General features: G+C 41.4%; 35 protein-coding genes across 50 annotated transcripts; 21 read left to right on the top strand and 14 right to left on the bottom strand.

Moving 5' to 3' along the window:
- Nucleotides 1-5,973: 5,973 nt before the first annotated feature.
- Nucleotides 5,974-10,228, bottom strand: LOC132797430 (N-alpha-acetyltransferase 16, NatA auxiliary subunit). The gene is made up of 6 exons (XM_060809205.1): nt 9,775-10,228; nt 8,743-9,231; nt 7,890-8,677; nt 7,392-7,819; nt 6,679-7,334; nt 5,974-6,609 (listed from the first exon to the last, which is right to left on the bottom strand). Exons 1-6 carry the CDS (start codon nt 9,829-9,831, stop codon nt 6,334-6,336), a joined length of 2,694 nt encoding a protein of 897 aa, XP_060665188.1. The 5' UTR covers nt 9,832-10,228; the 3' UTR covers nt 5,974-6,333.
- Nucleotides 10,229-10,770: 542 nt separating this feature from the next.
- LOC132797431 (small ribosomal subunit protein uS14m) lies at nt 10,771-11,364 on the top strand. The gene is made up of 2 exons (XM_060809206.1): nt 10,771-10,923; nt 10,978-11,364. Exons 1-2 carry the CDS (start codon nt 10,861-10,863, stop codon nt 11,299-11,301), a joined length of 387 nt encoding a protein of 128 aa, XP_060665189.1. The 5' UTR covers nt 10,771-10,860; the 3' UTR covers nt 11,302-11,364.
- A 38-nt stretch (nt 11,365-11,402) lies between these two features.
- LOC132797429 (probable ATP-dependent RNA helicase DHX34) lies at nt 11,403-15,351 on the top strand. Of its 2 annotated transcripts, none has more exons than XM_060809203.1 (6): nt 11,403-12,588; nt 12,656-13,026; nt 13,108-13,281; nt 13,341-14,260; nt 14,318-14,550; nt 14,617-15,351. In XM_060809203.1, the coding sequence occupies exons 1-6, from the start codon at nt 11,493-11,495 to the stop codon at nt 15,189-15,191; spliced, it is 3,369 nt and encodes a 1,122-aa protein (XP_060665186.1). In that variant the 5' UTR covers nt 11,403-11,492; the 3' UTR covers nt 15,192-15,351. The 2 variants fall into 2 exon arrangements, with proteins under 2 accessions (XP_060665186.1, XP_060665185.1); XM_060809202.1 differs by having other exon boundaries at nt 13,084-13,281; nt 14,617-15,350.
- A 1,047-nt stretch (nt 15,352-16,398) lies between these two features.
- On the bottom strand, nt 16,399-26,363 carry LOC132796420 (5'-3' exoribonuclease 1). Its single transcript, XM_060807585.1, has 12 exons — nt 26,103-26,363; nt 24,856-25,959; nt 24,358-24,678; nt 23,835-24,299; nt 23,228-23,496; nt 22,841-23,160; nt 20,789-21,685; nt 19,283-20,187; nt 18,414-19,223; nt 17,058-17,180; nt 16,901-16,981; nt 16,399-16,835 (listed from the first exon to the last, which is right to left on the bottom strand). Exons 1-12 carry the CDS (start codon nt 26,175-26,177, stop codon nt 16,767-16,769), a joined length of 5,439 nt encoding a protein of 1,812 aa, XP_060663568.1. The 5' UTR covers nt 26,178-26,363; the 3' UTR covers nt 16,399-16,766.
- Nucleotides 26,364-26,459: 96 nt separating this feature from the next.
- Nucleotides 26,460-27,341, top strand: LOC132796425 (NADH dehydrogenase [ubiquinone] iron-sulfur protein 4, mitochondrial). 2 transcript variants are annotated; one of them, XM_060807593.1, is made up of 4 exons: nt 26,460-26,538; nt 26,605-26,678; nt 26,748-27,044; nt 27,100-27,341. In XM_060807593.1, exons 2-4 carry the CDS (start codon nt 26,629-26,631, stop codon nt 27,278-27,280), a joined length of 528 nt encoding a protein of 175 aa, XP_060663576.1. In that variant the 5' UTR covers nt 26,460-26,538; nt 26,605-26,628; the 3' UTR covers nt 27,281-27,341. The 2 variants fall into 2 exon arrangements, with proteins under 2 accessions (XP_060663576.1, XP_060663577.1); XM_060807594.1 differs by having other exon boundaries at nt 26,536-26,678.
- Nucleotides 27,342-27,385: 44 nt separating this feature from the next.
- Nucleotides 27,386-28,541, bottom strand: LOC132796424 (arginine/serine-rich coiled-coil protein 2). 2 transcript variants are annotated; one of them, XM_060807592.1, is made up of 3 exons: nt 28,373-28,541; nt 28,111-28,305; nt 27,386-28,048 (listed from the first exon to the last, which is right to left on the bottom strand). In XM_060807592.1, exons 2-3 carry the CDS (start codon nt 28,213-28,215, stop codon nt 27,386-27,388), a joined length of 768 nt encoding a protein of 255 aa, XP_060663575.1. In that variant the 5' UTR covers nt 28,216-28,305; nt 28,373-28,541. The 2 variants fall into 2 exon arrangements, with proteins under 2 accessions (XP_060663575.1, XP_060663574.1); XM_060807591.1 differs by having other exon boundaries at nt 27,386-28,051; nt 28,373-28,526.
- A 57-nt stretch (nt 28,542-28,598) lies between these two features.
- LOC132796428 (protein kish) lies at nt 28,599-29,116 on the bottom strand. The gene is made up of 3 exons (XM_060807596.1): nt 29,010-29,116; nt 28,840-28,949; nt 28,599-28,772 (listed from the first exon to the last, which is right to left on the bottom strand). Exons 1-3 carry the CDS (start codon nt 29,010-29,012, stop codon nt 28,667-28,669), a joined length of 219 nt encoding a protein of 72 aa, XP_060663579.1. The 5' UTR covers nt 29,013-29,116; the 3' UTR covers nt 28,599-28,666.
- A 236-nt stretch (nt 29,117-29,352) lies between these two features.
- Nucleotides 29,353-53,520, top strand: LOC132796419 (plectin). 2 transcript variants are annotated; one of them, XM_060807583.1, is made up of 5 exons: nt 29,353-30,283; nt 43,727-44,093; nt 44,152-44,228; nt 46,028-46,482; nt 47,811-53,520. In XM_060807583.1, exons 2-5 carry the CDS (start codon nt 43,909-43,911, stop codon nt 53,439-53,441), a joined length of 6,348 nt encoding a protein of 2,115 aa, XP_060663566.1. In that variant the 5' UTR covers nt 29,353-30,283; nt 43,727-43,908; the 3' UTR covers nt 53,442-53,520. The 2 variants fall into 2 exon arrangements, with proteins under 2 accessions (XP_060663566.1, XP_060663567.1); XM_060807584.1 differs by lacking the exon at nt 29,353-30,283 and adding an exon at nt 30,903-31,316.
- On the top strand, nt 33,872-43,375 carry LOC132796423 (6-phosphofructo-2-kinase/fructose-2,6-bisphosphatase 1). 2 transcript variants are annotated; one of them, XM_060807590.1, is made up of 2 exons: nt 33,872-34,235; nt 40,212-43,375. In XM_060807590.1, exons 1-2 carry the CDS (start codon nt 34,091-34,093, stop codon nt 42,254-42,256), a joined length of 2,190 nt encoding a protein of 729 aa, XP_060663573.1. In that variant the 5' UTR covers nt 33,872-34,090; the 3' UTR covers nt 42,257-43,375. The 2 variants fall into 2 exon arrangements, with proteins under 2 accessions (XP_060663573.1, XP_060663572.1); XM_060807589.1 differs by having other exon boundaries at nt 40,104-43,375.
- A 4,520-nt stretch (nt 53,521-58,040) lies between the features above and the next one.
- Nucleotides 58,041-61,401, bottom strand: LOC132797342 (probable isocitrate dehydrogenase [NAD] subunit alpha, mitochondrial). 2 transcript variants are annotated; one of them, XM_060809057.1, is made up of 6 exons: nt 61,246-61,392; nt 60,804-60,890; nt 59,968-60,135; nt 59,358-59,752; nt 59,139-59,274; nt 58,041-59,072 (listed from the first exon to the last, which is right to left on the bottom strand). In XM_060809057.1, the coding sequence occupies exons 1-6, from the start codon at nt 61,270-61,272 to the stop codon at nt 58,734-58,736; spliced, it is 1,152 nt and encodes a 383-aa protein (XP_060665040.1). In that variant the 5' UTR covers nt 61,273-61,392; the 3' UTR covers nt 58,041-58,733. The 2 variants fall into 2 exon arrangements, with proteins under 2 accessions (XP_060665040.1, XP_060665041.1); XM_060809058.1 differs by lacking the exon at nt 60,804-60,890 and having other exon boundaries at nt 61,246-61,401.
- Nucleotides 61,402-61,873: 472 nt separating this feature from the next.
- Nucleotides 61,874-72,521, top strand: LOC132797341 (REST corepressor). 5 transcript variants are annotated; one of them, XM_060809053.1, is made up of 11 exons: nt 61,874-62,019; nt 63,052-63,441; nt 63,509-63,556; nt 63,619-63,753; nt 63,820-64,034; nt 64,105-64,278; nt 68,533-69,023; nt 69,358-69,589; nt 70,112-70,402; nt 70,472-71,206; nt 71,269-72,521. In XM_060809053.1, exons 2-11 carry the CDS (start codon nt 63,159-63,161, stop codon nt 71,335-71,337), a joined length of 2,673 nt encoding a protein of 890 aa, XP_060665036.1. In that variant the 5' UTR covers nt 61,874-62,019; nt 63,052-63,158; the 3' UTR covers nt 71,338-72,521. The 5 variants fall into 5 exon arrangements, with proteins under 5 accessions (XP_060665036.1, XP_060665035.1, XP_060665037.1 ...); XM_060809052.1 differs by lacking the exon at nt 61,874-62,019 and adding an exon at nt 62,181-62,505; XM_060809054.1 differs by lacking the exon at nt 61,874-62,019 and adding an exon at nt 62,183-62,505 and having other exon boundaries at nt 69,358-69,580.
- A 746-nt stretch (nt 72,522-73,267) lies between these two features.
- On the top strand, nt 73,268-74,125 carry LOC132796025 (deubiquitinase DESI2). Its single transcript, XM_060807036.1, has one exon. It carries the CDS (start codon nt 73,436-73,438, stop codon nt 73,985-73,987), a length of 552 nt encoding a protein of 183 aa, XP_060663019.1. The 5' UTR covers nt 73,268-73,435; the 3' UTR covers nt 73,988-74,125.
- Nucleotides 74,126-77,915: 3,790 nt separating this feature from the next.
- Nucleotides 77,916-99,798, bottom strand: LOC132796752 (AF4/FMR2 family member lilli). Its single transcript, XM_060808015.1, has 7 exons — nt 99,346-99,798; nt 95,600-97,007; nt 92,279-92,457; nt 90,164-90,271; nt 82,492-82,668; nt 82,329-82,434; nt 77,916-78,474 (listed from the first exon to the last, which is right to left on the bottom strand). The coding sequence occupies exons 1-7, from the start codon at nt 99,796-99,798 to the stop codon at nt 78,368-78,370; spliced, it is 2,538 nt and encodes an 845-aa protein (XP_060663998.1). The 3' UTR covers nt 77,916-78,367.
- Nucleotides 99,799-116,701: 16,903 nt separating this feature from the next.
- On the bottom strand, nt 116,702-121,103 carry LOC132796422 (gamma-tubulin complex component 2 homolog). Its single transcript, XM_060807588.1, is given in 11 exon segments — nt 116,702-116,981; nt 117,619-117,729; nt 117,975-118,271; nt 118,273-118,297; nt 118,356-118,527; nt 118,594-119,341; nt 119,403-119,531; nt 119,597-120,193; nt 120,266-120,608; nt 120,666-120,821; nt 120,919-121,103. Coding segments are annotated over 11 exon segments (2,868 nt in total). The 5' UTR covers nt 120,990-121,103; the 3' UTR covers nt 116,702-116,762.
- Nucleotides 121,104-121,618: 515 nt separating this feature from the next.
- Nucleotides 121,619-125,689, top strand: LOC132796421 (probable ATP-dependent RNA helicase kurz). The gene is made up of 5 exons (XM_060807587.1): nt 121,619-121,795; nt 121,864-122,079; nt 122,139-125,149; nt 125,213-125,415; nt 125,480-125,689. Exons 1-5 carry the CDS (start codon nt 121,721-121,723, stop codon nt 125,566-125,568), a joined length of 3,594 nt encoding a protein of 1,197 aa, XP_060663570.1. The 5' UTR covers nt 121,619-121,720; the 3' UTR covers nt 125,569-125,689.
- Nucleotides 125,690-127,341: 1,652 nt separating this feature from the next.
- On the bottom strand, nt 127,342-144,338 carry LOC132796418 (protein pecanex). The gene is made up of 9 exons (XM_060807582.1): nt 143,130-144,338; nt 142,661-143,042; nt 138,592-142,593; nt 135,964-137,394; nt 135,628-135,788; nt 135,155-135,554; nt 134,116-134,462; nt 131,333-134,056; nt 127,342-130,623 (listed from the first exon to the last, which is right to left on the bottom strand). Exons 1-9 carry the CDS (start codon nt 143,280-143,282, stop codon nt 129,367-129,369), a joined length of 10,857 nt encoding a protein of 3,618 aa, XP_060663565.1. The 5' UTR covers nt 143,283-144,338; the 3' UTR covers nt 127,342-129,366.
- Nucleotides 144,339-144,705: 367 nt separating this feature from the next.
- Nucleotides 144,706-145,703, bottom strand: LOC132796427 (histidine-rich glycoprotein). The gene is given in 4 exon segments (XM_060807595.1): nt 144,706-145,282; nt 145,284-145,404; nt 145,472-145,539; nt 145,600-145,703. Coding segments are annotated over 4 exon segments (477 nt in total). The 5' UTR covers nt 145,618-145,703; the 3' UTR covers nt 144,706-145,012.
- Nucleotides 145,704-146,840: 1,137 nt separating this feature from the next.
- On the top strand, nt 146,841-150,690 carry LOC132795669 (AP-1 complex subunit beta-1). Its single transcript, XM_060806526.1, has 2 exons — nt 146,841-146,950; nt 147,365-150,690. The coding sequence occupies exon 2, from the start codon at nt 147,399-147,401 to the stop codon at nt 150,192-150,194; it is 2,796 nt and encodes a 931-aa protein (XP_060662509.1). The 5' UTR covers nt 146,841-146,950; nt 147,365-147,398; the 3' UTR covers nt 150,195-150,690.
- An 83-nt stretch (nt 150,691-150,773) lies between these two features.
- Nucleotides 150,774-158,192, top strand: LOC132795068 (transmembrane protein 198). Its single transcript, XM_060805497.1, has 5 exons — nt 150,774-151,699; nt 153,892-154,260; nt 154,327-154,491; nt 155,826-156,170; nt 156,232-158,192. Exons 1-5 carry the CDS (start codon nt 151,517-151,519, stop codon nt 156,409-156,411), a joined length of 1,242 nt encoding a protein of 413 aa, XP_060661480.1. The 5' UTR covers nt 150,774-151,516; the 3' UTR covers nt 156,412-158,192.
- A 1,525-nt stretch (nt 158,193-159,717) lies between these two features.
- On the bottom strand, nt 159,718-160,398 carry LOC132795073 (uncharacterized). The gene is given in 2 exon segments (XM_060805506.1): nt 159,718-160,307; nt 160,309-160,398. Coding segments are annotated over 2 exon segments (288 nt in total). The 5' UTR covers nt 160,390-160,398; the 3' UTR covers nt 159,718-160,100.
- A 524-nt stretch (nt 160,399-160,922) lies between these two features.
- Nucleotides 160,923-164,585, bottom strand: LOC132795069 (pre-mRNA-splicing factor 38B). Of its 6 annotated transcripts, none has more exons than XM_060805500.1 (4): nt 164,420-164,585; nt 163,401-163,788; nt 162,636-163,239; nt 160,923-162,576 (listed from the first exon to the last, which is right to left on the bottom strand). In XM_060805500.1, the coding sequence occupies exon 4, from the start codon at nt 162,496-162,498 to the stop codon at nt 161,293-161,295; it is 1,206 nt and encodes a 401-aa protein (XP_060661483.1). In that variant the 5' UTR covers nt 162,499-162,576; nt 162,636-163,239; nt 163,401-163,788; nt 164,420-164,585; the 3' UTR covers nt 160,923-161,292. The 6 variants fall into 6 exon arrangements, with proteins under 6 accessions (XP_060661483.1, XP_060661485.1, XP_060661484.1 ...); XM_060805502.1 differs by having other exon boundaries at nt 160,923-162,563; XM_060805501.1 differs by lacking the exon at nt 162,636-163,239 and having other exon boundaries at nt 160,923-162,563.
- Nucleotides 164,586-164,841: 256 nt separating this feature from the next.
- On the top strand, nt 164,842-165,569 carry LOC132795070 (ribonuclease P protein subunit p20). Its single transcript, XM_060805504.1, has 2 exons — nt 164,842-165,113; nt 165,177-165,569. The coding sequence occupies exons 1-2, from the start codon at nt 164,934-164,936 to the stop codon at nt 165,567-165,569; spliced, it is 573 nt and encodes a 190-aa protein (XP_060661487.1). The 5' UTR covers nt 164,842-164,933.
- A 4-nt stretch (nt 165,570-165,573) lies between these two features.
- LOC132795071 (transmembrane protein 203) lies at nt 165,574-166,169 on the top strand. Its single transcript, XM_060805505.1, has one exon. It carries the CDS (start codon nt 165,574-165,576, stop codon nt 166,006-166,008), a length of 435 nt encoding a protein of 144 aa, XP_060661488.1. The 3' UTR covers nt 166,009-166,169.
- Nucleotides 166,170-166,473: 304 nt separating this feature from the next.
- Nucleotides 166,474-168,617, top strand: LOC132795423 (beta-parvin). Its single transcript, XM_060806123.1, has 5 exons — nt 166,474-166,680; nt 167,105-167,194; nt 167,255-167,526; nt 167,649-167,833; nt 167,894-168,617. Exons 1-5 carry the CDS (start codon nt 166,560-166,562, stop codon nt 168,327-168,329), a joined length of 1,104 nt encoding a protein of 367 aa, XP_060662106.1. The 5' UTR covers nt 166,474-166,559; the 3' UTR covers nt 168,330-168,617.
- A 73-nt stretch (nt 168,618-168,690) lies between these two features.
- LOC132795424 (FAD-linked sulfhydryl oxidase ALR) lies at nt 168,691-170,345 on the top strand. The gene is made up of 3 exons (XM_060806124.1): nt 168,691-169,391; nt 169,458-169,699; nt 169,764-170,345. The coding sequence occupies exons 1-3, from the start codon at nt 169,038-169,040 to the stop codon at nt 169,924-169,926; spliced, it is 759 nt and encodes a 252-aa protein (XP_060662107.1). The 5' UTR covers nt 168,691-169,037; the 3' UTR covers nt 169,927-170,345.
- Nucleotides 170,346-171,119: 774 nt separating this feature from the next.
- Nucleotides 171,120-172,819, top strand: LOC132795425 (peroxiredoxin 2). Its single transcript, XM_060806125.1, has 2 exons — nt 171,120-171,272; nt 171,939-172,819. The coding sequence occupies exon 2, from the start codon at nt 171,939-171,941 to the stop codon at nt 172,521-172,523; it is 585 nt and encodes a 194-aa protein (XP_060662108.1). The 5' UTR covers nt 171,120-171,272; the 3' UTR covers nt 172,524-172,819.
- Nucleotides 172,820-176,149: 3,330 nt separating this feature from the next.
- Nucleotides 176,150-177,596, bottom strand: LOC132795842 (small ribosomal subunit protein uS8A). The gene is made up of 2 exons (XM_060806750.1): nt 177,493-177,596; nt 176,150-176,810 (listed from the first exon to the last, which is right to left on the bottom strand). Exon 2 carries the CDS (start codon nt 176,806-176,808, stop codon nt 176,416-176,418), a length of 393 nt encoding a protein of 130 aa, XP_060662733.1. The 5' UTR covers nt 176,809-176,810; nt 177,493-177,596; the 3' UTR covers nt 176,150-176,415.
- A 7-nt stretch (nt 177,597-177,603) lies between these two features.
- On the top strand, nt 177,604-179,486 carry LOC132795841 (nuclear speckle splicing regulatory protein 1). Its single transcript, XM_060806749.1, has 2 exons — nt 177,604-177,742; nt 177,804-179,486. The coding sequence occupies exons 1-2, from the start codon at nt 177,732-177,734 to the stop codon at nt 178,969-178,971; spliced, it is 1,179 nt and encodes a 392-aa protein (XP_060662732.1). The 5' UTR covers nt 177,604-177,731; the 3' UTR covers nt 178,972-179,486.
- Nucleotides 179,487-184,144: 4,658 nt separating this feature from the next.
- Nucleotides 184,145-194,468, top strand: LOC132796832 (uncharacterized). The gene is made up of 6 exons (XM_060808149.1): nt 184,145-184,378; nt 186,832-187,108; nt 188,464-189,695; nt 189,970-190,123; nt 191,318-191,710; nt 192,684-194,468. The coding sequence occupies exons 2-6, from the start codon at nt 186,902-186,904 to the stop codon at nt 193,068-193,070; spliced, it is 2,373 nt and encodes a 790-aa protein (XP_060664132.1). The 5' UTR covers nt 184,145-184,378; nt 186,832-186,901; the 3' UTR covers nt 193,071-194,468.
- Nucleotides 194,469-196,579: 2,111 nt separating this feature from the next.
- Nucleotides 196,580-198,041, top strand: LOC132796751 (doublesex- and mab-3-related transcription factor 2). The gene is made up of 3 exons (XM_060808014.1): nt 196,580-196,991; nt 197,643-197,768; nt 197,842-198,041. The coding sequence occupies exons 1-3, from the start codon at nt 196,580-196,582 to the stop codon at nt 198,039-198,041; spliced, it is 738 nt and encodes a 245-aa protein (XP_060663997.1).
- Nucleotides 198,042-198,396: 355 nt separating this feature from the next.
- Nucleotides 198,397-199,426, top strand: LOC132795314 (thioredoxin-T). The gene is made up of 2 exons (XM_060805965.1): nt 198,397-198,528; nt 198,689-199,426. The coding sequence occupies exon 2, from the start codon at nt 198,730-198,732 to the stop codon at nt 199,234-199,236; it is 507 nt and encodes a 168-aa protein (XP_060661948.1). The 5' UTR covers nt 198,397-198,528; nt 198,689-198,729; the 3' UTR covers nt 199,237-199,426.
- Nucleotides 199,404-200,446, bottom strand: LOC132795312 (U1 small nuclear ribonucleoprotein A). The gene is made up of 2 exons (XM_060805963.1): nt 200,002-200,446; nt 199,404-199,941 (listed from the first exon to the last, which is right to left on the bottom strand). Exons 1-2 carry the CDS (start codon nt 200,352-200,354, stop codon nt 199,644-199,646), a joined length of 651 nt encoding a protein of 216 aa, XP_060661946.1. The 5' UTR covers nt 200,355-200,446; the 3' UTR covers nt 199,404-199,643.
- Nucleotides 200,447-200,552: 106 nt separating this feature from the next.
- Nucleotides 200,553-201,310, top strand: LOC132795313 (large ribosomal subunit protein mL49). The gene is made up of 2 exons (XM_060805964.1): nt 200,553-200,714; nt 200,773-201,310. Exons 1-2 carry the CDS (start codon nt 200,658-200,660, stop codon nt 201,256-201,258), a joined length of 543 nt encoding a protein of 180 aa, XP_060661947.1. The 5' UTR covers nt 200,553-200,657; the 3' UTR covers nt 201,259-201,310.
- Nucleotides 201,311-201,768: 458 nt separating this feature from the next.
- On the bottom strand, nt 201,769-203,416 carry LOC132795310 (breast cancer metastasis-suppressor 1-like protein). Its single transcript, XM_060805962.1, is given in 4 exon segments — nt 201,769-202,640; nt 202,714-202,836; nt 202,838-202,959; nt 203,078-203,416. Coding segments are annotated over 4 exon segments (852 nt in total). The 5' UTR covers nt 203,283-203,416; the 3' UTR covers nt 201,769-202,238.
- Nucleotides 203,417-203,519: 103 nt separating this feature from the next.
- Nucleotides 203,520-205,659, top strand: LOC132795309 (protein YIPF1). Its single transcript, XM_060805961.1, has 4 exons — nt 203,520-204,114; nt 204,174-204,380; nt 205,041-205,133; nt 205,199-205,659. The coding sequence occupies exons 1-4, from the start codon at nt 203,641-203,643 to the stop codon at nt 205,505-205,507; spliced, it is 1,083 nt and encodes a 360-aa protein (XP_060661944.1). The 5' UTR covers nt 203,520-203,640; the 3' UTR covers nt 205,508-205,659.
- Nucleotides 205,660-211,729: the final 6,070 nt, after the last annotated feature.

Raw genomic sequence — 211,729 nt, 5'->3', positions numbered from 1 at the left:
ACTTATTGAAAATGCTCGCAAACTTGTGCTAAATAACACTTACTATACATTTTTGTAAGTAAAATGAGCGCAGCTGGAAGCAAAGAAGCCGCACTGCATATACATACATACATATATGCACATACACATATTTATTAATTTGTGGAGCTTTGCAGGTAAGAGCGTGTGTGCGTGTGTGTAGCTAAAGCTGTTGTGTACTACTGAATAGGCAAGCTCAGCTTAGACGTGTGTTAGAGCGGGTCAGCAAGTGGTGATCACGCGAACAGGGAATGAAAGGATTATTGAAATTCGATAATGTAAACAAAAGTTATCGATTGCAAAACTCCAACTTCGATGAATATTATTTGCATTTTATCGTAGTGAATGGCAAGTTTATATTAACAAGTAAATGAGGCTTGTTTAATATTAATATGGAAAAACTATTTAATTGCACTAATCGACAGCTTGTTTGGCGGCAATTTTCAAGCTGTTGTTCGCTCCTCCCCCCCTCAGAAGTGATGGGAAAACTATTGAAATCAAGTGGAAAAAAAGTTTTAATAGCTGCCACGACAGCGTTTAATCAAGTTTGAGAGTTTAATGGCCGACAGCTATTAAGAGCATCATGTTGTGCTCCATCCACAATCTCAACTCCAATTTCAATCTCAACCCGCAACACAGCTCAGCTCAGCTCGGCTGCGGCTTATTACATGCAACTTAAAGGACAAAATGAGAAACTTATATTGAAATCAACTTTTCAACAAGCTTTTCCATAATGCTGCCAGTTCAGGCTTCACATCCGTGTGTGCGTGTGTGTGTGTGTGTGTGAGAGCATAGGTCGCCATTTTATGCGCACGCCTAAAAGCATGCTGCGTCGTTTTTTGACAACATGTTGCCCCAAAACTTTTTATTTGAGGCCTTAAAGAGATACACAAACTTTAAGCAGCAAACGAGAAACAACACAAAACGAGCGCGAGCCAAAAAAAAAATGAATAAAATAACAAGAACAAGTTGCAGGAAGCAGAAGAGCTGAAAGAGAGCTCAAACAGCAGAAGCATTGATGTTCTGTGGCGAAAAGGGGAATGAAGAAGTCGTAGTAGCAGAAGAACAACAAGAAGAAGAAAAAGAAGAAGAAGAAGCCTCGCTCTTGCAACTTTATCTACAAATTGGACAGTTTGACAGCTCAAAAGACTTTTTCATAAACTAGCGCAACTTTTGCGTGTTGCGCCCCAAAATGAAAACGAGCAACAACAACAACAGCAATAACAACCACGACACGAAAACTACAAGATGCAAGCGAAGTAGATGGTAGAAGTAACATAGAAGTGGAAGAATAGCAAACAGGAACAACAGGACAACAAGTTGCAACAGCGAGTTTTTATGGTGCACATTTCAAAGATTTACAACATGATTGCAACGCTAGCAGCAGCTGCAGCTGCAGCTGCAGCTCGAACTAATCTCAGATATCTCAATTTAAGATAGAGTATCTCATGTTCGACATTACCCAATTTCCAATTTAATATAGAGTATGGCATGCTTAACATTGATCAATTTTCATCTATCAATGCTCAAAAAGCAATAAAATACATTTTCTTTCTTTTTTCTTCAAAGATTTGTATATTTCTAATTAAAGTAATGAACAGGATATCAAATTATGATCGAATTTTTGCTACCTCTTAACTGTTTTATACTTCTTAATATCTTAACATTTGTTAATTTTCATCTATCAATGCTCAAAAAGCTATTTAAATATCAATATAATATATTTTCTTTGTTAATTCTTAAAAGATTTGCCAATTTCCATATCTCAAATGCTCAAAAAACTAGTTGAATATCAAAAAAATAAATTTTCTTTCTTATTTCTTCAAAGATTTGTATATTTCTAATAACAAACTAACGATAATGTAGTTAAGAATTAAAGTAATGAACAGGATATCAAATTATGATCGAATTTATGCCACCTCTTAACTGTTTTATACATCTTAATATCTTATTTCCTTCTCTATATTATGTTACTTTACAAATTTGAATGCCTAAAAAGCCAGCTAAATGTCAATTAATTATCAAGTTTGCCATTCTCACAAAATTTTATTCAAGAGCAGAGTTTTTTTTTTGGGGTGAGGGGAGCGAGGTGCTAAATTCAGTCAAACGCTAACGTCAATTAAAGAAAATTATGAAAATTGCCGAGCACGCAGACACGCAGATACTGGGCAAGAGGGAAGGAGAGAGAGAGAGAGAGAGAGGGGCGTTGAGGAAGCTGCAGCAGCTTTTGGTTGGTCGGTCAGACGGAGCCACTCATTGCACTTTATGCGTTAAAAATAAAATTTCTCGAGTGCTTTTGTGGCGGCGACGTTGCAACGTCAGCCCCCTTTTTGGTATGCAACAATTTTGTTGTTTTTGTATTTTTATTCGGCATGCAGCTGCAAAGTGTGCGCGTGTATGAGTGTGGATATGTTTTGTGTGTTGAGTGCCACTTGCATATGCAGCTCTTGGCTTTTGACACACACACACACACCAGGGTACACATTAACACTCGTGTGTGCAGACGCGCCACTTGAGTTGTTGTTTAAAAATGATTAAAAGCTCGAGAAAAAAAACCGCAAGCATTCAAAAAACAAGTGGCATTGCCTAGCTCACACACATATCCGACTAACACGTACCCTAACTTATAGATGACGTCAAAAGTGCAGCAACAATTTCGTAGAACTTTATTTTTAATTTGATTTAAGTAAGTATTTTAGATTCATTAAGTAATTGAACATGTCATAGGAATTTATAACCTTCATCGAGTCGAATTACAACAAAAGAGTCTCAATATGGATCCCAAAAAGTCCCACTTCAAGTCTAAAAGTGTCCAGCCAGCAGTTGAAATACCAGGCGAACATAAATCAGCAGTAAGCTAATGTGCAGAAAATCATTGCTTGCTCTAAAATTATGTGGCATACTTTTAGGATCAATGTTAATGTTAATGGCAATCAGAAATTTCTTGGGCCATCCTAAAAGTATGCAACACAAATTTGATCTTCCAAATGACTTTTTGCACATCTGCTTGCTGGTGATTTATGTTCGCCTGGTATTTCAACTGCTGACTGGGCACTTTTCAGCCACTGCTCGAGTGGGGAAAACTATAAGAATACTTACATTCAAAATTTCGAAATAAGCGCTAAAAATAATTTAATTTTTTGTAGCATACTTTGAGGATGTGACTAGGATACTTTTTCGATAATCAGCTATATCTCGGCCAAATCCTGTCGGATTTTCAAAGGACACATATTGCTAGAATCGTAAGGACCTCCTCCATCGATTGGCATCCAAAACTTGTAGTTTTTCTTTTCCGTTAGCCAAATGAAATATACGAAAATCATTCATTCCAGGATAACTCGAGAACCACAAGGACGATCGGCATGAATTTTGGCAGGATAATAGTCCTTACGAATACGCTTTAAGTGCCACAGGACTTGCAAGGATCAAAAAGGATATGACCGAGATATACGCTATTTTCAAAAAAACATGTTATTTCGGGTCCTGTAAGGACTTTCTTCCTCTTGAGTGCACCAATCGGTTCGTTTTAATAAGAATTATCCTTGCACAAAAGGACATCTCGATCGTCCTTCAAATTCTTAGCAATTTTTCTATACTTACCTTTTAAATTGTCAAATGTATTTTTGGCAACCTTTTCTATACTTACCTTTTAAAATATTTTCAAATTCATTATTGGCAAGGATAATAAAAATCCTTGAATGCAAATTGTTAGTACTACTCACCTTGCTTACAGAAATTTAGATCCTTACTAGACTCTTAAGGATTTGGTCAAGTTATGGCTAACAAACGAATGTTTTTTTTTTCGGCTATATCCTGTCACATTTTCAAGGGATAGGATCGCAAGGATATAAACTCTATCTATTGACTTAAAAATAGGGAATTTTCCTTAATAGTCCCGTGCAAATAGTAGACAAACGGTATTCCTGACTCAAGCGAGATCCTTGCAAGGATACGTGTCGCTTAGCATAGATAATCTGTGGTCGGAGTCAGCCTAATCCTCTCTCTGACTGTGACCCTTGCTTAATGCTTAAGCAGCGTGGCAAAAACGAGAGGTACTTACCGACAGACAGGACTTCATAATTTACAATCCAAGTGTGCACAGTGTCGCAAAGCGAGAAAGTAAGACAGATATATGTATCTATATTAACACTTCCATAAGCTTTGCACCACTGTGCATTAAAAAGCATACTTCTACGTGTTTGTTTGTGTTTTTCGGCACGTGCACAAATCATTTAGCGTTTTTATGCATTTTAAATGCTTGTATGCGCATGTTGCACCTGCCACATGCCACATGCCACATGTCGCATGCCACTTGACACACCCACACCGCTTGCTGCCACAAGTGCAACACACAAAGAGACCACAACATTCCATATTCAGTTGCTAAATTGTCAGCAATCTTCAAAAAAGAAGTAACTAACAAAGATAACATAATAGGAAATCATCTTAAATTTAAATTACAAATTATATATCAGACATTTAACAAGTATAAACCGCTTTTGATTCCGTTCTTTCCTTAATATTCCATAAAAATGTCAAGCAATTTTCGATAATCCAACTGAAAATATGAAATTATATTAACGAATGAAGAAAACAAGACAGAAAGCTATAGTCGAGTGTGCTCGACTGAGAGATACCCGCTACCAATTGTAAAAAAAGCAAAACAGTGCAGTATTCATTTTAAAATATACCGCAAAAGTATTAAAAATATACCAACAACTATATTTGGTATATTGAAAAAAAATTATAGCTCTATCTCTTATAGTCTCTGAGATCCAGCGTTTCTTTCATACTGACGGACAGACAGACAGAGATCAATAATGTTTATACTTAATGTGGTCGAAGATGACTTCTTCTGCCTGTTACAAAAAAGATTTAATGGGTAGCGGGTATACAAATGAAAACTAAAAGCAATATCTACATACCTCAAAACCATTTACAAGATTTCCCCTCTGGAAGCATTTTCAATAAAATGCAATTCCCTCAAGTGGCATTAATGCAAGCGGTGTGTTGGATGATGCAATGATGATTGGTTACACTCAATCAATACTCTCAAACGAGGAGTAAAACCCTATTTTAACTGCATTATACAATTTGTAGTTTTAAACTCCGAGTCAAGTCTATAAGTTAACGAGGTTTTTCATCAATAACTATAGGCACCTGTATTTTAGCTTTAACTTATCGGCTGAAGCCTCTTTCGTCATGATTTTTGTTTGCAATTTGTTGAACTACACAAAGTACAAAGTATTTAGAGTTATACGCTATAATAGTGCTTGGTAACAAGACAGTCGAGAATCGTAAGGTGCAGATTACATATTTAAAGATTTCGATTTGACATGAAATTGAAACTCACATTCGATCGTTACTGATGCATAGGAGAATCAGTCTTTTAAGTGGTTAGTTATCATATATACTATGTTATGTAGTTATTTTGTTTGATCTATCAAGAGGAATTGCATAGTTTATACTATTCTAGCATTGTTTTGCATACGTATGTATAATTAATATTGATATATCATTATTTTGTATATACAAATCGCACATTAATATATTTAATTAAAATTGTTTATGATCTTGTGTTCTTTGCTCTTTTTTGTTTTTGTTTTTGTTAAAAAGAAACAAAAACAAAAGGAAAGTTGTTATTAATAAAAAAAATGTAAAAAGTTCTATAACAGTTTTTTTTAGTTTTTGCTTTTCTTTGTAGTTTTTTTTTTTACTCTTTTTTTATTATTATTATTTAAGCTTTTGCGTTTTATGCCTTTCTGCTTTTCTTTGATTCTGCTTCAACTATACATAGTATGTATGTATGCGTGTGTCGATGTGTGTGTGTGTGTGAATGTGTGACGCTGTGTTGCTATCTCGCTCGCTAAAGCGCACGCTCACGCTGCATCTCGCTTGCTCGCACAGTGTCGCAAAGTGTGATGAAGTGTGATTTATGATGATTGGTGTTGATGCTGTTGTTGTTGTTGTTGTATTTGTTGTTTTACATAGATTAAAAAACGGAACTATCTTCGCTGCCAAAGACCCCCAAAGTGGCATCGAAAGCAATTCTTCCAGCACTCCTCTCTCTCTCTCACTTGTTATTAGATATTTGTTTTTGATTTTGTCTGTTTTGTTTGTTGTTTGTTAATAGTGTGTTTTTATTGTTGCTCATGCTGTTCTTCTTCTTCTTCTTGTTCTGCATAGACTTAGGCTTACTGATGATGTTCTTGCTGTCGTTTCTGTTGCTGTTGTTGTAGTTATAGTTATTGTTGTTGTTAGGTTGGTGTTGTTACAGTTACAGTTACAGTAGCAGTTAGGGCAGTCTCGTTGCTTCTAAGACGCTGCCGCAACAGATGCGGGCTCGCCACCACCGACCACTGACGCCGACGTCTCATTCGAATCAAGATGATTCAATTGCTGTTGCTCCTCCTCGGCACGCAGCTTGGCTGCCTCCTTCTCCTGCAGCTGAGCCTCTAGCTCCTCGATATTGCGAAAGATGCGTGCGTATTGGAAACGCTCCTGGCACTTGAGCTTATATTGTTCCGCCTCCTTCTCGCAATCGCCAAACACATCGCCGTCCCGCAACGCCGTGTAAATCTTGGTGGCCTCCTATAAAACAATATAATATACAATTGAATATCGATTCGAAATTTGATATACTTTAAATATCGAACGCACCTCAAGCCGCAGCTTGCTCAGATTGAAATCCGTGATGAGCTTAATGGCCGCTTGCTTTTTGCTGGCATCCAGCTCGTAGAGACCACGCGCCGCTTCGTATAAATGCAGTATGGAAGTTGTATGATACTTGGCAATGAACTCGTCGTTCAGCTGCTGTGGCGTCTTCTTGCCTATCAGTTCTTTGGTGGCCTTATCGAGCACCTGCTGCACATGTACATTGAACGGCTGCTCCTGCTTGGCGCTCTCCAGCGCCTTCATGAACCGTATGATGCAACTGTGCAACACCGGATGTGAGGCATCCAAGGCGCGTGCGCGTCGTATCGATTGCAGCATTAGCAGCAACTTATTCTTGCGATAGTACACTTCAAAGGCCAGTAAATGCGTCTCGATGCGCTCTTTGGCTAATTCCTGCAGCGGTTTCAAGAAATCAATTGCCTTCTCCAGCGGCTCATCGGTGCGCTCCAATTTCTCCGGTATTAGCTCATCCAATTGTGGGGCATCGGGATCGGTTTCCTGATTTGCCTGCTGCTTCGATTTCTGATGCTGTTCCCGCTTCACTTGCGCCTGCGCCGCCTGTGCACTCTCCAATTCGGCTTTCTTCTTCGCCTTGCGCTGTTTACTGCGCAGCTTCTTCAGCTCCGATGGCGGCAGGTTCTCTGTGAATACGCATGGCATTAAATAACTTTGTTTTCAATATTAAACGTCTGTCTTACCAATGTCAATCTCTTCAATGGTTGTCTCCGAGGCGAGCGGCTTGTCATACAGCCGTATGTAGACCTCGATGGCGCACTTGGCTGCCTTAAAGTAAAACGGATGACGACGCAACACATCCTCGAGCCGCAGCAGACCGACATACGCACGCAGCGTCATCTTGCGCATGCAATACGTGTGGAAATCAAATTGATCCTCAATGATTTCGGCAAAATGGCGATCCACCTCGTGGCATTTCTTTAACGCCTCGCCCCAGCGTCCCATGCGCTCGTAGGCCAGCGCGCATTCCGTCTGGAACCACATGCACTGCATCTCATTCAGATTGTCCATGGCCGAGACGCCTTCGCGCGTGAATTTGGCGCAAATCTCCTCCGCCTCCAGCACCATATTGGCGCGCAGCATATACTTGGCGCACTTCGAATTGATGTAGCTGTAAAAAGCACACAAAGAATATTAATAACAAAAATGTATGGAAGAAATCTACAATATTTTTTGCCTACCGATCAGCCGTGTCCATGCTCTGTGCCTCCTCGAGCCACACATACGCCTCGACAGGATCGCCGGCATGCTTAAAGATCCGTCCCTTTGTGATCAAGAGCTCAATGAGCGTGGGCGTATGATCAATGGCCGCATTGATGTACTCTAGGGCACGATCCGTATCACGCATATAATCATAGTGCTGGGCGAGAAACAGCGCTGTCCACACCAGGGCCGAGGCCGGTTCCAGGGGCACTTCTGCATCGGCATCCTCGCGTGAAAAGTGGCCCGATCGCGTCAGATTCTCAAAGTATTGGAGCGTGAGTGCCTCAATGATCGCCGTCTTTTCGGGCACCTGATGCAGCGTACGCACATTGACAAACAATGGCGGAATGCCTTTGCGTAGACCACGACGCAGATACTCATCGGCCACCTCACGGAACTCGTCGCCAACGGCAATGTCGAGGGGCAAGCGACGTGGGCAAAGGGCACGCGGATATTGCTCCTGGAATTCACGATAAACGGAGACAATGGCGCCCGATGTGGTTACCCGACGTGCGGCCATATATTGCTGATAGTAAAGCACATTCTCGGGATTGCGACGAATGAGCGACTCAAAGATGGGCACCGCCTTCTCCTGCTGGCCCAGCTTGATGTACAGATCACCCATGGTTTCGCGCACCGCCAGTTTATCGACAATTTGCGCCTCGTACTTGAGCAGATGATCGAGTGCCTGTTGCAGATGCGACGATTCGATGAGTATCTGATTCTGATAAAGCAGCAGCTCCGAGTGCCGATAATCGTGGGCCTCCTAAGCGAACGTATAAAGAGTAAATAATGAGTTCTATAAGCTACTAAGTGGTTAGTTTTACTTACAATCGTAGTCTGCGACTGACTGAACGTCTCCAGAATGTTGTTGGCCATCTCGTAGTCACCCAGCAGATGATAGCTCATTGCGAATCCAATCCACGAGGCATGTTGCGATGGACGCAACGTGAACAGATGATGACGCGTCTCCTTGTAGCCTTCGCGATCACGCATCTGTATTTGCAGCAGCGACAGATCCTTCAATATCTGCAAATTGTCCTTCTCCCATTTGAGAGCATTGCGATAACACTTGATCGCCTCATCGTACTTTTTATCGCTGCGCTGCAGCAGACCATAAACATGCCAGCACACATGCGAGCGCAAATCCCGACGCAATCCTAGGCGCACATACTTGTAGGCCTCCTCACGGCGGCCCAGGCCATTCAGCGTTAGACCCTTCATGGCCAGTGTTTCGCCATGTTCCGCGTACTTGGGATTTGAGAGTATCTGCTTGGCCAGCTTGAGGCCGTTTTTGTACTGCTTCATTTCGTAGCATTTCTGTTTTTGTGTGCGTTTTTGTAATTGCAATGGTAAAAACCAAAAACGATTAATTCCAGTTACAATTTTTGGTTAGATTGTAATCGACCAGCAAACACAACCTCCACCCTCGCTCGACCCCATCCACCACCCGCTGGCCATTGGACAAGTCAGGCAATTTTGCCATTTGCCGCTTGCCGCAGACACACACACACACACACACAAATGCAAAAGTTTGAGGTTATGCGACCACAATTCTCATTGTCGCAAGCCACAACAGACACACACACACAACTCAATCAATTGCATGCGCTACTCTGACTGTTGCTGCTGCAGTTGAGCACATGCTAACGCCATTTCAATTACAAATTGTCATCAAAATCCAAGTTATTTGTTGCTGCCAAAAATAGGCGCAACCCGAAAAAGCACATGATGGGCATGTGTATGTGTGTGCGTCGTTCGTCTGTGTGTGTGACAGCGGCAGCCATTTGACAATTTAGCCGGTGGATTTTGCTCGATTTATACAACACGCTGGCCATATGACTGATTAATTGTGTGACTTACCAATAATTTACGAAATAATGCACCCTCCTTGGGTGGCAGTGGATCGCTGGAAGGCATTTTCTACGTTTGCTGCTGCTGCTGCTGCTCTACTGCTGCTGTTGGTCGTGCTGCTTCTTCTGCTTCTGCTTCTGATTCCACTTCTTTTTCTTCTTCTTATAGTTCAGCTGCTGCGTTTTGCACCGGATTGAGAAAAATGCGTTGATTTCTCGCTATGACGGCGGGCAGAGGAGGTGCAGCACTTGTTATTATTATTATGTATTTCTTATAATGTACAATACAATCGCTACTACTCAGTGTGTGAATATCAAATTTTTTGCCCAGGCACACGCACAAAAAAAAAAAGACACACACACACCGCGTTACAAAATATATATGTAGTGTAGTATATTTTCTACTGTGAGTAAAATAATACCCCGCGAGCGAGCACACGAGCAAACTTTTGTCGTAGTCGACGGTGAGACAGCAACATTAGCGCAATATGCCCATGCAGAGCAGCATGTGCTAGCGTCTTGCTGTGAATGGCAAAACAGGCACAATTCGATTTATTCACATCGACTACCGCACAACGAACTTCGTTAAACGAATTGACTTTTTAATTTGTTACCGTCAAATACAACTATTTCGAATTCTCCAAAAAATTAAAAACATAAATAAACGTATAATTTTTTAACAAATTTGATTAGTTGTATGTTTTATTGCAATTTCGATTAAAGCACAAGTATCACACAGCTGTGCTACCGTCCGGGGGCCAGAAAAATAAGAAGATGCAAACAGTGGCCTCGCACTTTTGTTATATAAAACGTTTGAATTATTACTTAAAATGCTAGCAATTCATTTGAATTGTGCTTTTAATGTGCATATAAAATACATTTAAAGGTAAAACATGTGTTTTAACTACACAAATTACTGTCACTGCAGCACAATTCAAGTTATAATTGCTTACCCCGAAATTTGACATTCACACAATGCTCAAATCAGCTGTCCTACTACCGATTTAAACTATCGTAAAATCGATTACACGAAAATATATATCGAAGTTGAACGAACCCGAATCGGTTGTTGTTTTGGACAAACAGATCAAATAATATGAATTCCCTGGCCCGGCTTGGAAACTACGTTTGCCAAAGTGTGCAAATAGCTGGATGTGGCGTAAGTTAGGCGAAATTTTGCAAATACCAAAATTTACATATGTGCCTTTTACAGTTGCAGCAGGTGCGCACAAAATACGCCGATTGGCGTATGATACGTGATGTGAAACGTCGCAAATGTGTCAGTGAACATGCCAAGGATCGCTTGCGTGTGAATTCGTTGCGCAAAAATGATATTCTGCCCATCGAGCTGCGCGAGGTGGCCGATGCCGAGATTGCCGCATTTCCCAGAGATTCATCATTGGTCCGTGTGCGAGAACGTTGCGCACTTACGTCACGACCCCGCGGTGTTGTGCACAAATATCGACTGAGTCGCATCGTCTGGCGCCATTTGGCCGACTACAATAAGCTATCCGGTGTGCAGCGTGCAATGTGGTAGTTACTTAAGGCTCTGTTTCATTTAGCAATCGTTAAATAAATATATAATTTCCAAGTGTAATAATTATGGGCTCAGCTGTTTGCTTATCGCTTAAATGTGTCTATCGATAGCCGATAAGCGATAGACACTTTGTTTACCTTGCTGCTGCCGGCTGCAAAGTTGTTTACGTTTGTGTGTTCTTTTGCCATAAAATGAGCCACAAATCGAGTGGTAAAACACGGGATGCCGTTAATCTTGTGGACTGCAGCTTCCTCGATCACAAAGCCAAACTTAGCGTTCAGCTACAGCTGAAGAGTCGCCACCAGACAAGTCTAGTGGAGAATGTCAGCGACTTCTGGCAGTTTGTCAACAAATATGAGACGATGCTGCGCCAACTGGGGCAGCCGACGCTGCCCCCACTGCTAAGCGATGCGGAGCATTGCCAGGCACAGCCCTATCACAAGGCCAAGCACCTGGCGCTGCAGTTGAACGAGAAGCACCGGCATGACCACAACAACAACGATGAATTCCAGACGCAATTCGAGCAGTTGGTGCTCATCTATCTGGACTTTAAGCAAAAGGAGAAATTCGCACGCATCAAGAAGCTGAGACAGGCGCAACGCAATCTGCCCATAGCACGTTTCAAGCGCGATCTTCGCACATCCCTCGACGCCAGCCGAGTGCTCATCGTGGCCGGCGACACAGGCTGCGGCAAATCCACCCAGGTGCCACAGTATCTCTATGAGTTTGGCTATCGCAGCATTGCCTGCACGCAGCCACGTCGTCTGGCCTGCGTCTCGCTGTCGAAGCGCGTGGCGCACGAGCTGCTCGACGACTACGGCAGCAAAGTGGGCTTCCAGATACGCTTCGAACGGCAGCGGACACAACGCACTCACATCCTGTTCATCACCGAGGGACTGCTGTTGCGTCAGCTGGCAATGGCCAGCAATCTGGAGCAGTACGATGTGCTCATACTGGACGAGATACACGAACGCAATCTGTTCGGGGACTTTCTGCTGGGCGTCACCAAGTGTCTGCTGCGTGCCAAGCCGCAGCTGAAACTCATCCTCATGTCGGCCACCATCAATGTGCAGCTCTTTCACGACTACTTCAAGGAAGAGGGCGCCCGTCTGCTGCAAGTGCCCGGACGTCTGTTTCCCATCAAGCTGCGCTACATGCCCCCGCCGTCGCTCGAGCTAAAGGCGGGCCAAGCGAGCTCGGGCAGAACAAAGCGTGGCGGGCAGAGCGAGCGTCTGGATGCGGCGCCCTTTGTTCAGGTGCTCAGTCTCATCGATCAGCAATACCCTAGTGAGTAGTCAGCTCTTCAGTCCATCCACAGCTGCTCTAACTCAACACTTTCACTTTCTGCTTGCAGCCACGGAACGCGGCGATGTGCTGATCTTTGTGAGCGGCGTCAAGGAGATCGATGGCATCTGCGACGCTATACGGGAGTATGCCACCCAGCAGCCACAGTGGCTGGTGTTGCCGCTGCACAGCGGTCTGGCGCTGGCCGAGCAGGACAAGGTGTTTGACTATGCACCCGATGGCATGAGGAAGTGCATCGTGTCCACGAACATTGCGGAAACATCGCTGACCGTGGACGGTGTGCGTTTTGTCATCGATTCCGGCAAGGTGAAGGAGATGAGCTACGACAGCAGCTGCAAGGGGCAACGACTCAAGGAGTTCTGGGTGTCGCAGTCCTCGTCGGAGCAGCGCAAAGGTCGCGCCGGACGCACAGGACCAGGCGTAAGTTGCAGCCATAAATTTGCCATCATATTCAACTTTTTTTTTTACGTCTTCTAGGTCTGCTTTCGTCTTTATACGCAGAAGCAGTTTGACACCTTCGAGGCGTATCCCACGCCGGAGATTTATCGCGTACCGCTGGACACGATGCTGCTCCAAATGGTGGCCATGGGATTGCCCGATGTGCGTGCCTTTCCCTTCATCGAGCCACCCGAATCGGAGCGCATTGAGCAGACAATTCTGGCACTCAAACAGCACGTAAGTTGACACGTTGTTCATGCTACGGATTTCCTTTAATGTCCGTCTCCATTTTGTAGGGCGCTCTGACGGCGGATGAGAAGATCACACCGCTGGGCAGCTCGTTGGCCAATCTGCCCGTCGAGCTCTCCATTGGCAAGATGCTGCTGATGGGCTGCGTCTTCCCGGACGTCGAGCAGCTGCTCACGCTCGCCGCCATGCTGAGCGTCCAGAGTCCGCTAACGACGCGTGCCTTCAACGATCCGCGCTGTGATCGCGAGCGTCAACCCCTCGAATCGGATCAGGGTGATCTCTTTACGCTGCTGCGCGCCTTTTGCCACTGGCTGCAATTGAAGCGGGGTCGCGAGAATACGCGCAAATGGTGCCATCGCCTGGGCATTGAGGAGCAACGCTTCTACGAGGTTTGCAAGCTGCGCTCACAATTCCAACGCATCCTCGAAAGCTGCCGCATGGCGCCACCAAGTGCTGGTCAGGCGGCGCTAAGCAGCTCGGAGCGTGCGCGACGTCATGGCGAACTGCGTCAACTGAAGGCGCTGAAGCGACGTGAACGCTTCGAGCAGCCGCGTCAGCGTAAGCTGCTCAAGCAGCACGCGAATCTGGAGGCACAGCAGGAGGAGGATGAGGCTGGTGAGGATATGCGTGACGTGGACTTTCGGCTGCGTCACGATGCCAGACAATTGACGCTTCTCGAACGTTCGTCGCGCATCGAACGGCATCGCGATGTGATGCTGCTGAAGCTGCTCCTCGTCAGCGGTTTCTATCCACAGCTGGCGCTGGCCGATGAGTTCAACTATTGCAAGAGCGCGGGCCAGCAATTCTTTCACACACAACTCAAGCCGTTCATCTCGATGCATCCGAATGCCCATTTCGCCCAGCACTTTGAGCTCCTCAAGCTGGCCGAGAGCGATCTGCTGGACAAGCCGGCGTATTATACGCCCAAGCAGCCGCTCAGCGAGCGCCATCAGTTGCTCTGCTATCAGTGAGTAGTCTTTTGGCTTGCCTTCCGCCTCCTCCTTTATCAAGTACTTCCTTCTAGATCCCTGCTGGAGACTGCAAAGCCTTATCTGATGAACTGCATCCGTTTGCCGGCAGCACAAACTTTGCTGCTCTTCGGCTATGCCCTGGACACCGATCTGGGCATCACTCGCATCGTCTGCGATGGCTGGCTGGAGATGCACTTCCCCCACCCCGGCAGCGGGCTGCAGTTGCTCTCGCGTGCCATTGAGTTGCAGCGACGCTGGAGTCGACGTCTCCACGACAAGCTCAATGGTTTGTAGTCCTTCCCAACACTGTATCCAGCACACTTTCCTAATCAAACATTTCCCCGCTCCACAGAGCTTAACAATGAGGAGAAGTCTTCGTCATCGTCGGTTGTCCAGGATAAAAGCGACACGCTTTGGCATGATCTGCTCGACTTTATGAGCCTCGATGTGGCGTATACCATTAAGCGACTGCTGCCCGCCGATCTGAAGACGCTCTACACACATCGTCCACCGCCAGAGCAGCTGCTGTTGGCCCTCCAAACGAATCCCTTTGCCGCCGACTTTGCTCTGAGTGTCCATGGCGAGAAAGGTGGACTCAATGTGTCCGAGCATGTGGTCTATGGCTGTCTCACGGAGCAGCCCTGGACCCTGGCCATGGAGGCAGCGTTGCAACAGCAGCCGTGGCAATGTGCCCAGTGTGCTGACTTTGAGTTGGAGCATTTCTATGTGCCCGATCAGCTGCTGCATCGTCTGCAGTGTGCGGGACGCAAACGCAAGCGTCAACGCTCCGCGACTCCTCCAGCTGCAGCTGGCAGCAACAGCAGCGGATCACGCGACGCCAATTATCACTGCAATCAGTGTGGACGCTGGTTGAAACTGTCTCAAATCGAGATCTTGCGACATCGTCGACAATGCATCAAGAACTGAACCGAGCATGCCTAATATGCGAGACACTAGTGTCTGTCGCTAGACGTGCTTTAGAGCAGTGCAGCAGCAGAAATTGTGGCGGTCAAACGATAATTGAAAGTAGCGCCATCTGTTGCACAAAACGATGCAACTAATTTGAATGACAATTTTATTTGGTTGAAAAAGTCATGTAAGAAAATGTAGAAAATAAATCATTAAACGTAATTTAATGTATCAACAAAAAATGCAAGTAATTTTATTGAAATTATGGCTTATGAACCGAGCATGCCTAATATGCGAGACTGTCTGTCGCTAGTCGTGCTTTAGAGCAGTGCAGCAGCAGAAACGATTAAAATTGAAATTAGCGCCATCTGTTGCACAAAACGATGCAACTAATTTGAATGACAATTTTATTTGGTTGAAAAAGTCATGTAAGAAAATGTAGAAAATAAATCATTAAACATAATTTAATGTATCAACAAAAAATGCAAATAATTTTATTGAAATTATGGCTTATGAACCGAGCATGCCTAATATGCGAGACACTAGTGTCTGTCGCTAGACGTGCTTTAGAGCAGTGCAGCAGCAGAAATTGTGGCGGTTAAACGATTATAATTGAAATTAGCGCCATCTGTTGCACAAAACTATGCAACTAATTTGAATGACAATTTGTTTTGGTTGAAAAAGTCGTGTAAGAAAATTTAGAAAATAAATCATTAAACATAATTTAATGTAGCAACAAAAAATTAAAATAATTTTATTTAAATTATGACAGTTAACCCAAGCGAATTAAAGATCGTCTTGTTGCTTGCATATACATATAGAACTCACATTTATTGATTAAAATTCAGTTCAAATCAAACAATTTGGAAAGCTGAGATACTCGCTACCCACATCGCTGTGTTAAAATATACCAAATTATAAACCAGAGCAAGTGTTGGCAAAAAAAATAAAAATGTAGCTCAATCTCTTACAGTGTCTGAGATCCAGCTGTTCATACGGAAGTGGAAATAGCTATAATATTTATACTTTATGTGATGAAGGCTTCTTCTGCGTGTTACATACATTTATAATACCTTAGTAGGTAGCGAATATACAAAAAAAAAAGCTTCAAATTGTTGTACATCTATAAGTAGAGTCAGTTAGTTTTGAGGTTATGCTACAATATGGGAACCTCGCTTATTATCGATCTACGACTAAAAACAATGTTTTATCTTTTGTATGTTTGTTTTCTTAAAGAAAGATCACTTTCGGAAATTCTTTCTAATGCTTAAAGACGTCTTTTAGTTGCATATGTTTGTTAAAATTTCATCTTTCATTCATTGTATTGTATTAGGATTGTAATTTGTTATTCATATATATGTATTTGTTTTGAAAGCATATATACAGTTATGTATATACTACGTTATAGACAGTTAATTCTCTACATCATTTAATAGTTGATTCGAAAAAATGCATTTTCGAGAAGGAAAAAAAAAGAAAAAAAATTGTAGTGAACAATTCAGAAATAGTGATTAATTCAATTGAAGAGTTTTTAACTGCTTTGTTCCATCATGTCCTTAACTGTTACTGATTATTAGTCTTTTGCCAAAATGCTTACGGCATATACTCGCGATCAAACTTGGCTCGAATACGCGGCACACGCGCTTTCCTTACAACTTTGGGCTGCAACAACAAAAAGGACATCAATGAGAAAGGGAATTGCGATTTAAACAGAAAAATTCATTTACTTTGCTAGCAGCTGCTTCGTCGGCTTCATCTTTGACCGTAGCATTTGCAACTGGGACGGATTCGGTGGTCACCGCTGGTTGCTACATTAAAAAAAAGAAACAAAACTCGAATTACATTAAAATTCCAATAATTTACAATTGCAAAATTGATATTTACAGATATTTTCAATGTTTCGACTAGTTGATTTGTTGCCGCATCGCTTTGATCCGCTTGCGTTGTTGTTGGTGATGCGCTTCCCTTTTTAGTGCTTCTTGCTGTCTCAGTCGTGTCTGGTTTATCCTGAAATCGAAGAGAAGCATAGGGTATAAATAAGCAATTAAGACAGGTTAAAGCTAGAAGATTGCAGAGAGCCTTACGAGAAGCGAGCTACATTGCTGTGATTGCTTTGAGCGAGTTGAAGGAAGAAAGTTTACTCGCTTTGTAGTTGCTTTTTTGCTTCGCATCGCTTTTTCCTTCGCTCTCACTTTGACATCTTTCGAGCGATTGCATATGGAAAATTGTGCGTTCTCGCCCAATATCTTAAACTATCATCTTTTGCAACTAACAAATAAGAAAGCTACTTAGAGAGTTCTCGACTGTGAGATACTCCCAAAATATTAAAAAAAAAACAGTAAAACAGTGCGGTATTATTCTTAAAATATATCAAATCAATACCGCAAAAATACTAAAATATACCAATGGCTATTTTTTGGTATAGAAAGCTACTTCGAGTGTGCTCGACTGTGAGATACTCTCAAAATATTAAAAAAAAACAGTAAAACAGTGCGGTATTATTCTTAAAATATATCAAATCAATACCGCAAAAATACTAAAATATACCAATGGCTATTTTGTTGGTATAGAAAGCTACTTCGAGTGTGCTCGACTGTGAGATACTCTCAAAATATTTTAAATAATAGTAAACAGTGCGGTATTATTCTTAAAATATATTAAATCAATACCGCAAAAATACTAAAATATTCTAATGGCTATTTAGAAAGCTACTTCGAGTGTGCTCGACTGTGAGATACTCTCAAAATATTAAAAAAAAAAAAACAGTAAAACAGTGCGGTATTATTCTTAAAATATATCAAATCAATACCGCAAAAATACTAAAATATACCAATGGCTATTTTTTGGTATAGAAAGCTATAGTCGAGTGTGCTCGACTGTGAGATACCCGCTACCCATTTTGAATAATAGTAAATAAGTGTGGTATTCTCCTTAAAATAAACCACAAAAAAACTGAAATATACCAATGACTATAGTAAAGCGGTATTCATATTGAAATATACCGAATTGACACAGAAAAATATCGAAGAATATACCAAAAGCTATAATTGGTATATTGATATACTACTACATTTACAATATACCATTGAGTATAAAATAAACCGGATTATCATTCAAAACAAATAAGATCCGTCGTAAGTATAAGTTTTTCTTCCCAATACACAACTAAGTATTTCTACTTACCCTATGGATTAAAATATAGCGGATATAACAAGTTTATTCGGTTGGTTTATAGCTTACCGGCTGTTCGTCGCGTTGTACTTTCTTGGGACGATATGCCTGAATGGGCACAAAGTCCTGGATGGTTGTGACAGAGCGGCGATTGTTGTTGTTGTTGTTGCTGTTGTTGCCGCCGATGTTGCTGCTGTTGTAGGCGCTGTTGTTGCCGTTGTTGTTGGTGGGATAAAAGTTGTTGGCATTGTTGTTGTAACGTGGATAGAAATTGTTCGCAGCTTGTCGCATGAATTGCTGCTGTGTCAGCTGTTGCAATGGTTGTGGCAATTGCTGATGTTGTTGCTGCTGCTGTTGCAATGGTTGTGGCAATTGCTGATGTTGCTGCTGCTGCGCTTGTTTCTGCTGATGTTGTTGCAGCAATTGCTGCAGTTGCTGCGGCAGTTGTTGCAACTGTTGAGCTTGTTGTTGCTGCAATTGTTGTGCTTGCTGTTGCTGTTGATGTTGTTGCTCCCTCAGTTGTTGCAGTTGCTGCTGTTGCTGCAATTGTTGAGCTTGCTGTTGCTGTCGTTCCTTAAGTTGTTGAAGTTGCTGTTGCTGCACTTGTTTTGCCTGCTGCTCCTGTTGTTGTTGCTGCTGCTGCTCTTTCAATTGTTGCTGCTGCTGTTGTTCCTTCAACTGTTGTTGCTGCTGATCTTGCAGCTGTTGCATTGGCTTTCTCAGCAACGCTTCCATCAACTGTTGCTGCTGTTGATTCTGCGGCTGCTGTTGCTGTTGCCGTTGATCCCACTGCTGTGTCTTGATCAGATCCGATTGCTGACGTGCCTGTTGCTGCTCCTGCGCCTCACGCTGCCAGAACAACGGCGGCTGTGGCAATTTCTGCAAATTGTTTCGCATTAATTAATCGCATTTTTGAATAGGGAAACTCTTTAACTTACGGGCATTTGACTAGGCAGTGCTGGCGCCTGGGACGGAATCATTGTTGGAAACTGAAATTGTGGTTGCAGATGCAGAGGAGAAGCTGCTTGTGCCTGTGGCAAGGGAGATGCGGCTTCCGGCTGCTGTTGCTGCTTCGATTTGAGGCCCAACAACAACTTGAGCGCCTGCGTTTGCGCTTGTGGCGTAGCAATTGTTGCTGCTGCTGTTGCTCCTCCCCCTCCTCCGCCAGCTGTTGCTGCTGCTGCTGCTGCGGCGGCGGCAGCTCCAACAATTGCTGCCTCAACAGCTGCTGCTTGGGTCAACTCAACGCCGCCGGTGCTACGCTGATTCAATGGCGCCTGTTTCGACTGAGTGCGCCAATTTTGCGATGCTGCTTCAGTTTTGATAGCAACATCTTGATCGGCTGCTGGCGTTGCTGTCGGGTTCACAAATTCATCGGCGACGCGTGTCTTCATTGTGATGGGATTGTATTTGGAGCCAGCTGCTGTCAGATAGCGACCATCGGGCTGCTGCTTTTGCTGCAGTTGCTGTTCACGCCAATTGTCGCGCATCATTTCCGAATACGGTTTTTGCTGCTGCTGCTGTTGTTGTTGTTGGCGCTGATGACGGGATTGCTGTTGCTGTGGCTGCTGACGCGGCTGTTGTTGTGGTTGCTGTCGTGACTGTTGCTGCTGCTGCTGTTGTTGTTGTGGTTGCTGCGGCTGCTGCTGTTGTGATTGTTGCTGCTGTTGTTTTGGTTGCTGTCGTGACTGTTGCTGCGGCTGTTGTTGCGGCTGCTGTTGCTGTTGTTGTGGCTGCTGTCGCGATTGTCTCCAGTTGTTTTGCTGCCCTTGATCCGCCTGCTGTTGTTGCTGCTGCTGCTGTTGTTGTTGTTGCTGTTGTCTAGGCTGTTGTCGTTCGTTCTCTACCAAAAGAAAACAAGTAAGAAAGTTACAATCGAGTGTGCTGGGCTGTGAGATACCCGCTACACATTTTGAATAAAAGCAAAATATTGCGGTATTTTATCAAAATATACCAAAATACGAATATACTAAAAATATACCAAATTTTATATTGTTAAATATACCATAGACGGCACAATATACCAGATTGTCAGCCAAAAGTATTTCTTTAATTACTTCCACAATTTTTATCTGATCGCAGCCAAATTTTCAGGAATCACAACTACTTTAGCTATTATTGCATATACCAGCTCTAGCAGCTCAGCTCTAAAGTTACGCTTGTTATTCGATTTTTTTTGATTTGCGGGGGCGGAAGTAGGCGTGGCAAAAATTTGAAACAAACTTGATCTGCGTGCAAACATAACAAATGCTGTCGAAAAAAAATTATAGCTCTATCTCTTATAGTCTCTGAGATCCAGTGTTTCATACGGACAGACGGACAGACGGACATGGCTAGATCGTCTCGGCTGTTGATGCTAATCAAGAATGGGTAGCGGGTATAAACACTCCACATAAGTCAAAGCAAGCAGTAAAAGCAACTCTAAACTTCTCTTCTCTACTCACCCATTGACCCGCTGGTCACGAGCAGCGATCCCTCGGGCACCTTGCAGACGCGCTCCTCGGCAATGCCGTAGATGCTGCCGCAGTTGGGAATCGGTTTGTCGAAGAGCACCTCGCACATCGCCTCGGTGACATTGACGCACTCGAGACGCACGGGATTCGGATCGGTGACCAAATGCACGGCAATCACAGTGCCCGTGGAGCCCATGGGCACCGAGTAGACGGACTGGACGACGACAACGCGATCGAATAACTTGATCGCTTTGCCCGTCTTGTAGGCCTCGGGCAGCGAGACGTTCGGTTTGATTAGCAGATGAGGTTTCACCTGCAATTTGACATTATGCGCCGGCTGCGATCGCACTTCGTCGATGGATGTGAGCAACAATTCGACAGTCTCCTTGCAAATGGTGCGCGTACCGCACGCGACACGATCGGACTTCATGTGCGCCTGTTGACGCACCCAATTGGCCAGATCCTCGATGTGATGTTGGCCCACATCGTTGGGATAAATATCCTCCTCGAACACAAACTCGCTGCGATCGTTGCTCGTGCTAAAGTAGTTGATCACCTCGGGATATTTATCGCAATACTCGGCTATCAGATCCATGGCCAGTTCAGAGAAGTACCATTGATTGTTCACGCGACGACAGTAATCGGCGCGTTCCTCGTTCAAACGTGGAAATTTCAGCTGCAGTCCAATGTTGTGCTTCGACACGTTCTCCATTTTCTGTCGTCGCGGTCCCAGCACCACCCAAACAGTTCCAGTCATGCGTCCGAGGCAGCGGCTGCTCATGTTCAGCTCACGGCACACTCTGTACGCGTTGATAAACTCGCGATCCTTTTGATCCTGCAGCTGCTGTGCGGCAAACAAGTTGGGCGCAGGACTAACGAGCATGCTGACTGTGGAATGTGGAATGAATGAGAAGCTTTTAATATTATGCTTGCTTTCAATGGATAAAATGGTTCAAAGTATGCTACAGTTTTAGTTTGAACTGTGAGAATCCCGCTACCCATTTCTTATTTTTAAAATATACCGAAAAAATACTAAAATATATAGTGAAGGCTAAACTGTGTGGTATTATTTTTGAATTGTATTGCAAAAATACTGAAATATATGCTGAGGGCTGAACTGTGCGGTATTCTTTAAATATACTAATTAATATACCAAAAAAATAATATATTGAATGCTTCTTAAATAAATGTACTAAATAATATACCGAAAAAACTACTAAAACTTTCTGGATGCTAAACAGTACCGCATTATTCTTAAAAATACCCAAAAAATACTAAAATATATACTGAAGGCTAAACTGTGTGGTATTTTTTAAAATATTCTGCAAAATGCTGAAATATATACTGAGGGCTGAACTGTGCGGTATTCTTTAAATATACTAATTAATATACTGCAAAAAATACTAAGTATTCAGTATTTTTCTTAAATAAATTTACTAAATAATATACCGAAAAAACTACTAAAATATTATATGGATGCTAAACAGTACAGCATTATTCTTAAAATATACCCAATAATATACCGAAAATTACTAAAAATATACTAAAGACTGTATTTGGTATATTGATATATATATACTTTCCAAATATACAAAATATAGCAGACTGTCAGCCAACAAAGCTGAGACCCGATTTCATTGGGCGTAAATGATTTCTTAAATAACTTCATAATTTTTATTCGACCGCTATCAAATACTCAGGAATCATTAACACCTTAGTTATTGGTGACTGGTGACATTCAAAATACTAGCTTCAAAGTTACGCTTGCTATTATTATTTTTGCAGATTTTCGGGAGCATAGAAAAAACATTTGAAACTGTCGAAAAAATTATATGTCTATCTCTTAAAGTCTCCGAGATCTAGGTATTTAGACGGACGGACGGACGGACGGACGGACGGACAGACGGACATGCCTCCTTCTGCCTGTTATCAACACCCTTCTACCTTATGGGTAGCGGGTATTGATGCTACATCTTTAGTTAGAACTAAATAATACAGATGCTGCTTTGTTTGACTCTAACAACTTGCATAAATTATATTTACCCTGTAAGCGACCGCAGGAGTAGACTAGCATCGGATCGAGGACGGTGACCTCGTTGCCGTAGTTGGGAGAACCGATGAAGAAGGCCGTGCTGCCGGCGGGAAACAGTTGCTCGATCTTGTTAAACTGCTTGCGCATGTTGTTCTGCACTTTGATGTCGGCCACAACGCCCTGGGCGGGATACGGCGTCAGCTTTGTGCTCCAGGTGTCACGCATAAAGACATTCCCACGCGGTCCGAAGTCAACGTTGCTGCCGGTGTAAGTGCGCACATAGAGGATCACATCGTAATTGGGAAACTTGATGCCCATGCGCGACGAGAAACTGCAGAATAGAAACGAACACGTTAACAACTTTTAAAACAAGAACAAGAAGAATAATGTGACTCAACTGATCCTCCAGCGTAGTGCGATCCGTTTCAAAGCGTCGCGCCTCATTGGCCTTAATGCCCTGCTGATCAATGGACTGATCCTCTGTGCAAATGCGTTCCACCTTCGCTTTGATCAGATGCGGCCAGCCGATGTGCACGATCTGCTCCAGAAACATGCTCGCCACATTGAAGATGCTGTTCTCAAAGTTGCGCAACTTCGGCAGCAGCACAACGCTTTGATTGCGCGAAGGCTGATCAAAGATGCGAACGCGATCCGCACGAATCTCAAACTACAAGTAAAAAGAAGAACAACTTAGATATTTTACGACTACAAAAAGAATTCGCAAGTATTTGTAATTCAATAATAATCCAAGCGTCCACAAAATTCGATTCCTTAGAATTGAAAATATGGATCCAACTTTTACAGTCGCTAAGTTCTATCCGTTTAAAGTGGCGGACAGACAGACAGACGGACGGACAAAAGTTTACAAATTCGATTCTCTAGAATTTAAATTATGCTACCAACTCGTTAATTTAAATCACACTTTTACAGTCACTAAGTTCTATCCGTTTAAAGTGGCGGACAGACTGACGGACGGACAAAAGTTTACAAATTTCTGTCACTTACATCGAACTCGAGATGCTTCATGGTGGGAAAACCCGGAAAGAAGACATGACGCGCCGCATTGGGCAGCTCAATGCACACCGTTTGCTCCAGATTGAGTTCTACTTCTTTGGACCAACGTGCCAACTCGGTGGCATGGACATGCTGCAACGCCTTCAGCGGCTCCAGAGCTGGCAACGAACCCAACGATTTCTCACTGTAATCGTATTGATACATCGGTCCATGACGATTTCGTTGGCGTTCCGCTGCCGTCAATTGGGATTCGCACTGTTGCATGGCATGCAAAAGGCGCCGCTCATCGATGAAGGGTATGAGGACAACGGCCTCCCATTCGTTCTTCTTGCCATTGAGATCGCTCTCAAACTCCTTGGGATAGAATTCGGCCAGTGGACTGTTCTCATTGAGCATCAGATGATGATAGGCTGGCGGCAAGAGAGCGCTGCTAGCGGCTGGCATCACAGCCAGTAGCTAGAAACAAGTGGCAACAATTGAGTTGAGCTGATAGTGGAGTGTTGGGAGTGTTCACCTGCTGGAACGGCAAAAACGGTTCGCCCAAATCGAATGTGACCTTCAAATTGCGTATGTTGGTCAGGTCACCGATGAAGGGCGCATAATGATACGGATAGAACCAATTCCATGACTGTACGCCTCGATAATAATAGTCAAGGATCCACTGCAATGCCGTCACATACTGCAGACTCAGTTCGTCAATCAGCGAGCTGTGCAGCTCCGTCTTGAACTTGTTGCGATAATAGTTGCGTTTGTAGTTCTGAAACTCGTTCTTCATAGCCGTCTCTTCATCACTCAAGTCCACGTCGTCGCCATCCTCGTCGTCGTCCTCATAGAGCTGGAAGTTTAAGGTCAATTTAGTATCGCATCAAATGATGTTCTCATCAATTTAGCATGAATCAAGCAGCTGCATATATCAGCAGCTGTCTCTTTTGCACACTCACACACAGCAACAAAGAAACCAACTAACTTAAAGTAAGGGGAATCCCCTTCATATTCATGCAGTAGAGCTCACCTTCATGCTGTTGTCTATGAGCGCGGAGAGATCATCGTTGAAGCTATTGGAGGCGCCTCCATTCTTGATCTCCTCCACATCGACATCGAATGCCTCGGTCTTGGCGTGCATATACTTGAGATCATCGTAGTGCTCCTCGAACAGCTCCAGCTCGATCTTGCTCAACGAATGCATAAACATCTCCAGGCGCGCCATATTCAGTTTGCCCTGCTCATTGATATTCCCGCCCAGCTTCGGATGCAATTCGATGTAGGCTTTGTAGAGCAGCGGCAGCGCATTCGACGAGATGTGCAGACACGGCAGATGCGGTATGAAATCGTTGCCCACCATAAAGCCCATCAGCACCCAATCGTCAATCAACTGGGCCACATCCAATGGCTTCTCCGGCGTCGAGAGCTGGGCAAACTCCAGCTCCAAATATTCACGCAACAGTCCCAGGTGGAGCAGAAAGAATCGTGTCTCGTCAAAGGTGCCACGCTTCACATTCTTGCCAAACTTCACCTCCTCGCGCAGCACCACAAAATGCAGCTCATGCGTGCATAAGCCCAAAATGATGAGATCCGCATCCAGACCGTAGAGACAGTGACGTGTGTTGGGATCAAAATTCGGCTGCGCCTTCATGTAGCGTATGTAGTCCATGATCTTGTGCTCGCCCTCGCCGGGCACTTCTTGACCACTGAGAATCACCTGGCACTTTTTCCACAACGGATCTGTCGACACTTTGATGCGAAGAAAGTTGCGCAAACCCTTCTGCAGTTCGTCCATGAACTCGGTGCCCGGCGTAATGCAATTGCTGTCAAAGCGATCGTGTTTTCGCTGTTCGCCTCGTTTCAGTGCCTTGGCCTCCAGTTGTTCGGCTTCGCGGGCGGTGCGAAAACGCCGACTACGTTGTTGATTCATTTTGGCACGCGGTGCAACGCCATCTATGGCAAGGAAGAATAACTTTTGTGGCTTGATCAAATAGAACAGCTTGTCCATGTAGTTGAAAATGTCTTGAAAGATTTGTGCCTGATCCAAATGGAAGTGTATGTTCCCATCATCGGGATGCGAGCAATTGTGCACAATGCCATTCACATCCAAATACAGATTATCAAATTCAGGCATCTGCAAGGAAATACAAATAAGAAAAAAGGAGAAATTTCATTGCGTGCACACAGCGCCATCCAGCGGTCAATGAGAGCACTGCAATGCACAGTTGCCTGCCGAGTGCAGCTTGCTTTTCTGCCAATCTCTCGCTTCACACTTACACTATGCTCACGCGCCAATTCACTGAGACACGGATAGCGTTCGCTAATATAACGAAAAAACTTTGGAACACCCATGATGATGATGTGCAAATATCGCTGTTTTCCTTGTAAACTGCTGCTGCTCTTTTGCGCGTGTCCTTGCCACGTATATTTCGCAACAAGCAACGAAACCCAACTTGTTCGCCTCTCTTTTGTTTGCGAACAGAAAAATTTGGACTTGTTGTTTTTGTATGCAGTACAAAATGTGCAGTGTGACCGGGATTTTGATTTGCCCAAAAATTCACTTTGCGCAGCGTGGCTGCAACATTCCGCGTATATTGTAATTTGTAGAAAAATACTAAAACCCAAAAAAAAAACACCAGCAGCACAGCTGTTTTTCGCAGCAGCTAGCTTATTGTCAACCAGATCAAACAGCTGTCAACACAACAACTTCTGCGTACGCTGCTCTCTTCCGAAATTTTACGTAATTTTGATTATAATAATTTATTATTATTCTACGCAGCGCACAGGTAAATAGCAAAAAACAATGTCGCTAATACGTCAAGTGCTATGCCGCGCTACACCCACCATGCAGTTGTAAGTGTAATTGCAAATTTGGCATCCAATTGCAAAAATTCCAATTCGTATTTTTTTTTTGCTATGCAGCACTGCACGCTGGGCGTCTTCGCAGGACATCGCACCCATTGATCTGGATAAGGCGCTAGCCCGTCCCGAGGATGTGGAGCAACGCAACAAGTTGAGCGGCAAGATTACCGTGCCTGTGGCCGTCAATCTCAGTCCAATTTCGGGAGTGCCCGAAGAACATGTGAAGGAGCGTCGCGTTCGCATTCATATTCCTCCAAAGAATGCGATGCAAAGCGGCACCGATAACATCAACACATGGCAAATCGATTTCGATAACCGTGAGCGCTGGGAGAATCCCCTCATGGGCTGGGCATCCACGTGAGTACAACATCGCTAACGACATCCAAAATGTGATATCGTTTTCTTTATACAGCGGTGATCCATTGTCCAACATGAATGTGCAATTTGGCTCCAAGGAGGAGGCCATCACATATTGCGAACGCAATGGCTGGCGTTATTATGTCGACGGCGAGCTGAAGGAGAAGAAGGAACGCGTCAAGAACTATGGCGTCAACTTTGCCTGGAACAAACGCACTCGTGTCTCCACCAAGTAAAATTTTGGATATTGATGCGATGGAGTAGCAAAAACCAATTACACGTTATAAAATACTTTAATGCTATATCTTTTTTTTTGTCGCTAACTATTAAAGCCACTCAAGTCAATTATGATGTGATCTGTGATGACGGCGGTGAGAACGAGATCGGGAGCGAGAACGAGCTCGGGAGTGACAGGGAGATCGGGAACGTTTCCTGTGGTGTTTCTGCTGCTTGTGCCGCTCTCGACTGCGGCTGCGACTGCGTTGCCTACGCTGTTGTGGCTTGTGATGCTCACGGAAGCGGGAACGATCGCGGGATCGGGATCTGGAGCGTTGTCTGCGATTGTTATGTGTTGCGTGTAGCTGCCTCTGCTGCTCTTGGTCTAGCAATTGCCGTTGCTGCTTGATCATTGCCTGCATTTGCAACTCGACCAGCTGATGAAGCTGCTCGTGCAGCGTTGGTTTCGTCTTTCGATGACGCCGCTGCTTTTGATGTGCTCTTTTCGTCTCCGCGACTAGCTGCGCAAAGCTGGTGTTCTCCTCGAAGCTCTCACGTTGTCGTGGCGTTCGCTCCAACACATGCTCGTAGAGCAGTAGCTTTTCTTCTGTGCTATGATTGATCTGCAAATCATCAACGCTTTTTATAGTCGTTGTCTCTGTGTGTTGCTTGCCCAGCAATTGCTGCAGTTGGTCTTGACTCAGTTGCACGCTCCGCTGTGGTGTTGTCATGCAACTGGGCGGTAGCTGCTGCTCGCTAGTTTCCTTGGATTTGGCTGTCACTCGATGCTGCTGCATTTAGAAAGATAGCTGTGGCTTAATATGTTAGTCAATTTAGTTATGCAAATTACCTTTAGTACGCCTTCTTCTGTCCATTGTAGGCGATTGAGCAGCTGCTGCAATCGCTCTTTGCTTTGGGTGATGAACAGACGCAGTGCGTCCTGCTCAGCAGACATTTCAATTGGAGAACAACAACAATTAGTTGCGCGAACCAGTGTGACCGCAACTTGAGTGCTAAACTATACCAGCCGGCTCAAAATAAAATACTAAAAGAAACAATTTAAATTTCGTAAATAAGTAAAGTAAAATATTCGCACAATAAAATTTGTTTACCGCAAGCTATACATTTCAATTAAATTCAATTTCATAATTTCTTTCTTGTAAATAGGCTCCAATTCACGAAAGCCGGCAAATTGTAATTTGGTATTTTACCAGTCGCAGAAGTTCACACTACAAAATACTAAAGCTGCAAGTTGTAAAAAGAGGACACGACAGGCATTAAATAAATTAGTAAACAAAGAAGAAATGTTTATTTCCAAATAAACTAGCTGAATATTTCCAAATAAACTAGCTGAACTTAATGCTACTTTATGCGATGCCCAATTTCCAGTTCCGGATTCATTATGTTCAACTTAGAAACAAGACGGTAAATGCCATTATCAAGCAAGCGGCGCCAACCCAAGGAGATTTGCGTTCACCAATGCGCGCCAGCTTATAAAATGTACCGAGGAAACTGCAAACAATAAAATGCGAGCAATTAAATTTGTTATTACGGTCATTCATCAAGTGGTTTTGCATACCCTTTCTTGTTGCGATCAATGATACTGGGGAACAAAGACCGCAAATACGCACAGGTGCAAATCATCAGCAGAATAACCGACAATAAGCTTTGGAAGTTGAACAGCGCACTCTAAAAAATACATAATTATTGCAAGTTAAATAGGCAAAAAGTTGCAATTTGCGATCGTACCATTGTGATGTCTTTTGCTTACAAGTAACACAATAACAAGTTAAACTAATGACGTGCCGTCTTTGGTGTGACCAAATGTACAAAAAACAGCAGCGTGACCGTAAGCTTAAATTTCCAATAAGCTAAAAATTCCCAATTGCTAAATTTTACAATTTGCATCTTTATTTTTAAATAGTTTGTACTACACTGTTACAATGGATTTATTTGCCACCGCAATACTTCAAACGCCATTGTAAACTAATTTAAGGAAATTAAATCGAATCATCTCTTCCCGTTTCGGTATTTCGTTACACCACCAAAAAGTTTGCTACAGCAAAATAGTATATTTTGTAATTAAACTTGCGGTCACGCTGTCCCTATTTCGACTTGTCTAATACGCTGCGGGATTTTTTTTTGCTCCTATTACTACGTTTTTTTTTGTTGTCGTAATTGTAATTTGATCGTCGTATTGCAAAATCCTTGCACATTAACGAAAGACGAAATCATCAACAAGAACCTAACAAACGGGCAACGTGCAAACTCTGTATTCAAGTTGGAAAGTGTGTCTTCCAATTGCTCCCAAATAATATGAAAAACTTTTTGCTTTCCTCTATGTGTGCGTGTGTGTCGGTGTATGTGAGTGAGGTGTCGGTGTGCGTGTGTTTGTGTGCGCTGCACATAGAGCGCAGCGTTCGTTTTTCGTTTGAACTTTAAAATACAAAAAAACGCAAGCAGCAAGTACAGTTATAGCTTCAATATAACAAAACCACTAAGAAGAATAAATTAAACAAATTTCGAAAAAAAGCATGCATACGCTGCGAGCAATTTGGAGCTCGATTCGCGCTTTTTAAAATCAACCAAAAAAATATTTTTTTAAAAAACTACTCTCAAAGTGTGAATTTTGTGTTCAGTGCAATCAAAAAAGCCAAAAGAGCAGCGCAAGTTGCGCGAAATACTTGCTACACATTTTCCCATCCATTATATACAACGAAAATCGGTAAAAATCACACACACGCATAATACATATGTACACATTGTTTGTTGTATATGTGCGTGCGTGTGTGTGTGAGCTCCGCGTTGCGTTTTTTGCGTTGAGAATTCTAGCCGCCGAAGACGTGTGTGTGCGAGGCGAAAACAACAACAACAGCAAGAGAGGAGGTACAACAAAAACAGTTTCAACTAACACAAACAACAACAACCCACACACAGTCACAATCGTCATGTTGACACTCTTACGAGCTCGGGTTGCACTTGCATAGAGAGAGAGAGAGAGAGTGACAGTGGGTGAGAGAGAGGTAAGTGGCTACTAAAAAATGTACAAACAAATATGAAATAATACAAGTAAAACTCTCATTAGTGCAAGGGAACAGAGCAGAACAAATGTAACTTTTAAATGTAATTTAAGTTAGGTCACACTTTCGCAATTTTTACAAAGGAATCAAAACTTATGTACATATCGTACACACACATACGCATACGCTGTGTGTACGTGTGTGTGTATGTGTGTATCGTCATCGCCTGTAGCTGTGCCTATGTATATATAAGTGACAGCGGCGCGCACTGTTAAGTGTCGACTTTACAGCACAGTAACAGTCATATGTTTAGATGCATTTGAATTCATTCAAAAGCTGGTGTCACATTTAAGCGTGTACAAATAAATAAATATATATCAACACACAAGTGTGGCTGGTATTCTAACCAAATAGGTATAATCCACGTTTACTTGCAGAATTTATGTATGTTACAAAAAAAAGCTGATCGGTGTTCACTTTGTTTGGTATTTTTTTTTTTTAACGAAATATACATACATTTACATATGTATATATATTTATAAACTGTTGGCGGCATTTCTTACTGCTGCTTCTTCCCCGTCTTCGTTGTCGTTGTCATCGAGCTGTGTTAAGTCGATATCGATATCTTCTCATCGCAGACATTCACCAAAAAAGTGTTGGCCGAAGCAGCAGCAACCGCAGCAACAGCGTGTTATAATAAAAAATTCATTTAACAAAAAGAGGAAAACACCCAAAAAAATTTTGGATATATATTAGTTAACGAAACCTACTACTCAATTGAATTGATTGCTTCGATTTTTCGTGTGTGTTTAAAGTACTTAAAAAACAACATAAAAAGTGTGTGCATAAAAAAAGTTAAAATAAAAAATACGACGAGAAGAGAGAATTCTCTCGCTGCGTGGCGCTGCGCCTCCTGTGTATGTGTGAGAGTGAGAGCGAGCGAGAGCGCGCCATACATTAAAAGTTTGACAGCAGCAGCAGCAACAGCTTTTTGTCGTCGTTGGTGAACGCTGAACGAAGGAAAGAAAAGGAAAAGGTAAGACTTGCATCCAAATTTCGTTTATTTTGATACACTCAAACAAAAACACACACATACAAAAAAACAAATGCAATGCACGTATTTTTTTTTTGCCAGACACATTTAAATAGAAACACATACATTAAGTGCAAAAAATGCATTGCAGAAACTGCCTCGTGCCGCTCTTTATTTTTGTTTTTACTTGTGCTTCTGCGTTCATCATTGCTTTGTTTTGTGCTTGCGCTTCGTTCTTTCGCTCTTGTACATTTTAAGTTAGTTTTTTATCGTTACTTTATTTATGTATGTCTTAATTTGCAACATTTAACGGTTTTTACAATTTCATGAAAACTTTGTAGCTACTAAATTTATTATGTATTTTTACGCAATTTTTTTATTGGCATTTCTCATTTTGGGACGTGGTTATTTTTTTCTTCTGGCGCTCCCTCCCATTATTCTGCTCATCAACACGACGCAACACACACACATGCACATAACATGTGAACTTGGAGAGAGCGAGAGAGCTTTGACAGTGTTGCATTTTAGGCGCGCACTGTAAACGCGATTCTTGCGTTTCAAAAGTGCCGCTGTTAACAGTGGCCCACCACTGTTAAGTGTCGCCTCTCTTTGATGTTTCAGCAAGACTTGAACCAGTTTTGTTTATCATTTTTGTAAGCGCAGCAACAACAACTATAAACCAAATATAGTTGAAATTAGTAAACCGGTGCCAGGGGGAAATAGCCGGTTTCGGTTTCTAGTTGCGTTTTGCGTTGAAACACGTCGAACACAAATTCAAATGTCGTCGTCAGGATGCACTTGATGTCTAGGCTAAAATGGCATTAATTTTACTTGCTTTGTAATAAATATCTCAGTAAACAAGCAATTTCGTATAATAGTAGTTGTTGTACACATACATACACACATTGTATAAACATGGATTTACGTATATATGTATATGTGAGTGCTTGAGGAGCGTATGGAAAATTTTTCAATAATTTCGCCATAATTAACATTTGTGCATTGCACAATTTATAATTTATACATTCCACACCTCCATTCTGAACAACTATTAAGCACAAAAAAAAGTTATCAATTCGCAATATGCATTCTTATCGATTCCGAATACTCGATTGTTGCTGCATTAGCTGCGTGACGTCAAGAAGCTATAATCTGTATCAGATGACGAATTGAACGAGAAAAGTGCTGCCCATCGGATTGAGAGATTAACATTCTCTCATTTTTCACACACACACACACGTACATCCAATAGAGCTTAACATCGTGCGTGGTCTGAAGCGAGAGGCAAATATAGTGTTAGGTCTCTGCAAGTCGTCAAGGCCAACATTGTTGTTGTAAGTTGATGTTGTGTTGAGTGAGAAAGAAGTGTGGGGAGTGAAAATGAAGAGAACTACAATTTTCGCGCTTATTCTTTGCATTTCTTATTAGAATGCTGTGCACATATTTGTTTCGTTTTCCGCTTTTTAATAACGTTCCATGTACTATTTCATTATCGATTTGCGTAATTTGGCAAACAAATAAAAATGCCAGAAAATTAACGTTTCGTGCACAGTGGTCTGAAAATGATGATGTTCAAATTTTTTTTATTGTTACTCTGTTTTTGTTCGTCGATCACGATGAAAACAAATGCAAAATCCGTTTAATAAGTCACAATACATTGTTCTAATTATATTAGAAAATACATAATTTCGATTGTGTGGTGAGCAAAAGCGAAAAGAAAAAACAAAAAATAGCACACACAAATCGTATATGCAAATGCAATTGGAATTTGAATTGGAATTGTCTTTGTCATGGGACGGAGACACGAGTTGCGCCAATTCTTATCGGTTCTCATAACGCTGCCTCGCTGCGCTGCGCTGCTCTTGCTTTACTTTGTGCTTTGCTGTTGCTGTTGCTATCGTTCATAATCCACGCATTAAAAGTGCCGTTTAGCCATCGACTGCGCAGTCTACGGGTATAGCGCTGGCGTAAATGCTAAAAGTCAAGCCAAATATAGCATTTATGCGGCTGGCGCTTTTGCAATGTTCGTTGTTTGTGTTCGTCACATGTGCTTTTTCCAGTGCTGCCAATTGCGTCGTCTTATGGGTGTTTAATTTGACTTTTGTTTTCGTAATTTAATAACTGCGGTAAGCTGTGAATATAAGCATATAGAATATAGTGGCATATTCATTAGAATTATATATTTTTGCTTTTATTAATTTCTATTGCCACTTTCAATTTTTTTTGTGGCAAAAGTTGGCAACGCTGGTCGTGTTTATAACATGTGCTGCTTACCTGTTTAGCTATTTGCGGCTAGTCGTCTGTTATTGCAAAGCCCAAGGGGCAGCACTGTGTTGTGACGCTGCTGCTAACGTCGACGGTCGACGTCGACAGCGATCGGCTCGCGTGCCGTTTGTTGCTGCTGCTTTTGCTGTTGCTTTTTGCTCATTCTTATTTTGACAAGCGACGTGTGCGGAACGCATTGCGCGGCGTCGTCGGCGCTCTGATCAGATTTCTTTCGTTACTTTCGCTTACCTTTTTTTTTGTGTGCGTACCGCGATCCAAACATACACACACTAACAGACCCAAATATATGTGTTTTATTTGCGTGGCTTGGTGAGCGTGTATTGTACTCTGCAGTAGTGCATGTGTGTGTAGATTATTTTGAACGGAAGCCGATCAAGATTCTGCAGCAGCATCAAACAAACAAAAAAAAAATAAAAGAAAATCAAAGACAAAAGAAAAAGAGTTGCGCAGCGCGCGCTCTCTGCTCGTCTCGGCAGCAGTAGATAAATAAAATGGCACAATGCTGTGAGACAACAACAGCGGCGACAATGTCCTCACGCTTTGGCAGCGTCGCCGTCGCCGCTGTCAGCTCCAGTTCCAGACAGACGACGCCGCTCCCCGCAGTTGCTGCCGCCGCCGCCTCAACAACGTTGCTATGTATGTATTGGAACACTAAGGCAAACACACACGCACACGCACACACACACACACACACACACACACACACACACACACACATAAATTCACCCACATGAACTTGCACTTGCACTTGAGCTTTTGCTGTCGCTGTCGTTGTTGTTGTAGGCAGTGGTCAAAAATTGGCTGACACAGCCAAGCTCTCTCTCTCTCTCTCTTTTCGGCTCTCTTTTTGTCTACCTGTGTCTGCTGTCTGACACACATTTTAGCTTAAATCGCGTGTTCATACAAAGTTTAATGACATTATTCCCTTTTTGTTTTTAATTTTTTTTTGGTAATTACTCTTTCTTTCAATTACTTTTGATGCTTGCTTATTGATTTACACGCAAGTATATGTGAGTGAGTGTGTGTGTGTTTGCTTTAATTTGTATTGGTCAATTGACTATTTTTCTGCTGCGCTCTTCATACTGTATTTTTTTTTTTGTTTTATGGGCAGAGACCACATTCTAATGCACTGACTAATGTTATTGTTGGTGTTGTTGTTGTTGCTGTTTCTGTCGGCGTCGCTGCCCGCGTTTGTTTACGCGTCGTTGTCGTCATCATCAGCAGCAAAGCGTAATAATCATCATCTAAATGGCAGACGGGAGAACATTTGTTGTTTTGTTTTGTTTTTGTTTGCATTTTGTCGAATATATTAGAATATTTGTTTTTTTTTTCTATTTTTGTGAATTTCCGCCTTCCGAACTTGTTTTGTTGTTGTTGTGTTATCATAAGATTTAACAGCTTGAGAAATGAAGGTGAGACTTTCTTTAAATTTGTTGTACGCGAAATTGTTGCTCTTTCTTCTTCTTCACACCACTCTTCCGGAAAATGAAAACTTACGAAATGTGTTTCGACAACACAAAAATAAAATTCAAATAATAATTATCTTGACCTTGGCGTCTAGTTTTCATTTCATTCCTTTCTTCCACTAATACCTACGTTTTATATTTATGCATTTGTGCAAAAACATCTCAATATTTCTTTTCTAACGAAATTCTTTGATTCCGTTTTTTTTTTTGCCAGCTCAACCATCGTATATTTGCTGTTTTTTCTACTTCTTCAGATTCGTCAAGTATTGTTTTTTTTTTTTGGGTGAAAGTTTGCACAGATCAAGCAACAGCTGTTCTACTCTGTTTCTCTCTCTCTCTCTCTCTCTCTCGCTCTTCTTGCGCTTTTACAGTTAAATTGATGAGACATTGCGGCTCACAAACTTCGAGGAACTTGAATGTGTCATTCACATTTACACACAACTCATATATACACTTACAGCTGAGGAAGAGAGATAGACAGATGATAAAGTGGCCAACGCATTGTTACAAAACAGCACTTTAATTGACTTAAGTCATAAAGCCCTTTATGATCAGACTATCTATATAATTATAACAGCAAGTGAAAGCGCAAATGAATTCTGATTACAGCACTAAACTTGATTTCATCTGTAATTTTGTAAGATATTGAAAATTGCCAGTGTCAAGGTGCTTATTATTGCGAATGGCAAAATACTAGATTTGGTATTCTTTGCCTATTGATTTCGATGCCGCGTAATGCGATATTTCTTTTATTATTTATCTGAGGCTAGGGTGTGATTTGTTGTTGTTGTTGTGTTGTTGTTGGTACTCTTGTCATGTGTGTATATTTCGTATCAATGCGAAATTGATTAAAATATTGCCATAATTAAGCCATAGTTTATATGTGTGTTCAATGCTGTGTTAGGGCGCATGTTATTTGAATGTTTGTTGGCGATAACAGAGCGATTAAAAGAGAGCTACTAAATTGCCTAATACACTACGTAGGTAGGAACTGTTTTTTTGGGGCTAATCAGGAAGTTTTATTCTATATACTTGGCTGGATTTTAATTTCATTGTTTTCTTTTATTTGTTTTTGGTTTTGTTGCTCTTTTTTTTATTTTGCGCCTTCTTATCAGGCATTTGGGTGTTTTTTTTCGGGTCTATTGCTGTCTCTTTCGGCGTCAGTTTGGGGCCATTCATGTGAACGATAATTAACGCTGTTGTACATAAATAAATATAAATATAAATTTTGTTTTTTTTTTGTTGGTTTTGTTGCTGTTTGATAAGTGAGAATAATGTGATTATCACTGGGAATAGCGACAGATTGTTGCCGCGTGCAATTTGTGACTGATGGGGGGAATTCTTAATAGATATTAAAATTAGGGGGCCATCAAAGGGTTAAGCGCGAGCAAACAAGCGAAATTACGTTTTTTATCAGTGGCGAAATAATCGCATTCAAATACTTTGTAATTAACGAGTCGATAAATTTTGGAGCGACAACACTGATTATATAGGTGTGTGTGTGTGTGAAAGGTGGGGTGTGGTCACACTGGCCACGCGCTTAACGTGTGATGCAAAAAACGCCCCAGATCAACTGATAAGACGACAGAAAGAAAGAGCGATAATAAAAGGCGAGACAGCTGTTGCAGGTCATGTAAACAAAAGTAAAGCTCAAAAGGATTTCAGGTTTGCAACAACCTCAATCCAAACACACACACAGCCAGAGAATACAATTGATCGATAGGCGGCAGGAAGCTTGTGGACTTTGATGTTTAACAGCTGCTATTGCTGATAGCATCCACCTTTCCTCTATCGCTCTCCTACTCTCTTTTTGTGCCTATCACAGCCACAGGTCAAGTTCGTTTCTATGACGCATTTCGCTCGTCGTCGTCGTCGTCGTAATCTTAATGTATTTTAAACAAAAATATACCAAGTGTCTTCCATGCTGTTTCAATTGCACTTGGAATCAGTTAAGCGAACGTGTCTCCATTCGTCTCTTTCTAACCTTCCTCCCCCGTTCCTTACACAGCCACAGAGTGATACCGCGCACTCCTTCTAACTATTTTGCATATTGCGCAAAACAGCCAATTGTGAACTAGTCCACACACACACACACATACACACATACATTCAGAGATGCATTAAGTGGTGCAGCTGCAAAAGCTCTGACAGACATTTGTGTTGTATAGTTGTTGTTGCTGTCGCTCAGCTGCCGTTGCCAATCGAAATTGAAACGAAGAAAGCTGCAATCGATTGGGCTCGACTATGAGATACTCGATAGCAACACACAGTGGGAAAACATATATCACTATAAAACAGTTGCTTGAGTCATTTTCAATGGTTTTATGCAATCGGACTTTATGATACTGTAAATATTAGGAGTACTTTTTTGCCTGTGGCCAAGATTATATGCAGACAATTTATAGTTGGCACTACATTGGAATACCTTTCCTTTCCAAACGAGTACCGGGTAATAAAATCGCGCCACTCAATATTTGCGTAGTTTTGAAAAATGTTTTTTCCTTTTTTTTTTTTTTTTTTTTTTTTTTTTTTTTTTTTTTTTGTTTTGTTTGCCTTCTCGTTTGTTTTTTGACCTCTGGCTGTGCTGCTGCTGCTGCGACGGCTGCGTCGCTGCTCTGCCGCCGGTGTGGTTACAGTTACAACTGCGCTGCCCGGGAATATTAAAGCGTCGCCGCGACAATTTGCCTCGCTTGTCTTTTTGCTGTTTAGTGCAAAATTGTTAGTATTGGCGCATTGAGCGTAGTGACTGCTTCGCATAGTTTGTTTTTTGCTTTGTTTCTTTTGCTTGTTTTTTTGGTTTTTGCCTTACAAAATTAAACTTGGCTCAGGTAATTGCATCCCTAACACTCACTACGCACACATACACCCAAGTTCACACTTTGATTGACACCATTGTAAACACACACACACACACACATGAATAAACTTACCACAGTCCAGACTTGAGCAACTGATTGGCCGACAGTCCGTCTGATAAGTAGTTATCTTCAATTGTTATTTTTATTGTTATTAATGCGCACTTGTTATTGCCGTTGTTCTTATTGTTGGTGCCCGTTTTACTTGTTGTTATTGGGATGCATAATTAAATGTCAATTTCCAATTGGATTAATTATCAATAACAATTACAGTGTGCATTTAAATGATATGCAAGCATTTACTCCCTTGAGTATTATTAACAAGAAATTGAATTACAATCACATGACGATTGAGTGTGAATTCAATTTAATGCGAATCAATTTTAAAATGAATAAATAATGCAAATGTTTATACATTACTTGAGCAAATCGATTTTCTTTTTGGATTTTTCCATTCATTAGAAATCAGTGTACGCTGACTGAAAAGACGCACTGTTTTCAGCGACTGCATCTGCTTAACAGCTGATCGATAAGCATGTGCAAGTGTGTGTGTGCACTGTCTGCTGCTGCACATAATGTTTGGCATGTCTGGCAGCACTGACCTTGACCGAGCCAGCGTGGCCACTCTGCTGGTTTTTTGTTGTTATTGCAGAGACAGGCACAGACGGCATGCACAAATATGCCATTGGCCTTTACTTATCGCTCTCACTCTCTCTCCCACACACACACATACATGCTGCCGGCAGCACAGACACGTTGGCGATTTCTTAAGCTGCGATAGCGATAACTGATAATGCGATAAATATTTACAACTCGACTAATCCATGTGCATGTGCATGCGGTGCATTGGCAAAATGATTTATTGTTGTCAATTGTTGTCATATTACTTTATTATAAACAATGACATGCGAGCCCTTTGTGTTATTTTTATTACAGTTGTTGCATAAGTTCAGGCAGTAAAGGCAAATAAAACAAGTATATGTGCATATATTGTTTTTATTTGTTTCGCATGCGTCGCAATTGTCTTCTATTATTTCCAATACGTATTTATTTTGTATTTTCAATGCTTCTCTTTTTATCCCTTCTTATTTTAGTATTTTTTTTTCTTCATATCGTTTTGCAATTGCAATTGCAAATCTGCAGTTAAACATAAACGTGCAAAAGAGATGCCAATATAGTGTGGTTAGCAGTGTCGTTAACAGCAGTCTGGCAATAACAGCAAAGACAACAGCGGCGACATCAACAAGACAACAACAGCAGCAGCAGCCATTTTGACTCTGCAAATATTTGCGTTAATCGATCGTTAATTACAACCAGGGCTGAACTATCGATAACACAAACAGGCAGACACACACACACACTCGCAGCCAAACGCAAACGTTCGTCTCATATTCATACACGCACAGAGCACATGCGCATCCCTCGCATCAGCTGTTTTGTTTTTCGTGTGCTCGCTCTTCTGTGTTGTGTTCTTAACGCCCACGCACAGCGCACGTTTTGTGGTTGTGCTTCTGCTATAACTTCTCTCCTCCTCATTACGTGTCTTGCGTTAGTTTAGCTCGTGCGTGTTTGTTTCTTCGGCTGGTTTAATTTCTTTCTTAGTTTTTATCTCGCTCTCTCACACTCGCTCGCTTCGTTTCTCATTAACGTTTGCGTTCTCGCTCTTCCGTTCAAGTGCAAAGAAGTCAAACATTTGGCATTCACAAACGCACACACACACAGACGCATAGAAGTACATATTCACATATCTATACATGTAGATAAATATTATTGCGGTTTTAGCGAACTAAGTTCGTGGTTAATTTGTGGCGGCTTCTTTATTGCTTCTTGTATTCTACACTTGTGTATTTCATATTATTTCGGGTATTGTTGTTAACACACGTCTTGATTTGCAATCATCATTCTAACGCTTTTGCATACAATACACATACATAACTCATACTCACACTCACACATACACATACTCACGCACATATTTATGAATAATATTGTTGAGTTGCTTCATGTGGAACAAACAAAAACAACATCATCTTCAACAACAACAAGCACATCATCAACATCAAGAACATGTTCATTATCAGCAAGCACAAGAACAACAACAACAAATACAACAACACATACAACTAAAGCAAATACTCGCCTAATTTCATGTCACACGCAACAACAACGACAACAATCTGCAGCGCCTACAGCAGCAACAACAACAACAACAACAGCAACAGCAGCAGCAGCTATCGAGCAACAACAGTTGTCCAACACTGGCAATTCAAAGCAAATACTTTACTTTACAGCAAGCCAAAACAACAGCAGCTACAACAACAACAACAACGACGGCGAGGACAGCGACAAGGACTTTGATGAGGACACTGTAGGCACTTTACCAACAACAACAACAGGAACAGGAGCCAAGAAGTCATCAAACCCCAAACAGTCTCTTCAATCTGTCCGCAACTTGAGAACTCCGCTCCCCCGCTCGACCACATTCACCACCAACTCCTCCACCTCGTCCTCGTCCTCATCCACGTCCTCTTCCCCGTCCTCATCCAATTCGAGGGAGCTACTTTGCAGCTGCTGCAGCAGCGATCCAACAACAGCGACAAGCGAGTCGCTGCTGCAAGAACAACTGCAGCAAAAGCAACAGCACGCCGCAGTTGCCGCCGCCTCAGCGGTGCTAGCCAAGCATCTGGTACGCTCCGTGACCGCCACCAGCATCATGGACATGCCCTATAACACCTCGCCATCGCTACGCGTGCGCACCACCTCATTGAATCAGCTGAAGAAGACCGCCGATCTGGCGATCGAGAATGAGCTGCATGTCTGTCCCTCGGTCATGTCCGATGAGTTGCGTAAACTCCTGCCACCCACCTCGGAAACGGTGATGACGAAACCCTTTCCCATTCGGGGTGAACGCACCATCGCGGACTGTACGACACCGCATGTGATCGCGATGGTTGGACTGCCGGCGAGGGGCAAGACATTCATATCGAAGAAGTTGGCGCGTTACCTCAACTGGATTGGGATTGCGACACGTGTGTTCAATTTGGGCGAGTATCGGCGGCATGCAACCACCGCGTACAAGTCGCACGAATTCTTTCGCGCCGACAACGAGGAAGCGATGGCCATCCGGAATCGTTGCGCCAATCAGGCGCTCCACGATTCCTGTGAATGGCTGTTGAGTGGTCTCGGTAGCATTGCGGTATTCGATGCCACCAACTCGACGCATGATCGTCGTCAGCTCATCTATGACATTGTGGTTAAACAGCACGGCTTTCGTTTGTTCTTTGTCGAATCGATTTGCGATGATCCCCAGATCATTGAACAGAATATCCTCGAGGTTAAGGTCAGCTCACCCGATTACATCAACATGAACACCGAACTGGTTGTACGCGATTTCCTCCAGCGCATCGAACACTACGAGGAACGCTATCAACCCATCGACGAGGTGGCCGAATCCCATCTCAGCTTCATGAAGGTCTACAACGCGGGCAAAAAGGTCGTTGTCTACAACAACGAGGGTCACGTCGAATCACGCATCGTCTACTATCTGATGAACATTCACATTACGCCGCGCACCATCTATTTGACCCGACACGGCGAGAGTGAGCACAATTTGAGCGGTCTGATCGGTGGCGACTCGAATCTCAGCTCTCGGGGACATCAGTATGCTCGGGCCCTGTCCTCGTTCATATCGCAGCAACAGATCGACGGGCTGCGTGTGTGGACGTCGTGGATGAAGCGGGCCATACAAACGGTGGCGGATGTCAAGGCGCCCCAGGAACGCTGGAAGGCATTGAACGAGATCGATGCGGGACACTGCGAGGAGATGACCTATGAGCAGATTAAGGAGAAATTCCCCGAGGAATTCAAGGCGCGCGATGTGAACAAGTTTGCCTATCGCTATCCCCGTGGCGAGAGCTACGAGGATCTTGTGGCTCGCCTCGAGCCGGTTATCATGGAACTGGAGCGTCAGGGCAATGTCTTGGTCGTCTCGCATCAGGCGGTCTTGCGATGCCTCTTTGCCTATTTCCTGGACAAATCGGCCGATGAGCTGCCCTATTTGTATGTGCCGCTGCACACGGTCATCAAACTGACACCGGTTGCCTACGGTTGCAAGGTGGAGCACATTAAGTTGCCCATCGATGCGGTGGATACGCATCGTCCCAAGCCCAAAATACCCGGTGATGTTAGTGAGCCGGGACTCGATGGACTCAGCGGTGAGCTGGTGGCGCCCGATGGCGTCGGCAAGGTGCTCATTGTGGGCGATGATGTGGCAACGGCAACGGCAGCGGCAACCAACGGTAACAGCGGCGGTGGACGCGGGGAGGCGGCTCAATGACGTTGCCTTCCTGCCGCCAAAGCAGCCAAATCCAAGACCCTCTAAACAAAAATCAAAAAAAAAAGAGAAGACCGAAAAAAAATTCCCCTCGCAGCAGCGCTGGACTGTTGCTGTGTTAACCCCACGTGTGTCCTCCACTTAACCCCCGTGTGCCTCTTGCCCCACATCTCCCACATCAACAACAACAACAAGAAAAATCTGCGTCCTAGTTTTTAACAAGTTTTTACTTAATTTTGATTATTCGATTGCATTGTTTTATGTATTTTTTGTTTCGTTCTCGTTTTGTCTCTTAAATCATACTAAATTGTGATCAATTTACTATGCATATGTATACTATATATATATATATATACGTATATGATGTGTGTATGCAATGTGTAACTTAAATGGAATGACTTTGACTCTGTTTTATATATTATATATCGATGTACTTTATACGAAACGAACTTAAGATTGAAGATGCAAGTGTGTGAGAAAGTAAAAATATATTACACTAGCTTTATACGCAACAAATGGAAATTAATGAAATTAACATTTATACAAATACAACAACAATTTTCGATTAAAAATCTTTATGTACACACAGCACACACACACACACGCACCATTTTTATTATTTGGAATTTTATATACATATATATGTGTGTGTGTGTGTGTGTGTTATATTTTTTCTAAACATAATCGCAATTTTCAATATATACATTGTAATATTTAAGAAACAATTATATGCAAACTATATATTATATATTATTAACACGAGAACGAAAAAATAATGATTTCGATGGAAAGATATATCTTTAAAAAGCGTTCCTCGTCTATATTGCGTTCCCTCTTCTATTACTTTTTACTTTCTTCTTTTTGAATATTGTATATTCTATTTAGTGTTTAGCTTGGGCTGTAATCGTTGTCTCTGTGTGCGTCTTATTTTCAACTAATCGGAATTTGATGCGTTTACAAAACGAAGACATTATTCTTATAATTATTAAATATAGACATATATATCTAGATACTTATACAAAAAGAAACATACATAAATATAAATTTAACCCCCCAATATTGTCATGACAATTATCAATAAATGTGTTATCAATCAAGCAGAAAAATAAAAAAAAAACGAACAAAAAAATTACAACAAAACTACAAAAATACCGCAATTTTTATTCAGATTTAAGATATATGTACATAAGTCCAGTATGCGAATGGTAAACTTGGAATCAAAGTTTAGATAACAAGAAGTATAGGAGAAAACAACAGAATATAAACAGCACAATGTTAACATTATGTTAAAAGCTGCTTAACAGCAATGTTAGCGTTTTGCAGAGTTTTACTGTTGGCTGTTAGCCTTATGTTAACAGCAATGTTAGAGTTTTACTGTTATTCGCTTATGTTAACAGCAATGTTAGAGTTTTACTGTTACTCGCCCTGCTGTTGATGCAGTTTTAACTGAAATTCTCCGTTATGCTTTTACAGCTACCAACTCCACATTGATATGGTGTAATCACGCATGTAACCGCACGACTAGCACAAGGACTAGGCACAGGACTCGGACTCGAACCCGGACCCGCATCAGGACTACGAACAGTAGTGTAACTTCAGACCCTTCCCCCTCCCAAGTACCCCCTTTGTCGGGGTAAACGAAACCCAGGAAGAAGATGCCGCGCTTTCGCAACGAGGATTCGATGGAATCGCCGTATCGCGATGGCGACATCGTTTGGGTCAAGATACACAACTCGGAGATTTGGTGGCCCGGCGAGGTGACTTCAGCGCAGGACTTTCGCTTCGCCAATTCGGCTCGCCGTCCCTTTGCCGTCGTTGAGTTTTTCAATGAGAAGACTTAGTAAGTATTTTGCAGACTTAGTAAGAAAGCAAATCGTATTAATTCCTTTTTTCAACAGCGAGCAGGTGAGCTCGTCAAAGCTGATTTATCCCTTTCACTGCGCCCACAAGCGAGAGTTCATCAAATTAGGCACAAGTAAGTTTTTTTTTTACCATTTCGATATGCACACACATTTATTGTATTTGCTGATTTCGTGTGGATACCGAACACCGAATGTCACCAATGAATTTAAATTGAACGCAACACACAACACTTGATCCTCCCGCTAAGTGGACTGCAACTCATCAGCTCCCGACTGGGAATCTTCTGTCTGAGGCAATCCGATTCCCGTGCTTATCTTGTCCAAGTCGAAGTCCTTCTTCTTCATCTTCAACTTGTCCTCGGCAGCTGAAGAAGTCTTCGAGGTCGAGAGCCAACGATGGCCGCAATAGATCAAAACACCCATCGATAGTCCGCCGATAATTATCGATGCTCCACGGCGATTAGCCAACACTGCTTGCTGCAGCGGCTTTAGATTATCGATCACCATTTGCAATTGATGCTGCGACATCACGCCCAGATCAGATCCTTGCAATAACGTCTTTGATTTGAACTTTTATTATTCGCGTGGAATACGAAGAGAACAGAAATTTCCAAAAGCGCAACAGCTTAAACACAAATATAAACGTAAAATATACAAAAATTGCCTTAAAAATTTCTTTTAGCTTTGGCAATGAACACGACGAGTTCTAAAAATGAAGTGAAACGAATAAACAGCTCAATGCCCAGAGCTCAATATCTGAATTCGCCTCAGCCTGCTATGTTTCGATTTACCATGCTAAATCGAAATTGGAAACATATTTCTAATCATTCTGGCTATGCTTTAGCTATCGCCAAATTTCATATTTCAAATGTACCATTCAAAATATTAGTGTGCAATCATTTAAAGACATGAACCAATTGTACCAACCCTCAATATGCAAAGTGTTCAATACTTCAAATGGTAACATCCAAAAGCTAAAGTGTACAAAAAGGCTAAACTGTACCGTTTAAAATGTACCGTTCAAATATACAAAATTTGTACTATTCCTCAATATGCAAAGTGTACAACACTTCGAATTCAAAATGTAAAGTGTGCAATGCCTCAAATTGTACCATTCGTTAATATGCAAAGTACCATTCGAAATTCAAAGTGTACATCAAATTGTGCCATTCTTAAATATGCAAAGAGTACAATGTTTGCATTTGTTGCAACCAATATGTAGCGTGTACAAAATTGCTAAAATTGTACCATTCCAAATACTATATAAAGTACAATAATTTAAACTACGTCATTTCTTCATATTCAAAACGTACAACGCTTCACATTGTACCATTCAAAATGTAAAGTGTAGAATGCTTCAAATTGTACCATTCCCTAATATGCAAAGAGTACAAAATTGCTGAAATTGTACCATTCCAAAGATAAAGTACAATAATTTAAACTACGTCATTTCTTCATATTCAAAACGTACAACGCTTCACATTGTACCATTCAAAATGTAAAGTGTACAATGCCTCAAATTGTACCATTCCTTAATATGCAAAGTACCATTTAAAATTCAAAGTGTACTTCACAAAGTACAATAATTTAAACTATACCATTCCTCCATACACAAAATGTACAACGCTTCACATTGTACCATTCAATATGCAAAGTGTTCAATTATTAAAAATGTACCAATTTTAGTGAACATTTTACAAAACATTTCTGTGCTGTGTCCTCTCCAAGTGCCAAAATCCTGTCTGAATTGGCGATGGATTCAAAAAAGACTTTTCCTAGGATTTGTTATTTCAAAATGAAAATGAAGCGATGTCAAGAAATGAAATCAAAGCAGTTGCGTAATTGATTTAATTAAGCGACTGTTGTCAAGTGCAGCAATGTGATTAATAATGTGATTAATTTACATTAACAGGACGATCCGTTGCCCAGGACATGAAGGAGAAGTTCAACGAGGATGTGCGGCAAGCAGAAGGACGCTGTGCCGGAAAAAGTCCCGCAGCAGCAGCAGTGACAACAACAACAACAACAGCTGCAGCTGCAGCTGCAACCTTGACTGTGGCAGCAGCCTCCTTAGTGCATCCTCCCATTGCATCGATATCGACATCGACAGCAGCAGCAGCAGCTTCATCAATTGCCACAACTGAAGCTGTTGGCGTCGTCGGAGCATCGACATCGACATCAGCAGCAGGAACGGTGGCGACGGCAGCTTCGCGACCAGAGAGCTTAATCAAGGCGCTGTTGTCGAACAACAACAGCAACAACAACAACAACAATGCGAACGTCAACGTCAACAGGGTCAACGCCAGCAGCAGTCGCAACCGAGGCAGCCAGAGTCGCAGCAGCACCACGATGCCATCCACGATGAATGTAAGCTTAGCATAATCATTGTATTCATTTGTACCTGACAGTGAGAGGCAGCTTCTGAATATTTCTCTATCTTTAGACTTTACTTTAGAGTGAGCAAATGAATTGTAAAGTCACTTCAAACCAGAAGGAACTTACGCAATATAATTCGTACTTAATGTGTCATTGCTTTATAATAATTATATATTAGACGCACTGAATGAATAACGCATACTGCAAACAGTGAGAGCAACGAGGCTTCTACCACCTTTATTAAACCTGCTACCCATAGGGTATGTAACAGGTAGAACGAGGCATCTCCGACTCTATACAGTATATTCTTGATCAGCGTCAACAGCCGAGACGATCTAGACATGTCCGTCTGACTGTCTGTCCGTCCGTCCGTATGAACACCTAGATCTCAGAGACTATAAAAGATAGAGCTATAGTTTTTTTCGACAGCATTTGTTATGTTTGCACGCAGATCAAGATTGTTTCAAATTTTTGCCACGCCCACTTTCGCCGCCGCAAATAAAAAAAAATCGAATAACAAACGTAATTTTGATTTTGGTGTATGCAATAATTCCTATAGTAGTTATGCTTCCTGAAAATTTGGTTGCGATCAGATAAAAATTGTGGAAGTTATTAAAGAAATACTTTTGTATGGGCAAAAACGCCTACTTACTAGGGGTCTTAGTTGCTTTGGCTAACAATCTGGTATATTGCGCTGTCTATGGTATATTTTGAATACGTAGATGTTAAACATAGATGCGTTGTACAGAAACCGACAAGTTTACCTGATTACAAATTGACAAGTTGTGTAGGTAAATAGGCTTATTTAAAGGAAAGCGTTTGAATCATTTTACAATGTTTCATTTGAACCTGTTGAAATTGTCTATATTTTTACAATAAGTTGATATAGAAACCATGTAGCATGTATTTCAACTAGTGCGTAGCATAGACAAGAACCCAAGGCGGTAGAGAAGTTAAGTTTAGTTATAAAGGCGTAGATTTTAAACCTAGATCGGGTAGAGAAACTTTGTAGGTAAAGATACATATTTAAAGGAAAGTGTTTGAATAATTTTACAATGTTTCATTTTCGCCTGTCTATATTTTTTCATTAAGTTGATATAGAAACCATGTAGCATGTATTGCTTAGCATAGACAAGAATCCAAGGCGGTAGAGAATTTAAGTTATAAATCATAGATTGTATTTGAACTTGTGCTTAGCATAGACAGGATTTCAAACCTAAATGCGGTAGAGAAACTTTGATGTGTACTCGTAGTAAGACTTATTTAAGGGAAAGTATGTATCAATGATTTAATAATGTTTCATTCTAATCGTTTCACAGGACTCGTCGATAAGGATTATGGATATCGGAGCGAAGGCTGCCGCCTATGAGCGACCCGAGGGACGTCTGACGGAGCGTCACTACGAGTGCAACATGTGCGAGTTTCGCACGAGCAGCATGAACGTGCTGCTCATCCATCGGCGCACGCACCAGGAGCCCAACACCAACAGCAACAGCAGCGGCAGCAACCTCAATCGCCATCAACAGCAGCAGCAACAACAGCAACAGCAACATCATCCCCATCAGCAACAGTTGCTGCAGCAGCGGGCGACGCGACGGGCCAACACATCGTCGACGAGTCGCGAGGCGTGGTCATCGCTGTGGCGCTGTCAGTCGCGTCATGTGTCCATACTGGTCGATGCACCGCTCACCGATGCGGAGCAGCGTCAGGTGGCAAACATTGCCCAGCTGACGCTGGCGAGCATTGAGCGTGTGGTGAAACCGCTGCGCGAACGCAAACGTCACAAGGAACGGGATGGCGACGGGGCTGAGGCTGAAGCTGAGCCTGACCCTGAGGCTGACAATGGCAGCGAGAAGGATGGTGATGCAAAGGGAGACGAAGGCGAGGAGGAAGAAGAGGTCGAGAGGGAAGAAACGAGTGGTGCGGAGCGTGATCTGGAGTTTGTGGAGCAACAGCAGCAGCAAGAGAGCGAAGCAACCAACGACAGCAGCAACAACAGCAATGCAATGTTGCCACAGCAACAGCAGCAACAACAAGAACAAAGTGCACGCAATCCGCGACGCAAGCGGGGACATCAGCTGCGATCGACGATGCCAGCGCCGCCAATTCCAATGACGCCGCCAGCGAAACAGCGGCGTCTGACACGCGCCGCCAGCCGTCTGCTTGAGAGGAGCAACACGATGCTGAGTGTGAGCAACAACAACAGCTCGATGGACTTGTCCTCGCCTGTCGCTGTTTTGGCGCCGCCGCCAACGCCACAGCGACGTGGCGCCGGACGACGCTCGGCGGCTGCCAACAGACGCTGCACCATGTTTGCCAGCTCAACGCTCAGCAACAACAGCAGCAGCAACGGCAACAGCAATGGCATTGCTGGCAGAGGCGGCAAACGCAGTAGCGTCATGCGCAAAACCTTGACCATGACAACAACAACCAGCTCTACGTCATCTGCAATCCCTGCGTTGTCGCAACGTGGTCGCAAACGCGCCTACTCCCCAACAGCAGCCACAATAACCGCAGCAACTGCAGTCGAAGAGGCGACTGTCGAGGAGGAGAAGCAGCAGCTGACAGTTGCCGAGAAAGAGAAAGAGTCAAGAACAAAGTTGGAAGTGGAGTCGCAGTTACAGCCAGAAATAGAGAAGCAGAGAGAAGAACCGGAGACGGTGACAACAGCCAAGCTCTCGCTGGCGGATGCTTCGCGTGAACTGCAGCGGAGATTGCTCGCCGAATGGGGTGAAGATGAGCTGGAAGAGGAGGAAGAGGAGCAACAGCAGAAGCAACAGCAGCTGCAGTCTGTGCAGGCGCAGAGCAATGGACAACAGGAGACGACAAAGCCCGAGCAATCCACAAAAACAACAGCAACGACCGCTGCTGCTGCTGGCGATGATGATGTGGAGCAGATGGAAAAGAAGCAGCGACTGCAGGAACAGACTCCGAACAATATCACAGCTACTGCTGTCGCCTCCAACACAGCTGCGGCTTCGACTTCCACTTCCACTTCCACGTCGAAGAAGCGCATACGCAACATACCAAAGAAGGATCGACGCGACGTGGTGCGTCAGGAGTTTGATGTGGGCGCCATAAGTGAACACGATCGCGAACCCGAAGAACCCATTCTCATACAGGACAGCTCCAACGATGCCAGCTCCAACGAGAGCGTCGTCTTTGTCGACTCCGCCGAGGAGCCAGACTTGGTCAAGACTGGAAGTGCAGCCACAGCTGCAACTGTTGCAGCTCCAACTGCAGCTAGTGGCAAACACAACAATTCCTCGTCGTGCTTTGACTTTGCCGAGGAGGAGGACGAGGAGCCGCCTCTGCAGCCGGACGCTGCGCCAGCGGACGGACAGAACGGCGGCGGTTTGAGCTACAGGCGACGCACCAAACCGCAACCAACACATGTGCTGCTGGCGAATGGCGAGCGACAGCAACAGCAGCAGGAGGAAGAGGAGGAGATGACGACGACCGAGAATGATTCGTCGTTCAACAAGTCGACCGATGAGATTTTCAAGGGCTTCAACGAGGAGTCCGAGGCGGCCCCAGCTGCGCCAGCTGCCGAGGCGGAACTGGAGCAGCAGCAGGATGGATCCGTTGTGGACGCGTTGGCGGAAGTGCTGGAGACGGAGGTGGAGGCGGAGGATCAACTGAGTTTGCCCATCAAGGAGCGACAGAAACGCATCTTCAAGTCGCGCAACAAATCACAGCAAGCGGCAACAGCAGCGATGACGACGCCGCCGACGCCGACGCCCGACGATGAACCCGACGAAGACGATGATGAGGCGGAAGCGGAAGCCAATGGCAGTCAACCAATGCAGCCAACGATGGCAGCAGCCAATGGCGATGGCAACAGAAGCAGCACCACAAGCACAAGCAACAGCAGCAATCACAGTCAGCAGAACTTGAATCACAACAATGTAGCTCACACCAACAACAACAATACGAACAAGTTACTCTTGCAAACGGAGCAAACGGAACGTCGTCGTCGTCACAAGACCAAGTCGGGTGGCTCCACATCGAACTCATCGAAGTCGCGACGTGCCAAGTCCAAGTCGAAATCCAAATCAAAATCGAAATCATCTAAGTCATTAGTTGTTGACGAGGTCAACAACTCGAACTCCAACTCGAATTCACAGCTCAGCGGTCTCGCCTCGCCAGCACTGAGCAGCAGCGCCAGCAACAGCACCACGACCACGCAGAGCAGCAACAGCAGCAGTGGCAGTGGCAGTAGCAGCATCGCCAGCGGCACCAACAGCAGCTCCATAGTCTCCAACATGGCTGTCATCTCAGCGGAAGAAGCACGCGAACTTCAGCGTTCAGCGCCCGCCTTAACCGAAGATGGCGAAGGGGAAACGGAAGTGGAAGTAGAAGCGGACGTAGAAGTGGAAGGCGAAGGCGAATGTGTTCCTGATGTGGTGGCCACGCAGTCGAGTAAAATAATCATACTGGAGGACATAAGGTTGCCCAATCTGTACTCGTTGCCGGGCAGCAGCCTATCGACGGACAACAGCAGCAATCACAGTCAGCTGTTGAATAGTAGGGACAGCAACCCGTTGCCTGAGCTGATGCAGAAAGGGGAAGAGAAAGATGAACAAAAAGTGACGTACGCTGACGAAGAAGAACTTCCGGGAACGTCGACCAGCAGCAGCTGGAACCATCGTCGGGAGCTGAAGCTGAAGAAGCGCGAACAGGAACTGTTGCGTCAGTATGAGGAGGATTTGAAGAGCGGACGCAGTGCGGAAAAGTGCCGCAAGGCACGCGAACGCTGGACGCGACCGAATCGCAGCAGTCGCCACAATCATCTCGATGCGGAGGAGACGGCGCTGCTCGGACAAATCGCACAGCAGACGACAACAACATGCCGGGGCGGCGTCGGCGGTGGGAAGCGAGCAAACAGCTTACTACCCATAGAGAATGCCGCAAATCGACGCGCGCCACGACATCAGGCATCGAATAAATCGTGTGAAGCGTTTGTCACACTGCGGGACGAGGATGTGGCCAGAGCCAGGGAGCAGCTGGTCCAGTTGCAGCAGCTAAAGCAACGACGTAGTGAGGAGGCAGAGAAGTTGGAACGGGAAAGGGAAAGAGAGCGGGAGCTGCAGAGGGAAAGGGAGAGGGAACAAGAGCTGCAATTGGAAGCTGAGCTCGAGCAGGAGGTGGACGAAGCTCAGGCGAACATGGCGCTGGAGTTGGAGCAAGAATTGGTGCTCGATCGAATGCACGATCAAGTGGAGGATCACGAACCTGAAGAGGAAGAGCACGATGACGACGAGGAGGAGGAAGAGGAGCATCAGCTCGAGCAGCAACCTTTGCAGCCGGACAGTGGGGAGCTGCAGTTGCGAGAGCTGCAACTGGAACAGTTGACGCCAACAACACCGTCACCGCCATCGCAACAGCAAACCCCGACGCCCACGCTCTTGTCACCCGCCGGTGCAGTTCCCGCTTCGGTGGCTGAGGAACTGCAGCTCGATCAGCTGGCCGCGGCGGAAGAGGAAGAGGAGGAGGAGGATGAGCAGCAGCTTCAGCAACAGGAACAGGAACAGGAAGAAGCCATGGACGAGGCCATGTCCGAGCTGGAGCTGAAAGACTCGGGACAGGAATCGAATACGGATCCGCGCATTTGTGCCGTAATGACGCATCCGATACCCGGGTATAGCAACACCTTTATGCTCTGCTCCCTCACCAACAACAACAACTTTACGCCGCTGAACAACGAAGCGCTCTACCTGGACAGCGAGAATCATCTGGTCCCTGTGCCCCTAGAGGCATTGACCGAATCACCGCGTCTGCCAGATGCCCATCCCTTGTCCGCTGTCTTTATGATCGAGGGCGAGGCCGTAGCTCAGGTTGTGCAGCCGGAATCGGCGCACGGATCGCAGCAGCAAAGCGATGACGAAGAGGAGGAGGACGACGAAGAGGAGGAGGAGGAGGTAGAACAGATGGAACAACAACAGCAACAGGTGCTAGAAGTGCAGCATGCGGCAATTGTGTTGCCACCGGATCAAGTCGGTGATCAGGTGGAAATGCTGGGCACCATGACACCGCTCAGTCAGCCCGACTATGCCATCTCGATAGCACCACAAAGGCAGGAGAACACCGCAGATGATGACGATGGGAATGAGGATGGAGACGGTGATGAGGAGGAGATGACGCCACAGGAGGTGTATCAGCTGCAGTCGAATGTGCTGCAGCTGAGCGTGAACGGACACCACCTGGAGCTGACCACCGAGGTGCTGCTGAACATTGCCGAGCAACAGGACGACATCGTTATCGAGATCGATGGCGGCGGCCGGGCGATGCTCCATGCCAGCGACATACTGCAGGCGGCCAAGAACTATCTGCAGGAACGGGATCTACAGCTGGTCAACGTCGAGGATATGTCGCTCGACGATGACGATGTCGTCGATGCTGTCGGAGGTGTCGGAGGTGGTGCGCCAGCAACGGATCTGCTTGCCGAGGCCCTCGCTGGCAGCGATGTGGTCGATGTCGTTGATGTGGCCAACGCGGGCGTTGGACTGCTTCACATTGATACGCGACAACAGCAGCAACAGCAGCAGCTGGTCACTGGCGGAGGAGGAGGAGCAGGAATCGATGCTCCCCATCCACAGCCACCACCACCACCGAGCATGGACTTCATTCATCATCATCAGGCGGTGGTCAATGCCCATCTGACGCCACCGATCACCGCACGCACCAACGAAACGAATGCGCTGCTCGATCAGACACCGATCATGTCAACCCTGGAGAATCCCAGCGCTCCAGGCCTCCAATTGCGTCGCGTCTCGCCGCTGGCCGAGGGCAACAACCTCGACGACAGTTTGGCCGTCATCGGTGTGACCAACGGCGGCAATAGCGGTGTGCCCACCTCCCTCGAACTTCCCATCACGGTGACCAATCCGGCCATTGCTCCACGTCCGCCCGGGGTCAACGACCTGGTCAAGTTTGTGCCCTTCCAGTAGAGACGGGACGGGGAAACCAGAAACCAGAACCCTAGGAATAATACACCTTTAGCTATATTTGCAAGTTGTAATTGCTGCTTTTTTTAAGAAATTTGCGCCGCCTTTCTCACTCTCTCTCTCTCACTCTCTGTCGTACGTTTTTTTTTTTTTTTATTTTTTGTTTAACATTAATGACAGAAGTTTAAAGAGGGGGCGAACAAATGTAAAATAGTTTTAAGGATTCGACAAAACTTAAGAATTTGACAAGATTTAGGTTAAGAACTTACAAATATACATATATACATTGTATAATTAAAACAATACATATATGAATATAGCTCGTAAGAAAACCAATGGAGAACAACAGAGACGACAAGAGAGCAAGAGAAAGAGAAGGCGACAGCGATCCGAAGAATTACAAGTAATAATTATAATAAAATAATCATACGTGTCTAAGATATGAATGTTGTCAACTAAACAAACAAAAAAAACACAACTGAAAGAATTTTTTTTTTTGTTTTAAACTTAAAAAAAAGAATACCACAAAAAACTACAACAAATGCCTATATAATACAAATTGTAAGCAAATTCAACAACAACAAAAAAGAAAATAAAAAACAGAAAAACTAAAACTATAAATTTTAAAACTAAAGAAATGCAATGGAAATTGCATATAAAAAATAAACGATAAAGCAACTGAGAAAGACTCGTGTTTATTTCTTAAATTTTGGGGGATCATGAAATTAATCTTCTACACAACATTTATAACTTCCCTAATCTAATCTAATTTTAGTCTTTTTCTACACTTTTACGACAGTGTTTTTGGTTTTTATTGCTTTTAATTCCGCATTTCGAATCTTTTTCCATGAGCAACCAGTTCAGTTTATGGGGATTTTATACCCGCTGCCCATAGGGTAGAAGGGTATTATAACTGTGTGCCGACAGGAAATGTATGTAACAGGTAGAACGAGGCATCTCCGACCCTATGAAGTATATATATTCTTGATCAGCGTCAACAGCCGAGACGATCTAGCCATGTCCGTCTGTCTGTCTGTCCGTCCGTCCGTATGAACACCTAGATCTCAGAGACTATAAAAGATAGAGCTATAATTTTTTTTCGACAGCATTTGTTATGTTTGCACGCAGATCAAGATTGTTTCAAATTTTTGCAACGCCCACTTCCGCCTCCGCAAATCAACAAAAATCGAATAACAAACGTAATTTTGAAGCTAGATATATATATAATAATAACTATAGTAGTTATGATTCCTGAGAATTTGGTTGGATCAGATTAAAATTGTGGAAGTTATTAAAGAAATACTTTTGTATGGGCAAAAACGCCTAGTTACTAGGGGTCTTAGTTGCTTGGCTGACAATCTGGTATATTTTGCCGTCTATGGTATATTTTGAATGGTACACCATTACATATCGATATACCAAACATACCATTTGGTATATTTTCAGTATTTTTTTTTTTAGTATTTTCGGTATATTTTCAAAATAATGCCGCAATATTTTGCCTTTATTAAAAATGGGTAGCGGGTATCTCACAGTCGAGCACACTCGACTGTAGCTTTCCTACTTGTTTTTTTGTTAATTTTTATCTAATACACTTTTATTTAGATTTACTTCCATGACTCAAACGAAGAGCAATTCGTTAGGGTCGCGTTGTCAGTGCTAATTAGCTCGATCTTAACCGGTTTAGATTAACGTTATGCAAACTCAGCTCAGTTTACAAATCAAATTTGTAGCATTATATCATATAGTATAATAACTGGGTAAAATGGTAAAAACTTTGCATCATTCTTATGCGATTGAGGAAAAGGAAATATTAGTAAATATTCCTTTAAAACTCAAGGTTATTTCCAAATCTTTCAGATATCTACGCATTTTAAACGTAATATAATTATCACGTTTTTTTTTCATTGCGGTAAACAACTTGTAATTATTTGGTTGCTAATTTAAGATATGTAAATATTACTGCCAGTTGTCACAGCGCTATTTTTATACTAACAGGTGATTAATTCCTTTATCTAAAAGATTGCAATTACTGCTGAAAATAAAAATAAATATAGTAATGACCTAACCAGAAAAGAAATAAGAGAGAAGAGGACGTAGTCTAAATAATGATATCTTTGATAATAGTTTTCGAAATGCGGTATTTCAAAGTGTAATTTAAGCATTTATCTGCGGTATTTTAAGGTAATATTTTAGTATTTCTCTGTTGAAAAGCATACTTATAAAATTATTTCCTTTCACAAAAAGATATTCCCACAGTAACTTAAAATAAATATAGTTAATTTTAATGACCTACACAAATAAGAAAGAAAAGAGAGGAACTTTAATATATTGTCGGTATTTCAATGGAGAATTTTAGTAGCGTAATAAGCGACTAAATAAAATTCCTTTCTCAAAAAGATTGAAATTCTTTCTGTAACTCAAAATGAATAAAGAAAATTTGAATAAAAAAAGAAAAGGCAAGAGAGGAACTTCAACACATTTTCATATTAAAATGAAATGTAATTTTTGTATTTATCTGCGGTATTTCAAGGCATAATTTTGGTATTTTTTTGTCGAAAAGCATAATGAGCGATTAAATAAAATTGCTTTCTCAAAAAGATTGAAATTCTATCTAAAACATAAAAGGAAATAAATTTTAAAGAACTATATAAATAAGAAATAAAAGAGAGAGGGGAACTTTAATAAATTTTCGGTATTTCATTGGAGAATTTTAGTATTTCTATGTCGAAGAGCATAATGAGCGCTTAAATAAAATTCCTTTGCCAAAAAGATTGAAATTCTTTCTGTAACTTAAAAGGAATATAGCAAATTTTAATTAACTATATAAACAAGAAATAAAAGAGAGGAACTTTAATGTACTTTCGTTTCCATAATGAAAGCTTTGATAATAGTTTCGGTATTTCGAAATACCGAAAATGACTATTATGTAATTTAAGTATTTATCTGCGGAATATAAAAAGGATCAAATTATCCTTTCTCTTTGGATCAAATTATCCTTTCTCTTTCTCTATTGACAATCATAATGCTGGGGGAACTGTTAGAAATCGCCTTGAAACATTGTTTCAAATGCATACTTCGATCGAAATTTGTTAAACAACATTTGGATGAGAACACTCATCATGTCATCCTTGAGATTTATGTCAATGTTGTCAATGGCAGCAAATCAGTGAAAAGTGCATTCACAGTTTGACAGCCGTAGAAAAGTTGAGCTTAAGGAAAAGAATGACGCACATCGACAACGCACGTCCCGAATGCATTTGGGGCATCTGCTGGGATGCCAATGGGGACATTTGCCAGGTGCTCGACGATCAGGGACACGCTGTGCCTCTGCTGCTCGAGCAGCCCGAGCAGGAAGAGGAGGAGGCAGCAACCGAGGCTGATCCGCCTGCCGAAGAGGAGGAGGAAGAGGACTCTTCGATGGGTCTGCAGTCGAGGCTGTTGCACATGCTGCTGGAGGTGTTGGACGAGAATCCGTTGCAGCTCGATGCGCAGGAGCTGATGGAGCAGAAACTAATGCTAATTGCTGGTGGCATCAACGATCCGCTGCTGTCGTCATACGACTTGCCATCGACCACTCTCGATCACAACTGGAATGTGATGCGTCCGCTGTGCAACCGAAGTTCGATAATGGCCAAGCGTGTGTGCTTCGCCAACAATTTGCAAATGTTCGAGCCGTTGCCCAACCGGGGCAGCTATCGCCATGTGCAGCATACCATGGAATATGTGCCGCTCAAGTCGATGATCCTGCTGGAGTTTGGCCAGCAACAGTTGCCGCTGCTCTTTGGCGATGTGCTGTGCGTCGTTCGCCATGAGCTGATCGAGGTGGTTGTCCAGTCTCGCATTGTTGGCGACAAGGAGCCGCACAGTGGCCGCAACATCTTTGGCGAGGCGACACGCATCTCGTTGTCCATCCGGGACAAGGAGATCGGACTGTCCAACAGCATTCTTAAGCAGTTGACCTCTGCACCGGACACAGAGATCGTCTTCTTTGTCAATCCCAATTACATCTATGTCCTCGATGGTCGCACGCTGTTGGAATGCGCCGAATTGGGACGACATTTGGTGCCGATGAAGAACATTGATTACACACCGTCTTAGATTAGAACACTTAACTGGGAAGGAGGGGGGGAACAAGGGGGGATTACATACACATACAAGCTGTTATTGTTATTACACTTTCAGCACACACACACATAGAATAAAGCAATTGATAATTGCAATCCTGTTCGCTTACAACAATTACGTAAGTTTACAATGTTTGTTTGTTTGTTTTTTATTGAGTTTTCAACAATTGCATGACATTTTGTGTTTTGTTGCTTGCACTATTCTTTGTTGCAAATTATTACATTCGTTAATCGCTTAATTATCAATAACAATTGCATACAATTTAAATAGTTCAATTCACATCATCATCATCTCATCAGCATTATCATCGTTTAATAATTTGTTTGTTGTTTTTCTTTATTGTTATTTATTATTATTATTATTGTAACCATTTTCCTTTTTGCACTCAACATTATTGCGGCTTGACTTTGATTCTAACAATGGTTGTTGTTGTTTAATTAATTCAATTACTTTTGTGTTGGGCTTAATTTGACATTTTTGTTTTTGTTTTCTTGTTTTTTTTTTTGTTGTTTTGTTTGGTTTTTTTTTGTGAGGAGGGGTTTTAATGGGAGGGCATAATTTCTAAACAATTAATAAATAATTACAATTACTTTTGTTGGCATACTTTTGTTTTTTGTTTGTTTTGGTTTTGATATACATGCAAGCGTGTATTTTCAATAATAAACAATAATAATAATTAAGTAGTATTATTGGTTCATCAGGATGGCGACAAATAAATACTTTACTTTCTTTTCTTGTTAACAATATCAATTTTGGACCTCAGCAAATTGTTAACTGATTGCATAATTCTTTCATTCTTTTGTTTAATTTAAGTATTCGAACATAAAAATACTTTGGGTTCTCTTTTGCATAAATTTAAATTTAACTAAATAAAAAAACACACACATTAGAAACTGTCGGCTTAATTTGAGTGTTGTTGTTGTTGTGTTGGTTGCTAGTTGTTGTTGTTGTTGTTGTATTGGTTGCTAGTTGTTGTAGCTTTCTTGTTTTTTTTTTGTTGCTATTATCATATTTCTTCCTTTTTTTTTGGTTTGAGGCGCAAGAGTGTCCAATAATGTCGTTGTTGCTGTTGTTGCGGCTCCCATTGTGGAACACTCTGCAGTTGCGACATTTATTAGTTTTGCATGGTGTTCGTGCATATAAATTGAGCTTGGGTGCGCTTAGAGTTTAAAGCTTGGCGCAGATCTCGTTCGTGAACTCGGAGCACTTGGCACGACCGCCGAGATCACCGGTCAGATATTTGCCCTCCTTGATGGTCTCGAAGGCGGCACGCTCAATTTTATCGGCATGCGAATTGAGCTCCATGTGACGCAACATCATCACAGCGGAGAGCAGCAGCGCCGTGGGATTGGCCAGATCCTTGCCAGCAATATCGGGCGCAGTGCCGTGCACAGACTCGAACAGAGCACCGTTCAGTCCCATGTTGCCCGATGGCGTCAGGCCCAGACCGCCAACCAGACCGGCGCACATATCAGACAGAATATCACCATACAGATTGGGCATCACCTGTTGTAATACAGAAACATGTGTGAGGAATGGTTGCTTTTGTGACCACAAAACAGCTCAACTTACCAGCACATCGTATTTGCCTGGGTTCTGCACCATGTTGAGGCACACGGTATCCAAGTAACGCTCCTCAAACTGAATTTCCGGGTACTTTTGCGCCATGTCGCGCACACAACGCAGAAACAGGCCATCGGACATACGCCTAAACAAATGGAATGGAATAAGAAGAGTCATTGTTGGATAAGAGATTGCTACACCTGCTGCTCTGCTCAGCACTCTGCTTACATAATGTTGGCCTTGTGGACAACGGTGACCTTCTTGCGATTGTTGTTCTTGGCATATTGGAAGGCGTATTCGGCCACACGCTTGGAGGCCTCCTCGGTGATCAGCTTGATGCTCTGCACCACACCGTCAACAATCTCGTGCTCAATGCCCGAGTACTCGCCCTCGGTGTTCTCGCGAATGGTCACCACATCGACATCGTCGTAGAGGGTCTTGTAGCCCTCCAGGCTGCGGCAGGGACGCACATTGGCATACAGATTGAACTCCTTACGCAGGGCCAAGTTGAGCGAGCGATGTCCCTTGCCCACGGGTGTCATCAGTGGACCCTTGAGGCCAATCTTGTTCGTGTTCACCGAATCAATGGCAGCCTGGGGTATGCCAAATTTACCATCGGGACCCTACATAAAAAAAACAAACACACATACAAATTCAAACTCAATTTCAAAGCAAGTTTTAAATGCCGCGTGGCGTTGCCACCTAAGCATAATTAGTTGGCAAATCAATCACATGCTTTCTTCACAATATCGATTGCTATCAGCTGGTCACACTAAACTAGTTAGTGCCTAGTTAGTGCGCCAACTTTTGAAAAAAAGAAAAAACGATTTTAACTTACGCGAACAGGCGTCACATCGACAGCCTCCCACTCGATGGGCACATTGGCGGCAGTGAAAATCTTTTGCACGGCGGCAGAGATCTCGGGACCAATGCCATCGCCGGGTATGAGTGTCACCTTTTTGTTGCCGGATGAATAGGCACGGGCAGCCGCGGGCGTTGTGTTCACCTGCAAGACAACAACAACAAATGCAAAAGCTAAGAAAACAATACAATAAACGAACAAACAGTTAACAGTTGACACGCAACACCAATAACAACAGTAGCTACAAACTACAATTACAATTACAAGCACAAATACGCATTTATGTCGCCAGATGGCTGCCCGACAACTGGCTGATTAGTTACATAAGAGACAGAGACATCATCTGGCCTCACATGCAAAACAAACGCAACGCAGGAGGAGGAGGAGGCGACGGCGCTAGCAGAGCAACACACACAGCTGCATTGCGTTCGTCGTGTTCTCGTTCTCGTACTGGCTTATTGTTGAGGTTAGAGCGCGCGTCTGACAGGCAATAAAAGGGTTGCCAGTACTTTTTATGCAATCCGTGCAAAGTGGCGCAGTGATAACGCATAACGAAGTATAATTAATTTATTATATATGGCCCACTCGTCGCTTCCAAATCTGATTAAATGCGATCAAGAGATAGGGGGACGACGAACGGACGGACGATCGAAAACGAGAGGCCGATTCTTCTTCGTGTCGTGTGTGTGTTATGTAAAAGGAGCAGTTTGATTTTTTCAAATTGTTCTTGCGCTGTCTCCTTTTTTGTTTTTTTTTTTGTGGGTGTTGATGCTTAATATGCTGTTCTTGTTGATTTAGGCTGCTGCACGAACCTTGGCTTGAAGTGTCGCTCCGGCCAAGGCCGTTGACTCGGTCGCTGTCGCCGCATCACGCGCAGCATTTAAACCCAATTGTTTTAGCTGCAAATTTTTTGCGTAACGTGTTGTTGTTGGTGTGTTGGTTGTGTTTGATGTTTGCACGTTGATGGTTGGTTGGTTGGTTGTTGTTGTTATTTGGGGTTTTAAAAAGGGCAGTTGCGGAAAAACAAAATCATTGATGTTAGTGTTTGGAAATCAACATTATTCTTTTTCCCCCACAGCACGTAATCAATCGAGGAAACGCTGCTGGTCTGCGTTGGAAACAGCGGGTGACGGGGGGGCGAAGAAGTTAAGGTTTTTTTTCTTATTAAGTCATTCGCGGCACATTGTTTGCCTATGATTTATGCTGGAAAGCACTATAATATATAACTAGGCTAGTGTCCTTTGGGATTCTTACAATTTTCTGTATAAATCTAGCAGCCATTGCGTTGCGTTTGATATTTGCACTTGGTTATTTCACGTATAGAAAAAATTCGACCACTCGCACGTCTGAGACTTTACTTTGCGCCCGCCGTATCGCCACCTAGCGGAAAACTGAAGAACTGAAGAAGAGTCGACACCGATACACGCACGTTATGTCTATCGCGGCAGTTGTAGTCGTCGTCGGCGGCGGCCAGTGTTGCCCCACTAATCGATTTCCACATGTACAAAAATATATATCATTCGTTAATCTCCAACAATTATTTCAACAGTTGACTAGAAACGCGTTTTTTTTTTTGTTATATTTTTATCTGCAATTGTTGTTGCTAGTAATACATAAAATTTGTATTCAATTGCGAGTGCCCACACATTATTCAATTGGTCTGGCAACGATTACACTAAATTTTTGTGCAAAATGTGTGGTTTTTTCATTCTAAATAAAGCAAATCAACGAAAATTTTTCAAGTAATATTTTTCAAAAAGTGAAATACAAGCAATATTTGGTTTGACAATAAACACAATTAAATTTGTTTGAGTGAATATTGATATTGGTATCACCAAGCACCAAAACTTATCGTTATGGCACTCCACAGTATATCGATAATGTCTTTTACAACTCTGCGTGTTACAGCCACAGTTTAAATTAATTTCGGCTCTTGTGTGGATTTTAATGCGAATTATACAAAATATAAATTAATATTTGTTAACTGTGTATAATTGTGACGATCTAATTTCTGTAATTGCAAACAAGGTAATTAAGTGTGCAATTAAGCCATATAGTAAAAATATACGGACCCAACGACAGACAAAGCTACACAGCGGTTGTTATCGGCAAAAGTGTGCTGTGAACGGCCGATGTCGAATTGTCGTACGCGAGATTTTTTTTCGCGTTTCAGTTTAGGTTTTAGTTACCTGCGCGCAACAACCCCGTTGTCGCCTTGGCCGTTGTGCTTGCGTCCTCCGTTTCCAAAAAATAAAAAACCATAAACTCAACCAAGTTGCAAACGCGCTGCTGCCAAATGTCTAAATGTAACGTTGGCCGCTTCTGCTGCGTGTTGTAATTGGTTTTTTAAATTGTGTAAATACATAAGCGAAAGCAGCCGTCGCAGCAACAACAGCGCAGCTCATACCCGCGTATTTCTTTTGTGAGGCGCTGCTCTCGGGAACGCGCGTCTTTCCTTTTTCTTTCTTGCTTTATTCATTCGCCTCTTGGTTGCTGCTACGGACTGCATTTAAGGTAAGCGCTGGACGGGATTGCCATTTTTTTGGGTGGCGTTGGGAAAAATGTGCACTTTGCCTATGCATCTCTTCTCTCAGCTGCTTTGACCAACAGCAGCGGACACACATACATACGCACACAGGAACGAACACGCACACGCATGCACGCATACTCTCGCGTACGCATACAGCCGCAACAGCCATGCAAGCAGTACACACCAATACACACACATATAAAACGCTGTTTGACAGCACACTACGACGCTCGTTGTCGGCAAAAGTGCGACTCGTTTGCTGTTTGCCTACTACACTCGAATGCTGCGCTGCGAACGCTGCCGAGTTTCTATTTAATACAATTTTTCTTTTTCCTCTTCTTCTTTTCTCTCTCCTATTCTGTGCTGATTTGTAGTGTAGTGTAGTTTAGTGTTGTGTTGTGTGTAGTTATTGTGTGAGTTTGTATGTGTGGAGTTTCTAATGAACTAGCAGCATTTTGATTGCATTATGAGTGTGTGTGTGTGTGTATACATATGAATGTATGTTTCTTTTTTTTTTTGTTGCTTTGCAGTTTGCAGTTTTACTCGACGGCTTCTTTTTGACACGGTAGCAGGCGTGAAATAAAAAGGCATCACACTGGAGAAGCAAAATAAACGCGCTCAGCTCATACGCGACAAAATGGTGTTGTCCGAGCGCAACACCGGCGACATTGTGCGCAATGGCCGCCGCTCACGTGGACCCAGCCCCAATACGCACTCAAACGCTGGTGGCGGCGGCGCTGGCGGCGTCGGAGGCGCTGCCAATACTCATAACGCCTCGGGCGGCATCGGAGGCGGTGGCGGCGGCGGTGGTGGTGGCGGAGTTGGTGTAGGTGGCCATGTTGGTAACAATGCCACAGCTAATGACAAGGCAACAGCCGCACCGGGTGCGGGCACACCGGAAAGTTCAGACGATGACAATTGTGAGTGTGATGTGCGCATAAATAACTCGATCAAATATATATTTAACAAACTTATTCCCTGTTGCAGCAACAAAGCGAAATGGCAAATCCAAAGCCAAGCAGTCGGAATACGAGGGTAAGTTGCACACATTTCAATTAAAGATCCTCTTCATATTAATATCTCATTTGGCATTGCAGAGAAAATACGCGTGGGTCGCGATTATCAGGCGGTGTGTCCACAGCTGGTGGCTGAACCCGATCGTCGTCCCGAGCTGATGAATGAGCGCGCCTTGCTGGTGTGGTCGCCCACCAAAGAGATACCGGATATGAAACGTACGTTAGCTGTTTCCACATTGCTTTTAAACACGCTTAAGAACTCGCATTTATATTTGTAAATAGTTGAGGAATACATTTCGGTGGCCAAGGAAAAGTATGGTTACAATGGAGAGCAAGCGTTGGGCATGTTATTCTGGCATAAGCATGATCTGGAGCGTGCCGTCATGGATTTGGCCAATTTTACGCCGTTCCCCGACGAATGGACCACCGAGGACAAAGTGCTCTTCGAGCAGGCATTTCAGTTTCACGGCAAGAGTTTCCATCGCATACGTCAAATGGTAAGAAACATAGTTATATATTCAAATTGATGTTGATAATTTGAAAACTAATTGTTGTTTGTATGAATAGCTGCCGGATAAATCAATAGCCAGCCTGGTCAAGTACTATTATTCGTGGAAAAAGACACGCCATCGCAGCAGTGCCATGGATCGTCAGGAGAAGATCATCAAGGCGGCCGTCAAGGAGGGCTCCGAGAATGGCAGCGAAGTGGGCAGCAATGAGGAATCTGATAACGATGACAAGGTAATTACTATCAGTTAAAAGTTAGAGCTACACACTACACACATAGACACGAAACACAACATCAAAACCAACCAACAACAACAACAACAGCAACAACAACAACTAGAATCGAAAAAGAGACTAAGCAAGAATCTCCATCCATCACCAAACTCCCGCCAACCGTCATCCTCAACAGCACATAAACCATAATACACCATGCTAAATATCATCAAAAACATGCGCACATAACTCACATCATCAGCAAAGAGATCTCCACACATACACACACACACACACACGCACACCCATAAAGACTTTCAAGCATATACTTTCACACACACACACACATCTCACAGACACGCACAGTAAATGAACCAATCACACTCATGTAGAGAGATTCACTTAAGTAATGCTGGGAGGTTACTGCCACGCCCATTACAAAATGACAAATAGCAACCAAAATATCAGCTATATATCTTATCTTATATAACTTAAGAATATGTCGCAGCTTTAGTGGTTAGCTGAAAATGTGGCTTCAACAAAATTGAATATCTGAAAGTAATTTTGTTAATAACGAAACAAATGTAGCTCGCTTAACGAACACAATTCTTTTTCGTTCGTTTTTAATTTTGTTTTTTTGTCTGGAAGCTAAACGAATTTGTGGCAGTAAATATGTATTTAAATTGATAAGTAATAATATGTGTAGTCTGTCTTCTTGCTGGGCAAGGAGTCGAAAATGTTAATAAGCAAACAGTTTCAGTAGCTTATCAAAATATTATTGTATTCACTTTTATTAATGCATGTAACGTGTGATTGTGACTGTGTGTGTGTGGAAAAGTATTTGTATTGAACACATCACAAGTGACAAATTGTTAAATTGTAGACATATTTTACACTCTCAACAACATCTCCACAACATGCCAATGAAAACAGAACACAATGTTAGGGATAATACTTACGATACTTGTAAAATAAACTATTCTAAGGTGTATATCGCTTAATGACTAAAACATTGTCATGTTAAAATGCTTAAAATGAAACAAATGTAAACTTTGTAGCGATGCAGTCATGATATGACTAATATTTTTCGGGGTTCATTACCTCGGTTAAAACGAGATTTATGACAAACGTTTGAGCAAATAAGCGATATATACTATACACAGGGCATAGTTGTTATGAGTTATGAGTAGCAAAGGGAATATGCGCTCTATTCAATAATCAAATGTTATACATATTTGTACGATAACGATAGTATTTTTTGTGGATCCGACAATGTCCGACTGATTTTCATATACCTACTATATATATATGTATGTAAACTAAACTAAGTTGTCTAAGGAGTCTTAAGGTTTCGCTAATAACACACACACACACACACACAAATTACATAAGTATGCATCATCATTTAGTATCTAGTAATTTAGAGATAGTTATAAGTGAATCTAATCGTAACTGCTTTTGGGGAGCTGGTTTTATTAGCATTTTTTTTTTGTTTTTGGTGTGGATTAGAGTGGTTCGTTTAGCTAAGTAAAGTAAGTCGCGGGTGCTCTCAAGCCCGATATAGATATAGAAATATAGTATAAAATCTGGTTCGTTATTTTTTCAGATAATCGCCGTGCCTGCATACCTCTCATAAGAACTTAAACTCTAAACACTCCTCACACACACACGTACACTAATACATACACATACACGCACACGAATAGACACAACACACACACACACACAAGTAGTTATATCGTTTGTATTAAATGCCAATACCAAAACATTGACAGCATCCTTAAGACTTACATAAACTAGAAACATACTTGCACACTATCAAAGGAGAAGCGAAAGCTATGTATTTAAGATATCGATCTGCTGCATTATCTGGTTTGTCTGTTTTTTTATTTTTTTTTTTTTTTATTATTATTATTGTGAATTATAAATGTTAAAACTTCAAGAAAAGAAAAAAGAAATGCAAGAAAAAGCTAAAAATCCAATCCAATCCAGCGTGACACTAGACGTAAGGCAAAGAGACTTTTTGTTCTTTATTTATATAGATTACACATAGATAATATATAGCATATATATATATATTTTTTTACAAAAAAAAAAGAAAATTAAGCGAGTATTATAATAGAATATAAATATATTCTAGTAATTTATAAAACAAAAAATCGAGTTGATGTGTTAAAGTAAAATGAAACGAACCACAACAGTATATATCCCAAATTATACATATACTAATAGTTATACGATATATATATATATATTGAGAGAGCGATAATAATAATGATAATGCTGATGATAATCAATACACACACACACGCATACAAACACTCCTACACATAATGCTAATAAATTTCATATCTTGTTTGCAAGAAGATTAAACAAAAAACAACAATTTACATGTGTTTCTTATTCCTAAAAATAAATGAGATGAGAAGAAGAGAGCGAGAGCGAGAGAGAGAGAGAGTCAGAGAGAAATGAGAATACTTTTCATATATTTGGGTTCTTTTCTGTTATCCAATCTAGAATCGTTATCGTTAACAGTACTTTAACTTTACTTTATCTCTGACTAACCCAAAACGAACATAGACAGCAAAGATACTATTCAACTTTCGAATCCTTCATCATTTCATCGTCCCAATCCCAGACTCATACACACACACACACACACACATATACACTCCTGCTAGCTGTAGTATTATCACATTACTAACGATAAATTCCATAACTAATACATAACACATGCCTATTGTAGTATTACTCGTTAAATTTATTGATATTGCTATTTTATAATTACAATTATTGTTATTAGTCTTATTGTTATATTATTACTATTATTTTTAGTATGATTCCCTATATCAGCTTCGTTTTCGAATCCAGCCTGAATATCCCTTTACACCCCCCCCCCCACCCCCAAACTCACACTATAAAAATTTATAGCGAATCGCCGAGCTTCACTTGCGACTCGTTACAATTTTGTTGCTTTGCTCTCACTCGTTGCGTCTGGTCCTTAACCTCTAGATAAATGTTTTTGATTTTCTTTCGACTTCTAGTTTCGTTCATTCGTTGCTCGTGTACTCGTTACTTTCATCCTTTTACTTACTCGCTGTGAGCACTCGTTACTTTTCAGATAATTGCAAGCTAACATTTCAGTTTTTATTTTGGATTTATGGTGGAATTTGGATATTTTATTTTAAGTACACACACACACACACACACACATACATATAAACTCACGCACATGCTAATCCATTTTGTTTAAAGATAACCTAAAAGAGTGCGAGAGAGAGAGAGCAAAAGTGTGTATCTGAGAGAGAGAGAGACAGAGAGAAAATGTAATTGAAAATAAATGATTGTCGATATATTTGTGTGCATGCACATACAGTATATACAAGTGTATGTATGTGTAAGTATATTGTCATATTGACTATTTGGCCCGTTAGAAAGCAATTCCCTTCTTTCAATTAACAAATACAACAACAACTCCCACTCTAAACTAGACTACACAACACTACACACACACATACACAAACTACATTTTACTTACACACACACACACACACGTACACTTGCCCATATGTGTATTCATGCGCTTCCAAGTCGAAAATGCAGCAGAGCGCGAGCTTAAAAATCAATTAAGTAAAGAATAACAAGAAAACGAGATGCGAGGAGGAAAATACATACATACATAAGTAAGAAGAAGCACATGTAAAGAGAGTTGCATATTTTGTTTGATCTTCGTAGATGGTGGGCGGCGAATGTGCTGTGTGGGGGTGCGGTGGGAGGGGGGACGCGGTAGACGTCACAAAGTGCAAACAATTCGAACTCGAATTCGAAGTCGAATTCGAAGTGCCATGCAAGAACAACAACAACAACAAGAACCACAAGAACCAAAAAGTACTACAATGAACAACAAGAACATTTCAAGATCAAGAAATACTTCTACCTACTCTATCTCTTAAGTGTTACCAAAGTGATCAACTAAAGCAACAACAACAATTCGTTTTTTTTTCTCTTCTCTTTGCATTTAACTGACAAAAACCAAAAAAACCAACCATACAAAATATACATACAAAATCTGTCCGAAACCAAAAACACAAAAATGTAATTTAAAAAACTGAAAAAATTTGAAAAATTGAAATTAAACTTCGCTTGCTGCGCTGCTGCTATTTTTGCGACTGCCTGCGTTGGCACTAATAACCACAACAACAACAACCACCTCAACCACAACCACAAACTACATCAAAATACGACCCCAACGACAAATTACTTTTGGCTGGGCAGAGGGCAAACAACAACAATTCCACCATGAACAACAACAACAACAGTAGCAACAACAGCAATAGCAGTAGTCACAATACTGGCACAACAACAACGACACAAGGAAGCAATGGGAATGGCAACAACAACAACAGCAATTCAACAGCCGATACCAGCAATGGCGGCGGCAGCAGCAGCAGCGGCGTTGGCAGCGTCGTCGGCGACGTCACTAACAACAACAACAACAACAACAACAACGATCTGGACTCGGATCAATTGTGCGTCTATACGAATGCCCTAGGCGATGATATGCTCGGTTTTGGTGTACCAGGCTTCGGTCTGTCAATCGATAATGGCACCGAGAACGATATCGATAACAACGGTATCGGCAACCACAGTGGCAACGCTCGCCGCAATGTTGTTGGTGGTTTCTGCAAAAATTGCAATGTTGTGTGCTACATCTTGTTCGAAACGCCATTGGGTCGCATGTGCAAAAGTTGTCGAACACACTGGAGGTAGATATTATATAAAAAAAACAAAAATCAATTAAATTACAAGTTGCAATTAAAAAGCAAGAAAACGCATATCTAAGAAAAAGAAAATTAACTAAATAAGTTGTTCAATCCCAAAAGTTAATGCTACGTTTTTCTCTATCTCCCACTTTTCTCTCTCTCTCTCTCTCTGTGCCTATGACCTCGAACGAAACTAAAATGTTGCCTAAAATGTCTCGCTATCAAACATATACAACACACATGCAAATACACACACATTTGTATCCACACACACACACGCATAAACTCACGCACACACGCATTCATATTCGCACCGCGCGCTTTTGCCTGGCCTCAGACGCACTGGCAATCGCCGCCCCATCTCTGGCCCGGAGTCCGGCACACCCACCAAACGTTCCACGCATAACAGCGCGACGGCAGCGGCTGCCGAACGCTCGAGACGCAAGCCGCCTCGTGGCATGTACATCAATCACGATGATCTCACAACACTCGCCGGTTGCCAAAATCCATGTGAATATTTAGCCGAAGGCGATCGTAAAATTGCCGCTTTGCTGGCCGAAGTAAGAAATGTAATTTTACATACATATTTCATCACACCACAGCGCCTCGGTGTCCATTGTTATCGTTTGTTTGTTTGTTATTGTTATAGTGCTCCTTTAACTCTCTCTCCCTCGCTCGCTCGCATTCTCCTTGTGCCCAGCGCCATCTTGTGGTGCGCAAAAACAATTCCTTTGCCTCGTTAATGTGTGAGTGTCAAGCTTCGATAGAGTGAAGTTATCGATAACTTGAGGTGAAGGAATGATATGGGTAATCGGTTAGGGGAAAAACGAGTTGCAGCAGCTTTTGCTTTGTATTTAATTTGCATGCGTTTTGTATATTGGGCTAGTTAGTTACCTCTCTCTCACTCGCATTCACACTATTTACACATCGCATTCATCATCAATCACAACAAAAACAACAACAATAAAACAACTGCGAGACAATCGACATCGACATCACTGACCATTCCAATCCAAAACCCCATCATCAACAATTAATCACCCTGACGACCCCATTGACATTTGGATTAAATACCCGACGGCCCATTACAGATACAAAAGAATAGGCAAATGCTGGAGCAACTGGAGAAGGATTGCAGTGGCGATGCCGCTGCCGCCAATCTGGACGAAAGCGGCGAATCAAAGATGGCGGCAGCCACTGAAGCCGCCGGTGCCACAACACAAGCAACAGCCGCAGCCGCAGCAGGTGCAACCGCAACAGCGGCGGCAACAACAGCTGCCGGCAATGCAAGCACAACGCAGCATCGGATCACAGCCCGCTGGACACAGGATGAGATTTCCATGGCAATGTTAGCTCTACGTGACTACGGCAAGAACTTTCCGGTAAGTGTTTTGTTGTTACTCTCATATTAATTTCACTTACTAAAGCTCAATTCTCGTAAACCTCGACAGATGATTGCTAAAGTTGTTGGCACCAAGACGGAGGCGCATGTCCGCACCTTCTATATGAGCTATCGGCGACGCTACAATCTTGATCAGATTGTCAAGGAGTACGAGGCATCGACGGCCAAGGACGAGGCTGGCAATCTGGAGCAGGAGCAGTCTAGCGATGCTGCCGCTGCCACTGGAACAACAGCAACAGCTGCGGTGGCAACAGTTGCAGTTGCAGGTGCAGCTAATGATGCCAGCAGCCAAGAAGTGTTAGCCAAAAAGGATGAGAGCACAACAAACAACAGCAGCAAGAAGCAAAAACCTGAACTGAATGCGGCAAAGAACAGCGAGAGTGCTGGAGCTGGAGTTGGAGCAACAACTGGAGCTGCAGCAGCAGCCACAGCCAATGCTGCTGGCAATGGAACGGGAGCAAGTAAAGCAACAACCATAACCATTGCGGATGAGTCGGATACGGCAACCAGCTCCAGCAGCGATGTGGTCAACAACAGCACAGCGCTGACAAACAGCAGCAACTCGACCTCATCGTTGTCGGGGATCAGCAGCGGTGGAGCGCCTGCCAAGTCATCGTCATCGTCATCGACATCGCTGTCATCGTCAACGTCGACCAACAACAATCACAACAACAACGAAGCCGCCGACAATAGCGTGGAAACCACAACAACAACAACCACAACGTCGTCGTCGTCACTCAAATCCACACTCGCTGCCACCTCAAAACGTGACAATTCCGATCTGGTAAGTGTAAACTATCGAATACTATCGATTCCTTAACTGATCCTCATTCTCTTCTTCTTTAGAACACTGCCGATTTGCCGCCAGCCAAAAAGATGGCCTTGACTGTCAGCGCCGAGTTCCTTGCCAAGTAAAATGGGCAGCAGCCTGAAGGAGCCTGGAGACTGCGCCTGAATCACAACAGGCACGATTTAAATGCAGCACGACCTTTATATATATATATAGTACATATATATATATTACTATATATTTAGATATATGGTGAAAGAATCGTTCGTTAGCTGTTTGCAGGCATTATTGGCATGATTGTGACGTGTGTTTACTCCCTTGATTGATTTTTTTTTTTTTAACTATCTTTTTAATAGTGTCTCTAGTTAAGCTTAAATTTATTCTTATTCTTACTTTTAAACTAATTGAAGAGTCCAACAAACACACGACAGAATTTTTTAGTTACATTTTTGTTGGTTAATCGGTTCTTTTTTTTCGTTTTTTGCATTTTTCGCGTCCTTCACAAAAAAAAGAAAAGATGAATAAACATGGAAGGCGGAGAATTGATAGTTGATAGTTTTAACACTTAACACACGATATTTGAACAACATATTAGATAAATATCTTGCAGGAAAGCGAACTACTTTTAGTTTTCAATCTCTATCACTTTTTTATTATTAATCAATCATGTGTATATATGTATGTTTGCATTTGTGTGCGTGTCCAATTTTAAATCGACTCTCCTCGTGCTTGGTTTTCATCAATGAACATTGAACATGAAACAGACACATCATCGTTCTGTTGACCTTTAACCCTCCAACAAAACTAAAAATCACGACAAGCGACATGCAAAAAATGCCACAGCAACAGCAACAAAATCAGCAGTAGACAAAAAGTTACTACTACTAAATATGTATTTAATAATTATATTAAAATTAAACATTAAAGTGAATATGTATAATGAATGAAAAAAACAAATCTAAAGTTAAACGTACAAGTCACATAACAATTTTTTTTCTGCTGTAATTTAGCATAATTACAAGTACATTTTTTTTTTGGGTTAAGCGCGTGTACAACAAAAAAAACACACAAACAACACACACACATACACAAAGAAACAAATACAGCATTGAAGCTAAGCTGTTTCATATGGTACAATTACATACATTTTTTTTAATATATATATTTCCTTAGATTTCTTAATTTAATGTACGTTTGTTTCAAAATAAATAAAAACACAGATACACACACACACAAGCACATGCTGACATATTGTATACAACCAGCGACCCGTTTAAGAACCTACAAATAAAATAAAATATTAAAATAATATGTGCATATTGAGTTTTGTTTTTCAAATGGTGCGCGCTCTATGCAAACGGTTTGACAGTTATCGATATACATATCGATAGGCTCCATGCAACGATTTGCATAAGAATCGAAGCGAGTATTTGCATTTGATTTTTTGTTGTTTTCTTTTTATCTTTTCCACGTTTATTAGTTTTTCATTTGCTGGCGCTGAAAACTATGCTATTAAAAATGCGTAAACGAGCTCGATCTGAAAGAATACCAGAAGTGATTTCTCCATTTGCAAACATGTAATAAATACTTTCCTAATTCAATAGGTTTAGTTTTTTACTTGCCAAAACTTCATATTTTATTTATTTGTTATATTAAATATAGTATTATTACTACATTTAATAGAAAAGAGAAAAGAGCTGGGACCTTTGAGTCAACTTAATATTTGCTTGGCAAATTAAATGAGCTGTGTTCATCAGCTGATATTTTCTCAGTGGCGCCATCTATCGAATATTCTGGTGTGCAACATTGAAGCTTTATCTATGATATTTATTATAGATACATTGCACCTACAATTATTTCAATCTTCCAACATTCAGAACATATGTACGTATATAATATATACTATACATATACATATACATATAATATGTACTATATACTACACTATACATACTATACATACTATACTATACTATACTATACTATACTATACTATACTATACTATACTATACTATACTATATAGTATGTATTCTTTGGACTTTCATTTGCTGTATTTATTTGTTTTCTTTTGTTATTTTTGATTCTCGTAAAATGTCAACAATCTATGTTGATTTTCTATCTAAAAATCTAACTACAAAATTGTGCTAATTTAAATACGAGAAAGGACGCAGTTAAATAGCGAAAGGACAACTGTTGGGGAGCAGCAGGATCTACCGACAGGATGAATATGATCTTCAATCGCTTGCCATGGCTTAATTGCTTCAATGGACGTCGCGAGAGCTGCGAGGAGCTGCTGCCATTGAGTGAGTACAACAGGGAGCCGGTGATCCTCAATGTCTACGATCTGTTCAACGTCAACGAATTCGGGGCAGCACGAATCGGTCTAGGAATCTTTCATACCGGCATTCAGGTGTACGACAAAGAGTACACTTATGGCGGCCACAGTTACTCCAACTCGGGCATCTTTGAGATAATGCCACGCACTGCGGAGATTGAGTTGGGAGAGCATTTCCACTATCGCGAGAGCATTCAGTTGGGCTACACACAGTTCACCCGTGACGAGGTGATGCGCATTGTGGAACAACTGGGATGTCAATTCACAGGGAATAGCTATCATTTGACCAGCAACAATTGCAATCACTTCTCGGACGCCATGTCGCGCATCCTGTGTGGCCAGCAGATACCTAAGTGGATAAATCGACTCGCCTACTTCATCGACTGTGTGCCCTTCCTGCAGCGTTGTCTGCCCACCGAGTGGATGAGCCCAATGTAAGGAGAAATTTGCAAAGATCTAGACAACAACTAAAAAACAAGTACAACTCACATTACACTCGGATAATACTATTTATCACGATGTAAGGAGAAATTTGCAAAGATCTAGACTAGAATAAAAAGTACAACTTTTATTACACTCGGATACTTTATCACCTACAATAACTGAAGAGTATCGTCAGTTATTCTCTTAGCAACTAAATAAATATATACACATACTGAGAAATGAGTTGAGAGAGAAGCAAATTGTGCTTCTTATTGCACTAATAAGGAAATTGCAGTTTATGTTTATGCTGGCGCCTTTTCTGGAATTTTTGCCAGTCTCTGCATTTCGAAACCCTTTTGTGGATCAGTTGGCCAGTCGGACTTTGCGCTCATTTCAATTGTTTATTTATGATATATATTGAGAAGTAAGCTCACAGCTGTCGCACTATGGTCCAGCCGACCACTTTTCTTGATGGAAAACCAATTTTTGAAAGTTAACATATGAAAAGTGAAATTGAAAAGTTAATAAGAAGATTTTAGACGATTTTAGGCGAGTTTTGTTGAGCATGAGGATGCACAAAATATATATATAATATTTTTGATTTTACAGATACATACATACATACTAGGAATTCATTTTAGACACATGGTTTCATGGTGAAATTTTCTCAGAATTCTTCGTAGATTCCGATTATGGGGGACGATTTTCAGGATTTTTTTTACAGGAACAAATTGACCCGCCCTAATGTATAGTCTTTTAGTTGATACGTAAACGTATAACAACAAAATATTTTCCATTGAGTCTTAATCCCTTTATATTATAAAGTCGTTCAGCTAGCAAAAAACTCAATTTCTTATGATCAGAAGTCAAATTAATGAAAATTTTATGATGTAATACTCCAAATTTAGGTCAAAATTTATGACATTGTGATTTTTTAAATTCATCCACATATAAAAAAAAAAAATATTAAAAAAAAAAATATTTCCAGTTGGAGTAGGCACGCACACTTTTCACAAATTATTCTAGGGACCTTCCTTAGTTCAAAAATAAAAAAACGCATCAAAAAATCTCATGTAGTTTAGAAGTTATTCATTTCCATCAAGAAATGTGTAGCAGCTGTGCTTTTCATTGATCAAAAATTGTGTTGCATACTTTTAGGATCGATGGTATTTCAAGTGCAGTCGGCAATTTGTCTGGGCCATCCTAAAAGTATGCAACATAAATTTGATTTACCAAATGAATTTCTGTTTTTCTGCTTGCTGCTGATTTCTGTTCGCCTGGTATTTCAGCTGCTAACTGAGCACTTTTTGGCCACTCGCGACGATTTCGAGTGGCCAACAACAACAATAAAATTTGTATTAAATAATATATAAAAAATAAATAGTATATACAAATTGCAAGTTTCGGCGTAACTCGAGAACTACAAGGACGATTTGAATGTCCTTTGGAACTGTGGTAGGTCTCTCCCAGCAGTTTCGTTTGACATATGATTTGCAAGGATCAGGCAAGGATATGACCCAGATATACGCTATTTGCTGGGCACTGTTAATGTGGGTCCTTTTTTCGAAAATTCGCTATATCTCGGCCAAATCCTGTCCGATTTTCAAAGGACACATATTGCTAGAATCGTAAGGATAAACTTTATCGATTGGCATCAAACACTTTAAATTTTTCGGTTCCGTTGACGAAATGAAATATTCAAATAATCATAAATTCCAGGATAACTCGAGAACCACAAGGACGATCGGGATCAAATTTGGTAGGATAATAGTCCTTAGGAATACGCTTCGATTGACACAGGATTCGCAAGGATATGGCCGTGATATAGGATTTTTTCTGTAAGTATTGTATCTTGGGTGCTGTAAGGACACAAAGTCCTTGATAACTTGAAAACCACAAGTACTATTTGCATGTCCTTTGGCCAGTTGATGGTCCTCTTAAATAAAATTTGTTTGACATTAATTTTAATATTAATTGGCAAGGACGAATGACCTTTGAGATATAGCTAATTTTGAAAAACCAAAAAGTCCTTGTAACTCGGCTTTTTAAAAGACTTTCAAGGACGTTCAGTATCCTGTGTTTTCTTTGACAAATTTAGAATGTCTTCCTTAAAAAATCAGATCTACAGATCTTGTGATATCAATAATATATATTATATACTATATGTACTTTCACTGCCCTTTAAGCTTTGACCCAACTATGAATATAAATAGGATGTCCTTTGGAGTAAAGGATCGCAAAATAATAATAATAATAATAAAAACTCATTGCTGTTCTTTTATTAGTTTTATTTATGTTCATTTTGCTGTTTTTTGGCATAATTTGTTAAACATCTTTTGGTTTTTCGTATTTAAATATATATAGTTTATGTATTTTTTTTTTGGTTGCAGTTGTTGCTGTTTTGCATTTTGGTTTTGATGCTTTCGTATTTAGTTTAGTGTGTGTTTATAATTAATTATTAAATTTAACTCTTGTTTATGCATTGCTTAGCTAAAAAAAATCCACTTACAATTAGTTTACACAAGTTTAAATAGTTCGAAAGTTTCGTTTTGTTTTTTTTTTTTGTGTTGTTTGTTTTTAGAATAGTTTTTGTTTTGTTTGGATTGGATTGGGTTTTGGAAATAGCCTTTTGTATGCAATTAGTTTGCTGCTGTTGATGTTGAACTCGATGTTAAACTCGATGTTCTCGTCACGGATGCGGATGTGTGATTGGTTTCGTGGCAAAAACAAAATGACTGTGTGTCCAACGAATGACGATAGCAAGCAACAAATAACGTGTAGCATGTTCTCGTTGCTGCAATAAATAGCGAGTAACTCTGGAAAATATATTCGTAGCGTGCTTGCGTTGAAGGAATAGCTATTCAATAGCAGCGAGTGACTCGCTGCAGCATGTTCTGCCTACTCGTTGGTTTAGAATTGTAGCGACTACGTTGTGTTAACGAGTAACGAGTGTTGCCTGCGAGTTGCGAGCTGTGTTCAACGAATGACAATAGCAAGCAACAAATAACGCATGCAGCATGTTCTCGTTGATGCTCTTTAATTGCGAGAAAGCTGCAATAAATAGCGAGTAACTGTGGAAAATATATTCGTAGAGTGCTTGCGTTGAATGATAACTATTCAATAGTAGCGAGTGACTCGTTGCAGCGACTACGTTGTGTTAACGAGTAACGAGTGTTGCCTGCGAGTTGCGAGCTGTGTTCAAAGAATGACAATAGCAAGCAACAAATAACGCATGCAGCATGCTATCGTTGATGCTCTTTAATTGCGAGATAGCTGCAATAAATAGCGAGTAACTCAGGAAAATATATTCGTAGCATGCTTGCGTTGAGCGATAGCTATTCAAATGTAGCGAGTGACTCGTTGCAGCGACTACGTTGTGTTAACGAGTAACGAGTGTTGCATGCCGAGTTGCGAGCTGTGAAATGAAGCCGGGACGGGCGATTTGATTATTGAAATAAATGTACAACTGAAACTCGTTGCACGCATTTTGCTGCCGCTGTAACGAGTAGCATTAGCGTGTGGCAAATTCGAATCTATTCGTTTCGTTTGTTTTGTAACAATCTGTCTTATTCTATCCGCAATCTCGTTATGCTCGTTTGTTTTTGTTTTCTTTTCGTTTTCTTAAGTTTTATATTGTAGTGTAGTATACATAGGGTACGATGCATACGGAGAGAGAGAGAATATGATACAATATTTTGTTGTTTGGGTTTATCTTACGTTCTTGGCTTTGGTTTTTGTGCTATTATATAATATGTCACGCTAAAATCTCAATACACAATTCGCTTAGTTGCTACGACTAGTCGCCTATTACAATACAATAAATTTACTTATGCATACGATTCGCAATTCTTTATATATCATATACGTATATATATATTCGCTTAGATATCGTAAATACATACATATATGTATAATTGCAAAAAAAAAAAAAAATGAGTACACAGAAAAATATCAACAAGTCTTACAAGTAGATTAAGTATACGTATATCGGGTGTGTCACGCCCACAAAAATGTTCGAGTACGACAAATATCTTAGATATCAATACATAGCATACACACACACACACACACACACACACACACACACACACACTCACACACTCAGCACACTCTTAGCTAGTTGACATACACGGAATAGTTCTAGATACAGATACAATTACAGTTACAGAGATAGATATGCTCTCTACATATTGAGAGATTTGAGTATGTGGAAATACTTAATCGTATTCTCTTATTCGCTTTAGTCGCTGTCCATTTGACGCACTCGCTCTTAAAACATCTCAACTCACTGGAAGGTCTGGGCACAAGGATGCGGAGGAACAGGATCAGGAACAGGATGAGAGGAGGGGGAACTTGAGTTGCGATCTTTTAAAAGAAGTCGTCAAAGGTCTTTGATTATGTCTGGTATTGAAGCATCGGCGCCGATAAGTTCGGATGATGTGAGCTATTCATCCGCAATGCAGATAAACTTTTATTATACCATTCGTCCTCCGGCGACATTCCTGCAAATACAAAAAATACAAAATATAATTATTATAGAAAGAATGCAAAGTAAGAGACATTTGTAATTGCTGAAATTTTGTTATTGGATTGGTGTTCGAGAGTGCAAAGATTAGTTCACATTCCGGAGATTTCCGTGCAGCGGAAATTCATAGTCCTTGGACAGGATAACTGATAAACTGGACTCGCCTTGCGATTTATTAAGAAATTTGTCTTGTGACGTTTTTCTTCTTTTGGCTTTTTTTGCCTCTTCTCTCCTGGCCGGAAATTCATTTGCTGATTCGTCGTCGCCTTTTGCTTTTTCTTACTTTTACTCATAATATCCGGTTAAGTGCTTGCTCTGCTTATTATGCACACTTTCCCCTCCCCTCGTATGCCATATGTGCACCCTTCTACCCTCACTCCTCACGAAGTTCTTATCTTTCGGTTATGTTTTGTTTACTGGCGCCCCCAAGTCCCATTGAAAACATTGGAGACGTCGGCAAGACGGCAATTTTATTCCACTATGCCATCGATATACAAAAAACCAAAAACAACAAAAAATAATAACAAAGAATAAATAAGAAAATAAAACAAAAATCAGACAATCAGATCAGATTAATGGAGCCAACGGAAATTTACTTTCGACACAACGTCATCGAGATTTTATTTTATTAAAGACAACGCAAATTTCTCAAATCAACTGAATAACACAAAATGATTGTGGGGAAAAGTCTGTGTGTGTGTGTGTGTGTGTGTGTGTGTGTGTGTGTGTGTGTGTGTGTGTGTGTGTGTGGACAGGAACCGATAAGTGTGTTTATAATAAAATTTCTGTTGGCGTGTTAACTTTATTGTACGAAATCAATATTTCTCTTATATTGGGGGTTTTCTTTAATTTCTGGGGGATACTTGAATTGTCTTAAGAGGAGAATGCAGATGAGTAACAATAATAATAAGAAGATATCCGTTTGAATAACTTTTTATAGGGTAGAAGGGTATTATAACTTGGTGCCGACAGGAAATGTATGTAACAGGTAGAAGGAGGCATCTCCGACCCTATAAAGTATATATATTCTTGATCAGCGTCAACAGCCGAGACGATCTAGCCATGTCCGTCTGTCTGTCTGTCCGTATGAACACCTAGATCTCAGAGACTATAAGAGATAGAGCTATAATCTTTTTTCGACAGCATTTGTTATGTTTGCACGCAGATCAAGTTTGTTTCAAATTTTTGCCACGCCCACTTCCGCCCCCGCAAATCAAAAAAAAAATCGAATAAAAAGCGTAATTTTGAAGCTAGCGTTGCCAATTTTGGTATATATAATAATAACTATAGTAGTTATGATTCCTGAAAATTTACGATCCGATAAAAATTCTCGAAGTTATTAAAGAAATACTTTTGTATGGGCAAAAACGCCTACTTACTAGGGGTCTGAGTTGCTTTGGCCGATAATCTGGTATATTGTGCCGTCTATGGTTTATTTTGAATGTGGTATTATATCGATATACCGCATATACCATTTGGTATATTTTCAGTATATTTGGTATATTTTAAGAATAATATAAAATTTAATGTATTTATTCAAAATGGGTAGCTGGTATCTCACAGTCGAGTACACTCGACTGTAGCTTTCTTAACTTTGAGATTTGATATATTCTTTAATTTCTTGTTCTCCAACTTTATCCCTAACTCATCGCCGTTTAAACTCTTTATCTGTCTATATTTGTGACGTTTTGATTTGCTTCAATAGTTCATCCTCATCAGTGGTTTCTTCTTCCACATTTCACATTATCTATTCTACAGTTAAATCGCTTGGAATCCTCTTTATTATTATATTATTATAATTGATTCTTATATTGACTTCTGCTTTGCTAGCGTGTCTTTAATATAAATTGGATGTTTGTTCGCATATCGAGCTGATCTGTGCAGCCTTCATCTTTTTCTGCTGTAGATTCTTGCCTTGCATTTTTCTGTCTTCAGATTCGTTTTTTCTGTTCTAGTTCACTTTCATCTTCTGTATCATTCTCGTTATCTTCAGGACTTTTTATTTCTGATTCGGTTTATTAAAATAGCAATTTTTCTGATTTGGTTTATTAAATAAGCAATTTAGCTAGTACAGCAATAAAGTACCATAACAACTCATTTAGTGAGAAAACTTATTCGGAACAAACCTCATAGTCATAATACAAGGGTTAATATGATCTTTCCGACTAGATTCATTAGAGCAAAAACGATGTTCTGTCTTCGGTATCAATTGGGTTTATTTTGACATCGTCTTCTTGTCCCTTAACTTCGTTCTTTTTCTATCTATCTATCTTTTTGTATCTATCTGTGTCTCATCACCTTAACTTCCTAGTTTTGGCTTTGTGATATTTTCTATCTCAGTTTGAAGTTAGTTACTCTAAAAGGTTTTCTTCTGCTCTTTATCCATGATGAATGCCTTCCACAATATCTACTCCGGCATCATTATAAAGGTAGTCAGCATAATTTGGGTTTGAGATGAGACTTGAAACTGAAGCGGACATTATCTAGGGAATATATCACCAATATATACATGTGTATATAAAGAGAACTTGACAAAATACTATCCGACTACGCATAAAGCTCGCTCTTTCGCTCTGCAGAGAGTGATTCGAGTAAATTAGAGAAGGTTACTTCGAAATCGAAATCGAAGCAGAGCTAAGATTTTTCTTTAATCGAATTGAATTTAATGACATCGATTTTATCTTTTAATGCCTTCAACTTCATCAAAGCTAATTTACGTTTAGAATGGAGTTCAGCTTATAAAAAAGCGAGTTTGTAAATACAATTTTTAGCATTGAATGTACTTTATGACGTCACAATTGCTCGCTTGCTTGCTTGTGAATTGCAAGCAGTGCTGCCAATTTGGATTTTTTCCCGTCAAAACTGGCTTTTTTTGAAGACTAGCTGCGTGAAAAATTTGTAAATTGCGGGAATTGTGAAAAGCGAGAAATCTGGCTTTTTTAGAAATTCAGTTGACTTTTTCCCGACTTTTTTTTGTGTTGCTAAAACTTTAGTACAAAATATGAAAAAGTGGCAGCTTTACGATAGTCATTGTTTTTCTCGATCTACTCTAATGTCATTACTTGCTTAGTGCTTCCATCCCTTTATAAAAAATGCATGTAAATTCTTAGCAAATTGTGAAATGCCAAAAGAATATAAACAAAAATGCCGCGATTTCTGGCTTAATAGGTAATTTGATAGACCTCAGCACGACTAACAGCATTGTAAGCATAAGGTAAAGTGTTAATTTCAAGTTAAAGGTATACTGTAGTAATTTTTACTTCAATATACAGACACGGATTGTGAAGGATCGAAAAATGCTGCGTCGACTATGAAGTGCCTCTAAAATATCTGAAGATGATGAGGCAAACTAAGAAGATATTGATAAAATGATGGAAATCTTTTAAACAAAAATTAACTTAATAATTTGTTTTTTTTTTTTTTAATTTTTTTATACACTTGTTTTTAGCTATTTATTGGATTTTATATCATTTTTTAAGCTTTTTTCTTCATTCTTCCCGTCAAAAACAGTTTTTTTTTGCTGGTCAAAAGTTGGCAGCACTGATTGCAAGCTCAAGTGCAGAGAGTCAAAGCTCTTGAAGAGCGTAAGATCGAAACCGAGCGAGAGCGAGAGAAAGAGAGAGGAGAAGAAGCTCAAAGCTTGCGATCGCAAGCATCTAAAAAGGCAAACGCACAGCTGAGACTCTTTTAGTTGTTCGGCGATAAGCGACGCGTTCGGTTTAGTAATTGAGAAAATGAAAAGTGAGTGTGACGCATTGATCGATTGACTGATCGAGCATGAGCTATATAGATCAAGTTAGTGTTGTGCGGTTATACGGTTATACGACTTACCCATCGAGTCCTGACGCACGCCCACAGAGCCCATATTTGTGCTGTGGGCCATGGAGAAGGGCTGCGTCATGCCCGGATACGATGAAGCGCCCATCTGGAACAGATCCTACAACGAAAATATATCAGAAATTGTATATTGTATAAATGTGTAAGTGAGATTTACCTGAGGATAACGATTCATGGTGTTGTGATGCGGATAAGGCTGGTATCCGCGAGATACGCTATAGCCTTGGATGTTCCGCATCATACCGTTGCACGACGGAATCACAGATGGTGCCAGTGCCTTCTGCAGCTGCTTTTCCTGTTTACGGTATTTCGCACGGCGATTTTGAAACCACACCTGCAAAGAATCGCATCAGAAGAAAGTACAAAAAGAGAGATTAGTCACACAACACAAAAAAATGTCAATTAAAGCGTTGTCGGACTTTAAGTTGTTTGAATTAACTAATCGACATGCCATCGCTAGCCTCCTTCCTCCCTCCCTTCCCCCTCCCCATCCCAAACCTAGCGCTGGCAATTTCGTTTTGAAACGCAAAAAGAAAATGGAAAGCGGATGATGATGACAACAGAAGAAGAAGAAAAAAAAAAACAGTAAAGTAAATGTAAAGGCAATGGCAATAGCGAAAAGACAGGTCCCTGGTCCCTGCTCCCGCACCCCCGCACTTTCCCTCTCCCCCTCTCTTGGCTAGCTATGCAGCTTCAATATCCTTGCCTCCTTGTCTGTCGTCTTATGAGTGAAAAAAATCTACAAAATTGAAATTGAAAATAAGTTGACGACGCTGTTTGTTGCCTTGGTCTTCCTAAGTGAGGGGAGTGGAGTGGGGGGAGTGGGGAGAGGGGAGCAATGCTTAGACATTATTAAAGATGGTCCTCACGATTGCTCCGGTTGGGAGCTGCCTCAAGCAGCAGCTCTCCTCTCTTCCTCTTGCTGCTCTTGATGGCAAAAAGAAATTGCCAAGATGAAAGTCGCGCGCTTTGCCATAGACAAGACAAGACAAGACCCCAAGCAGAGGGGGGGGAATGGGACGAGGGAGCTGGCAACGGGGGTTGCTGCTTATGCGATGACGAACATCAGGGTCAGAAGAGAGACAGCAAGGGAGAAGTAGTAGGTAGATGAGGAGGGGGCAGCGGGAGGGAGGGCGTGTGTTGTGAGTGTGTAAAAATTTCCGACATTTTGAAAGCTGCTCAGCTTGCTTTGAGTTACTTACAAGGCGACGACTCTTCGAGTAATGGCGGCCCAGACAACGCAGAGGACGAGGGGAGAGGGAGAATGAGAGTGAGAGAGAATGGGCAAGGTAAGGGGAGAGGGCAGAGAGGGGGGAGGAAAGCACGTTGAAGCAGCTTTTTCTTTTGCTCGTCGTCTTCTTGGACGTCTTTGGCATTTTTCTTGTATTTATTTTATCATTATTATTATCTTTGTCCATGACTATGTGTCTCTCCATCTCTGTCACTCTCTCGTTGCTCTTATGTGTGTGGGTGGGTGTGTGTGTTGGTTTTAATGAAAAATACAGCTGCGTTCGTTCGTTCGTTGGGGTTGTTTTGCTGTGCCCACTTTATGGCTCGTTCGGTTACATTTGGTTGGTAGCCAGCATAAAAATGCCATCCCAGACTAGCATGTGTGTGTGTGTGGGTGGGTTGGTGTGTATGTATGCTGGTAAAAAATGCTCTTAACCATGAGGCATGACTGTTTGTTGGAGGGTTGCAAACACATCGTTCGTCCTCTCGCTCGTCTCACAGTTTGTCTATCAAGCTAGTGTGCGTGTGTGTGTGTGTGTGTGTGTGTGTGTGGGCGGAGTAACTCAATTAAGGATCCATTTGATGGCACACACACACACATGCACACAACACAAATAGAACTTTGCACACATACAGAAAACAGCAAAGAAAAAAAATGGAAGTTGAAAAACAAATTGTAAAAACACTATAACTGGAAAAATGACTCGACTTTGCGTTACCCTAGAATAAACTGATAATTTCTTTAGACAATTTCTTTATCTTTTCTATCCTTTCTATCTTTTCGGGGGGTCGCAATACTTTATTCCCTTAGAGCCAAGAAGTTTGCTTTTGATTTTTTCCCCGTATGCTTAATTGATTGTAAAGTTCCACTTTAGATTAAGAGTTTGCCACATTCTAGATTTCTTAAATTGTTTTCCCCCATAAGTTGGCAAATATTATATATGTATATAATCTTTTCCCTTTTCAATTTCATTTTCATATGCATTTCCTTTACTTTTGAAATTATCATATTTTCAACTTTATACTTTCCGAATTCATTTCTAATTTTTAAATAATCCTTTTTCATCCAATTATTTGAACGCCTATATAATATTATTACTTTTTTTTAATGAATTTCCTTTACTTTTGTGATTACAATATTCTCAACTTCATATTTCTTTAATACTCTTTCAACTATTTCAATTTTCTATATAATCATGCCACTTTTTACTACTTTTTTTAATTCATTAAACTTAAATTTCATATGCATTTTCCCTTATGTTCGGAATTATAATGTTTTTTAACTTTATGCTGTCAAAATTCATTTCTATTTTTTTAATACTCTTCTTTCTATAATATGTTTGTATTACATTCAACTATTTATAGTTCCTATATAATATTATTTCTTCTTTTGTTTTAAGTTTTTTTCAATCCCCATATAGTAAATATTTTTAATATTTCAAAGTATTTCCTCTATTTTATTCTATTTTTGTTTTTAATTCTATCCACTCTCAAAATGTTGTAATTTGTTTTCTTATTTCAAATTCTATCCAATCTCAAAATATAATAATTTTCATATCTTATTTCAAAGTATTCCTTAAAACTGTATATATCAAATGAAATGATATAGTTGTTCTTCTGACTAAATCAATTGTTTTGTTTCATAGAAAAACTGCTCTAGCATTTGTTTGGAATTGATAAACTTTGCTGGTTCTACTTGATGGTTTAAAACTTTCAATTACGGACCTTTCCCTGATATATATAGATGTTGTTATTGTCCTCAAAGCATTGTTGTGGACATGTGACAATCTAAACAAGCAACTAGAGAGAGAGAGAGAGAGATAGAAAGAGAGAGAGAGAGAGAGCAGGCTGGGAGGCAGGCAGTCATAATTAGATGAATGCAAATTATAAATACAAATAGCCATACATCAAAAATACACAAACACACACACACACACACACACACACACACACACACACACACATATATATGTGCGTTTGTGTGCGTGTGGAGTTGACGGAAATATGAAAATTAAACGTATTCAAATTTAATTTACTTTCAACATTTAATCAAATTTTCTTGCCGCACTCGCGTTCAGTGCAATGTTTTGTGCTTTGGTTTTTTCAATTCGACTCCGTTTAGGGTTTTCCCCATGTTGTTGTTGTTGTTTGTTTTTTTTTATTATTATGATTGTTGTTGTTATCCTTGTTACGAGTTAGTTGAACTTTTGGAATTGTTGTCTGCGGTGCGTTGACCTACAAAATGGCAACTCAACCGCACGTAATTGATATTAGATTTCTGCTTTAAATTCCACCAAACACACACACACACACACACTCGAGTTCACTTTGTGGTCCTATTATTCGCTTTATTCAAATTATGTTATGCATATAGGGTAACCTTCTAGTCGGTTATTATTATTATTCAATCACATCAACAAATTCCGACGGCACTTTTTACTGCTCACTTAATTATGCTAGTTTTTTCAATTATTCATATCAAGTTCACATTCATTTGAATTCTTATCTATTTAATATGAATCGCTTCTCTCTTTTCTGTAAATTTGAATTGATTTTTATACCCGCTATCCATAGGGTAAAAAGGGTATTATATTTTTGTGCCGACAGGAAATGTATGTAACAGGTAGAAGGAGGCATCTCCGACCCTATAAAGTATATATATTCTTGATCAGCGTCAACAGCCGAGACGATCTAGCCATGTCCGTCTGTCTGTCTGTCCGTATGACCACCTAGATCTCAGAGGCTATAAGAGATAGAGCCATAATCTTTTTTCGACAGCATTTGTTATGTTTGCACGCATATCAAGTTTGTTTCAAATTTTGGCCACGCCCACTTCCGCCCCCGCAAATCAAAAAAAACAAGCGTAATTTTAAAGCTAGAGCTACGAATTTTTGTGTATACAATAATAACTATAGTAGTTATGATTCCCGAAAATTTGATTGCGATCAGATAAAAATTGTGGAAAGAAATACTTTTGTATGGGCAAAAACGCCAACTTAGGGGTCTTAGTTGCTTTGGCTGACAATCTGGTGTATTGTGCCGTCTATGGTATATTTTGAATGGTATATCGATATACCGCATATACCATTTGGTATATTTTTAGTATTTTTGCAGTATATTTATTATTGCTTTTATTTAATATGGGTAGCTGGTATCTCCCAGTCGAGTACACTCGACTGTAGCTTTCTTACTTGTTTACATAAAGTTCGATTATTTCTTTCCCGATTGTATTGCCTACTTATTGGGTCATGTATTTCAAATGCGAATAAGCGCCACGAATTCGTCTCAATTTTTTCGTTGCTTCTCAATTGTTTGAACTTAAACATAATCGAGACACAGATTAAATTTTGACACAATTCATATCGAAACAACAAATAAATATAATAGAGGCGAGAAATGCATTCGTATGCTGAATATCGATTTTGTACTGAAAAAGTTGTTTATTCCTACTCTACTTTCATTTTACTCAACTTGATCTATATCGCTTTGAGTCACGGATTTGAATTTCCAATGTTGATACCCATAAAATGGTAAGGCCCATTTGGATATTCTAAATAGTATCCAAATATTTCTCAAAGTAATTTAAGAAACCATTTAGAAAGTTGAAAACAGAATAAAATTATGTTTTCAACAAAATTCTCAAAATAAATAAATAATTAATAAATAAAATCCATCAAGCTAAAGAATTATTTGAGATTTAAGATATTGTGTTCTCGATATTTGTTTCATTATTTTTTGAATTGAATTTCTTAAATTTCAGTTCAAATTATTGTATCGCTTTTTTCTTTTCTGTCCATGATTTTAGAACTGTCTTCTTGTTTCCATATATATTGTATATTTTAAGTGTGTCAGTATACTAAATATACTTTTCGGTATATTTTAGTATTTTTGCGATATATATTAAGAATATAACAGCAATGTTTTGCTTTTATTCAATCGAACTTTCTTGTTTTGAATTGCATTTCTTAAATTTCAGTTCAAATTATTGTATCGCTTTTAACATGATATTTCGTTGTTGTTCATGATTTTAGAATTGTTTATATATGTGATATACATATTTGGAAAGCATCAATATGCCAAATATATATCTTTTGGTATATTTTCAGTATTTGCACTGTTTTTCTTTTAGTCAAAATCTCTAGCTTTCTTACTTTTTTCAATTGAATTTCTAAAATTGTATATTTACGCCTTGATTCAAAATGTTGTTCTTGATTTTAGAACTGTTCTTTATGTTTATGTGACATATTTCGAATGTAATAAATTTTATCAATATACCAAATATAATATTCGGTGTATTTTAGTATTTGTCATCACAAAAAATTTGGTATATTTTAAGAAGAATACTGCACTATTTTGCTTTAATTGCAAATGAGTTGCTTTTGTTGCAATTGTGTAAGTTAAAATTTATATTTGATGAATTTCATTTTTTTTTCATTATTTAACTTAAACCCCCAATTGAAAAACCTTTTAATCATCTTGTTGTTACAATGTTCCAATCTGTGCAAATCGAACATTTCGAACATAATCGAAATTCTGCCTAATTATGACGGCAATTACAAGCTTTTCAACTATGCCCAGAATTTGTGATGGACTTGCGACAACAACAACGAACAACGAGCATTTAATAGGAGTGAAGAAGGGGAGGAAAGTCACCATAATTAAGAGGACATCACATTGAGCGAGCAAACAAGTGAAGGCTAATGCAGCAGCAGCATGCGAATTGTGGATTGCAATGTGAATGCCTATTCGGATTCGCAGTGAATGTCACATTTTTGCAGACAGATGGTTGGCTAGCAGCCCTGGACTTTGACTGTCACTTGCCTAGCGGGGGCAACAACAACAACATCAAATTTGCAATAAAATGTATACACGACAAATTCTCATCAACAACAACAACAACAACGACAACAACAAAAAGAAGAATTTCGAAAGTACGATGTAGACAACTCGATGGAGTTGCTTTCGCTGCTCATCGTAGTTGCTGTTGATGTTGTTGTTGCTGTTGTTAAGTGAGTGCCAGAGTCAAGTTGTAAGCGCCGAGCACTCGTCAAATTACCAGCAGAGTGGCAAAGCGGAAGAGCGAAAGGAGGAAAATAGGGGGATGGCATACACACACACACACACATACACACTGACACACACACACATGTGCAGCAAATACGTCAGGGTTGCGGTCGCATCATGAGCTGCAGGAGTTAACCAGCATGGAGAGGGAAGGAGTGGGGAGGTGGTGAGGGTTGTCGTGTAAATATTTGAACATTTGTAGAAAAATATGGTTTATGCTGTGCTAATAGCTCAACTCGGTTCGTCATTTGCCTGTCATTTGATCGTCGACAGTTGTCGTGATTCTGGGGGGAATTTTTTTGTTGTAAGAGAAAAGAGATTCAATTTCAGATCCCCGGAGCGAGATTGTGCCACATTTGCAAAGTATATCAATCAGCATTTGTTTGTTCTTCTCACATAATTATCGCAGATCAAGAAATAATCGTTCTATAAACTTACAAGTAAAGCAAACTTTGTTGCTCCCTAAATAATTTGTAAAGCAAAGAAGAGGATCTCAGTAGCTTTGCTCAAAAGAAGTATAAAATAAACATTATTTTTAAAGAAATAGAAAACGAACAATTTCATGTATAATGTTGTTTGACCTTTTTAAAGACTGTTGCCAGTCAATACTCTGAAAATACACTTGCTGAAAGCGAACCTTAAAATGTGGTGTGAGTTTGAAATGGAATCGAATGGAATGAGTGAGGAGCAGTGGAATGAGTGAGGAGCAGTTGAATGAGTGAGGAGCAGTCGAGTGATTGAGGAGCAGTTGAATGTAACTCTACACCTCGAATGGCAAATGAAATGCGCTTTCAACACACACACACACACACACACACACACACACACACACACACACACACACACACACACGATAAAACCGCCCCTTGAGCTAAAGAGAGAGAGAGAGAGAGAGAAAGCTCAATATACCATTAGAGGGGAGTGAGAGAAGAAAAGCTAGAGTCGGAGTCGGAGTTGGCCACCCGCTGCATCATTCACTTGTTTCGCAGTCACGATAAAAACTATAAATTAATTATTACCGCGGCGCACTTGAAAGCGCAACAGAATCGCTAACCAGACATACACACGGGGGGTAACACCGACGACGAAAAAGAATGGGAATGCGAATGGGAACCAAAAAGGGGCCAGAGTGCTCTCGCTATACATATGACTGCTGTCCTGGGGGTTGACTTGCGTCTCCTTTGAAGCTCGTCGGTGTCGCCGGAGAGAGCACTTTAGCGCGACACCCAAATGTGAAGCATTCAATTGGAATAATCGCACACTAATCGCTTAACCGAGATCATCAGCGAATGCATCAGCGGGATTTCACTCTGTACTCTGGTAGCTACCATCTAGATGGCAATTCGAAATGCGAGTCCTGAAATCGCATCACTGCGCAAATTACCCAGAAATGCGAAACATTTCAATTGCGGTTCGTCCACAAACAACTGTTGTAATAAATTTCTGGCTATCGAAAATGTTTCAAACACAATATCGAATATTTATATACACAATATTATATAGTATAGTATGATATTTTTTTGGGGGCTACTCACTTGGATTCTTGCTTCGTTCAGTTTCGTGGTGCGCGCCAACTCCTCGCGACAGTAAATATCCGGATAATGCGATTTGGCGAATGCTGCTTCCAGTTCCGCTAATTGTTCCTGAAATTAAGCGGATTTTAATTTGGCTAATTTGCTCTATGAGTTCGTCTCGCTCTCTTTCCTTCTCCCTCTCTCTCTCTCGCTTTCTTGTTCACTCTCGCACTTTGTTGTTGTATCTCTTGGCATTCACATTCTTCCAGCTATTCCCAATTGCAAATGCAAATTGTGTTGTCTACTTTCGGGAGCGCACGTCAAAAGCTTTAAATTCGCCATGCCCGAAAAGCTGCTTAAAGGCTCGAGCTTACATTCAAAGAGGTTCGAGAGAGAAAGAGACAGTGCAAGTGAAGAAGAGTTCTTCTGTTTTTGCTCTGATTCTAGCTCTTGCTGTTATGTGTGTTATTCCTTTTGCGTCCGCTGATTTATTTCTAAACACACCTTTTCAATTATGCCTCTCGCTATCACTTCTATTTCAAAGTGCATTGCTGTATTCAATATTCGATATAAACTAAACTTAAGAAACTGAAGTGTTCAAGTTATTCTTAGGCAACTAAATAAAGACTCTTTTGTGAACTTGCTATGTACTTTTGATCCTACTAAATTTCAATTATTATACCCGCTACCCATAGGGTAGAAGGGTATTATAACTTTGTGCCAGCAAGAAATGTATGTAACAGGTAGAAGAAGGCATCTCCTACCCTATAAAGTATATATATTCTTGATCAGCGTCAACAGCCGAGACGATCTAGCCATGTCCGTCTGTTCGTCTGTCTGTCCGTCTGTCCGTATGAACACCTAGATCTCAGAGACTATAAGAGATAGAGCTATAATTTTTTTTCGACAGCATTTGTTATGTTTGCACGCAGATCAAGTTTGTTTCAAATTTCTGCCACGCCCACTTCCGGCCCCGCAAATCAAAAAAATCGAATAATTTTAAAGCTAGAGCTACGAATATTGGTGTATACAATAATAACTATAGAATTTACGAGTCCTGAAAATTTGATTGCGATCAGATAAAAATTGTGAAAGGTATTAAAGAAATACTTTTTTATGGGCAAAAACGCCTACTTACTAGGGGTCTTAGTTGCTTTGGATAATAATCTGGTATATTGTGCCGTCTATGGTATATTTTGAATGCGGTACTATATCGATATAACAAATATACCATTTGTATTTTTAGTATTTTGCAGTATATTTGGCATATTTTGAGAATAATACCGCAAATCATATTGCTTTTATTCAAAATGCGTAGCGAGTATCTTACGGTCGAGTACACTGTAGCTTTCTTACTTGTTTCTTTTTTCTTTTTAGAAATTTATGTCATAAAATTCATTTTACTATATTTTAATTCATTTACTTTTAGAAAATTTGGTTATATTTTTTAAATTTAATTCATTTTGGAATAAATCTAAATATTGAACTTTATTTTTTTTTCGAAAAGTTGTCTTGGAATTAAATTTTTATTAAATATTTTTTAAATTTCATTAATTTCAAACTAACTGTAGATTCCTATGTTGATATGAAACTTTTACTACAAGTACTATGTATATTAGATTGAAGACAAACCGCAAGAGTTTAGAAAGTTTTCTTTTTTTTATTTTTGAATACTACTATTTTGATATACATAATCGGAATTGAAATTTGAATATTTCGATTTCGATTGCTATTTACTTTTATTCGGGTCAAGACATAAGTTTGTCTTCTGCTCAATGCTGTAAGATAGGCTAACTTGAGGTAACAACAATAAAAACAACAGCGGAGATATTCGTATACGGACATGACTATTTATATATATATAGACACATGCACATTGTATATAGTATCTGTGCTGTTGGCAGCTTGTAACTGGAAAATGCCAAAGTTTTAATTACGAGCGTAACCTTCACGAAATCTAATTAAAATTTCTCACTACGTGCAGCGCCAGAGACACGAGACGAAGAATGAAGACAGCGAGAATGGGAACGAGTGAGACAACAGGGTGACTCGAGTAGGGTGTAGGGTGTCTAGTTAAATAGGGTGTTCTTGTCTAGGGAAGGGAAAGAGAGAGGGAGAGGTGGCGACATCACTGACCTGTGTGAATGTGGTGCGATGTCTTCGTCTGGCTGGCGTTGGGCAGGATGCTGTGGTTGGCGTGTGGCCGGCGTGCTGACTCAGCGAGGAAAGTCCACTTCCGGGCGATGTGATGCCGGCGGAAACCGTTGACAGCCCGCTGTTGGGTTCCGGCTTCAGCTTCTTGAATGCACCTTCAGCTACAAAAAGACACGAGAAGGAGAAGAAGAGTGAGTGAGATAGACAAAATAATTTCAAGATGAACAGAGCAACGCCTAAAAGTAGGCAATGAAAATGCAATTAATATGCGTAAAACGTTTAACCGCAACTTCGCGTCCCCCCAACCAGCTTGAAAGTCCTCTGCATACAAATGTTGCATAATTATGACAACAACAACGCGAACAACGAGAAGAAAGAGAGCTTCAATGGCAACCGCAGTGCGGCCACAAGACGCTGACGCAGTCGACTTCTCGTCTCTCTCTCTCTATCGCTATCTCTTTCAGTCTGTCCATTCTGTCGGCCATTTTGGAGTCAGGTCGGGTCACGGGTCACGTTGCCGTTGTCGCCGCATGAATATGCAATATGGGATAATTTATGCAAATTTCTGGCACATTAATCGAGCCAGAGTTTTCTGGTATCCTGGCCTCACCTGGACAGGACACCTCATGATGATCCTACCCAGTTCATCCCCTCCTCACCCTCCCCCAACCCGAGCTGTCGCGTGCCAAAAGGCGGCAAATTACGGGCAAAGGTCAAAGGCAGAACGCGCTAAAAGTGGCCGCAAGTAGGGACAGGACAAAACAGGAGAGGACAGGACACAAAGCACAAGTCAAAGCCGTGTCCTCGTACCTGACCCTGTTCCTGGTTGCTGGCTACTTCCTGGCTGCTTGGCTGCTGCTGTTCCTTGCTTCCTGGGTTATGACCTGCGCTTAATTGGCGCGCTTAGCTCGTTAACAACATTTAAACTATGTATAAATTTTGGGGCTTCGCACTAATTGAATAACACGCAAGTCGCACTCTCTCCCTCTCTCTCTCTCTTTCACTCTCTATTTATCTTTCATTCATGACTCCAAAAAAAAAGAAAAGGTGGCATTTATTTATGTTAAGCAAGTTGCCGCATTGACCCCATTGCTTAAACCACCTTCGCGACAAGGTCAATCAGCGAACTAAACGAAAGTTTTGCCCTTTACACTTTTCCCACTACATATTTATGGATATTCTCCCGTGGGAAAAACTGGCTCAACTTTCAACTAGCATTCAACTTCTGGTGTTGAGCAGAGAAATCCTCCTCTTCACATAAATAGCTGAGGCATAATAGAAATTATGTTTACTCAAGAAGAACAATTTGCAATTATTTTACAGCAGAGTTTAATTTGTTGCAATACAAATTTAAAGAGGAGAACTAAACTAATTCTTTAGTTTTTCTATATTGATCGATAAGAATTGTGCAATAGTCTTTATCAAATCTAAAGGAATTTTGTAGTTTTCTTTCAGTAGCATTAAATTGCAATTTAGATTGATTCGTCCAACTTCCCGTAACGTCTAATGTCCCGTTTTTACGTTCCTCGGGTTTCTTCAATTCATTTCAAATGTTAAATATGCCTCATAAGAAAAAAAAAACAGTTTTTCTATCGGACACACTTTTTCGGTATATTCTTTAATACAGTCTCTATTCTTGACTAGAAATTATAAGACCTAATATGTTAATAAGCTAAAGACAGAAAATATAGAAGATATTAAAAGTTGTTCATAGTTCAACATCAAAATGAATGTTATAAAACTGAACTAACAGATGTTCATAGTTTTGACATCCGATTTGGAAAAGTAATATGTATATATGACTTGATAATAAAGAGCTCTAAAATTTATATTTGATGATACTTTGTCTCACAATCTTAGGCTAAAAACCTACACACAATAAATACAACTCATTATTTGACACGTTGTTCCAAACCTTGTTCAATAGATCGGACAACTCGTAATTCAGTCTTTTTTAACCCCTGGATATTAAAGGGTTTGCCAAAGGCTATTCTATTGATCACGGCTAAGAGATGGTGTTGTTGATAGCTCAGCTCAATTGCCTGGTCTTGGACAAAGGACAAAGTCGGTATAATTGCTGACAGCCAACAGCTGAGAGCACACACAGAAAGTGAAATTTGAATGCGGCAGTCACAACAATTGCGTTAAGCCGATTGACACAAAAGGACACCAGGAAAGGAAGACAGAAGGCGTTAATCCTTGGCATTGGCGCGTGGCCAGAAAAGCCAGCAAAATGGCTGAGCTCGACACAATGGGTTAAGGATACGCTGTTGTCCCTAATGCGTACGATGCGATACCCGCATATCCCGATAGCATGAAGGGGTATTATAACTGAGGTTGCCACCTTAGGGAGCATATATGTATATATAGTCTTGATCAACCTTTAGGCTGTCTATTTATTTACACTTTAGATTTGGAGTTACGCTTGGGAGTTCTAGTTTTTGTGGAAAGCGAAATCATAATTTCAAAGCTAGAATGTTCTGAAGGATTTTTTAAGCGATTGATAAAGTTGGGTGTTCATTAGGGAACATTCTTTAACAGCTGTTATTCTACATTTCTGTTAAGTTGCATATAAACAGCTGTTATTCTACATTTCTGTTAAGTTGTATAGGTTCTGCTATTTAGAGAACAGATGTTAAAGCGAAACCATAATCTCAAAGCTAGAATGTTTTGAAGGATTTTTTAAGCGATTGATAAACTTGGGTGTTCCTTAAGGAACAATCTTTAACAGCTCTGTTATTCTACATTTCTGTTAAGTTGTATATTAACAGCTGTTATTCTACATTTAACATAAATGTTATGGAGAGGACAGATGTTAAAGCGAAACCATAATCTCAAAGATGAAAGAATGTTTTGAAGCAATTGATAAAGTTGGGTGTTCATTAGGTAACAATCTTTAACAGCTCTGTTATTCTACATTTCTGTTAAGTTGTATATTAACAGCTGTTATTCTACATTTCTGTTAAGTTGTATAGGTTCTGTTATCTAGAGGACAGATTTTAAAGCGAAACCATAATCTCAAAGCTAGAATGTTCTGAAGGATTTTTTAAGCGATTGATAAACTTGGGTGTTCCTTAAGGAACAATCTTTAACAGCTGTTATTCTACATATCTGTTAAGTTGTGTATTAACAGCTGTTATTCTACATTTCTGTTTAGTTGTATATTAACAGCTGTTATTCGACATTTCTGTTAAGTTGTATAGGTTCTGTTATTTAGAGAACAGATATTAAATGCGGAATAACAAGTTTGCACTCTGTTAAACCAAGTTCCGATTATTTCCCCCTGAGTCTCTCGACACTTACCCGATATGGTGTGATCGGAGAGGCGAGAGGGCGGCGTATGCGCTGGCGTATGATGATGCGAGGACGAGTCCATGCCGGGCGTGGGCAGGCCAGAGTAGAGGGCACTGAAATCCTCGGGCGTGCTGCTGCATTTGCGCTGATGATTGAGCGACGACGATGAGGATTTGTCCAGCGATGTGGTGATCGGTGAGCGTGTGTCCTGCACCGAGGTGGCCAGACTGAGCAAACGATTCTCGTGGGAGGACGTGCCACCGATGCCCATGAGGCGATTGTCCTGGAACGACATGAATTTGGTGTCCTGAGCGACGCCGCCGTGCTGCATGCTACTCGCATGATCCTCGAGCAGTCCCTGCTGCAGTCCCAACAGACCGCCCACCAGATTCGGTCGCAGCTCGTCCATGCTGAGTTTGCCGCCCTGACCGCAAGCGCCGGCCGCTGAGAAGTTCAGCTGCCGGCTAAAGATCGCCGGAAAGATGTTGAACTGCTGCGAATCCGCGCTCGACTGCGGACTCAAGCCCAAGCTGTGCGGCGCCACGTGCGGCAGCACCGACGACGATCCCGCTCCCGATGTCCCGCCGGAGGAGACGGGTGCAACGGCTGCAGCGGCGGCTGCTGCTGCTGCTGCTGATGCGGCCGATGCAGCGGCTGCCGCTGCTGCTGCGGCGGCGGCTGCCGAGGAGGAGGACGAGGAGGAAACCGTGTGACCGACGACGCCGCCCGACGATGAACCGGGTCCGTTGCCAATTAACAGAGTGGGCGTGACAACTCCTACGCCTACGCCGTTGCTGTTGTTGATCAGCTGCTGTTGTTGTTGCTGCGATGCTTGCAACTGTTGTTGTTGTTGCTGCTGCTGTTGTTGTTGTTGCTGCTGCTGTTGTTGTTGCTGCAGTGGCGTTGTTACCGCCGACAACTGTTGTTGCTGGGACTGCTGCTGTTGTTGTTGTTGTTGTTGCTGCTGCAACGGAAGCACTGAGTGTTGTTGCAGCTGATGTGCGTGTGCCGCCGCAAGGGCGTGTGCGTGACTGTGGGCGTGGCTGTTGCCGTTGTTGTTGCCGTTCGCTGGCAAAGCTTGCTGCTGTTGTTGTTGTTGCTGCTGCTGCTGTTGTTGTTGCTGTTGTTGCTGCTGCTGCTGACTGTGTTGCTGGCTGGCTGTGTTGCTGCTGTTGGTGTTGCCGACGACGCCTACCACTCCAGCAGCGCCGCCACCACCGGAACCAGGGCCGCCGGCACAACTTTGATGTTTGAAATCCAATTTGTGGCCGGCGTAAAAACGCTGCGTATCGATATACGTTTTGAAGAAGTCTATTGAATAATCCAACTGGAGGCTGTGACGCGACGAAAGCGCGCTCTCTGCTTTAGAAACGAAAAAAAGCTCCTCGCTTGCTCCTCTCCTCTCCTCTCCTTCTTCCTACTTTGTCTTCTTCTTGCCCGCTCGCTCGCTTACGTTCACTATAAAACGCGACTCTGCAAGTGCTGCAAATAATAGTTTTGCCGACGGCTGCTTAAACTACAATTTCGCAATACAATTTCTATTTACGTATATTTTTGATTAATTTTTCTTTACTTGCACACGCACAAACACAGGCACAAACTCACACGTCGTAAATACAGTTCAAAGCCTACTTGAAAGTTTTCGTTGAATTGGAACTTGTCTTTTTTTTTGCTTTGCAAGCTTTCTCGCTTATATTAGCTTTTGCTTGCTGTTGTTGTTGTTGTTTTCGTATTTCTTCTTGTTGCTGTTATACACACTTGGGCACATTGTTGTTGTGCTTGCGCCAATTGGCAAAAATTGCAAATGGCGACGGCGACGGCACTTTGACAAAAAAAAGAAAAGAAATACCAAATACCAATCTGGTATATTATTGAATGGCGATCACTGGGAAGCACGCACACGCAAAAACAAAGAAGAAGAAGCAGATGCAGGTTAATAATCGGTATCGCTAATCACTAATCGTTGTCGATGATTTCGATTTCGCTCGTTCTGACACGTGTGTTATGTTCAAGCCCGTTGCGTTGCAGCGACTGTTTTAGTTTTGTTGCCGTTTCTCTCAAAAAGCACAACAAAAACCGCACACACACACGCACACACTGGCATTCGAGAAAGCGTAAAAGAAATTCGCGTGTATTGTCTGCACAAGTTTTAGGCGGCGGTCAAAATTGATATGATGTTTATTTTCTCGCAGCTGCTTTGTGTTGTCGTTGTTATTGCTGTTCTTCTTCTTGCTTCTTCTGCTGCTTGTTTTGTTTGTCGTTGCTGTTATTGTTGCTGTTGTTGTTGTTGTTGCTGGTGCACGTTGCACGCACGGCGGTACGTATTCGCGGCCGATCAAACTTAAAATGATATACAATTTCAGGCAACATACAAAATTATAACGAAATTAAGGATCATGTGCTCACGACGACAACGACGACGACACGACGATGCCAGCTAACGATGACGACGACGACGACGACGCTGACGCTGACGTTTGCCAGTACCAAAAGCCAAAAGCAGAGCTGCAGCTACGCTGCTGACGTCGCTGCTTTGGTTGCTACGTTTGCTGCTGATGGGGGTTGATGTCGCCTTGTGGGGACAGTTGCGGGCTGCGCGCGAACGATTGGTGGTTAGCGTGTGTATGTGTGCGTGTGCATGTGAGTGCTTGTGTGTGTGTGCGAGACCACGAATCGTTAGTCGTACTAATAATTTGAAAAATAATGAAACTTGTGTGCTCTGCCGCTGCCCCCAAAGGAGTGAGTGCGATGGCATGATGGCAAGCGTGTGTGTTTGCGTTTGTGAAAGTGAAATGCTCGCTCGCTTGCACTCACTGTGAGCACGCAGCGTGAGCTATTTCGTTTCGGCAGCAGCGCAGCTGCTCGTGCTGTCTCGCTTTAACTTGCTTGGTTAATTTCGTTAGTTGTTGCCCAACGTCAACGTCGACGACAGCCATCGCCTGATGTGAATCGACATGTGTATGTGTGTGTGTGTCAGGTCCATATGTATGCCATGTTTCTCTTGATCCAATAAGGCTCGTTGTATTTTTTCGGCCGCCTGTTATTATTGTTGTTGTTGCTGTGTTTGCTTGCTCGCTCGCTCGCTCGCACGCGCTCAATTTCCGGTCTCGGCCCCGGTAAAAATGAAACAACATTTATTCTATTAGACGCAAAAGTTTTCTTTCTGCCTCTGCCGCCGACGCCAACACAGAAATGTCTGACACACTTCCTTGCATTGCAGCTGCTCCGCTTGGGGAATTCCGATTTGGCGCTTCTTTGACTGTTGTGACCACAATGACCATGGCTAATTTTGTGCTCAGGTTTCGCATTTGCAAAGTTTGACAATCATAACTGCATGCCATGATCGCAAATTGCATTAGAAAGAGATTTCCGAATGTTTCTGCAGTGATCGCTAATTGACAAACTGCAAGTCAGTAATGAGCTTTTTTCGGAATGTTTAAAGTACTGCCTCTATTACCCCCCACCCATAATTCAACGCACACACATACACACACACACATAATCCAACATACAAGAGTCATAAAAGCAAAGTCGCGTCGAATCCAAAGTGCCGTTGTACATGCTTCAAGTTGTGCTCATAAAATGAAAATGCAGCAGCAGCAACATCGACTTCAGCTTCAGGTTCAGCAATGGCGCACACACTAACACACACACACACACATGCACTCATGCTCGTACAAGCAAAGCGCACACTATGGTTGTCTCGCTCTAAAACGCGCGCGCGCTCTAGTCTCTCAGTTGTGTCGACCAATCACCGCACAGCAGATGAGCATCAAAATGGAGTTCAAGTTGTTGTTGCTGTTGCTGTCGCTGCTGCTGCGCTGACAGCGCAATGAATTAGTGTTCGTTAAATGCGGCAGGCAGGCGTCACTGACGACGCCGACGTCGACGCAGCTGTCGCTGTCGCTATTGCGGGCGCGCTGTTGCCAGTTTTCTTTGACAGTTTCTTTTGGACCCGGCGCCTGCTGTGCCTTTTTTGTGGGCGGCGTTGGGGCGGCCGTTATAAATGTAATCCTTAAAACAATACTTTTGAACTGAAGGCCCCAAAATGCTGCTGGAAACTGACTTTGGCTCGTTGCCATCGTTGTCCGCGGCCGTTTCGACGCCGTCGCTCGTTTCTTGCCGTTTAGCTGCTCGTTCTTGTCCATGTCCACGACGTCCGTGTCCTCGTCACCTTCATCGTCCCCAATCCCTTTTGCTCTGCTCATCCTCGCCTCGTCTTTGCGTGGCCCACGTCTGTCCAGCTTTGAAGCTGCTTTCCATCTCCATTGTTGCTGATTTTGCAACTCACCCACACACACACACACACACAAAATATATATAAATATTTATGTTGTGTATGTATTTTTGTCTGTATATTTTTGCACTCATTTTGTTGTTGCGCTTTATTATTTTTTTTTTTTTTTTTTTTTTTGCCATCCCTCGAATTGCTTTTTATTTTATTTATTTTCGCCTCGCAATATTGCCAGGCTTTTTGTTTCACACACACACACACACACACACACACACACACACATATGTATAAGCTTTTGGCTTTAAGGCCAGCTGGAGGAGTTTTGTCTTTAGACAACTTTGCTGTTGTTGTTTTTGTTGCTCAGTGTTGGTCAGTGGGCGCAACATTTGTTTCTTTACTTTTCATCGTCTTGCTTTTCTATTTTTAATTAATGCACATGCAACGCTCTAATATTCACAAAATTCTATATAGTTATCGATAATTTATCATAGATTTGCAAGACAGAGAGGCAGAAAGAAAGGTGGAGAGAGAAACAGAGAGAGAGAGATAGCGAGAAGTTTGCTTATCCTAAACTTCTTATTCAGCCTGTTCTACTTATGAGCTTTGATTCTTAATGTTTTTATTTATTTTTTACTGTTCCTCATCATATTATTAACTTATTTATGAGCTATCATTTCAATTATAGTTTCAAATCGTTGAAAGCGTTCGTTTTCTCATATCCTAATATTTTTAAATTATAGTTTACTTTATTCTCACTATATTCAAACTAAAATAAATGTATTTATTTCAGACTGGCAAACTAAAATATAATAGAAGTACATTTTTGATAAAACCTCATAGATCCCCTAACACTTTTAAGGGAAGTTTATGCAATAAAATTACTTTCCGTCAACTAAAGCTATCAAATTTGTTGCCAACACGTCTTAAACTTTCAATGAAATTTATTCTAAATCGTTGCCGAGTTCAAATCGACATAATAATGTAAATTACGATTAAAATCAAAGTTAGAATATTTCATAAATAACTGTTTTGAATCTATTCAACAGTTAATCGAGAATTGGACTAACTTTAGTTAACTGAAGTCAATGTTTAATGTATATTTCTATCTTCACTTTGTTGTCTTTGCTTTGCATTTTCAATGTGTCTATTTTTATTTTTGGGGCAGACCAGAAATAAAATATTTGAATGCAGCTGCTTTAAAGCAATTTTTAAGTGCAGTCACACACACCGACACACCGACACTCACACACACACACATTCATAGAGCGGAGCATTAGCAATCCGTATATGAGATATTGTTGGTTTTGTTGTTGGCTGTTCATCATCATCAGCTGCAGTTGAGCGACATCAAAAGGGGAATATTATTATATATGTTTGGCAAAATGTTGTCAAAGAACGCACACCCACACACATACACAAACACACACACACTCGCAGATAGATAGAGTTAGTCGGAGTCTCCAAAACACAACCAGTTGGGCTATTAAGCATCCATTTAGGATACTAATTTGTGTATCATTACAAATTGTATCTGCTACACACACACACACACGTACAAACAGTCGCACACACACACTTGCACACACATACATTTAGTCGCTTACAGCCATCGCTTCCTCCTCTCTCTTTGTGCTCACCCTCTGTTTGGTCGAGTCCAATTGCATCCCCCAAAGCCAAAAGCCAAAGCAAAATGGCAGCCATTGGTAAACCCCCCCCCCTTCCTCTTACTCCCCCTACCCCTTGCTCACCGAGTGAGTTGGCGCTGCGTTTGTGCCCTTGTCCTTGTTACTCATACGCAGCGTACGCCACAAAATGCAATATCCAAAAACCGACAAGAGCAACAACAAGCACTTGCAGTTCTTGTTGTTGTTATTATTGTTGTTGTTGTTGTTGCCGTTGATGATGATGATGATCATCATAACATCAATTAAGGCTTCCATCTATCTATTCAACCAACAAAGCCAAAGCAAAAAGCCAAAACGTTCCACAAAACAAAAACCAAAACCCCAAAATGCCGACCAAACGAATGGACAACAACAACAACAACAACAGCTGCAGCAAGGATAACAAGGACACACAGTTGGCGTCTTGCTTGGTTGCCTTTTTTTCCCCCCAAACCAAACCCAAACCCAACTCCATCTCCATCTTCTTCAACCTCAACTTGCCGGACAATCTTTCAGCTGCTCATCATTTCCAGCAGCCAAAAATTGAGCAAAAATTGCAAAAACAGAAAAAAAAAAAATAGAAATGAAAAACTAAAAGTAAAACAAGAAAAACAAATGAAACGAATGAAATACCCTTTCCAAATGAAGTTAACTTTTGACCTTTTGGTGTTCATATTCATTTTTTAAAGGAGAATGTGAAAATATCAATACTTTATATCTAACTTCGATCAGTTATCGCTATGTCCGCTATATGTTATAGTCAACCGATATTATATTCGACTCTTTGACAAAAATACAGCCTTTTAAAAAAAAGTCTCAACAAACTATTTGCTAAACTGAGCCTACGCTGGGTGTGGCAAGAGATGGGCGGACAGACAGACGGATAGGAAGTTACAGCTTCCTTTCTTACATAGAGTAACAATTGATGCTATGAATTTAGTAAATCAATTGCACGAAAATTTAAAGGAGAATGTGAATAATCGCTTATTCGAAAATCAATAATATTTTATGTCAAACTTCGATCAATTGTCGCTATGTCAGCTATATGTTATAGTCAACCGATATTATATTCGACTCTTTGACAAAAAATACAGCCTTTTAAAAAAAGTCTCAACAAACTATTTTCTAAAACTGAGCCTAAGCTGGGTGTGGCAAGAGATGGGCGGACAGACAGACGGATAGGAAGTTACAGCTTCCTTTCTTACGTAGAGTAACAATTTATGCTATGAATTTAGTAAATCAATTGCACGAAAATTTAAAGGAGAATGTGAAAATATCAATACTTTATATCAAACTTCGATCAATTGTCGCTATGTCAGCTATATGTTATAGTCAACCGATATTGCATTTGACTCTTTGACAAAAATACAGCCTCTAACCAAAGTCTCCACAAACTATTTGCCAAACTGAGCCTATGCTGGGTGTGGCAAGAGGTGGACGGACAGACAGACGGATAGGAAGTTACAGCTTGCTTTACAGCAAGCGAATACCCGACGCCAAGGGTATCAAAGGAGGTGGGAAATGGGGCAAATGGCAAATGAAAATGCCAGGGAAAATAGAAAATCTAAAATAGCAAAGTTAAAAGCAGCTAAAAATGTTGGCTAAAAATGTTAATGGCCCCGCTCAAGTGGTTGCTGTTGTTGTTTAGGCAACACACACACACGCACACACACGTATATAGACAGACTCACACACACGCAGCTGGCGGGCATATGCCTTGGCCCGCCCCCGTTTCTCTCTGCCTTCGAAAAACTTGGCACGCAAGAAAGCAAAATGTATCTCATTGATGTGGCTTTTTAACTTTTCATTATTTACCGCTAAAAGCATCTTTTAAAAAATTCCAAATAGCTCGGCGCACAAAAAGTGCACACAACAACAACAACAACAACAATAACAGCAGCCCAACAAGGACATCAACCAACAAGCCACGACTACAAAAAGTACCAAAAAAAAATAAATAAAAAAGAGACCAACATAGAAACATGTAAGAAAGCTATAGAAAAGTGTGTGCGACTATCAGATACCCGGTACTTAATGCTTGCGAATGAAAAAGAACGAACTGGAAAAGCATTTTAATGGAAATAACTTTTTTTTCACTCATATTTTCATTATTTTTAATTCTAAAAAAAAGATAAACACATATACTTTCCCATTCATTTGAAGAATTTAAATAGCAAATTTGACACCAACAAATTTCACCTTCCTACCATTTATAATCACAAAGTTATTACCTTTTATGTGCGCGGTCAGACAGACAGACGGATTTAGCTGTTTGCCACAAACTTATCATGCTCTTCTAAGCTTTTGGGGATAGCTAAAAAAAATTGTAGCAGGCAGAGAAGGAAATGCGAGAGTAGACAACAAAAATGGTTGGCTGCTCACAAAGTGCCCCTGCCTTCATACCCTTCCCCTCACCTCCTCTTCCCCCTGACCGTCCTTGACTGCCACCATTTTGCCAGCGCTTTGATATCCGCAGTTTCTTCTGCCCCCAAAGCTCTCCCCTCTCTCTCTCTCTCTCACTCGTTTTGCCCGTCGCTTTGTCGTCCTTCAACTCATTTAGCTGATGCCGCTGTCAAGTTTTTTTATTTTTCTTTTATTTTTTTGGCTTTCTCCTTACTCTCTCCACTCTTTACTCTCCACTGACAACTGTCTACGCGTTTGCAGCTCATTTCTTCTTTCGTTCTGTCGTTCTAGCTTTCTTCCACGTTTACGTTTTTCTCCATTTTGCTTCATCTTCTTTTTTCCCCCCATTTTTGTTGAGCTTTTCACATTTTTACTTTGATTGCAAAACGCACTTTTATTCTCCATGTCGCGCTTAAACGCTTTTAAAGGCCGCTGCGTCTCCCCTTAGCTTCCTCTCTCTCTCTCTCTCTTTCTCTTTCGCCATCTCTCTTTCTCTATCGCTTCTCTCGCACATTCTGACTGCCTGACTGACTGTCGTCGTCTAATTTAGCCTATTAGTTAGTAGATGCTTTCACACACACACACATATATAATCGCTCTCGCTCACACGACACGCACACACACTTTCCCTCTCTTTCTCCTTTTCTCAGCAATAGCTGGGATATTATATGAAGACAACTTTAAGCGCTCACACAACGTACAACATACACTTAATAAAGAAAACTTTTACCAACAACCGAAATACTTTAAAGATCTATTTGAGGAGCTAATTAAAGATATAAAAGTATTCGGATTATAGAAAACTATTCAAGGAGCATTAAAAATCTATTAGAACATATTAAAGATATAATAGTATTCGGATTATAGAAAACTGTTGAAGGAGCATTACAAATCTATTAGAGCATATTAAAGATATAAAAGTGTTCGGATTATGTAGAACTATTGAAGAAGTATTGCAAATCTATTGGAGCATATTAAAGATATAAAAGTATTCGGATTATATAGAACTTTACAAACATTGGAGCATTACAAATCTATTAGAGCATATTAAAGATATAATAGTATTCGGATTATAGAAAACTATTCAAGGAGCATTACAAATCTATTGGAACATATTAAATATATAATAGTATTCAGCTTATGTGGAACTATTGAAGAAGTATTAAAAATCTTTTGGAACATATTAAAGACATAAAAGTATTCGGATTATATAGAACTATTGAAGAAGTATTTCAAATCTATTGGAACATATTAAAGATATAAAAGTATTCAGATCATATAAAACTTTTGAAGAAGTTTTACAAATCTATTAGAGCATATTAAAGATATAAAAGTATTCAGATTATATAGAACTTTTGAGCATTTAATTATATAATAGTATAGTCAACTATTGAAGGAACATTACAAATCTAGAATATATATATTTCTAATGTGAGACTATGAGACAATTAATAAACGACATTTACTTTTCGTGTTCGACGTTTGAGCTTGGATTTTGCTATAAACACAAATCTGTTCATTCCTCGACACTAGAAGTTTATGCCAAAGACTACATCAATATGGTAATTATTATAAGAACAAATTTCTTCAAAACTATTCTCTTAAAGTCTTTAATTATTAAACAAAACTTTACCAAATTTTAACCAAATTATTCTTGAATTAATTCTTCTTGTTTCTTATATTCTCTGCGATTAATGGAGTAATATTTGTGCACTATCCCTAATATCAAATAGGACTTTTTTTGGTCGTTAGAAGGAGATGTCTACAAGTAAGCATTTTGGGGGCATTTCCTCTGAGCGAGCAGAGAAGTTTTATTTGCTTGCATTTGATATCAAATAAGATTTTTTTGCTCCGCTAGAAGGAATTGTCTACTCAAAACACGAATCAGGCAAATTAATCAATAATATTAAATAAATAAATTTTAAATTTCATATTAAATATGAGTAGTGACAACAATAGCTATGTGTTCAGATATAACGCTAATTTCAACATCAAAGTGCGATTTCCCCTTGCCCCTTGCCCCTCACCATTTATCTGTTCCCTTTGACACGAAAAATAAGGCAACGAATCGAGCTGTTAAGCTCGACGTTTAAATGATTTAAATCTTTCGATTTAATTAGCATCATTTTAAAAAATTCAATTTCATTTTGCATTTTGCTATATTATTACAATACACAAGCAGACAGTGAGAGTGAGACACAGCGCTCGATGAGTGAGACAGCGACAGAATGAGAGAGCGAGGAAGGGAGAAAGGGAGAGAGTGTGCGTAAAGAGGCATTTCAGTGTTGGGGGATTTTGCTTTGGTTTGGCGGCTGTAACTTTACCTGGGAACCACAGTCAAATAGTTGCTGCCTTCTCCCCCCACACCACCCCGCTCCTCTCGTTCATTGCCTTTCGCCCCCCGGCCCCCGCTCGCTTCGCCTGCTTCGTCGTGCGTCGGTCATGTCCATTAATTTTTCAATCATACAATTTGAGCGAGCGGAGGAAAGCTTAACCGAGGACCGTCGGACAACGGATCTGCCGTCAGGCCCAAGCAAATCACTCGAGTCTGCATGACTAACAGCTATCCTGTATTTAAGTTCGAATTACTCATCAAATAGGCTAAGTTATGAAACGACCTTCCAAATTGTAAGGCTGCTTCTTGAGGTAATGAAACTACAACCTTCTATAAAAAATTACTCATAATATAAGCTAAGTTATAAAACGACCTTCCAAATTGTAAGGCTGCTTCTTGAGGTAATGAAACTACAATCTTCTATAAAAAATTACTCATCATATAAACTAAGTTATGGAACGGCCTTCCAAATTGTAAGGCTGCTTCTTGATGCAAACGCAACTACAACCTTTTATAAAAAATTACTCATCATATAAGCTATGTTATAAAACGACCTTCCAAATTGTAAGGCTGCTTCTTGAGGCAATGAAACTACAACCATCAATAAAAAAAATGCTGTCTGTTCCTTAAGCCTACTTTATGTGTAATCTCTATCAATTTTAACCATGTCTGAGCTTTCTTATCCAACCATACAGCAGTAGGGCTAATTATCAAAAGACCCTACAGCTGTAGGGTTGATTATTAAAGCAAAGAGTTCGACAATCTCTGATCCCAACATAATAAAGTGCACAATTTAAATATTCCCGATAAGGCCAAATAATAATCTATTTTCAAAGCGACCTTGCGGTGGTACCTCATGATTTTAATTTAGATTTGCTGACTGACTGAGCATTATTCCGCCCCACTTTAATGTTGCTATGGTCGATGTTACCGCTCTGTAGGCGAACAGGGTATTGCCAGCAATGAGCCAGCAGCAGAGCAGCCAAGACAACAACAACAACAACGACACGATTATCATGGACTCTCAAACTAAAATCAAGTGCATGTCCCTTGATGCCGAAGATACACTCAAAACTCAGCGACAACGCGGCGGCGGCGGCAAAAAATGGGAAAAAATGTCGCCCTGCTGTTTCCGGAAAAGTGCTCGGGGCGCACATATGTCAACTTTTTGCACAGCCTCCTGCTGCCCGTCCGTCCGTCCGTCCGTACTATGTTGTCGCTCCGTCGCACACCGCGCTTCACTTTTCCTTCCAACACACGCACTCGACAACTTTAGCAAGAAGTTTTGCTGGCACAGAACCAGAACCAGAACGAGAACAAGTCTCAGCTCACCGAGGAGAAGGAGAAACTCCTCGCCGTACCGGGACCTGACCGCTCTGAGCTCTGAGGCAGCGAGAGCGTACTTCAAGAGTACGCACAACTTGAAATTGGAAACTTTTGAATGTCCCTCTTATCAAAATCGTATAATTTGAATGTAATTTGCAACTGCAAAAAGGGCGACTGAGCCAAAGACCCAGACCCGGATACGGTGCGAAGCTCAGGCCTATGCCCACACTTGAAGGCAAATCCAATACGCTGCTTGGGTTGCCAGCCAAGGGTTGGCACGCCCAATCAACAACAACTCAACTCAACTCAACTCGGCGATGTGACATATTCCAAGTGCTGCACACACACTTTTTATGGGGTGCGGGAATGTTTGCAGCAATGCGGTAAAGTCAATGAGACGACGACGACGACAGGTTGCTAAATGTTTAATGTACTTCGGATATGGAAGACAAAAGCTTTTAAGCGAATCCTAATGCTAATACTTAAGCTGCCCTTCTCCACTTTCAGGCTTCCTTTAGCTAATAATTGTTTAATACAATTAAAATTATCAAAACTTTAGTGAATTTTGATATGCACAACATATTTAATTTGTAAAAGATCTAAAAGTGTTGAAGCTTTGGCATCCAAAGGAAAAAAGTGAAACAGTGTCAATATCTGGTCAAGCTGAGATTATCTTAAGCCAAGTATACTTGACTTTTTAATATCGATAATCCTAAAAAGTAACTAAAATAAAAAGAAAGAAAAAAAGTTGAATTCAACAACTCAATTCTCAATACATAGGAAATCCAAATTATTAGATCATGATTAAAATAATTGAAATTATCGGTTTTTTCTATATAGGGGAATTGATTCTGTAAATTTCACAATTTTTCAATCGTTTTATAAAGAGCAAAGAGCAAAACAAAATTTAAAGACGCTAACTTTTCGAATCTCAGAGATAGACATGATTCTATAGCTGGACGGACATACAGACGGAAGCAAATATACATATATATAATCCTAAAATCCTACATATCGATAATCCTAAAAAAAAAACTAAAATAAAAAAGAAAGAAACAAGTTGAATTCAACAACTCAATTCTCAATACATGGGAAATCCAAATTATGAAATCATGATTAAAATACTTGAAATTATCGTTATTTTCTATATAGGGGAATTGATTCTGTGAATTTCACAATTTTTCAATCGTTTGATAAAAAGCCAAGAGCAAAAACAAAATTTAAAGACGCTAGCTTTTCGAATCTTAGAGATAGACACGATTCTATAGCTGGACGGACAGACAGACGGTGCGAAATATACATTTCCCATAAATGGAAGACACATTGTTTCAGCAGACTAAAAAAACCGATATCAAATATGCACTAAGCTGATTTTTCGTCTCTTTCGTGAGCAGCGCTAAGCTAATCATTTAATTTGAAGCAAATGCGCTTTGAGTGTCAAAAGTCTGCCACATTTAGCGACTGACTAAGGATTAAACCTGCGGATTCTCCTGGCTCGTATTGTTAAATACAGCGAACAACCCACATTTGGGCAACAACAACAAGACGAGTGACAAATGGAGATGATGACAACAATTTAAAATCCATCAAGAGCACAAAAAGGCCTCATTAAGTCAAGAGGGTGACAACGCAAATGGGCTGGGTTGGGTTGGCTTCGATTCAATTCTGGTCGGAGTTTTGGGCGTTTGGGCGTGTTGCAAGCCGTATGTGCTGTTCCTGCCTGCTGCCCTGCGACCCTCGCCTTTCCTCCCCGTTTCGAGTGCAGAGCGAGCAAAATGTAAGCATAAGACACAATAGTAATTATTGCCTAAATAATTGCAAATGATGAAGCATTCGAGCTCGAGCTCTTCTGCTGTTCTGTGCTGTGTTGTGTTGTCGTCAGTGCAGTGGGTTGTGCTGATGCTGATGCTGCTGCTGTCGATGGTGGTGGTGATGGCGATGTTGGGCACGCATGGTGGTCCAATTGCTGCTGCTAGCTGTCAACAAATTTGTCCAGCGGCGCTAAGCACAAGTGCAATACAATTGAGATATGTTTCGGCAGGTTTTCAAGTTGTTTCTTTGATGATGTGCGAGCATGGATGACGCGCTAAATACCCTACAGCAAATAATGAGCATAGAATTTAACCGAACGAAACTTATGTTTTTATACCCGCTTCCCATAGAAGGGTATCAAGGATATTCTGCCAAGTCTTATTTGCTTTTTGTTGACGATCTGGTATATTTTTGATACTCAATGGTATATTTTGGATGTAGAAGTATATATGTATATTAAATATACTCAGTATATTTTGTGATCCATGGTATATTTATATACATTACGGTATATATCAATATTTCTTGGTGAATAAATATACTTTTGACTATATCAGTATATTTTGTGATCCATGGTATATTTATATACATTACGGTATATATCAATATTTCTCAGTAAATAAATATACTTTTGAATTTATCAGTATATTTTGTGATCCATGGTATATTTTCAATGTAGTAGTAAAAATCAAATATACATTACGGCATATATCAATCTTTCTCAGTATTGTAGTATATATAGAATATACATTTCCGTATATAACAGTATTTTAGTATATACATATATAAAATATACAATTCGGTATATATGTAAATTTTTGTGGTATATCATGAATGTAGTAGAAACTATATAAAATATAGTGTTCAGTATGTTTTTTTGTGATCGATGAAATATTTTGATTTACAAATCAAATATACATTTCGGTATTTTTCAGTATTGTAGTATATATCAAATATACCTTTCAGTATATATCAGTATTGTAGTATATATAAAATATACATTTCGGTATATCAGTATATTTTTTGCTCTATTATATATTTTGAATATAGAAGTATATATCAAATATACATTTCGGTATATCAGTATTTTTTCAGTATATTAATTTGGTATTGAGTACCGAGCTGTATTGTTTTTGTTTAAATTGCGAAGCGGGTATCTCTAGTCGAGCATTCTTTACAACTTTTTGTCAGCTCTTGAGATTTATAACTTGACTATATCTTTTTGTACATTGAACGGTAGCTATCGGATGTATTTGATATTCCTAGCAACCGTCATTGTACAACACGATGTGCTCAACAAACAACAAACTTCTAAAGATTCATTACAGTCTACAAATCTACTGATGTGCAAAAGATTATTAACTCCATGAAATCCTTTTTCTTTAAAGTGTGTAAAAGATAAATCCTTCAAATTGAATGAATTGAATTGAATTGAATTTTTAAATGAGGTTGTAAAAATTCTGTTTAGAGAGGAAAATGATCTATTTAAAATTTGATAGTTATTTGAAAATCGATTAGGAATTAGGAATTAAATTCTGTTTTGATTATTTACATTATGTTTATGAATGCTACAAATAACTTTATACATTCATTACGCTTTTTTATAAACTAAGCATGAATCCAAAGCTATTCCGAATTTGAGATGGGCGTAATACGAGTCTTGGGCTAGACCTAATGCTAAAATAACTATTCAGCACTAATCCAAAGGCGCATATGCTCAATTTGTTGTTGCTCGAGAGCGGACAAAAGACAAAGAGAAAAGTGGCAGCTCCTCGTCATTCCGAGTGACTGCAGCGACTGTTGTCAACACCTCGGGGTGTCGCACTAAAGCGCACAGTTGTTGCACTCCTCCCACTCTCTTTCTGTCTCTATCTCAGTCGCACTTGCTTTCCCTTTCCCACTGATTGAGGGGGAGATGTGGATGGACAACTGCGTAAACCAGAACGCAAAACAAGCCAACAACGAACAGCAGACGAATTGAAATTTCAAATAGCTTTTGCATGCCACACAGAGGGTGGCAACAGTGCTGCATGCCCCTGTCCCTGCCCCTGCCCATGCCCCTCGCCTGCGCGGCATTCCCAAATGTGTCGATGGGCTTGTAATTCGAGTAGGCAAGGACTCTGGGGCATGAGTCCTTGTTAAGTTCACAGACTGAAAATTGAAAATAAAAAAAATGGGAAAATCGAAAATTGTAACAGCAACAGCAGCAGCAGCAACAGCAGCAACAATGCCCAATGAAGATCAAATGAATTGCTCGAATTATGCCACAACATTTGAAATCAATTTGTACATGTGTTCCACACACACACGCAGCTTGCCACATGCCACAACCGTGCAGTGCGGTTTATTAGTCGCATTACAGCTTAATTCAAAATTGATTAGATGCTTTTGTCAAAGAGCCTCCAGATGATGATCAACTCAACTGACCGAAACTAATTCCAAAACTCAACTCTTAACTAAACTAATTACCAAAGACATGACTGCAAAGATTCCTTATGTGAAAACTGAGTAATTAATCAAATTATTCCAGTGAAAAATATAAAACAATCAATTTGTTCTTATTATACAAACACTTTCGACTCATATCAGAATTTTAGTTCATAATCAAGTATTTGTATCTAACTTGAAACGATTATAATTGTGAAATAAGCAATATCAGAAAAACGAGCAAATTAAAGCTCAATTAAAAGTCAAGTCATATAAGGTAAAAAGACATTTGTGAAGAATTTCCGGAAAAAAAAGCGAAAAGAATCACACAACTTGTTTAAAGTGTTGACAGATTTGAATGCCAAGTGCTGACATTGTGTCTTAGTTGTTTGTTTGTGTGTGTGTGTGTGGCATGTGGCATGTGGCATGCGGCAGGTGTCCATTGCCACATCCGAGTGTGTCGCTCACTTGACTAAAAGTGCATGCAACCTATTCGCTTGACACCCCATTTATATTGAGACACGTGCCTCCACTTTATGAACACCCGGTTGGGCCAACAACAACAACAACAATGCGTTGGCGACTGAAAGAAGTCAAAAAACCATGCCACGTGCCACATCGTTCTCTCTCCCTCGCACTTGTGTGTGTGCTAATTTTATGACCTGCCGTAGAAGCTGCCTAATTTGACACTACATGATAACCGGCCAGCCCCTTCCCTCCCCTTCCCTTCGCCCACTTTACTCCTTGACTTGTGCGAAGAAGCTTTTGCCAATTTTCATTCCAATTGTGCGACATTATGCGAGTGTTTGAGTGTGTATGTAGGTCACGCCCTATATGACAAACAATCTATAAATTTATCAAATGAAAATGTAATCATTGCGTTTGTTGACAGCCACACTCCTCTACCCTACCACGAAATATCAAATCAAAAACTTTAATTTGATTACTTCTGGTCAGTCTAAAATACACACTGACTTCTCCATCCTTTAGCTAGCTTCTCCAAAATTTAAACTCTAATATATAAATACTATTTTCAAATATTCTGCAAATTTGCGCAAAATCTATTTAGAAACAAAAAAGTTATGCAAGCATAACTAAACTAAATTTAAAATATATTGTTCTTTAAAAAGTTCTTGAAATTTGACAGGGTAACTTCATTGCGAGCATTCCCAACGTTTCCTTACATACTTCTAGTTGATTTTTTTATATTGTTGTTCAACAACAATTTCATATTTTATTGTTCAATTAGCTCTTACCTTTAGTCCCATGGTGTGAAGCGTATGGCGTGGGCGTGGCAACTTGGCCAGCCTAGCGAGTCGTGTGCCAGCTAAATGCGTTGTTTGTTGAACGTATTCTACAGCATGCTGGGAGTCTATGCTATCGTCCATTGTCCCGGTATATTGCAGATTGTATGGCGCGTCTAATTGAATATATTCATCATCAGGATGGCATGGGTTGCTGTGGAACCTTCACTATTACATATTATTATTTACAGCTCCATTGTGTGCCTGTCTGTGCGTGTCCCAGCATGTTTATGCCTGTCTGCATGTGTGTGTGCGTTTGATTGCCATATTTTACCGCAGCGCATTTCCGAGTTATCGTACTGTATTATCCAAACATCAGCTAGTTACAATACGAAACCTCCGAAACTTGCTGTCGTAAGAAGTACATCCATCTATCTATCTATCCATTGAAACCGAAAGTGATCCCACGATTCACGATTGTAGTTGAATTGGAATCACGACACTCAACTGTTATGTATAAAAATGCAATATTGAACAATAACAGTGAGTTTCGGGATCCAACTCAAATGCAATAGTACTTGACCAGCTCGACATTGGCAAACACATAAGTTATGAATTTTAGATGTCTCCATATCCAGTATTTCTATTTCAGCTCTATGTCCATTCGAGGTGTTCGCTAAGTCATAAGGCCATTGTTATATTGATCGTTTTACTGTTGATATCCTTAAATATTTCATGGGCAGTCCGCACCGCCTTTGATGAAAGCGGTTCCAATGACAATATCACAATTGGATTAGTTCTCATCAATGTCTGTGCGCTGCAAAGAGCAACATACATCAACACAGGATAAGTGCAACATATATACATATACAGAAAGCCGATTCCAGTTCCGATTTCGCGGACATCTCATCGTGTAAGCAATAATCGCTGAGATATTCACGTTTTCGAGACGGGAAAATGGCATCAACATCAACAATATGCATTAACATTATCTGGCAACGCCAATTGCCAATTTGATCTTGTGTGTGTGTGTGTGTGTGGGAGGCGCAGCCAACTTAATAAAATGGAGTTGGAAGTAATTGCAAAACAATGTCAATAAACATTGCGACATGTTAAATGTAACTTGCTGTTCACTAACATTTAATCGGACACAAAAAAAAGAGAATTAAAATAAAAATAGTTGAACAGCTCTTGGTATTTTATGTTGTTCATATTATTGCGTTTTGTTGTTGCTGGGCCTTTCAAGTGCACATTAATGAGCTGCTTGTATGCTTTTAATTTGCATATGTCTGTCAGTAAATGCTCAATCGATAGATAGATGGGCTTTTGATTAATTAACATACACACAAACACACGGCCAGATGTGCATGTGGCATATGCAAGCTCGCCGCATACACATACACACATCTATACATATTTATATACATACATACATACATACATACATACCTATATACATTTGTATGTATGTGTGCACATCCAAAACCATGTTCATGTCCAAGCAATCGCCATAGCCAGAAACCATAATTGATTGTCGATAATTCATGCGAGCTTAAATTGCCAATTGCATGTGGAGCGGCGGAACGGACGGAGCGGTGCAGGGATGCTCTTTGGATATGAGGCGCCATTGATGAGGGGTCGCTAGAGTTCTGATGTAGGCGTAGGCGTAGGTGGCACTACGTCAGCTAATAGTAAACATATAACACACTCACACACACGTGCACAAAAATAAAATACAGCTTGAACGTATTTGCGAGGGCAGGCACAGATAGTTTCACATAAAAAAAATTTCCGACTAAGCACAACTTTCACTACACTGCACGTTTTTCACTATTGCGCTTTTCAGTGTTACCTCCAGAATCTTTGTGCCGCCATTTTGACACAAAAATGTATGTATACACTGATCTTTCGATAACATCAAGCTGTGCGATAACACTGCAGTCGATTATCGATCAGCCAGCCCTCGTTTTCATGTATATTATTATGTACAAACACACATACTACATACACCGAGTCGCATGCATTGCAAAGCAAATTGGCTTTTGCGGCAGTTTGTGCTGGTGTGTTTGTGTGTGAGTTTGGGTCGTTATCCTTTCGCCTGTGCCCCCTTACTGGCAGTTGCGGCCAGTGGCCGTGCAAAAACTGCGCAACATGATGAAAATCCATAGCAAATTAAAATTGGCACATTTTCGCACGAGACCCACACACACACACACACACAAACAAGACAGCCAAAAAGGGTTCCATCATGCAGAGGGGGCGAAGCGGGGCGGTACGTAGAGAGAAGTTGATTTAAAACAAAGCCATCAATATACAATATTTTTTTGCTGCTCTTCTGCCATGCAGAGCATGTGTATATCAGTATGTGTGTGTGTGTTTTATTTGCATTAAAGTTGTGATGTAAATTACATAGTTGCCAGATCTGTCGTCCTTCCATCATTGCCATTGGACTATCCAATTACATATATGGCGTTTATATTTACATGAATGCAAACTTCACATTTCGATTGCAAAACAAAATTCTGACGATTAAGCAGAAATTTAAAGCTTTAATCCGATTCTGTTTTTTTTATTTTTAATCTTTTGCCGTGTATCCGCTTGTTTAAAGAGATTTATTTCTTTTATAGCTAGTTCGATCAACTTTGCAGCCAATAGTCTTGTTTAACAAATTCGTAACGTTAATTTTTGACATCTCGAAACGAAGAAAATCAGATGTGCTAGTATGAATTGAGGTTATGTTTTCATGTGCTTCAATTTCGATAACAAAAATGATATTAATTCTTTGCCTTATAAGTAGCATTTGAATTGAAAGGCCCTTTTCGACTGCTATGTGCATTTTAAACTATTCATAGATAACAGTCCGAAAGGGCCTTACTATTCCAATGCTTAAACCAACAACAAGCAGCAAAGAACGGCTATCGGATATCGATAACTCGATTAAACGCAAAGCGCATCTGGTAACTAGCCGTTCCTGAAGTGTCAAATAGTAAGTGCAAATCGTTTTTGAAATGTACGATAGATTTTAATTCTTATTTGGCACATCAGTGACAGCATGTTACAAGCGAATGCACGACGACAGCCCGCATAATTGATCGAATAATTGAAATCGATAGATTGATTATGATAGCATCTAATCGGGAACTCGATTCTCCTCTGTCATGTGCATTTGATAGTTATGGCAGTGAGAGTAGAGTTAGCCAATTAGCTGTGATGCATTTGCGAATTGCACACTGATCGATATATCAATCGATAATTATCGAGCATGTCAACAGCCGTACTCTACGCTTTTGGAAATGAGAATTTCAAATTTCGGTTCCATTGCCGTTGAGTAGAGCTGCAGCCATGAAAACAACCGGTATTCTAATTGCTTAAAAGCCTTTAACATGACTGACTGACGGTCTAAATGATCAATTAGTGTGATTAAACCAATGAACTTGTTCACTTGTTCAAAATTCCAACAGACGATCGATAAAACAGTTTTATATTAAAAAAAAACAATTGTGATTTATTGGTAGACATAGTATAATTTGTATATTAAACATAGATATTATAAAACTAGTTGAGGATTGGTTATGAAGATTGTGCAATCGAAAAGCCGATAATTATGGAAACAGGAATGATATTGTCCATCATCGACCCGCTGTAATACTAGTGATCTGTTCTGTCTTTTTCGAGTTTGTTTAGTAATATTTGAGCTTTGTTTTTTTTTTTGGAAGTATTTCAAGTATTAACCCATGGCGTCCATAACGCACATTCTTTCCATTTGTTCCGAGTAGAATGAGTTGAAATTGATGCGATGCACGAGATTCATGAAACGATCTCCGGTATTCGCCTTGGCCAGATCGTTAATTTGCTTCAGGAACGATATTAGCATCCCAGTAAATTCCAAATCAAAACGCTTTACGCTCTCCGAAAACGTTTCCGTTTGAGCCATCGAACTCTCGTCCTGCAAAAGCAACAATATTTTAGAATGACGAAAAACTTTAGGCCTGCAGAAAATTCCAGTTTCGAAAATGGAATTTCAGTCAGTCCTGAATAGAAATTAATATATACAAAGAAAAAAACGTAAACTTTATAGGAAATAAGGATAACTTGGAAATGGTTACGGGATGAACATGCAGACAAGCAAACTAAAAACTCAAGACAGGTTTTTAGCACGTGGCGATTAGCTGAACCAATAATATATACAAAAATAATACTCAAATGTGTTGCATGAAATCGAGTTTTAGATAAGAAATAAATCAAAAATGCAAATCTGTTTTCGGCGCACCGAAGTTTCAAATACTCTTGCAGAGTGTGACAACATTTATAGAGAATAGTTTACTAAAGATATATAATAATCGAGGAGAAAATAGATTTTCTACAAAATATCGGAATAAATACTTGTACATAATAATTTCAAATAGACGGACAGGATGAATAAAAATATTTGTAAGTAGTATTTCGATTATAACAAAAGAATAATAACATAAAGTACTATGATAAATTACGAAAATCAATTAAAAAAGAGTTTTAAACTTAAGATCGTCGTTGCGACACTCTGCTAGAGTACAAAGGTCCCTAGAAGCGTGCTTGTGTTATACCTGTGGCCGATCCGAAACTTCCGGCTCAGAGTCAGACTGATCCGTGCTCTCATCGCTGCTATCACAGACCATTGACTTGAGCTCCGCGTCGAGAAAGAGACGTTGCGAGCGCTATATATATTTTTTTTTATATTTTACACATAATATATTGATATTGAATATTGTTTTTGATTGGGGTTTCAATTGAGATTCGTTTGATTGGGCAGGCAGAGAATATGCATTGGGGGAGGAGAGAGAGAGAGAGAGAGAACATGGAAACAAGACAAATACATACAAAGAGGCGTTGACTTATAAATGTAGATTAAACATATCATATATCGACGATCACAGCGTAGTATATACTAATGCCATCTTACCTGTATGAACTCGCAGAAGTTGAGACAGATCTTACATAGCTTAAATATGGCACGATTCAGATGCGACGTCTCTGTCAGCATGCAATTCTTGAGGCACAAATCGAGAAAGTCCTGATGCAGATTGAGCACCTCGTCGACATTCTCCACTTTGGTCATCTTCTCGATAAACACATGCCAATTGGGCTCAATGATCTCGATCATCATATAATACTCTAGATTTTGTATGGCATTCATCATGCGCTGACGCAATGTGAACGCTGAGCGATACAGTTCCGCTGCCTGAGCCGAGAACTTTTTTAGCCATCGAGTTCTCCTTCCAGATTCTGCAAAGAAAACATTTTAATATCCCCCTCCTTCTTCTCGACTCTATTGAGGACTCACTTGCACAGCTGCCGCTCGACGTGCTTGCAGTAGAAAAGCTGTCGGAAGAGCATCTGATACTTGGTGATGGCAATGTGATTGAGCACCAAGGAGACGGGCCACTTAACCTCGTACGTGAAGGCAAAACACTCCAGTCCCGTCAAATCCAAGCGATCTGTGGTCTTCCAATACTCTAGAAAAGCAGCGAGCATTCATTTTAATTTGAACGCATATCACGAAATTAGAAAATCATATTTACCTTCTTCCTGATCCATAATCTTTGACATTTGTGTGACCAGATCGTAGGTGAGCAACTCACAGTGCAAATCATCCTTGTACGGATCACTGCGAGCCGACGACAAACGCAACGTGAGACCAAGTAAATTCTCCAATGTCATGGGCAGCACTTGATCCACATTCTTGGACAACTCATCCTCGCAGGCATCCATAAACTGGGCAATAAAATCACCTTGCAGCAACAGCAAATACCGCTTGACCGACTCCAGATGTCCCATCAAATCGTTCTCATTTAGCAGCACATCAAGCAGCTGGCGTGCGGCAAAAAAGTACGCATCTTCGATGAGTTTGACATGCAGATTCTTGGTGGGATCGAACTGTGCATCGTTATTCTTCTGGCACGTCACACGTTTGCCACACTGACGTATCACATTGAGATATTTGCCCGTGCGCAATATGATGTCCGAGTGGTTGGCCAGAAATGTGGGCACCGCATGGCTGCGTCTGGTGTAACGCTTCTCCCAATAATCATCCGAATAGTGCTCGGGCATTGTTTCGCCCTTGTGCACCACCTCGTTGTCGACAACGAGAAACTCCTCGGTGTTGTCCACAATGATGCCCTGGTGTATCCACAACTGAAGCATCCGCATGTATGGTGCTGCCGCTTTCGTCGTCAGACTGATTAGCACATCCTGCGTGGCCTTATCGCCCTCCAGCTGCTTGATGCAACGGCACAAATGCGACAGCACATCGCCGCCCTTTAGATTGCTCTGCAATAGACACACACATTTGTGTTCATCATTACAAGTATTTAAAACATTTAGTACCCACCAGCTGAATCTCGCCCAACGTGCTCCAGAGACCCTCCATCACCCACATGGTTGGCTGCAGATAATACAGCAGCTTTGGCAGCGTCAGCGCCTGGCTGTCCAGTTCTGCCTCCGCCTCGGCCACCAGCAACTGCAAACACACATTAATATGCTTATAATACAGAGACATTAAATTTAGATATTTCATTCACGTACATAAAAGTCGTGGGTTAAGTCTTGAAGCGCAGCATTCAACGAATTGTTAACCTGTCCACGATTATTTGTGATCGCCATCACCTTCTGCATGGCCATGAAATGCGACGCCAGTGGCAGAATCTCGTGCACCATTTCCGCCAGCGCTTTATCCACACCCGGATGCACAGTGAAGCGTGTCTCGTATCGAGCCAATCCCGAGCTGCTTTTGTCACGCGGCAGCGGCGTTATGTAGCTGCCACGCACACCACTCAAGCAGTAAATCAAATCGAGTATTAGCGCATGCTGTTGACTCTCCAGCGGCATGGCTGCAATCTCAGCCGGCGGTCTTTGGTTTTGTCCCTCTATCTTGCAGTAGTCCCACAGCATGTGGGTGCGTTGTGCCTCCAGCATGCCATCCTGAAAATCCAAATCCAAGTCGACGCTACCTCCACTCGTCGACAGTTGTATCGAGGGTACCTGGATGGACGTGGCATTGTTAGATGTAATGCCGGTGTTATTGCCGCCATTGAGGCTCAGCGAGGATCGGTTGGCGGATCGATTGTTGGTGCTTTCATGCACTGGCATATGCGCAACGGCATTCATTACGCGTTTCTTGATCTGCAACGAGGGAAACCAATTAAGCAAGCTAAATTAAAGAGATACTTTCTGCATTTCCGCAGAGGTACTCACCATACTGAGATCACCACGAGATGAGGATTCCGTGGGCACTGAGGGGGAGGGACGGCGTGTAAGGAGCGTCTCGAGGCACGGACTCTCGTCCGGTTTGCGACTGGTTACGGGCGTGGAATAGGACAAGTCCAAGGACTTTCGTGCTGGCGGATGCAATTCATCGGCCAAACTAAGGGTGCTGATGCTGCTGCTGCCAATGCTCATAGTGTCGATATAGTGGTGCGGCAATTTAGTGCTCGATGCTGGCGGTAGCTTGCCGTATTCTACACTTGCGTTGGAATGCCACTTCGCTTCCTGTGTTATGCGTTCCGTGAACTTTAACAATGCATACATGGGATCCTTACTATTAAAGAGAGTGAGTTAGAGATACACTCCTTTGGCAACTGCTTTCAAAACTTACCGCTCTAGCACATAGGTAATCTCGTCAAGCACTTGGCGACTATTGATGCGTTTGCTGCTAATGGATTCGAGCAGAGCCAGCAGCTCCGAGTCCGTCAAACGTTTGTCAGCTGTGGCACGAAATTCACGTAGTATTTTTTCTGGCGTCAAAGTGGAACTGCAAAATAGAAATGCCCAAATTTGTGAGTCAGCGAGAAGATGAAAAGAAGATGAAATGCAGCTGGTGCTTTTGATGCTGCTCCACTTGCACTTACTGTGACTCCGCTATCAAGGCTGAGAGTACATTGCGCACTGGATCGGTTTTATTTGCCATGGCGTGTGCCATTTTATTTTGCGGGTAATTTAACGGCAAAACAAAACAATTCTTTGAGCTGAATGTGTACAACAACAAATGTCTATTTATTTATTGAGCTCAAAGCCAAATTGAGCGCGTTTGACAATTTTCGCACTCGCACTCTTTTGCTTGTTTGCTCTCTTTCGCTCTCTCCCTCTCACAGAGTTGACAATGCTGTCACACAGTTAAATCAATTAGCGCCATACACTCAGCACATTTAAATAATTTGAAATATATTAATAATTTGTTGAAATTGTGTTGTTGCAAGTGTATACGTTTTTTTTTTTTTTTTACAATAAAAACAATCAGCTGCGCGATTGCAATTTTTTTTTGGCACAGAAAACTCGATAACAAACAGTGTATACACAATAATGGTATATTTTTAAATTTAACTGCCTTGACAATGCAAAAATGTATAGAAATGTTCGATAACAATTTGATTGCTTCAGCAGCAATGTGAATATTAACTTGTTTACATTTATTTTAATTTTGTTATAATAATTTTTAACAGAAGAAGTAAACGCTTTGCTTTCTTTATTTATTTGGGCACAATAGTATATTTTAGCAGTAATAGGGTTACATTGCAGAATCAGCTTATGTTGCATGGTATTTTTTCATATTGAATGCTGGTCACACTGACGACAACAACAGCTGTCGACTGCACGTGCACGAATCGTTTATTTTAGCAAGCAACAAATGTTTACCGCCAACACAATATAAATATGGGCAAAAAGGTGTACAATGCCAAGGCGCGGCAAAATCCGCAAACAATTGTGGACAATTCCGCCGTCAAGAATGTGAGTATACCCTCGACATACACTTCAACAAAGCCGCCTTAATCACAACGTGCAACAACACAACACAGATTAAAATCGAAACAGAAAATGTGCTGAACAGTGGAAAAGGTAAAGGAAATGCCAATTATGCCGCAGGCTACGACGAGGCCAATGCCTTGGTATTGCCTTCCCAGAAACGGGCGACCAAAACCAAGATTGAGAAACATCAGAATGTCAAAATACTGTCGAAAAAGCAGCGCAAGCATCTGCAATCCATTGTGGACAAGAAAAAGAAGAAAGAAGGCGTAAGTAAAGGAAGCTATAACTGCAACTCTTGAAGTAAAGTTCACACATTGTTTTGTAGCGTGCACAACTCCTCGAAGATCTGGCTGCTGTTCAAATTCCCGAGGCAGAACTGAAGCAATACACATCCATTAGTCAAGTGCAGACAATTGGCAAGAAGCGGCTGCATACGCTGGACGAGTATCTGGCCAAGAAGCAGGAGAAACAGCAACAGCAATCACAGGCGCAACTCGGACGACGTGTCAACGCCATCAAGGGAGCAGGCAAGCGGCGTCTGCTGGTCGAGGAGCAAGAAGCGTTGGATGCCAAACGTAAGAATCCAAATGTTGTGGATGCAGATGAAAGCGATGAGACGACAACAGATGAGAGCGAAGATGAGCAAGTAGACAGTCCAGTACCAGCACCCGCTCCTATTCCCGTTCCCACTCCGACTCCCACTCCCGCTCCCATTGTAGAGCAGCCGACAACAAGTGCGGCGGCGAAAACAACAGCTGCAACAAAACCCAATCCTCCAGCCACGCCCGCGTATGTGCATAAAACTGTTTACGTGCCCGTGGATCGCAGTGATGAAGTGCAGGCCGCACGTCTGCGTCTGCCCATACTCGCCGAGGAGCAGCAGGTGATGGAGCTGATTAACGAGCATCCCATTGTGATAGTCGCGGGTGAAACGGGTTCCGGAAAGACGACACAATTACCGCAATTCCTCTACGAAGCGGGCTACGCACAGCACAAAATGATTGGCATCACGGAGCCGCGACGTGTGGCCGCCATAGCGATGTCGAAGCGTGTGGCCCACGAGATGAATTTGCCCAGCAGCGAGGTCAGCTATCTGATACGGTTCGAGGGCAATGTGACGCCGGCGACACGCATCAAATTCATGACCGATGGTGTGCTGCTCAAGGAGATCGAAACGGACTTTCTGCTCAGCAAATATTCGGTGATTGTGCTCGACGAGGCGCACGAACGCAGCGTCTACACGGACATCTTGGTCGGTCTCCTGTCGCGCATTGTGCCGCTGCGTCAGAAGCGCTCCACGCCGCTCAAACTGATCATTATGTCGGCCACGTTGCGTGTCAGTGATTTCACCGAGAATACGCGGCTCTTCAAGACGCCGCCGCCGCTGATCAAAGTGGAGGCCAGACAATTTCCGGTCACGGTGCACTTTCAAAAGCGCACGCCCGACGATTATGTGGCAGAGGCGTATCGCAAGACGTTAAAGATACATTCACAACTGCCCGAGGGTGGCATTTTGATCTTTGTCACCGGCCAGCAGGAGGTGAATCAGCTAGTGCGCAAGCTGCGTCGCACATTTCCCTACAAGCCGGAAAAGGAGGCCAAGCAGCAGCAGCCGGAAACGAAGCAGCCTGCCGTGGAGCTGGAGCAGCAATTTGAACTGAAACGTGTTATGCGCAATCTGCGCAAATCCAAGAAGAAGTTCCTCGCACAAATCTCGCTGCCCAGCATCAATCTGGATGATTACAAGTTGCCCGGCGATGACACCGAGGCGGACATGCACTCAGATCTCGAAGGTGACCCAGAGGACGACTTGGACGTCGGCGACGACGACGACGAACTGCAGTTGGACGATGATCAGCAGCTGTCTGCGCCGGGCACCAAGCAACCACTTTGGGTGCTTCCACTGTACTCGCTGCTCTCCTCCGAGCAGCAGAATCGCATCTTTGAGCCCATACCCGAGGGCTGTCGTCTGTGCGTCGTGAGCACCAATGTGGCCGAAACGTCGCTCACAATACCGCACATCAAGTACGTCGTGGACAGCGGGCGACAGAAGACGCGACTCTACGACAAGCTGACGGGCGTGAGTGCGTTTGTGGTCACCTACACCTCGAAAGCATCGGCGGATCAGCGAGCTGGACGCGCCGGACGTGTGAGCGCTGGCCATTGCTATCGTCTGTACTCGAGTGCCGTGTATAACGATCTGTTTCCCGAGTTCAGTCAGCCGGACATACAGCAGAAGCCCGTCGATGATTTGATGCTGCAAATGCGTTGCATGGGCATCGATCGTGTGCTGCACTTCCCATTCCCATCGCCACCCGATGCACTGCAGCTGCAGGCCGCCGAGCAGCGTCTCTCGGTGCTGGGCGCCTTGGAGGCAACAGCCAAAAGCTCCTCCTCCTCGGACAAAGACAAGGAACTGCCGCCCGCTGTCACGCAATTGGGTCGCGTCATCTCACGGTTTCCGGTCGCACCTCGCTATGGCAAAATGCTGGCGCTCTCCAATCAGTTCGAGCTGTTGCCCTACACGGTTTGCCTGGTTGCTGCGCTCTCGGTGCAGGAGCTGCTGGTGGAGACGGGCGTGCAGCGGGACGAGGATGTGGCCCCCGCCTCGAATAACTTTCACAAAATGCGCCTCAGTTGGGCGAATCACGGACAGTATCAACTCCTCGGTGATCCGATGGTGTTGCTGCGTGCTGTGGGCGCAGCTGAGTATGCGCATTCCCAGCACAAACTAGACAGCTTTTGTGCGTCGAATGGATTACGCTCGAAGGCCATCGGCGAGGTGCGCAAGTTGCGCGTTCAGCTGACCAACGAGATCAATTTGAATGTGAGCAACGTGGAGTCGCTGTGTGTGGATCCGCAACTGAAGCCCCCGACGGAATCCCAGGCGCGTCTCTTGCGGCAAATTCTTCTCGCTGGCATGGGAGATCAGGTGGCACGGAAGGTGCCGCTGGATGAGATTAGCGACAAGGACGAGCGACGCCGACTCAAGTATGCCTACAACTGTGCGGACATGGAGGAGCCGGCCTTTCTACACGTCTCCTCGGTGCTGAAGCAAGCGAAACCCGAGTGGATTGTCTATCAGGAGGCGTATGAACTGCAGCAGGGCGACAGCAGCAAAATGTTCATACGCGGCATCACGGCGATTGAGCCGGAATGGTTGCTCGTCTATGTGCCACAGTTGTGCAACATACGGCAGGTGAAGGAGGAGCCAGCGCCGCGTTATAACGCTGCCAAGGGCAACATCTATTGCCATGTGGATGCCACGTTTGGCAAGGCCGGATGGGAGCTGCCGCTTGGCGAGATCGAGATGCCGCTCAGCGAGCAGGCTTGCTGGTGAGTTCCTATTTCTCTGTTTCTCTACTTTCACAAACTAAATTTAAGATGATTTTCTTTTAGCTACTTTGGCATGTTTCTGCTGGAGGGCAGCGTCTGCAGCAAGTTGGCGCAATTCAAGTCCAAGTTGAGATCGACGCCCGCTTCGCTCATCAAGAGCTGGTCGAACCTCAACGATTCGGTGCTGTATTTCAAGAAGGCCTTGATCAACCAGCAAATACACAGCCGCCAAACGCTGTTCGATCACTGGCAACGTGATCCCAGCTGTAAGTTACTGTTGTAATCTCTTTTCAAATGGTTTCCTTGCTCATCTTTCGCTTTATCTTGCAGTTCTGCTTGCGGAGTATCAGCGTCTGCTCTACGATGTGGCCCTCAGCGAGTTGTCCCCCTTTTGGCCACCATTGGAGGCCAGCAAATAAAACTACCGACGATATCGTATATAACATTATGTAAATCGTAATATAGCCTTATGTTTGTTACTTTAATAATAACAGAAACTATTATTATAGCACCTTGTCAAGTTGTTTTTATTGTTGTCGAAAGCAACTCTTGAATTTATTTACTAATTCAGGGATTTTTTTGTATAAATATGTGAATTTTTAAATAAATATTTACACATAAACAGAATTCAGTGCTCACATTAATTCAATTCGTTAAAATATTGAGTTGCCCAAAATGAAACAAGTCAGTAGGTCGACTTACGCTTGGTATTCGAATTTATTGTTTTGCGGGGGCGGAGGTGGGCGGGGCAAAAATTTGAAACAAACTTGATCTGCGTGCAAACATAACACATGTTGTCGAAAAAAGATTATAGCTTTATCTCTTATAGTCTCTGAGATCTAGGTGTTCATACGGACGGACGGACAGACGGACATGGCTAGATCGTCTCGGCTGTTGACGCTGATCAAGAATATATATACTTTATAGGGTCGGAGATGCCTCCTTTTACCTGTTACATATATTTCATGCCGAGTAACGGGTATAAAAACTATAAAAATAGTGGAAAATAAATACATTAAGCTGTTATAACATTGTTGTCTTGAAGTTATGTTTATAATAGTACTTTTCAATTTTAAATGTTGAGGTCATAGGCACTGCTATTTCAAAGAACACAGCTGTACATTTCTTTTTCAAAAGTTCAAATTCAACGATCGCTCTAGCATTTGCACTCAATCTCAAATTTAAGCTCATCTCGCAAGCAAGCGCTCTCAGTTTTTTCACTCAAGAACTTTTGCTACTTGCTGCTGATTTCTGTTTGCCTGTTACTTCGCCTGGAACTTTGGCTTATTTTCAGCTGTTCGCTGTGCCAATTTCGGTTGAGGGCTGTGGAAAGTTTTTGCGGCAACAGCTAAAAGGAACGTAATTCGATACTGAGCTACCAGGCGAACAGAATCCAGCAGCAAGCAGATCTACATCATTTGAGTGGAATTTCTGGTTGAGTGGAAATTGAGTGTGTTTTTTTGCATTGAGTGTGCGTAGGACAAAAGCTTTGAGTTGTTAAACGAAAGTTAAATTGGAAATTCTATTAAATGAGCGTTAAAATATAAATCGCAGAAATTTGAAATTTGCAAAAGTTTGTAAAAAATAAAGTAAAGAGTGTTTGTATCACAAAAGCTTTGAGTCTTTGGTAAAGCGAACGTTAAATTTTGAAATCTTGCTAAACGAAAGTTAAATTGGAAATTTTACTAATTGAGCGTTATAATTTAAATTGCACAAATCTTAAATTTGCAAAAGTTTGTAAAAAATAAAGTTAATTACTTACCTGTAATTTAATAAATTCTATTTAAATTTTATAATTTTTCCTTTTCATTTCATTCTTTTTTCCAGCTAAAATTTGTGTAATGTACTAATGAAAAAAAATGCATTGCTTTTGTATAACAAGTTTTTTGTTTTATTTGTATTTTAATCGTATATACATATATAAATTGGAACTAAATAGAATTTCAAAAAGGAACAAACCAAATCGAATATTGAACATTGAATGGAATCGGGAATTAAAATGTCATTAACAGCTAAATTGTTTCGATAGTTGTTCCAATACAATATACGTTTCATTTCATTTTCATTTTTGTTTCTTTTGTATTCTCTTCTTTCTTTTCTTTTCTTTTCTTTTCTTTTCTTTTCTTGTAATATGTTATGTGTTACATTTGTTTTTGCCTTTGTTGTTGTTGTTGTACTGTACCATTTATTAGTTTCTGTTTTTTTTTTTAGTTTAGTTTTCTTGAAGATTGGCTAGTTTCAGATACATTTACTGAAAGTGGGGAGGGATGGGTACATTTAATTGCTGGCAAACATTTATTTCTTTTCTTTTTTCTTTTTTTTTTGTTCGTGTGCTGTTCTCTTTTTTTCGGCTTTCATTTACGTTTTTCCGTTTTTTTTTCTTCATTTTTTTTGTTGTTGTTTTATAATTATAAATGTTTTTTTTTTTTGGTTTTACAATATGCTTAATTTGTGTATTTGGAAAAATTATTTGGGCATTTTTCTAGTTTTTATTTTATTTGTAATATTCTTTTTTTCTTTTGTTTTTAGCGCATGCAAATTGCACCTTGTCCATATATTACAGGGTATTTATTTAATCATTTAGTGTTTTGTTTTTTTTTTATTTTGAATGATATATTCCTTTAGCTATGTAAATACTCGCAACCATAATTATTATACATATTCTGAATTCGTTTTTGTTTTTTTTCTCATATTTTTTATTTAATAGTTTTTAACGTGTATCGAATTTTGAGTATATCATGTATATCTGATATATATATATATATTTTTATATATATTATATACATGCATATAAACAAGTGTATGTATGTATTCGTGAGTGTATTGTGTGTGTGTGTTGTCTACGAGTGTATGTGTGTGTGAGTGTGTGTGTGTATGCGTGTGTAGAAAAAATCAGTCTAATGTATTAAGGCAACGTGAGAGCTTTACATTTTTTTTTTGTCATTATCATTTATCCATCATCAACATCAACAAGATCGGTTCGTCAATATGTCAATTGATCAATATATTGTAGTTGTTTTTTGGTTTTTAATATTTATCATTCACCAACAACAACTTTTTGACTTTGCTTAATTAATTAATTGGTTTCCATTCTCAATTGTCAATTTGTTTTTCTTGTTTCTGTTTTTGCCAACTTACATCTTATATAGTTTAAATACTTGTATATATTATTTATTTAGTGATAAGGTTTTGTTATGCTTTATTTTCTTTTACATTAATAATTAACAGTAAAATTTTGGTATGTTTTGTGTTTCGCTTTGTTTTTTTTGTTTAATCAATAAATTTATATAAATTCTTTGTTAGTTTTCATTTGATTTTTTTTTTTGTTTTTGTTTTAATGTTGTGTGTATTGGCTAGGAAAGCAATAGTTGTATATTAATATTAGTTTAAAGAAGACACAAGACATGGGCAAGGACCGGGTATTACCATAATAATAATAATAATATAATATAATAATAATAATCGTAATAATAATTAGAGTAAAATTAGTGAAAAGCATTTTGGTTTTGAGTTGTTTTTCCTTTCATTGCGTCCTGCTCCATTTCGATATATATATGTATATATATATGAGGGCTATATAATAGTTATATATATATCATTTCCATGTTTTTTTTTTGTTTTTGTAATACTAACAAAAATGTAATTTTTGCTTTCATTTTTTTTTGTTGTTTTTCTGTGTGTCGTGTTTAGAATCGAATTAGTGTAAGAATTCTGTCTATACATAATTAATGAATTAATTAATTTGTTTACGAATGTTTTTACCGACTAAAATTTAGTGAAAAAGCTAATCCAACCGCCGTCTGTTTTCTTTCCTTTCTTCTACTTTCCTTTCCATTTCATCATCAGTTTTTATATATATGTTATGTATGTACAGGCGACAATATATAGTATAACAAAACTATAGCTAATAGTATAATATGTACTTGTTGTTGTTGTGTATTATTTACATTTATCCAATGCTTTTTACAGTCGTTTTAAAAACTCTACTTTGATTACATTTACTTGCGTATGTTACTTGGAAGTATTTTGTTGAATTCGTTATCGTTATCGATCTAGTTTTAGTTTTAGTTTTAGGTTTAGGTTTTTAGTTTTTTAGTTGGGGCTTAACGCTGGGTAATTGTTCACTCGAATGATATAGCAAGCGCTGTCGTCCTATCCAGTATCTTTATCTTTATCTCATTCTTATTCGATCTGTTTGTCTGTCTGTCTGTCTCTGTCTAAACTGTGGTGCCACTCGCTGCGCTTTCATCCTCTTCATCCTCCGCTTCTTGCTGCTGCTGCTGCTTCTCCAACTCCTCCTTTTCTTCGACCTCTTCTTGTGTTGTCTCCTCCGTTTGCTCTTCATGCTCCTCCGCCTTTGGCAGCGTTTCCAACTCTGCCTCCTGCTTTTTTTCCACTTTTTCTGCTTCTACCTCCTTCTCCACTAGCTTAGCTACTGCTTCCAACTGCTGCTCCTCTTCCACCGGCAACTGCTCCAACTCCAACTGCTTCTCGGCCTGCTCTGGCGGCGGTGTGGGCGTCGTTGTGATCGGCGTGCTACTTGGCGTTGGTGTTCCGCTTGGCTCCAGCGACAACTCCTCAATCGAAGGCGGCGAACTCGTCGTCGTCGTTGTCGCCGCTGCCGCAGCTTGCTCGGCTTCTAGAGCATTTGCATCGTCTTCGAGCTGTTGTAAATGCTTGCGCAGCTCCTCCTCCTGCTGCTCCTCGAGCAGCTGCTGCTGTGCCAAACGACTCTCCTCCAGCTGACGCATCAGCTCCGGCGGCAGCTCGCCCGTATAATCGAAGGCAGCAAATGGCTCGGATGTGTCAATGTTGATCGCTTGCTTCTTCTTGTCGGCAATCAGTTTCCACATGTTCAGCAGCGTGCTGAAATTCATCAGATCAATGCCCGGCGGTGGATTCACACCCGGCGGCAATGTCAAGACACCAGCTCTAGCTGCTGCTGTTGTGCCACCCGCTGCTCCAGCTCCACTGCCAGACGCACTGCAGCGGAACATGTCGTCATCAACGATTGGATTCGATTCGCCATCGTCATCATCATCGCTGCTGCTACTGCTGCTAACGGCTCGTATCTTGTGCTTGTGGGATTTGCTGCCACTGCTGCTGGCGCTGGCCGTAATCCCCGCCAGCTTCTGCTGCATGCTGCTGGTGTACTCGTGGAAGTCGCGTTGCATCGAACTGCGACGCGAGCTGGCGGCCATCTCCTCGCTGCTGCTGCCCAAGATTTGATTGTACTCACGTAATCCGAGCTCCTCGACGGGCACATAATGCTCGCCGATCTCGATTAGATAGACGCAGCGATTCACATGCGAACGGAAGAGCACATCCTTGTGGTTGGGCACCCAGACGTGCACCACATGACCCACCATGCCGGCACTCGGTTCCCAATCCTTCCAGCTCAAGCGACCGCCGTTGGCACGCATGTGATCCGTTGGCCAGACCACAGCATCGATGATGTCCAGACAATCGTAAATCTGTGTGTGAGTGTGGAGTGATTAGAACAAGTAAGAAAGCTACAGTCGAGTGTACTCGACTGTGAGATACCCGATACCCATTTTGAATAAAAGAAATATATTTTGCGATATTATTCTCAAAATATACCAAAATACTACAAAAATACAAATAAGTATACTAAGTGGTATATTTGGTATATCGATATAGTACCGCATTCGAAATATACCATAGACGGCACAATATACCAGATTGTCAGACAAAAAAAACAAAGACCCCTAGTAAGTAGGCGTTTTTGCCCATACAAAAGTATTTCTTCAATAACTTCCAGAATTTTAATCTGATCGCAACCAAATTTTCAGGAATCATAACTACTATAGTTATTATTATATATACAAAAAATTTGCACCTCTAGCTTTAAAATTACGCTTGTTATTCGATTTTTTTGATTTGCGGGGGCGGAAGTGGGCGTGGCAAAAATTTGAAACAAACTTGATCTGCGTGCAAACCTAACAAATGCTGTCGAAATAAAATTAGAGCTCTATCTCTTATAGTCTCTGAGATCCAGTGTATCATACGGACATACGGACAGACAGACAGACGGAAATGGCTAGATCGTCTCGGTTGTTGACGCTGATCAAGAATATATATACTTTATAGGGTCGGAGATGCCTCCTTCTACCTGTTGCATACATTTCCTGCCGGCACAAAGTAAATCTAGCTTCAACTCACCCCTGTGTCGTCCACGATGATGACCTTTCTGTAAATCTCAATGCGAGGCTTTCGAGGCGTCGCATTTGCCGCCGCCGCACTTCCCGCTGCTGTTGCTGCGCTTGTCGTGGTTGCCTCATTGGCCATGAGGCAAATGGGTCCCTTGGTCTTGCGTGGATAATCCCCTGGCGTGGTTATAATGTTACCCACGCCCATGGCAACGCCGAGACTGCCGGAGGACGAGGAGAGCTTCGTGGCACGCGGACTGGGCTCATGCTCAGCCAACAGTTCCGAACGCATGGGCGCTGCATCCTTGCTGCTCGGCAATGCGACGACGACGTCTGAGGTGCCGCTGGCAATGGGCAAGGTAGCGCGTCGTGCGCTCGCCTGCAACTGCCCGCTGCCTCCTCCACCTCCTGCTCCTGCACTGCGCGCGGCACGCGGTCCACTGCTGCTGGCACGCAAATTCGAACCGGAAGCCACTTGATCCTGATCCCGTTCACGATTCAACAGTCCCGCAATCAGCGTTGTCGACGTGGGCTTCACTGGCATCACGGCCAAGCCGCCGCGCACCACGGCCAACGTGTCGCTCACATAGCTGCCGCCCAGGCTGCCCGCCATGCCGTGACTCATGCCCGGCACATTGCCCGATCGGACGCCGTAGTAGCTGTTGACGGTGAGCGTGTTGTAGAGCGGTGCCGATATGAACACCGGCGCCAATTCGCCACCCGAATCGCCGCCCGTGCTGCTCGCTGTGCCCGGTGCACTGACGCTGCCTCCACCGCCGCCTGCTGCCCCTCCTCCTCCTCCTGCTCCTCCGACTGAGCCCGCAGCTCCCGTCACGCCAGCTGCACTCAGATTACTCTGTGCTCCCGCTGCGCTGGCGGCACCACGTGTAGCTGTTGTGGCCACTGTGGAACCGGTGCCCACAACACTGCCGCCGCTGCCGAAATTGCAGGTGCCGCCCTGGAGTTGTAGTGAGGCCTCCATGGCGGAACCGGAGCTGCAGCCCTGGCGACATCGTTCGCGTATGCGATGCCACCAATCGAGCACCGTTTGCCTGATCGTGTCCAGCGTGATGGCGCCGCCAATCACCTGACACAGCTGCCCATTGGTGTCCGCATACGATGTGGTCAGCGGGGAGACGTAGATGGGATAGCCAATGGGTTGATCACAGCTCGAGTTGATGATATTGCGCAGCGCCTGCTTTGCATTCTGGATGCTACCGCGCTCGGGATTGCGATTGCGCAAATAGATGAGCTCCTGTTGTTGGCCGGCCCACAAGCCCCGGACGCATTCGCGATTCAATTTGATGACGCGAAAGCTGAGGAAACGCTTCGTCAGCCGGATGATGCGATACTCATCGGAGCCATCCTCCATGACGTGGCGCAGTGCCAGCAAATTGGGTGCACCGCGCAGCACAGCGCTGCGCCACACGGGATCCGCTTCGTGGGAAATGACCAGCTCCTTGGAGCAGCTGTCGATGGCCTCGTACAGCGCATGGGGATCGAGGAACTCATCGGGGTTTGTGATGTGATCCTGCTGCAGCTTGAGAGCCATTTTCACAGCGGGCGCAACGACCGCATGCAACAGTTCCATGTCGGCAAAGACCCATTCGTCGCGTGGCGACGTAATCCGAAAGTCGCCCTTGAACAGCGCGTGCAGACCGTGGAGAAAGAACTCCACGCCGGTCAACGAACTGTGCGATGCGGTGGCCAGCGAACGACGCGCCAACAGACCCAAGGCCAGGCACAACGACACCAGCGGCGCATCCTTGGACACGCTCGCCACTTTTAGCTTCAAGGCCGGTCGCTGATTCGTGGCTCCCACTCCCAATCCCAGGCCGGTTCCCACAGCTGCTCCCTGCATCATGGGCATCGTGCTGGGCAGTATTGTTGTCAGATTTCCATCCTGATGACTAATCCCTGTTGTGGCTGTCGGCGCTGTCGCTGGCTGTGTACGTGGCGAATCCTCCTTGCGCAGCGATTTCCCCGTCGTCGAGGTCGTAGCTTTCGTCAGCTGATCCATATACACACCCACATAGCCACCCAGACGGGGCGCACTTTCCGACGTCTGTCGCGATATGTTGGCAAAACTATGCGAGCTGCTCAACTGATCGACGCCACCGAGCACACTGCTCCCCTCCTGCACCACACCGGGCGCTGTGCATCCGCTGCCGCTGCCGCTCATTGTGGCGCTCTTCTGGGGACGCACGCTGCGTCCCAGCTGCTGCTGGGATTGCGATTTCGACTGCGGTGCTGTGGCGCCGCCATGTGACGAGAGATTCGGTGTGCTCTTCGAGTCGTTGTGGGCGGGCGTTGTATTCGCTGTTGTCGTTGCCGTTGTGCTGACACCAATCGCCACTCCTCCTCCACCTCCGCCGACTGCTATTGAGGATTGCACAGCTGCAGCTGCAGCGACTGCTGTTGATGCTGGCGCTGTGGCGGGCGTGGCAGTGGATGACGTTGGTGGCGGCGCTGCAGTTGCTGCTGCTGGTTCCTTGCCCAGCTGCAACTCCTTGCGCTTGTCCACACAGTAGTTGATCCACTTGAGGTACACATAACAGAAGCTGGAGCGTGTGATGCCCACGGCACGAAAATCGAAATCTTCATCCAGATTGAAGTTGAATATGGGATCGAGATCGACAAACTGACGACTCAGCGTATGCTGCAATGCCTCCTGTATGGGTCCCGATGACAGCCACTGTTCCAGCTTGGGATTCTTCACCACATAGTAGATGATGCTCTACACAAATTGAAAGATAATTAAAGTGCATGTTCGCATATAACACTCTCATTGCTCACCTTGATGTAGTAGGTGATGAGTACTTTGCGGTACTCGAAGACCTGCAGCGTTGCGCTGGCCAGATTATCGGAGATGGAGTAACCTTCGATGACATACTGGGCGGCAACCACCTGCCAGGCGAGCCATCGAGTGGAGAACATGGCGTTGGCGCTGAGCAGACGCGGCAAATGGCCGGGATCACAGCAACAGCAGCCATCGTTGTCCTCCACATCCTCGGTGATGGCTTCCACCTCACGCTGCTGGCAATAGGTGCCACGGAACTCGAGGCCACGCATCTGGAACGTGCACAGTCCGTTGCCCAGCTCGATTATGTGCACCAGACAATTCAAATCATCCGAGGCGAGCACTACAAAAAAAGGGGTTCATTTTTTAATTGAAACACAAGTATAAGACAAGTAAGAAAGTTACAGTCGAGTGTGCTCGACTGTGAGATACCCGCTACCCATTTTTAATGAAGGCAAAATATTGCGGTATTACATATTTTCAAAATATACCGATAATACTAAAAAATACTAAAAATATATAATATATATATATCGATAAAGTGCACCATTCAAAATATACCATAGACGGCAGAATATACCAGATCGTCACCCAAAGCAACTCAGACCCCTTGTAAATAGCCACAATCTTTATCTGATCGCAACCGAAATTTCAGGAATCATAACTACTATAGTAATTATTGTATATACCAAAATTCGCCGTTCTACCTTTAAAATTACGCTTCGTTATTAGACTTTTTTGATTTGCGGGGGCGGAAGTGGGCGTGGCAAAAATTTGAAACAAATTTGATCTGCGTGCAAACATAACAAATGCTGTCGAAAAAAAATTATAGCTCTAAATTTTATAGTCTCTGAGATCCAGTGTTTCATACGGACAGACGGACAGACAGGCGGACATGGCTAGATCGTCTCGGCTGTTGATGCTGATCAAGAATACTTTATAGGGTCGGAGATGCCTCGTTCTACCATTTCCTGCCGGCACAAAGTTTTAATACCCTTCTACCCTATGGGTACCGGGTATAAATACTCTACTTACCGAAGCAATCGCCCTGGTTAACATTGCCCCATCTGCCCATGAGCAAATCGCCGCACAGCGAATGCTGCAGCGAGCGCGTGAGGTGCTCATAGAAAATGCTATTTAAATTGTTGTCATCGGCGCCCAAATCGCGTTCCAGCTGCGAACTGAGCCGTGTATTGGAGTGATCGATGCGCCGTGTGTTGTAATCGCGTTCCCAGAACTTCACGGGACGCACATACGAGGTGAGAAAAATGGCGCTGCCCAGAAATGGATTCAATGGCGTCGATAACAACGCTGAGATGCCCGCTTGCAAAAACAACATGGCGGAATGCGGCACACTGAATGGCTGTGCGAAAGCATGGAACGCTGAGCCCCACGTGATCTGCCATGGCGCTATATACGTCACTATAAACTGCAACTGTAAAACAAAAAAGAGATAGAGCGTATTTTAGCTTAGAATTTGCATACATTTAAATTTATTGTCGACTTACCTTAAGCAGAAAATCACAGCATTTGCGGAAGGCGAGTGAAACGAAAAAGTAGTCAATGATGAAGCTTTCGGTGGCCATGGCAAAGTCAATGCGAAAGAGCAGGACGGTGAATATGATGATCAGGTATTGGTTTGTGGGATCCGAGTAAGCGTTGCGCACAACTGCAAAGGAAAAGGAGCAATGTTTAAAATTGATACACATAGATGGCGCCAGGCTAGAACTTTAGATGGCGCCAGGCAAGCTCACTTCAGATGGCGCCAAACTAGAACTTTAGATGGCGCCAGACTATTTGCTATCGATTTATGGTAATTAAATACCGCTTTATTGTATACTCACATTTTATGGCGCAAACGGCAACGATGAGCGTGCCCCAGGGAACCCCAAATTTGTTGGCAATCAACTGCGAGTCGGCGGTCAACGATGAGATGGCCAGCAGCGGAAAGAGCACATTACGCTCCAGGACACTCAAATAGATGTAGAACTTCTCGAACCACATGATCTGCGGTGCATTCAACACCTCAAACTGTCCGAACTCCTTCTGTCGCAACAGCGGTCGGGCGAAGCACAGCCACGGCATATGCTTGCGCATCTGGGGCACAGCATAGTGGAGGAGCACACCCAGTGTGCCAATGAAGACATACAGCACCACATTGAGATCCGGCTGCAGGACCGTGAACACCGTGCTGCAATGCAGCACAAGCACACTGACCGCCAGCAGGGTCATCACAACGAGATCGTTTTTCAGCCGTGTCGTCACGGTCGCCTGGAGTTTACGCGGCAACGGATCGGGCAACTCATTGTCCAACTCGGTGTCGCCATCACCGTCCTGTGGCACCGCCGTGGCATCCCCATCGGCGGCATCAGCATCGCCATCCGCATCGATGACAGCATCTGTGGTCGCTGTGCCAGCGCCGGCAGTTAGCGTGGACATATCACCCGGATTGGTGGTGGAGGAACTGGATATCTTATCATCCTGTGCCGCATCAGTCTTGGGCTCCTCATACACATGCACCTCCTGGCTGTGGCTGGGCGTTGCCTTGATCCCCTGATCATCGGCCAGCTCCACCGCTTGGCCATCATCGGCGGGATCAACGCCAATCGATGCATAGGAGCTGGATGCGGTAATCGCACGTTTACTGCTGCTGATCGTCTTGCCCAGCGTTTGACTGCTGCCCAGCGACGATGCCTTCGATTTGCTGTGCTTCTGCTCCAGCTGCAGTTGCAGCTCTTGTTCCGCATCCGCATCGCCATCCCCATCAGCATCGCCATCGTCCTGATCCTGCTCCTGTTGCGCCTGCTCCTCGTCCACCTGTTGCTGTAGCTTCTCCAGCGAACTCAACTCGATGTGCTCATTGCTATTCGCCGTCGAACTGATCAGTTCAGTGGCTCCGTTGTTTTGCTGCTGTCGCGGACGTAATAGCTCCTGACGCTTGGGACGATTCAGCGGCTGTTTCTCCTTGCTGTTCCGACTGCTGCTGTTGTTGTTATTATTGTTGTTATTATTGATGTTGCTGTGCACGTTCAGCGGATTAACGTTCTCGTCGTCATCCTCGCGATATGTGCTCACAATGCACGTCTTGATGAGACGCCACAGGTGACTGAAATCGCTGGCGGAGCGCGATAGATGATATCCCAGTGGTATGAGCATGGCACAAAAGATCGAGAACAGTATGTTTTGTGTGCCATGATGTTGGTCGAGCGACGCATAAAGCGGTCCATAGAGCAGCATGATCGCCAGCACAGAGCGCAGCAAACACAGAAAGGAGCCTAGATAAAGCAGAGAAATGGAATCAGTTTCGGTTCTTATTATTAATGATATTTTACGGAAATAAAAAATCAAGTTCCTAAAGCATCTATCTAAATCAATAGTATACTAATTTCGGAACTAATTGAAAAACACATTTCTATAAAAAATTTTGTTATTTTCTTTTTAAGTCCTGTAATTAGGATAATTATAATTCTATTTTCCAAGTTTTAATACTTGATATTAGAAATATACATATATACAAGCATAACAAAACAATATAACTTCAGGTAAATCGAGTTCAACAAGTCTTTGCTCCTTTGCTTAAGTGTTCAATTCAATTAAATGGCCAGAAATTGAATATAATTGACGACAAATTTTATATGACCCCCTGCAATTCAATAACTGCCCTTTATTATGCTCTTGCCCAGCACAATTCATTAATTAATTGGACTCAAATAACGCGCAAGTTATTTTTATCGCATCCTAATGAAATCACCATAAACTAGCTGGGCTAAGCTGATTTTATGCCCGCTATTCATAGGGTGAAAGAACTCCTTTAATGCAATCGAGTCTTAGAGACTTTGGCTGATTTGGTATATTTTGTGATACATGGTATATTTTCAATACTCAATGCTCTGTTGATATATGCCTTCGATATGTTTTAGTATTTTTAAAATGTGGTATATTTTGTAGACTGTTATATTTTGAAGGTACTACTATATAGATAAACCAAATATAGTATTCGGTATATTTTAGTATTTTATACGTTGCTTTGGTAGACAATCTGGTACATTTTTACTCTATGGTATATCTTGAATGTAATACAATTGCGAATTACCAAATATAGACTCGGTATATTTTTTTTTAGTATGTTTTGCGTATATTAATTTGGTATATTTGTAGAATATGGTTTTATTGACAATGGATAGCGAGTCTCTCGAGTGTGCTCGACTGTAGTTTTCGTAATTGTTTTTTTTTTTATCAATTTGAGGAGGAATGTTTCAAATTGATAAATAGAAATACCGCAGGAGATCTAACGCCAATCTATTGTATCTTTATAAATCAATTTGCTAATACGAACGAACAGACAGACAGGCAGATCCTTAACTATATACTTAGTATATAGATTTAGATGTTAATACAAGCGAACAGACTGACATATAGAGAGTTCCTTAACCATAACTTAGTTTTATATCTCTTGAATCTCTATCACTTACCCAACAGACTGCTCGCTGCGTTGCCGCCAAACAGATGCATATCGAGCTGCTCCAGCAGGTACATGAGGAACGTGTTGATCTGCGGACACAAACCCACCGAGAAGATGATGGGAAAGCACAGCAGCAGCACATAAAGCGATTGCAGCAGCAGCTCAACGACGCTCGCGGGCGAATAGCGAACCCCGAAGAAGGACTGCAAGGCCGGCGGTGTTTCATCATATTCGGCATCCAAACGCTTGAGGAGCAGCAGCAAACCGCCGCATAGACAAAAGTAAATGGCTCGCGAATACGCGACGGTTTTGTTGAATCCATGGACCGGTGAGGCGGCATCCGGTTGAACGCTCTTCACCAGCGAATACTGAGCACCCGCAATCACCGCACAGAACAACAGCACACACAGATCCTTGTAGTGATTGTGCTGGAGTATTGCAGCGCCCAAACAGGCGACCAAAGTGCACAGAACGCTCGCCAGCAACACGTGCAACCAATGAAGATCGCGATCGAAGAGCGCCAACAACTCCAACCGATCCATGGCGATCTTGAACTCATGCTCCTGGCCGCACCACTTGAAGCGATACTTGTAGAAGCTCTTGGGGGCCACCGGTTTCTCGGCAGCCAGCAGACACGGCGGTCGCCAGTAGTCGCAGTATTGGGCGAAATGTCCGTCCACATTGAGCATGGGTTGGCTGCTCAGTTGCTGTTGTTGTTGCTGCTGCTGTTGCAGTTGCTGCAACTGTTGTTGCTGCTGCTGCAGTTGCTGTTGTTGATGTTGCTGATGCTGTTGCTGATGCTGCGAGAGCGCAACACTTGAGTCACCGCCTCCTCCTCCGGCTGCACCACTTGCCTCGCTCAACTGCTGCTGCTGTTGCTGCGACGCCTGACGTTCGCTGCGCATCATATTGAAGAGCTCCTGCAACGCGGCCGTTGCCACCGAGCTCCCGCTACGCGATGCACTCCCCATCAGCGCCAATTGCTGCGAGTTGCTCTCTCCACCGGTTGCCACAGTGCCACCTCCACCCGAGCTACCGTTGGCTGCCGCTGCGGCTGCCATCTGTTCGTAGATCAACTTGCCTTCCAGACGCAACTTGTCGCGATTCAGGCCGGAAAGCGTCATGTGCTCCACACTGCCGGCGCCGCAAGCGTTGCCCTGCATCGTCTGGAGCATATCCTGATAGAGCTGAAGGTGTGCGCTGGACATGTTCGGCGGCACCATGTTGGGATTGGCCAGCACTGGCGTTCCATCCGTCAGCAGGCCCGCAATGGGACGTCCACGATCGTCCACGGGACCGCCATTCATCACCCAAAGCATCTTGTGTATCTCGGAGGTGTCCGTCAGGCTGATGCTATGCGTGGAGTTCGAGGAGCTGGAGTTGCGCGACGCATTCGCCGAGGGGCGATGCAGATTGACGATGTGATTGCTACTGCTGCTGCTGGTGGCCACGTCGCCAATCAGTTCCCGATACTTCACCACCTTGGGTATGGCCCCCAAACTGCGTGCCGCCATCCGTGAGGTGCACGGTTGCTCCTCATCCGGTTCGTGCTGATGCTGCAGTTGTTGCTGCTGCTGATGCTGGATCGCTGCTGCTGCTGCTGCTGGCGGCAACTGCTCCATCCCCGCGAGCAATTGATCCTTCGAACTGGCGCTCACCTGTTCACAATCGCTCGAGGGGCAACCCGAGTCCGCCTCGCTGCGTATCAGCTGGCTGCGATGGGATGCACCGCCCACGCCCACGCCCGCTCCCGCTGCTCCTCCGCCTCCATTGCCTGCTGGACCTGGCTGCGCTAGCTCCTGACGCAACGCCTGCTCCGCAGCCATTTCGCGGGCGCTTTGCTGCTGCTGCCGATTGCTGAGCAGCGGCGAACGCGATCCCGTATTGTTGTCCAGCTCCTCGTCATCGGAGGCAGCTCCTCCTCCTTCGCCGGCCGCTGCCACGCCGGCTTCCTGTGGCGTATTCCGCTTGCAGGTCTTGAGCACATCGTCCAGCTGGCTGTGCGTCTGCTGCAGCTCGTTGAGTATATGCTCCAGATTGTCATCGAAATCCTTGAACACATCATCGTCATCGTCCGCCAGTATCCCGCCCACATCCGACTCGGCGCTGTGGTGCGTCTGACTGCAGCCCAGGGCACGCGTTCGCCTTCGCACCGGCACATCGTCGAGCTCATCGTCATCGTCGTGATCCTGATGATGATCCAAATGCTGGTGACGCAGCGACGATGCAGACGTCGTCTCGTCGCCCGTCTTCTCATCGAGGTGCTCCACAATGGGATAGACGGGCGGCTCAATCAGGGCGGTGGTGGAGCCACAAGCGCTGGCGCTGCCAAAGATGACGCTGCTACAGCTGCTCCCAACTCCTCCTCCTCCTCCTCCGCCACTGGCGCCACGTTCCATGTAGTTCTGGTCGACAAGACGCGGCGGGGGATACAGATTGAGATGGGGATTGCGCACGAGACTCTTGCTGGGCGGCGGCAGAGGATTACGCAGCTGCTGCTGTCCGCTGATTGCCTCCACGCTATTGGGATGCGGACACAGATTCGAGACAGAGGCCTGCGGACACAGCACCTCCAGCGCAGCGCTCTTGATGCGACGCACCCCCGAGCCGCCACCTGAGGATGCTCCACCTGAGGTGGCGCCCGCTTGCTTCGAGCTGCCGCTGCCCTGTTGCTTGTGATAGCTGGTGGCATTGGAATGTCGTCGTCGCTTCATGGCCGCCGTGCTGCTACGGTTGCTTCCACCTCCCGTGATTGCGTCTCCCGACTGTCCGGACTCTGTGGGTCGCGCCCAAAGCTGCAGCGCTGACATCGTGCTGCTTGGATCCTTGCGTATGAGCAGCTGATTGTGATGCAACTGATGCAGATGCTGCTGTTGCTGCTGCTGATGATGGTGGTGATGATGATGGTGATGATGATGCTGCTGCTGTTGTTGTTGCTGCTGCTGCTGGCCACGAAACGACAACGATTGCTGCGGTGTCTGCTCAATGCCCAGATCCGATTTGGTATAGCTATCATCCTCCAAATACACATCCGACGACGAGTCCAAGATCCACGATTGCAGCGCCCGATTGCAGGCATCGCTGCCCGCTTGCTGGCGTCCCAAACCCAGCTCCATGTCCTCCACATCATCCCCGGCCAGTTGCTTCGATTGTGGCTGCTGCTGCTGTTGTTGTTGCTGCTGCTGCTGCAGTGATTGAAACAGTCCGGCGCGACTTTGATGCTTCAGTCGCTCGTCGTGTGTCTCGGAGCTGCGATGACGCTGCAGACGCGAGGATCGCATGCTGGGCAACAGCAATGAACGCGTATCGCCACCGCCAGCTGTTGTTGCTGTACTGCTGCTACTGCTATTGTTGTTGTTGTTGTTATTGTTGCTGCTGCCGGCTATGAAATGCTGACGCGGATTGCCAGCAGTCTGTGGTCGTTGTTGTTGCGTTGCTTTCGTGTGCAGAAAACTGGAAGCAGCCGCTGTTGTTGCCGCCGCTGTGGTTGCCGCTGCCGTTGTTGTCGCTATCGTGTCCGATTGATTGCGCATCAGTTTAGCACTAAATGTGGGCTGCTCCGAGGCACCCGTATCCAGGCTGCTCTGACGCTCCAATCGACGACGATGACGTCGACTAAACACCTCGCTGCACTTACGCGACAAATGCCCAGTGCGTGCTCCTCCTGCTCCTGTTCCTGCCATCGTCGTTGTCGACGACGTCGTCGTTGTGTTGACTGCCTGCAAACGCTGGCTATCGCTGCTGGCATCGTTGTTATTGTGGCTGCTGTGGCTGCCGCTGCCCGATGTTCCCCCCTCCAGCACCACCTCGGGATAGACGGCCAGATATTTGCTAAACAACTCGTTGGCCGACATATTGCTGCTCTGTGTGGCGTTCGCAATGCTGGAGCGTATCGATTTGCTGGCAATGGACTGCTGATCCTGTTGACTGCCCGTCGACAGCATCGAGGGTGCATAGAACATTAGCTCAATGGACTCGGAGCTATTCTTGCGATGCACATCAACCTTGAGATCTACAAACAAAATGGAGAGACAGTTAAGTGTGTCCCCATTTACAGTTAGAACTTCGCATTTGCTCACCAATGATGCTGTTCACATTGTCGATGGACATGATGCTGTTCTCCTCGCTGGCCTCATTGATGGCCTGCTCCACGGATAGTCGCGAGCCGCCACCAACACCGCCAACGCCTCCAACGCCGCTGGCAGCGCTTGCGGCACGCATCACTTTCATTTCAATGCCATGCTCCTCGTCACGTTCGCGTTCGCGATCACGATCTCGATCGCTGCGCTGTTCCGTCTCCTTGGTGACCTTGAAGAACTGACTCTTCAGATTCACCTCGGACATGGTCTGTGCACGATCGTATAAACGATGCAGGGCCAGATTGATCAGTTTCACCATTAAAATGGTGCTGCTGGTGAGCACACAATACAAACACCATGTCAGCCAGGTGCTTGGAAAGTACTAGATATATACATATATGGGGGAAAAAGTAACGGATAAGTACAAGTGATGACTAAGTGATGGGAGCGCACAACGCATTAAGCTTACCAGGTAGGCGACAAAGGGCGAACAGAGCAGGTAGAGCCATAGATATAGATGCACCACATTGCAGAAGACACCCTGATGCGGATCGTAGAAGTAGCCGCCGGTCAGTGAGGCCCACACGCCTTGGCGCAGTATCTCCAAGGTCTGTGAACCCATTTTGGCCTATACTGCATCGCTCTCTTCGACACAACAGCAAGAGAGAGAGAGTATCGCAGCAAGCAAAAGGATCGCCGTTATCGCTGGCTCACTCGCACTTGCACTCACTGCTTCTACTGTTCTGCGCTCTCTTTTGCAATTCAGTGTTGCTCTATGTTATATTTATTTATTTTCTTTTTTTTTTTGTAATTTGTAATTTGTATTATCGTTGTTGTGGGTGTGTGCGTGTGTGTGTTGTATGTGTATGTGTGTGTGGAGAAGGGGGGAAGAGAGAGAGAGCTTTTTAAGCTCAGTCAGCCCATTGAAGTTGAAATTCGAGTGTGTGTGTCGCCTTCTCAATCAAAATTTAAAGAAAAGGGGGAAAGTGAAGTCGAAGAAGAATTGGCACAACGCGAGAGATGCTGACTGACTTCACTTGGCGACAACAACGCCAACGAAAAATTGTAACCGAACCGAACCGAACTGAATAACACTCGAAATGAAATAATAATAAATTTATAGAGCAAAGGCGGAAACTCTTTTTCTTTTCACTTGCACTTCGATTTCGAGATTTCAGATTACGGCGCTCTCGCTCGCATTCAACTCACATCAAATCAAATCAAATCACATCACATCGATTTCAATTTCAATTCTCTCTCTCTTGCTGTTACTACTGATTGACTGAATGACTGACTGGCTGGCTGGCTGACTGAATGCTGTCGTTGCTGCTGAGTGTTGCTATTGGTTTTGAGTGTCTTCGTGGAGATGCAGCTTGTGTGCACCGTAGAAGTGTCGAAGTCGAAGTCACTGTTGTTGGTACGTGCTGCTGCTGCTGCAGGTTTTTCTCCGTTTTCTCTTCGTTGCTTCGTTTGTTGTCATTGTTGTATGTTTGTTATCAAAACATCATCTGCATCGTTTCAGCAATTGAAATTGAACTTTTCTTTATTTGGCTTTTTGCTCCTCTTTTTTCTCTGTTTTATTTTTTTTCTTTTTGCAAAAGTAACACTCACTCCCTATATGCTTTTTGTTTTATTTTGCCTTGTCTTCCGTCTCTGCCGTCGCTATCGCAGGGTGACCGCAATTATCATTTCAAAATATGCCTTTTATAGTTGACATATATACCAAAAATATACCACACGCTACATTTTCGAAAAACGTGTGTGTGAAAGCGCTAATTTTGAAAACTGCTTATTATTATGTTTTGTTTTGAAATTTTATTTTTAGTAGTTTTAATTTATTAGATTTGCATCAGACATTTGTTTAGAGGAACTGTAGTTTTGTTTACAAGAAGGAGGTCAATCAAATGGGCAAGTGACAGCAGCGCAAGGCAGAAAATATACCAGCATCAAAAATTACACCTCTGAAAGTCACACTGGTTGCTAGGGCAAGTTATCGGTTTCGTATTGTCAACAAGTGTTGGTAAACTGTGCATTAAAATTTAAACAAATGCCGCGCACAGTGTAAAACAATTTATTTAATTTTTTTTTTTAACAACACCCCATTTATTACAACTAAAACTTACGCGCTAACTTATAAGCAATAAAAAAAAAGAGAAAAAAAAATTAATATGTTCCTAGAGCTAAATTAATACATCACAAAGTAAGTAATCGCATCTCTTCACTCCATCAATTACTCACAAAAACTCTATTTGGTTGGATTTTCTTTGGTTTCCTTGGAGTGTAATCCTCAGTCTACGTCGCACTCAGTGCCTGGGGCGCTGGCTGGCTGGCTAAAACAATGACAAACTAGACTCAGCGCTCCTCACTGCTGCTCGCATCCGAATGGGCGCCAACATAACTATCCTTGTGCTCATAGTTATGATGATGATGGATGTGTTCCTCCTCCTCCTCGTGTTCGATGGGCAACTGTTGTTCGGCAATGGGATGATGATGTTCGTGATGCTCATGATGATCATGATTGTGGTGATTGTGGTGGGCATGCTCATGCTTCTCGTGGTGATGAATGTGCTCCTTGGTCTGATGGATTTGAATGGGACGATGCTCCTCGTGTATGATTTTTTTTCTCCTCCTTTAGGACAATCGGCTTGTGGTGATGATGCACATGCTTGATCACCGTGTGCACATGTTTTTCGATCTTTTTATGCACTGGCACGTGGATGACAATCTTCTTTTTCTTCTGCTGGCTGTCAGTATGAAAAAAACGATCGTTAAATAAGTGTGTACACAAAACACATAAAAAGAAAACTATACCCAGCATTTGTTTCTTGCACACAGACTAACATAAAGACCAGCACAGCCAAGATTGATAGCTTCAACAACTGTTAAAATAGAGATAATGCAACTAGGACAACGAGGATACACATGTGATATGTAATTACCGCACTGCGATTATCCATGTTGCTTAAAAGTGTTGAGGTGGAAAGTGGTTTAACGATGTGAAGGTTCGAGCAGCTCGATAACGAATGATTGTTGGCACAGTGTGGCCAAATTATTTTATATCACGAACTTCACAACAACACACAACACAACCGCACAAATGAAATGGAATGTGACGTTTGGAATGCGCCGGCGCCGCTCGGCTTCGCTTCCGTGCAGCGAACAAAACAGCAACAAGCAACAACAAAAACAACAAAAACCAAGCAAAACAGTCGAAAACAAAACAAACGTCAACACACAAAGCGCACGCGTTCAACAAGCAACAAGAAACCTGCAATTTATAATTCGCATTGTAAGCCGAAAGTGCAATGGCAATCATCATGTTAATGCTGATTGTGGGTGTTTTCTACAGTTTCGTTGCAGTTTGCTTTGCTCTCACATCCCACATCTTCGTTGGGCAATTCATGTTGTGGTTGCTCCGAATATGTTAAACACTCTACAAAGCAATTAATTGCAGCTTTTTAAATGCGATCTTATACTTTGAAACTATCATTCTCCTAAACTCTTATACAATTTGAATTGCCGCCATCAAATGGATATGCTAAGCATATTTATACTCACTCTTATACTCATACAGCATACAAAACTGTGAATATGACTTCCGAGTCCTTATTGCGTTGTTTATATTCGCTACAGTTTGAATTGCACTATTGTAGTTCCTTTTCTTGCTTAGCAGAGCATTAAAGATTCGCTGCAATTTCATTTTCCCATCGTTTGGAATTTCCTTTTTCGGGTGGTTTCTTATTGTTATTATTATACCACGTAAACTTCTTTCTTTCTACACTTTTCGTATTACAATTTCAAAATTTCAATTTTCGCACAGACGGAAGACACTTTGCTTGTCTCGGCTTCGTTGCACTTGCGCCACCGAAACTCAGTCAACGGAAATAAGTTGATGTGTGCAAGAAATGTATTTATTAAGTGCTTACATACAATGCACACACGTGCATACATATAATAATGTTATATTATATGAATAGTTATACACTTATGAAGTGTTACATCTGTGTTACGCAATGAATGACATGAAATGCATTTTTCTCCAGCATTTTCCCTTAACATGTATTTATGTAAAGTCGCGCACATAAATTTGAATATTAATCGACTTGCACATTTGCTATCGATATACAACGTAAGCAACACTGCTGCACTGTGCACTGTGAAAAGAATCAACTCACAGACACACATACACTTATAAGTCAGAGGAAGACGAAGAAGAAGAAGCAGCAGAGCAGCAGCAGTAAAAGAGCAAAATAAGCAAACAAAAAATTATTGTGTAAAGCTCATTTACAGGTAATTAGAAATTGCACAATTCTAGCGCAACAACATTAAAACTCAACAGAATCAGCAAACGAAGCCCAATTAATTGTGGCTTAAGTGCATTATCGTGCGGCTTGCGTAAAAAAGTGTGAGACGTGTTCAAGCCGTCATACAAATACACACATACACATATATACTGTCGCTCCATTACCCTGTGTTTGTGTGGGTGAGTGTGTATTGGTGTTGGGAGCCAGGCTGTGCTACGCCCCTTGGCAGGGAAGAAGAGGAACGAAATCAATAGAGCTCCGCGATAGACAACAAAATTAACATAATTGGAACAACACTGAAATTTATCTGCTAAGCGGCTGAGTCATTTTTTGTATAACAATCGCAATCTCATTTATTTTTTTCTATGGTATTTAGTTAAAAATCTCTCCCTCTCCGCAGCCAAAAACAAGTTCAAAGCGAAGCCTCTGCCACGATGACCGATTCCAAGTACTTCACGACCACTAAAAAGGGCGAAATCTTCGAGCTCAAATCGGAGCTGAACAATGACAAGAAAGAGAAGAAAAAGGAGGCGGTGAAGAAGGTGATTGCAAGCATGACAGTGGGCAAGGATGTCTCTGCACTCTTTCCGGATGTGGTCAACTGTATGCAAACCGATAATTTGGAGCTGAAGAAACTTGTGTATTTGTATCTGATGAACTATGCCAAATCCCAACCGGATATGGCCATAATGGCAGTGAATACGTTCGTCAAGGATTGCGAGGATTCGAATCCATTGATTCGTGCACTCGCCGTGCGCACCATGGGCTGCATTCGTGTGGATAAGATTACCGAATATCTGTGTGAACCGTTGCGCAAATGCTTGAAGGATGAGGATCCGTATGTGCGCAAAACCGCTGCCGTTTGTGTGGCCAAGTTGTATGACATTTCGGCTACCATGGTCGAGGATCAAGGTTTCCTCGATCAGTTGAAGGATCTGTTGTCGGACTCCAATCCCATGGTGGTGGCCAATGCGGTGGCAGCGCTCAGCGAGATCAACGAAGCGAGTCAATCCGGTCAGCCCTTGGTGGAGATGAATTCGGTGACGATTAACAAACTGTTGACGGCTCTCAATGAATGCACTGAATGGGGACAGGTTTTCATACTCGATTCCCTTGCCAACTACAGTCCCAAGGATGAGCGTGAGGCGCAATCGATATGCGAACGCATCACACCACGTTTGGCACACGCCAACGCAGCCGTTGTGCTCAGCGCTGTGAAGGTGCTGATGAAACTTCTGGAGATGCTGTCGAGCGATAGCGATTTCTGTGCCACTCTCACCAAGAAACTGGCGCCTCCACTTGTCACTTTGCTCTCGTCGGAGCCGGAGGTGCAATATGTCGCCTTGCGCAACATCAATTTGATTGTGCAGAAACGTCCGGATATCCTGAAACATGAGATGAAAGTGTTCTTTGTCAAATACAATGATCCTATCTATGTGAAACTGGAGAAGTTGGACATTATGATCCGTCTGGCGAATCAGAGCAACATCGCTCAGGTGCTCAGCGAACTTAAGGAATATGCCACCGAGGTGGATGTGGATTTTGTGCGCAAAGCGGTGCGCGCCATCGGACGTTGTGCCATCAAAGTGGAGCCATCGGCGGAGCGTTGTGTGTCCACGCTGCTTGATTTGATCCAAACGAAGGTCAACTATGTGGTGCAGGAGGCCATTGTGGTGATCAAGGATATCTTCCGCAAGTATCCCAACAAATATGAGAGCATCATTAGCACTTTGTGCGAGAATTTGGATACACTCGATGAGCCCGAGGCACGTGCTTCGATGGTCTGGATCATTGGCGAGTACGCCGAGCGCATTGACAACGCCGACGAGTTGCTCGACAGCTTCCTCGAGGGTTTCCAGGACGAGAACGCTCAGGTACAGCTTCAGCTGTTGACGGCGGTTGTTAAGCTCTTCCTCAAGCGTCCATCTGACACCCAGGAGCTGGTGCAGCATGTGCTGTCATTGGCCACACAGGATTCCGATAATCCCGACTTGCGTGATCGCGGTTTCATCTATTGGCGTCTGCTCTCCACGGATCCCGCAGCTGCCAAAGAAGTTGTGCTTGCCGACAAGCCGCTGATATCGGAGGAAACCGATCTGTTGGAGCCAACACTACTCGATGAGCTCATCTGTCACATTAGCTCGCTGGCCAGCGTCTATCACAAGCCGCCCACAGCTTTCGTCGAGGGACGCGGCGCCGGTGTACGCAAATCGCTGCCGAATCGTGCTGCTGGCGCTGGCAATGCTGCTGGTGGCGAGTCGTCGGAGACCGGCGGCGGTTCAGAGGCCATGGTTATACCCAATCAGGATTCGCTAATCGGTGACCTGCTGTCCATGGATATTAATGCTCCCGCTATGCCCGCTGCCCCGGCCACAACCACCAGCAATGTGGATTTGCTGGGCGGTGGACTGGACATTTTGTTAGGCGGACCACCGGCGTCTAGTCAGGAGACAGGCGTTGGTTCTGGCGGCGGCGGTGCGAGCAGTTTGCTGGGCGACATCTTTGGGCTGGCGGGCGCTTCGTTATCGGTAGGCGTACAAATCCCCAAGGTCACCTGGTTGCCAGCCGAGAAGGGCAAGGGACTGGAAATACAAGGCACATTCTCGCGTCGCAATGGCGAAATCTTTATGGACATGACGCTCACCAACAAGGCCATGCAACCCATGACAAATTTCGCCATTCAGCTGAATAAAAACAGCTTCGGTTTGGTCCCCGCTGCTCCGTTGCAGGCTCCACCATTGCCCCCGAATCAGAGCACCGAGATGAGCCTGGCGCTGGGCACCAGCGGTCCCATACAGCGCATGGAGCCATTGAACAATCTGCAGGTGGCCGTTAAGAACAACATCGATATCTTCTATTTCGCATGCTTGGTGCATGGCAATGTGCTCTTCGCGGAGGATGGACAGCTGGATAAGCGTGTGTTCCTCAACACCTGGAAGGAGATCCCGGCGGCCAATGAGCTGCAATACAGTTTGAGTGGCGTCATTGGCACCACCGATGGCATTGCCAGCAAAATGACCACCAACAACATTTTCACCATTGCCAAGCGCAATGTCGAGGGTCAGGATATGTTGTATCAATCGTTGAAGTTGACCAACAACATTTGGGTGCTGCTCGAGTTGAAGCTGCAGCCGGGAAATCCCGACGCAACGCTCAGTCTAAAGTCGCGTTCGGTGGAGGTGGCCAATATCATTTTCGCCGCCTACGAAGCCATCATACGTTCCCCTTAAGTTGATTAATCGCGAGTAGCAGCAGCTGGAGCAGCAGCAAACATCAAGATGCGGTAATCGAAATGAAATTATAAATATTATTAATTGAGTAGTTATTTGAATGTGTTACGCGTTGCAAACTTTGTTAAAGAAGAAAAGAAAAGAATCAATCCAAATGACGATGTGTATTATTATGAAATACTATTATTACATATACTATATAAAAACTATGCATATACATATATATATACACATACATATTATAATCGCCTGTAATTTCTGTAATTCCCCCTTTCATGTTATCGATATCATTATGTGCACGATACAATCGACAGCATCGTTTTTAAGTCGCATTCCAGGAGTGTTGTTTTCAAGCGCTCACTTGTCTCGGAGCTTTCCACGAGTTCTATTTAGGCACACGACGCTTTCCCCCCTACACCCACACACACACATCTAGCAACAAATTAAAAAAAATATGTAATAAAACACTTATGCTATATACTATATATAACCAAAAAAAAAGGAAAAAGTTTGTTTTAATTATATTTATAATCTGAATTAATATACCCTTTGGCTGTCATTTTTCTTTCACAGGGTATACAGTAATTGTATTTACATATTCACCTGCATTTACATACATAAATGTAAAAGAAAGCTCTACTCCACTAAGCTTTCGGCAAATGGTGTCCTCTGAGCTTTTGTGCTTTCCTCACGAGGGTTGCTGCTTGCCTTTTTCACTATTGCTATCCTCCTCTGGCCGCCACTTCTTTTGTGTGCGTGGCCCACAGCTATCAGCTATGGTGTCGGTTGTCCTTGTTGCACTTGTTCTTCGTGGAATCAACGTTGCGCGCTCAACATTGTCGTGTCGCCAATGTGTGTGTTTTGTTGTACCACAAGCAAATTTGTCTTGGCCCCGATTGTAACGTCCCAGCACACAACTGAAGCTTCAACTCCGAACAATAAACCAAAAGAAATTAAAGTGTACACAATAAACATTAAAAAGCGAGACGCGAGTGTAAAATAATTTAAACAAAAATAAATTAAACAGTGCACAAAAAAAACTCGAATAATGTAAAGTAAATAGTAGAAGAATTTCAGGAGCAGCAATTGGAGATTACAGCAGAAGAAGAAGAAGCAGCAGAAGATGCCGTCGCGTGAAAACAACTCCGCCCTATTTTGAGCTGCAGTCATTGACATAGACTAAAAACCACAGCAACAACACAACCATGTGCCGCTGCCTTCATATCCTGATCCTTGCTGTTGAACAAGCATCAATATTATTATTAACGTATTAGGCATTAACTTTTGAATCGCATAGAAGAGTTTTGCCATCATCAAAGAGGATGGGAGCGGGAAACGAGAATGGCACAGCGAGCAGCGCTGCCGACGTCGCTGCCGCTGCTTCTGCTGCTGTTGCTAAGAGCAGCGCCTTGCATTCGCTGGACAGCTATGATGTGGTCTACGATGGTCAGGAGCATGATGACACCAAAAGCGTGTCTCATCTCGATTGGCCCTTCTTAATTAAGGTGCGTAGCATTTCACTTTCCCTCCTCCTCCTCCCAATCTTTCCCCCTCTTTGTCTCTTTGTCAGCTTTCATTTGAACCTGCTCTTTTTTTTGTGAGGTTATGTATGCAAATATGCAAGTGTTGCGCTCTCTTTCTTTTGCTTTTTATCTCTGTTTGTTTGTCCAAGTGTGAGCATGAGTGACTTTGTGTGCGCTTGTGTGTGTGTTAGAGAGTGGGGGAAATGTGCATAAGTGGATGCTTTTTATGTCAACACAGTCGAGAGCTATGTTAACTGAGTCATCAATGAGTGGCCAGCCATTTAGCCAAGTGGCGCCAAGTGTGTCAGTGGCATTGAGGGCTGTTTGGCTGCTTGGCTGCCCGACTGCAATTGCAGCGCCACACAAAAGTCGTCCTTGATCGAATTACAGCACATACGCAAATGGGCGCTGTCACATCCCAGTTTCTCACTTCCCCCCCTCTACCTCCCACCCTCTGACCACTTTAACACGTAAGCATGTTTGCAGTAATTGCTAAAGTTGGGTTAAGTTCGTTCCCTGAGATCTCTCTGCGAAAGTTCCTTAATTAAAAGTGTTTTTTTTTTGATTTTCAAAAATCCTTATTAATTTATATAAATAAACAAATTTTCATTAAATGGAAAATAGATTTTATTTGAAATTGAAAATGACAAATAACTTTTATTATCTCATTTAATTGAAAAATAAGAATTGATATCAGTAAAATATTAATTTTTATTTTCAATGTTTTAATTTAAAAAAGTAAAAATGGGGTATCTTTTAAATATAACTTTAAACTTAAAATCGTAGTCAGGTTTTTATACCCCCTACCCATAGGGTAGAAGGGTATTATAACTTTGTGCCGACAGGAAATGTATGTAACAGGTAAAAGGAGGCATCTCCGACCCTATTCTTGATCAGCGTCAACAGCCGTGACGATATAGCCATGTCCGTCTGTCCGTCCGTCCGTATGAAACACTGGATCTCAGAGACTATATTAAAGAAATAGTTTTGTATGGGCAAAAACGCCTACTTACTAGGGGTCTTAGTTGCTTTGGCTGACAATCTGGTATATTGCGTTATATTCTATGGTATATTTTGAATGCGGTACTATGTCGATATACCAAATATACCATTTGGTATATTTTTAGTATTTTTGCAGTATAATCGGTATATTTTGGGAAGAATACCGCAATATATATATATATATATTTTTTTTCAAAATGGGTAGCGGGTATCTCACAGTCGAGTACACTCGACTGTAGCTTTCTTGTTTTTCACCTAAATTCGATTGTTGATAAATAAATAAATAAATGGCAGCAATGTCTCCCGCATTTTTGCAAACCCATTCTATAGACTCTTGGTAAACTTTCGGTTAGCAGCGAATTTCATGAAGAAGAACAACAAACAAGATATCAAATTGATGAGGTACAGGAAAATGCTTGTTTACTTTGGCACACAATTCGCGGAATGCAGTCGATCGTTGCCAAGGCTCACAGAGTAAACACCTGGCTGAACCACCCTTGAAATTATGCCCGAGATTCCCTCCCAAAAACAAAAAAAAAAAACAAGTAAAAAGTTACAGTCGAGTGTGCTCGACTGTGAGATACCCGCTACCCATTTTGCGTTTAGTATGCAGGCGTTTTTGTCCATACAAAAGTATTTCTTTAATAACTTCGACAATTTTTATCTGATCGCAACCAAATTTTCAGGAATCATAACTACTATAGTTATTACTGCATATACCAAAATTCGCAACTCTGGCTTTAAAATTACGCTTGTTATTCGATTTTTTTTTGATTTGCGGGCGCGGAAGGGGGCGTGGCAAAAATTTGAAACAAATTTGATTTGCGTGAAAACATAACAAATGCTGTCGAGCTCTATCTCTTATAGTCTCTGAGATCCAGTGTTTCATACGGTCGGACGGACAGACGGACATGGCTAGATCGTCTCGGCTGTTAACGCTGATCAAGAATATATATACTTTATAGGGTCGGAGATGCCTCCTTCTACCTGTTACATACATTTCCTGCCGGCACAAAGTTACAATACCCTTCTACCCTATGGGTAGCGGGTATAAAAAGGGAATAGGGCTAAAAATATAATAATGTTCCCTGTGTTTCCGCACGAGAGCATATTTTGCATGGCTGACTGCGTTGATTAACCATATCCTGTTTTTGTTTTTTGTTGTGTTGCAGGGAATCCTGGAGAGCAGCCAGACATGTGCACCCACCACACCGGACACATTGGCCGCCCTGCTCTGGGCAATTATCGCAGTGTTTGGCATCGTCTATGCTCTGCTTGGCTATCGCTGCTTGCGAGCCGTTGGTTTCCTCAGTGGCTTGATGGTGGGCGCCAATGGCATCTTCATATTGCAGGACTTTCAGATCACTTGGCTGGGCAAACCCGCCGACTCGGCGCTAGCCATTGTCGCTGGTCTCTTGGGTGCCGTCTTGGGCTCCACATATCCCGTGGCGTCGGTTTTAATTAGCGCCTTTGCTGGCGCCTTGCTCTCCGGTGCTGCGATGGCCGTGTGCGTTGCCACAATGCCGGACAATGAATTTGGCGTAAGTTGAAGAAATTACAGATTATGCTTATGCTCTATCATTTTATTCTCCTCTTCTCTGCTGCAGTATCGCGAGATCTATGTCGCTGTCGTGGGCGGTGCTGTCATCTGTTCGGTGTTAACGCTGTGCTGTGTCAAGTATGTCACCATACTCACGTCCAGCATTGTTGGCACCGCCATGATTATTGGCGCCATTGACTTTTTCATGCATGGCCTGGAGACCATTAACTGGGTAAGTCCAAGGCAAGAGCTAGATTAAGTATCTAAGGGTTAAAGGAATATCAACTGCGAATTAAAGATATTTAAAAGATTAATGGATATCCTCATTAGCCATTGGTAAGAGGGGAGTGCCTCACCTTTCATTGGATAATTTAATGTAATTACAAGCCTTCAAAATGTAATGCATAGTCTTCATCTACCAATATGCTATAGCTATAGTCGGTCTACAAAGTCTCAGAGATGTGCAAAACAAGGAAGACTAAATGAACACAGTATTTAGCTGCTTGTTACTGAGTAGTTAAAGTTACGGTTTAAATATGCTTCAGAACATAATTAAAAAATGAAAACATGTAAGAATGGGATGAGCAGGAGTTTATACACCAACTCCGACGATCTTTATTCTATAATTGAGCTAGCAAATTAAACCATTTATTTCACCCCATAAACATGTCTAATAAAAGCAAAACAGTGCAGTATTATATTAAATTATTATTGCGAAAAGTTGCTAAAAATATGCCTAATATTAATTAGAAAAGTTACATACTGTACATACATTCAAAATATACCATAGAGTACCAAATATACCATACTTTACGTTCATAATACTTACGTTTAAAATATACCATACAGTAACAAATATACCAAATTATTTCTTAAACAACTTCATTAAGATACAATTTTATAGCAGGAAAATCAATTTTAGTTGCTTTAGTTATATGGGGAACTTCAAAATATACCATACAGAGTACCAAATATACCAGATTCATTCTTAAAGAACTTTTTAAGCAGGAAAATCAGTTGTAGGTGATTTAATATATGGAGAACTACTGCCAAAGAAAGGCATAAATTATATCTAAGGCTAAGTTAGAAATAGTTACATATATACTATTACATTCAAAATATACCATAGAGTAGCAAATATACCATAATACTTCTTATATAACTTATTTAAGATAGGAAAATCAATGTTAGTTGCTTTAATATATGGGGAACTACTGCCAAAGAAAGGCATATCTTAGGTTATGTTTGAAATAGCTATGTACTATTACATTCAAAATATACCATACAGTAACAAATATAACAGATTATTAAATAAGTTCATTAATATACAATTTTATAGCAGGAAAATCAGTTGCAGTTGCTTTAATATATAGGAAACTACTGCAGTCAATAAGGTTTATGCCGAGTCTAAGGCTCCAGCAGCCAGCACTCCCTTTTAATTTAGTATTTAATACTAGATTTAATACAAAAATGGAAAGATTTTATGCATTTGCTTTGCCATGAAGTGAATTTCTCCAATAAGAAGTGATTGTTTTCTGATTCCAACACGTTTTTCTCCCCGCGCAGATACTCAACATGAAGCCACACCCATCGCCACCGCCTTGCTACGGCGGATTGCTGATCACCGCCTGGCCGGTGACCATTGTGATAAGCATTATGGTGCAGTGCTTCATCACCGCCTGGCGCGTGGATCATCGCAAGCGCATCTATATGCGACACCATCAGCCACACGGTGCCCATGGTCCGCATCATCATGGACTGACGCACGGACAGCCGCCGGCGCCGGGTAATCCTCATGTGCCGATGCGACGGGCTCAATCGCGTACACGAGAAACACGCGAGGAGGCGCGTCAACGCAAGTTCCGTTATCTGTATCAGGTGCGCACAGCACGCGGTGACATTATATCGCAGGTATGTTAATGTCTTTGCCTCATTTTAAGAGATGTGAAATTATTCTATTTTTCTTTGACAGAACTTTGTCTCGGCTCTGCAGAAGCGCATACAATTGAGCGGCACCGAAACGCCATCGGAGCGTTCGATTAAGACGAGCTCAAATGAACGCAACACATTCCGCAGTGATCGGACACACTTTACGACCATTCACGATCCGGAGCTGTGCGATAAGATTGAAATTGTGCGCGACATTGGATAACAAACAAGCAATAGCTACATGTAACTATATCCGTAAGGGGGGCTAGGGAGTGATCTATTCAACAGATTGGATTTTAGGGTCGGGGGCCAATTATAAACGATGCGAGTTTGGACAACACGGTTATAGCAACTAGGAATCAACATGTAGCTAAATGGCAAACAAAAACAGAAAACCTAAAAGTGACACGACGGACAGCAGACCGAAAGAAGAGAAGACACAAGCTTTAACTTGATATGGAAATTGAAAGAATACCAGATGAAGAGGACGAGTTATACTCGCGTTTGGTTTCCCGCAAAATATGAAAAGAAAGAAAACCAAAAAAAAAAACGAAACTAATTCAATAATGGATAAATTATGAAAATACTGTAAATGTATTTGCATTCCTAGCACTTTAAGAGCATAATTATGATATTCCCCAATAATCGAAGTTAGGAAACCTTTGCACCAAAAAAAACACATAAGATAAGTGTAAAGTAAAGGAATGTTACTATGACACAAGAATATAATAATATAAGTATATGAATACGAAAAGATAGTGAATGTAAATGTAGCCAGTGTTTGTAACAAGTTTGACTTGCGTGATTGATTGAAAATGGATTGTGTATCAAGGATTGTTTCTTCTAGTAACTAAATATTATATACTCGTATCTGGTCGAAGTTAAGTTGAATCGCGTATTCCTAAAATGCAACTGCAAATGCAACTGCAAAATGCACACATAATAATTATAATTATCAATTTACTAATGAGTTTGTGATCTGTGTTATTCAACATATTCCAAGAAAAAAACAAAACAAAATACATATGAAACAACTTTTTCCGCTCTTCGAATACAACTTATACTATATACATATATATAGTGCATATATCTACTAATTACAACTGATGTTTCCTTCGATTTTAAAAACAAGTCTACATAGTAATCCATAGCAAATACAACAATAATATATATATATATATATGATGTGCATACCTATTAAGTACAATAAATTTAACATGTCCGGGAACCGAATTTTACGCCAAAATATAGCAAACGAATCTGTACAGTTGCCTATTAGGAATTTAAATAACCGAGAAAAAAAAAGAACGTTATGAAATTTTGCAAAATTGCATTTAAAAAATCCTTGTACTTGTCGTATTTATCATAAAGTTTAAGGCTAAGCTAAGGTTCTCTCTATTATTAATTGAATGAAATAAGCTCCATGCAAAGAAAAAAAACTGCAGTACAAACTCACGTTGAGGAACTGCAGATTAGACATTGACCTAGCATTATATATTTAAAAATGAAAACGAAACCAAAGAAGAAAACTCTGTAATGAAACGTTAGTCCGTGTTAGTCCTGCTAAGGAAGAAGAAGAATTGCTGCCGTCCTCAATCACAGCTAATTCAATCAAAAACTAGTCAGTCAGTCAGTCAATCAATCAACGATCGCGGTTGGGTCAATGTCTAATCGGGTTTACTTCTACTAGTCCTAAGACCTAAGTTATCGGAACCGATCTTTTTATCAAAAGTGCAACAAAGATTTATTGTAGCATAGCTTCTTGGTACTTGCTACTGGCATTTAATGAACAAATGGCAGCTGTTATCTTGACAAAAGTTGCAAACTTTTGCTTATATTATATGATAATATATTATATATATAGTTAATGATAATTAATGGAAATGCATATTTAACGACCTACAACAAACATATTATATACAATAAATCTATATATACAGCAGAGGCTAGATCGAGGTCGATATCGAAATCGAGCTCGAAATAAAAATAAATAATGCGAGCCACAACAACACAAAAAAAAACCATGTTTATTCCACAATTTGCCACCAAAGCGATCAACTCACTTGAGTTTTGCAATGTCGCTGTTTCCTCTGGACGCCATCGAGTTGGAGATTCTGCAAATGTGTCGTCTATCGATCAATCACATCAGTTGGCCATGCCACGCATCTATGTAATGGCTGTCATCAAGCTGGTTAGGGCAACCATCTAAAAAAGTTGTGGTACCTCTATTTGAAAGCCTCGCTCTTCTGTTATTGCTGTGCAGCCAGGGTAAAGTGCGTAAGGATCCTAAGGATCCTAAGAAACTGGACAACATCATTATCATCACGCTAATCAACTAGGAACTACGCTAACTACACTCTTTTATTTGCTAATCAACTAACTAGCTGAAAAGTGAGCTAACTACGTTTTTTGCTGATCAAGGATCAATAATTGTCAAAAGTTTGCACTAAAATCTTTTTATTCTAGATTGCTATTTAATTTAAATTTTAATTTAATTCAATTTAACATGAATTCTATTGTGTAAAATTAAAAATACAAGTAAGAAAGCTACAGTCGAGTGTGCTCGACAGTGAGATACCCACTACCCATTTTGAATAAAAGCATAATAGTGCGGTATTAAATTTAAAATATACCACAAAATACTAAAAGTATACCAACAGCTATTGTTGGTATATCGATACAGTACTATATTTCAAATACACATGTGTATACAAAATATACTCTGCAAAAATACTAAAACATACCGAAGGCATACATCGATGTAGTACAATATTCAAAATATACCATAGAGTGCAAAATATACCATATTGTCAGCCAAAGCAACTAAGTTCCGTAGTGGGGAGGCCATACAAAAGTATTTCTTAAATATCTTCCACAATTTTCATCTGATCGCAACAACATTTTCAGGAATCACAAAAGCTATAGTTATTATTGTATGCAGATTCTCTAACTCTAACTTCAAAACTATTCCTGTTGCAGTGGCAGAATTGAGCGTGGCAAGAATTTGAAAGAATTCGATCTGCTTGCAAACAAAACAAATGCTGTCGAAAAAGAATGATAGCTCTATCTCTAATAGTCTGTGAGATCTTGGTGTTCATACAGATGGACAGACAGACAGACAGACGGATATGGCTATATCGTGTCGGTTGTTGACTAGATGCGAAAGAATATATATTCTCTAAAGGGTTGGAGATGCGTTTTTCTGTCTGTTACGTACACTTCCACCCTATAGGTAAAATAAACATCTTACTAAATGAGCTCTTGCTTATGTTAAATACGTATACGTAATTTGACATAGTAAAATACGTATACGTAATATCGTAGCTGGTAATATTGATGTCATTTTATCGCCAACAGATCAGAAATGTAACTAAACATTTTTAATGACTGGTAATCTAAAAAATCGATTATCTTAGAGCTGGTTGAATTTTGATCACTAAAGGAAATCTTTGAGGCAGCTTAAAACACAGAAAATACAACTTTGTGACCAGCTATATACATACTATATATATAATCCATTCTCGATGTGTACTTTTTGTCAATTATTTATTGATTAATACACATGTTGCATACAGTTGCCTGTGTGTTGTGTTTTCGTTTTTTCTGTTGTGTATTCGTATTTTCTATATACCATCGAACAAATTCATCTAGCTTAGCGTACGCGCGCCTGTCTGTGTGTGTGTAACTGTGTGTGTGTATGTGAAGAAAGAAAAAACAATACAATTTTTTTTTTGGTTCAAATTGTAACAATTGTTGTGTATATTTGTTGTTGTTGTTGTTGAAGTTTGCGCCCCTCTAAACGTTATTCAATTTGTCCATGGTGTTTGGTATTATTTATGTTATGTGTGTGTGTGTGTTGTTGTGGTGGTGTGTGTGGGCGTGGGCGTGGCGACAGGTTGCAGCGCATCCATTTTAGATGCGACCCGGGAATGTTCCGCTCTCGCGCTGATCGTCCCACTTCTCAACCCAGGCATTGGGGCACATCGTCTTGTAGACCTTCTTGAAGTAGTTGCATGGAGCGAAGTCCTCGCCACGCTTCTTCTGGCAACGATGGAAGTCCACGTACGATTGATAGCAGTAGCGTGTCACGTTCTGGTTGGGGAAACGTGGATCGAAGGGGGGCGGTCTCCATCTTGTAGGCGGACATGATGTCGGCTGACGACTTATCGCTGTTTTTGTTTTTAGACATGAAAAATTGCATATATATTGACTTTAAAGAGTTCTCAAACAAAAAAAAATATAACAACAAATACACGACAAAACCAAAACAAATCATAAGCCAGGGCATAAAATTCGAGAGAGAGAGAGAGAGACAGAGAGAGTGGAGTGAGCGAGATGGAGTACGATAAATGATAGCAAAATGAACAAAATGTATAAGAGAAAAGTATTTCAAGAATTTACAAAATTCAGAATTAAATTAAAATTATAAATGTTTGTTCAATGTTCAATGCGTTTTGTTCAAGTTGTTTTTTTGTGCGCGATGTGTTGCACATTAATCAGAGAGAGAGAGAGGGAGACATATGAAAAAAAGAAGAGAGATAGATATAAAGAATCGATAATACGTTAGTTCCATGTTTCGATGCTGCGATCCGCACGTCACACATACAGAGTACAAATGTGAATTGTAGTATTATCAATATATAATATATCTGTATATATAAAGTATCATAGTCTAAAGTAGCTGTGTATATAATCTAGAGATTTGTTGCTTAATGCTTAATATATATCGGTATATACTGGCTTAAAAATCTGTACAATCTGCGGCTTAAATGCTAAACCTAAATCGTAATACATAATTCATAATGTGACAGCAACAATCAATAGTTGCTGCTGATCTGTTGTTTAGCTTTTGTTTTCTTCTTTTTCTATATTTTGTATTGTTTCGTATAACGAGCTTACATCATCAAAAATAGTGTGGCTGAGAATAAGTGTGACCATGTAATCCAAAATTAATTGCTTTTGGTGCCACCAACTGTTGTGTTTTTCTTTGTTTTCTTTACTTTGCTTGCGTGTGAATGGCGTGTGTGTGTGAGTGTGTGGAGTGTGTTTTGTGATTGTTTTGCATTCTGCGTTCAAGTTCACATCCAAAAAAGAGGCTTCCAGTTCACTTGACCAACGGCCGCTTGCCGTTGTCCGTGTCGCAGGCATTGCTCTTGTATTTATTGACCTCGGCCAAGTAGAGTGACCAAAAGTCCTTTGGATCGACGTCGCGTTCGTTGGGCGTCTTCAGTTTGGCCACCACGCCGGTCTTAAGTATTTTGCCGCCACGTCGACGTCCCACCATCGGTGGCGGTGGCGCCGATTTCCCAGCTGCAGCTGCTGCAATATACGGCGCTGCTGCGCTGCTGGCGGCGCCCACAGCTATCGCAGGCAGTATGCCAAACGGCGATGCCACGTCAGGATATTGTGGATGCTGTTGCTGCTGATGGTGGTGTTGTGGTTGATCCGACATCATGATGGCAGCGCTCGCTGCTGCAGCGGCTGCGGCGGCAGCAGCTGTTGCCGCATCCAGTTGCCGCTGATGTTGTTGTTGTTGGTGCTGATGGTGCTGGTGCTGATGGTGCTGGTGCTGCTGGGGACGCTGCTGCTCCTCCTGCATCTTCTTAAAGAGTTCCATAAACGAGCCATCGTTGGCAAACACTGGATGCGATGGCTCCGCTTTTGGCGGCGGATATACTTTTCCCTCGCGTGCAAGTGTCTCGCGCAATTTCTCCTCGATCTCGCGATGTATGCGCTCCTTGTCGAAGGGTTCGTCGGTATCCAGATTGTAATAGGCGCCCACAGCGGACATGGCATTGTCCTTCTTGCCGGGCACCGATGTGGGCAGCATACGTGGATCAGTCATTTGTTTGTGTTTGTTGTGCCCAATTCCTTGTTGCGGTTGCAACAGTTGTTGCTGCTGCTGCATCTGGCGACGTGCAGCAGACGAAGAGGCAGAGGCGGAGGCAGATGAAGTGGTGCCTGGCGGCGTGGCAGAGCGACTGCGACTACGCGTGTCGTGCTGATAATGGTTGCTGCTGCGTCTTCCATAGTCCCTGCTCTCCCTGTCTCGCTCTCTGTCCCGTTCTCTCTCCCAGGAGCGATCGCGTGAATCGCGATGATGATGACGTCGGTGGCGATCACGATCACGATCGTGCTCACGACTGTGGCGACGACGTTGTTGGCGCTGCTCTACGGAGCGACTGCGGCTGCGACTGTGACGACGACGCTCAACGGAGCGCCTCTTGCTGCTGTGACGTCCACGGCTGCTGCTGCGGCGACGCTGATCGGACGTCTGCTGTTGATAGTACGGTAATCGTGCCGCAGACATGTCGTCGTCGTCGTTGTCGCTCTTTCACTCTTCTTTCACTTCTTCGCGCAGTCTCCCAGGTCGATCTGCAATTCGAAACTGTGCCGCGTTAAATCAATCAGTGTTTGCTGTTCTCGTCACGATTTCTGTATATATACCTATTATATACACAATATACAAATGCTTTACTTTCGCTCGATTTACTTTTGACGACGCCTTCTCTGCTTTAATATTCTTTTCTTTTGTTTTCTTCACACAATTTGCTTTTGTTTTGTTTGATATTTTTCAAATAGAATCTTCGCCACGCCTGCCATACCGTTTGCCTTGTGCTGCCAGACTGTCACGATCACAGAGTTGCAGCTTTTATAATGAAAAGTTATAGCTAGCAGCTCGTTGTAAAATTGTTGTATTTGGTCTTGACATTAATAACAGCTGGCCAACTGGCTCATTTATGCCCTTTTTTCACTTTTATTAAAGCCACAAAAAATTGCAGTATGTTGTGTGAGCGTTGCCACACCGCTTTACTAGCGAAGCTTTGCTTTAGTTTAGAACACACACACACATACGCATTGACAAAGGGTCTCAGCGGCTATTGTAACTGCAAGCGGACGGACCAATGTGAAAGAAGAGCACAACTCGCGTGCACGATAACTCTCAAATTGCACTTGATCTTGTCTATCGAATCGGCATGTTGTCGTTAGTAGGGCCGTGAAGAGCAGAGCAGAGCAGCGGCGCACAGGGCACAACAGTTGTCGGCTGAGGCTGACGGAAAATAAAGAATTATGAAGGAATATTGAAGAGCTTCAAATTCATAATCAAAAACTTATGCAATTTGCAAATTGTGGCGATTTTCTTTGCAGTTTGCACTTTTGCGGGTTTACTTTTTTGTGATTGTATTTTTAATAAGGAATATTAAAATTTACTTGTTTCTTTTATCCCACGTTTGCTGTCGTTGTTGTTGTTCTGCCACCGCTGACCGTTGATTAAAGCTGCAGTTTGATGTTGTTGTTGTTGTCCAGAAGGTGGCGCTGCCACCCTTTTATGTTAGCGAGTATCCCGCAGAAGGTGGTAGTGGTGCTGCCACCCTTTTTAATTATTGTCACGCAGCTGCTGCTGTTGTTCTCTTGTTGCTGTTGTTCGCGTGATGTTGTTGTTGTTGCTGCTGCTGTAGTTGATGGTGCGGTGCGGGGCAGGGCGCGTGCGTTTTAATTGTGTTTATGTGCGCTTTGCATTGGCTTTGCGGCTTTGCATTTGATGCATTTGTATTTTTGTATAACTGAAATCGGTTGGGAGCGGATTTGTACACACGTCCTGCATGGAAAAATGAACTTGAACGCATGAATACAAAACGTTACTTGGACCCAAATACGCTGTGCAAGGATTTTTTTTTTGTTATTACGTTTTTCTTTCGATTTTTTCTACTCTTTTTTTTGTCGTTATGGAATAATACTTAACGAAGGGAAGTGGGCAGCGGCGACAAGCCAAAAAATTAAATATTGTATTTGCAATATAACAAATTTGCGTTGCGCACACTGTTAAAGTTCTTATGTAACTAACGCTAAAAAAAACTTATTCGATTTTTGCTTGCTTACTTTAATAACTTACTTAAATGCCGAAATAGAGAACTTTACCACAACTATTTTGCCGTCAAATTTAATTGGAAGTTATGTAATTTGCTTTTGCCTGCTGGTGCCTAAAGCCTTTTTTTATAACCAGCGGCGTTGGAAATGTATCTGTATGTGTGTGTGTGTGATTGTGTGAGTGCGAACTTATGACAAAATACTTTTCATATGTGTGTATGTGTGCGGATGTATGTGTTAAAAATGTGTTGCATAAATGCAATATTTATTTTGGAGCCACTGGCTTACAACTTGAATTAGTTGCGCTTTGTTGATGAGGTTTTTCTTTAATTTTTTTGCGGCTGCTGCTGCTAAACACATACCTTTGTTGTTCCGAAAGTACGAGGAAAAATTTTCAACTGATGCCCGATTGATTCTTGGCTATTACGAACACACGAAACTAGTCGGTCGACGATAATCTGTGTATTGGAACGAGTGAATCGAATAATAAATATTCGATATAATGTCAAATGTTACAGTGTGACAAAGTCGTTCAAAATTCAAAATATACTAGTTTTTAAGCAAGTACAGACACACTAATATAGCAGAGTTTCCAACAAATGCAGTTATTTGAAAAACAGTATTAAGCTTTTAAAAAAATTGAGTTTATTTTAAATTAATAATGTTTGCAATAATAAATTAATTTAAAATTATATTTCATAACAGAACACGATATTTGAAAATGCACTTAATAATCGAAAAATCGATAGCGCCATAAGTACTCGATATCAGGGAAACCAAGTACTGTCTGCCAATACAACATACTCATTCGGCAGACTGGCAGAAAAGTGAGTGAAGCGATGGGAGATTAAATATTTCTCCGTGTTTTTGTTTTTGATGATGGACAACAGCAATCCAACAATTGAGCGCGGTGCAAAGCCTAGAAACAACAATAGAAGAAACTACAATCCCCAACGTGCCAATCCCAATCATCGTGTGGTTCGTAAACAACCTCCGCGTGCAGCTGCCACAGACAACAGGCATAATATTTACATTACCAGCAAGACGGACTTTAGAGTAAGCACAATATACATGCATATATATACAGTATGCAATTAGTAAATTGCATTTTCTTGGCAGGCACAACAGAAGCGATGCGAGGATCTGCTTAATTCGGGCGCTAAGGAAATCTATCTGCATTGCATGGGATATTCGATTACACGTGGTCTCAATTTGGCATTGCGTTTAATTCAGAACTCGGAGGGCGCTCTAAGTTACGTGATAAATACGTCCACAATTAAGCTGCTGGATGAGCTGCATCCGCTGTGTGATGAGGATGATTTAACGTTTCGTCAGCGCAACAACTCGGCGTTGCACATTAAGATCTACAACAGCAGTTTGTTCGATATTGTGGTGCCCCAATTGCCAGTGCCAGCAAATTTGCCAGCTCACGATCAACATCAGCCAAAGACAAAGCAGCAAACACACCGCAAGCAACAGCAGCAGCAACAAAAGCAAAGACAACAGAAGTAAAATCATGTTTAAGCTATCTGAGCTGGTTCGCTGGCTTGGCCTCACCGAATTCGAGATTTTGGTGAATCTTTGCGGCCTCTTGGTCTTCACAATAACGCTGGCCTTTAAAATCGCCGGCACATTCAACAATCTATTCCCGGAGATGATGAACGATTGGTTTAGCATCTTTAGTCCATTGTTTTTCATCGATATTTGCAATGCCTATTTCTGTGTTATTGTCGGCATACGAATGTATTTGGATTCGGATAACAAACGCAAGGCGTTGCATCGCTTTATGTGGAGCACATATTTCCTTGTTCTGATTGCCATCTTCAAGTATCTGTTGTGTCTCAAATTGTCGGGCAAAACGGGTCTTGAGTATAGCGAGGTCTTCACACCCATCTTTGTGCTGTTACAATTGGTTGCAGTACGCGCTTGCCAGCTGCCCAACTCTATTTAAACAATGTTTTATTAACTATATTGTCTATAAAAACTAAAAGTAAACTAAACAATATAAAAATAACAATAACACCATGCATCAATCCGTACGTTAAGTTATTGTAAGCTAAGCTAATCTGATGAATGTGCAGAAATACAAACATATTTTTTTTGTACACAAAACATTGCGAGTTCAATTAATATTAATAGAGAATTTCAACAAGTTGATAACAACATTCAAATATCAGCTGCTTTCTATGTCGATAACATGATTATCGGTGGTCAAACCTACGCAGAACTAATCAATATATATTGAATAATAAATAATGTCAGGCAACATGATATTACTCTAAATGCAACATTTTTGAATCCCAGCTTAATTGATATTGAGACTTTAGCAAAAAATAAATAGTTTTTGCATCGATATTATATCTTTCGATTGCAAACACACCTACGCGGAACTTGCTGTATCGATAGCAGCAACAGTATCGAGTATTTTGCAGCCCCATCACTTTGTTGGTTTTTTGTTTTATTCGCTTTTTTTGTGTTGCACCGTTGTTTATTTCAAGCGAAATGTCGACATTAAATCGCCCCAAATCACCACACACGCCCACCACTATTAAAAAGGGCGAAAAGGAGGATAGCTTCTGGGATAAATTCAGCACACTCGGTCGCAAACGCGGCACTCGAGAAGGTAAGCCTCCCTCTCCCTGCCTACCTTCCTTTCAAAAGAAGAACGCAGTGAAATCTTGAAAATCTGGCCAAATATGGCTGGACAATGTGCAAGTCTTGCAGTTATTGAACCAGTATAGTGTCCAAATGATCAGTGCATTGTAGAATATATTAAATAAGGGCTTGTGCAGCATTTCATTGAGCAGATGTTGTTAAAAAAAGACATTGCGTCATTTACATTTGTGACGCATACAAACAAATTCAAAACTGATCTGTTTGCATGTAGGTGTAAGTGTATGTGTGATGTGTGTGAACACATTTGCATGTGTGTTTGTTGGGGTTGGGGTGGCCGTCTGTCACATTTGTGACGTCATCATCTATTGTTTACGTTTCCCACTCGCAATGCTTTCTCGCTCACACTCACGCACTCACTCTTCGAATTGCAGTCAAGAAAGTCCAGGAGGAAGGTAAATACGCCATCGACTCGCCCGGTTCTCCCAATCAGTATGATATCCCACCCGAAGATTATGCGCTGCGTAAGTTACCAATCAAAATAAGTGCAATTATTCAATTACATTGTCTCCCTCGCACTTTAGGCGAACATGAACAACGCGCTGTTATCGATCCACAATCGACAAGTGATCCCGAGGTGCAAAAACTGCAAAAGATACTCATTGATTGGATCAACGATGAGCTGGCAGAGCAGCGCATTATCGTCCAACAGCTGGACGAAGACATGTACGATGGCCAAGTGCTGCACAAACTGTGGGAGAAATTGACAGGCAAGAAGCTGGACGTGCCCGAGGTGACTCAATCCGAGCAGGGACAGCACGAGAAGCTCAACATTGTCCTGAAGGCCGTCAATCATGTGAGTACCAAGAATATTGTTAGAGCTAGAGACACGGTGACATTACTAAAGAGGATATGCAGCTTTGGCTTATTTATATCCTTATCAGCCTGTTTAATTTATGTTATTTGCTTGGTCAACAGACACTCGGTTTTCATCAGAAGATACCCAAATGGTCGGTGGCCAGCGTGCACTCCAAGAACATTGTGGCTATCCTGCATTTACTGGTCGCTCTAGTGCGACACTTCCGGGCGCCCGTCCGTCTACCTGAGAATGTTTTTGTCACTGTGGTCATTGCCGAGAAGAATGCCGGTGTCCTTAATGCACAGTGAGTTGTGGCAACATATAAATATTATTTCGATTGTGTAATTAACGAGTTCGTTCTTAGAAAATTCCTGGAGCAAATCACATCGGAATACGATGATCTGGGCATGCGTTGTGAGAAGGATGCGTTTGATACGCTGATTGATTGCGCACCCGACAAATTGGCCGTTGTCAAGAAGTCGCTCATCACGTTCGTCAATAAGCATTTGGCTAAGCTGAACTTCGAGATCAATGATTTGAATAAGGACTTTCGGGATGGCGTCTATCTGTGTCTGTTGATGGGACTGCTTGGCGGTTTCTTTGTGCCGTTGCATGAATTCCATTTAACGCCGCAGGATGTCGATCAGATGGTGAACAATGTGGCGTTCGCCTTTGATTTGATGCAGGATGTGGGACTGCCGAAGCCAAAGGCACGGCCCGAGGACATTGTCAACATGGATCTGAAGTCAACGTTGCGTGTTCTTTACAGTCTGTTCACCATGTTCAGGGATTATGCCTGAGCAGATGAGCAATTTAACCATACATACATTTTTTTTTTTTAAATTTGTTATAAAAATAATAATTTATGGAAAAACAGTTCAACGAATGTCCTGCTAACTCTCTCTATATGTCTTTTTCGACATATTTTATGTGTGTGCCTAATACCGTTGTTGCCTTGAAAACAAACAAACAAAAAGCTAAAGCTAACCCAAAGCCCAATTGTTAACTTGGTACGATTGCCGTAGTTGTTACTAAATGAATTTATATATACATTTGTATTAATAAAAACAACAAAATGCCAGATCAAATGCCCTTTTTTCCTCTTTTCTCTTTTGTCGAAACCAAATTGACATGTGTAGAGAAATGGGAAAAAAAAAGTATTTAAATAAATAAATTATATTGTGTAATTTCGAATTATCCGTTTTGTTACAACAAAAACAAAAAAAGACTAATCTCTCTCACTTAGAGTAACGCAAAAGCAAAAGCAGCGGCAGTGTTTTTAATTCCATATTTATCATCACTTTCAAGATTTTTTTTTGGCGGGCTTCATTCAAATAAATAAAAAGGGAAACAGGTTGCCAGACTGTTGCAGCACTGAACGGACACGGTTTGCCGCTATGTACATTAACAGCGCGTCGCATTTGCGTTAACAAGTCTCTGATTGGCAGCGCTGTAACAGCGCTGTTAGCTAAGGTAACCAGATAAGCGGAATAAACAGCTGACTGCCCATGTGGAAGGAATTCATTCGACGTCACAGCTATCACAGTAAGGTAGCTCCAAATCGTGAGGGCGCCCGATTGATAATACGCCGCTTGCAAAAGACTGTGTTACGCATCTTGCGTGATCCCGATTCCAACATGTCTAGATGGTCATTTCAACAACAACAACAACCACAGCAGCAGCCACCGCCGGCGCCAGAACCGCAAGCGGATGGTGCACAATACAATAATAACCAGACGCAGCATAACAACAATAATAATAGTAATCGAGGCACAAAACAAGATAGCAATTGTCGCACCTGCAATGATTTCAAGTCATGGTCGAAGCAGCAACGTCTCATCTCCAACACGCAAGCAGCTAAGGTAAGTCTTGCAATAAATGTCATTTTGTTTAGTGAATGTCAATGATTAAGTGATTTTGAAATGCAGGAGAAACATATGGCAAATGAGAAACTCAATGTGAGTAATGCTGGGGGATTGGCGGCGCCACGAGAGGATTGTCCACTGGACAAGGTGCGACTGGGCATCTCGACGTGGGGATTGCTCCACACAATGGCCGCCTTCTATTCGGATAATCCCACGGATACAGAGAAGCGTGATATGCGCACCTTTTTCGAGGTGCTCTCACGTCTTTATCCTTGTGAATACTGCGCCAAGGACTTTCGCACCGAGTAAGCAAGTTTTTTTTTTGATTAATTGCATAGTTAATTTATATGTATGTATGTTATTTTACAGCATCGAGGTGAATCCCGTGAATGTCAATTCGCAAAAGGATCTGGCATTGTGGTTATGCAAGTTCCATAATCGTGTGAATGACAAACTTGGCAAGCCGCTCTTCGATTGCTCCAAAGTTAATGAGAGATGGCGAGATGGCTGGCTGGATGGTTCATGTGATTAGCTCGAATCACCTCTCTCTCTCACACACACACACACACACACACACAGCTCATGATGCAACTCCTCGAGCAGCAGCAGCAGCCGCATTCACGTTGTGGCAAGCGTTTTAAACCATTTGTGAATTGTCCAACAAAAGTTGCGGAAAGGCAGCCCACTTTAATTATATGGAATAAGCTGCCAAATTCAAGTCCAAGAGCCCACCCCCTACCCGCCTGCCTGCCTCTTAAACACACATAAAACATAATTGCAAGTTTTGGATGTTTAACACTTAACACACCTACAACATCCACAAACAAAACATAATGTTCCAAAAATTTGTTGTCTAAGAGCTGTATTGTGGACAAAATTTCGTATTTCCTGTATGTATTATAATACTAAAAAAAAAAAAGAAAAAATATATTTTCTTTCTGCGGTAAATCACATTACATTAATGAAATTCTCTGGGGAATTTCACAATTGCCCTCCAAGTTCTAGAACTTTTTCATGACTCAAGCGTACCTTGGTGACCGATTAAAAAAGAATCTACCGTAAAAAACGATAATGGGGTCAGTGCTGCACACGCAACTCATCTAGATTTGTGGAAGGTTCACGAATAATGACTTAACAAATAAATAAAGCATATTTATGCGCCCTACTGCTATAAGATAATGGGGATAAGGTTGCCCGCCAAGTTTTGAAAATAAAGACAATAGGGTTGCCAGAAAACTCGCTTAACAGTGCCAATTTAAGTAAATTTAAATTGCCAACGAAAAGAAATATACGTATAAATATTTCAGCTTACAATTTTGCATTTAATAAGTGTTATTTAAAGACAGTGTGACGATATGTGAAGGCATTGATATATTTATATTTTTTATGTGCGTTAACTTTTGAAACCTGCAAGCAGCGTTGCCATATCAATAATTAGATGTGACAATTTGAGCGAATTGCAATTGAAAATACAAAATAACGTTCGAAGATTTAAGAAAATGTGATTTGCCATATTAATTTTAGTTGAAAGGCATACAGCATGTGCAGTAGACGTAAATATGTATTTATTACACCATGCTATTAATGACGTCGGTAGGTTTACAGTGGCAGCGCTCTCTCCCTTTTTGAACTTTGCTCTGCCTATTCTGTACATCATTTTTCGCGCTCTCCAATTATTCTCTCAGCACATTCTGTTACGGATTTTCGTTCGTCTTTTAAAATTAACTTTTCACAAGCGCATAATTCATATCAAACCGCCGAGCCGAACAGACGTCCCGGTGCTTTTTCGCAATAAGCAAATCATAATAAAAAAAAAGTTTGCGTCGACGCGCTTATTTAACCACATTTTGCAGCTGTAAATTGTATTAACAAGTTAAAGTGAGTTATTACAGTCCAGAACGAATCGAACCGAACCGAACACGACCTTCTAATTATGTACATTTCGCAAATAATTGACAAAATCAAAGAGAAATTGCAGCTGAGCGTAAGACACAAAATCAAAACGGATGATGATTATTATAGTTGTTGTGAAGATGATTATTTCACAAGATTTTTTCGCACCATTTCTATGTACACAGCTATACAAATGTACACATACATTTTGCTTTATTGGCACGAAAAAAAATGCTCATAGGCACACACACACACACATGTGCAGACACAAACGTTTCCGTTGTTTTTGCAAATTTAGCCGGCTGACAAAAAAAGAAAATCGTCATGGCGTCGTCTGCAATTGAAACGAATGAATTTTTGTGCATTTCTCAAATTAAAGTAATATTACACAAGGCACACGCTCGTAATAACACAAATTCATAATGAATACTTGAAGCACGAATTTTCGTGCCATTTTGCTTAAATACCAACACACAAATTGCAAATTCCAAGGTGAAGAGTCTGAGAAATTCCAATTGGAAATTTTGTTAGTTGTCCGCCATGTTTGCTTTGTAATTTCCGCCATATTTATTGAGTGTCTGCCCGGTTTATGTACATTGTACAATTTAAAATGCGCAAGTGTAACCGCATATCATCATTATCGTTTCACAGATGCCCCAACTTCAGAAGCCCGCTCCCGAATTCTCCGGCACCGCTGTCGTCAATGGACAATTCAAGGACATCAAACTGAGCGACTATAAGGGCAAATATCTGGTGCTCTTCTTCTACCCCCTGGACTTTACTTTCGTTTGCCCCACCGAGATTATTGCATTCTCCGAACATGCAGCTGAATTCCGTAAAATCAATTGCGAAGTTGTCGGCTGCTCCACAGACAGCCAGTTCACCCATCTCGCCTGGATTAATACGCCACGCAAGCAGGGCGGCTTGGGCAGCATGGACATCCCCCTGTTGGCCGACAAGTCGATGAAGGTGGCCCGCGATTATGGCGTTTTGGATGAGTCGAGTGGCATCCCATTCCGCGGTCTCTTCATCATCGATGATAAGCAGAATTTGCGCCAGATCACCATCAATGATTTGCCCGTGGGTCGCAGCGTCGAGGAGACATTGCGTCTGGTTCAGGCCTTCCAGTATACCGATAAATATGGAGAGGTGTGCCCAGCCAACTGGAAGCCCGGACAGAAGACCATGGTGGCTGATCCCACCAAGTCTAAGGAGTACTTTGAGACCACATCCTAAATACTAAACAAGCATATTATTCGCCTTTAAAAGTGTGGCAAAAAACCAAAAAACGCCGGCTGTTTTTTCGATTGATGAAATCAAACTCACACACACACACGTTAACAGAGGCTGCTCACACACACACATGTACGATTAACACTCACCACTAATACATAGATGTACCAAGTACCCCTCCCCACTCTACATACACACACAAATACATTTAATTTAAGCAAAACAGTTTCTGTTTCTTGCAACAAATACAACATAATAAATAAAGCCGTATTGAATAGTAACCAAAAAAACCAAAACACGTGGATTTTTTTTTATATTTATTTTATCTCTGCGGTTAACTGTTGCCGCCCGGCACAATAGACTTTGCCTCTTATCTGTAGTCTCGAGCGAACAACTCATGAATTGGCTCCGTCGTCGTCTAGCCTTGATTGCGATTATGGAATCTTTTAATGCGCGCATAATAAAAAATAGTACTACTCCAACAACAACAACAACTACGACAACAGCTGCAAGAACGTGACAAACGTCATCATTTATCGGTGTCTGTCTCTGTCGCCCACAGCTGATGTTATGCGTGGCCCACTGCCCCTCTCTTAAAAAGTGCAATTCTCTTTTTCGTTTTCCATTTCATTTTGCGCGTTGAAGCTGTGCAATGCAAACACACACACACACATCTCCATTCACATTGTGTATGTGTGTACGTGTCAGCTTAAGGTGCCTGCTTTCGTTTCAGGCCGCCGTATTAAAGTATGCGTCAGTCACAGGCCACAAAGTTGACGGCGTTGTTGTTGTTGTTGCTGTTGCTGCTGCTAGCGCATCACGCGCTGTGCCATTTAAGACAAGGTCTACGTCCCCGTCTCTTTGACCAAACTAGTTTTTGCACACACACATACACACACACAATTGAGAAAACAGAACAAGCACACACATTAAGAACATTACCTCTTACAAACACAAACACACATAAAGCGCGATCGAAGCTACCAGAAACCGAAACCCTTTCAAATGTTTTTTGCCGGCTGCTTTTGTTTAATATATGCACAAATACAGTTACAACACACACATACTCGGCATGTCTGTGTGCATATTTATGTACATAATTTAGCTGAGCATGTTCGTTAACAGCTTGACAGCTGGCAAAGCAGTCGACAATTGTGCAAGTGAATGTGTGTGTGTGTGTGTGTGTGTGTAATAGACTTGCAAAGCAGAGCTTTAAAAACGTGTGCGTGTGTGAGTGTGTACGCATGTGTATCCTACGCTGTCACTTTCCATTGGAAACATCAACATAATACATATGCATGTATTCGTGCATGGCACTAAAAAATTACTCAATCCCAGAGAGAATCTATTTGCAAACAATTAAGTTAATGGCTGCCGCGCTGTCGTTGCTGATTCACATTCTGCTCTACAAATATTTCAATTATCATTGTCAGCATTGCAAATGCCAGCGACAAACCAACAATAACAAAAATCCAATCACAATTCGAAAGCCAACTTCACACAACACAATTGAATAAAAAAAAAGGTTTGTGTAGCTGAAAAGCGGAGAAATGGGTAAAACAAAATAAAGCAAAAATCATCTTTGCTGTTTTGTTCATTTCACGAATTGAGGGCGTCTGTGATCTCTATTGCCATATTTCCAAAAGTCATGCTGCTTTCCAAAAGAGCGGTCAGAGCATCTGTGTGAATTGCAATTACTTCCATCAAGGAAATGACATTCCAATGGCAAATATAATCGTATATTAGCTTTGTGTGTGTAAGTGCCTATGTACATCACTTGAAACTGTCTGACGGCAATATTAAATATGATTATTATTTTTTCGCCGTAAACTGTTTATGGTTCTCTTTCATACAAATTATACTACATACATTTATATAGTATGTACAATCGAATACGGAATACGGTCAGGAACTGATAACCGAGTAAAGTCGGCTTGCGATAGACGTGCCATTAGAATTGCGTGTGGAAAGCACACCACACATACCCTATAAATGTGTGTGTGTGGGGCTCTGCCATTTTGGACTCTTAATAATGATAGGGCAGCGTGCACACATGCCCATCAATATGTTTAGGCGGCAGAAAGTAAGTCTTTAATCTGTGATAGGTATTTTCAATTAAATATCGGGCCAATGCACACGTACATTCGAGTGCTTATGTATACTCATGGTTGTGACAAGATGATAAGTCCCCGCCCGATAGTACAAGTTTTGGGCGTGGGCGTATAGAAAAAGGTCGTTGAACACAAATGGTATGTAGCCAACGTTGCTGTCCTATAAACATATCAATCATCAATCTAGACATTTTCGGAACATGCAACATAGCTTTTTTGCTCAATTTATATTTAATTACAGTTTAATTGAAGCTAATTCATATTGAGTAGCAAGTCCTTTTGCGTGTGATACAAGTTTAAGTACTTTTGAATTATGCCGCGCCATTCTTAGCAGTCAAGCCTAAAAGTAGGCAACATAAATAAAATTGCCGATCAGCTGACTTAAGTAATTCGATATTACTCGTTTTTTTTGTTGTAGTGAAATCGATTTATCTTTGCAAGCACTATTTCGCAAAAACAAAAGGTGGCTAAGCATGTAAACATTAACTAGTTTTTTGTGTTCTCTTATTAATAATTTCTATCCTACTCTAACAAGTGAAGTATTTTGTTGACATTTACAAATACTTTTGAATGTCCACCTGAATCACATATCTCCTCAATTCTTAATTAGATTATTGTTTTTTAATGAAAAACACTCAAATTGTGCAAAATGGATCTCGATTTTCTGAAAAACATACAAATAACTATGTTTTCAAAATGACGCGCCGTTTTGCACGCGTTTTTTGCAAGCGCTATAAAAGTGTAACCAGGTAGTATATATTTGGTATATCCCATCGACGTTAGTAATGTACATCGTAAAAATGTTGTGGTCACACTCCGACCCGGGTGTTAACAAAAGTTTTAAAGCTATTATTTTAAGAAACCAAGAAATCATTCATCTAAGAGATTCAATTGTGTATATATTATTTTATAATATTGTATGGTTCTAATAAATATCGAAAAAATGTCACAAACCTGTGAAAACGATGTTTTGATTTCTTATTTTTACGTCCAGCGCTATGCTAAATGAATGCCTTGCCTTCAAAAAAATACAAGTTAATTTATATTACAAAATTTAGCTTTGCATCATATTGAAAATCTTCTTTTCTATGTAAAAAACTTGCTTTAGCTGATTTATAAGTTTTTTTCTAATTGAACAACTTCTAGCGTAATGCCAAATGAATGCCTTGCCAATGCTTCAATAAAATAAAGTTCATTAATGTAAAATAATTTGGCTTTGCACCATATTCAAAATCTTCTGGTCTATGTAAACAATTAGTTTAAGATTAATACACGTTTTTTCTAATTGAACATCTGGCACAATAAAAACTATAATTGGCGAGCATACAGAGTTTGAATATATATAGTTAACTTTCTACTATTACTTCGCATCTTAGCCTGAACCACACGTGTATTACTTGGCCAAAAGAAAAAAAAAGATGACTCAAACTACACATTGAAATGGTTTACAGATTATTTACTGCAATACAAGTCACATAAAGGGGGCTTAACATGGTACAAAACAAAAAAAAGTCTCAATTGTTATTAAAAATTATGTATTAATCATTTTATTTCGCGTTTTCTTAGAACATTCATCTGGATGTTGTTGTTTTGAATGTGCGTACGATGTTGTTGTTGCTTTTGTCTTTAGAGGAACGTAAAACGTATTTGTCGCGAATGGGAAATAAAACAACTTTTTACATATCATCTCAACTCCCCACACACACAAAATTTGTAGATTGTTGTTGTTTGGTTGGTTGTTGTTCCCCCTTCGTTTTCATTGTGGTGATGAAGAAGACGGCGACTTAAAAGAAGAATCCAAGGATTTTGCCTCCCAGATGTTTTCTCCTGGCCTCCTCGTGATCCATAATACCGCCGGATGTGGTGAACACGACGTAGCCAAACTGACGAGAGGGCAGCAGATTGTTGGTCCACTTCTCAATGTCATTGATGGGAACATCGAAGCGTGGCGAGATGACGCCGCATTTGTTCAAACGACCAGTCAGATTGACGACAATCTTGCCGGAACGGTGATCGTCAACGATCTCGAATTCGCCAATGTAGCCGTGCTTCATCATCACAGTGAGGAACTTGATGATGACTTTGGAGCAGGGGCGCAACAGCACCTGACGCTTGCCGCGCTTCTCAGCATTGTTGATGCACTTAAGGGCATCAGCCAAAACGTTCATACGCACCATGGCTGCAAAACGAAACGGAAAACAAATCAAAATTAGTTTACCTCGCGTGTAAATTGCAAAACAAAAAAATGAAGAAAAACACGTGCGGTTGCCTTGCAAAATTTGTATTCCCGCATACCACAGACTCTATGGCGCAAGAAGGGGGCGGGGTGAAAAGTTGCCGCACAGCGCGTAAACAACAACAATGAAGTGTGTGTTCCAAGACCTTGGCCACGCAATGAAATCCTTCTGCGTGCTTTGCAGTAAGATGCAAACAAGATTCTGCATATATTTTCATATTATGCGCACTTAAAAAAAAATATTGCATTCTCCCAGTTGTGGCAAGAACAACAACAACGGGTGGCAACTCAACTTGGTGCCGCACAGAAAAAAAAACAGTACAAAAAAATATGTATTAAAAAAAGAGTTTGGCCGTGCATTGCACGCATTTGTTTTGTACACAGTTTTGAAATTGTTAATTGTGCCGGAACGCCGCCAACCGTTGCTGGCAAAACATTGACACTTCGGTTGTCATACACAACAAAAAAAAAATATAAAAGTACGTAAAGTGGAAATATGACAAGTTTTTGCACATAATTTGCATGGCACACACACAAAATTTAAAGCGCATTCAATGCGTTTGCTAATTGTACATTATTTATCGAGTTTATTTCATTAAATTTGAGTAAATTCAACGCGGATTACCTAAGATTTAATTTTGTGATTTTTCAACACAAATTTACACGACCGCGAACGTATCGGAAAAGAGGAAGTCCATATCGCCGCATTTGACAGCTGCGCAGCTGTCAGCATTCGCACAGCGCAGGGTTGCATGCGATAGCCCAGAGTTGCACTGCAGCGCACGATATATATCACCGGTAATCGATAGTTGTGAGCAGTGCGTATCGTTTCTGGCGCACTATACAACACTAAACAAAGTCAAGATGTCAAAACAGTAAGTAAATAATAAATATAAATATAAAAATCGAATTTTGAATAAATAAACAATATCACAGATTTGGCTTAATCATACCGGGTCAGCAGAAGAAGCAGCTGGCTGTAACACGACCAACACCAGCTTCCCGGCCATCGGTCTTCGATGAGAGCAGCAACAGTGCAAGTGATGAGGATGTCGCCGGTCCGCCGCAAATGCGTGCGAATCCCAAAGCGGGAGGCGTCGTTGTCAGCGGGCCAAGTTTGATGGAGCGACGTGTGGCACGCAACATTCAAGCGAAAGCCTTGGCCGAAGATCCAACCATCTTTCAGTATGACGAACTGTATGACGACATGGACAGCAAGCGTGAGGAGGCGAAAGAGACGAAGAAAAAGGAACCACGTAAGGCCAAATACATCAGTCGCCTTATGGAGCATGCGGAACGTCGCAAGCTGGAGAATGAGTTGCGTATTGAGCGACAAGTGCAAAAAGATCGCGAGGCCGAGGGTGAAAAGTTCAAGGACAAAGACACCTATGTAACAGCCGCGTATCGCAAGAAATTGGAGTCCATACGACAGCTGCAGGAGCAGGACGAGCGTGATGAGTACTTGGAGGCAATTGGCGATGTCACAAAGCAAAAGGATCTCGATGGTTTCTATCGTCACTTGTATGAGCAGAAATTGGGTGGCCAACAACCAAAGCCAAAACCTCCTGCTGGCCCAACAGAAGATGCTTCGAGTTCGAGCAGCAAGCAGCGCAGCTATCGCAAGCGTCGTGAGTCAGCAGAGGAGGAACAACTACAGTCAACAGCAGAGGCAGCCGAGAAAACAGTGGGCAGCGATGCAACAAAACCAGGCAACAGCAACAACAAAGCGCATTTGGCCAACAACATTGATGCCGACTCCGATTTCAGCATAGACGAGTCTAGCGACGAGGAGACGGAGAAGAAAGAGGAACAGTCCAAGGCAGCAGTTGCTTCTGAAGATGCGAAACACAAAACAAAGCCAAAGACAGTGACAGAAAAGTCCAAATCAAAAGAGGAATCGCCTGCAACAGAAGGCGAAGTTAGCAATGACAGTGGAAACAAGGACACGGAGAAGGAGCAGGAGAAGCACGAGGAGCCAGAGCCAAGCAAAGTGGCAAAGGCGACAGTGGATCGCACGAAAATCTGGCGTAAGCGCACAGTGGGCGAAGTTTTTGATGCAGCTTTGGAACGCTATCATCAACGCAAACTTGCGCGACGCGCTTAAACATAAGTTTGCAATTAAACGAACACTATGTTAATTTAAAATAGCGAGTACTTTATATATAAGAAATGACTTTATTTATGCGCATAACTTATGCAGGCTCTTTTTTTGTTGTTTTTTGTTTCTTTATTGCCAAGAGGCATTTGCATAGCCTAGAAAACAAGACGAAAGATATTCCATTTATTCTGTATGCAGCGGCAAGGCAAAAACAAAATATCAACCTAACAAAGCAAAAGATGGTTTTCTTTTTTTTTTGTACACTCGCTGAACAGTGAGATGAAGGGTATGATGAGTTGGTTACTGGCTAAGAAATATAATTTAGCGGAAGAAATAATGGGGGGGAAAAATGTAGGACAATACTTCTTGAATTCACTTATTTAGATAAACTAACCAATAATACATACTCGTTCTGAATTTGTCTAAGATTGTATAAAAAATTTGAAACTTGTATAAAAAAACAATTTTTTCTACGAAAAAAAAGAAACTATAACAATAAAGCTAAACATTTATAAAATTTTGATTTAAATTTCAAAATTATTGAAAAAATTTGTTTGTATTTTGAATATTAAAAAAAATTAATAATAAATTTTATCGCAATTCGTCCATAATATATTTGAACGTTATTATCATTTTTTTTATAATTAAAAAAAACTGCTTTTAAAAATGAAAATTATAAGCAACCTTATTTTTTTTACATTTGCAATAATACAACTAGTGAGTATCTTACAGTCGAGCATTCCACTTTAGTTTTCTTACTTGCTTTATTTATTTATTTTGTGCTTCCTTTAGCCGCAAATCCCTTTTATAAATAGGTGTGTCCGCCATAAAAGCGAAAGCCGCCATAGCTCAGCTGACATGGTTAGGAGTTGTTGTTGTAGTTGTTGCTTTTGCATTTGCTATGTTATTGCAGCGCATTGCAGACACACACACACACGCACACACACAGTCATGCATATATAGAGCACGACTGGCAGTGGCGTTTCTTTACTTTTGATGTTGTCGTTGACGTTGCTCGTCGCTCGTCAGCGAAATTAATAGCGAAATCCATTTGCCATTTGGCAATGTCTAGCTGCTGTCTCGCTCTCGCACACATGCATTTTGGGTGTTCTCTGTTCTATGCATTCCCTCCGCATTCATTCCCCTACTCAACCACTTTCATGTCTGTCTCTCTGTTGTTGTTGCTGACTTCCTTGCAGGTGGCGCGCGTTTTGCTTTGGTTTTGGTTTTGCCACTTTGATTGTGTCATCAATCACATGTCTCGTGTCTCTCTGTAGGTTGTGAGTTGTAACACATTTTAGGCAAATTAATATACTACATTGCACCGTTAAGCTGCCAGTTTTACCTACTCTCTATTCAAGCTAATGCAGACGTACAAATGCTGCATGAGCGACTGAGCGAGATGGCATAATATACATATGTTTGTACATATATACACTTGTATATATTGCTTCATTATCTCTTTCGTTGCCATGCTGCTGATCGTAAATATAACTTGCTGTCTCCGTCTAGCAGTCACACATTAAATTATTAAGCAGCTGCTGTTCCCTTCTTGCTGCAGCGACATCGTATTGCGGCCAATTGTGCTGGCTGGTCCCTAATCAATTTGTGATCATAATTACTTTGCTTTTGCTGGTCATCCATTTTGCCAATCTCATGGCAAACATTTTGCCAATAATGTGGAGCAAAGGCTTAACGTTGTGATCATTCACGTGTAAATTCAATTATCAACAATGGCTGCGCCTTCCAAGCCCTTGTGGTCAGCTGCTACTGCACTCTTCCCTCTCTCGCTCTAAGCTGTGCCAGCGTGTGTGCTGATTTATATACATGTGTGTGTGTGTGTGTGTTTGTGTTGCAGTCGCGTCCAAAAAATTGCCGCTGCAATAGGCAGCAATGTGTGTGGGTGTGTGTAATGAAAAAGTACGCATGGTTAGAAGATGGAGGTAAGAAGGAGACAGCAGCATCGTGCTGGGATATCGCCAAGGCGACATACACACACAACCACATGCATGGGCAATATCTTTGTCGTTGCATCTCTTTGTACATGTGTGTGTGGGTGGAGGGTTGCCTAATAAGCAGGAAATTAAAATGTTATATGCATTTTGCCATTGCCCTATGGCTGCCATGGCTTCATCTGGTCGCATTGTCAACTCTGATGCGGCTGCGGCTTCTGTTTCTGCTTCCTCTTCGTTTTTTTCTAGCTTGTTTTATTTTATACTGTACTATTTTATTTTATTTTATGTTTTTTTTTCCTTCCCCCCTCTTTTGGTTCATTGTGGCTGCTGCGGGACGCGCCTTGAAGTATGCATTATTTTTACGTGTCAGTGCGCATTTTTGGCATAATTGAAGCACAAACAGTGCTCGTTGCTTCACTGTGCTCTGCTCTGCTCTGCTCTGCGGTGGCTCTTGCTGTGTCGCTGAAGGTCGCCCTGGCGACATGACATTGCGTGTACGCCAACGTGCAGTGAAGCGTCGTGGAGGGAGGTCGGAATTTGTTGGTTTAAGTTTTCTTTTCCGTTTTGTTTTTTTTGCAAGCCGGTTGCAGAATAGCATTAAGGCGAAAGCGCATCGAAACGTTTGTGGAACTATGCAGAAAGCAAGATGAAGCAGACAAGCAAATAACAACAACAACAACAACAATATCAATTGCAAGCGCTAAAAGTTTGCCCAAAACATTCCTTTGGCTGACAAATTTTTTTAATTTTTTTTAAATGAGTTTCTTCGCCGTCGTCTGCCAACTCCCACTATCAATCTCCTCGCATCCCCCTCCCCTCTTCCTTTGGTACCGTCGCGTGCGAAACCTAATTAAAAGTGCTTTATTATGCAATTAATGTCAAGATAATATCGCATTCGCATTGTGCTGCACTGCAGCAGCCACAAAGCGACAGGTTTTTGGGGGGGGAAGGAAGGAAAGGGGTCTTTAAGTCTTTTTACAGTGGGTCAAATTTCTTCGCTTTTTTCTTTTTTTGGTATATTTTGGTTAGTTTCTCAGTCGCTTTGTCGTTTGTTTGTTTTACGCTGTTTTACATAAATTTGTTGTAAAATTGTCATTTATACATGCATATATCTCCTTCTTTCCGTCTCCATCATAGTGCCCCTGCCGTCTCCTTCGCCTCCTCCCTGCACTGTGGGCGGCTGCTGATGTCGTCTCTCTTCTTGGCTCTTGGTCTTTGCGTTGGCCTGATTTATGCGCACTTTGTGTTTTGGCCCAAAAATGCGATGCGCTGTAAATGTGTTCTGGTCAGCTTTCTCTTTTCCCCTCTCACACTCACACACACACACACACACACACACTTGAGTGTTGTGTCTGTGTTTGTCTAGCTGTTTATACGATAAAACGCAAAGCATGCTAATTTATTGCTGTTGATTTTAATAACTTTGCCAGTTTTGCAGCTATGCAACAGCGACGCCCAGATAACTATGCTAAACTTTATTGAGTCTGTGTACGCTTACCACATGCTTGCATGTGAGTGTGTGTGTGTGTGTAGTATTAGAAAATGCCTTTTGCATATTTATATTGGTTTTAGCGCTTCTCAAAAGCTGTTACATATAGATATTTTTAAAGCCAGACTGCCAACTGATCTGCAGTTTAAAGAGACCATCGAATGGAGTTGCCATATCGCACTTTAATTAGAGCGTTGCCACGATTAGCAATTTGTTGACTTATCGAAAGTTTAAGGTATTGATCAATCGATAGCAAGATCAAGGATATATCGAAAACTTCTAAATCGCTATCGATTGCTTTTGCTACTCGATTTTTCGTAGAGTGATAATTTGGAGTGTTCATTTCGTATGGCAGGCTCATTATTACAATTATAATTAGCTTGCCATTGTCAACACACACTCACACACACATCGACAAATACATTGCAGAATATTGGCTGCTCCTTTCATTCTCCTTCCTGTCTCTCTGTCTCTGTCGTTCGTTGCAAGGCAGTCTAGTTGTGTCCGTTGCGCAGCTTTTTTTTCCCCCAAAGTATCATAATGAACGTAATTTGTACAAATTGCCACTCACTTAAAAACTTTGACGGCTTCGCCGCTGATGCACAATGCCAATGCCAAATTGCAGCGCATTTGAATGTGAAATGCAATTGTAATTGAACTTTATAAAATGTGTGCTCATAAATCGACGTAGCTATCGATATACATATATACATACGTACATGTTCATGCATATATCGATATATATACATATATACAAATGCAATTGTATTTGTTTTGTATGCAAATCGACGAGGCAACAACAAAAAATAGTTACAAAGTTCTATTTCGAGGTAGAAGGAGTAGAGAGAGAAAGAGTGAGAGAGAGAGGGAGAGGAGGATAATGGGCAGTCAATTGAAATTTCATTGAAATAATTTGCTGCTTTTCATTATTGCTGTGCAGCAAATACAAATACTTAAAAGCGGAATGTGTCTATACATATGTACATACATACATACATATGTATATACAATTATTGTTGTTGTTGGTTTTATGCGCCGCTTTTCTATTTACACAATTCGAATTTGTGCAATTTATTGGCTTTGACTCTTCAACTTTCCGACAGCTGTTTGAGTTATAGAAATTTGTTTCAATTACTCATTCGTTTGTTGTTTTTGTTGCAACAATAGCCAACTGACCCTAATTTTGTACATACTTTAAGGTCAAATTCAATTTCACAATAAGCTAAAATAATAGTCTTGTTGTATTAATTGAAAAACAAAAAATAAAAATAGATTAATATATCATACTTGATATCAAATTTCTTTATACATATTCTGTATGAATATGTTTAATAAATTCAACGGTTTTTTTTAAATGCTTGGTTCATGTCTAAATAAAAGCTTTTGTTAACATATCGTTAAGTGTGGCGCTGTTAAGGACTTTCGTTAATTCGCCAAGTTTCGTTAAATTCGCACAAATTGGAATCCACAGGAACACAGCAGGGCGTCCAACCATTCACATATTTATGGCAAGCAAGCTTTTGTCCCAAAAACGGGGATTTAAACCGCGCATTTAGGTCGAAATTTAGCATGGACAATGCAAGCACGCAAATGTGCGAAAAGGATGGCAAAGCTTAAAGCTTTGCACGCATTGCGCAGACGTCGCTGATTGGCTGGCAAAAGAAAAACAGAAAAAGAGAAACGGAAAAAGTTGCAGCATGCTTTTGGGGGCTCGCTCCTTAGTTGGCCGCGAGATTTCGCCCAGCGCGGATAACGAATAAAATGGACGACGCGTCAACGTGCAAATTGGCCAATTGTTGTTGTTATTCTTGTTGTTGTTCGATTTGCACGCGTTGCTGTTGCTCTCGTTAATGTTATTGTTGTTCGAGTGCCCAGCGGCATTGCGGAAATTGTTATTGTTAATAAACGCCAACAACAATACACAACAAAAATAAAAACTGTTAAATTTGTGAAGAGCCAACAATTTTAGGTAATCAAGAAAGTTTTAACTCCAGCGAAAAGTACAATAAAAGTGTTTATTGCCATGTGTGTGTGTGTGTGTGTGTGTCTTTCTTCCGCTCCAATTTCGTGTTATCTTTGACTTTCTTTTTAACTTTCACTTTTGGTTTTTAGTGAGAGCTGTCTATGTGTGTGTGTGTGTGTGTGTGTGTAATGGCGAGGGAGGATGAGGGGAGCGTTAGTATGGCGCCTGCTTTAAACTATAAACTAAAACGAAAGTATTTTGTCGAGCTTTGTGACGTGACCAATACTCATTTAGTTTGTCTTATGCCAATTGGACCAAACAACTGTCCAACTGGAAAAGCAGGTCACAGGCAGATAACAAAACAACAACAACAACAACACTTCTCTCTCACTCACTCCTTGTGTGAGTGTGTGCTTGCCTTTTATCCATTTTACATTGTCTTAGGCCTAAGCACATTTTACCTGAGTGCTTGCAAGTAGTTGTCACACTGTGCACAGTGGAATGACCTCGCAGTAGGTTAATGAAATGTTGTTGTCGTTGTTGTTGTTGTTGTTGCTGCTGTGGCTGTTGCTGCAAAAAATTTCTGCAGCTACTTAGGATGTCAACCAACATGGCCGCCTCTCGCTATCTCACTCGCACTTACACTCACACATGCTGAGAGTGTGAGAGTGCTAAGAGCTCATTAAATGTTTATTTAATTAGAATGCATTTGAGTGTGTTGATGTATAATTAAAAGAGCAGCAATCCGAAATAAAAAAGGAAATAAACTTTTGGGTGAATGCTGCAACTGTGTGTGTGTGTGTGTGTGTGTGTGAGGTTAAGTGGGCGAATGGGTTGCACACGTCCACAAGACCGGGATTAGGCTAATGGCCACTTGGCCACAACGAGATGATGTCAGCAGGGTTATGTTCACTCTCCCCCTCCCTCTCTCTCTGCAATGGAATTAATTCGCTTTCATTTGCTTATGCACATGAACCGCAGTGTGTGAGTACGTGTGTGTGTGTGCGCGTCAGCAAATGCTTCCACTACAAAGCTGACTGCTATACCTGATCGAGTGGTGCAATCGAGCAGCTATCGATATCGATTACTGTTAATTGTTGCACTAAACGATAAATGCCAATTTTGTAAAAAATTAAAAGTTGAATTAACACTCCGCTAATAACAAATGAAAATTTGAATTAAAATTCACATAAAAACAAATGCAATGAAATAAATGAAGTTGCGACAGTTCTGTGCAGTTTATTGCAATTGTAACAGCGGCGAAGAAAGGGGAAGAGGAAGAGGAAGAGATGACGACACGAGGCATTTCATAGCTTAATCATCGTTGACAACATCATTGCGTTTGCTTTGCTATGACGGCTGTTTAGTCTTTGAAGTGAAAATGCTGCAGCTTTGGTTACAAATTCAATCAAAAAACTGTCAACTGGCAAGTGGCAGGCGATAGTGAGACGTCTCATGAGGGTGGGAAGGGGAGAAAGGGGCTGCACACTACAGATGAAAATAGAATAGAAACAAGTTGAGGCGAGAGCGAGACAGAGACAGAGATAGACAGACACCTGCCCACACAATGAGTGAGATATGAGATGATAGTGAATCGCCCGCTGGCAGCTGTAAAACGATGCTAGATGAAAGTGTTGCTCGTCTCCCCCTTCTTCACCCTTCCCCGCATGCCCACATCCCGCTACTGCTTTATCCTATCTCAGTGTATTGCCTTCTCGCTTGCACGTTTTTCATTCACTTTCTAAAGAAAACATTTTGTTTTACTTTTTTGTGTATACCCATTAGCTGCGGCGTTAAAGGGTTGTCTTAGTAAATGGAAATTTTGGCATTTTTTATAATAATATTATAAATTTATATAATAAAATTCAATTGATTAGAAAACCTCTACAAAGTAGTAACAAAAACTATCCGTCTGTCTGTCTGTCCGTCTGAAGAAACAACCGTATCTTAGCAAAAATAAGTAAGAGACTTCTATTTTGGGATCAAACTTTTTTAGTAACTTGAAAACCTAATTAAATTGCAAGCGACATTTGAATAGATTGTTTGTTTTTTAATAAATTTCTCATTTTTAAAATTATATTTATATGATATATATATCATAATAATAACGATTTTCGATAAAGACTTTTTTAATTATTATTAAATAGTATTATCAAAAATGTTTTAAAGTAAACTGAAGTTATAAACTTAGGCATACAAATTTATAGTAATGTTTTTTTTTTTAATTTTTTATACTAAAAGTATATTCGGAGGGTAGTTGAAAGTCGAGCACACTCAACACAAGTGAAATCTGTGCCAAGTGATAAAGGCGGAGGCGAAGCAGTTGCTGCACGTGCTCAAGGGGATGTCTGTATGTCTTGTGTTTATTTTTCTTTTGGGGGGCAATGGACACAAATTGATGATGGCCGAGATTGCAGCAATTGTTCCACATTTTACAGGGTATTTGTTGCACATTACAGGAAATGCAGCACGCTTGCTGAACTGAAAGGTTATCAATCAAAGCAATCAACCAATCCATCACTCTCCACCATGGATGGCTCACCGATGACGCTGACTTTCACCAGCTTGGGATTGCTGCTGGTTCTGCTGTTGATGTGCCTCCTGGTGGCATGCCACTGTTTGGGGCCACGTGCCGCAAGTTGGATGCGCATGCGTTCGCGCTCCAGCAAGGAGGAGAAGATCGGACTGTCCAAGCACAAGCATAAGCTCTTCCATCCCAATGGCTACATGGCCAGCGTGAGTATAAAATACATTAATAATTGCTGATTGTGGAGATAGTATTCACATTTATAAATGGTAAGAGCTAGAAGGCTGCACTTTGTGCTCAACTTTTCATATTGTCAATGATTTCGTATTGTTTTGAACATACACACTCAATATTTATTGCTATGACATAATTACTGACTCAATTATAAAATGGTAAGAGTTAGGAGGTTGCAATTTTTTGCAAAAGATAGTTCGTATGATATAAACATACTTTGTTCATTAATTATTTCGTTATGTCTAACTGACAAACTGAATCATAAAATGGTAAGAGCTAGGAGGCTGAAATTCTTACAAAAATATAGTTTTTTGGGCGACTGAACGATGATGTCGTATAGGCTTCATCTTACAACTGGTAAGAGCTAGGAGGCTGCACTTTTTTTTTGCAAAATATCATCAATGATTTTAAATAGTTTTAAACATTCAATATACACAAATTGTTTTGTATATGACAGACTAAATTATAAAATTGTAAGACCTAGGAGGCTGAAAAAACAATAAAAATTGTTTTGTTATGTCTAACAGACAGACTGTATTAAAGAAATGATAAAAGTTGGAAGGCTGAAATTCTTACAACAAATATAGTGATTTTTTGCGCAAATCAATGAAGATATCATATAGGTTTAAGGCGCAGAGAATATAAAATTCTAGGGGCTGAATCATCTTAAAAATGGTAAGAGCTAGGAGGCTGGAAAACAAAGTTTTTGGGGGACTTATTTATTTTATTGATGATTTCGTATACATAGTTTTTATATATAGTATGTAAAATATTTTGTTGTGACTCACTAACTGACTGCCTGATTGAATGGTAAGAGGTAGAAGGCTGAAAATTTTATAGCTTTTGAGCAACATATTCAAATCATTAATTATTTTGTGTAGTTTTGAAAACATAGTGCAAATAAAATAGTTTATTGAGGCTCATTTACTGACAGAATTATGAAACGGTAAGAGCGAGGAGGCTGTAAATATTAGCAAATTTTAATGAGAGAAAATTTAAAGAGCTGCGTTATTCAAATTGTTTTGATTAATTAAATAAGTGTACAAACACAAAATTGCACTTACTAAGTGACTGAATGATAAAATGGTAAGAGCTGGAAGGCTGCAAATTTTATAAAAAGTAAAGTTTTCAGGCAACCTATTAATATAATCAATGATTTGGTGTAGTTTTGAATGCATAGTGCTCATTTATTGGCATAATTATGAAACGGTAAGAGCGCGGAGGCTGTAAATTTAATGGGGCAACTAGTTTTGATTGGCTAAATAAATGTAGAAATACAAATATGCATGAAAGTTAAATTGGTTTTATTAATCCCTCGTCTGTTTAACAGATCCAATCCGGTTCGGAGTTTCTGCTGAGCACCAGCGGCAGCTTCAAGCGCTTCGACACCATTGACAAGGAGGACTATAATCGTTCGCAGCAGCAGCAACAGTTGCTGCAATTGCAGCACCACCAACAACATCCACATCATCAGCAACAGCAACCACAGCAGGCACAGATGCAACAGCAGCAGCAGCTGATTGGAAATGGCGGCGAGACGAGCACGACCCCATTGTGGAATCTGCCACAAGCGGATGTCAGCATTCCGCCTCAGCCGCTGCGTCCGGCGCCGGCGCCAAACAGCGCTGGGCCAAGCAGCAAGACTGTGACGTTCTCCTTTAGCCAAATCAATGAGCTCAACTCGCCGACAGCAACAGCAACAGCGATGGAAACGCAGCCGCGTTCGTGTTTGCGTGGCACTGTGCCACAAGCATTGGAGGCGCCACCGCCGCCCCGATTAACGACATCCGCATCGGTGACGCTATCGGCAACCGCAATACCGCGTCCGATTGCCAAGCGGCAGATATCGCTGCAGCAGGGCATCAACAGCACAACAGCAACCACAACAGCAGTCACGACAACAACCACAACAACAACAGCAACAACAACATCAGTAGCAGAGTCCGAACTTCAATCGAAGCCGGAGTCCCAAACGGAACCGGAGCGACGTGCGCCAGCGTTGAAGCGCCGCAACTCGAGCACAAATCCCTTTCTCTGCGAGTCGACGGAGCAACCAACTCCGTCGCCTCCTCCTCCCCACCCCGCTGTTGCCACACCTCCTCACAACGGCAATCCGTTTGTGCATGGCCAGAGTCTGTCCAGTCGTCTGCTGAAGCTACACAACACCAACAATCCGTTCTCGGGTCTCACGCAACGCGTCAAAGGACCTCACATGCTGCAGAAGACCATCTCGGAGGATTATCTATTCCGCAAACTGGGCGCCAATGGACATGCCAATCTGACCAATGGCAATGCGAACAATTCAAACAACTCAACGAATGGCAATTCCACGTGGTGCTTTGGTCGCTCTCTCATGCGTCAGGATTCGAGCATCAGTTTGGGTCTGGGTCGGCGGAATAGTTCGCAAATGTCGCTGGATGGTTCGATGGATGGCATTCACTTGGAGCACGGCATCTCGTGTGATTCGGTCAACTCGGATGCCTCGTCGCTGTGCCTCGATCAGCTCGATCAGCCGTACACACAGATCACAGGGTATCTGTGCGTCGGTTTGCAGTTTGAAAAGTGAGTAGAGATGGTATTTTAATATACTATTTTCATTATAAATCTAAGTAGAGTTGGTATTTCAGTATACTATTTTCATTATAAATCTAAGTAGAGTTGGTATTTTAATATACTATTTTCATTATAAATCTAAGTAGAGTTGGTATTTTAGTATACTATTTTCATTATAAATCTAAGTAGAGTTGGTATTTGAATATATTATTTTCATTATAAATCTAAGTAGAATTGGTATTTTAGTATACTATTTTTATTCAATAAATCTCTCTCCCTGCAGACACAACGGCCACAGCGAGGAGCAGCTGGATCTGACGGTCAGTGTGCTGGAAGCCAAGGATCTCATCTATCCGCTCAGCATGGGCATCGACTCGCTGGACACCTTTGTGCGCATCTATTTGGTGCCCGATCATGCCGGTGGCATGCAGACCAAGGTGAGCTTTAATGTGCTTTTTGTTTGCATAATCTATATTGAAAAGTGTGTTAGGGATACAAATTTACTTATTGAAAGCAAATTGTTCTCTTTAAGATTAAAATGCAAATGCAAATGAAACGAGTGTCAATAAAGCTTTTGCATGTTACATATTTGGTATTGAGAAAGCTTTAATGCACTTTCTGTTTGCTTAATCTATACTGAAAAGAGTGCATAGAGTGAGCTTCAAGTGCTCAAACTATGATGAGTCTGTGTTTTAAGAAAGCTTTTGGATATAAATTAGTTGTGAGAAAGCTTTAATGCGCTTTCTTCTTACTTGAACTGCAATTCAGATTGCATAAAGTGAAATTTATAGACATAAATAAGCCAAGAGTGTTAGGAATACATAGAGTGAGCTTAAAGTGATAACATTTCAATTCAAGTGGGTGTCAATAAAGCTTACGAATACAAATTAGTTGTGAGAAAGCTTTAATGCGCTTTCTTCTCATTGTAACACAGATTACAAATTTGTTTGTTTCTTGCTTTAAGATTAAAATGCAAATGACACGATTGTCAATAAAACTTTTGGGTGCTACAAATTTGTGTGTTTGGAGAGAACATTAATAAGCTTTTTCAATGCAGAATGCATAAAGTGAGATTCAAGTGCATAAATAGTGAGTGTGTTAGGTATACAAATTCGGAAGCTATATGTGCTTTCTATATGTGCTTTTAGCTATAATGTGCTTTCTTCTTGGTTTAAAACTAGAATCCAAATATGATTGAAATGAGTGTCAAGATTATATTTTAAAATATGAGGAACTGGTTTGAGCAACTTCAATTCAGGAAAAATTTGATATATAATTGTATATAATATACTTCTCATCAATATACTTATTATAAAGCACATATGTAGGATATTTGAATCGTCAAGATCAAAACTTGAGGAAATATGTTTCATATTGTAAGATTTTGTTCTATATAACTTCTATGTGGTACTTCTACTATCTATATATAGCAACTATAATAATTTAACTTAACTATTTGGTTAATTTATGATTTGTAAGCTTTTATCTGAATCATGGGAACGATTAAGCTTTAATGAGCTTTCAAATCATATTAACACAGACTTAACTTTAAGCCTAACTAGTAACTTTAATCATTGCCAAAATGTGCTTTCGCCTTCTTCTAACGCTTTCTCACTTTCTACATTTTGCAGGTGGTACAATCGTCATTGACTCCGGCGTACAATGAGACCTTCAACTTCCGGCTGAAGCGACAGCACGGTCGACACTCGCTGTGGTTCCATCTCTATCACAACGGACCCGCTCACACGTTGATCGGCGAGGCGGAGATGGAGATTGGCGAGATGGTGCGTCCGGTTACCACATGGATTCCCCTCTCCGATTCACGCAAGTGCAACGCTCGCTGGGGCGAGCTGATGTTCTCTCTGAGTTATCTGCCCACAGCTGAGCGTCTGACAATTGTGGTGGTCAAGGCGCGTAATCTGAAACTGCAGCCAGACAGCGACACAGCGGACGGAGAAGCGGAACAACCGCCCAACAAGACGCACTCACCCAATGCGGGTGCACTCCAGCATGTCTTTGTCAAGGTGAGAGGGGAGTATAGTGAGAGAGGGAAGTGGGAAATATAGAGATAGAGGGATAGAGAAAGAGGGAATAAGAAATAAGAGGAATAAAAATAAGAAAGTGTAAAGGAGAGAGAAAGAGAGCGTGAAAGAGATAAATGGAGGGAGAAAGAAAGAGAGAGGGAGAAAGAAAGAAAGAGAGATATATAGAAAGATAAGCAGAGAGAGTACGAGAGACGGAGAACGAGAGAGTGAGAGGGAAAAAGAGAAAGGGAACGAAACAGATGGAGGGAGGGAACGAGAGAAAGAGAAGAGAGAGAGAGAGAGAGAGATAGGAAGGGAGACAGCAAGAGAGATACATAGAATGACAGAGAAAGAGAAAGAGAGAGACAGAGAGAGAGAGGGACTATGAAATTAGAGGAATAAGAATAAGAAAGTGGGAAGGAGAGAGAAAGAGAACGTGAAAGAGATAAATGGAGTGAGAAAGAAAGAGAGAGAGAAAGAAAGAAAGAGAGATATATAGAAGGATAAGCAGAGAGAGTGCCAGAAACGGAGAGCGAGAGATAGAGAGAGTGAGAGGGAGAGGGAAAAAGAGAAAGGGAAGGAGACAGATAGAGGGAGGAAGAGAGAGAGGGAGGAGAGAGAGAGAGAGAGAGGAAGGGAGACAGCAAGAGAGATACATAGAAAGATAGAGAAAGAGAGAGAGAGATAGAGAGGGAGGGAGGCAAGGAGAGAGTATTTTGTCCACATATTGGAATTTTATTAAAAAACTTATAGGAATGATTAAATATAATGATATTTTTGAACGATTGATAAGCAGACCTAATAAATTATTATTAATAACAAATAAAATTGAATTTTCCGAAGTATATTGAATACTTTTTGGAGTACAAATTAGAAATCTGAAGTATAGTGATAGCTACATTTAAGTGATAAGTAATATATTATTTACATATTAACAATACTTTCATAACCTTAATACCTTTACAATTTGCAGGTCTATCTGATGAACAACGACAAGAAGGTGCTGAAGAAGCGTACCTCGCTGAAGCGCCAAGATCGCTCGCCCACATTCAACGAGTCGATGATCTTCAGTCTGCCGCCTCAAGGTCTGACCACAGTGCAACTGCGTCTCACGGTCTTTGGGGTCACGGAGGCGGGCACCTTGCCCTTGGGTCATGTCATCGCCGGCAGCTGTGCGGTGGGCAAGGGACTGCGTCACTGGCATCAGATGCTCTCCTCGCTGCGCAAACCGGTTGCCATGTGGCATGTCCTGCGGCGAGCTGTCAATCAGCCGGTCTTCGTTGGCGGCGCTGAGGCTGTGGTGGCTGCCATGCAGAGCACTTTGCAGCGAGCGAGTGCCAAGCGTAACAGCATTGTTTAGATGAAATGTTATCGATAACGATATGTCGATATTATCGATGTATAGCAATCGACTGTCCACTATCGATTAGGAAACGTCGCGTAATTGGCAGGCAGGTGAAATATGATCGATAACGGTATGTTGGTTATCGATATAAAGCAATCGACTGTCTATTATCGATTATTAGGCGTCGCGTAATTGACAGACGTGAAATAATATTGATAACGATATGTTGGTTATCGATATATATCGATCGATTGTCCACTATCGATTATTAAGCGCCGCGTAATTGACAGACAGGTGAAATATTATCGATTACGATATGTTGTTTATCGATAGACAGAAATCAATAGTACACTATCGATTACCAAGCGTTGCACAATTCACAGTTGTCACTTATGAGTCGACACACAATTTGTAATCGACAGCAGACTATCAACCTATCGATAGTAAGCTGCCATCTCGATTAAAGCGCTTGTATCGATGGTGGACTATCGATTGTTATCCACAGTGGAGTGTAACCAGAGAGCATTGCATTTAGCTTAGCTCAATTCCGTTTCTCTTCTTCAATATGCCAAAACCTCGCCCCCTCTCTCTCTTATGTCCTTTTTCAGCCTCTCCCTCCAATTGCATTTACTCAAAGCATTTTCCTACTTTTCTACAAGTTTTCCCCAAACTCGAAATGAAGAATTGCCTATAACCAGATATTACTTACTCTCTAACCGAACTTAACCTTAAAAAAGCCCCGCACCAAAGGACAAATTGAGCCTATTAGCTAGTTAATACACGCACACACACAGACACACACAGACACATACATATAGTTGTTAGTAAATGTAATGATAAACGAATTATATAAATTTAAGTACATATATGACATTTAAAGGCACGCACTCATTGTTATCGAATACTATTTATACGTGTTATCGATATTTATCGTTCTGCAATAACGAAAGAGGAAAGACGACTGAATGTTTCGGCACACCGAATACCAAATACTCTTGCAGCAGTAATCAAAGATAAGCGATATCTTAATGAATATTCTAGCAAATGCATTAATTTTTTTTTTGTAATTTATTTCATTTAACTACAGTCTGCAAGAGTAAAAAGAGACTATCTTAAGAACTTATCTAACCATATTTAAAAAAGAATAAAATATGTATGCAAATAAATGTATGAATAGATAGGACAATGTTTTCTGGCAATCATGATTGTTAAACTATTCAAATATGAAATTTAAACAAATTACGAATGAAACTTACAAATATTGTTGCCCATAACAAAGGTGAAGAACAAAAAAGTGAAATCAGTGCAACCCTTGGAGCAATGTGATATATAATAATTGAAAACAACAAAAAAAAAAACAATTTAATATAATATAATATACGAACAATATTTGAATGAAAAGCAAGTATTTACGCGATGGTATTACAGCTCCATAGATCAAAACAGCAACAAACAAAAAGTATTTCAAGTATTAACGATATTCGTTTCACAGTTCTTGATAATTAATCGATCAATTGTGTTCCCGAAAGATTGTTGTTCGATTTCTTATTTTGTATTCCTTTTTATAATTATGAGCAAAAGACAATAACTTTGCAAGCATTTACAAGACATTATTTACCAGAATAGAATATTACACTACGAGTATAATCAACAACAACAAAACCGAATAGTATATGGTATAAATAATCGTTTCTTATTAAAACAAATTTATCAACAAACTCAACTCATGCAACTCTCTCTAAAATAAAAAAAAACTGCACGCTGTCCAAAATATTTCGAGTTCGAGCACATTGCACTATACTATGCTATATATAAAGACAGACATACCAACATATGTTTGTATATACCTATTGGTACAATCTACTCTATAACTCTACCTACTACTATCAATGTATAGCTCTAACTCTAAATACTATATACATATATATCCACGACTAGAAATGACCAACAAAAACCTGGCACACAAAACTTTTAGCAGCTTTAATATTTGAAAATCACTTGAAATCGATAAGAATTATATAATTACAAAAAGAAATCTAAATAGATAATTGCAATACTTTTCGGTACACCGAATAGTTAATACCCTGGCAGAGTTATGAAGAAAAGAAATATAACTAAACTTTTTCAACTTTTTCTAAATATTATGAAAATGTTCAGTTTCTTCAAAATTTAGAAAGCATTTTTGGGTGAAATACTTTAGAAATCTTCTCTACTCGGGTAAAATACGAAATTTAATGCGCATAATTATAGCTGAAACTCTGAATAGTAGTTAAGATCAATGTAATAACTGAATCATTTGTTTATCAGTTTTATATATACATATATACTATATAAAGAAAAAACAAAACATAAAGAATCGAAAATTGTTAAAGTCGACTAGTTTAATTTCTGGCGTTGAATTTGTATTTACATACATACATACATATTTATATATACATTTCAAATTATACAGCCATACACATATACCTACATACATATATATCTATATATATTGGATAAATGTAAATGATATATGCAAATGCTACAGATTGTTATACAAATAAATACTGAAGAAATTTCAAAGCGACAAATGTAAATGCGTATAGTGAGCGACTCTGAGATACGACGCAAAGCAAGATACAATCATTATTTTTTTTTATATTTTCACTTTTTATAACTTTTTGGATATTCAAGCGTTTGCTTTCAAATTGTTGCCTTGGTTTTGTTAAGGTCTATTTAGACAGATTCGAAATTCTTTTTGAAATCCTGTCACGGGATGGAATAAAAAAGTTGTTTCAGATGTTTCATAGTCCCATTTAAGTAATGTGTATCTCTAAGATACAAATACTCAAGCCCCTATTTTTCTGTGTTGTCGATTGTTGCCTTGCTTTAGCTAGACAGATTCGAAATTCTTCTTGAAATCTATGCATGAGAAGGAAAGTTCTTCGAGATGTTTCATAGTCCCATTTATGCAATGTGTATCTCTAAGATACAAATACTCCTGCCACTAGGTTTGTTGTGCTGTCGAGGGTATCGAAAACAAAAGTAAGCAATTAAAATTGATACTTTTGTAGTGCGTGTTTGCAGCTGGACAAATGTGTTGAGATACAGATACATTTGTATCTTTGTGCGGTTTTCAATTGAATTTCAATTTTCCAATTTCAACGTTTCCCAATGATGCCAGCCAGCTGTGCCACGATTGGATCGTCTATTTTTAGTCACAGCGATTAGCAGCCAATGGCAGCGTGGCACAGACACTCCGGACGGACAGACGGACGGACGGATAAGGCAGACGGGTAGACGGGGCAGACCACTTGACTTGCCGAGGCGATACGAAAACGCCAGACTGTCTGGCAGTGCCTCTCAGTGTCGCTCAAGTGCCTTGGCATCCTGCCCCGCGCCGCATCGTTGTTGATGCTCTCGCATCGCGTCATCCTTTCAGTTGTCCGCCAACCGAGCTACCGATCACTTGTCGCGTCTCTTCACTCACTTTTCACTTCGCAGTTTTTCGATTATTATACTCGGTGAAGTTCAAGTTCTAAGCCATGCCAGTCAGCAAAGAGCGACGTCTACTGCGCACACCAAAGTGCGCCCGCTGTCGCAATCATGGCGTCATCTCGTGCGTCAAGGGCCACAAGAAGCTGTGCCGCTGGCGCGAATGCTGTTGCCCCAACTGTCAGCTCGTGGTCGATCGTCAGCGTGTCATGGCCGCTCAGGTTGCATTGCGACGCCAACAGACAATGGAAGCTTTGGAGTTGCGCACCTCGCACAGTTCGACGCCGGAGCCGAATAGTGATGAGGAGCTGTTGTGCCCAACGAGTCAGAGTCAGAGTCAGAGTAGTGGGAACAGTTCGATGGCGGCCACGCGTCAAGCTTTGTTGGCCCAGAAACGCATCTACAAGCAGCGTCTGCGCAATCTGCAGCAGTCGACGCTGCACATAACCGCAGCCATGGAAGGTAAGTGTCTGACACTCTGTCTGGCCAGACACTCTGTCTGGGTAATACGAGGAGAGAGAGCGAGGATCGCTGGCAGGCAGACAGACAGACGGACAGACAGACGGACAGGCAGGCGGGCAGGAAATGCCCGATTCCACTGTGCAAACAATAACAAATTTGTCAAAAGTCAAGTCTGGGTAATTGGATGCTTCTCATCTGTCTGTCTGTCTGTCCGTCTGTCTGTCTGTCCGCTTGCCTGCCTGATAATGCCTAGTCAATATCTCTAGGCATCCTTCTCTCTCTCTCCCTCTCTCTCTCTCTCTCTCTTTGGTCGTAATGTGACACCATGAAAACGGAAAAACCTCTTCAACAACTACTTTGGCGAGCTGTTTTCCCATCTGGTTTCCAGCTAACACTGCCTGCATCCTCGCATCCAGACAGTCTGGTGCCATGCTGTCTGGCCCTTGCGTTCGACTCAAATTACGCCCCCTTCTCCCCTCCCCTCCCCTGCACTATCCAGTCCACCGCAATCCTTCTTGAACGAATTGTAACAATTTGAAAGCAATTTGTTGGCAACGTCACACACAGCATAGATCAAAGAGAGCCAGCCACATGTAATTTCACAGCTATGCTAATGCCCTGCCCCCCAATCCCCTCCCTCCTCCTTCACAGAATACAAGCAGCGATTTCCCACGTTCAATTCACCGCTGTTGGAACGCATGCGCAAGCGTCGCGCCTTCGCTGATCCGGAACTGAATTACGCCATGGATACCACGTTACTTGGCAGCACCGCCGCCTGTGCCGCATCGGCGACTCCTTTGGCCACACCGACAGCAGTGTTGGGCAACGCCTTTTTATGATCTATTGGGCAATGCCGCCGCCGTCGCTGCTGCAGCAGCTGTCGCCCAGCAACAACACCACAAGCAACAGCAACAACAACAACAACAGCAAACGGCATATCAATCAATGCCGCTCTTCACACACACGCCCACAATAACAACGCCCAGCAGCACAGCGAAGAAGCCCAAGCTGAGTTTCTCCATCGAATCGATAATTGGTATCAGCACGTAACCATGAAAACCAGCTGTCAGCAATTTGTACATAGCAATATTTTTTTTTTTATACATTTTTTTTTGTGAATAGTTTAATTCTTAGGAAATATAATTATAAATGATATTGAAAAGTTACTAAGCTGCTGTTGTTCATTTTAATAGCAATTTTGCAATTGTCTTTAACGAAATTTGAATTCGTAACTGGCGGGCAACAATTGCCAGCGTTGCCAACCATGCGAATGTGTGTGTTGCCAACCATGCGAATGCTTGCGTTGCCAGCCATGCGAATGTGTGCGTTGCCAACCCTGTTCGACAATCAAGTTCGTCTTATCGAAAAACAATAAATGTGCGCGCCGATAAGTTTAATGTCATTAGTGTGATTTGAGTAATTCAAAATCAAGTTACCCAAGCTTTTGTTGTGTCAATATAGATGCCACAAAACAATTTTATTTAGTTTCAGCCGTGTGGTGAAGCTGAACGCATCAAATTTACAGAAATTTTCGTACGTAAGTTACTTTTTTTTCCTATATAATCCTGCAGTTAATGTTGTGTCCGTTTCGATCTTGGGAGTGGGTTATATTTTATTCTTGTTGGGGTTTCTATAATCGGCATAAGCTTGTTTAGAACATTATTAAGCAATTATTTTCCTTTCTCTGCTGGGTTTAGCGAAATTCTCAACAAAAGAATATTAGATATATAGCAACGCCATGGTTCATGTGGTACAGAGCAAGGAGGACTTTGAGCAGCAATTGTCCAATGCTGGCGACAAGCTGATCGTCATTGATTTCTGTGCCAACTGGTGTGGACCATGCAAACTGATTGCACCCAAGCTGGAGGAGTTGGCCGCCCAATATGCCGAGCGTGCCGTTGTCCTCAAGGTGAACGTGGACGATAATGAGGATATTACCACCGAGTATAATATCTCCAGTATGCCCACATTTGTCTTCATCAAGAGCGGCGAATTGCTCGAGGTCTTTGTGGGCGGCAATCCGGACAAGTTGTGCAAATCGATGGAGAAACATGTGGGTGATGCCGATGAACCGGACGAACAGCCGCTGGCACAGCAAGTGAGCGCATCCTCGGGCAGCGCTGGCAGCGGCAACACCATGTGTGACGACGATGAGCTCGATGAGGATGATGGAGACCTCACTGATGATGTGCCATTGGATCTGCCACATCCAACAATCAATGATGAGCGTGTGCTCGAGAATTAACATGAATGAGTCCACTGGATGCAGCGTCGCCCATCATTAACGTCCACTCGCCATAGCAATAACACGACAATAAACAAAGTACTTCTTACTATTTACAGGATTGAGCGTAAACACAGATAGATTGTAACAAAAATTTACAAGACCGAAAACAGAAAAAAACATTCGCATTAAACTTTAACTTGTTCGCCAACTTATCGCAATATTGAAGGTGTTTTCATCGATTCATTGGCATTTCTTTATTCTAATTTAAGTTAAAAAAAAAAAGTAGAAACAGTTGCTGGATTCCAAATGAAAAATCCTAGAATCAGCAGAAGCGTGTGCTATATATACGACTGATATATATAAATCTTTCTATGCTTATCAAATTGTTTAATCCATGTAGTTGTGGTTGTACTTTTGTACTGCTTTTATTTTTTGGCGAAAGTAATTTTCATAGCATGTGTTGGAGTGATCTTGAAGCCCTGCAGCGCTTCCTTGGCCGCATTGCTCTGCAGTTCGGTGGTGAACTCCACGAAGGCGATATCGTGACGATTCGGCACCAGACGCACCTCCTTGAAGCCGGGGAATTGATTGAACAGCATGGACAACATCATCTCGTTCGTCTCCTCGGGCAAATTGGTGAGGAATAGAATTTGATTTGGTGGCTGCTCCGTTTGTGTGTTTGGATTCGAGTTCTCTGCGCTCGTTGGTTTCTTTTTCTTGTCCCTATAAAACACACATTGGTTAATATATAACTCGAATAAATTGTAGTAGTGAAATACATACTTTTTCTCTTCGGCTCCTGGTGCCGGCTTTGGTGGCTTCACCTTCTTTGGTCGCTCCTTGTAGGTGCCCTTCAATTTGGCCACAATATCCGAATCGGTTTTCGAATAGCCAATGCGCATGGGCTTATCGTAGAACGGGAATCCTTGCATCGTGCGCAATGCATTCGAGGCGCTGCCAATTTCCTTAAAGACCACAAACGCTTGGCCACGCATTTTCAATGTTGTCAGCGCCACAATGTCGAGGATTTGGCCGAATTGTGAGAAGATCGCGTACAGCGACTTCTTCAGCTCTTCCTTTTTAATCTTCTCATTGAGATTGTTGATGTAGATTGTTTGATTCGGACGCACATCCATTTTTGTTGCCTTTAATTTATAAACGTTTTTATTTTTTTGTTGGGAAAAATGCTGGATTTGTCGCTGTCGATTTAGGGATGGTTAAAGCAATGTCGCCATGTTTGCCTTGCGATATTCTATCGATGGTTGTGCATCGATATCAATAAGACCGACGTGTGCCCAAACTTATCGGAAACATCGATTGCTACGATAGACAGTGCTATCGATGATTCGCCACCTCTAATTCAACGCATATGTAACACAAATTTCCTTTGCAGTGCCTTTTGCTCATTTGTTTTGTTTTCAATTAAATTAACTTAAATAATGGCAGCCAGCATTAAACTGATGACACAGACATTGCTGCAACGCAGTCTAACAAAAGTAAGACACCACATTGCAAGAATCGCTCTCATAATTCATACAAATAATTTGCTTGCAGCTGTCGCAGCGTTCGTTGCACACACAACCGGCAATCTTCTCGAGCTTTCGCTCGTCCCGTCAAGTCCAACCACTGGAACAATATCCCGAAGTAGAGGTCGTACACAACCCGCCGGAATGGAAGTACGTGGAGCGTCTGTTGCCACCACAAACAGTGCCACAACCGGTGGCAAAGGCCGACTATCCATCGGGTTGGAAACCACAGACCGCCGATGGCAACAGCGATGGTTACTTCGTGGCACGCACCAAGAATCACATGGTGCCCGTCTATCTGCACACACGGCATCGCGGACAACGTCGCATCACCATCGTGCGACGCATTCAAGGCGACATTTGGCGACTGGAGCGCGAAGTGCGCGACGTTGTGGAACGTGCTCGCAATGGAAAGCTTTGCGCCACGCGTGTCAATGAGCTAAGCGGACAGATCCATGTGCATGGCGACTATGTGGATGTGTTGCGTGAACATCTCAAGAGCAAGGGCTTTTAATTGTGCGACTGGATGAGACACGTTATTCAATAAAAAAAAAACATAAACTCATTTTGAATGTAAAGTTGAAGAATTTGCACAGCTGGAGGGGGATTTGGGCAGTTGATGAGGCTTAGGCAACTATGAAGATGCTTTGTGTTGCATCTAACTTTATGAGCAAGTTTGCTTGTCAATTGTAGCTGTGACAATCAATTATTTCGATTTTGAGCAGCTCGAGAGGATTAGGCGGTGAAGCAGCTGCTTTATGAGGCGACTATACATAAGTTCACTGAGTTTGCGAAAGCGTAGCAATACAATTTTGACAACTATATAAATAAAATAACTTGAAGAGCTTCAAATAAATTGAAAGTTTTGCAGTTTGCTGCAGCTGGAAAGGATTTGGCATGGAAAGAATGGCTCAAACTGGCAACTGTAGCTAAATTAAGTAAGCTAGAGAGGATTAGACACCACTTTGACAGCAAAAAATAACAAGAAATTACAAAACAAAGGCTGGAGATTTATAATTATACAATGGAAAAAAATGTGATTTTATTTAGTTTTTGTCTTACATATAATAAATTACATGCATTGATTGATTGGTTGAGAACTGTGCGAATCCTTATTACACAATATTTTTTATATATTCATGTGGAGTTTTACAATTATATTTATATATATACAACTTATATATAGATATATATGTGGGTGATATATCTTATAGTTTATTACATTAATTTACACTAGAGTTTTACAATTAAGTTTCGTTTTCAAAAAGTTTGGGGGGCGTCATAATTTGTTGCAATCGCTTAAGTTCATAATGTGTTTGTGTTGCCTTTTTTTTGTCAATTCGCATAACTGAGAACGTTAAAAACTTCGCATCCAACTGATTTAGATTATTATCGCATTGAAATCTATTGATGCTTCATTTAGATAAGCGCCGCATTGCGACCATGATGTCCATGATTGTTGGCAGCAGCCGCAGCGGCCGCGGCACGCCACCGTTATCCACCGCCCACCATAGCTGTGGCCGCCAATTGGACGCTCAACAATCCGCCGCTTCCACTCCCGCCGCCTCCTCCGCTGCTGGGCACGCCTGCTGCTGTCGTTGCCACAGCTGTGCTGCCACCACTGCCTCCTGTTGCTGCTGTTGTGGAGGAACGTTTAAGCGCCTTGCGAATGATGGTCCAATCCTCCATGATGTCCTCCTCGCGCAGCATATAAACGACATAGGGGCCGGTGACTGTTACGGCCTTTTTGCGTCCAGGACCTCGTACTTTACTTTGTCGCTTATCGTTGCCCCAATTGTCCCAGGAGATTTCGACATTGTGACGATCCTCCTCTAGCCGTCGTATGCGTTCCAACAGATCTTCGCGCAAATAATCCATCGTCATTTGTTTTTCGCTCTAAATAGAAGTTGTACTCAATTAGTTTCAAGTTTTGGATGAGATGGGGGGCATTGAAGGTAGAGTAACTCACCTCAAAGTGCTGGGCGGCCGCCTGCTCCTCGGACAGATATTTGTGCTCAATGTTTTGCAGTCGAAACTTGCGCAACACATCCGCGACCTCGATGCGTGTGCGATAGACTTTGTCCAGCTCTTTTTTGTGGCTGCAGGAACTCCTCGGATCGTCCGGCACGCACTTCGGACAGCTGGCGATCGATTAAACTGATGCGTTCGTAATAATATTGTTCACGCAGTTGGCCAAATTGTCGCTCCAAACTCGCTATGGTGACATGTAAACAAAAGGAAAATTTGCCGCCAAAAATGAAGTATGTGGCAATTGGTTTGTTGTTGTTGTTATTGTTATTGTTATGGGGTTGTGTATTTGTTATTGCAGTTACCCAAATCCTCAAGGTATTCGGCGCGTCGGCGCTCAATTTCGCTGGCATCCATTTCAGAGGAATCATCGCTGTCGCATTCATTGGCCTCCTCCTCCTCCTCTTCCTCCTCGTCAGATGTGTCGTGTGCTTGGCTCGAATTTGAGCGTTCCGTTTCAGCGCCCGACACATCGCCCTCGGCATCCGATTCGCCATTTTTCACCGGCATTTATTTATATTTCGTTTTGTAATTACTATTAATACGAATTTCAAACACAACTTTTCTCCTTAGCAATGAAAATTTCTTTTTACTAATCTTCCGTCGTATTTCGTGTTTGCTGCAGCAAAAAAAGTGTTGACTAACGTTACATACGCAACACGCAGTGCTGTACAACTGTGCATGCTATCGATATGCTATCGGTGTTAGATATTTGGTCACACCGCGCACAAACAGCTGACGTATGCGTCTGTGTGTGAGTGAGAAAAAAAGAACACAACGGAGAAAAACAAATAGTCGAGTGTTGCGTTAAATACGTGTGCATTATTAGATATATTTTGATAGTATAGTAATTAATTATTGCGGCACCATGGAAACACCGACAGCCGATGATTTGCTGCAGTTTCGCGACTATAGCGCCACAAATAATAGCGGCGCACCAGCGCAAATCAATGTGAATTCGCCAACGCATGCAACGAGCGGTGGCAACTTCAATGCACAGCAACAGCAACAGCAGCAGCGTCAACGTGGTGATCCGTTGGCCGATTTGATCTACGACATGAGCAGCTCAACAGCCGCTACAGCTGGCGGTGGCGGCGGCGCTGGCGCACAAGGTGCCTCGCTAGATGGCGCTGCCAATGCTGGTGGAGCGGGAGCGGGTGGAGCTCGTCTCTCGTTCTTGACCATCGAATACTATCAGCAATTCTTCAATGTCGACACTTATATGGTGCTGGAGCGCATTGTCAACTCGATGATACCAAAGCGTGCGGCCTCCAATTATTTGCGCATGAACATTGGCGAAAATCCAGATTTATATGGTCCATTCTGGATCACCATAACGCTGGTAAGTTTCGTTGCTAAATCTCTTCAAATGCAGCTAATGAGCTATGTTTTATTTTACAGATCTTCTCCATTGCGATTAGCGGCAACATTGCCAGCTATTTGCAGCTGGCTGACGATAGCTATCAGTGGCATTACAATTTCCATTTGGTCTCTTATGCCGCCACTTGCATCTTTCTCTATGCCAACATCTTGCCGGCGATTCTTTGGGCGCTGTTCAAGTACAGCTTGAAGCCGGTGGATCAAGCGGATGCCATTGAAACTGATAGCGTGAGTTACTCTCTGTATAAAATTACACATATTTTTATTGCTTATTTAATACACAACCTTTGCGTTAACGTAATACTTAAATACTTAGTTAGCTTAACGGTCACACTTCATAGTAAAAGTAATGAAACTAATGCAAGATTCAGAAGTAATGTTGTTTTATCATTAATAACCTTTCGCTTATAGGAATAATTACTTAATATTTATTCTTTTTCAATACGAAAATTCACTTAGCCGCAAATTTATGTCGCTGTTTTGCATAGTTGCCTCTTTAATTCGCTTTACGGTCACTCTATAAAATAGCAACTACCTTAAACAATAAAATGAAGCGTGCGGTATATTTATCTTAACTACCTCTTTACTGTGATTAACGGTCACTGTGAAGAATATAACACTGTTTAAACAATAGAATGAAACATGCTGTTGTCTCGCTTTATTTTCATTTATTTTTTCAAAACCAAAATTCATTTAGCTTTATATTTATGTTAACTGCATCTTTAATTCATTTAACGGTTACAATAGAAAACAGTTTAAGCATCAAAATAAAACATTCCGCTGTTGTCTCGCTTAACGACCTCATTTTGTCATGCTTTTGTCTTTTGCCTGTCATGTCAACTGCTGCTCACTTCTCTCTTTCTGTTTCATGCCTTGGACCCACCGCAGGCGACGTATACGCCAACGCTGCTGTCGCTGATGTGCATCTATGGCTACAGCTTGGCCATCTATATACCCGTTTCCATACTCTGGGTGATCAATGTGAGTAGAAATGTGAGTTTATTTTAATTTCTCTTTTTGAACTGTCATTGTACTTTTCATTGCAGATTTCATTGCTACAGTGGCTGCTGGTTATAACGGCTGCCATGTTGTCGGGCACCGTGTTGATTGCGGTGTTGACGCCAGCGCTTCGCAATTCCCAGTACTCGCTATTCCTTATCGTTGGCATTCTGAGTGCCCATGTCATACTCGCCGCCGGATTTCTACTCTACTTCTTTCACAGTCCACCGGACGCGTTGGCTGCTGGTCCCAAGCCGACGTTGCCACAAGTATTGCCGCCAGCTCACATGGTGCAACAAGCTGTCAGCCAGCAGCCGGTTGTTGGTGATTTGCCTCAGGCAAATCAAACGGGCTAAAATGCGCTCTCATTCCACGCTTCAAAATTTCAAAATCTATATATATATAAATATATCTGTTGTACATTAAGTTCCCGATTTTCTTCTGTTCTTCTGTGTTTGTTTTTTTTTGTCGCCCTTCCCCCTAACTTACAAATAATATAAATATACATGAATGCATAAAATTCTTAATTGTTAATCGACAAATGAGTTGGATCAGACTTATACAAAAGGATATTTTCTATAACTATTTTACTAAACATAAGATAGAAAGATAGAAAAAAATATATATGGAATATTTTTAAGTTTTTAAGATCAGTTAACGATGTGTTATAAGATTTTCGGACATGGAGCAGTAGTTAATAGCCTTTAGAGCGGATTCAGAGTCACGTTTTTAATCTCTGATTACAAAATTGTTAAAAAGCGTTTTTTGAATAATTTTTGTTGTATGTATAAAGTAAATGAACATTTATGATATTTATTTGATATCATTGTTCACTTTTATATATAAAGGGTATTCAAATTTTATGATATTTATTTAATGTCAGTTCTCACTTTTGATAAAGCTGCTTTATAAGCAATACATTTTAGTTTTAGCTTGAGTATTAAATCATAATTTTCTCAAATGTTGCTGATTTTAATATATGTATATGAAAGATGTGCACAAAAGACACGTCTAAATTAAATTTCAGCTAAATAGCTTTAGTAAAACTCGAGTTCAGTTAGATAGTTGATTGTGGGTTGGCTTCGAAACCTTTTATAAACTGAATATATTTAATATCATTCAGTTCTATATATAAAGTAAATCAAAATTTTAGAATATTTATTTGATATCATTATTCATTTTTAAATACATATAAAGTAAATCAAAATTTAAGAATATGTATTTGATTTGATTGTTCATTTCTATAAACAAAGTAAATTCAAATCTTAGAATATTTATTTAATATCACTTTTCATTTTTTTGTAAAACTGCAACAAACATCAGTTAAACCTTGAGTATTTTACTAAATATCATAAGTATCTCTAGCTTGAGGTTTAGTTTGAGTATCAGCCTTTCAATAAATCTTGCTGATTTTAATATATGTGCTAGGTTTTCACAAAAGACGCTTCTTAACCAAATTTCAGCTAAATCGCTTGAGTGGAACTCGAGTTCAGTTAGGTAGCTCTTTAATAAAAGAAATATGCTGACTTATCTGCATTGCATTTGCAACTACGAGTATGAAAAGTGGAAAGAAAGAACAAACGAACGCACATTAAAGAATTCGATTGAATTGATAACGAGTTTGAGTTCAATTGAAATTGAGGACATTGTAAATAAGAGATTGTATGGCTTTAAGATAAGTATATGTAAATACTTGAATCTATATGCAGGAGCGCATTTCATCGTCAGGTTTTGCTAGAGAGAGTTTCGCCCAATTGTTGTTGCTGTTTAGAGCATCACTAATTTCCTAATGGCGATGCCCGCATGTGCACACACACACACACACACACACACACACACATATACAGAGAGTCGCACAATCACACACAAATATATTTGTGCATAGATCCATATGGAGAGCATCCCCTGGCGATGATGTTTGGGGGTGGTTCATTTGCTTGGTTTGCTGCTAAAAGCTTGCTCGACTTCAACACACACCCACACACACACACACACACACAGAGAGAGAGTGAAGAAGAGAAAACGGGCTCAGGTAGCGCTTTTTTGGCCAGTCGATTGTGTGTTGTTCTTGTTCTTGTTGTAGTTGTTTGAATTCCCTTAACGTCCCCTCGCCACCTTTCATCGCACCCTTCTCCACCACACAAATACCCAATTCTACATTTCTTCATTCCCGCAATACTCCAACATCCTCCCTCCCCCTCTCCATCACTCTCTTTCGCTCTCTCTTCGTTTATTCCGGTTTGCTTTTGCTGTTGTTGAAATGTGCTTTGGTGAATTTTATTCGCTTGGTTTATTTATTCCAGCAATGTGCAAATTATTTCTATGGGGGGCAAAGCGTCTATTTAAACAGGGTGCAACTCTCCACACACACAAATACACACACTCATACACACACACTCATCCACACACACACATATGCACTCTGCCAAAAAATTGTTTGTGTCAAGTTTTATTAACTCGAAGATCAAATACCCTACAAATGTTGCAGTCTTTGTCTTTTATTTCAATATAGCACAATTATAAAAGTTAATGCTGTGATATTCATTTTTTTTTTTTTAAATAATACGATGATAAAGATTCTTTCAACTAACTTTTAATGCTTTTAAATTATTATATTTATTTCATAAAATTTATTAATTATTAAAAATGAGAATTCTTTTAATACTATTTTCAACAATAAGTTTGATTTAAAAATTTCAATTTAATTGTAAAATATTTTTACAATAAGAATTCTTTTAAAAATATTTTCAAAACGTATAAAAATATTTTAATAATATTAGATTTCTTATCAAAAAAGTTTGATTGAAAAATGTTTAATTTTATTGCAAAATGAATTATTTTAATGATATTCTTTTTCAACATGAAATAGGAAATAAAAATATTTGAATAATATTTAATTTCATATTCAAATTTCTCGTTTGATTTGAAAATGTTTAAATTAAGAGCAATATGAATTCTTTGAATGATATTTTGAACATAAAATAGGAAAATATTTTATTTTTCATTTCCATATTCAATATTTCTAATTTGATTTCGAAATTTTCAAATATTCATTTATTGAAATCTCTGAAATTATATATATGTACATACATACATTTATTTATTTTTCTTTAGAAAAAATCTGTAATTTCTTTTAATTGGGATTTTGAGAATTTGTTCCAAATATATGTATTTACATGTTGTCTAGTGTAGCGCATATTCTTCGAATATTACAGGGTATAAAAAGTGCATCTTGCAACCCTGCTTTCGACACTGCTCCTAAATATATCACCCTGTATTCTGATGGCATTTTCAAGTGTTCTGTATCCACCTGTGTGTCAGCTGCACTAAAATGCAGACACGGCATAAGTAAATGCCTATTGCACATAACTGCAATACATTTAATATAATTGCATAAATTTCAATTGCAATTAAAAGGCATTTCAATGCAATTTGAGGTGGCTTCGTTTGGAATCGTTTCTCATGGGTTTGTGTTTTTTTAAGCATATGCTTTATATAGTATATATGCTTGATCACGACAAACACACACACAGTCACAGTCACAGTCATACGCAGATAACTCAACTCAATTTCAAATGCAAATATTTTAGCAACGATTCGTTATATTTCTTGTTTTAATGCAGCGTTCTTCTAGAGCGGCTTTTATCGGCAGATCAAAAGTTTTAATATATAAATATATATATAGATAAACTATGCAATGTGCAGTGGGAAATATACATATATGTATGTACATATATTAATTATGAAATGAATGTTGTAAAGAAAGGTATTTTGAGATTTTGTTTTGAAGTGCAGGGTATGCGCTAGTCGAGCAGTTGCAAGCTGTTGACCACATTTTTGCCCTTGCCTTCCCTACGCTACTCTATTTACCGTTAGGTTCGTGTGCGAGCGAAACAGCAGCTGCCTTTGTTGCATTCTATCTGCGCTTCAATCGTGTATGTGTGTGTATCTGTGTGTGTGTGTGTGAGTGTGTGAGAAGAGGAGCCATTGCATGTGTGTGTGAGAGTGATGCATTTACATGCATACATTCATGCGTGAAAATGATGTGACTTTGTATGCGGGTTGCGGAATGCTGCATAGTTTGGATTACGGGGCGTATACGCAATGTCAGCAGCAGCAGCAACTCAACAGCAACTCACCAGCTGCGAATTGGGAAACGCAAACGCAACGTGTAATTGAAGCTGTAATTCGAATTTCTCTCATTTTGCATTTTTTCCATGCATTTCAATTAAAATCGATAAATAAATATTAAACCACGCAAATATGCATAACAAATATGCAAATTGCAATCACTTACATTCATATTGTTATACTTACTTTCCATACGAAACGATTTTTCGTTTGATTGATTGACTGATTGAGCACCTGTGAGTAAATTGACTTGGGTGAAAATTAAAATACTAGATGACTGATTGCTTGCTTTCATAAAAGATTGACTGATTGACGAAATAGTTATATTAACTTTACATACGAAACGATTTTTCGTTTGATTGATTGACTGATTGAGCATCTGTGAGTAAATTGACTTGGGTGTAAACTATTATCGCTGCACTAAAATACTTGATGATTGATTGCTTGCTTTCATAAAAGATTGACTGATTGACGAAATAATTATATTTACATTACATACGAAACGATTTTTCGTTTGATTGATTGACTGATTGAGCACCTGTAAGTATATTGACTTGGGTGAAAATTAAAATACTAGATGACTGATTGTTTGCTTTCATAAAAGTTTGACTGATTGACGAAATAATTATATTTACATTACATACGAAACGATTTTTCGTTTGATTGATTGACTGATTGAGCACCTGTAAGTAAATTGACTTGGGTGTAAACTATTGATTGTTTGCTTTCATAAAAGTTTGACTGATTGACGAAATAACTATATTTACATTACATACGAAACGATTTTTCGTTTGATTGATTGACTGATTGAGCACCTGTAAGTAAATTGACTTGGGTGAAAATTAAAATACTAGATGACTGATTGTTTGCTTTCATAAAAGTTTGACTGATTGACGAACTAGTTATATTTACATTTGCATTTGATTGATTGACTAATTGATTGACTAATTAAAACTAATTTCGCTACTCTATGAAAACAATTGATTCATTGTTGGATTTAATGAAAGATTGACTGATTACATTCATATTGTTATACTTACTTTACATACGAAACGATTTTTCGTTTGATTGATTGACTGATTGAGCACCTGTAAGTAAATTTACTTGGGTGTAAACTATTGATTGTTTGCTTTCATAAAAGATTGACTGATTGACGAAATAATTATATTTACATTACATACGAAACGATTTTTCGTTTGATTGATTGACTAGTTGAGCACCTGTAAGTAAATTGACTTGGGTGAAAATTAAAATACTAGATGACTGATTGTTTGCTTTCATAAAAGTTTGACTGATTGACGAACTAGTTATATTTACATTTGCATTTGATTGATTGGCTGATTGAGCACCTGAATGATTTTTTGGTATGGAAGTAAATTAACATAGATGTAAAACTAATTTCGCTACTCTATGAAAACAATTGATTCATTGTTGGCTTTAATGAAAGATTGACTGATTGACGAACATGCGCATTGACTGATTGATTGACAAAAAATGTTGTAAGTAAATGTCAAGCAATATTAAACTAGTCTGCTTTTTGGGCTAATTAAAGCAGTTGAGTATTTGTGATTGATCGACCATGAATGAATGATTTCAAATTGTGGCTGAGTGATTGAACACTTGATTGCTGACGTATAGAATTTAAATAAATTAAAAATTAATAAAAGCAAGCTCTTAATTTAAATATAAAACTTTAGTAATTCATAAATTGTGATCATATAGTATAATAAAAATGTATTAAATAACTATAACGATTGATTGATGGAGCTCTCAATTGATTGATGTCTCAATTATTAAGCAAACACTGTCAAAAAGTTGTCAATATAGTATTTAGGTTTGGAAAAGATGAAATCAATTTTTGTTTTTGTAAATTATAAGTAGACTTCATGATTGACTGTTTTGATTGAAGTGCCAAAGAGTGCAAAAGAGTTGTCAAAAACACTTTTTGGGTATTTAAGGATAGTATCAATTTTGATTTTCGTGAATTGTTGACTATTTTGATTAAAGTGTGTTTTACTAGTTATAAGTGTAATTTATTGATTGATGATTGAAGTGTGTTTAATCTAATCTGAAGATTGGCAAAGAATTTTAAGTATATTTTTTGTTTAAAACAAGTTTGAATAAATGTAATAAATTGTAATCAGTAAAATGTAAAGATGAAAATGTAATTTGTTTAAATAAATATTGATTTGTCTTTTCACTAATAAATAAAATCAAATTCGATCAACTATGATAACAAAGTGGTTGCGGAATATGAAAGCAAAAAGCAAACAAAGCCGGCTTATAACGAAAGAAAAAAAATATATAGATTTCTATATACACACACTCATACATGAATGTCTCTGTGTGTGTGTGTGTGTGTGTGAACAAATATGTAAATAAAATAAATGCGTATGCGCAAATGTATTTGTATTTGCATATGCGAATTTCAATAAAGCCGAACCCAA

Source organism: Drosophila nasuta, chromosome X (assembly GCF_023558535.2).
Source record: "Drosophila nasuta strain 15112-1781.00 chromosome X, ASM2355853v1, whole genome shotgun sequence".
NCBI classification, from domain to species: domain Eukaryota; kingdom Metazoa; phylum Arthropoda; class Insecta; order Diptera; family Drosophilidae; genus Drosophila; species Drosophila nasuta.
Note: the sequence above shows the minus strand (reverse complement) of the source record. Positions and strands in the feature narration are given on the sequence as shown.

Excerpts from the sequence above, each read along its gene's own strand:
- LOC132797430 (XM_060809205.1), bottom strand. The coding sequence starts at position 9,831 with ATGCCTTCCAGCGATCCACTGCCACCCAAGGAGGGTGCATTATTTCGT. Across the intron at positions 9,232-9,774 it reads CATTATTTCGTAAATTATTG|AAATGCTACGAAATGAAGCA; the intron begins GTAAGTCACACA and ends ACACAAAAACAG. Across the intron at positions 6,610-6,678 it reads TGAGCAAGCTGCGGCTTGAG|GAGGCCACCAAGATTTACAC; the intron begins GTGCGTTCGATA and ends ATTGTTTTATAG.
- LOC132797431 (XM_060809206.1), top strand. The coding sequence starts at position 10,861 with ATGAATTCCCTGGCCCGGCTTGGAAACTACGTTTGCCAAAGTGTGCAA. Across the intron at positions 10,924-10,977 it reads TGCAAATAGCTGGATGTGGC|TTGCAGCAGGTGCGCACAAA; the intron begins GTAAGTTAGGCG and ends TGCCTTTTACAG.
- LOC132797429 (XM_060809202.1), top strand. The coding sequence starts at position 11,493 with ATGAGCCACAAATCGAGTGGTAAAACACGGGATGCCGTTAATCTTGTG. Across the intron at positions 13,027-13,083 it reads CCGGACGCACAGGACCAGGC|GTCTGCTTTCGTCTTTATAC; the intron begins GTAAGTTGCAGC and ends TACGTCTTCTAG. Across the intron at positions 13,282-13,340 it reads TTCTGGCACTCAAACAGCAC|GGCGCTCTGACGGCGGATGA; the intron begins GTAAGTTGACAC and ends TCCATTTTGTAG.
- LOC132796420 (XM_060807585.1), bottom strand. The coding sequence starts at position 26,177 with ATGGGTGTTCCAAAGTTTTTTCGTTATATTAGCGAACGCTATCCGTGT. Across the intron at positions 25,960-26,102 it reads AATTGGCGCGTGAGCATAGT|ATGCCTGAATTTGATAATCT; the intron begins GTAAGTGTGAAG and ends ATTTCCTTGCAG. Across the intron at positions 23,497-23,834 it reads TGAAGCATCTCGAGTTCGAT|TTTGAGATTCGTGCGGATCG; the intron begins GTAAGTGACAGA and ends TTTTACTTGTAG.
- LOC132796425 (XM_060807593.1), top strand. The coding sequence starts at position 26,629 with ATGTCGCTAATACGTCAAGTGCTATGCCGCGCTACACCCACCATGCAG. Across the intron at positions 26,679-26,747 it reads GCTACACCCACCATGCAGTT|CACTGCACGCTGGGCGTCTT; the intron begins GTAAGTGTAATT and ends TTTGCTATGCAG. Across the intron at positions 27,045-27,099 it reads CTCATGGGCTGGGCATCCAC|CGGTGATCCATTGTCCAACA; the intron begins GTGAGTACAACA and ends TTCTTTATACAG.
- LOC132796424 (XM_060807591.1), bottom strand. The coding sequence starts at position 28,215 with ATGTCTGCTGAGCAGGACGCACTGCGTCTGTTCATCACCCAAAGCAAA. Across the intron at positions 28,052-28,110 it reads CAGAAGAAGGCGTACTAAAG|CAGCATCGAGTGACAGCCAA; the intron begins GTAATTTGCATA and ends TTCTAAATGCAG.
- LOC132796428 (XM_060807596.1), bottom strand. Across the intron at positions 28,773-28,839 it reads ATTGATCGCAACAAGAAAGG|TTTCCTCGGTACATTTTATA; the intron begins GTATGCAAAACC and ends TATTGTTTGCAG.
- LOC132796423 (XM_060807589.1), top strand. The coding sequence starts at position 34,091 with ATGGCACAATGCTGTGAGACAACAACAGCGGCGACAATGTCCTCACGC. Across the intron at positions 34,236-40,103 it reads CGCCTCAACAACGTTGCTAT|CGCCTACAGCAGCAACAACA; the intron begins GTATGTATTGGA and ends AACAATCTGCAG.
- LOC132796419 (XM_060807583.1), top strand. The coding sequence starts at position 43,909 with ATGCCGCGCTTTCGCAACGAGGATTCGATGGAATCGCCGTATCGCGAT. Across the intron at positions 44,094-44,151 it reads TTTTTCAATGAGAAGACTTA|CGAGCAGGTGAGCTCGTCAA; the intron begins GTAAGTATTTTG and ends TTTTTTCAACAG. Across the intron at positions 44,229-46,027 it reads GTTCATCAAATTAGGCACAA|GACGATCCGTTGCCCAGGAC; the intron begins GTAAGTTTTTTT and ends TTACATTAACAG.
- LOC132797342 (XM_060809057.1), bottom strand. The coding sequence starts at position 61,272 with ATGGCTGCTAGATTTATACAGAAAATT. Across the intron at positions 60,891-61,245 it reads CTAGATTTATACAGAAAATT|CTAAAACAATTGGGTTTAAA; the intron begins GTAAGAATCCCA and ends AAAAATTTGCAG. Across the intron at positions 59,753-59,967 it reads TCGATGTGACGCCTGTTCGC|GGTCCCGATGGTAAATTTGG; the intron begins GTAAGTTAAAAT and ends TTTTTTATGTAG.
- LOC132797341 (XM_060809053.1), top strand. The coding sequence starts at position 63,159 with ATGGTGTTGTCCGAGCGCAACACCGGCGACATTGTGCGCAATGGCCGC. Across the intron at positions 64,035-64,104 it reads TCCATCGCATACGTCAAATG|CTGCCGGATAAATCAATAGC; the intron begins GTAAGAAACATA and ends TTGTATGAATAG. Across the intron at positions 71,207-71,268 it reads AACGTGACAATTCCGATCTG|AACACTGCCGATTTGCCGCC; the intron begins GTAAGTGTAAAC and ends CTTCTTCTTTAG.
- LOC132796025 (XM_060807036.1), top strand. The coding sequence starts at position 73,436 with ATGAATATGATCTTCAATCGCTTGCCATGGCTTAATTGCTTCAATGGA.
- LOC132796752 (XM_060808015.1), bottom strand. The coding sequence starts at position 99,798 with ATGAGCAGAGCAAAAGGGATTGGGGACGATGAAGGTGACGAGGACACG. Across the intron at positions 97,008-99,345 it reads TGATGCTCATCTGCTGTGCG|GAAGAAGGAGAGGAGAGGAG; the intron begins GTGATTGGTCGA and ends AAGACAAAGTAG. Across the intron at positions 82,669-90,163 it reads TGAACGAAGCAAGAATCCAA|GTGTGGTTTCAAAATCGCCG; the intron begins GTGAGTAGCCCC and ends GATTCTTTGCAG.
- LOC132796421 (XM_060807587.1), top strand. The coding sequence starts at position 121,721 with ATGGGCAAAAAGGTGTACAATGCCAAGGCGCGGCAAAATCCGCAAACA. Across the intron at positions 125,150-125,212 it reads CTCAGCGAGCAGGCTTGCTG|CTACTTTGGCATGTTTCTGC; the intron begins GTGAGTTCCTAT and ends ATTTTCTTTTAG. Across the intron at positions 125,416-125,479 it reads CTGGCAACGTGATCCCAGCT|TTCTGCTTGCGGAGTATCAG; the intron begins GTAAGTTACTGT and ends TTTATCTTGCAG.
- LOC132796418 (XM_060807582.1), bottom strand. The coding sequence starts at position 143,282 with ATGGGTTCACAGACCTTGGAGATACTGCGCCAAGGCGTGTGGGCCTCA. Across the intron at positions 135,789-135,963 it reads TGCCGTTTGCGCCATAAAAT|TTGTGCGCAACGCTTACTCG; the intron begins GTGAGTATACAA and ends TTTCCTTTGCAG. Across the intron at positions 130,624-131,332 it reads TCATCGTGGACGACACAGGG|ATTTACGATTGTCTGGACAT; the intron begins GTGAGTTGAAGC and ends ACTCACACACAG.
- LOC132795669 (XM_060806526.1), top strand. The coding sequence starts at position 147,399 with ATGACCGATTCCAAGTACTTCACGACCACTAAAAAGGGCGAAATCTTC.
- LOC132795068 (XM_060805497.1), top strand. The coding sequence starts at position 151,517 with ATGGGAGCGGGAAACGAGAATGGCACAGCGAGCAGCGCTGCCGACGTC. Across the intron at positions 154,492-155,825 it reads GCCTGGAGACCATTAACTGG|ATACTCAACATGAAGCCACA; the intron begins GTAAGTCCAAGG and ends CTCCCCGCGCAG. Across the intron at positions 156,171-156,231 it reads GCGGTGACATTATATCGCAG|AACTTTGTCTCGGCTCTGCA; the intron begins GTATGTTAATGT and ends TTTCTTTGACAG.
- LOC132795069 (XM_060805500.1), bottom strand. The coding sequence starts at position 162,498 with ATGTCTGCGGCACGATTACCGTACTATCAACAGCAGACGTCCGATCAG.
- LOC132795070 (XM_060805504.1), top strand. The coding sequence starts at position 164,934 with ATGATGGACAACAGCAATCCAACAATTGAGCGCGGTGCAAAGCCTAGA. Across the intron at positions 165,114-165,176 it reads CCAGCAAGACGGACTTTAGA|GCACAACAGAAGCGATGCGA; the intron begins GTAAGCACAATA and ends TTTTCTTGGCAG.
- LOC132795071 (XM_060805505.1), top strand. The coding sequence starts at position 165,574 with ATGTTTAAGCTATCTGAGCTGGTTCGCTGGCTTGGCCTCACCGAATTC.
- LOC132795423 (XM_060806123.1), top strand. The coding sequence starts at position 166,560 with ATGTCGACATTAAATCGCCCCAAATCACCACACACGCCCACCACTATT. Across the intron at positions 166,681-167,104 it reads CAAACGCGGCACTCGAGAAG|TCAAGAAAGTCCAGGAGGAA; the intron begins GTAAGCCTCCCT and ends TTCGAATTGCAG. Across the intron at positions 167,834-167,893 it reads GCCGGTGTCCTTAATGCACA|AAAATTCCTGGAGCAAATCA; the intron begins GTGAGTTGTGGC and ends GTTCGTTCTTAG.
- LOC132795424 (XM_060806124.1), top strand. The coding sequence starts at position 169,038 with ATGTGGAAGGAATTCATTCGACGTCACAGCTATCACAGTAAGGTAGCT. Across the intron at positions 169,392-169,457 it reads CCAACACGCAAGCAGCTAAG|GAGAAACATATGGCAAATGA; the intron begins GTAAGTCTTGCA and ends TTTGAAATGCAG. Across the intron at positions 169,700-169,763 it reads GCCAAGGACTTTCGCACCGA|CATCGAGGTGAATCCCGTGA; the intron begins GTAAGCAAGTTT and ends GTTATTTTACAG.
- LOC132795425 (XM_060806125.1), top strand. The coding sequence starts at position 171,939 with ATGCCCCAACTTCAGAAGCCCGCTCCCGAATTCTCCGGCACCGCTGTC.
- LOC132795842 (XM_060806750.1), bottom strand. The coding sequence starts at position 176,808 with ATGGTGCGTATGAACGTTTTGGCTGATGCCCTTAAGTGCATCAACAAT.
- LOC132796832 (XM_060808149.1), top strand. The coding sequence starts at position 186,902 with ATGGATGGCTCACCGATGACGCTGACTTTCACCAGCTTGGGATTGCTG. Across the intron at positions 187,109-188,463 it reads CCAATGGCTACATGGCCAGC|ATCCAATCCGGTTCGGAGTT; the intron begins GTGAGTATAAAA and ends TCTGTTTAACAG. Across the intron at positions 189,696-189,969 it reads GTCGGTTTGCAGTTTGAAAA|ACACAACGGCCACAGCGAGG; the intron begins GTGAGTAGAGAT and ends CTCTCCCTGCAG.
- LOC132796751 (XM_060808014.1), top strand. The coding sequence starts at position 196,580 with ATGCCAGTCAGCAAAGAGCGACGTCTACTGCGCACACCAAAGTGCGCC. Across the intron at positions 196,992-197,642 it reads CATAACCGCAGCCATGGAAG|AATACAAGCAGCGATTTCCC; the intron begins GTAAGTGTCTGA and ends CCTCCTTCACAG. Across the intron at positions 197,769-197,841 it reads ACTTGGCAGCACCGCCGCCT|ATGCCGCCGCCGTCGCTGCT; the intron begins GTGCCGCATCGG and ends ATCTATTGGGCA.
- LOC132795314 (XM_060805965.1), top strand. The coding sequence starts at position 198,730 with ATGGTTCATGTGGTACAGAGCAAGGAGGACTTTGAGCAGCAATTGTCC.
- LOC132795312 (XM_060805963.1), bottom strand. The coding sequence starts at position 200,354 with ATGGATGTGCGTCCGAATCAAACAATCTACATCAACAATCTCAATGAG. Across the intron at positions 199,942-200,001 it reads CCAGGAGCCGAAGAGAAAAA|GGACAAGAAAAAGAAACCAA; the intron begins GTATGTATTTCA and ends TGTGTTTTATAG.
- LOC132795313 (XM_060805964.1), top strand. The coding sequence starts at position 200,658 with ATGGCAGCCAGCATTAAACTGATGACACAGACATTGCTGCAACGCAGT. Across the intron at positions 200,715-200,772 it reads TGCAACGCAGTCTAACAAAA|CTGTCGCAGCGTTCGTTGCA; the intron begins GTAAGACACCAC and ends ATTTGCTTGCAG.
- LOC132795309 (XM_060805961.1), top strand. The coding sequence starts at position 203,641 with ATGGAAACACCGACAGCCGATGATTTGCTGCAGTTTCGCGACTATAGC. Across the intron at positions 204,115-204,173 it reads TCTGGATCACCATAACGCTG|ATCTTCTCCATTGCGATTAG; the intron begins GTAAGTTTCGTT and ends TTTATTTTACAG. Across the intron at positions 205,134-205,198 it reads CCATACTCTGGGTGATCAAT|ATTTCATTGCTACAGTGGCT; the intron begins GTGAGTAGAAAT and ends TTTTCATTGCAG.